This window comes from Lytechinus pictus, chromosome 18 (genome assembly GCF_037042905.1).
Source record: "Lytechinus pictus isolate F3 Inbred chromosome 18, Lp3.0, whole genome shotgun sequence".
In the NCBI taxonomy this organism is placed as follows: Eukaryota; Metazoa; Echinodermata; class Echinoidea; order Temnopleuroida; family Toxopneustidae; genus Lytechinus; species Lytechinus pictus.
In genome coordinates, this window is record NC_087262.1 from 23,799,060 (window position 1) to 24,087,417 (window position 288,358).

A 288,358-nucleotide genomic window follows, 5' to 3' on the forward strand; every position below is an offset into this window, starting at 1 on the left:
TTCACATTTCTACATAGAGAATGTAAAATTTTAATCAATTTTCGTAATCGCGAACAGGATAGCTATAACAATTCCTGCGAGGTGCGAAGCGCGAGCGGAAAAAAAATCGAGATTTAGACCTAAACACGGGACACTCTATTCATGTTTTGCAAATCATGAAAAGAATGAGTAATAAGGGATCTTCCTACCTTATTAATGCGAGCACAAAGCGCGAGCAGAACAGTTTTGATAATTGTGATCTGAAACTGGATAATGAGAACAAGAGAACAAGTTGAGTATTTGAATAAACATGCGCACGCGTGTTTCATATTTAGACCTAGAATCTAGGCATTCTAAATACATTTTTTATCATGAAAATCATAGCGAGCGCGAAGTGCGAGCTTGAACTATTTGATATTCCGATCTGGAAAAAGAGTTAATTTCTGCTCTATATTTCAAGCACTTTGTAGAAAAATTGTGAGGTGGATATGGATCGCACTTAATAAAGAGCTGATATTATTCATTATTATTAGAGTTTCGACATAGGACCGGGACATCCTTAGGACATACATGTCATCATATGAAAATGATGACTATCTTCATATTCCTCTTGCTAAGCGCGAGATGAGACGAAAGGGACAATTTCATTTTTAAATTAATATCTGCCTAATGAGGGTGCGAAATCTGATGGTAATATGGCCTGAAAACTGGACATTTCAAGAATAACTATATAACTAAACAATTCATGCGAGCGCGAAGCGCGAGCGGAAAAAAAATCGAGACTTATACCTAAAAGCCAATCAAAGTGCGAGTGTGCAGCGCTAGCTGATACATTTCGACAATCAGACCTGAAAAGGGATATTTTGACAACTTTATGAAATACACGATAGGTACCTGATAAATCAAAATTTGCGAGTGCGCAGCGCGAGCAGAAAATGTTAATATTCAGACCATAAACTGACATTTCTACAGAACACTTTTTAAAAATCAATTTGTAAATCACACAAAATAATGAAAGTTCGATTTCCGAGGTGAAATATGTTTTGTATATTGACTTCCAAACTTGATATTTAAGCTCCATATCGAACAAGATATGAAGACCACCTAACAGGCAATGCGAGCGCGAAGCGCGAGCCAAAATTTTGCATAGTGTCATGAAAGATTCTTTTTATTTTCCAAGTCTCCCCCTCGTCTTATTGTATTCATTCGTCTTCCTCCTCTTCTTTTTTCATCTTTTCCCTCCTTTTTCTTTTTCTTTCTTTCTTTCCTTTTCCCCCCTTTTTTTTTGCTCCGCCAATACGGGGGGGGGGGGGCAATAGGGGGGGGCCGGGCCCATCGGGTTTAAAAGAAAGTACTGATGACGTGCCCGCCGATCATCGCAATCAAACTCTAACATTTTTATACATGTATCCGGCTCTGTGTATGATAATTGATTTTAATGTTACTGTTGTGGCGACGCATTCCGGTACTCTATTCTATTTTGTGAATCGTTTTCTATCATCATTCTTATGTTTTATTCTTGGTTTCCCTTCTTTCAAGCCTTTGAGGCTTTTTGGGATACCTTTTTCTTTCATTTTTTTTTTAAATCTCACCTTAATGACTCATGATTATATTTGTATATTTATGTTCAAAATATTGTATGATATTTGTATGTTTTTACATGTATATAATTATTATTGAAAGAAATAAATGAGAGTATTTTCACTCTCCCTCAAACCAAACCAACCCCTGGATCCGCCTATGCACATGGGGGATTGCTCCCGGGTATGTTTGGTAGGTACATGAATAAAATAAGCTACCAATAATAATATACAAATTGTATTACTACTACTACTACTACTACTACTATACTGCAGCTGCTAAATTCCAGATACGTAGCGACCGCGGCCCCGCCCCTCTCCTCCTGCCCACCCCTCAATCCATAATTGACGGTGCAAAAAAGGGGAAAGAACAAGAGGAAATAAAAGAGGGAGAAAAGTGAAGAAAATTGGAAAGGTTGGTATCCACTCAGTTGATGTACCAATTGACATACTTCGTCCAATTCTCAGATCGTATTATACCATTATAGCAAAAATTTACTTGGTCTACAATAAAATTTGTCCAGTCATCACATCGTCTATAAACAGTTATTTCTAATCTAATTTCCACTCCATCTACTCATTAACTTATACATTTCATACTTTATAAAGCAAATAAAATGTGGGTCAATTTGTCTAATCATAATAGACAAACTGGAGACCTTGATTATCGCTCATTTCATCTTCTTTTTCTTTCTTTTTTTAAATATACTTTGAACTGGTTTTATTCTTAAGTTGTCATCCTGTTGTACAATTTCTGTTTTGGGGGTTTACGTTATTTTATACAAATATTTTAATAGGAGGTTGCACTCTACAAGTTCCACTTCTTAGCAGCCTCCTCCTTTCCCAACCTGCTTATATCATTATATCTAATGTACATATAAATCTTTGTCTAATTGCTTATATATTATACATGTCAAGATGTATGGAACAAAACACAATTATTATTGTATGTGCTGGAAATTGAAATAAACGACATGAAATGAATTGAAATGAAACGAAATGAAGTGAAGTAAAGTAAAGTGAAGTGAAAAGAAATGAAATGAAGTGAAATGAAATGAAATGAAATGAAATGAAATGAAATGAAATGAAATGAAATGAAATGAAATGAAATGAAATGAAATGAAATGAAATGAAATGAAATGAAATGAAATGAAATTAAATTAAATGAAATGAAAGTGGCATCCTGCCAACTTGACCGGCAACTTGGATATTATATGAAATGGGTATAGCATAATAAGAAAATAAAAAGATTGCTTATTAGACCAAATGGTAAGTAGTAAGTTGTAGACGTACTAGGTTCAGGTGGGACGAGACCAAACAGATCTTGACCAGATGGCAATCTACAGTTCTATAGAACTGCGCATGCGTTGAACCGTTAATAGTTTTACGTTGTGCCACTTGCCTCCTAAATTGCAACCCATTTTTTTCTAGACCGAATTCCTTGTTTGATGTTCTTTTTTTTTGTTGTTGCTACTTCCATCTTTATACTCTCGTAATTAATTATTAGACCGTTGTTGTTTGACGGGTACAAAGGGCTGTATGTGTAAAGGTTATATCGTTTATGATGAGATATTAAGCTTGTTCGTGGGTGCGTTTGCACGAGAGTGGCATTTCTTCAGTTTATAGAGCGTTTATCATTGAAAAGAACGTGTTTTATCTGTTATTTCATCTTGCTTTTCCGAGTTAAAAGCGCGGGGTTTTACCTTCAGGAAGCCATATTTTTTACCACTGAATGTCAAATTGACAGAGATGGTTTTTGATAAAAGAGAACACACTCAATATAGTCATTTCAATATAAACTTGATGAATTTTATTTTGTCATTTACTACATGATTATGAAAATAAAATTAGGTCCATTTGGAAGTAATATTTTAGTAATAGTTTCCAGCATAATCACTTATTGACTGCAACTAAAACATAATCCATTATCAATATCTTACATTAATTCCTATTTCTAAAGGAACGTTGCACGTGATGTGAACTAGATGATAACATCGCATGCAAAAAGAAATATTGAGGAACTGTCCTGGAAAAACACACTAAGTTATCACAAGAATAACCCAAATCAACCTTTGCTGTGTCATATCAAAACGCGTGAAGATAAATACTGTTTTCTGATATACGTCTGTATCAAGATATGTTTTTTTTTGTCATATTAAGTATTCTATATTGGATTTCTCGTCATAGGTTGAGTGTTGATATAGCGATTGATACATGCCCTTACGCGGGTATGAAAACGCCCACCTGCGAAACTCAAACTCACCTTTTGAACATGTTACACGACGAATAAGCACGTGATAAGAATTGATGTATAGCTCACGTTATGTTGTGGTAATGCCTATAATTTCAGTTAAATGCACAGAAAAAACTGTAAAAAAAATATTGGGCAATTCCATAAAATATGTACGTCCGACCCCATGTATGTGGGACCTTCATGAAATGTTCTGTCTCTGATTTCTTGTTCTTATGACAGTTGTTATGCTCTCAAATGGCCATGACTTGGTCAGTTTATGAAGTAAAGTAAGGTTGAATATATTATGGAAAAGTCCTATTACAAAGTTTTATGTTACCATGCACACGTTATATATACACGTTGTGCTATTTGTAAACTGTATAAACAATGTGGGAACAACTAAACTACTTAGAATCTTTATGAAGAATATGGGTATATACTAAAGTACTTTGCATTTTGCTTTGAAAGCGCACATATGCCAGTTGGCTGCCGTTGAGAACCAAAAAGAACAATGTTGATTAATAAAGGTAATAGGCCAAACATAAATGTTCCATTTCAGGTAGTGGTAAGAGGGGAAACTTTTGCAGAAAGGAAAACATTGGGAATCGACTAGTGGACTTCCGGTGGCCGAGTGGTCAAGGGCGCATGACTATACATAAAAGTCCAATGTTCAAAACCCCGGACAAGTAAACTTCTGCTCCTGAAATTATCATTTCACGTCGTTAGAACAGTGAAAACGATGTCCAGAAGTAAAGGATGATATTTTATCGACCACCTCTGACATAAAACACAGTCAAACCATAATGAATAACTTTCTAAGCATCACATTTTCTTCCTGAATAAAAATACTGGATGAAATTATATTATTATGGTAATAATGATAATAATAATAACACATTTCCTGTATAGCGGTGATTGATGTCATAATGTCCCTATTCGCTTCCAAAGGACTTGGATATTATTACCCTGGCTCTATCCCCGCAGCCTTTTATAGCACGGTGGCATTACAAGGAATTAATTGCTGCCAGGTAAACACATTCATCTCACCTGGGTTGAGTGCAGCACAATGTGGATAAATTTCTTGCTGAAGGAAATTACGCCATGGCTGGGATTCGAACCCACGACCCTCTGTTTCAAAGTCAGAAGACTAATCCACTGGGCCACAACGCTCCACTGGTTATAGGTATTGTATATAATTCTGAAGATAAAAAATCATGATACTGGCTATTAAAGAGAAAACAAAATCAGAAAATGTGTGAATATTTTGATGAATGATTACAAAATTCTTTTCAATGTCATTTTCTTTAATTTGAATGTTCTTTAAATAACTGGCAGGTATAACTTCCTGCATGTAAAATCTATATGTAGAATCGGTAGATAAATATTGAGGACTTGATCGTTTCGCTCTCTCGCAATAAAAATAGAAATGGTGTCTCTTTTGTAACACTCAGGCCCTATCATGCCTATACTTTTCTTTGCCTCATTTCACCGCTGACAAATCCGATGGATTTTCGAAATTATTCTCCCTCCATTTTACCTCATCCCAATATGGACCGTTACAGAAAAGACTCCCAAACAATATAATCATTTTATCAGGTTGATATAGGTTCAAGTTGATTGACACTGAAACTGAATAAGAGCCTAATACAAATTTAGATACACCGTTCACAAGACAATCTACAATAATACGTTCCATAAGATCAATGATTAATCTAAGGTAATAAGACCAGTATTATCTATGATCCTAAGCAATATTGGGTATCAACACATGGTAAATCATTGATGATATCTCGGGGCAATTTATCATCAAGTTTGCTTACTTAGTTATCTCCTTTTATCTATTAATTTTGCTCCATTTTATCAGTGAAAAATATCGTCTTCATATTTTGAGTGAGGTGATGGGGTAATAGTATAGCGGTTTTTTGTGTGGATTTCTGAATTGTAGGACAGATTCAAAGGTGAAACAAACATTACAGGATCTTCCTATTTTCCAGAGGTAAAAATGTCACCAAACTACATTTGAAACTGGTTGGATATTTGAAACTGATATAGGCATAATAGAAAAGCTCATACAAAGACTATAAATGTTTATATAGTTTGCATATTTACAAAAAAACACGTGGTATGTGTAATTTGTGCTTCATTTCACTTCAGCAACCATGGCAACACAACTATCATCATCATCACACTCACCGTCACAGTCATCGTCGTCGTTATCGTCGAATTTATTGCTATCGTCATCTTCATTCAATTCAATTCAATTCATTTATTTCCATATTCAAATTCAAATTGTACAATATAAAAACATGATAAAAAATACAAACAAGAATTAATTAAAAATTACAAAATACAAAAAATACCAGTACCAAAAGCTACAAAAAACAACCAAAGCAGAACATAATATGTAATCTGAATACGGAGGAATTGCCAAAAAGCCAAAGACGCTTATCGAGGGCAATCCCAGAATATGAGTAAAAAGATACATTTATATCATGAGATACAGGTAGTGCGAGACAGACAGGCAGAAATTTGAGAGAGGGGGATTGGAAAGAAAGGGAGAGAGATAGGAAAAAGATGAGAATAGAGAATTGATATGAAAAAAAGATTACGAAGAAAAAAAATAAACATGCTAAGTATATTAAAAATCTACACACAGTATATAAGCCTTGTATTTACGTTTAAATGTTAACAAAGTCGGACATAATTAAGTTCATCTGGAATATTATTCCAGCATTTAGAACAAATGAAAGCAATGGTAGTTTATGAGATATTAAGTTTTAAGAAAGGTAAACGTAAATCCCCTTGTGTCCTAGTACTATATGAATGTATTGCACTATTCTTAGTAAAAAGATCATTAAAACTCATAGGCAGTATACCTTTGAAATAAGAATACATGAATATGGCAACTTGTAGGTGATTAATTTGAAAAACATTTAAAACATTCATTTCATCGTCGTCACCAACGTCATTATCAGTATCATCATTACCACTTGATCCAGAACGCATGCAACAATCATTATCCCCGCCATCACCATTATCACCCTAATTCCCATCGCCATCATCATCTTCATAATCATTGTCATATCATCAACATTATTACCACAAATAAACTTCAGAATTTCATCATCATCATGCATCATGAACATTAGTATCATTAGCATCATCAGTATCATCGTGAACATCAACTTAAACACCATCATTTCCATCATAATCGCCATCATTACCAGAAAAAAAATCATCATTATCGTCGCCATCATTGATATCGTCATCCTTATCATCAACTTACAGCGATCAACATCGTCATCACGATCATCACCGAAATCACCATTATTTTTATCAATACCATCCCCAGTATTATAACCACCATTTGACAGTCAATGTCATAATCATCATAATAATCATCATCATCATCATCGTCATCACCATCATCATCATCATCATCATCAATTTATCCTCCTTCTCCTCCTCCTCCTCATCACCATCATCATTTACCACTTTTTTCATTTACCACTTTTAAGAACTTTGGGGGCTCAGAACACATTTATATATGATGGACCGAAGTTATGGAACTCACTTCATAATGATATAACAAATGCAACATCTTTGAACTCTTTTAAGACTAAATTCAAATTATCTCTATTAAAACCTTATAATATACTCCCAAATTAAGTTTAATTCATCATCTCTGTCAAGTCATCATTATTACTTTAAAGACTACAATTAAAACATAAAATAATTATTATCCTTTTTTTTTTTATAAAAAAAAATCTGACACAAGTCCTTCTCCGATGTGCTCATTATTGAACCTCATACATTATTGTGTCTATCCTCTCCTCTATTTTCTCCTCTCCTGTCCGCTTATCCGCCTTCCTACCGGTTATTTGTTTACGGCATCAATCACATTTTCGTGCATTATATTCTTTCCAGGTTATTTTATATACTTTTTCTCCTTTTATACACATCATTGAATCCAGTTTGCTTGAGTCCACGACGGCATGTGTTCTATCTACATACAACAACACCCATCCATCTTCTCAGGGCATTCTCCCCCCTTTTTTTTTTTTTTTTTTTTTTTCTTCTCTTTTTATGGGGGGTGTGGTGGGGAAGGGTGGATATTTTTAGGACGGGTTGTTTTGTCCTTTATCTAACTGTATATTTTTGATAACTTTGTATTTATTTTGTGAGTATTTCCCTCTCAGTTATTGATTTTTTTCTCATTTGATTATCTGTATTTATACCTTGCTATTTTGTTATTTGTTGTGTTATCTATTTTTTGAGGGGCCCACATTGTACAAGCATTGCTTTTTAGTGGGTCCCTCCATTTCCATCTTAATTTAATTTCTATTGAAAAATAGTATACTTATTTAAAACCTACAATGTGTTGCCCAAATTGTCTAAGTGTTTTTTTTTTTTTTTTTTTTTTTCACAACATATGTATCATTATTTTCTTTTTTGCAACGTATACAAATATTTATGTTTATATATGGTATACAATTCATGTATGTACAATTGATGGAAGTGAAATAAATAAATTTGAAATTTGAATCATTATCATTATGACCATCATCATCATAAGCATCATCAGTATCATCAGCAGCATTAATTCATCGTCATCATTATCATTATCATCATCATCATCAATTCATGATTCATCGTCATCATCATCATCGTCACCATCACCATCATTGTCGTCATCATTATCACTATCACCACCATCATTATCAATTCATCATCAATTCATCGTCATCATCGTCACCACCATCATCGTCATTATCATCATCACCCAATTGTTTTAACTATACAGCCATCATAAAATCCTTTTACATGTAAAGTATTGATCGGGGGCTTTCACAGTTTTATTTCACTTTTCGACAAAACATTCATTTTTAAAAACATTTGGCAAAATGCTATTACGGTATTCTTCATAATGATCGAAATGAACCTCGATTCTCAAGTAATTTTACCATGCAAAGTAAGACAAAATAACTGACTCATATTCTATTAAATGTATTTAACAAACCCCAACCCTTCGCTAAACGAAAACGGTCCGTGGCTCTGTTGGTTAAAGCCGCGGCAGATGATACATGTGGTTAAAGTCTTTCTACTCAGTAAACAAATTTAAATGGTTTAAAGTCAATTCGACGTTTTAATAGCGGCTTCAGTTTAGACTTTGCTTCTTTAAATTGGTTTATCATAGATCAGAAACATGAACATTTGTCAATGGTCATGTTATTATAGTATATAGGTTGAGATCAAGAATGACCGCTCACATCAAACAGCGCCATAAAAACCGGCCTTAACAGTTTGACACTTGTTTACAAGTTCAACCACAATTAAGGCGGTGACACTAGAGTGCTTTTGTGTAGTAGCTTTGAATGGACTTAGAAATTTTTTGTTACAGTTTACTACGACAAAGGGTTATATGGAGTTGTTCATGCTTTTTTCCCCCATGAGCTTCAAGATGAATACCATCCATGCTTTCATCCAGCTACTCAACAGCTACGCGTGAAACAAGCGCAGACTTTTTCTGATTCGAAAGATACTTTTTTAATCTCGTGCTTAAAGGGATGGTCCGGGCTAAAAATATTCAAATAAATAGAGTACAATTTACAGAGCAAAATGCTGAAAATTTCATCAAAATCGGATAACAAATAACGAAGTTATTGAATTTTAAAGTTTATCAATATTTTGTGAAAACAGTTATATGCACATGGTTATGAATATTCATTAGGTGGGCTGATGATGTCACATCCCCACTTTCCTTTTTTATGTTATTACATGAAATCATAAATGTTTCATTTTTTCATACATGTGTATTGTCTCCATTATGATGAAATAAGTTGCAGCAATAAATAACTTATGCACTTAATCAGTTGTCATAACTGATTTATGGCTTCCATAAGAAGGGATTAACATGAACTTAGATAATAAATTGGACTGATATAAATTACTTTAATTACAGACATGGCATAATGAAAGCAACAACAAGTTATCATGAATTGATTAGCACAGGTTGGCGACCGATCCTTTATTATAAGTTAAAGTAAGAATAAAAAAAGGTTTTCGTTTCATGTGCAATTAATTTTTCCTATATTGTCGTGTTATTTTTTTTTTGGTGATTTTTTTTGCACTTGGCTCAAATCATAGGAAAAATATCTAGATGCTTTCAGATATCATGACCCGTATTCCAAAGTCCAACTTAGACCATCGTCACGTTCTAACTATGAGATAGAAGTATGGAAGGCCGAACTATCTAAATTTTATTCACTTAGTATGTTTCTAATCTATACAGTATTTTTTCCCCAATTCTCCAATGGTGAAGAACACTATTTCAGTTATTATTCCCTGTCAGGCATGAATAAATTGAACACCAAAATGGCAGACAGATTAAACCTCAAATGTAGTTATCTTTATCTCAACTGGCTATCCATAGTTAAAGCAGAAGTTTAAACCAGAGTTTGAAATTCGGGATGTACCTTTAAATTACTTTTATTGGCATTGCTGGTGTAAAAGGTTGAAAATATAGATTGAGGTTAAATTCCTTCTAATTGCCGTTTATGATTAGATAAACAGGTTACAAGTGGAGTTTGACCCCATAATGAATTTGTTTCTATGTACACGCTGCATATACCCTACACAATAACAGATATAGGCCTATACAGTATATATTTACGTGCTACTGGTACAGCTAAGTGGTTATAAATTTTAAACGTGAACTGAATTTAGACGATAATTGTATAGGCATACATGACATATGTATTATGGTATGTTTATCAGGTTCATGTGTTTCATTCGTGGGTTGTTGATTTTTTTTAATAATAACTATATATTAAAGGACAAGTCCACCCCAGAAAAATGTTGATTTGAATAAATAGAGAAAAATCTAACAAGCATAACGCTGAAAACTTCATCAAAACCGGATGTAAAATAAGAAAGTTATGACATTTTAAAATTTCGCATATTCTTCTCAAAACAGTGATATGCACAAATCAGTGCAAATGAGTCAGTCGATGATGTCCATCACTCACTATTTCTTTTGTTTTTTATTGTTTGAATTGTACAATATTTCAATTTATACAGAATTGACAATAATGTAAAACTTGACTGAACTACATAATGTTAAACAATGTTAATTCCACAAGTTCAGGGAGGAATAAAGCTCGATTTCAAATGACATGGATGAGAAAATCAGAATATTTCATATTTCAGCTAATAAAATACAAAAGAAATAGTGAGTGCGTGATGTCATCAGTCCCCTCATTTGCATACTGGCCAGGATGTGCATGTAACTGTTGTGTGAAATTAAGCGAAACTTTAAAATGTCATAACTTTCTTATTTTACATCCGATTTTGATGAAATTTTCAGTGTTATGATTGTTGGATTTTTCTCTTTTTATTCAAATCAACTTTTTGTCGGGGTGGACTTGTCCTTTAAACATTTACATAGCAATACAAAAATTATCAGTTTAATCAGACCCAGGATAAAATTTGGATTCACTTAATACTCGTTCAATCAAAAGCAAGTTTGCCGGCCTTGCAAAAGATGGAATATATATAAACCGAGACATACATACTGCATTTAAATTCATTGTTTTATTACTATATTATTGATTTCTATATTTTATATCAAATTGGATGAAATGTCAATCGGAAGAAGATAACTGTCTAATTGAAATGAATTGAATTGAACTACATTGGAAGAAAATAGAAATTGGCTGTAACAGATGGGGCATATACAATATTGACTGTTTAACATGTTTAAAGAAGTTGCAAATTTCGATGCCCTTCTAAAGTCTGTGTTCAAACTAAACTCTTAAATCAGTAATTCTGGAAAGCATGATTCTAATAGAGACGGTTGAACAAAATGCTCGGATGAAGACATGGAATATAAGATGAGTGAGGGAGGGAAGGGAAAGGAGAATGACGACGGAGAAGATGAATAACAAGAAGAAAGAGAAATAGACAGGGAAAGGCCAATGAGAATATAAATAAGAGAAGGAGGGGGAAAAGAAGAAGAATACGACGAAGACAATGAAGGAAGAGGAGGATGTGGAGGAGTAGGAATAGGATAAGATATAAAAGAGGCAAAGAAAAAGAAAGGTGCAGGCTTATAGGGATAAAAGGGAAACATATCGTATAAATATATTCCTAAACTGTAAATAATGCTCATAAAACAGAAAAACAATGTTCCCCTTAATATCATGCAATAATAATGAATCTATAAGGAATCACTACCAAAAAAATGAAATGAGGAATTCGCGCCAAAATGTAGTCTTGAGTGCTATATTACGTGACTGAATGATAATCCAGTAAATGGAATAAACAGGGTTATCTTATCAACAGTGCTTAAACATGGGTGGATCCGAAAAGCAAAATAACATTTAAATATTAACAGAATCTCAAGATAGCAATGCGTCTCCTATTCAGCCTCACATCATGCGTTTTTTACCTAGTAGACCGAGAAGAAGTAAAACCCGGAGAAGATTGTGTTCGTCAATATTTCATTGATTAATAAAGCTTTGAAAAATCAAAGATGAATTACCAGGCTACCAGGTTCAACAAACTCTTAATCTTTGCATATTTATCATTATTAAATAATTATTTCGTAATCTATCATTATTTTTACGAAATAAAAAGACAAATGGTGAATTCCTATAGTGATATTGATAACGCATGTTACTCAGAATTAGAAGAAACTTCTCATCAATGATTATTTGAAATAGTTCATTCTTCAATAAGTAATTCGCAGACATGACAGAGGTACTAATAATTTCACTATTGTGATGAGGTTCCCAATGTTGTTCATTTCTTAATAAATGCTGACAATAATATAACGTCATTATTGAATTAATTGAAAATTTTCTTCTATCTTTATGTTTTGCCTTTGTCAACACTGGTTACCTATGGAAGGATGTATAGTTATGATAAAAAAGAAACTCATTTTGGGAATAGAAATAACTAATTTGTAGGATTTAATCCGATTTATAGAATTTAATTTAGATTAATCTTTCCACTCACTCTTAATATCATGGATAGCAATATTGTCGTCACCGCTACCTCTCTTGCCATCGACACCACACACCAGAAAATTCCCTTACTTAACGCCCATGACCACACCCCTTTTTACTTTATTAGGGTCTCTTCTCTCTAAAAAAAATGATATAATTAATAGTGAAGTCACCTGAAAATAATCCAGACGTCAAAGGAAAAAAATAATCATTAACTGGAAGGATAAGTAACATTTCAGGTCAATTAATGAGAAATATATTCTCTTAAGAATATGCATGTATTTAAGATGCCGGCATCAAATATTAGGACACCACCTATAAGCTAGTTGTCGAGTAACTTATATCATGTTTGCATTCAAGCAATGAACAACGTGGCGGCGAGGGATCAAAGTACAATAACGAGGGTTTGTTTCTTTGCTCACATCAGCTCGTGATGTGATGAGCTTTAGCAATGGGTGTTTGTATCGCTCTGGTAGGCAGAGGGGTGTGGTGAAGGGGGTATTTATGCACCTCACCTCGGAGTAGGAAATCATTGGTAGAAGGCGGCTCCACTGAGTGCGGACGTGCGTTGAGTTCTGCTGATCGCGGCGCCACACTTTAGGAGCGAGATTCAGTCAATACCAGACGTGGAGGACAGGTGGTGGTGATGGTGGTGTCGGCTCTACGTATTAGTGATGCTAACACGAGAAGAAGACTGCTGATTCTTTTTCTATATCTTCAACTTTTCCCACTGAGAATACCAGCATGGCACGCCAGTGATCTATCTTCCATCACTTCATCAATTATTTTCGAAAGTAAGTCGCTTATTTTACTTTCAATATTATAAGGATCCTATACTTATAAGTCTATAATATCTCATTTTTGATGAAATGTTAGACATTATTCCCTGAATGTCTTAACCAATATACTGTAGTGTACCTACTATTATTCAAACTTTGATATTATCCAAACAATTTCTCGTTACTGGCAATGTTGTAAATCATCTTACTGAAGAATTATAAAAAGAATGTATGAATTTTGGTTTACATCATGCTTGGCTTTGATAGACTATGACCTATTAAACTACAGTCCAGATTTGGTTTTACAACAATTTAATGCCATGTCTCAACAATGATGAGAAATGCAAATAAATATTTGTGTTTCCTTATAAAACATATATTCATTTATTTCAAATATGTTCTTCTACATATATATTTTACAAGCATGAATACATAATTCAGAATTGTGATAATGATTTCATATTGGTACATGCTACATTATGTACAATGTGTACATAAATTATGCAGGGCCTGATTGTATCCTGTACCTTAAACTGTAATTAATAACCATATTTTCTGACACATTTATGTCCCGGAGACGCTCATCACAAGGGTCATTAATCTACTCGTATAGTGGTTCTCGGTTTCGTAACCAGCTCAGATAAAAATATTAAAATAAAAAGCCACAGAGCATCTTACAAAAGAGACATCAGTATTTATCACATAGAGTTTGGGAAGATAGTAATGTTTGGTTTAGATTCCCAGCATTGAGATTGACATTGAGATTCATGTTTCATATTTTAAAATCAAGATATATTTTAAATATATCGTTTTAAATCTTCTTCAAACATTTGACGAATTATCGGGTTTTTACCAGATTCCTGGTCATTAAGATGACACATCTCTTTGTATTTTGTTTCATTTCTTCATCATCTATTTTTCTTCGTATCATACGTCTTTCCTACTGGTTCTGCTTATTCAATTCGCGTAGAATATTGTAAGGTTGCCATATACATTTTGTTTGAAGAATAGAATTCTCTTCACTCCTCAGTCTTTCTTTCTTCTTCGATATTCTTCTTCTTTTACACAATCCCCTGAAGTTTTCATTGTGGTTTTTTCACATTTAGCATCTCTTCTTCTTCTTCTTCTTCTTCTTCTTCTTCTTTTTCTTCTTCTTCTTCTTCTACTTCTTCTGTTCCCTCATCCTTTTCTTCTTTGTTTTTGTTCTTGGTCTCATTCTTTTTGTTCTTCTTAACTTCTTTTTATTCCTCCTTATCCTTTCTATTTTCTTTCCTTTGCCCCTACGTCCTCTCTCCCTCTCCATATTTTCCTCAATCCAGCACACTTGTATCTTTCTTTCAGCACTTTTATAAATTTCTATTAAAATTATGCCTTTCAGATATTTTTGTTTAAAAAAAATATCTCGAATTGCTCAATTTTTTTCTGTTGATCTATTCATCTCTTCTTCAGCCTACGATGGCGTAAATAACTCTTATCTCTCACACATAGCGTGGTCTATCGAATATTAACCCACATAATATAAAACGGACAGATAAAATTGGCGCGAAGTTAAAGCGATAAGAAATTTACAATGCCTTGATTAGATTACTCTGTGCGAAGTCCACCGATTGTGTTGTTCCTTTAAGATGGTTTTGTATGCAGAAGTGATACGAACTCAGTCAAGTGTCGATTAAAGTTGTAGAAATTCTTAAGAGGGCCTGCCACTTTTTTTATTTCTCTCTTTATACAGTTTAAAGTAGCCCCTATATCGTGTATATAGTATAGAGATAATGAGATAAGCAACACGCCATCTACTTTGCGATTGCTAAGTACAATGATATCACAAGGTCATTGTCTTACAAGTTTGTTCGAATTAAACTCGTTTGATTATATCAAATTAATTATAATCGTTATTTGTTATACATATTAAATTTGAACAAAATGTTGATGGATTTAGTTTAATTCTCAATAATCTAGAAGTATTAAAGATTAAAAGTAATTTACTTTGCACAAGTACAAAAGATGCAAAATTTTTAACTTCACATGATATTCCTTTGAAAGATAAATGGGATGTAAGATAAGACCTTAACAAGATATATTCGAAATGTGAGCAATCTTTATTTTATACTAAACGCTAGTACAATCTCATCTATTTTTCGTTCACGATTTCGGCCGATTTTCCATCTAAATCATTAACCTTTACATGTGATTACATAACACCGCATCAATAAACCATATTTGTTCTTGAGTCATTATGTAGCTTGTTAAGCATAGGTTTTACAATGGGCTTTAAATGCGTCTCAAACTACAAATCCTCACACACAATAGCAACGATCGTGGAGCAACATTTATTGACTTAAACACCAAAGAAAATGAGATTGCCTTTACTCATCAAAGTGAAGTGGTACCCCTAATTTTATGATCTTAAGCAAATGTTTGGCGGAATGTTTATTGCGTTCACAGTTTGTGGCCTTGTGCCCTCTACCTAATATTAGCATACATTGGCTCGGTGATTCATAAAATTTGGAGGGGTTGAGGAAAATACCACCCCTTTTCTCTTTTGTGAAAACCAAACCAGCCCCTTTTGTGAGTTTTTCTCGTACATGTTAGAATAAACTACAATAGATTGTAACGCGACTGAAGTGATGTATAAACATCCGATCAAACGATTAGTCATATCGATCGCTATCAGACATGACCAATTTGTTTTATCTATTATCAAAATGCCGCGTGCCCTGTATCTCAGGTCAACGATTTATGTCAATTCTCTGGCAGATATTCGACCACTTTATTCATACATTTACATATACTTGGCAAATATGAAATTCAAAAGTATTATAATGATAATAGGCGATTTCTTGGCTTTCTGGGTTAATAAATTACTCTAAGCATGCGCAGATCTATTCGGCAATCAAATTTTCTAAATTTTCTACGATGCCATATGATTCACTCTCCGTTATGTGGATCCTTGGTTCTTAACGACCTTTTAGGTGAGATATCGATCTACATTTGCCACGCTCAACCTAGGTGTGGCAAATTGGTATAAATCAGAAATCATTCCTTAAAAACTGACAATGCCATGTTTAGTTTAGCTAAATGTGTGGATGATTATCTACCTCTCTTCTTTCGCTTCCGTGTCTTTTTGTTGCAACTCACAATTTCATGTCAAACATTCTAATCTTATCCAATACACTTCTATACTAAACTCATTGTTTTACTCTGGAAACAAAATCATTATACATTCATGGCTTTCTAAATTTTGTGGTCATGAAGGGGATTTCAGTGGCTAAATACTTCAAGCGTTTTCCTTGTTTCAGAATTCTTGTTACTTTTTTTTCATTAAGATATTTCGTCGCACATAATTAATAATGCTTCTTTTAATGGAGACTGGATCAGATATAGCTACTTCTCTACATCGGGTCCTCGATGTGTCTTTTGTTCAAAGCCCTTTAAAAACCTACAAAATTCTTAAGCAAAATTGTGTTGTCGAATTCGGTGATGCAAGACAAATATTTGTTTCTATCTCCTTCGTCTTCATCTTAAAAAAAATTAAGTCCATTTACGGGCTCAAAATAGAGAGTTATGAGTAATAGACAGATCCCAACTGATGTATATGAAATTCATAATCTATATTAGTTAATTTCAAACCAGTACGAGTTTCACGAATGGTGTAATATGTAACTTATTGCGATATTTTCCCCTCTCCGCCTGGCACGCTGTGTGTGTACTTTAACTTCTACTAAGACATTTGACAAGATTTTTATCGTGCACATTGTATATGCAATACTGAACACGCCTCCCCTCCCTCCTCTCTTATTAGGCTTATTACAAAGTAGGTTTTTATATATTTCACCTCTGTACATATACTTCGTGCTCTCATATTACACCTTGTTAAACAGTTAAATATAGCGGTGGCAATGTCCCTTTAATATAGATTTGAGTTTAAATAAGGTACACATCTAATAAGTATTCTATCTCTCTTTTCTCCTTTTCTCTCTCTCTCCCCCCATCACTCCAGATTTGGCAACAGCGAGCTGACTACAGACTATCACAATCCTTGAACAGAAGATTCGTCAGGAACAAGACAACTATGTTTTTCCTCAATAAAAAATGAATATAATTTTAAAATCAAGTCAAAACAACGTTTGAACGATTCACACTTTCTTGATATCGCTTTAAAATATAACTATATAACTTAAGTATCACATCCGGAAAAAATCGATGGAAATTATAAATCGACCTTGCTTTTGATTCTATTTACATCGATCTGTTTAAAAACGCAAATTCGAAGCGGATTTTTTTTTTTATCAGCAAGTCAGTCAGAATTTCAAGTTGTTATGCTTTAGATACATATCTGTTAAATAAGGGAAATCAGGAATTTCAAATTTTATATGCAAACAGAATTATATACGAATAAACAGAGGATGACGATGAGAAATCAAATTTGAGCAGACGACAACATAGATATCGATACTAATATCGATGTTGCGTATTTCTGTTGGCCACACTCTGAGCGGCAAGATTCTCCACTTTCTACCCCGTATTAACAATGTGGCTGATGAGGAATCTTATGAACCATCAGCCTCGCTGTCAATACGAGGTAAGGAGTGACAACCAACCAATCAGCGTCCAGGACTCAAACTTTCGACCAATCAGCACGCAGGATGGTTTCTAGGGTGACAGAGAGTGACGTACCTATAGAAGTTGACAATTTCTCGCCACCTTGTGGAAGATTATAGTAAGCTAAATTATACTACTCATCTTTTGAATCATGTTTTTTTTTCCTAAATAATTCGATACCAAATTCAGACTTTTATTCAATTCAAGTCAGGATCCACTGGGTCTTTCGGAAGCTTGTGCCTCTCTCCATCATTTTTTTTCAAGAGATTTAACGAACATAATGTAGATGAAACAAAATACTAGTAGGAAAGAAATAAAACGAGCATTGTTGAAAAATGGGTCTTGGGTAAAATGACTAAATTATTATCATTGAGGAATACCACCTTTAGTGGTCTTGTTCATCCCCATCGAAGTATCATGATACAATTCCTGCTTCCATATTGAAAAAATATCAATTTACTTTAAATTGCTTGAACGTCGATATTTTGACAATAAAAGGGATTTACAAAAATATTTATTATCATTGTTTGAAATCGTGTATGTGTTGTCTTTTGTTAACGTTAGAAAAATTACTTGCAGTTCAAGAGATGCAGTGTTGAAGAGATAAGATGATGATGATGGTGGTGGTAGTGGTGGTAATAGTTAAGATGATGATTTATTTATTTTATCTATTTATCTATTTCAAATATGTAAAAGAAGGGTAGCCCAATCAGCAACAAGCCGGTTTTCGTTGGGGCCCTTCGTAACAAACACAATTATCAAACATGGTGACGAATTCAAATATAACAAAGAATAGAGCATATATAGAGCATACAAATATTTAAAATCAAATAATAAAGTAATCATAATTAACTATGGAAAATAAAAAAAATAAAGATGTTACCTAAAAGTAAATGACAAGGAGGAGGAGGATGGTACTTGGTGGTGGTGGTGGTGGTGGTGGTGATGGTGGTGATGGTGATGGTGGTGCTGATAAGGGTGATCATAATTACAATAATGATGTAGAGAGAGGAGGAGAGAGAGAGAGAGCAAAGGAAATGAGGATGAGGGGGCGACAATAGTATATCATTATGAAAAAAGGGACAAACAAACATTGAAAGAGGGGGAAATAAGGAGTTAGGAGAATGAAACGAACGGGGGAGGTATATGACTGTCTTTGTATAGCGCATTAAGCATGTTAAGAAAATGTGTAAAGATGGAGAGATCATGATTATAGTAACGATGATGATAATGATGGTGTTGATGATGAAGGTGGTGGTGGTGATGAGGAGGAAGGGGAGGAGGAAGAAGATGATGACGATCATTATGATGATGATGAGGGTGATGATGACGATGATTATGATGAGGATGATGATGATGATGATAATGATGACGGTGATGATGATGATGATGATGATGATGATGGAGACGGGGATGATGATGATGATGATGATGATGATGATGATGATGATGATGATGATGATGATGATGATGATGATGATGATGATGATTGCGGTGATGATCGTCTGGAGATGATCATGATAAATGTCACGATCAAGAAAAGATATCGGAAGAAAAAAGAAAAGACAACTCACCCCACTTTCTTTCTGAAAGACATTTAAAAGTGTCCCCCCCCCCCCCCGGCCTTCTGCTTCTGTTTGGGTTTCCTTGTGATTCCCGAAAAGGAGATGGAAATAAATAGAAATCTTGAAATTTCGGAAGACAATGAAGTTAAATAATGTCGCATTTAAATTGCGTTTTCTACTTAGGCCCTAATATTTTTATGGTTTATATAGGTCCCCCGTCGGCGATGGTAGGTGGGTCCAAGAATATTCCTTTTTATTTTCCCATAGAAAAGATGGCGCCATTCATATTTCAGGCTAGCTCTAATTCACACAAAGTTCGTAGCGTATCATTATAGTTGCCAATTATCACGATCCAATGGGTGGCAAGACAGGGGTGGGGCGGCTGCCCCTATGTTTTTATTTTAAAAAGGGGGGCCAAAAAGACATGAAAACGATGGAGAAAAGAGAAAGAAAAACAAAGAGTATACAAATGAGAGATCTGGGTAATGTAATAGTATACCCCTTTTATTCAATAAGATTCAATTGAGAAAAACAAAATACGACGTCAAATTTAGTTTCCCCCTTCCCCCATCCCAATATCTTTGTTCCGCCACCGACACTGTTTTAAAGGACAAGTCCACACCCCAACAAAAAGCTGATGTAAAAAGAAAGATAAAATTCAAACAAGCATATCACTGAAAATTTCATCAAAATCGGAAGTAAAATAAGAAAGTTATATTTTAAAGTTTCGCTTAATTTCACAAAACAGTTTTATGCACATCCTGTTCGGTATGAAAATGAGGGGACCGATGACATCACCCACTATTTCTATTGTATTCTGTTATATGAAATATGAAATATTTGGATTTTCTCGTCAATGTCATGTGAAACGAAGTTTCATTCCTCCCTGAACACGTGGAATTCCATTATTTTAACATTTTGTGGTTCAGGCAAGGAGGTCCTAATTGTCAAATTCGTAAAAATTGAAATATTGTATAATTCAAACAATTAAAAACAAAAGAAATAGTGAGTGAGTGACATGATCGACTCTCCCATTTGCACATCACTGAGTTGAGCAGAACTGTTTTGTGAACAATAAGCGAAACTTTAAAATGTCATAATTTTCTTATTTTACATCCGATTTTGATGAAGTTTTCAGCGTTATTCATGTTTGATTTTTCACTATTTATTTAAATCAACTGTTTTCTGGGGTGGACTTGACCTTTAACAATCAGCTGTTCGTGATTTAGAAAATTCACGAATCCAGCTATTGGTGGTCACCCACCTCGCCCACCCCACCCACCCCCATGATATCTTATATGCTGAAGAAGTGGGATAAGGGATAACAATAGGGAAAGAAATAATGAAGACAAAATGGAAATGAGAAAATTAAGGGACATTATGCAATGTGATGGGGTGTGGAACACTATAATAACCTTCAATTTTCTCATTGAGAACTCAAAATGTAGTCTATTTGAAGACATCACCGCTTATCAAAAATTTCCCCGGTTCTGTCATTAACTAATGTAATGGAGGAGTGCTATTCTAAAGTAAACGAAACCTCGATATTTTATAATCCTTTGTCAATTTTTGACTCAAATTTCGCCATTTGGACATTTAGATTCAAAAATCTAAAATCTCTAATCAGAAATGATCTTGCGAGTTGGTACATGTGAGTTTGTGATCCCCCCTCCCAGTAGCGTACCGTGAACCGCAGGAGACAAAGCATTGGGGGGGCAGTGCATTGTCTGTGAACAATGCTTTGCCCCCCCAATGCTTTGTCTCCTCCGAGTCACGGTACGCTACTGCCCCCTCCCCCTCGTTCCATGTTAGGTAACATGTACACAAAATGAACTCGGTTATATAATCCGGAAAGAAAATACTACGCGTCAATGACTGGGACAGTTCCTTTATGACGTCACGTCGGCCTATTGACCATCTGACCGATGGACATTCATGCCTGAAGAAAAAAAGCTTTATAAACGTCAATAATCGAAGGATTATCCGTCTTTCTTCAACCTAGCTCAGTAGACATATTAATGTGGGGATGTTGTTTCCATAACTAGGTAAAATACTCAACTGCATAACCTAGCTCATACCGACATAACCGAGGGACTATTGAAGTGCAACGTCATCGCCTCTGTTATTAATTTACTCTGCGTTTAAGACACATCAGTCGGATGATCAAGCACCCTATATCTTGTTCTGTTAACAAGCACTGTGTCAGTAATAGGTAAGTCTCTATGATTTACCGAGGTATTGTATGTCTTGTCTTGTCTTTCCGTTGATGCCCACAATCAAAGTGTTGATTATTATGTAATTGGGGTCAGTGCTATCAAATAGAACCATATTTTTGTTAACTCATTATTCTCATTTCCCTGAACGAATGTTGCAGCATCTTAATAAATAATTTCGAACATTATCTTTCATTAAAAGAATCTTCAAAGTTCAAAACCATGCTGTAAAAGTCACAGTCAGTCAGTCCGATGACAGTGGAATTATCAAACATTACGGTTCAGGGCGCCGTTTCATAAAGCACTGGGCTATTTGAGATGTATTGAGGACTGGGGGGGGGGGGTGATGGCCTACCCCTTCCGAACTCGGCCGCCGTTCGCACGATCGCGCCGAAATTTGGCACACACATTCTTCTCAACATAAACTACAAGTCAGTAAAAAAAAAATCTGAAAACGATTATTTTTTATTTATTATGAATAAAATATGCAAATTTATTCGTGAAAAACATTATTTGCATATTTAACACCCAATTTCAATTCAAATTATTTTTTTTCCAGATGTCATCTTTTTAATCTAATTTAAAGGTTTCCACAAAGAAAAATTGCAAAAGTGAATTTTTTTCCTTATGTATTTCTTTGTTTTTTTAATTTCTTATGTATTTCTTCTGTTTTCATATTTTGTTTTTCATTGTTTTTTTTCAATGAAAATTATTACAGACCATTTAAAAACTAAATTAAACCCTAAATTAATTCAGCAGACCAATTAGAATGAAAAATAATCACCCTTTAATTTATTTCATCTCCCATAGACTTTGTACACAAAGTATAAAAATGAGCCATTTTCGGCATGACATCGTCTCGTAAAAAGTCACTTGGCGTCGCGATGCTATACCCGGGTGTCGCAAATTTTGCGGCATTATCTTTTTTCGTTTCGGAAATATCGCGCGAAGCGTCGAGGGGGCATTATGGCTCCCAGTCCTTTTAGGGTTAAGAGAGACTTTACGAAAGACTGGTGATCCTTTCTTGTGGTAAGTGATACACATCAGATTTGCATATAGGCGTTGATATAGTTCCTAGAAAGGATACCAGTCGTTCTTAAGTCACTCTTAACTTACGTATAGCTTTGTGAAACGGCCCCAGGTCATGCAGGTGTAGTTGAGCAACATACATAGACAAACATTATTAAGACTGTCACTATGTGCAAAATCGCAAAATCCATCCACCCCCCCCCCCCCCCAATAAAAAAAAAGCAATGAGCTTAGATTATAATGATTTTGCATGCTATTTTTTTTCGTAATAAGTGAGGGTAATTTGATTTTTAGGCACGTAGTTTTGCTTTTCAGAGCAAGGAAAACCGACATCATGTGTTTGGGGGCTGGGATGTCCTTCCGTATTTATATTTCAAAACCTGTTTTTAAGCTTCTATACGGTTCAATATTTGTTCTATTATTTGAAAATCATCTAACATTCTAATATCATAGACATGATAGAGTGCAGTGGCCAATAAAATCTTCACTTTTCGGTTAAATAAGGTTGACGCAAGTGAGTTAGACTCCGCTACGGCCAGAAGGGGGGGGGGGGGGGGGTTCGCGACAATCCCTTAAAGTTTCAAAATTAATTACCACCCCCCCCCCCCCGTTTCAGGTGTATAGACCTATAGTCATGGATTGGATAGCACAAGGTAATACCAGACTGTGGCTGACAACAGCTGCTATAGCATTGGTGGTCATGTGGTTTGTGAAGAGGATCGTGTCTCGAACCAAGAACCTTCCACCAGGCCCTACAGGGATACCCTTGCTTGGCGTAGCTTGGGAAATGATAAGGTATGTAATTCGATTCATTCCTATCTATCTCTCTATCTATCTATCTGCCTGTCTGTCTATATCTATCTATCTATCTGCATGTTTGTCTATCTATCTATTTATCGGTATACTAGTTTAGCCTGGGTAATATAGGAGCGCCTTGAGCACCTAACAAGGTGGATACGTGCGTTATACAAACCCTATATTATTTATATCTATCTATATCTATCTATCTATCTATATCTATCTTTCTTTGTATCTATTCATTCATCACTCTATTCATTATCAATTATCTAAAGTGTACCGTTTTATCAGAATTTCTTTATATCTTCCTGCAGCTTATATATTTTTCGTTTCTTCAATGTAGTTGTTATCTTTGATAAGCAAGTAATTTTGGGACCGGTTATTACTCATAATCGAATAAATGAGTAAATATTTAGGAAATAACACTGATCATCCTATTCGCAAATCACGCTATTACTTAAAGGGATGGTCCGGGCCGAAAGTATGTATAACTAAATAAATAGAGTATAATTCACTGAGCAAAATTCAGAAAATTTCAACAAAATCGGATGACAAATAACAAAGTTATTGAACTTTAAAGTTTAGCAATATTTTGTGAAATCAGTCGTCATGAATATTCATTAGGTGGGCTGATGATGTCACGTCTCCACTTGTTCTTTTGTATTTTATTATATGAAATGAGTATGAAACAATGAAAAAAATTACGATTTTATGTATATAAGCATGGACCTATTATGATATAAGAAAACGGAAAGTGGAGATGTGACATCATCAGCCCACCTAATGAATATTCATAACGACTGTTTTCACAAAATATTGCTAAACTTTAAACTTCAATAACCTTATTATTTGTTATCCGATTTTGATGACATTTTCGGCATTTTGCTCAGTGAATTTTACTCTATGTATTAAGATATAAATATTTTCAGCCCGGACCATCCATTTAATTCGTTTTTCAACACCAAAACAGGGCTAACCCCGACCCCCTCGGTCTCTACTCGTCTTGGGCTGACCAATATGGTGACGTGGTTTCCTTCAAGGTAGGACCTTTGACCTTCGTGCTTCTGAACTCCTACGATGTCATACTAGAGGCATTCAACCATCCCAACCTCAACAATCGACCAAAGAGCCGCATGGTAGAAGAGGTTCTTGGACTTGCCAATAATGGTAGGTCTGAAGAGATTTTAACACTATTGTTCTCAAGAAAAGGAGAGAAAAAAGCAGGGAAACAAACAAAGAGTGAAAACGCTTCTCTTATTTTCTAATTGTTTGATTTGAAAAATTTAATTTCATCACTTATTCATAACTTATATATTCATTAATAGATATTTTATCTATTTCAGTTCTGTTCAAAATAAAGGGCAGGCCCCATTCCTGAGATTAAGATGAAAACGAATTATCTTCAAAGATGTTCAAGGGCCGGATGAAGAGATTTGACTTTCTCTTATTATCTTTCTCCGATTCAAGCAAAACAATCAAACCATACCAAGTCAAAATACAGATTATAACTTATATAATATCAAAATGGTCTTAAGATATTATGGAAAATCCATTCTACAGTGCGTATAAAAAAAAAGTTTACACTTTGAAAAAGCCCTGGGAAATAAAAAATATACAACATGTTGGTAATTTTTTCACATACACTCTTGGGTTTGTGTCTCATCTATCCAATGAAAGTAAAAGTTTTGACAGAATGTTACACTTGAGTGAGCACTGTCCATTTGTGTAAAGCTCGCAGAAATCTGTTTGCGCAGAAATGCTCGTTTTCACGATGTGTCAAACTTACCCTGCGAAACATTTCTCATATATTTCCCTTGCACTTTTAGTCAATTGAAATGAAACGGATACATTTTGTAACAATTTTGCCACCCGAATTGATATTCCAACACATAGTAAGCACAACCTTTAGTCTTTTTGTGCCAGCTGGACCTGAGGGCATAACTTCCCCTTTCCTTTGAGGCCTTTATCAATTTCAAGCTCTAAGCTTAAGATGAAGGTCTCCCACATTTCAAAATGTATTATGTCGATATAGGTATATATATAATTTTTTCTGCTATTTGTTTTTATAATTAAAAAAAAAAATTATCAGGTATAAATATTTTTCAATTACAATGTTAGATTGTATATATATGCATATGTTATTAATTATGTCATTTGCTTATTGTTATGTTATGCTAAGAAAAGTAATGATTACACTTGTATATACTTTTGTTATTGGAATGTGAAAATAAATTAATCAAATCAAATCAAACTTAATCTGAACAAAAGTTTATATCAGACATCTCCAGCATTTTTTCACTAAGTTTTTATTATTTAAAGTGGGTTTACATTTTATTTTTCATTTAATACTTGTTTCTCCACACTTTTTCCAAGCTTGACAATGATAAACAAAATGAAAATCAAGCCTAAACCATTTCATGTAAATCACAGGTCATTGTAAAGCAAATATCGCCACGATGGCCTCGGTGTGTGAGTGGGGTGGGGCGCAATGCACTCTTCGAAGTGTTTTGGACAAGGAAACAAGTTAAAAAGGGTAAAAGATATCTTCAAATCAATTTTACTAGCTAAATTCAACGTTTTCTTCATGATTAAGGTCTACTTTTATTCGCATAACTATATCAAAGTTCTGCGCAAATCATTTTTCACGAACTTTTCAAAAGTAAGTGGTGCTCACTCAAGCGGAAATATTTTTCGACAGTTATATCGTCATTAGCTTAAATGAATCTGTACTAATGTTAAAATGTGGAAATATCTTCAGGATATTACAAATGTATAATTTCACAAGATTTTTTCTAAGTGTAAACTTTTTTTTGATACGCACTGTAGAACGATAATTTGTATTACAAAAAAAACATAAAATCATCGAATTTTATGAAAACCGATTTTTTTTTTTTACCAGAAGTTGCAAAACACTGAAATAAAGTGCACTGCATGTTTTAATTTCACGTTTTGCTCCTTTGTATCCACTTAAACGCAGGGATCACACTTGCCAACGGTAAGGTCTGGGAGGAGCAGAGGAAGTTTACCCATTCTGTTTTTCGTAGTCTGGGTGTTGGAAAAAAGAGCTATGAGGATACCGTATCAGCTGAGATGGACCAACTGAGGGGTGCTATTGAGGAGATGAAAGGAGCACCCTTCGATCCTAACATTCTCTTTGGACAAGCTGTAGCCAATATCGTCTGTTCCATCGCATTCGGGACGCAATATAAATACACTAATGCCGAATTTAAACAGGTATTTAAATATTACATTATAATTATCTCCTTTTTGGGGGAAGGGCGTTGCTGAATCAAATTATTACGAGTTGCAGTTATGGTACAATATCATAACAGTAAAAGAAGTAGTAGTAGCATTATCTATATTATTACTATACCATCACCACCATAACCACCACCACCATTATCATCATCTTCATCATCATCTGCATCATCATCATCATCATCTACATCATCATTTTCATTATTATTTGCATCACTATCATTGATACTAGTGTTATTAATACTATTATCATAATTTATTATCATTTATCTTAATCATGTTAATAACTAAAATGATTGTTGTTATTTTTATTATAGATATCCTCATAATCACTTATACTTGTTCATTCTAGTGCTGTTGCTATTTATGATTATTAAATTGTCTTACTGCTGTATACAGCTATTGCGTCTAATGAACATCAACATCGAGTTATCGAGCGGAGGTGGGGCGCTACTCTTTCTCCCTCTACCCGGAATATCGAAGATTCCTTTTGGAGCACCGAAGAAGATGGTTGAGAACATGAAGCAGGTCAACAGGTTTCTCCTGGATCAGATTGAAAGCCACGAGAAATCTGTGGACCTGGATCATCCCAAAGATTTCATCGATCTTTACCTTAAGAAGATGGCCGATACAAAGGCAAGTGAAACCAGGAAATAATTTGTTAGTGTATCCCCGGGGAAGAAAGCAGTATCTACATGTAATTAATGTAGTCTGTGCACCATTATCATAAGTAGCATGGTAATCGTACAATGACTCAGCAGCAAATCAGTTTTTATTTATGGTGGTTACCGTAATGACAAAGTTTTATTAAAAGTAACTATTTATAAAACGAGGCCTTCATTCTTTAAAGCCTGACCCTGTCTTACAAAGAGTTGCGATGGATTTAAATCCAATTCAAACTGCGATTATTCTAAATCCCCCATCTCTTAACTTCACAGATCGATTTGAGTTTGATTTTTTAATCTATCGCGGCTCTTTGTAAGACGTGTACCAGGACAAGGCCGGAAAGCCAATGCCAGTATTTCCAAGGTCAAAGACAAAGCTAAGACAAGACTTCCCTAGGCCAATGCCACGACTGTCTGCGATGCCAACAGAGGGCTTGATGATTACATCACGGCTGCAATTGATTTTTCATTGAAAACAAGATGGATTTATTTTATTTTATTACTTTCTTATATTTCTGAAATATATCCTGGCATCGTCCGATGACCTACACTGAGTCTAAGGCTAAGGACAAGACATCTGCCATGTCTGTCGCCAATGATACGGCTAATATCACATATCTGTCTTCGAGACCAGCGGCGAAAAGCAGATCACCGGTCTTTGAAGAGATCGAGTTAATCTCGGAATGCTCTAACTTTCCTTGCAGGACTCGGAGACCTCATTCAACAAGATGAACCTAAACTCGGCCGTAGGAGACCTCTTCTTCGCTGGCACCGAGACCACTACCACCACACTCAAATGGTGCATCCTCTACATGATGGCGTTCCCCGAGGTACAGTCACGTGTTCAGGATGAACTTGATCACGTGGTTGGAAGAGAGAGGCTTCCGGGGCTGGCCGATTTGAAAGATCTGCCTTTCACCAATGCAGTTCTGTTGGAGGTAATGCTTTGAATTTTTATCGGTCAAGAGAATGTAAGTTTGCCAGTTCTGCATGTATATGCTCTGATGGAGTGGTGAAATATTGCACCAGTGAGGAATTTCGATAATGAATGAGGGAGAATGCTCGGTAAAAGGGGGAAAATCACTTCAATATCAAAGTAGGGATCTGGGTCTGACATTTGATTTTATATTTATTCTTGAGAACATTTTGCAAGTGTCACTCCCGCACAGGTTAGATATCGGAAGGAGGATGAATTACAGATTTACTGTTTTTGCATTTAAGTAATAGGGACAAGTATTGCTAGGACAAAGAGCCACCAACTCATCATTCACGGCAGGCAACAATTTTCCAAATGTTCTAATGGGAAATTCCCTGACCACATCTTAGATTGTTTTGCATTAAACTTCCAATTCTTGAGGCAATCCTTTCCTTTTTCTTTTCAGGTACAGAGGAAGAGCGCCGTTGCCGCTCTGGGTGTGCCACACATAGCTGCTGCTGACACGACCTTCAGAGGCTACACCATACCAAAGGGCGCCACCATTCTGTCCAACATCTGGAAGGTGCTGAACAGGAAGGATCGGTGGCAGGATCCGGAAAAGTTTAACCCTGACAGATTTCTGACAGAGGATGGCAAGCTGACTCGGAGAGAAGAATTGATATTTTTCAGTACCGGTAAATTATTTAAATCTTATTCAAAACATAATATCCATTCTAGTTCGAATCCTATTTACAAAACTCTGGGGTTGCGAGCGATGAGATGATCATCTTCCATTTCCGTAAACATGTTATGCCCGTCCTATTTTCGATGTATGAAATCATCTGGTAGACGCACTTTTAACCAGGTAAACATAACTTTTCTTCCCTACGCCAACAAGCGATGTTTAATAAGACCCCGGATTACAGACAAAGATTACTTTCTTCTCTTTCTGTACTTTACGGGAAATTGTATAGCGCCCTCCCTCATTGATAAAAAGTCAACACTTCTGAAATTGTAAATCTACCTTCACAGTCAGTCCGCAAGCCCCTGTGTTAATGAGCAAATGAGCAAGATTTATCCAAGTCCTCTCGTGGCTGAATTCATGTCCCTGCAAAATCTCGTGAATTGTGAGACTTTCTTTCTCAAAGAATTTAACCACTTTCTTCTTGAGTAATATTGATTATTTTTGTACCATGGGCAAGAGTAAATGTTACCCTTTTATAATGGTCATTTCTTTTGAATGAAATATTTTGATAAATAAGTGATTTTTTTACCTGAAAAGATGCATCAAACATAATTTTCTTCCTCTGTTTTCACTTGCAAATTGTGCAACATTTTGTGTTTTAGGCACCAACATTATTTATATCATCAGAAAGCTCAAACTCTATACTTTCTTACAATGTCACTCTTGATATGTGGCATCTTTTAGATGGGTCAGCAGCCAGTTATTTCCATCAAGATGCAAGACGAGATTTCTGAAATTTTTGAGTAACATAAAATCCAGAGTTCTGATTGGCTGAATACTGTTTTCAAAACAAACAGCGGCGGGTAGTTTGAAGAGATTACCACATGGTGAGTGTGACCTTGCAGAGGCCCAGTGTGGGGAGCATTGGAATTTGCGTGGGTGTGTGGAGTCTACAACCAATCAGAGCGCAGTATTCTTGTTTTTGAGCTGCAAAATGTACTTGGCCTATGAAAAGCTGGCTGCTGACCCATCTAAAATACATCTTCTTATAGAAATTATATCATATTAAAGCTTAGATCTTCAGCTTTATCATGATTTAAAAATCATTTGTGCCCAAACAGAAATTAAGTGTGAAAACAACAACTTTTGTTCGATGAAAAAAAATATTTTGTTTCATGTTTTAGATCAAAATTTTTTCCTATATTACAACATTCTTTAAAAAATCAAAACACATGACCTAAAAGAATGATTCTTCTTCTTTACAAAGATACCAAAAGCATGAAATTTGGTCAATATTTAGAGCAGCAATGGCCGAATAAAAAGAGGTGTTTTGGTTCGCACCAAGCTCATTAACTATGCAAAAACCCTCTTGTCATGAATATCACTTGGATAAAAGAAGCTACTTTTCAGGGCTTGTGGACTGACTGTTCATTTTCTTGCATCTAACACGGAGATATCAACATAGATATAGATAGATAGAAAAGCGAAATCGCCCCGATGACGAGCTCGTTCGCTTTGTTCCCTCGACTTTGAGTTTCTTATTCGGAAAATCTAACACTCCCCCCCCCCCCGGAAAATAGAAAATAAAAATGATACCTTGGGCTTCCCCCTCCCCCACCCGTCCCCTTTCCCTCCCTGTTACAGATATGGCTTTTCTTTTCTGCCCTGCCCGATATTTGAAAACCAATATCCTGAATTTGTCTTTTTTTTTTAATTAGTACCATATTGAAACATATGGATTTTTTTAAATCAATATAACGAATGAAATATATTTTTCATGTCTATAGGTCGTCGTGTGTGCCCGGGAGAACAACTAGCCCGGATGGAAACATTTCTTGGTTTTACAAGTCTCCTTCATCGATTCACCTTCACGAAACCTGATAATACACCGGCATTATCTTTCGAAGGAGTCTTAGGAATCACCAGGAATACCAAACCTTTTATGACATGTGCACTCTGTAGGGACTGACATAGTCGTGATTACAAATCAAACTAACAAATTATAACATTAACTTAATGATAACTAGACATTTGAACTGGGCCGATGTCGGAAGCCGTTTACATTTCCCTATCGAGATCCTTTGATGTTGTCTCGTAGAACCCTGCGATGACGATGAGCTCGGAAAATCGATGTCGGGCAAAACTGTGCGACTCTTATAAACTGTTGGATTATGACATCTTCTTAATGGCACCTAAGTTACGAAATATTCAGAATATAAATGGATTCGGTCTACAAAATTTCGAGATTAGATCAGTGACAATGAGCTAATTAAAATCCTGTCATCTCAAAGTTTGACGCCAGGCTGTCGGCAATGTATATAAAGCCAAGTGCGGATCTGGGTTGACGGGTGGGTGGGGGCTGGTTATTCTGTTTAGAGGGAGAAAGTAGGGGCATGCGAGCCCATTTGTAAATCGGCGTTCTGCCCTGGTATTTAAAACAATATCAAAGATTTTAAGTGGTCTAGTGATAATATTTAGGATTTTCTCAACTTTTTATAGAATTTTGTTATTGATATATTACTAATGATATAAATTCCATTCAAAAAATGTATTCAGTGTGACTATTTTCATACGTATAGAGTATTGTAAAATAGTTTTATCTCATCCTTTTGTTGATTTTACTGAACCTTTGGAAATATTGAATGCCCATAATTATCATGAAATTGAATAATTTCAGTGCTCTCCACCAATGTTCACAGGACGCATCTAAACAAGGAGAATGATAGATCGATAATGTCAGGGGGTGGGTTGGATTAGCCAATTTAGGGAACAGATCAAACTTTACAGATGCTGCGGAACACCAGATCTGAGCTTCTTTGACTTTATTGAGGTTATACCAAAACCAACAAAACGAAGGGAAAAACAACCCCAAAGTCAGAGGCTACTGGTGGTTACACACCACCTACATCACCCAGGATACCACAATGGAGTAGCAGCTTCTATACATATTCAAAATCTCAGACTCGATGAGGATAAAATGAGTCGGACCAGATCAGCCCATTCCCAGGCCTGCTTCGATTGCAGTCCGACCTGCACCAGCACCGGGACGTGCAATAATCTTCCTAACGTAAAATGCCCACAAGCAGTGGAGTCGCGGAACCACCGAGAAAATATCATTCCGCTAAGGATTTGTTAAACTTTGAAACAGCCAATATGAAAAAGATATAAATATATATATATATTGTTTCACTCAATATTACGAGAAAACAAATCCTGAAAATCCGTAAATTACATAACAAGGATTAGAAAATAACTAGAATTATAATTTTCGAGCGTACATACATCGATCATCCTAACCCTATCAAAGTGATCCGGCCGATCAAGAGAATTCCAAACACCTGTACGAAAATAATATGCAAATTAGGCACATTCCTCTCGAGTAACCTAATGAAAATTCCACTTTCCGACAACAAGAAAAATGGGAAGGACCGGGGGTGCGTGTGTGTTCACTAGAGGTGGTGCTAAAAAAAGGGGGGAGGCCAAGGGGGCAAAAAGTATTTTGGACAAAACTGAGGCAATTTCGAAATTTTCTCCCCTTGATGCCACAGACTTTAACTGAAATGGCGCCCCTTCCAACATTCAGGGTCTGCACATCGTGGCCTCAGTTTGGTTGCTCGTCAGAATTATTTTCAATTAGCGCTTCCTCTCGCTGCATTCCTTTTTTTTTCATGGGGCACATCTTCTTATCAAATTCTAAAGAGCTTGGTCACTGGTGTTTCATAAAGCTGATCGTAATATTAAGCAAGATTTTACGCAAGACTGGAATATATTCCTTGGTGCTATGTCAGTTAGATAGGGATATATCATTTAGCACAACAAATGTTTACCAGTAGAGCGTAAAGTCATTCGTAACTGACGAACAGCTTTATGAAACACCCACCAGGTACGATTATGAGGATGGTGGAGACCTCTGTGACCCCACACGTGTCATGCGGTATGAACTGATGATTCATTGCCAGAATATTTGAAAAAAATTGTCGTCATGGCAACGGACAGGTCTTCTTCTAAGTTGGCAACTTTGTATAAGTTTTCCTTTTTTTTTATTTGGCATTTTGCCTCTTTTTGCTAGATGATTTCAGATCGATTTTTAAGAACCACAAGAATTCGACAAGCGGCGGAAGATATCAATTGTGAAAGTATACATCTCACATGCAGTCTGGTTCATAATGAGGATATCGCTGAACTACAAATTTGTAACTGGATGATGTTTCCTTAGATGTTGCCCCCGTTCGTACGCTCCATTTCCGATTAGTTACTGTGTTCTTTATTTAAAAAATAAGAAATAAAAAAATAAGAAAGAAAAGTAACGTCCACAGTAGAAGGTCTAGAACAGGAGCGGCGTTTCTAGTCAACAAGTCAAGGGGGATGAGAAGGAGCACCAAAGTTTACCTCGTCAACTTTGTTTCTGGATTTCAAAGTGGGGGGGGGGGAAAGAATGATCATGCGAGGGAGAATTGTGAGCTGAAACAAACCTTACCATCAACATCGAATTTTACCCTATGAAATATGTAGGTGGTTCGAATGAATATTTGGTAATTTGGAATAAAATGAAAAAAAAAACACCCATAATAATAAGAGGGGCAGTTAGGGGGGGGGGGCAAATTGAAAAAAATACAGGTTTCCTCAAAATATTCATTTAAACGACGGTGAGGTACGATACTTTTCTTTGCACAATCCTTTGAAGCACCACGTATATTCTTCAACTGAACTTGGAGAAGCATTTTGGACGATGTATATCTCAGGCAACCATCAAAATAAGATAAGAAAGAAAGAAAGAAAAGGGGCAGGGAAAAGGATTGGTAAAAAAGACATGAAAAGGCAGAGAGAGTTGAAAGAATGAATATTTGAGCGGGAAATTATTGTTTCATCTTGTATGTATTCTCCTTATGTGTCATGCAAAATACAGTCGAAAGGTCTTTGATTAGAATTCAATAAAATGCGATTTAGGTCATGTCAGCACTTCTCTCAAGTAATTTAATTTATATTGCAGTTATTTACTGGCATAAAAGTTCTATTTTCATACATCTGCTGTGTGTTTAGCTGATAATTGGCATGCCTTTCCAGAGCATGGCAAACAACTGACATTAGTGGCATCACATAGACGGAAAGTGAACTTTAAATAACGAATTTAAATCACGATAGAAATATCATATTTTCTATTTTATCACTCAATTGGGGCTATTGTAGGTGCTATTGTCATGATTGTTAGTGTATTTGACCCAGCTCTCATGATCTTAGTTTGTGTAAAGTTTCGAGCGTTTCTTACTTGCGATTTACTTCGCGATATTTCGCGGCAGTGTATGGACGAACGGAAGAAAAAAATAAGAAATTGGGAGTGTGATCCAAATGTTCATTTCCCTCTAGCATGAATTCTCCTTATAATATTGTTTTTCGTCTATTTTTCGTTTGTTATTTTTTTTTCTGCTCGGAGATCCCGAGTCGAACAAACATCAGTCCATTCTACATTATTTCCAGAAAGCAACTAAGGCTCTTGTAATTTGAAATATTTTTGATTCACATGATGAAATTATCCATATGCTACACAAATTCCTATAAAAGCCAAACTGTCATGAGGATACTGAATAAGGGGTAGGTCCCTTAAAGTCATAGCTTGTGGTAGGATACATCGATAGAAAGTTATACAGTGTAATACAATAATACAATACTACACAGTAAGATTTAATATAACGCTGTTTACTACATGAACATTACAATCATGACAGTCATGACAGTAGTTGTTTTAAGTCTTTTGATCGATTTTCCTAGCCTCCCCCGCCCGCATTCCCTATAATTGCCACTGACCGGTCGTCTTTTTGGCTAAATAAAAAAGCTCCTATTTTGATCGAATTACTTTAACTATTTGAATATGAATTTTAAATTTATTATATTGCTAACCCGAGCCCACTCTCTCAACATCCCCTCAAAAACTTTTATTACAGAAAAACCAATTTCTCTACCCCCTCTCTCTCTCTCTCTCTCTCTCCCTCTACATAATCTCCCTTTCTCTCCATAGCTCTCCCTTTCATTTTTTTCTTTCTTCTCCCTCTATCTTTCTCTCTTCAACTTCCTCTCCGTTATGACCCTGTGATGACGACACAATGGTGATTCATACCAATACTTCGATACCTCGATCATTTCTCTGAAATAGTTTAGCACTCGAAGCCACCCCCCCCCCCCTCCACACCCACACACACCTCCAAACCTTAAGAGGCTGTCATCCTTTTTTAGCTCGGTCTTTAATAACGCTGGCAACTTTACATCATGTTTCTTACGAGAATATGATCTATTTAGCGATGAGAGAGGAAGAAAAAAAAATCATACTCTAACATGGAATCTTACCCCCCCCCCCACCTTTATTTTGCTGCACCGCCGTCTAATGATACCAGTCATTGAAGGCCAATAGATAGGAAGTGAGTCATGTGGAGCATCCTTTTTGTCTATTGCTGGTATAACCTCATTTTGACCTACTTTCTCTCCCACCCCCCTCTCTCTCTCTCTCTCTCTCTGCTGGTTCTGTTGTTATTTAAGCCCCTATGATGACAAAACAAAACATTTATAACAAGTTGATGACTGTATATAAAAATTACAAATCAAATTAAATAGTGGTGTTCTATTTACATTTTCTATAACAGTGTTTTCCCTCTAGAATCCCCTAAAAAAATCGAAGCAGCGTATTCTGTCCTTGGCCCTTTCCACGAAATGCATTAAAAAACCAAATTTTGGATGGTGTATTGTGAATAACGTGAATTGAGAGAAAACAACTTTTTAAATTGCAACATTTGCTTCCATTTTTCTCTATTCACCATTCTAATATGTCCTTAATTAAACTTCAATGTGACTCACCAAATCATCCATGATTTTATGACATCCAAAGCATGAAGATGGCCATTGACAGATCACGGATTTCACCAATTTGAGGGAGGGGGTGTCACAGAAGGTAGACATTTAAAGAATTTACTCTGGATTTTTCTTTTACATAAACTTAGTATTAGTATGCACTCTCTTCCCGCCCCTTAAAATAAAAAGCTGGAAGGTACAAAAAGCACCTTATGAAGGGGAAAAACCTACGTGAAAAGGGTGTTGGAAAATTTATGGGCGATAAGGGGCATGTGGCCCCCCCCCCCCCTCCTCCGATCCGCGCCCGAACATAGACAAGATAGAGCCGGAACCAAGATCACGATGACCTTGATCATTTTGTCATTAATGTATTTTTACTTGACAAAATGAAATCCAGTCTAAGATGAAAACGAAACAATCGGGGAATTTAGAGTTAAAGTATATGTGCTTAATGAAATAGTATGTCCAAACAAGGTAAACAATTTGTATAAAATTGCGAATGATAAGTTACTCATTGTTAGCGGAAATGAATATGATGAAACTGGAAAAAAGGGAAAACAGGTTTATCAACAATGATATTGAGAATTTATCAAACAATCCAAATAAGGATTTAGAAAAATTGGTTCAAGGTTCACAGTTATCACTTGAATGTATTAATCATTTCCATGAATCATTATTTTCAACCTAATTTGTTCAATTTGACCATTAATGTTAATTATGTATTCAATAAAACTTCCGTGGTTCTGAGTTTGATGGTTAAGTGTCATTACGTCATTGTACTTAACCATTAGTGTCGGTTTGTAATGATTGATCGCATTCCATAGCATCCTCCCACGATATTAACCATTTTGTTGTACTTTTCCTGGAGTTTTTTTTTCAGTTAAACCTATTCAATTCCATTTTGAAATCACATTTGAACTATATATATACGCTATATAAATATGAACAAATTCAAATCACAATGTTGAGACTGTAATAATTGTTCATATAACAAAGATGTCTATGTTACAAGTATTTCTAATGCTTTTCAACAAATAAGGATCCACTCCCACGAAAGTTGACGTCCATCTGTAATATACCTAAAAGTCAAGTCCATCCCAGAAAATAGTTGATTTGAATCGAAAAAGGAAAATCAAACAAGCAGAGCGATAAAAGCTTCTTTAAAATCGGATGTAAAATAAGAAAGTTAGGACTTTAGTTGGCTTATTTTTCATAAACGGTTATATGCACAACTCAGTGTTATGAAAATGATAGAGTCAATGATGTCACTCAATCACAATTTATTTTCTTTTTTTATTGTTTGAGTTAAACTAAGAATATGTCAATTTTGATTTGACGATGATGACCCTCTTTATTCAACCACAAAGTGTTAATTGGTAAATCCACGTGTTCATGGAGAAATAAAACTTATTGTTTCACATATTTCATGATTCAAATAATAAAACACAAAATAAATAGTGAGTGGGGGTGCCATCAGTCCCCCCCCCCCATTTGCATACCGACCAAGATGTGCATATACACACTCTTAAAGTAGTTGGGCAAAAAATGCCCAACCTTTAACCAACCCTGGGCATTATACTGTCCACTCAACTACTGGTTAAAATCTGCTCAAATTGCATGGGTAATAAAATCTAATAATTGGGTAAAAAATTTGCTCAATTGGATAATAATTGCCCAGAATATATATGTCTTTTACCAACATACATTACCCAGCACAGTGGACAGTATGTTGCCCAACATTTTAAGTGTACATGTAACTGTTTTGTGAAATTAAGGCTGATATTTAGAATGTCATAACTTTATTACTTTACATCAAATTTAGATGACATTTCCAGTGTTATGCTAGTTAGATTTTCTCTTTTTATTTAAAATGAACCTTTTGATTGGGTGGACTTGCCCTTTAAGTATTCACTGTATTTCTATAGAAGGCATTGAGTACTCCAAAAAGGTATCGTAAGTATTTCTGAATTAAAAGAAATAAACACATTACGAACACCGATATTGTTTCACTATTTTTAACATCCTCTTCATCATCAGATGAAATCTTTTTTCTTGTTTTTTTTGTTGTTTCATTTTTATTTTGTTTCGTTTTTATTTTGTTTCGTTCTTCGATATTTTTGGGCTGATTTCGAAAGTTATTTCCTTGTTAGGGCATCCTCGGAAAGCAATCAATCTATATTTGCCTCCACTCAATTCTCTATTTGGGCCGAGAAGTGAGAGATTGTTGAAACAGATTGTCTTCTTGACTCTATAAGTGATACCACTTAAAAAAAACCACGCTTAATCATTATGCCCCACCGTATTTATAACTATGACATTGTATTTATAACTAATTATACGAGTCACAGACGATAACAGGAGTAGCTTTTATTTTTTCCATCCTTCAGTTCTTGGTGCAGAAATATGACATATTGTTATTTCAAGTGATAAAATAACAAATATAGGAGATGCTAGGATTGATGGGATTGTTTTAGCTGAATAAACCAAAGCTTTTTTCTATAGCAGTTCTTTTAGTAATTCCAAATAAAGATATATCAAATGTCAAGTCCAACCCACTAAAAATGATTTGAATCAATAAAGAAAAATCAACAAGCATACCCTGAAAATGTCATCAAAATTGGATATAAAATAAGAAAACTATGACATTTTACACTTTCGCCATTTATATACGATTTATAGCGAATTATGGATTATACAATATTTCAGTCCTTACATATTTGACGACACGAATTCATTTACCGCAGAATGACAATTCCACAGTGTCATGTTCAGGGAGGAATAAAACCCTGATTCAGGCATGACAATGATGAGAAAATAAGAATATTTCATATCACATAATGAATATGCAAAAGAAATATTGAGTGGGTTCCATATCGGTTCCTTCATTTGCATACTGACCAGGATGTGCATATAGGCCTGTAACTGTTATGTGAAATTACGTGAAACTTTAAAATGTCAAACTTTCATATTTTACATCTGATTTTTATCAATTCTTGATATGTTTATACTCGTTTGATCTTTTTATTTTTATTCAAATCAACTTTTTTTTAAAGGAAGGACTTGCCCTATGATATTTTGATTTGGACACCATAGAAGTTAGACGTTAATCTGTATTAAACCAGATGACTTATAGAACGGCAGCACATTGTTTTAAGGTATGCAACACTTTTTTGTTAAATCATTGTAATTTCATGTCATGGAGTTTGAAGAATGATCGAAAAAAGTAAAGAAAATAGCCCCTCAAAAAGCATTTTGGATGAATTTAATAAATGTACATACACGAAGCAGCTGAATTTCGCACCCGAATCATAATTATATTTTCAGTTGGCAATATTTCGGTAACTATAGGCCAACTCAGATCCCCCTCTCGCCGCCCTATCATCCTAACCTCCCCCCCCCCCCCCCCCGATATCGAATATCTAGATATTCGAATAAAACGGTATTATTTTGAGCCGACATGAAATCATCTGTCAGGCACCGGCTCTAGAAGAAGCTAATAACCCGTTGCTCTCTGACCTTGATTCAAAGTTAATACCAGGCCAGGAGTTTTCCCTGGATTCATTTTGAGAGTTGGTTGCCACCGGTGTTTGCCTGCCTGAAAAACTTGATGGGGCTTTATACACGCTACCATGCGCACCTTCTCTGAGCTCAATTTTCCTGAATGTTTTCATTTCGTTTTCTTCAAGTTTGCGAAGGATTTATAATCACATCCGACCTTTGATGGAATTCATTATGTTTGACATAGTGTGCATACTGTCTGATTTGAGCGCTAGCTACAAAAAAAAAGAACAAGTGGTGAGTTGTTTCCATTGATGCGGGCATTGATGATAACTTGATATGTAGGCCTACTAGTCCGGGCAAATTCCGTACGTGAATTTGATAATTGCAGAGCGAGCGCACTCACAACTGCATAAACTTTCATCCACTCGTATTCATTTACATAGCATTGGTGTTTTTGCGCGTACTCGGTTCGATGTAGTCTGCAGCATAAATTTTGGAATATATCGTGATCGTGGGAAAAATTTTCTATCATCTGACTCGGAGCACTTATGATACTAGTGTAGACAATTGGTCGATGTGTGAACTGTTTCGACTCGTGGACCATGGCTTTGAACAGGTTGTTGATATTTTGTGCAGTGGTTTATTGCAGTCTGTGTCAGCTGTCTTCTGGAGGTATTCTCCCGGGGGAGCTGCGGGGAGATGGCGGTATGGATGTGGGGTATTTAGATGGGGTCCATGAGGCTAGTAGGTTGATCATGGAGAGGCACGGTGAGAGGCATGCTAGAGCATCAGGATCAGTGATTGAGACGCCCAAATGCAGCGGGGGACTTGATTTATATTTTGTTTTGGACAGGTAATATATTACACTTTTTTAACATTGGTTTATTGACATGATTGGTGACGATGATGATGATGATGATGGTGAGGAATGAGGATGATGATGGTGAGGAATGAGGATGATGAGGATGATGATGATATGATGATGATGATGATGATGATGATGAAATGACGACGATGATGACAATTATGATGGTGATAAAGGTGATGATGATGATGATGATGATGATGATGATGATGATGATAATGATAATGATGATGATGATGATGATGATGATAATGATGATGAAATGACGATGATGACAGTGATGATGACAGTGATGATGATGGTGATAGTGAGGATGATGATGACGGTGGTGGTGGTGGTGGTGATGATGATGATGGTGATGATGATGATGGTGATGATGATCGTGATGATGATGATGATGATGATAATGATGATGATGATGGTGATGATGGCGATGATGATGATGATGACAAGGATGATGAAGATGAACATGGTTACATCAGAGGCTTATTTTATGATGATGATTGATATCATTAAACTTCAGATAGAGTCATAGAGAATACAATCGTAATTAAACTTAAAGTGGGAGTTCATCCTGACTTGAATTATTATCAGGATGAACGTCCCGTCAAATGAATTTATATTGCAGGTCTACAATGTAGGCATATACTTACTTGATACTTGATACTTGATGAAGTAATCCCTTTGGCAGCTTGTACAGAAGCTATACTGGGATGATAGGTTGAATAAAAGTGGTGATGTTCATGGAATAAAATGGAATGTAAGAAATGTAATCGTAAATGTTTCATAATGGTATGAATAAAATTTTAAGATTTGTAAATATTGATTAAAAGATATTTGTCCAATCATTCATGCCGTTAATTGTTTTCAGTTCCAATCAGTGTTCGTTCAAAAAATATATATCGATAGTGTTTTCTGTAGTTCTAAGACCTCTTTAGTTTATAAGACCTATCCCTTTAAGTGTCGCAAAATTACATTGAATCAAATCAAGCGTGCCGTTAACGTCTTGAAATTACATTATGTTAATAAATCATATTTGGCATTAATGATTTATCCATGCCGAACGCAGACGACAAAATATCAACCGTGATCGATATTCATGATTTCGGGCTCGAAAAATGAGCTATAAATTTATCATAATCCGTGCTAGTTTTTCACAATGCGCACACATGTCATGGTCAAATGACTTGGCATCTCCGTATGCTGATAACAGTATCTGAAATGACATTTCCACTTGTGGTTTAAGAATGAATCTAGTAATGAATCACAATGCCAAAGTTTACTGACAATTTCCTCCTTCAATTTTCATTTTGAAGGCGCCTATTTCAATTTCTGTAGGATATAAGGTTCTTTAAAAGGAGAGAAGATCATTATTTCTAGCGCAAAATATATCTTTGAAATACATTTCCTTGGCTAAATGACGCTTTTATTTTTATTGACAGGCTTGCTTATGGGATATATATCCAGGGAAGCCTGATATATCTATGACCTGTACATCCATACGGTCGATGTAGCTACAATAGGTCTATAGTTATTCATCCTCTAACACTCTTAAAGGTCAAGTCCACCCAGAAAAATGTTGATTTGAAAAAATAGAGAAAAATCAAACTAGCATAACGCTGAAAATTTCATCAAAATTGAATGTAAAATAAGAAAGTGATGATATTTTAAAGTTTCGCTTATTTTTCACAAAAGAGTGATGTGCACAACTCAGTGACATGCAAATGAGACAGTCAATGATGTCCCTCACTCACTTTTTCTTTTGTTTTTTATTGTTTGAATTATACAATATTTCATTTTTTACAGATTTGACAATAAGGACCAACTTGACTGAATTATATAGTATTAAACAATGCTAATTCCACATGTTCATGGAGGAATTAATCGTTGTTTCACTTGACAATGAGGAGAAAATTAGAATATTTAACATTTCTCACAATAAAATACAAAAGAAATAGTGAGTGGATGACGTCATCAGTCTCCTCATTTGCATACCGACCAAGATGTGCACATAACTGTTTTGTGAATTAAGCAAAACTTTAAAATGCCATAACTTTCTTATTTTATATCCGACTTTGATGAAATTTTCAGTGTTATGCTTGTTTGATTTTTCTCTTTTTATTCAAATCAACTTTTTGTTGGGGTGGACTTTATTGGGGTGAAATTTATTAAATGTCTGATATGCCATTTTGTAATTTATGTCATGGCCTGTAGATGCAACCATAATCACAACTTATTCTGTAGATGTCAGGAATAAACGGGTGTCAACTCCAGTTCATGATGTATCGGAAATGTGAAAATCCACTGGCTTACGAGTGCATGAAGACCTATGAATCCTTGCGAATCAAGTTTAATTTATCCACAGGCTGCTCTTCGGTTTGTTTTCATTTGGTCTAATGCCAATTCGTCCAATTGCCAACTCGTCCACTAGGGTTGGTCTACCATCATTTCGTCCAATATCCACATGGTCTAATTGTAATTTCGTCCACTCACACTTTCGTCTAATAACCAGTTGATCCAATAGCCATTTAGTCCGTATACTGACTGTTAATTGTACAAAATGAATGAAAATAAACAAACGGATATTAGACCAACTGGTTATGAGACGAAATGGTCATAGACGAACTGGTGATTAGACGAAGTGATGATTGGACCAAAAGGTTATTAAACCAAATGGTTGTTAGACGAAATGTTGATGGACGGAATGGCATTAGACAAAATAAAGGTAGACCATATATGGTGAGTGCACGAGTTGGCAGGAGACGAATTGGCAATTAACCTGCTCTGCGAAGGCTAGTAATTTTGTTGGAAATGTGTTTATCAAAGCTTTGAATTTCTCTACGTTTGACTAATTTTGAGTAATAACCTTCCAAGAAACCCTGATGCAAGTCCAGTCACTGGCCACTGGTTAGAAGTAAGGAACTAGTTACATTTTAGGTATGAAGGGAGATGTCAACGCATGTGGGAGTTACCCTATATTCTATTTTATTTAGTATCTAATTAGCCAGCAAGTTTTTTTGGCCATGGACGTGGTCATAGCTGTCATTATACATTATTTATCGGCAATTTATCAGTTTGTAACTAAGGTCAAATCGTGTTAGTGGTACATTAATATATGCGTATATGTATATAGTCCTGGGTATGAATACACAGGGGAAGTGGAAAAGAAGATTATGTAAACGGACTTTTTTTCCGGAAAAGAGTGATAAATCCGCAATGATTGAAGCGAGTTCAACGGAGAGGTGTAGGAAAGGGATCTCGTGCTTTGTGCCTTCACATCGAATGACGGCCAACTTATTTTTTTATGACTCACAATGAGGGACAACCTAGTTCCTTTACACTCTCAAAATAGTTTAATATTCTATCTCAAAGGTGTAATTACTTAAATTAGGGAGGTGGAAAGGAAAGGTGTCAGGGCAGTATACTGTCTGTAGTCATATATTAACCAACATAGGGGGTCAATTCAACCATAGACGAATCAACTGTAATCATGATCCCATTCTAGAAATGCTTACTAAAATAGTTAATTTCTACTCATAATTTATGCAAATTGTTTGTTGTTTGTACATAAAGTGAAAGGTAAACATGGTAAAGCAATGAATGAAAACAAAACGTATTTCATGTCTATTTGCGGCATAGGATCGTTCGTACTTGGTAATCTCGTTTGAAAAAAAAAGATAAAAGGTTGGAAGAATGTTGTTTCATATCCGCCTTTTACATGAGATTTTAAGTCCTCAATATTGAAGTGAAACCGTTTTTTTCCTTCGAGTATCTATTATATTGATAACCTGTAACTATCCATGTTAGAGGATTGACATTGTATCTTTAGTTCTACTGAATGTTACGATTATATTCATTTTCTTCAAGAATTAAAAACATTTCTAGATGGATTGAAATTAAAATACACTGCCTTTACAAATAAAGATTAATCTGATGCGACGCACAGTTAAAAAGAGAGGGAGAGAGAGAAGTGACAAAAAAATCAAACAAACATATGAACGAATTACAAGCAGGCACAAATGAATTGTGTATTTTTTTTTCAAATCTTACCACTCTAATGAGTTAGTAAATGCATATAATTTGGTTGACATAAAACATCTCTTTGTAAATTGGTGTAAATTTAATTTAAAGTTACCTATTTTACAGGTTTGAGGAAGAATCATTATCATTTTATGTCACGTTAGAAAATGTAGATAGCTACTATATGTTAATTGATTACAGATTTAACGGAAGACATTTAGGAGATCTTTCCGGCTTTATTCGGGGCCACCTTCTGTATCTTGCTTTCCTTTTATGATATAGAAACAGGCCTACGCCTTTGCTGTTAAAATTTGTTTTCAAAGAGTTTGTTTTTATACAAATTATGCTACCATAACTATGATAGCAAGGTGGAAAACGGGTAGCCACATATTTTTTTATACGTGTGTGTCTTGTGTTCGTTTGCCCCCCCCCCCCCCCCCCCGTTACCTATAAGCCAGTTCGTAGTTCCACTCTGCGCATGATCGGAAGATTCTACGCATGATCAGACGAAGGTCATTTGTACAAAAGTGACATGGTGGTTTAAAATTTAATGAGATAAGCACCAACTTTGATTTTTGATTATTCATGTATTCTTTTGAATTGTGTTTTTCATTTACATCCACAAAAAACAACAATGCGTCCACGGACGACTGGTATCTCACAGTTTGAAAAGTACATTGTATAACATGCTATAATATGCTTTCAAATTAGAAATGCAACAAATACCTTCATAGAGTGTTGAATGGTGTGCTATTCTAGTCACCTGGTCTATTCAATTTCTTCATCCTGCTATGTAAGGCATTCTTACATAATATCTTTCTTTGAAATCTGCCTATCACATTGAAAGAAATGAAGGGTCATTTGACCAAAATTGCCCATGACTAACTACGAACTGGTCTATTATTACAAGATTTTAAAAAATCCTTTCTTGACTTCACTGACAATTTTATTTCTGATGTTGATGTTTCTCACAGGTAAAGCATATTCCTCTTAAGTATCTCCGAAATATATTTGCAATTGCAATTGTAATGATTCAAGGAGAGATAAAATGGGGAGGGAGGGGGTAGGAAGATTACCCTGGTAAAACGTGCATCGTGTTGCCGCCATTGGCATTATGATATCATCCTATCGTAGAACATGATTGTGTTTTTACAAATTCTCCCCAAAAAATGTCAGCCAAACAGAGAAAAGGAAAGAATACGAAACTCACGCAGTTACCCAAATACTGCAATTCAATAACTTCACGAAATAAGTACACATTCTCTCACCAGCGAATATGGCTTGAAAATAGATATTTGTCTGAGAATCAGATTTTTTTCTATCATATTTTCCGAGTTAAAGGGCGGGGGGGTTGAATTGGTTGTGAACTTGGTTACAGGTTTGACTCCGACATAAGCAAGGCACGACCCAATGTCATCCGACAGCTGTTTCCATAGCAACCAAGATGTCTTGTTGTTTTTGCAGTGGTGAATGATGGGGGATGGGGATAGAATGTTTCGTGAGATATTTTGCTTGTGGTTTCAAGTTGGTTGGGTTGACTGAGAACAGGATTCGTCTGATGTACCTCCATGGTCTGATCAAATTTTTGTGGTTCTTTTTAGAGGGGGTATTCGAGAGGCATGTAGTAATATCGGCAGCCGCGAGACTTTAGTTCATAATGATTAACTCTATTCAATTTATTTTATTATCAGGATATTCAGTTATTTTCAGATTTTTGTGTCAATTTCTTCCGTACAAATGTACAAGATCTTTTGCATGTGTAACTTCTCCGCCCTTCTCCGCTATTCATTTATGGTCACTTACAGCGTTGTTAGTCCTGTGTTCTTCATCAAAGTCTTCATTATTATTTCAGCCTTTAATTTCTTGTTTGTCTATTTACATTGCATTAATGTGTTATGGATAATAATCTCAATACAAGAAGTGCGTCAAGAATTATTTTCATTATCCCTTCCTCATAAATCCCCCGCCCCGATTACTGCCACCACCATCAACAACAACAACATCACTCCCTTCACCACCACCACCCTCAGAAGCCACCACCATTTCATTTATCAAAGGGTATAGGGAATATGCCATTATGCCTCTGTTATAAATAGGCCTAGACCTATTTAATTTCCCAACCTGACCTGGGATATTTATAAAATTGACGCTCAGTATGTGTCCCCAAAATTGATGTTCGCAACGTAACTTTCGTTGAGTCACCGAGCATGAAAATCTAATTATTGGTAACACAATGCACGGCAACAGAGCTGAGGGATTCCAGTTGGGTTTGTGGAGGCTTTCGTGCTTGTACACATGATAGAGAGTTTTCGCTCCACGTTGCACGACAGATTCATGATCATAGAAAATGTATTGTCAAATGCCCTTCGTGACAAAGACCAACCAAGAAGTCTTTATCGAAAAGTTCCGTCATGCATTCTGCTCCGAAACTTACGAGGAAACTGCTGTTCCAGTTCACCAATTTCGACAAAGACCTCCCAGCTGTTCTTTGTCATTTAACGGGTATTCGTCATTAATGTGTTCTTGTATCCGTCATGCATTGCGGAGCGAAAATTTCCTAATTTTCGTGAGTGTTATCTATGAGTATAACGAACAAGAGTTTTTTTTTCAGTATGATGAGGTTTTCATCTTATTTTATGTAATAACTGTCCCCTTTATCAATTCCTGACTACAAATTTGAAAAATTGAGGCTATATTTGAGCTACTAACTCTAATTTGTCAGATCATTAATAGTAAGCTTGATTTTATTAACCATGAATCAGCCTATAGCTCTGGTGTAATTGTATCAGAACATTAATTGGGTCATTTTTAACCAGGCAACTTTAAAGGGCCTCTTGTTAACAGGTTTCATCTTTTATATATATTTAAAAAATATATATATATGTTTCGTCTCTTTTTTAACTTAAATTTTCCGTTAATTTTACATCTGTTGGAGTAGCGCTATTTACATATTGTATATTATAAATAGAAACTATTATTATGGTGAAAATTGATTTATAGAATGAGTAATACATGAAATATTGGCAAATCATTGTAGCAGGTAATAAATGTGATTATACATTACGTCAAAGGAAATGTGAGTTTATTAGGAGAGAAATCGATCAAATTACTCTAACTGCTGTTGATCAGCATTTCTGCGTTGTCAAAGTTTTTCATTAAAAAAAATCATCCACTTTTATACTCGAATAGTTTACAGCAAAATAGTAAACGATTAGTATTGTTTTTTAATTTTCTTTGTTCATTTAAAAAAATCTCAATCTGTGTCTCCATTGGATTGCTTTAAAATGGAAGTCTGTTCCTGCCTTTTATATCAAAATAGATCATAAATATAATTGTGGATGATAATAACAACATGAAAATCACCCCAGGACACAATTTACAGGTGCGCCTAGTCTGAGGCAATGCTATTTCATTTTATTACGAATAGAGGCCATATCACGAAATCATTTCATGTTCTAGCTTCTCACACAAATAACTGTCAATGCCTTTTCATTTCGCGCTAAATTCATCTCTTTTGAGAATAGGCTAGTAATGTTGACATTTCCTTTTGGACCTTCAGGCCTCTTCGTGATGATATTTTAACAAAAGTACACCACAAAAGTTTGTCGAGTACCGAAATTTGTGCTTTCATGAGTCATGAGCGAATGCATCATGGAGAAACGAAGGGGGACTTTTTCAAAGGTAAAGATCTCCAATGGTACATTTAATGTGTAACAGACTAGGAAGTTGATGGTTATAATAGAGATCCATTTTGTAGTAGAAATTAAAATTTGAGCAGAAATGAAAAAAAAAGTACATTATTTTAAATTCCGATGAATGATTTCGTTGCCGTTACGTGTTCAGATTTTCGATTGTGATGATGATGGTGATCAGAATAATGATAGTTATCATACTGTAGGTGATGATCATGAATACATTAAAGTATATTTCCATATGGCTTGTTCAATAGATGGATAATGAAAAGCATTTCCCATTTTATCCCTCACAAAATATGACGTCACAATGATGAGTATGGATCTAACTTTAGATTTTATGGCCTGTCCGGAACTATATAACAATAGTTTAATACCTGCTAATTCATTTTCAAATAAAAGTCTGCTGCAATTGAGGCTTTTGTGTGAAAGAGCAAAAGTAATAAAATAGAATGATGTAGTTTGAAAGGAATCGCATAATGATTGAGAAGTTACGATAGTTGAATCGGTCTTTAAACCATGTTTAAACCATGTAATTCTTAAAGTAGACACATCTCTTGCAGATCGTCACCAGAAATTTGCAGCTTTCTTCCAAAAAGTAAAACAAATATTTTTTTTCGATTTTGTTAAAAGCTTTACATGTCTGTTTCTCTGATTTATATATATATATATTTTCTTTTAAGCCAATTTTTCATTTGGATAGCATTTACAAAATCAACAGGATTTTGGAAATCTCTATGAACCCAATTATGTTAAACATACATTTTTCATAAAAAAGGTTTTATAGGCCCCCCAATAAAAAAAAACATAGCATCAGTAGGTCATTGTCCAGAGCGAAAAATTAGTATATTTTGATTTCATGTAATGACATACCTGGTGTGTGTTTGACGCCATTACCAGTATATTCATTTACATATCGCTCGTTTCATAGGTAAATAGCCATGTTTCTTGTGAAAATATGTGAAACCAATAGAAGCAGTACCGTGTTAACTTTCTCATTTTCTAAATCCAATTCCGATTGAAATTTCAATGTTATTTTGTTTAATTGTACTCTATTGATTAAATTCACATCCGTACATGGCCCTGGTCGGAGCAGCACCTAGACATTTGACCCAAAATCCACCTCCATTTTGGAATAAGACCATTTTCCCTTTCAAATCAGCACCCCCTCTTTAAAAAAAAAATCATTCCAATGCCCCTGAATCAATGTTGGGATGGTATTGCCCAATAAGATGACAGAAAATACGAAGATGACAGATAGACGGACAAATGTCAACATTTCATCCGCTTGATTGCTGTTAAACAATCCACTACATCGAGTCTTTATGCTGAACTTGAAAACACGAGAATGCCAAATCGTTGGGTATTTTTTTATTCTTATAAAAGAGACATGATGTCTCGGTTGTGGGTATCACATGACTTATCTTGGTGTTGGTGCGATGAGCAAACTTCCTTCCCATAGTTCTTTCAGAACTTCCGGTATCAAGAGGGATCAGTGAAGAGGGGGGGGGGGGGCTACGTCTTTTCCCATTACTTAATGACAATTGAAATTGTCATTGCTCATTGCATTGTTCGAACTCGTAATATTTATTTATTGAATCATTCATTCATTCATTTATCCATCCAGTCAGTCTTTTATTTGACTATTCAATACTGCATTTATTTCATTAGTTTATCAATATTATCCACTCAGTAATCTTTTTAATAGTTATTTATTAATTTGTCGTGACTTTGTTCTTATACAATATTTTTGCATATTTGAACATCCACCACCAAAAAAAACAGGAATATTTTTTGCGGACTTACTGATTTAGCTGCAGTATAAGACAATTGTTTTTCAATTGATATTTTGGAAAACTATAGATTATGGAGTGCAGAGTATGATTCCATACAAACCAATGTGATAGTCTGTGGCACTCTGTGCAAAGTTCAATCTACATAACATTCGATGGTGACTGAAAGAAAATCAATGTTTATTTGAACTTGAACATTACTGAAGTTATTTTTGCTCTGTTTTAATCCGATCTCCTTCAGTTCAGTACACAAAGTGTGATAAACATAAGTACTTTCAATGAATAATTAACGTGAAATATAATGAGTCATGGACGGTTTGTTAAACATACTTTAGTTTTGTATATAATTTCTTCACGGAAAGATATTATAAAGGCCTATTCCTTTCGAAGGTAATGATGACAAGTGATGATGCTAAGACTGAAAATATATATTTTTTTGTTTTAAGTTAATTATAATCCGATACGATCACATGAATCAGGTTAATGATTCTGCCATTTTTACTTCGCCCGTATCCATATTTTCAGTTGTGTATGTAGTTCTGGCTCGGTTATGAGGACCACTTCTATGTATCTTAACCGGCACCCCCTCTTCAAAAATCGTTCCTGTGCGACCGGGTCCCTGTATAACTAATACCTCGGTCACATTTGCTCTATATACGGCGGTTGTACGGCGAGTCGAAAAGAGCCGTTTTATTCATTTTTATTCGAACCACCTATACATGTATGTATGTACCTGGTACAAAAAAGTTAAAACGGCTGTTTTCGACTCGCCGTATATACGGCCGCCGTAGAATAAATGTGACTGAGGTATCCTATCCCCACAAGGTTCAATGCTCTTTCAAGAGATAAATTTATCAATACTTCTATTATGTTTTAAGGGCTCACGTATATGATTATATGACCAAAAGCTGGAAAACCATTACTACCCCAAATGCGTGACTTTATTTTGATATTATCTAATGATTTGACCACGCAATGCCTTCCTTCCTTCAAGCGATCTAGATTTAAACTTCAGTCAGAGTTCAGGGAACTATACCATCAATGTATTGATAATTCATTATCAAGTTAACACCTTGCTAATCGGTCAAATTGTAACGAATAACCTCATGGGCAGTTACCCCGGACAATTTACCTCTTGACATGCTTGATATCAACGTTAGACATTATATACTAAACCCTCTTTCGCTTGGGTCCCTTTGCATAGGATCCCATGCAAGTTACTGGTTACCATTGGAAGGCACATTTCCTAAAACCTGGTCTCGCGATTTTTTTGTCTTGTCTGATTAACAATATTAATCGAATTTCCCGTGGTTTAACTTCAATGTGTCTGCAATCAGTTCATCTAAAATCCAGTTTGACTATATTCAGATATTAAACATTTATTCACTTGCACAAATTAAAATGAAATCAACAATGACATAAAAATCATATTCTTGCTGTTGGTATAAAATAATTACAATAATAACACCAATAATGATTATAATTATAATGATAAGAATAAAAATTATAATAATGGATGACATTCTAAAAGTTTAAGCTTGGTTTTAACTTATGACTAAGTTTGTAAGATTGTATACAAAACAAAAGAATAAACTCAATAAATCGGACCAAAAAAAAACACTAATATGTATAAAACGATGATTCAAAGTTTTTTCAAACCATACAATTATTTTAGTATTATGAAATCAGAATGTGTATCTTATCAAGTTTCTAAATGATATGAAGTGATTTAAATGATGTTACCTTATAATTATCAATGTTGTAACTTGAAGGTTAAATGTATTATTAGTCAAGATCCAGTAAAATGTATAGATATTGACTTCGATCCAGGAAAAAATAATATAATTATTCCAAAGTCTGTTTGTCTTTTAAAACAGCCACAAATTCATGTGAACGTATTAAAAATGTCGCGTTTGCTTTCAAAACGCATGAATTAAATGGGTATTAGGTTTATAAGTTGAAATTAGTTCTATTTTATATTAGTCATTAATATTGTATGCTTCTTTAAATCGAAAATGTATTTAATTCCATCCATAATTAGGTACGAAGGTAACATATATTAAATTTTGATATCGGGCTTAGAGAATGCTCCATTTCCATTTGTTTTCAAATTAAAGAAAAATCTGCTAAACGAAAAGTAATAATACTGTCAATAATCAACACTTTTAGGTTACTCACATGGATATTACACCAATGTTCCATTTAATTGATAAATGGGTGATGAAATAAGCGTTGATGAAATTTATATGAAAAGTAAGGTTGCATGATATCAATATGAAAATAAGAATAGATATTTAGTTATACAAACATACGATTGATGGTTGGAAGTTGTGCGTAATCTATTGAACTTTTCCAAGATAATTTGATTTTGCATGTCATGTTATATGAATATACAAGTTGTTTTGATAGACGCATCCACATGGAGCTTAAATAGCTGCAGAACCAGAAGGATATTCAAATGCGTGTCTAAGGGGTTAAAGGGTACGTCCCCCCCCCCCCCCCCATCCCACCAGGGGGACGCAAAGAGGGCAAAATGTAAAATTAAGGGGAAACAATTAGAGTTATCAAAAACAAGAAGACAGATGCGATAACAATTGGAAGGGGTGTAACTTCAGCGCTTCCTAATTACTAATTATATACCTTACGTGAATAATAATAATAATAGGCATTTTATATAGCGCCATCTATCTAGAAATATTCTGTTCCGAGACGCGTTGTTATTATTATCGTTACCCCGGCTTTAGCTCGAGCTGCCTTTGAGCGTTCATGCATTCAAGGAATTAATCCTCCCGGGTACCCATTCACCTCACCTGGGTTGAGTGCAGCACAATGTGGATAAATTTCTTGCTGAAGGAAATTACGCCACGGCTGGGATTCGAACCCACGACCCTCTGTTTCAAAGTCAGAAGACTTATCCACTGGGCCACAAGGCTCCACCTTGAATCAAACCTTGGATAAAATAAATTGTTCTGTTGACATGTCAACATTTTTTTTGTATGTCTATGTAATCCAGTGGAAAAAATTGAAAATTAAGTTATTCTGTTGTATTCTATATGCTGGAACATGTTGAAGGGCGCAATTTCAGCGTTTGTCTCGGGCGCCCATGTCGCCCATGTCGTAGATACGCCTTCTTGAAGATACTAGTATAAAATACAAAGCCGAGCTGAACATAACTAAACGTCAATTTATCTCTACTCAAACTTGTATCATCCCTGGTATATCATGGTCGCCCTAAGTGATATACCACATGTGTTTAATATCCTGCTACCTGTCTATGTAATCCGGAGACACTTTTCCATTTTGAAATCATCAGCCATCAAAATTACCATTTTTTTTTTTTACAAATTGAGGCCAACATGCCGTGTTTCATGCTCTCTGAAATGTTGCCGATGAAGGTGAGTAAATTGATGATACCGAATGTTACAGTCATACCAACGAACCCGACTCCAAACCGATTGATGATTGGTATGATAATGATTTGATCGGTCCGGAATCGATTTTTATGGATGTGACTGTGTGCTATTGGGCCTTCATCCACGATGAGCAACGATGTACGATCTCCAAGGATATATCGGGGGATATCTGCTTGTGTATCGGGGTTTTTTTTTCATGCATTCTTCAAAACGCTGTCTAGAGGCTTTATATGACTGATAACTGCTAAATGCTATCCTAAATTACACCGTGTTCAAAATTGTTTTGACAACTTCTTGAAATGTAATTTGAACAGTACATATCAGACAGCTGTATTAGTCTGCATGCACAGACCCTTGGTTTTTGCACTTCGCATAGTGCACAATGCAGTCTGCATTATTGAGACTAGATTCACTATGTACTGTGAGTGATTCTACCAAGTTATTTGATACAGACATGTCTCTGCAGAGACTTTGGAGTCTAGTCTTCACTCTAGACCTATTATTGGTTGAAGTGTCAAACAGGAGTCTGTGTTTGCAGACTACTGCAATATGTCCTATGTCATGTATGTGGGTTAACTATCCAGGAGGTCATAACAAAACGAGGAAATACCAAAACTTTATTTCGTCTGATGATCTCACTCCGTGACAGAACCATGACTACCATATAGTTGGTTACAATGACCTTGATCACGTGACCTGGGTGACCTCTCTCACGAGGTGAACCCTGGACCGGAACCGGAAGCCCGCTGTGAGGTAAACCCGACAGTTCGCATGAAACCTTGGAGGAGTTCCTCCAAAGTCAAACCAGTGAGGATGCAAAATGTCGGATTCAGATTTACGGGCATATACATGGGGAGGCCTGACGGTTGTGTTGCCCTCTAAAAAATAGAGGGGGGTGACGGGCGGGGGTCAAGAATAAAGAGGAAAAAAAATAAAAGTGAAGTGAAAAGGGTTAAATATATTATTTTGATCCGTCAAATCTATCACAAAATTAGATTTTCGTTTTAAAAAAGGCCAGAAATTTCGCTTATTCGTGACTCTAGATTTTTTCCCTCATACGTGATCAGTGGCAGATCCAGGTAGGGGCATATCCGGCCCGTGCCCCCCCCCCCCCCCCCATTTGAGTGGTAGCCCCCAATTTTTCAAGGGAATATGCCATGCATACGCACATGAGGATCGTTTTTTTTGGGGGGGGGCTGTAAATTATTTCCTGGAACAAAATGATCTCGATTTGGTAGTGAAGACCTTTTTTTTTTGCTTGTCAAATTTTGCCTGAACAAAATGTCCCCTCCCCCTTTGGAAAATCCTGGATCCGGCCCTGTACGTAATGTTGTGCCCCTCATTATTTGTTTGCTCATTACACTGCTTGGAGCGGGGTGGGGTGGGGGGAAGGGTGAGAGATTGAAACAGATACACTGTAAAAAATATTGGGTACAATTTCTACCAGCATGAGGGTAAACATGTGTCCAACCAATTCGGGGCAGTATTTTACCCAATGCGGGAAGCATTATTATCCAGTAAGGTTAAAAAATCAGCAGCAACGTCTTTAGAATGGGCAAAATTTTCATCACACTGGATAAATAAAATGCCCAAAAGAAATGCCCAATGTTGGTTGGACACACAATTACCCTCATGCAGCACTTTTACCCAATATTGTTTAGAGTGTAGAGAGATATAGAAAGAAAGAGAGAGAGAGAAGATGAGGAAGTGGAGGGATCGAGAGAGGGGTGGAGATCAGGAAGGGGGAGAATAGATATAAATGAATGTAATTTATTTTGCGAAATTATAATTAATATATTTGATTTGTAGATGATTGTTACTTGAAGTACACTTGAACATTTAAGGTTTAGAGACACTGTTATTTGTTTGGTGAAAGTGTTTTGCTCTTCGCGCTAAAAAAAGGCAATGAAAATGGTGAGTTTTGATCTCGATATTTAAGACAATGCTGGTGACCATGTCATATTTAAAGACATCAATTACGTTACATCACAAATGACCCAATTAATCTCAAATTATAATTCAATTTTGAAATCAAGAGGCCCGCTTTATATATAAATATATTGTCATGTACATGTGCGATTCTTGTCAGCGCAAGAGGGCGCCTTTGCGTAATAAAAGAAGTTTTAAGGTAATTTTATGAATTTTGCCTCATTTTCCGTTTGTTTCTGTTTTGTATTGTTGATGGAGTTGTTGTGATAGTCATACCAGGAAGGGTATTTTCTTAAGCTCCCCTCCCTGATATGACATATGGGGGCTTGTCCGAAATATAATTTTACAAGCCATTTTTCTTGCTCGGGTTGTGTCCGATCTCGCTTTTGTTTACGTTATTGTCCCACGTATCTAATTTGATGTCGGGGGTTTTCTCTGCTTTGAGTTTGGCATTTGCCTACTGCTTGCTTGTCTCGGCTACTTCTGTACTAAGTTACATGTAGCGTAGGCGTTGTTTGTGGTCTCGATTTCAGGATTTAGGTCTATTTATTAAATAGCTTGTACTGCAGTCGTTGGCTGGTGCTATTTAATATTCTTACTGTCAATACTGTGCATTTTTCTGCACTTTCCAGGACATTTTTCGTTGCGATTCTGCTCTGTTCATTGCCTGGATGAGTTTGGCCGGCAAGGACATTTCGTAACGTTGTCTACTTTGATGATTTAGACCTATCCTTGATTCTTGAGTCAGTCTAGGTCCTATGCCATTCTAGAGCCTTAACGTTAGAGTTAGACTCTTATTAGAATAGAGGAGTTTTTGATGTGACCTTTTTTTTTTGTCTCTTAGACTAGGTCATACTATTTTGACATTAGACCTGAACATATGGTTTCAAAACTGAAACGCGTGTGACATAGCCTGGTCCGTGGCATGGGCGCATGACATTTTAATGATTTTTTTTAGACATACTGTTGTTAGATCTCCTAAATACTTGTTTCTTTTCTTTCATTCTTCTTTTTTTTCTGTCAATTTACTGGATAGAGAAATATGGCACAGTTTAATGTAGATACGTTTTTAGAGGCAGACCTTACACTCGTTCGCTTGCGTCAGCTGCGTAAAGATGATCTGATAGCGGTTGGACAGAAAATGTCGCTAGATCTTTCGGATTTGAAGACTAAGGCAGAGTTATTTTCTGCTATTGCGGCCCGTGCGGAATTGATACCTGAAAGTATGAGTGGTGATTCTGATAATGATTGTGATGACAGAACTAAACTTGACAGTGATGAAGTACGGCTTGCACTGGCCCGTATTGAACTAGAAGAAAGAAGAGATAGGCTGAGAGCTGCTGAGCATGAGAGGGAAATGGAAAGAAAGCGACTGGAGTTTGAGATGATGCGGCATAGTGAAATTGTGTCTCAGAGTGGGCAGTTGGGTGAGAGAGAGAAAAGGTCAATGGAAGCTGGGTTCTCTGCCAGGGTAAAGCTTATTCCAAGGTATGATGAGAGTTCTGATCCAAGATGTGAATGAGGGTTTCAAATCTGTTCCTCTATATGATGTAGAACTTTGTAGTGGGCTGGTTTCTGGGCGAGTGACAGTTGGCGTTGTTTCTCGATTGCCTATGAAGGGAATCACAATGCTGCTTGGCAATGATTTGGCTGGGGGTAAGGTGCAGCCATCTACTGTGTTGAGTGACATGCCGGTAGTGGATTCCAAGACAGAGGCTTTGAAAACGGCTATCCCAGGTATTTTTCCATCGTGTGCGGTTACCAGAGCGCAGGCTATGGCAGGGCGAGATGAGAGAGAGGTTGAAAATGGTGGTGACATAGATTTAGGGGATACAATTTTCAGAGATCTGAGTGAGAGAATGAATAGTCAGACTGGTGATGATAGGACTGTTTTCAGCCAGCCTGCCTTGATTGCAGCCCAACAGTCAGCTGCAGACTTGAAGGGTTTGTATCATGTTGCTTTGACAGCAGAGGAGGCTGAGAAGGTCTCACAGTGTTATTACATCAAGTCTGGTGTGTTGATGCGAAAATGGTGTCCTCCTGGTCGCCCAGCTGATGAAGATTGGGTTGCGGTAGATCAGATTGTTGTCCCGCCCCAGTATCGAGCAGAGATTCTAAGGTTAGCTCATGATATTCCCCTTGCTGGACATCTAGGTGTGAGGAAGACAGTGGCCAGGATTAGGGCTCATTTCTACTGGCCTGGTCTCAGGAAGTGCGTATCTGAGTATTGTAAGTCATGTCATGTCTGTCAGGTGGTGGGCAAGCCACAACATCACATCAAACCAGCCCCACTTATTCCAATTCCTGTTTTTCCTGAACCATTTAGCCGTGTATTGATAGATTGTGTTGGCCCTTTGCCGAAAACCAAGGCAGGTTATCAATACTTGCTTACTGTCATGGATTCCACCACACGTTTTCCAGAAGCTTTTCCGTTGAGGAACATTAAGGCTAAGACGGTTATTGATGCCCTCTTGGTGTTCTTCACACGCTATGGACTCCCTCAAGACATCCAGTCAGATCGGGGCTCTAATTTCACGTCTAGTGTATTCCAGGAGGTGATGCATCAATTAGGAATCAAGCAGGTAAACTCATCACCTTACCACCCACAGTCGCAGGGTGCCCTTGAGAGATACCATCAGACCTTAAAGACAATGATCAAGTCTTACTGCTCTGAGAACTCTGGAGACTGGGAAAAGGGCATTCCTTTCCTCCTATTTGCCTCTCGTGATACTCCAAATGAATCTACGGGATTCACCCCATTTGAGCTTGTGTTTGGCCATGAGCCAAGAGGTCCTCTCAAGGTAGTGAAGGAGCATATGTTGTCAGATTTTGGGGTGGAGAGTGGGAATGTGCTTGATTATGTGTCACAATTTCGTGAACGACTCTTGAGGGCGTGTGAACTCGCGGGGGAACATTTGAGGTTGTCTCAAGGTGCAATGAAGGCCCGGGCAGATAAGAAGGCAGAACCTCGCTCATTCGAGCCTGGTAGCAAAGTCCTTGTGTTACTGCCCATCCAGGGTGAACCTCTTAGAGCAAAGTTCAGTGGTCCATATGTGGTAGAGAAGAACTTGGGTAAAGAAACCTATCTTGTGAGTACTCCAGATAGGAGAAAAACAAAGAGGGTTTGCCATATTAATATGCTGAAGAAGTATTATGATCGTGACGAGGTGGCGACAGTTGCTGTTGTTTGTGAAAAGGCAGCAGAACATATTCCTGCAGAACTTGAAATCCCGGTGGAAGCGGAGATTGGTGAAGGGATTTCTGGAAAGGTGAATAACTCACAGGTGATGGCTGATCCCTCAAAGATATTGGGTCATCTATCAGATTTTGAACAGCAGGATGTAGTGCAAATACTTCTTGATTACCCTGAAGTATGTGGAGATAAGTTGGGATATACCGGAGAGACTATTCATGATGTTGATGTAGGCGATCATCTGCCTATTAAACAACATCCCTACCGTTTGAATCCAAGAAAGAAGAGCCAGGTGCGGAAGGAACTTGAGTATATGCTTGCATGCGGTGTCATTGAGCCTAGTCAGAGCTGCTGGAGTTCACCTGTAGTTCTTGTTCCAAAACCAGATGGGAGTCAGCGTTTTTGCATTGACTACAGGAAAGTCAATGCTGTAACAAAACCTGACTCATTTCCTCTACCTCGTATTGAGGATTGCATTGATCAGATTGGTAATGCAAGGTATATCACAAAGCTGGATCTGATGAAAGGTTATTGGCAGGTGCCATTAACAGAGAGGGCTAAAGAACGTTCTGCATTTGTGACCCCACAGGGGTTATTCCAGTGTCGGGTTATGCCATTTGGCATGAGGAATGCTCCAGCGACATTTCAACGGCTCATGAATTGTGTAATTGCCGGACTGGACAATGTTGTAGTATATCTTGATGATATTCTAGTAGTTAGTGATACCTGGTCAGATCATCTAACTTGCTTGAGAGATGTGTTTGTCAGATTGACCAAGGCAGGACTTGTTGTGAATTTGTCCAAGTGTGAGTTTGCGCAGGCAACAGTATCTTACTTGGGTCATGTAGTAGGGCATGGACGCGTTGCCCCACGAGAGGCAAAGATCCAAGCTATTGTGGATTTCCCTGCCCCTTCCACAAAGAGGGAGGTGATGAGGTTTCTGGGCATGTGTGGGTTTTACCGCAAGTTTGTTCCGAATTTCAGTGACATTGCTATTCCTCTTACAGATCTTCTCAAGAAGGGGACCAAGTTTGATTGGACCAAACCATGTGAGATTGCCTTTCAGAAATTGAAAGCTGTTCTTATCTCAAAGCCTGTATTGCAGGCTCCTAACTTTGAGCATCCGTTCCTACTGGCCACTGATGCAAGTGAGGTAGGAGTTGGTGCAGTTCTCCTTCAGTTGGATGAAGAGGGTTTCATGAAACCCGTGAGCTACTTTTCGAAGAAGCTTGATGTACACCAGCAAAGATACTCTACGGTAGAGAAGGAGTGCCTAGGTCTGGTGCTGGCAGTTCAACACTTTGATGTGTATTTGAGTAGCTGCCCTGATGTGACCGTTTTCACGGATCACAATCCACTAACCTTCCTCGAAAGGTTTAGGAACAAGAACCAGAGATTGTTCCGTTGGAGTCTGTTTCTTCAGCCTTATGGGCTGAACGTGACTCATATCAAGGGAAATGACAATGTTATTGCGGATGCACTTTCTAGAGTTTAGGCAAATCTAACAGTCAATTGCCGAATAACCTCCTTAGAAACAACAAACAAAACAATAATAATAAAAAAAAAAAAAAAAAAAAAAACATAACCGGAAAGCTGCAAACCGGTCGTTAACTAGTATTCACATAAAAATATTAAAAGAAAACAAAAACAAATAACACTAACAATAATAACAATTTAAAAAAAAAGGGTGATTTTCTTCTTTTTACTCCAACATCCAGGTGGTCAAGCAATGTTTTGAAATGAATGTCTCTAACAATTTATTAACAACTATCTTTTAATGACAAAATCGTTTTATCAATTACATGGAACAATTCATTCTGTTCTAACAAGTCTACATATTCTAACTCTTACTCTCTTCATTTATTTATTTTTTCTCTCTTTTCAGGTTCTGCATTTGTAAACATGAAGCTGGATCAAAGTTCTTGCATTTTATTTTATTTTTTTATGATTAAATAGCTCATGTTGCTATAGAAAGGTTTTATATGTATGTATATAAAAAGACAAGAGTCTTGCAGAGTTAAGTCACCTTGTTGTATTGGCATATGTTTTTTTTAAGTGATATTGGAATTCCTAAGGTAAAACCAACTTGTTATTGATTGAAGTTTTCTGCATCTCTTTTTGTAAATGTTTATGATGCTACGTCTTGACTATACACTTGAATGAATTTTTTTAGTTTTCATATTCCTCGTTCTTCTGAGCGTTATAATGTTATGCTATTTCAACATGCTCCTTTAAAATGAAAGAAAGTTAAATTGCTATAACTTTCTTCTTTTAAGGGGGGAGGTATGTCATGTACATGTGCGATTCTTGTCAGCGCAAGAGGGCGCCTTTGCGTAATAAAAGAAGTTTTAAGGTAATTTTATGAATTTTGCCTCATTTTCCGTTTGTTTCTGTTTTGTATTGTTGATGGAGTTGTTGTGATAGTCATACCAGGAAGGGTATTTTCTTAAGCTCCCCTCCCTGATATGACAATATATATATGTATATAGACATTTTGACATTAATAGACTCTTGTGAATTGTGCATCTAGCATAATGCATGTATGAGTGGTTTATCTGTACCATCTTTTAGTAACAGCAGCTTTTAGTTTCATTAGTGTTGTCTCATTATCATCGTCAATTGATGATCGATAACTTTCACCTATCATCATGGAAATCCATGAAAATTGTTTTTTGACAAAGCAAAATAAAGAATTTATTTAAGTATGAAATTCATATTTGAAAAGGGTATAGCCCTTTTATTATGCAGCGACACAGGAATACCGACTCAAAATCGACCTAGTCTGCAATCACAGACTCATATGTGACACTTTAACCTATAACAGGTCTAGAGCACTAGCCCCGCACTAGCGTACCTAAGGGGGGGCAGGGGGGCAGACTGCCCCCTCCTGACGAGTCACAACTCATGCAAAGGACGAGTCAAAACTGATCCCTGACGAGCCACAAGCCCCCTCCTTTGAACTTGAAGACTTTTTTTTTTTTGCTTGTCAATTTTTTTTTCTGGTGCGAAATGTCCTTTACTTGCGGTTGAAGACCTTTTTTTTTTTTTTTTTTGCTTGTCAAATTTTTTGGCGGACGAATTTGCCCCACCCCTTTGGAAAATCCTAGGTACGCCACTGGTCTAGAGTAAAGACTAGACGCCAAAGGTTCTGTCTGTAGTAGAGGTAGAGCAAATCACAGTACATAGTGAATCTAGTCTCACTGCTTCAGACTCTGCAGTGTGCATTATGCACTATGCGAATTGCGAAAACCAAGGGTCTGTGCATGCAGACTAAAACCGACCCTCACGTTTGTGGCTTATCCGAATTATCGGAAAATCGCGTCCGGTCGTGTAATCGTGTAACCCTGCATTTCGTCAAAATACCCCCCCCCCCCCTTATTTTACAACAATTACAAAATATTGTGTAAAAGTGGAACATGTAGCATAATGATCAGTATCATCAAATTCATATATTTTAAAAGAGATGAAGTGTATTTTTCTTTGAAGGTTTTTTTTTCTGCATAATAAAAATTATATTCAGAAGATACTTTACACTATGGCCAGAAAGTGAAAGACATTTTGATTTACTAGTTTACATGAAATAGCACTCCATTTTCGGTAGGCATGTAGCCTCTTGTCGAGTCCCTGGCTGCTTGCCGAGCGAAGCGAGGGATATCCTAATTCGCGAAGCGAATTAGGCCTGGCGAGCGCAGCGAGGATGGCTCGCTGCGCTCTACTTTGCTATATCCCTCGCTTCGCTCGGGAAGCAGCCGCCAGGGCCTCGACAAGAGGCTAGTAGGCATGGTGATACCAGTTAAAAGAGAGTTCCATCCACCCCCAAAAGTTGATTTGAATCAAAGGAGAAAATCAAACAAACATAACGCTGAAAGCTTCATGAATCAGGTGAAAAATTTATGACATTTTCAATTTTTTTCTTGCACTTACGCTCACCTCATCACATATATTTAGATTGAATTTCCCTTTAAATGAAATGACAAAGCTCAGTCGACTCATATTTTCCTTCTGGATTTAAAAGTATCAAAACTGCTAAATATTCCGTCAATGCAGATAAAATGACAGGAAAAAAAACTCTGAGTAGAGCCACAAGTCATGAGTTCATATTTTGGACCTTTTATTTCAGATCATCTTCAGGAAATGAATTATCTTCAGGAAACGGGTTCTTTATATAGAATTAAATTAATCAAATGACAAAGGTGAAATAACTCTTGACTTATTAAATTGCAAGTCTAACTAGTTAAACCAGAATTAAGAAGCATTTAAGTTTACATAATATTAATGAAGCTGATAATAGTATACAAAGTAATGGACGGATAAAATTAACTTGTAGTATATCATGTATATTGTTTGAGCTTCCCTTTTGAATTAGATTCTCTTTCCCTCCCATTCACCACATTTTAAAATTGTTCCTTTAAGTACATTTTTCTATTTCATTCGAGATTTCTTTACCCTAAGCTACCTGCTATTAAAAATTTACCCGTCCATTACTGTAAGAGCAATTTCACCTTTGTTATTTAATTGATTAGTTATAGAACCTGTTTTCTTGTAAATAAATTCAGTTCCTGAATATGATCTGAAATAAAAGGTCGGAAATTTGAAAACGTGAATAATGGCTCTACTCGGGGTTTTCTTACTGTCATTTTATTTGATGATATTGATATGTCGTAATAATGGATTCAATGCAGGGTCCCGTTTCATAAAGCTGTTCGTAAGTTACGAATGACTTTACGCACGACTGGTGACCATTTCTTGTTCTAAATGATATCCCTATGTAACTGATTTAGTGCCTAAGAACAGGTTCCAGTCGTGCGTAAAGTTGTGCATAACTTTACGAACAGCTTTCTGAAACACCAACCAGGTCTTTGTGAGTATAGATAACATGATATGATTGAAGATGAATTCTATAAGAAGTCTAATTAGATTTACCTTTGTCATGAAAGGATTATGATTATTAAATGGTAAATAAAGAGGCTTTAATATGAGAAATTCTAATTTGTAAACAAAGTTTCGGCATTACTCCTATGTGTTTAAGATCGCATGCTTGATCTGTAATGAAAATTATAAGTCAGAAAAATTGAACCAGTGGGATTCGAACCTGCCACCTACTGCTTGCCGGGCAACGACTTAACCACCAGGCTATGGTTCACGGCCAAGTCACGATGAAATGGAATTCGGAAATGGAAATGCAGTTCGCCGTGGACAATAGATAGTAAATTAATCGGAGGAATTATAATTTGTAAACCAATTTTCGGCATTACTCCTATGTGTTTAAGATCGCATGCTTGATCTGTAATGAAAATCACTATTAAGTGCTTGCTAAAGAACCAACTTCTTCAGTTTCCACACTGCCTTCACTCTGTATAATCTTGCAAAAGATGAGAAAATTATTGCTAAGGGAAATATTCCTTTTGTATCGAGAATCCTGGATTTCTAACTAAATTTTGTTTTGAAATCTACACAACAAAACAACACAAACACATGGAAATCAACACAAATACTCATACTTCGGGTTTTGCTCTTTGTTTGTCTCGGATTGGAAGTCTTTCCATGAAAAATGAGTATCTCCGTCATTTCTCAATTAGCAGGTCCGGAAGATGTTAATTAGACTTTTTTTTACAAAACTAAAACATATAATTATTGTTGTGAACCCATGTGCTTTATCAGGCCTCTCTGTGTCTTAGGCAATGCAAGATGTATCTGTCTATATTTAAAAGCCAAGAATACAAACGTCTCCTAGAATACTTGTCAGAAGATTTGTGATTCAGAGTCACATATTTAAATAATTATCATCGTGAGTTTGCCGCTTAATTCAGCAAGATTACCTCTTGAATAAACTGTCACGGTCCCTGGACGACTGTGTCTGGCTGGTGGGTGATAGCATCGTGAACCTAGCAGTATGAATCATAACGGGATTATGAAGATTGTCAATTTAACGATCAACGAGGTACCATGATCCTAAAAATATCCTAGGATATAATTCTGACGTCACCATGATCTACCAAGTGTGGTGAGGATTAGCTGATGGGGTTTGGGGGATATTTAGAATCGCCCCTGTTTGTTGAGCCCCCTTTTCTGTACCCTCGACTTTATCCATGACAACACACACAAAAAAAACGTTAAAATTCCAACAACGCGGTTTGCTATAATGACCATTGCAGTAGTTGTTTAACAAGTCAAGCAAGTTTTTAAAAGCTTAAACAACAATTTTTTTTCATATTTAATGTTCAATAAATTAAGCACGGTTGTTTGAATTTTTGAACACACGTTTAAACTGTTTACAACTACTGTAATGCTTAGCGGCGTTGTATAAAAATTCAAAACATCGTTTCTTCTCTTTCTTTTTTTTTTTTTACTGTGCAGGGTCCTTAAGGGAGTTTAATTCACTTCCTTTTTTCCCCTTTACTATCGTTACTCTCCCCGGCCTCGATAGTCCTCTAGGAAGAACAGAGCCATTATATCAATGGCTCTGAATAGAGTGATCCATCCGTATATTTTTATGTGCATGTTTATATATATCTATATTTAATATATTAATAATATCTTGTGAAATGTATTTTATTGTGATTTTTATACGGTAAATAAAACCAAATCAAACCAAACCAAAATAGTCATGATAGTTACGGTGTGTGGTGGGTGAGGGGTAGTCTTTGTCTGGGCTATTCAGGGGGTGCAAAGAAAGGAGTAACACGTAAGAAAAGAAGGAAGAAGGGGTGAAGGCACAAAGACCATTATCTCCACAATCCTTTCAATCAAATAGGTCCCCTCGGTACCTTGATATTATTTATTGAATTGAATTGAATTTATTCGGTTTATTTCATTTATATTTAGAGCCTTGGGCAAAATGTGAAATGTAGCTGTAGATGACTTCCACTTGCCTCATTATTTATGTCAATGTGTCATTTTGTGTTATTAGTTTTCAATTTCAAATTCTAGTTAAAATTTTAATATATTTATCTTGATTACGCAAAATACGTGATGAAGTTATGACAAGAATACTTGATGAGTGTACATTTGTACCCTACACAGAAATTATATGCGTAAAAGAAAATAAAACATATCAAGAAATATATCACAGCGGTGATGGAAATAATATTACAAAATGAAAATAACATATACCCTTTTTCTTTGAAATGAATTTTCGAAATTAACGCGTGCTCGTCAAATGTTTTCAAAATCTTATTGTTATTTTTTTTTTCATCTTAGATCTGGAAGCGTCTCGGAGACACATTTCCAGCAGCAGACTGTCAACTTCACAATTGCATTACTCGATAGATTCACAAGGTAAGAAAAAATAATATCGGTGTTCTAAAATTATTGTATCTTTTATCTTTTTTTTTTTTGGGGGGGGGTTAAAGTGAACAAAAATGAGGTGCGTCATAAAACATCGCAAAATTTTGATTTGAGTGTATGTCCATGGGCCCAATTTTACACACCTCAATTGATCACCAGAACTGTTTGAATATGTTCTAAATTTTTAGTTTTTACTTGATTTTTTTAATAATAATAATAATATTCCGCATTTATATAGCGCCTAATACATCGGAACGACGTCTCTAAGCGCTTTACAGATATATTATTACCCCGGTCATCGGATCCTTGCATGCCCGCATACAATGTATGCACCTTCTCCACTCCCTGGGGAGCATTCCAACAAGAGTTCCAAGACTCAATTGCTAGGCATACTACATAGGCTTTCGCATCCTACCGGGTACCCATTTAATACCTGGGTGGAGAGTGGCAAATTGTGGATTGACGCCTTGCCAAAGGACGCTAGGCCATGGTGGGATTCGAACACACGACCCTCTGATTACAAGGCGAGAGTCAGAACCGCTACACCGCGGCGCTTCCACTTTTTGTGTAAAGCCTAGGTTTAAATAGGAGTTTTCCGATGCAAATACTTTGGTGCACCCCCCCCCCCCTCCAGCATAAAAAAAGAAATATAGAGAATAAAAAAGGACATATTGCAATAATGATTTACTCATGTAGGTACTCCAGTTACTCAATTGAATTTTGATGATGTATGTAAATTCCACTTTAAAATAATGCATTTAACGTTATGAGTATTGCTTGAAAATTACGAACACACTTCTCAATTTTATTGATTCAGTTCAACAATATTTGTTTACATATTGTTCAATCAGAACGCTCTAGACATGCTAGAGAGACTCCGAAACTTGTATATACATGTATTTAGAAAGAGTGATTCGGCTCATCAAATATTTTTAGTCGAGATCACTTTTTATGTTTAAGCAGGGAACATGTTTGTAATGTGTTGAATTTAAGCTGTGTTTCGAAAGGCTTCGCGTGATGAATACATGATGTGTTAATGAGTGTATGAGGTCGGAAATGTCTGAAGTGTTTCCACGTTTCCATTTTCAATTGGTCTACAAGACAATTCTGTGGTGAATCATGGATATTAGAGGAAAGAGAAAACGTTTCTAGTAAAGCTTTCTAATAATAATGTCATGAAAAAAATGCTAGGCAGCTCAGGATAAATGTATTAGGCAACGATATTTTCGTGAATGACGTTATACATCCACATGGTTGAGCCATATTCCTAGGCGGGAAGGGGACTCCCCAAGAAACTTTAAGAACCACTTTTCATATTGCAAATTTCACGATATGCACGTAAATGTCTTCCGAATGTTTCCCCTTTTTAAAGGAGAATGAAACTCTTGGAGCAAGTTAGCTTTTGTGAAAGCAGAAAAATAAAAGAATAAGATCAACAAAAGTTTGAGTAAAATAGGACTAGCAATAGAAGAGTTATGAGCATTTGAATGTCGAGATCACTAATGCTATGGCGATCCTCCAATTGGCAATGCGACCAAGATCTATGGTGTCACAGATGAACAACTCTCCCCTTTTGGACACTGAAAATATACCCCAAAACATCTCTTTTTGCTCATTCTAATCATATGACAAACGATTCATCAATGATATAATATTGTGAAACCTCTGTACTTGTCCTCTGCATAAAGAGAACACCTCACCTTGTGATAGACTCTATAAAAGTGAGAATATAAGTGAAATAAGTACTAAAGTAATGAGGGAGTTGTACGTGTGTGACATCACAGATCTTGGTTGCATTGCCAATGGGAGGATTTACATGGCATTAGTGATCTCAATATTCAAATGCTCATAACTTTCTTATTATTCATTCAATCTTCCTCAAACTTTCAACAATATGTTTCTTTGATTTGTCTCTTTGATATGGATTCAGCTGGTTTCAAGGGTTTCATTCTCCTTTAACCTTAAAAAAAAAAGAATATACCCCTGCCATTATTGAAATGATAATAATGCATGTTTTCCCAAATTGAAACAAAGTACGGCCTCTAGTTAGTTGTTGAACTGAAACATCGGCGTATAGATGGGGGGGGGGGGGTGGGGGCTGGGGCTCTTGCCCCCCCCCCCCCAAAAAAAAAAAAAGAGAAAAAAGGGAGGGGTAAGGGTGAAATATGATATTATTTTCCGAATATTATGTCAAAATCTATCACAATCTTGGATTTTTGTAATAAAAATGTCTTATTGATTACTATACGCGATACGCCATATCGGGCCCTCTCAATATTATGGCTCATTACGCCACTGAACTGCTGAGCAAGATATATAGGTCCATGCCAAGCAGACAGAGATGGGAAAAAATCCTGTATGCTGCTGAGCTTGAATGAATTAACAGCCAAAATCTTATGAAAGTTTTGTGAATAACACATTTGATTAACCAAACACTTTCTTTCTACTATCTATGACTGATAGACCTATAGGTTTTGTGAATGCAACTTCAGGTGTTGATTTTTTTTATGACTGCACATCTATTTCAATGGATTCAATGTAACATTTCAGACTGGAAATACACCTTGCTTCTGACTTTGTTCTACCGATAAAGTCTAGTAATCTTCATCTGCATTTCTATAGGGCCATTTAACTAATATTGGTAAGCATAGTAACTGACTTAATACCTTGGGACCTACGGCTGTGAGTACTCTCCATGAGACCAATCTCCTTTTGAAATAACGATTATAATATTTGTTTCTATATTTTTCAGCTCCAAGGTGCGTGCATCCTTTATCACCTTTTCAGAGTTTGCTGAAGTCATCACAAAACTCACAAGTGACAGGTTAGTAAACCCTTAGACAAGCTACATACGGCACATGGATTATTTGATATCAGTCGATGGCAGAGGGCGCCATTGCGTTATTTTGATCCGTACCATTTAGAGTATGTTATTTCAGAGCACTCATTCTATATTAGCTGGGGGAGGGGTAGGTTCCGAAGACGAACGAAAGCACTTTAAATCGGTCACTTTATGAGCCAGGTGCGTAGCTATGTTATGGCATTAATTTGTCAAAGTTGGAGCCCCCTCACTCGTTAAAATATGCAATAAACAAGATATACAAAGTGATCTAAATATACCTGTAGGAAAACTCGTGATTTGAATGACAGTGTTTATAATTGGTGTTATGCTTCATCGAATAATATTCAAAAAAATATTCCCAATAGAGTACCGAAGTGATGACGTCACAAAAAAAACTTTTTTTTTTTTTGCATTTCAGCATTTTTGATACCATATTCTGGTAGAGCATGATGAAAAGCCCCCACTTTCAAAATTTGGTGAGAATCGGTCCATGGGGCCCGATATATAACCTCATGAATACATAATTAGCCTCACTGAAGTCAATGTATTATTGGCCTGGTTCATAACTTTTAGAAGCAGGCATGCAGACCAATAATACATTGACTTCAATGGGTTAATTATGTATTCATGAGGTCATCTCGATTCTCACCAAATTTGGGTTTAGGGGTATTTCATCATGCTCTACCAAAATATGGTATAAAAACCGTGAAATGCAAAAAGTGAAAACTGATGAAGTCACACTTCGGTACTCAATGAGAAATCGTTAGAAAAATGAAAAAGACGTCTCCTATTATCATGAGTATGCAGTGCTTTTATTTAATTTCATTAAATACCTGTCATAGAGATTATCTGATACTTGCCCATCTTCAAAAGAAAGAATTCAATCGTCAGTTTCGGTTCAGACAAAACAAACGCCCGTGTGTCATCTTTTCAAATGAAATTACCCTTATCTTAAATACAGCCCCTTAATTAAAGAGTTGTATATTGCATTACGAATTGCACTTTGTGTATTTCATTATTGTTGTAACATGTTATGAGTAACTTCTTACTTGTTATGTAACTTGAACTTGTGATCATAATGATTATTATTAATTCAATTAATTTTGTTTTACCCATAATGCAGTGCTGCTCTTATCAAGGGTATAAAACGTCTCCGTACCGTCGTGACTGATGGAGGAACAAACCTCCATCTTGGCGTCGAGAGGGCAAAGAGACAAATCTTAGCATCAGGTATGTTACCATTGTTACGAAGGTAGTTTATGCAGGGGCCGCAGAACAGAGGGGATGGAGCTGAAGCCCCCCCCCCCCCCCCACACACACACACACCTCTTTCAATAGACATATACAATACGTTAAAAGTACCTATCTCGTTGTTGTTTTTTTCAGCTATACCCTCTCCCCCCACCAAAAAAATGAATAAAATAAATAAATAAAACACTTTCAAAATAATTTCATGGCCCCTGGTGTGTGTATGTGTGTGCATTATTGATTCAATGAATTTACCATCAAACATCCAAATAAACCAACTAATCAATCATTAAATCAATCTATCAATAATTGATAATCCAATCAATCGTGTAATCAATCAATAGATTGAGCAATCAATTGAAAATAGAGCAATCAATCAATTAATTAACTAACCCATCAATAAATCAATTAATCAATCAATCGATCAATCAGCCAACCCATCAATCAATCAATCGATCAATCAAGCAAAATTAAGTAAAAATCAAGCAATCAATTAATCAACCAACCCATCAATCAATCAACCAACCCATCAATCAACCAACCAATTAATCAATCAGTCAATCAATCAACCCACCAATCAATCTGTCAATCATCTTTACACTTTTGGATTAATCTGTTGAGCGCCCTTTTCACGATCGTAAGGTCGTGGGTTCGATTCCCGGCTGAGTCATAATAACCAAATTCTGACTCTGTCATCTACCCAGGCGCTTGGCATTGTAGAATGGAGAAAGGTGATAACACAATATGTTATGCAGGGGCCTCTAGGAGAGCGGATCATAAAAACTGAAGTGGGTACCCTCGGTAAAATATTATAAGATTTTTTTAAAATAATGTTATGTTTACACAGGTTAGCCACTTCGGTAATAGGCCTAACAACTGTTCTTCCGGCGGGCCCTACGCACATAGCAACATTGGGCCGTATGCATAAAGACAAGCATTTGCTTATAAGCAAATGCTTTAAGCAAAAGCAAGAACTGGTCAAGCAAAAGGGCAAGTTCAAGCAATTGCTTAAATTCGTATGCACAAGCTTTTGCTTGTGCTGAAACCTTTTGCTTGCACTGCCTAAGCAATTGCTTATGTGTTGGACAAAGGATCGTTACGGTTGTGCGAACATCGCACAGTAGGACAACGACGCTTCGTTCCCGACCTGGCAGAAGTATTTTTTATTACGCATATAGGGGGAAAACAGCGCAGAGCATCAGGGGAGTTTCTGTGTAGATCGATGGACAAAAATTGCCGTAAAAAGTCTAAAATAACAGGAATTTGATTAGATATGAAATCACAACATAACCTCTGGAATATGGAGCTTGAAACGGTATGAAAATGTAATCCTTAAACGAGAATGCCATGAGTAAGCAAGAGCTCAAGCTGGTCTGGAGGTGCTTGAAAAACGCAAGCAATTGCTTATCAAGACAAGTAAAAGGTTTGTTTTATGCATACGGTTTTAAGCAATTGCTTGATCTTTAAGCAATTGCTTGCGGACATCAAGCAATTGCTTGTGCTTGCTAGCAAAAGCATTTGCTTGCAAGCAATTGCTTATGTTTATGCATACGGATTCAAGTAAAAGGCTAGCACAAGCAATTGCTACTTTTTATGCATACGGCCCATTATCCGGGGGGGGGGGGCAGTCAAATGTATTGTTGTACACATGCGTGACCAAATTATTTCCCAAACCCCCAAAACCATTTTTTCTCTGTGTGCAAAATAACCCCCTAAACAAGTTTTTAGCGGGATTCATTTACACATTTTGGCCCCTAAACAAGTTGTCGCCAATATATGACTCCTAAACAAGTTTTGTCTTCTTGCTAACAATAAGCTTCAATAGACCATATTCATGGGTATTGCATACCCCCCAGCACAGTTAGGGTTAAAATACCACAATCGGGAAGAACCCGAACACTTTTCAGAAATGAGGAGAAAAATGCCCCGGGAAAAAGCTTGGGGAAAAACATACCCTAAACACGTTTCTCTAGTCTTAAAAAAAAGTTTTGGAAAAAACATACCCTAAATACGTTTAATCCCGCGATTGACCATTGACCAGTCTTTCAAAAGCACCCTTTTTCTTAAAAAACTGAAAAAATACCCCTGTACACGCTTTTTTTGTCACGCATGTGTACAGCAATATATTTGACTCCCCCCCCCCCCCCCGGAACATTATTAACACTCCCCTTCTCCAATATAAATGCTAGGCGCCAAGCTAGAATGCAGAAAGTTTTATTTTTAAAGTACTTTGTATGAATCGGCCGGGTATCCATATCAGGAAATCAGTAATAGTCAATCAATCATTATCAAACAGACAAATATTCCATCATTCAAAATTCCTTTAAACCAACAAATAAAGCCATGAAAGCACGAATAGAAAAGTTCCAAAACGTGATAAGATTATCAAAAGTATAGCTTTGATGAAACAAAATAACTTACAAATATAAGTTTACGTGTTTAATCTGTGCAGCTGCACCAAGCCTCTATTGCAAATAAACATAATTATAAACGCATTGACGTTTTGTGGAAGTTCTTTTACACTGTAAAAATATTGGTTAAAAATTTAACCAGCACTAGGATAATTCCGTGTCCAACCAATTTGGGGCAGTATTTTACCCAATGCCGGAAGCATATTGTCTAGTAAGGTTAAAACATAAGCAGCAATTATTTTACAATGAGCTAAGTTTTGCCCAAAATAAATGCCCAATGTTGGTTGGACACATAATAATATTTCCCTCATGGAGCATTTATACCCAATATTTTTAGAGTGGACATCACTTGTTGTCTTTGAAAATTAAATAGCCGAGTTTTGTTGTCATGAATATATGTCTCACGAAGATTATTTTAATTGGTATCAAAATGTCAACAATAATATCACACATCAATCGCGATTGAGAAAACCTGTAGTTAAAACATCCTGAGATGTTATTAGATTTAACGATTGATTACAATCAAGATGGTAGGCCTAAATGATTCCATGAACAGCCAGGGGATGCAAGTAGAGGTGGTGGGTTAAGTAACAGGTCAGGAGAGGTCTTACACATTTCCTGGAGACTAAGGATATAGTCCTGAGCCAGGAGCAGCGTGTCTACCTTACTTCGTTTTTGTCGAACAGGGTATCGTTGAGGGCGCCTGTCATCGGTCCTAGGAGAGTGGACGTCAAGAGCATCAGAAGGAAGCACCTGGCGAAGACGGTCGAAGGCTTCGCTCAGTTGATGCATTCGGTCGCGCTCTCTATGGTTGACGCGCTTGCGTTTGTCCTCAGTCGCCCTTCGCTTGCTGTACTTGACTTTTCCGTCTGGACCTATTGGTGGCTTTCGGCCGGCCTTCCTGATGGGTTTTGTCGAATTTGTTGATTTCGCTTGCAGATTCGTTGCCGTTCTTACTGATGCGCATGAACATGGTTCCTTGGCTTCCTTTTTGATCGTTGGCCTACTTTCACATGTCTGTTGTATTTGATTTTCATTCAGTTGATATTGTTCTTGAAAGAACTGCCGTTGGTCTAGTAGGTGATATGGTCGGAGACCTGTCCCTTGTGAGCTTTGCTCAGAAGACTGATACTGGTCATTGGGATCATGGGTGTCCCAATCACAGGCCAATGGATGTGTCCATGCCATCGTATCTATCGCATCGGCATCTCTTTTGCCAATACCGCAGAAGTCAGGCTCGACAACCACAGTGACTCTGGAAGACTCGTCAAGACCAATTTTCTCATCACCTGGAGAACCGTTTAGGAAGCCAATGTGTCTTTGGTTTCTCGTTAATTCTGTATTAAGCTCCTTTAAGACCTCTTCCGCAAGATCGAAGTTTTCGTCTCGAGTGAACATCATATTGGATTCAGTGTGCTGTTGAGTGACCTCGAGGATCGTGTGATGAAGTCTGAAATAATAAAAACAGAGATAAACAATTCACACTGTTACCGTCTCTTATAATCAACGTACCATGGCAAATGTGAAAGGATCAGTTAAAGTCATACAGTCCCTGTTATCTTACCCACAATGCACCATTTAATCATGTTAATCATTCGTAATTTGTGTGTGCTAAAACGAAAATGTAAAGAATTATTTTTCTTTACCTTGCAATATTGTAACTTCACGAATTTTATATTTCTATTTAACACAAATTGACTCCACTTTGGTCATTATGCCATTGGTAATTCTATTTCATTAATCTCTTCATATCATGAATAGTTTTTGTCGTGTATGTTTTATGTCTATGTTCGTTTGTATGGTCCCTTTGTGAACCAGCCTAGGAGTTAGAATGGGCTTTTACCGTAAGACAATACCGTAATAATAATAAATGCGCGCCTCGGAATCAAAGAGTTTGATGCTTTATCCACCTCTATGTGTGTGTGTGTGTGTATTTGAATTTTGTCAGACGTGTATCAATCAGATATGATTATTTACGTCTGGGACCGACCTTTAACGTCACCATCCGAAAGACGTGACCAGGGCTCGAACCTCGAACCTCTGCATCAATTTGTAACTTCCCCACATAGCTTGGATTACAGGCGCACGCCACAACGCCCAACGCCACAACGCCTCTATGCTCGTAATAGATTGTTTCTAGATAGATGGCGCTATACAAATGTCTATTTTCATTATTATTAATTAATCTTTAAAATAATCTTTTATCCTTTTCTTGTACAATTATGTGCAAAATGTGGGTTTTTTTTCTCTCTCTCTCTGCTTTCACATTGTTATGGGAGAGAAATTGTGCAGTTAACTTCATTTGTAATAATTCCGAAAATTTGTAATCTCATTGATATTGATATATATTTTTTTGTTTCGTGTACATCTTGATTTATATGAATTGTGATTGTAAACTTATTAATTTTAAAGAGGAAGAAAATAAAATATTATTCAAAAAAAAAATTAAGACAAATGAATTTAACAAATGTATGTTTTTGACCAAATAAATCATGGAGGCCTATCTAAATATTTAGAACATCAACTGTGTGTAGTAGCACTGTATCAGTTACACGGAATTCTTGTAACAGCCATTGGTATTTATTAGGCATTGCAGGCCACGATTGTCATCGGGCCACACATGGGGTCGGAGCAAAATTGTTTTCTTTCTCAGTTTCCTCTTTGATCGATAGCGAAGCGATCGCAAAAAAATCAGCGCCCAACGAAAGTTTTAATTTTTAGTGGGGCAAAGATTTATAATTTTTAAGTTGTGTACTGGTTCGAATGAACAAAATATATAAATGTATGTATACTGTTCACGTTACTTAGTTTTAAAATCTAAAATAACCCCCCCCCCCCTCAACAACAAAAAAGAACAATGAAGAAGAAGAAGAGGGGCAAACGATTAACGTCTAATGTGAAAATTGAACAAAATAAATAAAATTAATACATAATGATAAGTGCGGTTATATTCTTAAAAAGAAGGATAACATGTGAAATAATTCTTTGAAATGTTTTAGAACGTTCGTTGGCCCATATGATACAGGACAGCTCATCGCACATTTGCATGATATACAGTACGTCCCAGAAAAAAGGAAATCGGATTCCCATATCATTTTTCGTCCAAGGCAAATGAATTATGATATTTCATTCATGAAATATAAATTATGATATTTCATTTACATCATCATACACTTCAATTGTTCCCCTACATTTTGATACCTAATATGAAACGAACACTGCACGCATTAATGAGCAAGATGAGTTTAATATTGTAATGTCAAAATCAGGTTGCGCAGAAAAAATTGTCATGATTGGTTCGTGATACGACGACAATGCTTATTCGACGATTTCTTCAGCAGCATTAAAGGACAAGTCCATCCCAACAAAAAGTTCTTTGAATAAAAAGATAAAAATCCAACAAGAATAACACTAAAAATTTCATCAAAATCGGATATAAAATAAGAAAGTTATGAAATTTGTAAATTTCGCTTAATGTGTTATGTACACATCCTGGTCTGTATGCAAATGAGGGAACTGATGATGTCATCAACTCACTATTTCTTTTGTGTTTTATTATATGAAATATTAAATATTTTAATTTTCCCCTCATTATCATGCAAAAGAAAGTTCTGTTCCTCTCTGAACATGTGGAATTACCATTGTTTTAGCATTTCATGGTTCAATCAAGTTGGTCCCTATTGTCAAATTTGTGAAAACTGAAATATTGTATAATTCAAACAATAAAAAACAAAAGATATAGTGAGTGAGCGACATCATTGACTCTCTCATTTGCATGTAACTGACTCGTTCATATAACTATTTTGTGAAAAATAAGCAAAACTTTAAAATATCATAACTTTCTTATTATACATCAAATTTTGATGAAATTTTCAGCGTTAAGCTGGACAGGTTGGATTTTTCTCTAAAAATTCAAATCAACATTTTTCTGGGTGGACTTGACCTTTAATTTTGTAGTCTCTCACTGATCCCTAAAATGAGAGTGGATTCAGATTCACATGAGAGTTTCTGCGCAAAATCGTTTCTGATATGCCTCAATATTTATTGTTTGTAATCTGCTAAGGATTTGCTAAGCTGTTGGTCTCAATTTGGATTGAATTGATTTTTCCCCCTTTAAAACAATGCATATAAAATAGTACTGTACATGACAAATGAAAACAGGATAATTGCCCTACTCAGCAGCATCAATCATGGTGCTGCTGGTCCAAGGAGGGGTCCTCAGTTAAAGATGAGATTCCATTCTTACCATAAGTATCAAATTTATAGTAAAAACATATCTAATAATAAGTGAAATCTACATCTGAGAACGGCTTTCCCTTTTTGTGGGACGCACTGTTTATCCTGGGGCCCGTAACACAAAGCTTAGCAATGATCGTAGAACATTTTTCTACAATCATTGCATTGACTACAATGTACCATCAATCGTGAAAATCAAGAGTACGATCAATCGCTAACCTTTGTGTTACGGGACCCTGGTATTGTTCGTGTGATATGTCTTCTATACACACGTAGATCGACGCCCCTGGATCTTGCGAATCCAGGGTCCCTTGCATACAAATATAAGCCATTGATTCGATCGATTACACAGTGTGGCAAATGCAATCAATCGTGTTTTTTATGATCAATTCTAAACATTACGTCACGAAACACGGAGTCTGGAATATTTCATAAAGCTGTTCATTATACGACACGACTACGACTTCGCTATCGAAAAGAATATGAAGTGGGAACTATGATATTTTGCCCCAAAAAAGTTACAATAATTATGAAGTATTTTGTTGGGAATGTGCCGAGCAATCTTTGCGTTCAAATGGTTGGTTATCCGAGGAATTATATATTACCTTTATCAAATGCGTTAAAAGTGATTGAAAACCACGCTGGATTGGTTCTATATACCGCCTTCCACTAACAAAATGAATTTTGTGGAATGAGTTTCTTATACCTCAGTCACAATCATTTGCGCCGCGTCGGCCGGCGGCGAGTCGAAACAGCCGCTTTAACATTTTTTTTTGTACCAGCTACAAACCTAGTCGGTTTGAATATTAATGAATAAATTGGCTGTTTTTGACTCGTCATACGTGGTAATGGATTTATTCATTTCGCATGTTTAAAGAGGGTAGCCCGAGTCAACATTTGTTAGTTTTCATCAGGGCCCTAATATCAATAACAAACAATATATAAAAACATTGCATAAATACATCTAGATTTACTGACAAAACATAATACTGTGTGAATGATACAAAGCAAAGATAAAGGAATGACACTGAATATGCGAAAAACAATTAAGTATTAAGTACTTAGACTTTTCAAATAAACAGAGCTTACATCTAAAATACTTTAAGGAATGTAAAGGCAGGCTAAAATTTTCAACAACAAAAATGAAAATAGAGAATTACTTGCTTTCAAAACGTCTATAATTATTTCAGAATTTAGGAGCTAAGTGACTCATGTATAGCACATTTTTAGAGCATATTTTTAAAGGAAAATATCAAGAAAATTCAATAAAAAAAAGTGTTTCCTATTCTTAGGGGACGGCAATATAGTATAGGTATGATAGGCCAAAACTGTTTCGATTTACGTACCTGGCGCATAATGTCCAAAGTTTGCTATTTGCTGGTTTGAATGATATAAAGACATTTCTGGCTAGCACTCTGATTAAAGCATTGCCGTACGCAGCGGAGGGGGTAGTTCTTTCCGCCAGCAATTTCTAGAACTTATGTATTTTACTGAAAGATTTTCACTAAATGAACAAAGTGTGCACAACATTTTTTTTCAATTCACTTTTGAATATGCAATAGCAGCCCCGTGGCAAGCTCGGTTGCTTCGCTCCCTCGCTTTCGAGTTCTTTTTCGAAAATTGTTATATCTCTTGCCCCCCCCCCCCCCGAAAATATTTCTGTGTATGTTCATGGGCTAAAGGAACATACCTGCAAAACTTTCTTGTGATGGAGGAGTTTGATGAAACCTTGTGATTTTCTTTTCCAAGAGATCCTTTGAAAGTGCTCTATACTCCCTCGAAGGTTCAGGCTGAGACGATCCTGCGCAATTCTAGACATTCACTCCAACATTTCGAGTTCTGGAAATAAAGGATGAAGTTGGATATTACAATGGGATGTAGGCAAAGAAAAACAAAACAAAATAATCATAAAAAAAGAATTATCTTTGATAACGATATGAAGTATGAAGTGTTAATTCTTTGGTATTTGTGAGGATTTTTTGTAATAAAAATGAACAAGAAAGTGTAAGGCTATATTAGTTATCGAACGAAGTGAGTAGTATGACGGTTGCGGAAATAAAATTTAGTGCCATATGAAAAAAGAATTGAATAAACATTTAAAATATCGAGAAAAAAATCTAATAAAATTTAAAATCGTAAGAGATTACCCCCCCCCCCAAAAAAAAGGTAAATAAAAAAAAGGTATGGTTCAATTGGTCAGTACTTGCACACTATAGTTATAAATTAATACAAGCGAATATGAAGTTATAGGTAAAGTAAAGTTAATGATGCGTTAAGATCACACAGCATTGGCGTCGGGAAAAAAACGAAGATCGCACCACCGAATACATAGAAAAATATGAGGATAATGATAGATTTGTACTCTATGATTGGGTACCACAAATGAATAGATAAATTAGATCAGGGACTTTAAACATTCATGATGAATAAAACAAAATCTTTCGCTTTAAATTACACAAAATAAATATATCGTATTAATTACAAGAAATTAATCGATACAAATTATCGTAATTGATAATTAATTGATCGATTGATTGGTGAAAAAAATATTTCACTTCAACTTTTCAACAATATGAGTATAAGGTTAGGCGAAATATAAAACATTATGACAACAAAATGAAAAAAATGAAATTAAAAAGTTTTGGAAATGAAAAGCTGAACAAAAGCTATCCCCCTTCTACTCACTGTCGAATGGTCGTCTGCGTCGTCCGTGTTGAAATGAGTTAATCTATTCTAATTCGGCGCCTTTTATATATGACGCCCTCTGATTAAAGACAAAGGAATGATCATCCTCGGGTTCAGGTTGTTGTTGTTGTTATCTGGGTTTTAAGGTACGTCCCATTCAGACATGAATATTTACACCAATCAGGAGCTGTATCGGGTCTAGCCTTTTGACAAGGCCTCGTGACTTGGCTATTTTCTTCAAGTGATGGCTGAAACGAGACTAGAGGTCGAAGAAGATGACTGGGTGTTGTGGCGTGTGCCTGTAATCCAAGCTGTGGGGAAGTTACAAATTGCTGCAGAGGTTCGAGCCCTGGTCACGTCTTTCGGATGGTGACGTTAAATGTCGGTCCCAGACGTAAATAATCATATCTGATTGATACACGTCTGACAAAACTCAAATACACACACACACACACATGGCGCAAATATTCACTGCTGAATGATACGCGCCGTATAAGCTAAAACAACAACAACATAGCTGGCGAAACCTATTCTGCAGGCACAGACCCTGATTGAAAATTTGATCAACAAGTGTGTCTCCACGCAAAGACTAGCACATACAAATCCTGCGAGAGGGCCCTCAGTAGACAAGACATTTAATATTAGGCTGTACATTAAGACCCTTTACTCGAGTGAAGGGTTTGCAGAGCAGACTAGGCGAAACCACAGGGCCCCATCTTACAAAGAGTTACGATTGATCCGATCAATCGCAACTATGGACGGCCAGCAACGTCAACATGTAGTATGCATGTTTGTCCAAAATATTTTCTTACTATGATGTATATTCATTCATTCATTCATTGTTTTCTTGAAAATTCACTGTGCTTCTCTTTGTTTACAAAGGACATTGTTCCAATCTCCTATAGAAAAAATTATGACACTGATGGATTTCCATAGAGTTACGATTGATTGAATCAATCGTAACTCTTTGTAATACAGGGCCCTGATCTCCCCTTTATATATAGAGGAGAGATCAGTGGACGAAACCCGTGTGCGCGTGCGGATCGAGCGACCATGGAGCTAAATGTTTAGTGGCTCGTTCTACCTAGTCTAGTCTGCTGTGCAAACCCTTTACTCGAGTTAAGGGTTTAAATGTGAAGTCTATGATGCATTGTGTACTGAATGACTTCTACTAGTCTGCAGGCACAGACCCTCATTGAAACTTTGATCAACGGTGGGTGTCCTCGCATAGACTAGCACATATGAAATTTGCTGTTTGAGGGCCTTCAGTACACAAGGCATTATAGACTGCACATTCAGACCCTCAACTCGAGTGAAGGATTTGCATATCAGACTACGTTCAACCTGGTATTGCACATGGACGTATTAGGTCTAGTCTGCTTTGCAAACCCTTTATTTAAGTTACAGGTCTGAATGTGCAGCCTATAATGTCTTTTGTACTGAAGGCCCTCTCGCTTAGGAGTGAAACAGCAGGTTTAATATGTGCCAATCTTTGCATGGAGCCTGCAGACTTTAGTCGGTTTTTACCTAGTCCCTCGGTTTCTGATAAACGCATCATTTCAGACACGGGTGTTTGTCTAAAGGCTGTATCGGGTCTAGAAAGTTGACTGTACTCTAAACCGTTATCAGTACTCCAAACTGTTAAACAGGATTAATCATCAGTTAAGACCACTTATGTTGGAGTCGGGTGATGAACGCAAGGAGGGGGGGGGGGATAACCGTGCAAATCCGTGGAAAATAATTTTGACCAAACCTGGGGAAACCCCTTCCAGACATTCATGGAAATGGAGGATAATCCATCCTGCCTATACCCCCCCCCCCCTTCTATGTTTTAAAAGTGAACGGGAGCTGCAGCTATGACTATAAAAGTTTACGCGCAAGTATACAACGGTCATCCTACTTTCATGGAATGAAGAATATCAATATGATTTCAGTTGGTACATTTCCTCATTCTTAAAGTTCCCCCTCCTACAGTTTTTGTATACAGGCGATGGACCGTTTTATTGCTATTCAAATTGCATTTCACTGATTTCTTTTCATTTTTCTTGATTTTAGAGCCATTTGTTTAATATGGATTTCGTCTGCGATTTATCGAGCTTTCGTTTTGCTTGTAATAATTTTTATAGTTTTTTTATAGTTCTTTATCATATTTTCATACATTTAATCACTTTTATTCACATTCACATTTATTCACTTGTCGGGAGCAGAGAAGGAGATAGCCCCCCCCCCCCCCCCTTCCCTCCTTTTCATCTTGATAGTTTTGATCAGTAAGAAAATGAAAATTTACAACAAAATAAACAGTTCATAATCTTGAATAAAATAGAACATTGATTGAAAATCTCTTACAGAAAAAAAATGAATGATTATATTGTTCTCCACTCAAATTAATTTTGTTTGTCCATTTAGTATCATTGGACGTTGTGTGAAATAAACTTTATCTTGAAATTATGAAAGGAGAAGAAGGAGACCAATGAGAAGAAGAGAAACGAAATAGATATATATACGAATAGAATGTTAGAGGGTATAAGAAAGGGAATAGGAAATAGAATTGTTGTGATTAAAGGTAATAAATGAATAAATAAGCCGACTATAAACAATAATAGTATGACATGAAATTAAACAAAAAGAAAGGGGAAACAAAGAAGCAGCTTATCTCGTTATAACCGATTGTTTTCTTGTTACATAACAGCAGACAGTGAGATGAGAGGGTCCACTCTTTCCGTATGGTGTTCCATATGCCCAGCCATCTCAAATTCGAAGAATCAACTCTCTCCCGCCCTCAGAAATCACTTTTTGGTGGTGTAAAAGTAGAATGAAAACAAAACGATAATTGGTGTGATATCAAACAAACTTTAAAATCAAGTTTTATCCCAAAGGGGAAAAATATCTTTTATTGATAACCATCAAACCAAAGGCCTTTAAGATTTGTTCATGCTTGTCTCTCCATATAACTCTTGTGCACCGGAAAAGCGGAACGGTGGTTTTAAGTGCTTTGGCTTCAAATAGTTTTATTTCATTTTCAGTCATTAGTGTAACTATTTTTACTGAAAAGATAACACGAAGATAATTGATTTTGCGTTTCGCTCTTCTTGGGGAGGGAGGGGGGGGGGGGTATATAGAGTGATATGATTACGGAGAGGAAAGCATCACAATATCCATCATCATCATCATCCCCCACTGCCACTATCATCATCACCACCATCAGGCATAATCATTATCATTGTCAACATCATCATCATCACCATCATCATCGCCATCATCATCACCACCATCATCATCACCATCATCGTCATCATCGCCATCATCATCATCATCCCCCCACTGCCACTATCATCATCACTACCATCATTCATCATCATTATCATTGTCAACATCATCATCAGCAGCATCACCATCATCATCAGCATCGCCATCATCATCATCATCCCCCCACTGCCACTATCATCATCACCACCATCATTCATCATCATTATTATTGTCAACATCATCATCATCATCACCACCACCATCATCACCACCACCATCATCATCACCATCGCCATCATCACCACCATCATCACCACCACCATCATCATCATCATCACCACCATCATTCATCATCATTATCATTGTAAACATCATCATCATCATCATCATCACCACCACCATCATCACCACCACCATCACCATCGCCATCATCACCACCATCATCACAACCACCACCATCATCATCATCATCACCATCATCATCACCATCATCACCATCATCATCGTCGCCATCATCACCACCACCATCATCATCACCACCACCCCCACAACCACCACCACCATCATCATCATCATGATCGTTGTCAATCTCCTTTGCATTAACCTTTCCTTTTCTCCTTCCTTCCTTACCCCTCTTTCTCTACGCCATTCAACGATATCCTTGATCCCTGTATGTACAGGTGGTGATAAAGCTAGTGTGATAATAACATTGACGGATGGACGGCTCGATGATGTACAAGAATCCATCCAACAGGTATCAAGATTATTCATTCAGTATATGATTATTAGTGATTAATCTAATCAGTGATTGAATAAATGAGTGAATAACAATGAGTTAACATAGAATATGATATGAATTATGGTATTGTGGAATAAATATATATTTTGATACTCTCTAAAGACAATCTAATAGATTGTGGTCACGGGCCAATCCATAATTGGATCGAAAGTTTCAATCGAATAAGATTGATTTCTAAAATCTATTAGATTGAAAACTTCAATCCAACTCTGGATTGGTCCTTGGTCGAATTTATTTCAATCTAAGGAATATATAGAATTTATTTATTAACAAATAAGTGAATGAAGAAGAAATTATCATAATTATGAAAATACATAAATAATTGATTAATAATTCTAATTAGAAAAGTATTGTTCGTTGTGTTTTTGTTTTTTGCAGGCTAATATAGTTCGAAATCTTGGAGCTCGTGTCCTTGCTGTACGTGTAGGAGATAGCGATATCAACGACCTTATCGACGTCGCCGATAAACCGACATCGCAACATATATTCAGAGGCGATACCTTCAATGACCTCGACAGCGTTATTGACCAGGTCAAAAAGAATCTCATATTTTTACTTTTTATTTGATTTTTTTCTGGAAAATTGATACGTAAATGTATTTGTCGCTCCTTTTTTCTATGGGCCTTTCGTTTCTCATATTCTTAATATCCAAAGACCGTACGTAGAATTTTTTCCGGGGGTGGGGGCAGGACACGTATTTCTTTTTTTTTTAAAGAAACCTGAAAGCGATGAATCGAAGCGACCGAGCTTGTCATTGGGGCACTTTTGCATCTTTAAAAGTGATATTGAAGGTGATTTTGTGAAAATTCCAGTAAAAAATGTAGGTTTTCAACATTTCTGGGGGGGGGGGCAATTCCCCCTCCCCTGCGTACGGCCTTGATACCGACTACTTCTTAAAATTGAAAATTGAACCAAAAATTTGGATTATCAGATTTTATTGAAATATTGCAACTTTCACTTCAAAACAAGGTTGCACATTTCACTGTTTCGTAGAAGTTGGTGAAATTAATGGTTATCATGATATATTTTGCATCTTGTAGTAATTGTCGACATATTTCTGGGGACTTGGGAGCGTTTCATGAAATGAATTGTGGGAAGTTCTACCCATCACTATAGTAATAGTCAGACTTCTATGCTTTTCAGCCAATCAAAATTCAGTATAATAGTCGGATCTGACAACTTGTCAGAAGACGAAAAAAAAATCTTTTTATTAAACATTATTTGTATTGTTTAATGATTTTTACTTTTTATTACTTTCATTATTTTTCTACTGTAAAAAGGTTGTGTATTGTAATAATTACAATTTATGGTACAGCCTTGACAATTTAATGTTTTAAGTTTTCGCAGCTACCCCGAAAATTATATTTGTTTACTTTCCTTTGTATGAAACACCAATCACGTTTTTATGTTGGTAAAATTATTGTATTCAAATTGTAAATATGTATTTTAATGGAATGGAATGAATCAAGAAACCTTAATGAAATGCTCCCTGATGGATGTGAAACAGAGTAGTACTGCTTAAGACTTTTTGTTAATGTTTTCTAAGACAGTTGCATGCTGTAGGTATCCGATGTTAATATAATACTTTTGATTATTATCTATATAATTCAGATCGTCAATACATCCTGTGTCGAAATCCTGTCTGCTTATCCTACTGAAGTTTGTATCGGAGGTAATTTTCCATCATGGATTGATATTATTTCATTTTGCTAATACTTTTAACAGAAATCTAGATTTTTCTGTTCATTTTCATTTAAATGTATAACTCTTTGTTATAATTGGTATATCATGGTTATATTTGCATTGTTTATGGCATTATACTTCAAAGGATAGATCCTTCTGTCTGTTATGTATAGTTAGTGGTGTATCAACACTGGGTATCAACACTCTAAAAAGGATTGGTCAAAATGTCCATTCTCTTGGTTAACATGTGTCCGACCGATGATATTGGTCAAAATTAACAAAATTCCTGGATCCCGTTGCATAAAAGTTATTATAATCATAATAGTAATTATAATAGTAATAATGCAACGGGCCCAGGTAGGTTTTAACCAATAATTTGGTTGATTTTGACAAATATTCTCGGTCGGACACATGTTAACTAAGAGAATGGTCAGTTTGACCAATATAACAAGTTTTATGAAATGGGCCCCTGATGTCGAATCTCGTAGATCATGTACATGTAAACATGATATAACAGTTTAAAGCTTTATACTGAAATCCATCAATTTTATTGGCTGATAGTAAAACTAAACTTTGCTATAAAAATAGTGATTGTGTTCTTATAACAAGTCTTGATTAAACGGGACCCTGGACAAGTCTTCCTACGGTCGTCGATGAGGTCCGGCAGTGTACCGCTGGTGTCACGCGCGTAAAACATCCCCCTTAGACTTGTGTGTTAAAATGGCACTTAAGAAAAATTAATAAAAAATAAATGTGAAATTAGAGGGTCGAATGTTTACTACCTCTGTATAAGATATATATCTGACATTCCATATCTGACCAGAGAAGGGTATCGTAGCCAGCTCATTTTAAAAATAAATCGCCATTTATGAAGATAACTATGATGGGATCAAATTCATCAACTGAAACAGTAAAATAGCCCCAATTCTTCCGCCAGTCAAAAAATAGTTCCAAATCATCGATATATCTTCCCAATTTGGGCATAGGAAGTTCAGTAGTTTTCCATTTTTCGAATCAGTGTTAGATTTTGAATCATATTCATACACTTTTGCCAATCAGCAGTATCAAATTGGGTCGATCGAATGAAACGGCAAGTTTTGTATGTGCTAGTCTTTGCATGGAGACACACTTGCTGATCAAAGTTTCAATCAGGGTCTGTGCCTGCAGACTAGTAAAGCACGGTCCATGACTTGAGAATCACATTCAGCATTGCACTGCTCTTTTCCTCTTCTATCAATTCCCTCTCTAATTTTCTTCTATCGATTCCATCTCTTTCTTTCTCTTCTCAAGCAGTTTGTGCAATACATATTTATTATAGTGTATGTGATTGTTTGTCAAATGTAGAATATGTATGCCAGTGTATAATGTTACATTCACTTTTTATATTGTGTATTTTTTTATACATGGCAATAAATTATCTTGAACCTTGAATCTATACAGACCAATCATAATATTCTGAGTACTCTAGCTTCTCCCTTTCTTCTTATCAGTTCTCCACTTGTAATTATTACTTTTTTCACGCCGTCATATGTGAAAGGTGCTGTTGTCCGTGTCCCCTGTAATACTTACTCCTTGATATTGTTTTTAATTTCCTTCACAGAAACGTTCAACGTCACTATAAGAGGGAATGGTTTTACTCGAACAAACGATAACTCTAAAGTACTGTGTAACTTTCGACTTAATGATACCGATAATCAAGGTAAAAACTTTTTTTTCTATAAAAGACCGAATATTTTGTTATGTTGTGAAGCAATGTTTTTTGCAAGCTCTCGACTTCAGTCACTGCATGAGTGACGGAAGTCTTGATACTTTACTTAAAGTATGAAGCGCTATATCAATGTAATTATTATTATTATTATTATTATTATTATCATTATTATTATTATTATTGTTGCTGTTGTTGTTGTTGTTGTTATCGTTGTTGACGTTGTTGTCGTTGTTGTTGTTATTGTTGTTATTTTTATTATTATCATTTTTTTCCTCTGCATTTTTCGTGATATATCATATATTTCTTGATTTCCACCAAAGTCTTATCTTATTTGGTCCTCCCCTGTATTGATATTTCACTCAGTTCTTCTATCTTTCACTTAGTTCTTCTATCTTTCATGCTGTTCACTTTATATCTACAGTATACCCATAATTTCATCTTAGTTTGTGAACATAAAACAATGGCGTCATCAGGATATATTTGCTATGGGGCCAGGCGTATTTAAGATGACATTTTTTATTTATTTATTTTATTTATTTATTTCTGATATTTTGACAGGGTAGCCCATTCACCAATAAGTAGTGGTCTTCCATGGGGCCCTGAATAACAATAAACATATTTACAAAATGCATAACGTATGTACAGAATGTTACAGCATTAAGATTCACATTAGGATTTGAATGTAAAACGAAACATTAACAAACTTAGCAGCAAACAAAACGCAGACGGGCACTCGTTTGACGTATAATAAAATATCAATAAATCAAATTAATTAAGAAGGACATCTTGAAAATACTGATAATATACACCAAATCATCAAGGTCATGCTAACACAAAAGAAGCACAACAGTGGATGTTCCGCAAGTTATTTATAAATTACAAGTTCTTTTAAACATTCTCTTAAATGAAATGACAGAAGGAGTTGTTCTAATTGAATTATCAAGCTTATTCCATTCAAATATTGAAGATACGATTGGACTACACAATCAGTGCGAAACTTGGGCACGCGTAAATATCCACTGTCTCTCTGTCTGGTATGATGTTCATGTACATCATTTTGATTGGTTAAGTTTACCTGAAGGTAAGAAGGTGCTAAATTATGAACACATTTAAATATCATCAAAACGCGACTGAGCTCAAATCGTTTGTCTAGTGTCATCCATTTAAGACTTGTGAACAAATCAGCCGACGGTGTGTCGTATGTCTTGTTCAATATAATTCTCGCAGCCCTCTTCTGAATTTTTTGCAGCTTAATTGTATGGGATTGACATCATTCTTTCCACTTATTATGATACTGGAATTCTTGAGTTGAGACCTCTTCCTTTCATAGTCCTCTTTCTCCTTTTCCCTTTCTTCATCTTATTTCCGTTTTACTCCTTTTTTTTCACTACTTTAGAAATCTCGAGGGAGGGACAGCCTCATACCCCTTCCCTGTATATTAAAAACATTGTGTATCTGTTTTGGTATAGATATGGATCTTTCTTTTTTTTCCAGAGGTTTCGCCGTATTCAGTGACTGACAGTGAATTGGTTTGTGCAGCGCCACACATAGAGGCAGATGGGAGGTAAGCAATAATGATGATGTTGGTGGTGGTGGCGGTGGTGGTGGTGGTGGTGGTGATGATGATTATGATGTTGATGATGATGATTATGATGATGATGGTGGTGGTGGTGGTGGTGATGATGATGATGATGGTGGTGGCGGTGGTGGTGATGGTGGTGGCGGTGGTGGTGATGAATGATGGTGACCAGATTGCGATCATTATGAGCATATTGTTAGAGGTAATCATGTTGAATAGATAATGATATTGATGGCGATCTCCTCGAATTTCATTTTATCATGTTATTATAACAATGATTTTAGAAAATTGCATCATTACTTTTTATTAATGTTTTGTTTCAGTTTTGTGGTGCTCCAAGTTTCGGTGAATGGAAAGACCTTTATATCGAGTAATGTTACTATTACTGGCTCGACTTGCACACCGGTATGTTAAGTAGATTCTTCAAGATCATTAATTTTTAAAGATTTTTTTCCAGCTGATTATATTTAGTGCCTGTTCAGGGGTCACGGAACGCATTTTAAAATCATAATTTACTTGTCACCTTTTCGTACATGGTGACAGGACTTTCGGGGATGAAGCCCAACAGCCTACCCCCCCCCCCCCCCCCCTCCCCTCACCCTCGTTTTCGTGGGCCCTTGCTGTAAATGTCATCAATATCTCCAAACTTATAACAATCACCCTTTTTAATTATTGTATGTAAAATCAAGTTAAAATTATAATTATACAGTATAATGCTCAACTCTTTATCAGGATGCAGTATCTCTTGTCCTTCCCAACACGGACATGGATGTTTTTGTTTTTCTCTCCACTTTCTTTATTACTGATAGCAGGGATGGATCCAGCATTGACCGAAGGGGGTGGTGTTATAAAAAATAAATGGCTAAGCAAATAAAAAGAATGAAAAAGGGACGGGACAAACTAAGGTCCCCCCCTTCTGGTTCGCCCAAACTGATAAACCTATAAATCTCTGTCAACCCACTTCCTTAATTCTTACATTTCTTCATTATTTCATCAACAAGAACAAAGAGTTTTTTAATGTATAATTTTCAATGGCATAATTTTGTTTGCCAGAGTTTTTGTTTATTTGCCAGGGTTTTTATGGCAAAAGTTTTTTCATTGTATGCGCTTGGTAAGAAATAGGTAAAACTTTATAACAAGCAGATTTGAGTTACCGTTAATTCTAGTAAGTGAGTTTGCGGGGTTAGTACGTAAAACCGGGCGGGCAAGAGCAAGTGCAATGGGGTTTATTTTAAGATGAGGGAAAAATATTTTGTACTTTGATGTAATGCATTCTTATTTTCCTCTGGCGTTGAATCGAGCAGGTTAAATTAATACCGTTGTCAACTAAATACATGTAGCTCATACTTTAATCTCCTCTCTCTGTTTTTCCCCCATCTATCTAACTATAGCCCAATGTAACTGGTATTGTTTTGGGCTTGTTATTCGCTCTTCTTGCTATTGGTCTATTTCTTCTATGGTGGTTCTGGCAGCTCCTATGTTGTGTGGTAAGTTTTTATAATACTTATTCTGTTTTACTTGTTTATTTCCAACTTTGGGTTCATTATATTGACTTTTTTACATTTTTTTCGACAAGGAGGTATTCGCTCACTATTTTTTGTCAGATGTGTTTTTTTTTCTTAAATCAAATTTATACAATACACAAATCACAAGTAAAATAATTCGAAACAATTGCATAAAACAATTAAACAACAATATCATAATGACTTACAAAATAAGACAGAAAGGGGGCAAAGATTTTGGTAGCACCACGTATAAGATAGTCCTGAAAAAATCTCCAACTGTTTGGTATTCTTTCAGATAATAGATCTTAAGAAGAACTGATAGTCTTGATGTTTCTTGATGTTTCGAGCAAGTGAACTCAGTCTGCTTTTCGTCGGAACTGAGAAAGAAAATCAGTGAATTGTGCAGGTGCCGTTATACCCCCCCCCCCCCCTTTCATGTTGTGCGAGACAAAACGAAGTATTGCATTTGTTGCTGGAAATTTAAATAAAGCGAAATCAAATGACAAATGAAAATTTCACTTTTTAAATATAGATAATTAGTTATATTAGTTATTAAGTCGGTAATTTCTCATTGTGAAATGATTTGTCTATTGATATACAAATAATTCGATGAGCTATTGATGTACAAAAGGTACAGTAAATTTTTTTTTTAATTTTCTGAGAAAATGACATTTCATCGATTTTTACCATTCACTATGTAGGAATGCTGCTCGCATATGACGTCACAAATTAAATAATTAACATTCTAATAACTTTTTAATTCTTTGATGGATTTTTCAAACCTTCGGCAATATTTATTATTATTTTGGTCTGCTATTTTTACAATAAACTATTTGTTATGGTGACTTCCCCTTTAATTCATTTTCGATGGGGTGACTACAGTATTAAATAAGAGTTTGTGCGTTCAAAACGCATGAAACGGGACTTTTCAAGTTTTCAAAAGTTTCAGTAACTAAAAAAAAGATTAAGATGCTTTTCGAAACAGGCCTATATGCAAACTAACTTTTCTTTAAATCGTGATTCTGTTGATATTGTATTTCAATTCAGGTGCACTTGCAAGAAAACATGATTGGCAATCACAGATTGAATGTTTATACATGTATTTTGTGAGTGAAGTGAGGAAAACTTGAGAGAAATGTTATAGCCAGGGTTATAACAATTCAAAAATCCTTCTGAAGTTTTATTCCTGTTTTTATCATAATTTATATATTAGGTGCCCTATACATGTATTTTGTGATTGAAGTGAGGAAAACTTGAGAGAAATTTTTATGGCCATGCAGTGTTATAACCATTTAAATCCTTCGGAAGTTTATACCTGTTTTTTTTTTAATCATAATTTATGGGTTGATATGACTACGACGCCAGGATATTTTTTATGGAGGGGGTGTAGTCTGCAGGCACAGACCCTGCACGCCACAACTGGGCGTTGTGGCGTGCGCCTGTAATCCAAGCTGTGGGGAAGTTACAAATTGATGCAGAGGTTCGAGGTTCGAGCCCTGGTCACGTCTTTCGGATGGTGACGTTAAAGGTCGGTCCCAGACGTAAATAATCATATCTGATTGATACACGTCTGACAAAACTCAAATACACACACACACACCTGATTGAAACTTTGATCAGCAAGTGTGTCTCCACGCAAAGACTAGCACATACAAAACTTGCTGTTCAATTCCTTAGCGAGAGGGCCTTCAGTACACAAGGCATGAGTAGGCTGCAAATTATTGCATTCAGACCCATAACTCGAGTGAAGGGTTTGCACAGCAGACTAGTGGGGTTGCATGTCATTATGGCCTAGATGTGACATTTTTTCTACTATAATGTAGAAGTGAAATATATTTTATATTGATAATGCTTGCTCCGAAGTTTTCCCGTTTTTAATTTGGAATAGGGCCTAATCATTACGACCGCAGATGTGCAAGCATCAAAAGAAGTTGGCCTTGCGAGCATATATCGGGCAAGCCGCGATCAAACAGGTTCTCTTTGGTCGCGGCTATCTTTAGGTCAATATTCGATTAATAAAGCCTATGTTTTTTTAAATCCGAAACGAAACTAAGTCCATTTACCGTTCTGCTAGAATAAAACGGATATGGAACAAGAACGCAAATACGATCTTGATCAATGCTCGGCGTGCGGTATCGGTATACAACGCGCACCACAGACGCTGCGCACAGTAAATACACGCACGCGTACGCAAGACCGAGCAATAGCAAAATTATTAAACGCTATGACGTCATTCAAGTTATTGAATAGATCATGAATATTCATTAGTAGACTCACTCTCCGCTCTTTGCCAGTGCTTGCGGTGTACAAATTTGTAGATAATGTGTAATTTTGACTTTATTTGATTTTTTTTTTTCAAGATCTGTTCTCCTTACTTTATTACTGTACTATTCACCAACTCATATGTATATTTTAGAAAGTATGATTCCAAATACGCTTTATTTTTAGATGATGTTTAGTTTGTGTCTGATAAAACCTTAACCGTTTTTTGCGTGTCATTAGAATTGTATGAATAGGTAGAGGTATTTCATGAATGCATACTTACCTGGCGCAGGGGTCGCATTGATCAAGAAGGATGCACCCCCAGGGCGAGGCTTGCCATTGCACTCCGGCTTGCTGAATCTTGCGATTCCCCCAAACGTGGGGAACTCGGGCGTATAATTTATGGTAGCGGAGATCTGCGTTCGCGCTATCTCCTACATTTCCAAATGCAAAGAATCGAAAAATGACCGACAGGCTATGCAGAAGACACACTAACTACAATCAATTTACCTCAAAATATAAGAAATTAATATGTTGTATATTTCAATGAAAAGAATTCATTTTTTTTTAACCCGATGAAAATACAATGAAGAAGTTACTTGGAACTAAGCTTGCCACTCCACCAACATAGGACGTTTTTAGATTTTTTTATTGCAAGTTGTGTAGGATCAATTATTTATCAACCTTGACCCCTCTCCTTATTGGAGTTTGTAAAAGAAAGAATAAAAATTTTGAATGTAAGTATGATGGCATCAATTCGAGTACACGTGCTCAATTATCTTGATGAGGACATTGGCCTTATTTTTTTATGTTGCAGGTTGTCGTGAAGCCTCCGCCCCCTCCCCCTTCTCCTCCTGCCTCGCCCACCGATAAGAAGTGGCCAACAGTAGACGCGTCGTACTATGGTGGAGGCGGAGTAGGAGGGATAAAAGCCATGAGGGTAAGTTTAGTTTTGATTGCAGCTTTCATCTCAATTCTTGCCAATAGGCAATGAGTTAAAAGGGGAAGTTGCTTGTTTAGCTATTTGGTCTATAAATTCTTGCAGTATTAATGTATAAGTAGTAAATTTGTTATCATATTCAAGTGGGCCTACATTACAAGACTACTCTGCTCTGATTATTGCATCATCATGGGTTATGAAACTTGCTAGATATATATAAGAGATGCTCAAGGCGCACAAGTGAAAGGGGGGGGGGGCAAACAAAATTACATGTAACAGAAAATCATTGATAAAATGAGTTAAAGATGTAAGTTTTTAGCTTAATCTTAAATGTTTCGACACTCTTGCAGATGAGGACTTGAGGTGGTGCTATAAATGACTGCTGGTTTAATTTGTTTTAAGTAGGAATCAGACTTTGGTAGAAAAATTATTTCTAAGAGAGATAATTTGATTCAATTCATTCTTTATTTCACAAACAAGATAAAAAAACAATTTACATAAAGAATAACATCATTGAAATATCAGTTTGTATAAAATTAAATGCTTTACTTTTTATAAAGGTTATGGAAAAAAAAAACCTGTGATGCTGGCTCACGAAAGAATGATGGGGAAATAAGAAAAAAAATAGCCAGGAATAAAAAAGTCTTGGCTGATTGAAATGAGATCCCTCAAGCACTATTAATAAATCTCAAATTGGCAATAAAAGCCTATATTAAAAGCAAGTGTAATAATATTTATTATGACAGGTGAACTGGGGTGAGAATGGTTGCACAGAGGCGGGGTCCCACCTTGAGAAAGCTAAGAACGCCAAGACTTTAGCAATTAACGAGGAATCAAACGGAGCGCTCCTAGGATCAAATGGAAGGATGACATGCCTAGAAGGACTCAAGGTAATCAATTAATCTTATTTTAATTTTATTACTTTACTTATTCATTTTTTTTTAAATACATATTTGGCACTTTCAAAAAGACAAATATAATGTTATTATTACAACATACATTAGAGGGGAGACCAGTGTTCTAGTCTCCGCCCATACATGGTATAATTTGTTAAAGTGTCAAATTTAATTTGTCCTGCTTGCAGACTATTGATAATGATGATGATGATAATAATAATAATAGTAATAATAATAATAGTAATAATAATAGTAATAATAATAATAATAATAATAATAATAGTAATAATAATAATAGTAATAATAATAATAGTAATAATAATATTGTGGTTTATAAAGTGCCAACTTGCAGGCTATTGATAACATGGGCGGAAATCCCAGGGGGACGCGTCCCCCCTACCCAAAATAGTAGGGGGGACATAATATCAAATGTCCCCCCTACTATTTTTGGTCTTTTATGATGGAGCACAAAAAAAATCGCTTCACAATCAAAAATGTATTTTGGACTAAATGACCTTACATTTTGGGTGAAACCTTTTTTTTTTTTGCTTGTCAAATTGTTTTAAGATTACCTTCCATTTTGGGTGATAACTTTTTTTTTTTTTTGCTTGTCAAATTTTCCAGGCCCTGGTCCCCTACTTTTGGGGTCCAATTTCCGCCCATGATTGATAATAATGATGATAATAATAATAATAATAATAGTAGTAGTAGTAGTAATAATATTAATAATAATATTGTGGTTTATAAAGTGCCAAATCTATTAAGCAAATATAAATTATTAAAAAAGGTTTTGAGAAGATATTTTAAAGACGTACACAACAGAAATTTATATATATTTTTTTTTACATACCTGTCTATTTATATTTAATTCTCTTTTTCTTTAACAATTTTCTTTCTAAAAATATTTCATGAAGAAACCAATAGCTCATTGTTTTCTTCTAACAATGATGAAACTAAAGGTTATACTCACAACAATGAATATAACTTGACAGTGAAGATTTTCTGAATAATTGCCATTGGATTAAATGATAGACATTTTTCCTAGATGACCATGGTGAAATATGGAATGAATTTTATTTATATTGAATCCAATATTGGCAATAATCCTTTAAATGTTAATTTTCTATTTTTTAATTGTAGAAAAAGCTTGCACAATGTTTTGCACCAGTGAAAGCATTATATGACAGAATAGCAGTCAAAAGACCTGCACCGGGTCAAAAGGTAGAGTATCATTTTTTAGCATTCTTTCATGAAAGGATCATATGTAATAATAGCTATATTCATCACTCACTAAAGCCTATTTAAAGTTTTGGTATAAATCCACTCAAAAGTTAATGTCACAATTCAAATTCAGTATGAGATTATATGAATGTTTATACCATAAAGCAATAAAGGTGAAGAGGATGTGAAATGTAAATCAAATGCCAATCAGATAAATGGATATCAGTGAATGTACATTATTGACTAAAAATTTAACAAAACATTATACTAGGTCAATCTTATTTAAAACTATGACATTTGTACAAATGGCAGGAGTTATTTGTCCGGAAAACCCTACACTCACTCATCGCACATAGAACATGTGCACAACAATATGCGCCCTCGTTCTCTAAAATTCCCAGGGGGGGCCACTTACATTGACGAGTGGATACCATGCGCGACCAAAAAAACACGTAAAAAGGATGTATTTTTCAAGATAGGGCACGTTACGTACGTAACGTGATAAGGGTGTCAAAAACACTAAATTAATGAAAAAAGGGTATCTATTTTCGCTAGGAAAGCTATGTGTTTAGGGTCAAATTTGCGAGGGTGTAAAAAATTAAGACTAAAATGTTTTATAAAGGGTGTACTTTTGCCCCAAGAGTCAACACTACGTGTTTAGAGTACGATTTGGGCGAGATGTGGGAGGTGCGACCTGTACTAAACCCAATGATGTGGGTGAAGGTAGGCCGACGTCTGTGACATAACAATAAAAATATTGCTGTACTTGTTTAGGGGTCAATTCAGGGAACTTGCCAAGAGTATCGTTTTGTTTCCAATACTTGTTAAGGGTATGGTTTTACACGCCAATACTTGTTAAGGGGTGCATTTTCAGAAAATGGAAAATACGTGTTTAGGGTGCTTTTCGAGACCCCATGGTCGCGCATGGTATCCACTCGTCAATGGAAGTGGCCCCCCCCCCCCCCCCCCCCCGGGCTAAAATTCCACTCTTGGAGAGATTGTGATTGGTTGTAACAAGCTGTTATTATTGTTTGCATAGTTACCGTTGATGCTAAGTTTCATGAAACCAGGCTCACTTCCTCTCATATTTTTTTTCCTCAGGGGTACTGCTGTGCAGTCCAGCGCTGAGGGTCATGATCATCGAAGTTCATGTTTCGAGACTCAGAATGTCGTAATCTTGGATCAAACTATTTGCAATACTTGGATACATTCACAATTTCATGATGTATATATTTTTTTAGAACTTGTGATAATCACCAAAACACCTCCTTTATCAGGAAAACCATTCCCAAGAATATTATAGTAGCTACAGATTGTGTAAAGTTTATTTTAGAAAGCTAGGCTGTTGTGAAGTTTAAATACAATCATCCTCAGTTGAATAATAAATTTATGGCTGTATGTTTTATGCTAAAATATCAATTAGTCGCAAAGAAATTGGAATTCATATTATTGTATCATTGCCTGGATATTGGCTTTGATTTTAATTATTATTCCTATTCCTTATTATTGCTGTCATCACATTCATGTGACCATTTCAACACCACTTGCATTTTTTATGTGCTGAAAATGTTATTAGCATAGTCATGAAATTTAAATATATTTTATTTAAATAATCTCTCATAGCCTACAGTTGATGCTTATGATGTGAATACATTAGTCAAAAGAATATTTTTGTACATATGCAGAATAATATTGTACATACTTTTGTAAGATATGTTTTTTTTTCTATTTAGGTAATATTTCTACCATGTATTACTGTACATTACATTCATCATCCTCTATACTACTGAATAATAATGGCCACCTGTTTAGTGTTTTAATAACGGTAGCATTGTGATGCTAGCTGCAAATAGACATTATTACACCAGTCATAGGCGAAATGCAAGCTTCCTAAGTGACTGGCAAACATGATATAGCATATTTGGTTCGCCTGCGGGGATCCCATTTCATAAAGAATTAGTAATAAATGCAAAATTTCTATATCAAGTTTACCATCAACCCATCAAATTGAACGATTTCAGTAGCTTTAAACTGCTATCCAATTTTTATGACACGGGCCCTGGGTTGAGAGTGGCAAATGTAGATGAACTTCTTGCCAAAGGACTTGCTTTGATGGCAATTGAATCTCGGACCCTATGGTTCAAAGACCGTGGACTTATTCACCAGTCCACTAATCAAGTTAAGAAAAGCTTGAAGGTATATGTTGAATACATGAATGATTAAAATCACATAATTTGTTTTACTATACATCACTAATTGCACACTTCAATTCATGTAACGTAGATATAGGTCACTTGATAAGGTACATTTGTTGGTCTCATATGCAGTTTAAGTACAGCAAAATATCATTATGGAACTGATGTATAACAGGGAAATAGCCTAACACATCTTAGTTGGGTTTTGACATGATCTACTGATCAACTTTACCAAGAATAACAAATTTGTGAAATTAATTAATACAGTTAATTTTTAGGATCCTTGCCTTCACTGTTTGTACAATTAAACCGACTAAATATAATAAACTAATATATGAAAATTATACATTGTCTAATGATAACCGAGCAATATAGAATTGACATATACTAGTTTCATCATAAATTTAGAATGTATGCCATTTTTTTAAATGAATACTGGTAGTATAATGATAGTTTAAAGATGCATTCTATTCAGTTGGCACATATATATAAATGTTTTGTACACAAATGATAAAAAAACATTTCTGCAGTCTATTTTACTTTGTGTTTGGAAGGTTGATTCAGGCAAAAAGGAAATGCATGATGAATGGTTTGGTGGATGAGGTGAGAGGGGGAAGGGATGGGGGCTGTGAGAGAGAGATTGAGAAGATGGAGGATGCAGAAGGGGGTGGGGCAGTCGTGGGAAGAGAAAATTTGAAGAGAGGAAAATAGTGGGCATAAAAGAATAGCAAGAAGAGAGAGGGTGATAAGGTAGGGAGAGTAGAATGGCAATACCAGTAGTTTATTTATTTATTGTTTAAAGAGCTGACCAGAAAGAGATACAAAAGGTTTGTTAAAGAAATATACCAGATTTGAGTTTGCTTTCAACCTTCATGTTGTATCAATTCCCGGGAAACTTCTTTTTTTTTTTGGGGGGGGGGTTACAATTATACAACAGGACAATCACTGATGTCCCATTCTCTTCTCTATCATAAGTGTAAGAATGTGTTTCCTCTTTTCCAAGAGTATAGCTACCTCACAAAAAAGACACAAATACTACAACACAAACAGACGGGTCATTATCTCCGATTAGTAATATTTTAATGACAGCTTTGTTTGCAACTAATATAAGTTAGCCTACCTCTCAAGGTGACTGTCTCACATAGTGCAGTGTGGTATAAAGTCATGCTTAAGTGCTGATGCCCATGTGGTATTTCAACTTGTAATATCAATGATGACAAAACAGAAGCGCATGTTCCCTTAGCACAATCTAAGCAGTGCTATGACTTGTTAGAAAGCACGTAACACAGAATTTTTAAGCATGACATTAATCACACTTTACTTTGTGAAATGGTCCCCTGGAGTTGAACTCTACTTGAAATAATAATTCTTTATTTCTGGACACACAGATTTGCACAAAGCATTAAATACATCAATATCAAGGAACAGTAGATTAGACAGCAATTAATAATGAGAGCATTTAGTGGTTTATGAATCCATACATAATGGCATACTCATGCACAGAAGGCAAACATATAGTACATGTACAGTGTTCATCACAAAACTTTCACTCAAAATGTTCTCATAAGAAGATTGAATACCAATATACACAGGGGTAGTGTCAGGGTACTTTAGGGGGCAGATTTACCAAAAGTGCAGCTTGATGAGTCATCTCATTCCTTTTTTGTGTTTCCTTTTCTTCTTTTTTGTTTTCTCCTATTGCAAGAAAATCACCTTTGACAGCCTGCCCCCCCCCCCTCACTGTAACATGATCACCCCTGAATATATGTGTAAAGGATTACCAAAATTATGCTGCTACACTGAAGTGGCCTAAATTGCACATTTTCATCTTTCAGCAAGGCTAAATCCAGCTGCCATAAAACTAGGAATTTGACCAATTTCAAGAACCTGGATAAAGGGGAGGATTTCATGAAACAAAAACATGTGGACAGTGATTTTTACCAACAATTGGTTAAAAGCTACTGAAATCCTTACATCTGATTGGCTGAGAACACATTAGTCAGTAAAATCCACTAATGAGATACTCCATGAAACACTTCCCCTTTTAAAAGAATTCTTTCCCAGTATGTACTGTATATAGTGGGCGAAGATACTTCCATTCTTTCCCAGTATGTACTGTATATAGTGGGCGAAGATACTTCCATTCTTTCCCAGTATGTACTGTATGTAGTGAGCGAAGATACTTCCTTTCGGAACTTGACTGGGTATTTTTACATTCTGGCATAGTACAACCGAATACAGTGGCATAATCCAACTAATTTTGGGGGTCTTTTCTGCAGTATTTAACAAAAGCTCCCTCACATATAAACTTGAGTTTGAAAACATAACAGGCCTAAATTCACAAACGTGGTTTCAATTGTACCATGGAACAAAACCAAGGATTATGCATAGTTTATGTACATAATTACGCTTCTTTCATTGCGTACACAAAGAAAAGTCAGATTATAAATGCATGCTAGTGGTAAGGGGCACTAAATCGAATGAATAATACAAGATATCTGCAAAGTCTAGGGTTTTTGTACCATGGTGCAATTGAAACTACCATTGTGATTTTGGGTCATAACTATTTACCCTAGTATCCTGTAAAATAGAGGGGAAATGGTATGGTAATGATGTATGTGTGTTTGAAAATGTAACACGTAAATACATAAAGGCACTAAGTCCATTTTATGAAAAATAAACAGGTACACAATAACAGCACTTCATAATTATGTCATGATATTAACAACTTATTATAAAGAGATTATATAAATTCAAAACAGAGAATTGTGTAGCATACCTAGTGATCACCTCTCAGATTTGGCCCCTCTTAAAAGACCAAGATCCAAATCCAAGATTTTACAGAACTTCACTTAAGTTTTACATGGATTTCAAAAGCCCTATACACATGAAACATTACAATCTAACACTTCACATTCAACCTAACAAAGATCGGATGAACAGGAAAACTTTTATGCAAACAATCCAACTCTTGCAATACCCCTTAAATTCATCAACAATTATTGTATTTAGATCCTAAATCATAATATTAATCCTTCATTAGATTTCTGAACAAAATTTTGATCTTGTGCTTTTTACTTTGTTATGGAATTGGGTTTTAATATCACTTGTATTCTCTGTTCCGCCATACTGTACATATATCTTGCATCTACAGCTATCATGAAATGAAATAATATGTGATGAATATATCCACCAACTGAAATCCATTTAAATATCATGAAATAAGTTAATGAATGTACATTTGGAATGCTGACTTGAGATGAATATGTTAATATTAAACCAACATTTGGAAGACTATAACAGAGGAAAATAGCAATATACATTAAAAGAGAGAAAACACTCAAAACAAAAAATAAAAACAAACCAAAAGGCAATTTCAGTACCAATGTATATGAAAATATAAGTCTGGTAATTAAATACACACTAACAGAAAAAAAAACTATTCACTGATATTGCCCCCACAGTTAATTTCTTAGAAAAAATGAAACTATATTTCTAATGACAAATTTTATATCAAAAGATGAGTATAAGTTACATTCACATGTTCATACATTATCCAACATTCCAGTCCTTTCTTTAAAATATCAATAGTGATTTAAATGTATAAATACGCCATCACAAATTCATTTATTTTCATCTTCTAATTTGGTCACTGATTCCCAACAGGATCACAATAAGGGTCCTATTCTGGTTCAATGACACAGAGTTAAGTGAAAATTAATCACTTAAATACTAAGTCACAAGTGTCAACACCAAACATGCATGCATTGTTCAAGGCCTCTTCAGCATGTTATACGTGAGCTAAGTGCGAGCCGAGTGAACAAAGTTTTTATCATTGCAAACCTACCATCCAAAATGTACCATTGCACAGCCACATGACATCATAATATGATTGCTGCATATTCAAATTTGTGCTGGCAAACCGTGCCTAAGATTTCTTCAAAGACATACACAACTTGCTTTCTTTCTTTAATTGTGACTTCACTTCCAGCTTACACATGGACTGTAAGTCGCACAATTGAAAGATACACCGGTGTCTACAATGTTATATTGTAGCTGGCTATTAAGTAACTTTAAAACCTTGCTGTATATGCCAAGAATTTGTTACACTTCTTAATTGCCATCAATTTCTCAAACTTGTTTGTATTCATTGAGAGATATTTATTATAAATCTTTAAATCCCTCTTTCATCCCATGCAATATTTTGACTATCACACCCATGTCTATTCACTATTTCATACCATTCCATGGTTCTGGGAGTGAAATGATAAAGCAATGGTGTGACAAAGACATTGTTCTATGAATTATAATGTTATATCCGCTTTGTAATTAGCACTGCACAGTGCTGCAATATCACAAGCCTTTTCATAATATTTTTTTCTTTCATATTTACAAATATACAAAATAAAGCAGATCAATTCATTCAAGCATTCAATTCAATCAGTCAAATTTTATACCGGTAATCAGTTCTTGGCATTCATTAAAAAAAAATGGATATGACATACATGTCATCACCAACAAAAGCCCTGTGGTATGCTTTGTTACATGTACATATAACTATAGTTGAATTTTAACTACAAATTATTCACAGTACCAGTACACAAACATGAACAAACACAGATATGCACATCTGGGACTGAAATGAATGCAGCAATGCAAGCATGGTCCATATGAATCTACAAATCTCACAATAAAATCATTTTCTTGAGAAGTAAAAGGAATTTATAATTGTACAGTAAGAAATCATAATATACAACTATAGTAGAATCTGAATGCGAATAATTTATTCCATAAAAGCTTTGTAATCATACTTTTGCTTATTGTTCTTAAAGATGAATACATCAGCAGGGCAATGGGTGATCTCCATGTCCAAGTGAATATCAATATTCATATATGTTGTACAGAATAGTCTGGAAATTTAAATGAAATAATGACTACATACATAAATAAACTTAACCAAAGCTAAGGTTCCTCAATAAATAACCCAAAAAAGCATTTTGATGCTAAACAAATGCTGATTATATATAACCTTTAATAAAAAAGAGTTCCTAATTATAACATCTCGCCAGATTATTCACTATATCTTCATATACATCCATATGGGAAGGATTCATTTCCAAAAGGCACTAAATTCACTTTTGATAGGATTTTCATCATTGCCTACAAAAGCATTGAACTACAATTCTCAAGCAATTATGAAAAAAGCACCTTGTAATATCACTTTTCAATGACACCCATTTAAATACTTCTCAGAACATGAGAACATTTTGAAGTTATAAAAATGGACTTAGTGCCTTTTGGAATTTAACTATTCAGATACTGTCTACATATGAAGCTTTAGACACTGATACTGGTCATAAGGTCGTACTTACATTGCACTAAAATTGAATGGTAGTATTTACACAAAGGTACAAGGTTTGATGATGTAATTCACCTTGAGTGATTCTGGCATATTATTAGAAAGGCATTTTACCCCATGAATACCAAATAACACTCAATGGGCATTGAAAGTCAAAAAGCCTTTAATTATGATCATTCAAATTTTCCAAAGGGCTCTTTACCCATTTAATATAAGCGAGGATAGAGATGAATGTTCACAAGAATTTTAGAATTCAATATATCAGTAATTTTTCAATTTTTGTTATCTTTCCTACTTACACAAGGGACTTTACATGTCAATAATTACAATAATATAATTTGGCTTTTATATAGCAATAAACACACTGGAACAGCGTCCTACAAAATGCTTTACACAAATAATATTACAGTAGATATAATCTAAAGGATTTTGAGTCAATATTCATCGACATGAAGAGTTGAACATTCTTTCAGCCATTCATCCAATATACTAATTTAGATTACATAAAAACTTAAAGGTGTAAAAATCTGAATTTCATTCTTGGTGTAGGGGGAAATGAATTCTTCAAAAAGCTAAATAATATGCAAAAAATCTTCATCAATTGAGTATTTTGATCAAATTTCAAGGTACTTGCAATCTTCAGTAAAGCTTGCCGAACCAAACGGTATTTTCACCTGGATTATTTTTAGGGGGTGGTCTATTTGTCTAGTATTATCAATGTGGACTCATTCAAATGTTTGTTCAGAAAATATTTTCAAGATGTGATCACATGATCACTGAAAGGTCCCTTGATTCACGTTGAGGTATAACTTATCCCCCGACAACACACTCAGTTATGATTCCCAAACTGGGAGTTGGATTTCACGAATCACCATTTCATGGTTTCAATTAAATTTGTATCACAATGAATCTGTAAAATTTTTAATTTATAAACTTGTACAATATAAAGTCACACCTAGTTACATCACATATAGTATAATACTTCTATAGCCTTCGTACAACATCTCTTCTTTTGATTCTTCTTACAAATAACATCTCTCTATAAAGCATAAATCATATTATAAGCTTGCCTCTTTCTCTCAATTTTCATAGAAATAAAAGAAAATTCCAACAAGAATGAATTGGTCGCAGCAACATTTGGAATGAGAAAAAGGAACGATTTCTTGATAGAGAAAAGTGAAAAATGTGAATGACCTCAGAGGTAAAGCTGGTGAAGACAAAGTGTTGTATGCAGGAAGGCAGAGTTGACTGAATATTGGGATTGCCCAGAGAGCTTACTCGACAGTGACGGATTTAGCCAAATTCCTTGGGCAATCAACCTGTGAATGAATGAAAAAGGGTGAGATGAAAATATATTATTTTGAAATATAACAGTTTGTCAGAAGAAGAGGGTAGAAAGAAAATGAGGAAAATTTCTTTTCGGAATAAAAACTGATTCTGTCTGAATTCACAGTACATTAGATCATAGAAACATAACCTTCAGCATGTTACTATCTTAAATCTTACAACCAACATGTAAATACTTGTCAAACTTTGACCTCCTATACCCTCAAAACTCAATGGCTCGTATTCTGGTAGCAGGTTTAACTTAAACTCAGGTTTAAAGTTGTGGTTTAAGAATGGATAGCCAATTGTTACATAAATCACTAACAGTAGAGATATCATACTTCAGCTCATTTGGCTCTCAAATCTTTCATAATTGAATAGGAAGTATAAATAGATGATTGTCTTCACCATCGATGAATCAGGAAAGAGCACAGTGAACATAAGAAACATACAACTTAATAAAAATTTTGATACTTTTGGCTTCCCATACTTAAACCACAACTTTAAAACTGAGTTTAAGTTAAACCTGCTATCAGAATACGGGCCAATGACTTTAACAGATAGTTTGTGAACAGGATGCAGACAACTACTGCATCAAGTTTCAAAATGATCAGAAAATCCCCTCACAAGAATTCCTCTGTAGTTCAAATACTTCTTTTGTCAACTTATTTTTCCTTCCAAACCTCTTAAGAAACCTCTTTCATCAAAAGTGACATTCTTTTAAAGGGCTTTATATTAAAGGAGATGGGTCCACACGATGGTAATGGATTATAATTTTCAAGAGCTCTGAGATTCCCTATTCAGAATCTGTCAACTAATTTGAATATCTTTATATTGTAAATACAATTTATAGCTTTCAGCCCAGTACATAAGATCGCAATGATCGATCTATCTGATAAGTCTAGGAACCAGAAGGATTTGAACCTCTAATCTACCGCGACTGTACCACCAGGCCATCACTGGTCCATGGCACAGTCACGATGAAGATTTTCCAGTATGCTTTGGATAGGATTCTGATTCTCATTTTGAAAGTAGAGTTCACCCATACCCAATGCTCACTCTCCTCTTCAAAAAAAATACAAAAATACACATTCAAAATGTTAAACTCACATCAAATCCTCTCAGGACAGCTATATGGTAAGCCAGGAGCTGAAGGGGTATGACACAGAGGATACCAGTCAAGCAATCAACGCAGCGGGGTAACTGGATGGTACGAGAGGCGGTACTCAGAGCATCTTCATCACCGGTCTCACAAATGATGATCGGTTTGCTCTGGGAGATGGTGGATAGAGAACCAGATAAATCAGATTTTAAAGGTTGAATTGAATCTTAGTCATTACATTCTTGATTTCTTGAAAGTACAAGCAAAACAGAACATTTGAAAATAGCTCTTAACACAGATGCATTATTGGTTTGTTTGGTGGTACAAGAGGCCATGCCAAAGCAATTTCATCAGGATAAAGAAAAGAATTTGTATCTTTCCTTCCATTTCTCTTGCCCCTAGTGTCCCCTCCCCCCGGCGAAAATCATAATTTCATCTTAATGTGTAACTACATGTATCATACCTTATAATAAACAGCTTTTCACAATCACTTTGAGACAGTTTCCTCCGGAATTCAAATTCACAACCTTAACCAAATGTTATCTTACATCAATCTCACTGTTGCTTAAAAATGTTCCAAATAGCAAAAAGGACGAACAGAATATTTGAAAACAGCTCGGATCACAGACACAATAATTGTTTGTTTGATTTATACTAATACTTAGTCTCATTTATTGTGTAATATTATATTTTTGAAAAACCAGGATTACTGCTAATACACATACATAAATGAATATATTTTCACAAAGACAATGACAAAAATTGATGTGTTATCTAAAAGATGCAAATAGAAACATACCTTGCGAGCTACAACCTGACGTAGAGCATTCTGGCATTTCTGTAATAAGAAACAAAAGTCAGAATATATAAATACTACATTTAAGTCAGCTATTATTAAATTACTTCAAACCTATAAAAGGCACAAACAAACAAAATAATCAATAGACACTGCTCAATTCTACTAAATACTATTTTACATAGATCTTAACAAACATATGGGGAGTGTTACTTCAACAATACATGCAACAATTTTCCTTGATTCTCACTGGCTGAGAAGCAGTTACTGTGGTAACTGTTGGATAAAATAGACTTTTTCAAATACGTCCGATAAGTCCTTTCATGAAATGACCTCAAATAGAATTCAAATAAAATGCATCATTTATGAGGTGCCGATTATCTAGTTGCCTATTCAATGGCACACTATACATGTATATTATAACCCTGGCTTACCAATTAAATACCCTAGTTGGTAAGATTTTTTTTTAATTATTTTAAAAAAATAGAGAAATGACAGTGCCCCCTAACCAAAGGATATGTTACTAGTCCTGCAAGGTCGTGGGTTCAAATCCCAATCAAGGCAGTGTGATTTCTCACATTCTTGATCCAACAACATAAATTTCTGTTACTTTCATATCGCATCCACGCTTATTTTGTTCCTCCACCTCCAGCCCCTTCCATCACCGCCTTACAGCTATCCCTTTTTCCATACATACCACATATGTTCCATCTTTCATCATAACGAGGATGACAGGCATATCCTCATCAACCAGAGCAAGAGGGCCATGTTTCAGTTCTCCCGCCAGGATGCCTTCTGAGTGAAGGTAGCACAACTCCTTGATTTTCTGTTAAGATAGAGAGAATAGAGAATGGTTATTCCCGGTGTAGGCCTACAGAATTTGATTGATAATATCAGTAATATCACCTGGTTTGTATCCACTTGATGTACAAGCCAGATGGTCTAATTCTGAGATCATCTGACACCATCATTGCTAAGCCCACTGGCCCGTATTCTGAAGTCGGGTTTAACTTAAACTCAAGTTTAAAGTTGTGTTTTAAGTATGGATAGCCAGTTGTTACATAGATCTATAACAGTAGAGGTTCAATGTATAAGCTCATTTGACTCCCAAAACATTATTAACTGCCTGGAAAGGATAAGTATGACAGTTGTCTTCACCATTAAAGAATTAGTAAAGAGCACAGTAAACATGAGAAGCATTCACTGTAAACTTCAGAATACAGGCCACTTGGTCTATTATCAGTTTGGTATAATAACCATTGGACAAATCATCACTTGGGCTTTCTGTCATTTACTCCATGGCTTAATTTCCACTTCCAATGTTGTAATTTAATCCGGTTACGAAAAAGCAACAAGGTAACATTTTTGCCCCAACCAATTTCCCTGGTAATGCATGTGGTAAAGTTGAAGTCCCTTCCCATAATGAAGAATACTTCTCCCCCCTCCCACCTCTTATCCCCTTGGTATGGTACCTCTAGGCTTCAAATCTAGCCACCATTTTAGTCATTCCTACCAGAGCACCTTCCAGGCATGTAGCAAAGTTGAAACCCCTCCCCAGAGCTGCCAAGTTGTATTTTGCATTTTCAGTATTCTTATCCCCCAAAATCAGTATTTTGACAAAAAAATCAGTATTTTACCGTGTGAGATAAATATTTTGTATTTTTCCCCAAAAAAGTGTATTTCATAATAAAATGCTTGGCGCACTCGCCCATCACGGCGCTCAAGCTGCATGCAAGCTAAAATGCGCACTGCTCTTGCAGATGAAAAAAAAAAACCATTGAAACTTGTGTATATCTCACCCTGGTTTTTACAAAATGATTGAAAAAAAAAACAAGTTACCTGAAATTACATTGATCTAATAACCATATTTGTGTACGTTTTATGAAATAGAGACATATAGAGATGATTTTTCTCAATAAATTACGATTTAAAAATTTTTTTTTTTTTTTTACAAAAACATATTTTTTTAAGAAAAAACGTTCTGCCGTATTTTGGTTGTAAAAACGTACTAAATACGGCTAAAACGTACTGGTTGGCAGGTCTGCCTCCCCATTTGAAAAATACTCCTCTTTTCACCCCTTCCCCTGCCCCCTCTCACCACCCCTACTCTTCCACCCCCTTTATCCCCATGGCATGGTACCTCTAGGCTTCAAATCTAGCAACCATCTTAATCATTCTTACCAGAGCCCCTTCCATGCATGTAGCAAAGTTGAAACCCCATAATTAAAAAGAAGAATACTCCTGTTTTAACCCCCTACCCACTCCCTTTCTCACCCCCCTACCACTCACATTCTCCCTCCCATTCACACCCCTTGGTATGGTGAAGGTAAGCATCACGAAATGTCTAACAACACTTGTCAGCATTCTTACCAGAGCCCCTTCTAGGCATGTAGCAAAGTTGAAACCCCCTTCCCATAAGAAGAATACTCCTTCCCCCTCCTCTCCTCCTCCCACCCATCATCCACCATTTTAACCATTCTTACCAGAGCTCCTTCGAGGCATATAGCAAAGTTGAAACCCCCTTCCAATAAGAAGAATACTCCTTCCCCCTCCCCTCCCCCTCCCACCCGTCATCCACCATTTTAACCATTCTTACCAGAGCTCCTTCGAAGCATGTAGCAAAGTTGAAACCCCTTCCCATAAGAATACTCCTTCCCCCTCCCCTCCCACCCATCATCCACCATTTTAACCATTCTTACCAGAGCACCTTCGAGGCATGTAGCAAAGTTGAAACCCCTTCCCATAAGAATACTCCTTTCCCCTCCCTTCCCCCTCCCACCCATCATCCACCATTTTAACCATTCTTACCAGAGCTCCTTCGAGGCATGTAGAAAAGTTGAAACCCCTTCCCATAAGAAGAATACTCCTCTTCTGAACAAGCTCTTCAGCAAGCTTCTTGATCTGGTCGTCCATCTCCAATACTTGTTTGATTTTATCTATCAATCAGAGATGAAATAACGATGTTAAATCATATTCTCATTCAAAATGTACAGGTGAATCGGCCTATATTTAATATCTTTTGAAAACAGAAATCTGTTTGATTTTAAGAGGCACACTTTGATAGAAGACATATATTTTCCAATGGCAGAAAAAAGCTTCTGAAAACTGCTTATCTAATAAAAGAGAGCCAATGGAGTAAATTAGAGAGTCAAAAGGGGCCTAAGCTTTCGATCCTAGCAGAATCTTCGTCGGGGCAAAATGACAAACATATAAAGTGGAACAAACATAATATAGACCATAGACATGCAACAGCAACACTATAAACAAGGAGACAAAAGGGCATTAGAGAGTTGTGATGACCAATCAGGTTGGAGAAGGGGATGAAAGCAAAGGAGTAGGCAGACACAAAGGGAAGTCAGTGTAAGTAAGGCCAGTAAAATACCTTTAGCTGTGAGGGATTAAGACAATTGGGCAGGCAACATCAAACAGGATCTTTATATGTTTGTCATTTTGCCTCCGACGAAGATTCTGCTAGGATCGAAAGCTTAGGCCCCTTTTGACTCGCTAATATATATGTTCCAAAGTTTGCATGATGAGGGGTGTCAATAAAAAAAAGTGAAGTCTGACTAAAAGTCATTTCTTAGCGCCAACATGCATTCTCTTCCCCCTGATCAAAAAATCATGTAAAAAAGGGGGAATTATTGGATTTGGGGATTATCTCTTTATATCCTGTGTGCTGTTCCATCTTAAAATGTCCCTCTTTCACATCCTGCAAATCATAAAAAATACTATGAAAAAATAAAAACAGTCTACATAATCTGGATGATTGAGAACGTCTAAGAGTTTAGAGATAATGTGAATGAGGTTAGATGATAAGCAACAGTGTAATATGTAGGAAAAGAGGTATTTTGACTTACTTGGTAGATCCTGAAGTTCTTGGATGATCTCGTGTCTCCTAGATGTGAAGGATAATCTATCTTGATTCATCATCAGAGCAAACATGACCAGAGAGATGAACTGACTGGTGTATGCCTAGATAGGCGAGAATGAATAGATTATCAGTATCATCATCCCTATCATCATTATCATTATCAAAATTATCATCATCACCACCACCATCATCATGGTCGTTATCACCATCATCATTACCAACATCACCAATGCCACCACCACCAACACCATCATCTTCATCATCGCCACCATCACCCCACAACACCACCATCCTCCTCACCGTCATCGTCGTCGTCATCATCATTACCAACACCACCACCACCACAATCATCTCCATTTTCATCACCATCACCACCACCACCACCACCACAATCATCCCCATCATCATCATCATCGTTACCACCACCTCCTCCACTACCACCACCACCACAAACACAAATTACAGCATCTTCAGTGCCCTCTCTATCCTACCTTTGTACTTGCAACTCCAATCTCTGGACCGGCATTAATGTGAACACCGCAGTGTGTCTCTCGTGAGATGCTGCTACCGACAGTGTTGGTGATTCCAACTGTGAGGGCGCCCCTTGATTTACAATAGCGCAGAGCATTCAAGGTGTCTGCAGTCTCACCTATATCATATTTAGATGGAAAAGGTTTGTTTGAGTTCAACACCAATGAAATAATTTAACTTCATGCTCAATGTGGAAGCTAAAGTGCAGTTCTGAAGCTCTGAATTCCATCCCCTAGAACCCCAGTGCCAAGCTATCAAGCAATAAATCTGCCACTACCAATATCATGAAAAGGTTAAAATGCAATTATCAAGGTCAGTGGTGATTTACTTCAATGAAGAATGACCGCAATCAATCACCTTACCACCCCCAACCCCTCCAACCAACAACGATGATGATAATGATGTACTGACCTGACTGGCTGATGAAGAAAGCTACATCATCTCTGAAAACAGGAGTGTGACGGTCCAAGAAATCACTTGAAAGTTCAACAACAACAGGCAGCTCTGTTAGCTCCTCAATCAACTGACGAGTCTGGAGGGGAAAAAGCATCATTCTCTTTCATTGAATTTCACAGGAGGATCTCGTAAAGACACTTGTCACTGCTGTAAGATACTGACATACTTTTATCTTTCATAAGATTTAGATTATATGGTACTGTTAGTGCTTTGGGGAGTTTAAATTGGAAGCTACATTTCTGTCATGTTTGTATGGATCAATGGTATATTTTTTGAATGACTTACAGCCACTGCAGAGTGATAGCTGGTTCCACAGGCCAAGAAGAGAAGACGACGACACCTTAGAATCTCATTCATATGATCCTGAAGACCTCCAAGGCACACTACAAACACAAATTGATAAGAAGTACAGTAAAACCTGTAGGTACAGAGAGCCCAAGGGTGACAAGAAAAGTGGCCCTCATGACCAAGGCCCCGTCTTACAAAGAGTTGCGAATGATCCAATCAATCGCAACTATGGACGGCCAGCAACGTCAACATCTATTATGCATGTTTTTTCAAAATATTTTCTAGCTTTGATGTATATTCATGCATTCATTTTTTTCTTGAAATTTCAGTGTGCTTTTCTTTGTTTACAAAGGACATTATACAAATTTCCTGGAGAAAAAATTATGGCACTGTTGGATTTCCATAGAGTTATGATTGATTGGATCAATTGTAACTCTTTGTAAGACGGGGCCCAGGTGGCCTGTATGTTTGTGCAATATATGTTTTGATTCAGATAAGTGTTCAAGGGAAGAAATGTGTGGTCCTTATATACAAGTGATCACGGAAGCAGGTTTGACTGTTTAGGCATGAAGAAAATGAACTGCAAAGTCTCTTAGTAAAAGTCAGCTCAATTTGAGGTGAGAGCCCCGTTTCTGTATGATGATGAAGGGTAAAGGACATTTCATAGTAAACAAAACAGAGTAACAAGTGGATCATACAACATGCAGTGCTGGTCAAAACATATATAACATTGAACTCATAAAGGATCACACATGCAAACATGTGTTGGTGCATACATTTGAAATTCCCACCCCTGATAACACTCAAATGCATAGAGTGAAGATAACGAGGCTTGTCAGCAATGTTGACTTACACATACAGGCTGCGCCTTCATTAAGTTTGAGATTCATATTCCATTTTTATTTCAACAAGTACAACACCAATCCAAAAAGTTTGCTGTATATACGATCCCAAAATATATTATAGTAAATCAGATTGCAGTTTATAATTTTTTTTCAAAATAAATTTTACTACTTATATAATGTGTAAATTGGCCTCACGGCCATGAATGATGTCCTATTTGTCAATTCACCATATTAAATAATAAAGGATGTGAACCAAAATGAGGGGGTCCACAGCAGCCAAGCAATTGGTGCTGGCCACTCAAAATTATGTAAGAAATCAAAGTTGGTACTTTATGATAGTGCTAGGACAGCAATTTGCCAGTGCAAAAGGCTATTTGAAGAAGCACAAATACAGACATCAAATGCTAATTTTTATTTCATCTAATTTCATTTAATTTATTGGAACAGAAAAGAAAAGTTCAATACAACGATAATAATGTTCAATACAATACCTGACTTATTTTCAAAGTTCACCCTGCCACGCATCGTATTGATGACAGATTCTGGCTGCTCAAAGATTTCCTTCAACATGAAATACCTGTAGTTCCCTGTATGACAGATAAGAACAGAAGTTGATGCATGGTACTTAAAAAATAATAATAATAATAATATTCCGCATTTATATCGTGCTTTATACATCGGAACGACGTCTCTAAGCGCTTTACAGACATATCATTACCCCGGTCATCGGATCCTTGTATGCACCTTCTCCACTCCCTGGGGAGCATTCCAACAAGAGTTCCAAGACTCAATTGCTATAGGCATACTACATATTGGCTTTTGCATCCTACCGGGTACCCATTTAACACCTGGGTGGAGAGTGGCAAAGTGTGGATCAACGCCTTGCCAAAGGACGCTAGGCCATGGTGGGATTCAAACACACGACCCTCTGATTACAAGGCGAGAGTCAGAACCGCTACACCACGTGGAGTATTAACCGGAGGGAGAGAGGATTTGTACAAGGGCTATTTTTCTCGTAAAATATCAAAGCATCTAGAGTATTGAAGGGTTTAATTTTAAGAGAAACAAAAGCTGGTACTTGGGAAGCTATCAAAATTCCTAAATCATAACACAGAAATGCATCTATGGTACTACACACATTCAATTTAAAGGTTTAAGTAAAAATGTAAAGGAATTTGATTAACCATTGGCAGACCATTGGCAGTGGAATATAACTATACCAAATAACATGATAAAAGTTTTGATAGCTCACATTTAGTTTTTCATCTTCCTGCACCTGGAACATATTAATTAAAGGACAAGTCCACCCCAACAAAAAGTTGATGTGAATAAAAAGAGAAAAATCTAACAAGCATAACACTAAAAATTTCATCAAAATAGGATGTAAATGAAGAAAGTTATGACATTTTGAAGTTCTGCTTAATTTCCCAAACACATCCTTGTTGGTATGCAAATGAGGGGACTGATGACGTCACTCATACACTATTTCTTTTGTATTTTAATATATGAAATATTGATTGAGTGATTTTATTTCTCATGATAAAAAACAATACAAAATATATACATTCAAAGAATAAAAAGTTAATACTTGAATTACATAGTGAACAGGTATATGAATTTGAGATGATAATCTTATAAGAGAAATATGGGAAAAACCAAGAAGCTACAATAATTTTTTCCTCATTCTCCTGTGAAACAAAGTTTTCTTCCTCCCTGAATATGGGGAAATACCATTGTTTTATCATTTATGGTCATATCTGTAAAAATTGAAATATTGTACAATTCAAACAATAAAAATCAAAAGGAATAGTGAGTGAGGGACATTATCGAGTCTCTCATTAACATTTGCATATCATTGAGTTGTGCATATTTAATTAACTGTTTTGTGAAAAATAAGCAAAACTTTAAGTGTCATAACTTTCTTATTTTACATCCAATTTTGATGAAATTTTCAGCGTTATGCTTGTTTGATTTTTCTCTCTTGATTCAAATCAACATTTTTCTGAGGTGGACTTGACCTTTAAGAATAATATATGCAAACGATTTTGACAAATGTTATAGGTCCCTTATCTATTTATTACCTTTCATGATCTGTTGAATCTCCATTTTAAGTGTCTGCACCTCTCTCGAAATAGACTCTCCTTGCTCCTTCTTAAGACGATGGATAGACAGGGCTGTTAAAAAAAAAAACATACAATAGAGCAAAATACACAATAAACGTGCTCAAATGTTAATCATAAAGGCCCCTTCAAAACTTCACATTGTGTTTTTACAAAGTATACACAAAAGCATGTGTCATTGTTTTGATCAACCGACATACTCCTACAAGTATTTACTTATTATTATTATTATTTATTCTGCAAATAATACAAAAATACATTTCAGTATAAACAATACAAATAAGAAATATCAGCCATAGGAACGCCAGGGACAGAAAAAGTTAATTAAATTACTGTGGATGAAGCCCCTGTCCCAATTCCAATGGTAGATTTACAATATATATTAATATTACTTCTGTAATACTGTACATACAAAATTATGACTGCAAACACATGTCCTTCCATACTTACGATTGATAGGATCAATCATAAATCTTTTGACAGTCAAGAACTTTGATGCACAGTACATTTACAGTTTACAAATTCTATTTTCTACAGTTTTGGAATTTTGCTTTTTGAGACTGAACAACATAGTTCATAGTAAAATCTTCATTACCTACTTTAATATTCACTTCTTGATGGTGGTCATTTATCAGATTCCAGATGACTGTTTGTTGGGTCTTATACTCTTATTATAAAAGGCAATTTCTTTTCATTAAATATTTTGCACCTGAATATTAACATTAAAAAGGAAATGCACTTATTTTGACAAGCACATAATGAATCATCAGTTCTAGTATGAATAAACATTTGAATTTCACCACAAACATACTGAAAACCTTATCTGTCAGTTAGCATAGCAGCAGTCACATAGCGGTGCTTCTAAGTCATTGAAATTAAGAAAAGTTGTCAGTTTTGAATTGTGACAAATCCAATTTAACAACTTTCCTTGATTTAAGATGACAAACCACTGTTGATGCAAGAATGCACTTCGCAAACAAATTTTGCGAAACGCCCATATGCAGTGCAATTATGCATGCTGATAAGGGCATTATTGCGTGCATGGTAAGTATGGTATTAAGGCATTCTTGCACCAATACAACAAAATATTAAACCCACCTCCATCTTTGATAGCAGCTACGTCGTTATCCTCCAGATAGATGACACGATTGGTATGTTCAATGATGGCGCTAGCATCGCTTGCAAAGAAATACTCTGCCTCCTTGGCGTCTCCTACGACCTCAAAATCAGTTGTGCTGCTGAAAGACCTCTCAAGCTGCGGAGCTAGAAAACATTCAAGATGTCATATGAAAGTACATGTATGTGGCCCACTCTTATTTTATACTCCGTTGTAGAGGAGTTACCGAGAGTCGCAAACAGAACAAAATGGCTGCACCACAAAATGCTCGCACTACAACTTTACAGGCTGATAAATTCAAGCAATTTAGTACAGAAATCCGACATGATACTCTTATTTCCAGTCATGCTTGGTTGATGAAAGGATTAATTATGTAAGAGTTTTACAGATTGTGATAAGGAAATAAAGGTCTTAAACTGGTTAATATTCAGAGTCTGGTTACACCGATTTTCTAACACATTTTTTTTTCTTTATTTCACTGGTCCACACCGAAAAATCACTGAAAAAAAACTTATGGGGTACTATTTGGTCACACCTGTCACTGAGGTTATATCCACTTGGTCTTCATAGCAGATGGTTGAATTGTCATTTGATCATAAAACCTCTTGGTCTACTGTTATATTTACTTGATCTAGCTGCCATTTACATGTGGTCTAATGCCCAGATGGTCATTTAACACCACCATGGGCTAAAACCATTTCATCTACTATCAATTGCTCAAATTGCTGTTTGATCCAACCGTCACTTGGTCTTGATAATATTTACTTGCTCTGACTGTCATGTACATGTAATCTAATGCCCATACGGTACTTGTTAATATGCACTTTGTCAAATCAAAATTTGATTCATGAAGAGTTTATCTAATCATATCTAGACTAAGTCATGTCAGACCAAGCAGATATTACTGCTTCTCAATCTGCACTGGCTTCCAGTACATTAACAAATGACATTCAAAATGATACTTTATACATATAAGATTCTTCATGGCATGGCCCCCCCTTATCTTTGTGAGCTCCTTAGACACCGTTCTCACTAGCTTCCTAAAACTAGTTTGCTGGAAACTAGTTTAGTGGGAACTAGTTTAACGTGTAATGAGAACGGTCAAAGCGATCTTGATAGCGATCTTCCAAACCAGTACATAAAGATCGCTTTGCCACGTTAAACTGGTTTTAGCGTAAGTGAGGACACAACCGTTCTTCGGGAAGTGATCTTTGCACATTTTGAGCGCGCTGCTCTACACACTGTGTGTAGAATAGAATGCCTACGATGCGGTTTCGAATTTCGTGCGAAACGTGTCACCCCACTGAGAGCATTCCCATAGCAACAAGATCACTTTACATGAAGTGATTTTGAAAACCACTTTCAAGTGATCAAATGGGAATGCTAGCTAAGTGACCTTACAAACTGGTTTCCTGAACCGGTTTCCAGTAAACTAGTTTTAAAAGCACAATGAGAACGGGCTCTTACATTACAATCACCCAAAAACCAAAGATTAACAAAAAAACAAAGATTACACCAAGTGATAGTGCCTTTGTTAGCACTGCATCCAATCATGGAATAGGAATAGTCTCCATACCTCAATAAGAAATGCATCATCTGTTTATAGACCAAACTGAAAACCTACCTTTTCAAGAGAGTTTTCAATTATTTTTTTGTAATGTACTTTGTAGAGATAATTGGCTTCCCTTATTTTCCTTTAATTATACATGTTTTGCCTATCTTGCCATTTTGTTTAACTCTTTGGATGCTGAATTAATTTTGGGGGAATAATGACAATTGTACAGATATTTTCTTTGAATATAAAGTTCTAAATTTCACCATCGATATTGATAATTATTGAATGGATGCTGCCTGAGAACTAAAGCATTTTATTATATTCCCCGGTATTAAGGTAAGGGAGCAAATAATTATTACGATTGTTGAATTTAATTGTATGAATGTGCAAAGTTGCAACATGCAGCAAAAGTTAATGTTCACCTACCATGTATTGTAATAAGCAGTTGAGTATATAGAAAATGCACAATATATACAACTACATGTATTATCATTACATGGAGACGAATTGGGTTATCCTAACTGGCAATTAGACAGAATAGTAATGAGCTAAATGGCAAATAAAATAACAACACAGTAGCAGATTAATCATATCTACAATCTCTTAAATGCCAGTCAGTATGTTGACAGTATAAGAAATATAAAGGTTAGGTTAGGAATATGGCTGTATAAATACCCACACCAGTGGTGGCATAATGAACCAAGAGACTTAAGGCGACCGCACACCTTACGACTGGTCTGCGACCCGATTTTGGAACAAATCGCATTTTGCTCATTTTTTTGAAGATGTGAATGGAACATATCATTTTATTTGAGGTTAAAATTAATTGAAATAATAATATTATAACCATTTTGAAAGATTGCAAGCCCTTATTTTGGAGTAAAGTCCAAATTAGTTTCAAATCGTAGCCAATCGTACGACTGCTATGACGTCATTACGACTAGATATCAAATTTGCTTTAATTTTAAGAAGGATGATAGCATAGTCCCAAATTTGATCATAGGTATTCGTAAGATGATTAAGAACATTACACAGTAAGATATTCCAAGTCTTAATATTAGCAACAAATACTATTACATTTTATTCTAAAATCGGGTCGCAGACCAGTCGTAAGGTGTGCGGTCGCCTTTAAGGGGGCCGGATATGGATTATGGGGCAAAATCTGTAAAAAGCTGCAAGCAAGCGAAGGGAGCAATACATTTTTGTGACTGTTTCAATACAAGATTTTTTTTATTGTTTTGGATGTAATATTCATAAATATCAAATTTTCACCCTTTTCCCTTTCCTTTGCATTAATATTCTTTTTTTTGTGGGGGGGGGGGACATGAAACTTTTTGGAGGTCTATGGCCCCAAAGCCCCCCCCCCCCCTTCCATCTGTACACCAATGACCCACACTATTGTGTACATGTAATACCACTATAAAAGGAAACCATATACCCACACCGTAATACCATTATCATATTTAATCACATACAAACATACCATGAATACAGGTTACCCATCCCCACAAGGCATTATTACAATCATACAGATGGAAAGAATGCTATTAAACAAGAACAGACAACTATTTCCAGCTCCTCTAATCATTTCACATACAACCAAAGTAATCATTACGATTATGGAATCATGTATACACAAATACCCTGAGAATTCCCTTATGTACATCACATGTAGAGTATTGACTACATGTGACAGATTTCCAAGAAATGTGGGTAGAGATGAAATTTATGAGACGTTTGTTTTACTGGTACCTGTGTTATTTAATGTACCAGCTCATATCATGTGTATGAGGGCAATAGGTAAATATTCAGAAGGGTATTAAATTGATTTGTACACCAAGACAAAGTTTATAACCTTTTAACATTGAAAATATAATGCATATCATGCAACACCATCATTACATCATTACCACCATCGTTAAACTTTTACTATCCATACACTAGACTCGATGAATCGAGAGAGACAAAAATAGTTTAATAATTGAAGAGTTGCTGCACCTTTACCCTTTAAGTGGTAAAGTGATGTCACCAACACAGGAATTGACTCACCAAAACCCACAATATTTATTAAAAGGGGAATGAAACCTTTGGAAAAAGTAGGCTTGTGTAGGAAGAGAAAATCAAAGAGTAAGATAAAAGAAAGTTTGAGAAAAATCGGACAAATAATGAGAGAGTTATGAGCATTTGAAAATTGTGATCACTAATGCTATGGAGATCCTCCCATTGGCAATGCGACAAAGATGTGTGATGTCACATGTGAACAACTTTCCCTGTGAGGGACTATAAAATACCTCTAAAATGTCATTTTTTGCTCTTTCTTATGGTGATACAAACTCTTTATCCAGAATGTAGTCTTTAAAAGTCTGTATTACATGCCCTCCTATAGAAAGAATACATGATCTACTGATAGATGTGATAAAAGAGGCAGTTTAAGTGAAATATATAGAAAAGTAATGGGAAAGGTGTTCACAAGTGACATCACACATCTTTGTCGCATTGCCAACTGGAGGATCTACATTATGATAAAGATCCAAACTTCAAATGCTCATAACTTTCTTATTATTTATTCAATTTTTCTCAAACTTTTGTTGATCTGTTTCTTTGATTTTTCTGTTTTAACACAGGCTATCTTGTTTCAAAGGTTTCATTTTCCTTTAATATCACAGTAATGGATTTTATCAATCCAAATCCGTTGCCTTGCATGCTCTTGATTGACCTCAATGGCTCTTTCATTGGCCCTGATATATCTTTTTTCTCTTTTATTTTTTTGTTTTTTTAATTTTAACTGTAATACACAAATGAGCCCTAAATAGAAAAAAGGCCTTACTGCCAAAACATTAAAATTTAAGACCTGGGTCCCGTAACACAAAGGTTAGCGATTGATTGTACGCTTGATTTCTACGCAATCAATTGTAGAAAAATGTTCTACGGTCATTGCTAAGCTTTGTGTTACTGGTTCCAGCTCATTGGTATAAAGCATTTTCCAAAAATCTGTACATACATGATTATACCCCCTAATAGTGAAATATTGAAAAACAATATACATGTGTACAAAGGAATTGCATTCTGTAATTGAATTTGTAGAATCAAATCTACATTGAATATTCATGATCTTTATCAATTCAAACTTTGTATATAAATTGAATGATCTACATTCTACATTCTAGCCTACATATGGAAAGCCCCTACTGCTAGCGTATTCCTACATGTCTGTCAACATGAAAAGTACTAAGCAACCACACTTAAGCAGCAACTACATGTGCAACGGTGCAATTGACATTTTAAGAGAAAGGATATTGTTTGCATTTCTGTTTTAATGTTCTACAAGCAAGGCTCAAACATTGGCAGACTTGCCAAAGCATCTACGCATGATCTACTCTCGAAAATAGAGAGAAAAAAAATCTTCTTTTTCAATGGATGATGAAACACCTAATGTTAATGAGTATCAGAGCAATTTGAACCAATGAAAATACTCTATTTAAGAGAAAGAACTCTGCAGAAGGAGAAAAAGATGAAAAGATGGAAAAAATATCTGAGAAAGGTTGCATCAAAGAAAGGAGAATGAGAGAGATAGAGGGATGCAGACTTGTCTCCTAATCTCTTTGTTCAAAGTGAAGATAACAACTTGCTTGCTAGGACTTATTTATATTTTATAACAGTAATCATTTATGAACATGAAAAAATCCATAATTTATTGTTCGAAATAGACATGAAATTAAATACTCCAAAAATTTGCTTTGCCCAATTGATCGTGGGCCCAGCAGCCGCTGTGCAGCGCAGTACATAAACTGCTACATGCTCCATGCTCAATAAGCATTCACTATTATTATGCACCATTTAAACTTCTCATATTTCACATTTTGCTTTCTATAATTTATATACGTAGACACATCGTAAAGCTAAGATCATTTGTAATTAGGGGAGACCGGGGTTAGTTGGAACATGGGGTAAGTTGAAACATTGTAATTTTATTTAACGTCTTTAAATAAATTTCTGCAATACTGCCCTCAATTTATTGTTATTATCAACAGCCATCCACCATATTACAGACAACACATGTGCAACAAGCCTGGTGAAGTTAGAAAGGAATTTTTGTTTTTTGACCTTCTGAGTAATTTTTTTCTCTTTCAGAAATGTTTTATTATCTCAGAGAAGTTTATAGATCAAGTTGGCCAGTTTTGGGGTATAATAGACACTTGTACCAAGCTACAAAATGAGGTTATTAATATGCCATGGTGGAGTCCCTTTTTTGTGCTGTAAACTTATAAACGTCAAATGGGCCTCCGGGGTTAGTTGGAACAAAATTGAAGGGGCTAGTTGGAACATGTTCCAACTTACCCCAAACATAATTATGAATGAAAACATTGGATATGAGAAAAAAATATATAAAGTATTTCACACTCTTCTGAATATGTTTTGTATACCATGCTTGTTTTGTTTATCAGATAGGTCTGAGTGTGCATTTAAGGCCTATTATAGGCCCCTAATGCAATATTAACCCTTATCAAACTCTGGGGGGGGGGTCAATTTGAGCCCCCCCCCCTCGAGAAATTTCGTCACTACGCCGTCACACGAATTTTTTTTACTACACTGCTCGCTGACTTTTTACTTTCAAGTCTTGCGCATCATTTGAGACCAAATTTGCGATGCCTGTGTGCGCGTTTTCGAAATTACGCAACATTTTGTACGTGCATGTCGCACCCAAAGTTGCTCAAAAACGTGATTTTTCAACCAAAAGTCATAAATGTATGATTATTTTTTACTTTTGTTGGTTCAAATAGATTTATTTTATGCTATTTATGATCGCAAAAGAGGCCTGACAAAGTTCATCGGAAAAACAAAGAAATACAAACAAAAAAAATAATACATAGGAAATTATATTTTTTGCAATTTTTGGTGGATATTTGTTATAAATGTGAAAATTGATATTCTCACCAAAAATTAGCATTCTACTAGCTTAATAAATAGAGTTAAAGGCAAAAACATACAAAAAAACAAATTTAGGGCAAATTTCATATATGCTTATTTGCATAATTAATAAATGAAAAAAATATAAACAATTAATTTTTGTCATGTAAATTTCATGCAGAAGTACATGAAATTGCTGATAGTACACTTGATTGCATGTAAAATCAAACGCACCCAAATATGCAGAATACGACTACACAGTCTGCTTGCGTGAGTGGCTGTATAATAGAAAACATATCCACACTTTAAATATTTTGAACTTGAAAAAAATAAAGCAAATAGGCTATTAAAAACCATGTAATATTACAGTTTTAAGTAGTTTTAGTATAGTTCTTAATTGACCATGCAGTGTTCCACCTTACCCCACACCATGTTCCAACTTACCCCGCATTGGGGTAAGTTGGAACGTTTGCGATGGTCTTGTTCAAGGTGGATATTTTCAGTAACCATAATAGAGTTAAAAATTTTATGGGGTACATTTGAAGCCCTTAGATATATGCTTCAAGCTGATATATTGATTGTATCTCGAATAAAATCTACTTGGATTTTACAGCCATTTTTGTCAAAAATGTTCCAACTAACCCCGGTCTCCCCTACTCTTTTTCAAGGTATTTTAATACAATAATACAAATGTATACAATTATACAAATGTATACAATTATACAAATGTATAATTGAGTGAGAAGGATTAAAAGAAGAATCTAACTGAAAAGAAAAGGGGTTTTTTTTAGCAAAAGGAAAATCAATTATAGTTAATATTAATAATAATAATATATAGCATTTATGAGGCGCCGATTATCTAGTTGCCTATTCAAAGGCGCACTATATAAGTTGGAACAAAATCAGTTTTGAATTTTGATATGAAGTGGCGACAAAATCAATATCACTGTGATGGAAGGTAGGACAACTCCATCTCCTCCATAAAACAAAAAAGTAAAATGTCATACCTTTAAAAATTTTACCCAGAGTGATATTTCATTCTTTATAATATAAGGACATAGTACAATTAAAACAGATTAATTACGGTACTGTCCCAAGGCTAAAGGTGCTTTATGGAAGAAAATCTGATAATTCAACAGACCTTCATATTAATGAAAGGGAGAGTTGTCCCCAGCAATTGTTACAACTTACTTGCAGGTTGCCAATTTGAGACTTACATAGTTTTAGTGATCTTTCTTTTTCATACAGCTATAATTTTAAAATTTCTTGTCCGATTTCTTTTAAACCTTGAGCATTCTCTCTTCTCTAATGTTTTCCTCCTTTCACACAAATCATTTTATTACCAATGTTGGATTCCCCCTTTAATGATTGGAATACAGACACAGACTATGATGCGCACACACAAGATGAAAAGTAACAGCATAATTTCACAACAGGATGATAATGAAAAGACACACGAAATAGAATAGAATACAGATTGAGAAGTCAGAGCATAGATTGAAATTTGGTGAAAATTAATTTGATTAGATATCCCCTTCTCCATGTTACCTTTAATATGAAATCTTCAACCAAAAACAAGAGCAAAGCTAGGCTCAATAGAATAGTAAAGAATATATCATACCGCAGCATACCAACCTTTCTGCACATTATCTAACAAAATAAAATTCAGAATGAAATAAGAATAAAAACTTCAATCAAAAGAAATTGAAGTCATTAACCACCCGCAAAAAAAGACAAACTAGAGCTTCCCTATAGACCAACCCCACTTCAGAGCAATGGCAGCCAGCAATAGCTGGGGAGTAAACCACTGGGCTATCATCAAATCAGCAATGAGCTAGGTGCGCGTATGTATGCACGTATGTACATTTCTTTTGTTATGCATTCTGGTAGGCCCCCCCTGTCATGGCCGCCATAAGACAAAACAACACTCAATCCGAATTCGTCTATACGTGGTACATGTAGGTGGTACACTTATCATGAAATCATAATATATTGACAAATATACTTGGTTTATAAAGATCTGGTCATATTGCAATTATGATTGAACTAGTAGCTAAATCAGGGTTAATAAGTATTTTTTTTAATCTTGGACAAAAAATAAGCCATCAAATATTGCAATAACTTTATATCTTAAATGATTGATTATAACAAATTATCTTGAAAAATGAAAAAAAATCAAAAACAAATTTATTTAAAAAAAACATTTGAATGAATAAATGCTAAAAAGATAAATAAAATAAATAAATGAAAACAAAAAATATGACAGACAGATTTGTAACAACTGACAAATACACTGCATCTACACAAGTAAAATAATAATAAAAATATTTCAAAAGAGTTTGACCATCCAACTGAGTTGGATAAGTATGAATTTCAAAGTTATTTGGACTTTCACATTATGTGAAATATATGATTCACAGTTGTGGGTCGGTCAATTGGAGGTGCACACCAGTTTTGATTTTTGATTATTAGTATAGTTGCATTAGCTGTGTCATTTTTTTTCTTCTCTTTTAATCCCAAGTACAAACCATAAACAGAACACAGTGCGCTTAGAAACACCAGTAGTATAGCGCCTTATAAATGTTATGTATTATCATTATTATGTCAAAGTAACACAATTGACCTTCAATGCAGTTCTTTAATCTCTTCGGATAGCGATGTTAAAAGTTAATCCTAGATTTAATCATATCTGATTGCTACACCTCTATAAAACTCCCAATTACACACAGACAAACACATACTCGTCTCATGGTGTGCAGATACATATAAGAGGGGAAGGAAATTCTAAACATTTTTCTACTGGACTTGGGTATATGCATTGCCTTTATTTTGCACACTGTGGCCGGTATTCTGAAGTTGGGTTTCATCTAAACTCTGGTCGAAAGTTGTGGTTTAACTATGGAGAGCCTAACATGACATAAATCTCTAACAGTAGAGGTTCATAGTATCAGCTCATTTGACTCTCAAATCATTCTTAATTGTCTGAGAAAGATCAGTAAGATAATTGTCTTCATCATCAAAGAACATTAAAGAATTAAGGAAGAGCACAGTAAACATAAGAAACATACCATGTAATAATAATAATAATAATACTATGTAGGTATATTAACCCAGGGAAGCCACTTCAGTTCTGAAAACTGTTCTCCCAGAAGGCCCTGCTATTAATATTACCCCGGCTTTAGCTGGGCTGCCTCAAGCATTCAAGGAATTTGTTCCTACCGGGTACCCATTCACCTCACCTGGGTTGAGTGCATCACAATGTGGATAAATTTCTTGCTGAAGGAAATTACAGGAAGGAAATGTAAACAAATTTTGGACATGCTTGGCTTCCCATAATATTAGCACAAAGTTAGAGCATGGTCTATTAAACCCAAATTCAGAATGTGGGCCAATGGAAATAACTTGGTAAGAATTGATTGCTAGATGGGACCCAAACGTATTTCAAATAACTACACCTTTACCAAAGCTTTATACAAGCGTTAAAATTACCCAATTTACTGTTGACTGGTTAATATTTACTATTAATATTTACTATTGCCTGGTTGATAGTACATACCTCTGTTGTCCTTGTAGAGAACGGGAACATAGTTGCTGGCTAGTTTAGTTTTGGTCTTGATGCCGATAAGGAGGGGACTTCCACGACGGGTAGCCACGCATTCACCGGGAAACCTCCTGCTCTTGAAAGCCAAGGCAAAGGCACCTTCCTATTAGAGATAGATAGAAAGAAAGAGATGGATACAGAGAAAAAGAAAGAGAAAAAAAGAATGATAGCATGGGTGGAAAAGAGGGAGTGAGGGGGTAGAAATAGGATGAGAAATAATACATTTAGCATGTAGAATTAGACTTTACATTGTCTTACTATTATTTTGTCTTACTATAATTTTTGTCAAATTATATTCATGCATAATACCACAAAGATTGCATATAAAAAGTTCTTTACAGTACTCTGTATTCCATATTGTTTGATATGAGATTGCTTACAGACCTTTAAATATTTCTTAGTGTTGCAATGGTATGGAAAAAATTGTCAACATTTCAAAGACTTTTAATTCTGAACTTTGGGGAGGGGTTCAGATTCAGCAGTGTTACTGTTTAATAGCATGATTTTCTTTTATTAATATCCTTCCACATATTTTCTACATGTCTTGGACAACTCACTACTCTGAACCTTGGTAGAATATTCAAAGCATAAAAGGTAAAAGTTGTCTTTACCATAACAAACTACTAACATTCACATATTGTTTTTACTTATAATTTTTGTGCACATGAAAACCAAAACCAAAACAAAATGAAACACATCTTTGGTCTGTTTCTATTTTTGTTTGCATTCATATTTTGCTGCCAACACACTTCAATTTTGCCTCTGCAACTGTACATTATATCTGGCTGAAATGAAATAATAATTTAATGTAGACACACACTCCTGGCTTCCATTCACGTCTCGCCAGCAAATTGAATTTGATTTGATTTACACTGTTGTGCTTTGTGTAACCTTGTTCTGCTGCAGAGTGGAGCAAAAAGTTCATGGAAGAATGGTTGACCTATTGACTAGCGATTTCCCCCAATTCTCTTTGGTTTCATGCAGAGAAACCCTCTTCTAGATCATCTTTACATATGTACTGGGGGTCGGGGGAAATAAATTCAATGAAACAAGAGACTTCAGATATTTCAACAGTTTATTCCTCATTAAGTTCCCGAGAAAATACAATTACCTACACTGCCAGTCAACTATCTTTAACTCACTATTACCCTGTAAAAGAGAACAATAGATTCAGTGGACCAAATCTATTTTCTCCAGTTTATACAGGTAATAGTGAGTTAAAGACAGCTGACTGGTAGTGTATGTATGCCAAACTTAACAACCTAAATTATACAAATATATCTGAATTTATTTGAAACAACAATGGACTTCTCATACCAGTTGCTGGATGACAGATTCTACAAGCTCCCTGAAAGTGATTTTATCGTCGTCACGGTTATCGTAGAGATACTTGATAAGCTTGGCGATTATCTCCGTGTCCGTGTCAGACTCAAAAGCAATATTCTTGCTTTCGATAAACTTCTTGATATCCTTGTAGTTTGTTATGATGCCATTGTGGATGACGACAAACTCTGAAAGAAAATATAATCAAACAATGTGTATAAGGCCAACAATGGTCAACTGGTATTTGCATTACAAATGTACAATATCATTATCATCATCATTTATGCTAAAGAGAGAAAGGGAAGGAGAGACAAAAATAAATGGAGATAAAGACACAATTTATTAACTGTTTTTGAAGAAGCAAAATCTAATGCAAGAGAAATGTCTGAATAATTTATTAACTGTTTTTGAAGAAGCAAAATCTAATGCAAGAGAAATGTCTGAATAAATGGAGATTTTGTGTGTGTGGTTATGTCTGAAATGAATGTTTCTGTAACACAGCTCAATAGTCTTCTGATAGTATACCAGGGGGACCCCTACAAGTAGATGTTGGTCTTCCTCACTCCCTGTATGTATCAACATATTTTCACATTTTAGTTGGCTTTGATTAGTCTTTTTCTTTGCAAATCTTAATCTGCTTTCTCACCATTTTCATCATCTGATCTCTGAGGATGGCTATTGACAGCATTTGGCACACCGTGAGTGGCCCAACGGGTGTGGGCGATTCCACAGTGAGTGTCGTACTCCAGATCAAAATCCAAGTCCTCTTGGGCTGCAAAGGTGAGGATAAAAATTGTGAAATATAATGAGATAAATAATAAATGAGAGAATTAGCTAACCTGTTGACTACAGAAAGTGGGTGGTCACTATGCAAAGTCAAAGGTTATTACAGCAAATGAGTATGGGCACAGAAATATTCATGTAGATAAATACATCGGGAAGGATTAAATGTATAATCAATCTCTCTTCCTCATTTATGTTGTACGTGAGGTTAGGGATTTATTTATTGAAAATAAATCACATGCCACAAACAAAAAATAAGAAGAGCTGTGTAACGTTCATAACTACTGAACTTTCAGCAGCCAACAGAACAAGGGGATGAAGATCAAACACTGGAAATATCTCATGAAAAGTGGCTTAAATTCAAAAGCAAATGGGGAAGGGGTGTTGTCAGATTTTAAGTGGTCATCCAATGAAAATGGCGGGCTGCAGATTTATTTCTACTTCCCGAAAATCATTTCCTGAAAGTTATCCTTAATAATAATTATAAAATCACCCTATAAGGCTTTAAGCATATATATTCATTTTTCCTACATGTTTTCAAGAGGTGTCTTTAATCTATCTATAATCTACATGTACAAATTCAATAACCCCCCCCCCCCTCCCCCCCCCTTTTCTTGATTTTTTCATCCTAAACACAGAATACGGATGAATTCTCTGGAAAGTAAACTTCATGTAATATCAATCTTTGAAACATATACAGAAAATATAAGTATACCAATACCAATGTTCTCGCTAGTACCTGTAGTATACAACACTTGTTTTGTAAAACACAAACATGCATGAAGTTCTATATAAACATTCCATGCAGGGATATCAATTACAGATACTGTGCAACAAAGCATGTGCAATTATGCATGTACATGTACAGTACATGTAGAATACATACATGTAGGCCATCAATAATATTGTCCTACAAATCACCAGAGCTGTGTATGTAAATGATTCATACAATACATGTATACCTTGACATACCCTGCAATTTAAATAGTAATAAGTAAATAAACAAACCCAATCATGACAATTTAATTAAGCATTGATTAACCGATTACCTGTGAAACCACAATCCCACTATGTGAGTACTCTTCAAGGTAGGTGCTGATGATGTTGGTCCTTATATATGCAATCCTATAATCCAATAATTGCAATTAGTTACTCAACTACAATAATTCATTTTGAGACCCATTATTGAATTGCAATATATTGTTATTTACTTGCAAGGTCTGTAACTTTTCCATGGTTATTTTTTTTTAATGAGAAAAATATAAAATATACATGTACATGTACTTTGGGTAAGAAAAAAAAAACTCTTTGTAGTTTTCTTAACTTTCTGCGACCGTGCTATCACAATAGAATTCAGAATAATAAAGTCAAATGACTGTCAGAGGCCAAAATTTATATATATTTATTTATAATTAAGGGCTACTTTGCACAACCTACTGGTTAAACATTGGAGAAGCTTTAACATAGCAGTGAATAGGATTTTCCGAGGGTGCTTTTGGGCCCCTGTGCAATTTTCCCCTGGACTGTCATACCTCATATTTGCTCAAATTCTACTTTAATCTTGAAGTTATTATAACTAGGAGAAGTTATTATAAGTAGGACTAATTATAACCATCGAACAAATAAAATAAATGCATTCCCAGTCAAGTTGCAAAATTCACTATACACATCCATGCATACAATCGTAACATGCAGGTCACAAGATGCATTAAAACCTCTGTCACACTGAAAATTCTCCAAAGACTCCAAATTTAATAATAAATTTAATTTATTCAATTTATTTATTTATTTTCCTACTTGATACAAGTGGAAAACAAATATGTTAGCTCAGATAATAGAGACATCATTGCCCAAATTTTTGTTTGTGATAAGACAAGCTATTACCAAGGAATACATGTAGACCTGCATAATAAAATGATTTATATTAATTGCTTTGAGACAGTGTGAGATATCTCTTCTTGACCTACAAGTAGACCTTGAATCACAAATAAATGCAATCGATTGGAAATTTCAAACAATGATTCCTTTGAACATACATGTAGGTGGCAATATTGAACATGATACACATGCGATCAATAAACATGATTGGTAATGATTGATTGCAAATGTTTGTGATACAAGGCCTGGAGTTGGTTTTTATCGAGTGTGACAGGGGTCCTATGCCCCATTACATAAAGCTTTATAACTATTGATCATGAGGCTCATATTTACAAGCTGCCAACCTAAACAACCACATTTCAATATCAGTATTTTTAAAGGAAATCAGTATTTACGAAGAAATACCATGCAACACATAAAACTGAACTTTACAAATCAGTATTTTGCATGGAACCATCAGTATTCTTCTTATTTTTCAGAACTAAATACAGAAAATCTGTACTCCTTGGCAGCTCTGTATTTACTATGCATCATACACATTAGTCAGTTCAATCAATCGTTGAAATCGGCAACACAATCAATCACTATCAAAGCTTCATGTTACGTGGCCCTAGTCATGCAAACAATACATGTACTCATAGCACTTTACTACCTGTAACTATATTGTGAGTTCCATTAGAGATAAGTGTAGTCAGGGAGATTACAGTGAGAAGGAGAGATACAAGTGAATGGTGAGACACAATGCAAAAAGTACTGGTAAGATATTTCAATCGAATACACACTGTTATGGGCATAACATTTTCATAAACCTTGATTAAAATGAATGCAGCGTTAGACATACATGAGGGCGATGGGCGATTTGCCCCCATGACAGCCCAAATCATCCCTAAAATTCCCCAAAAATGCATACTTTAGGATGACTATTCCTTCAAGAATCCCCCTAAGATCTGTCACAAACAATTTTCAAGATTATTTAGAAAATCAATATAAATATGGCAGAATAATAATGATATTTGATTTTACTGCATTAAATGCTATATGTAGTTACCCCTGCTACTTCTTCTCAAAAGCAGCATACAGGTATTTACTGGGGCAGGGCAACTATTCTGCCCCCTACCCCTCCCTCCCCCCCCCCCCATGATTTTTTACGTTGTGAAAAGAAAGGGAGGGGAAACAGAGGAAGGCATAAAAACACAGAAAAGTATTAAAACAAAAAGTCTGAATACTACATAATTAACCTTATGATTCTTCACAATGTATGTCATTCTGCCGCCATTAAAACATTGTATTTTACACCAATTCAATCCCTCAACAAAGACTTACTGAAAATTTCTTCCTCGAGGGCCTTGACCTTTCCTCTCTTCTTGATGATGCGGATTGGGCGGTCAGTGTTAGTGTCCTGTTCATTGTTACCCCCATCAATAGCAAGACCTGAAAATGGACAGTAAAGAGACATCAATGATGATTATGTGTTGAAATTAATGACATCTATCTAGAGTCAAATAAAAATTAGACATCAATTGGATGGTACTTTCATAGCATTGGTTTAAGTAAACTTAATGCCATAATTTCGCATCCACACATTTCTTATGCATCCATCATGTAAAAAACTCTGACACGAATGAAGATCCATACCTGGACTAACAATATTGTTCTTATTTCTTTATTATATTTAAAGACATGTGTGGGTAAAAAGCACTGAACTATTTCACACCCTTTTTTACTTTTTGGCTGAAATTTGTATTTTTCCCTCTAAAAAAAGGACTTTTTGTTTCAAAGTTGAAAACAATGTGGTGGGGTTAGGGGTTATGCATTGGGTCATCAATACATCATGGCACCACCACAATGTCTGACTCATTCATTTTTGGCCGGGGGGGGGGGGTGGTGGCTCAACTTGCCCCTATGCTCCTCACCTTCCCCTATAGTCCTTGGTCCTGTTGCGATTGATCCAATCAACCACAAATATGGAAAGACAGCAGTGCCAACATCTAAAATGCATGTTTGTTCAAAATGTTTTATAAGTGATGTACAATACTCATACATCCATCATTGTCTTGAAAGCTCTATAGATGTGCTCCTATTCGTTTACAAAGGGCATTGTGCAAATTTCGCATCAATTTAGTAGTTCTTGGAAAGACATTTCTTGAAGAAACTGATCAATATCAAAACCTTCAACAAAGAAAAATATGCTACATGTATATGAATAATTCAATAAAAGAATGTCGTGTGAATTGGGTTATTCAATATCAACTGTATACACTGTAAATTTCTTTATACAAGAGGCCTATGTGGAAGAGAAGGGGACTGAATTTGAAACAACCGACTCAGAAAAAAGGTAAAATTTGAATCTCGTTTCTTATTTCGGCACATTTAGTGTCCAAAATTGGCAACACTGATGAAAATTGTGATTAGAAAAAAAAGGAATGAACATATTTTCATAGTAAATTATAATACATTTTTGCTAAAAATAATCAGTATTTTCATGAAATAAAAAACCATGTTAATGTTTCATGATAACACAGATGAAAGCCTAATTTCAATAAAATACAAATATCTTACTCTGCCATAATAAAAGAAAAACAGGAAATGAGGAGACTCCTGAATTATAGACTTATGTGTATTATTTAGGCGTCTATAAGACGCCTATTTACAAAATCGGGGTTTGCCTTGTAGTTTAAGCTTTTCATTCTCAATAATGGTTGTTTTCAGGGTTTATTAGTTCTAATACATGCACTTGTACACATGTTTCATCTTGGTTTGATAATTTTTTTAATCGGCTGCTCACAAAGTTAAACAATACCTTTAAGGCAAGGAAATATAATGTAATAAATCAGAAATTGTCTTGTATATGCCAGGCATAAAAGATGGATGATAAAGAATAATATCAAACAGCTGCCAATAGAGTCAAATAATCAACATCTGGCCCAATCAAATATACTATTAAGCTTTGGATTGCAAATATGACTTAATTTTAGGGAAATTGATTTTAATTGAACTGTTTTTAATAAAAATGTAAGGACAATTCTTTATGCACCAAAGAATGTAGTTGGCGACTATCTAAAGTTCTTATTGCAAAAGAGGTCCCTAATTGGTAAATATTCTCTTTGTCGCTTCAGCAAATTTCAGGTTATAACTTGCACCAGGTGTTCGCTATTTATCAAAGGCTGCCAGTCTGCATCCATCAATAATCATTATTTACATTTTGGCAGGCCAACGTGTTTGTTTTTAAAACCATACTCATTGCTGGCTCCAACCTTCCTATCCTACATTGATGTATCTCTGTCATTTGTTTTACAGTGCTGTACTTACATAGCATAATTTCTATTTCAATCATTAATTATATTCTCCCTATTATCTTAAGGCTAACACACACATAGAAGTATACTGCACATACTTTTTAAAATCTTGTTTGTTTTAGAATTTTTTTCTTTGTATTTTGAATGAAAAAGGGTCTTATTTATATCCAATAAAATTTTACTGATTGGCTGGTGTTATAAAAAAAAGAGATTTCCTTCAATCATCAAAAGGTGACAACAATGTAACAAGTTTGTGTTGGCTGCTTTGCATAGTGTCGTATCACTGAAAAAAAAATACCATTGCATAGAATGTATATGTATGTATATGTGTGTATGTATATATGTATATGTGTATATGTATGTATGTATATATGTATGTAGGCCTACGATACATTGTACCCTTGAAAAAAAAAACTCTTTAAGATTTGCAGCATGCATAATAGCACCAAATAATATCAATTTGGGCCTTTACCACAAATCTGCACTTGTAAATGTAAATTTTATGTAAATGTACCTACATGTACAAGGCTTAGGCCAAAGACTGGCATGAACACTTTTTTTTTGGGGGGGGGGTAAAATACTACCACTTCTACACAACAGTGCCTTATGAATGTTATCATTATACATATTGTTAGACCTGTATGAATATTACCAATATTATGATTATCAATCATAAACAAACAGGCATAATTGCAGCTACATGTAAATGCAAAAAAATATATATATATGTATACAGAAAAAGGGAAGATGGTGAAAATGGAGTACAAAACATGTAGGAAACAATAACATATTAAACAAATGATTAAAGGAACAAGCTCGGTATTAAAAACAATTGTATTACCTGCTGAGTCATAGCCTCTGTACTCCAGCCTTTTTAGACCATTGATGAGCAACTCCAGGATAGCCTTTCGCTGCTTAGGAACCAGAAAGTTGATGTATGCAAATATACCTGCAAATTATTGAAAAAAATAAACAATGACTAGATCTATCTCTATCATGGTCAAATTTACTAGTTCTAAGATAACTGACTGAATATATATTGATCGATTACCAAGATGAGAGAGAATCTCAACCTACCTACTCTTGCCTCAAGACGCCAAGTCCTGAAACTTACATCCTACTTAAAAGTGGTCGAGGGGTTGGTTCCTGCCCTTTCTGTTGATAAATTTCTCATCAAATCAAGACCTAAACGTAATATCAAATCTAAGAAATTTGTAAACTTTGATGCTACTATAAATGTGGTAGAGAAACAAGTAACAAATAACTCCAAGTGTTTCTCAATAAGTTAATTTTGTAACACAGAGCAGTTAAGAAATTCTTTTTTTGTGAATACGTTGGCCTGGAATCAACTCCATAACGAAGTTGTCAGCAGTACATCACCAGAGGTGTTTAAAGCCAAGATCGAAGAAAGCCACCTACGTTTTGACTAAACTCTTTTGCGCCCTCTCCTAACCCGGTGCATTATACCTAACCGTTGCACTGTATTACATCCAGATCCAGATAAAAATAATCTGATATCTGTGGGCATTTGAGTCACAACCAAGCCTTGAAATAAGCGGGCGCTGAGCGCAAATTCGTGCTCATAAAGCCATCAATTGCGCCCATGAAGCCCCAAAATCATCAAAATTTTGACGACCGGGCGCAAATATTTTCCAGGTAATTGCGCCCGCCATGAGTGAGCAGTGAAGCCATATCATACATGTAATTTAAATATCTGAAAAGCCAAAATCAAGTAACATTCAATTTACGATAAGCACAGTTTCAAATTGCCATGTGCGTCTTTTTTCTGTACCATAAAAAGTGAGCTACGTCTGACTTTTTTTTCTGTAATACATGTGCGCGCGTGCTTCCGGTAGCGGTAACAGTTTTTCCATACTTAACTGCAATTTCTAATGCACACATTTCCAGTTGGGATAATCATAATTCAGCGATACAGTAATTCGAATTGCACAGGAGATAAATCCCTGTTCACAGCACATACGATGTGCGAGTCTTTTATCTTCACAGTCGCCGACTTTGCTTGTCAAAACGGAACCTTAATAATCCAAAATCACTTCGCTTATAGTTGTGAATTATAGCTTTTTAATTTCTTTCTTGGAGGGGTAAATATCAGTCAATAAATCATCAAACAAGGCTCCATCTAAAAAAAAAATTGGAGGACGCCGTGCACTTGAGTGTGCTGCTTGCATGCTGTTAACTAGCCAGTTTGAGCTCATGTTCTCTGCCAGAGCTCTGGGTGAGAATTCTATCAGTAATGGCCTAAGTGATGGTGATTTTCCGTTTTAGATAGAGTTCATGTTAATTTTTGAAAACTGTCAAAAAACTTTATGATTTCTTCATTGTGATGAATATTTAAGTTATTAATGCAAGGCTCGACATTAGCGGTGCCCGGGGCCACCAGAAATTCACCTCGGGCAACCATTGAAAAAAATGTGAAGTTTTGGTGGCCCGAATCGGGCAACCAATAATTTTCAAAGTAGCGCAATTTTTATCCCGATATTGCACGCATTTATCAACTTTTTATGGTTCAAATTGCAAGCCAGTTCGTCATGCGCCTTTTTTGTTGATCTACACACAAAGTTTTCATAGTCATGACAGTATATGTACCGCTATAGTACCAGTATACGGCCGGCTGGAGTGAGCTTTGCATGAAGCCACTGCAGCTGTGCGCTAGCAGCCTATTCAGACTCAGGGAGCTGCGATACGAAATGTTGCTGCTAAGAAATCATCCTCAGAACTATCTGAAAATCTAAGTCAAAGTCACATTTTACACCAATGAAATGCCCTTCTACAGTCCATATTTACTAAAATCTGGTGTACCCTGATTATTTGCAAGCAATAAAAAGAGGAATTATGATCTCTCTTTTGACTCAAAAGACTGATTTCCAAATGAATACACATAAAAACACATAGGTGAATACATCACAGTCCCACGCATGCATTTGTATGTATGTTGATAGTTGGTTTCTTTCGAAGCTGTGTCTTTTCTAAATTCTAGCCAAAAAAACAGACAGTTTCTTTCTTTCTTGTTTATAAGTGACTTCTTAAGCCACTCCTGAGAAAGTGAATACTTTGGGAAGGCATGTCATTGATATGAAATGTGAATTTTTCCAACATTTTGGCAAATATAGGGAAGGACTTGTTTCACACTTTATTTTTCCAGATGTATAACTTTTGCCGTATTCTTCTTTTTTTTTGACAGTGGTTAAACCATTTATACCCCTTCCCATTGAATATGCCTGATCATAAAAGAATGTTTCTACTGAAAAAAATACTAATGAAAGGATATGAAAATAGAAATGCGCCAATCCCAAAAAATAAGTGAAAATAATTTGCTTGGCTTTTAATTATATTCCAGTCAGAATAGACTGTTAAAAAAATATTTGTAATGGCTTCTTAATTTTTTTCCCTTTTCCCCATTTTTATATCAATTTTGTTTTATTCATTTTTCTTTCATTTTTTTTTTCCCCCTCTAAATTTTTTTCTTTTCTTTTTTTCTTTTTATTTTTTTCCTGTTCTTTGTTTTTTCTTTCTTTTGTTTCATTTCACTTATTTCTCTTATTATTTTTGTTTTCTTTTTGTAATATACTTTTTGAAAATTATTTTCATTTGTTTCCCCCTTTTATGCATTGTTCTAATTTTGCAGCATAGTTTTCTGTGATTTTCTCCTGCTATAATATGCTGCAAAAGAGAAAACAAAAATAAACTGGATTTGGGGCCTGCATAAGTTAGGTTTTAGGATTCAAAGAGGAAGAAAGGAAAAATCATTGTTTTGTACATCTAAACTGAGTTTGCAACGCACTATATATTAACTTTACCCTTATGAGTATGTGGTCTATATGGAGATTTTAAAAAGTCCACACAAACTGAGAACAATACAATTCATTTATTCTCTTTCAATCATTTCATATTTACAATGATAAAAACAATTTATATTTTACCACAAATCAATTAGCAAAGTAAAATAACAAACAAGGTTTAGTGGTTTACATACAAGATGTACAAAGTGAAAGTAACTTAGTGGTAATGGCTGCAGAATTAATATTTCAGAAGTTTGTTTTATTCATTTTTAATGTTTTTCTTTATATTTTTCGGGCCACCAAACTTTAATATCGGGCCACCAAAAAAAATTATTTGAAGGTTTTGGTTACCCGAACGGGCCACCACCAAAAAAAGTTAATGTGGAGCCTTGATTAATGAATACATTTTCACCAAATTTAGACTCTCCCAGAATGAAAGGCATTTTCTGTGAAGATCTGCGTTTTCAATTCACTTGTGAAAAACTTGTTCATTACGATTAACTTGCACGCCGAAAGTAAAAGAGCGTCGCGTAACGTTGGGTAAGTACAATAAGAAACAAGATGGCGGCGTAAACATCGGGCAAGTCTCTTCCGTCTTTTCACAATATTTTTTCATTTTTTTTGATAAATTCTTGTTTAAAAATAACGAGAGCGTAGAAATGTCGGAAATGAAGTTTTATCCCATGTACATGATTTAGAGCTAGATCTTTTAGAAGGAAAGTAGAAATCTCGGGGGCGAAAGTTTCAGGGTTTTTTGCGGTACACGCAGATGAATAGGGAGGACTCCCTGGCTTCGTTTAGTCTTTAGACTAGAGACAAGAGTAAGCCTACGACAGTCGTAGCCTACGTTTAACGTTAGTAAATACTAAATGATTTTTACTCTCAAGAAGCCGCCTGGCTACCCCTGGCTCCATAATCCCGATCATGCTGATGATACTGATAGTTGGTCTTAATAAATGCAGAAAATCCCCCTCCAAAAAAAAAATGAAGAAAATCTGTAAAAAAAAAATCATTAAGTCACAGACGAGCTCCTACAGACCTACTCCTACTACTAGCTAGCGATACGATAGCGGAACGTTGCGGGGTAGTCCACGGAACATCAGCGGGGCGGCTACCGAGTCGCGATACGACGGGATAGGCAAGCGAGGCGAAGCAATTCAATCAATGGTGCATTAATACGATACGATCACGCAAACATCAACAATAGCAACGACAAACTTTTTGGAAACACAGAACGATTCAAAGCATAAAATTCTATTCTACCATAAATCTACTGATCCAGACATCCAACACTTACATATTCACAGCTTTCACTTACCGCACATTTTGCCAGTTATCTTGGATTTTTCCTGTTGTTTCGTAGTTCAGAACGTCCCGTTGTCAATAACGCGACGAGAATGCAAAGCTAGCCAGGAGGAAGGCGTGTCGTAAATCTGGTTCTGATTAGCATAAAATTACGTTACCACGAATCTTATTGGTCATAATGCTCTAATGCCTAGAAATTTAACCAATGGATTCCCATTACCCACCTGCGACCAAGCTATGAGAGAGTCCATGTGCAATCGTTGACCTGAGTAAACACACCCAACCCTAAAAGTGGGTACGTGGCATATAGTCTTATAGTATAGAGCTCTATCATTATGTTTCATCAGATTCATATTTGTGTGAAATTGCATGATAAGATTTCATCATAACAGTACTTGTCAGATTTGTCGAATGACAAAGATTCGAAACCTCTGTCAAATAAACTCATAACACAAATAAGAAAGGGTTACTCTTTAAATTACTATTTGAAGTTCACCTGCATGACGGCGAAAAGTTTACTAGCCGGCCTATATATAGGCCTATTGTAAAAATAAAAGTAAAAATGATTTGTTTTATAATTCTGTTTTTACCGCAAAAAATCGTGAAATCGTGTAGTACTAAATCAAAGAAACAATAAATAAGAGATAAAAGTAACATTGCAAAACAAGGACTACAAAAACACCTCATTCAATTAAGGGTGAGGCTCCGAATACACTTCCCTTTCTTTGGTGTGCACAACCTCTTGATTTTTCCACTAAAATATTGATGATTGTATGAGGGAATTCCACCAAATAAGAAAGTAATTAGAATTTCAATTTTTTAATTTATGACGTCATATACGATCGATTAGCTGCCCAATGTGCATAAATTTCACACACACACACACATAACTTAGTCACAAAATGACCTACCATTCTAAAGCTTAGAATCTCCTCTTTCATCTGAAATTACTTAGATTATTTCTTATTCACGCATGAGTGAGCAAAAACAATTTGAAGAGGGGATACCAAAAAGTCATTTGGCGGGCTGTATCTGGGTTTCAAAAAGAAAACCACATTTTTAGAAAGTTCAATATCTGCTCTTTAATTTGATACCTCAATTACAGAAAATGGTCAAGAATTAACAAAGTTCTGGTTATTTGAAATAAGGCTTGAATTTCAATAATTTCATAAAATTAAGAGGTTCTACAGGCTAGCGTTCAAACTCACTTGACACTCCGTTTTGTTGACGATCAGCCATGCATTTTGTATAATAGCTCCTGTGGGAAACCGGTGAAAACACGTTTATTTAATGAAATTATGGAAATACAAGCATTGTTTCGAGGGAACATAACTTTTTTACTTCTTGACCATTTTTTGTGATTAAGGTATCAAATAAAAGAGCAGATATTGAACTTTTTAGGCATGTGATTTTCTTTTTGAAATTCAGATACCCCCGCCAAATGAGTTTTTGGTATCCTTTCTTAAAATTGTTTTTGCTCACTCATGCGTATATGGGGAATAATAATCTAAGTAATATCAGATGAAAGAGGAGATTCTAAGCTTTACATTGGTAGGTCATTTGTCTATTGTATTTGTGATTAAGTTATGATAAATCATCGCTTAATCTCGCGGTTTCGTTTTTTTCTGGGACGCACTGTATACCATAACGACATTTTACTTATTTTTTACTACACGATAATGCCGACTTTAAAAAAAAAAAAATTCTTAGTAGGGTCCATGCTCAAACCGTCGCTAATATATTTTTATTGTTTTTTCTGTTATTTTTAAAATAAACTTTACGACATGAATCCCCTTTAAGGTATATGGTATATAGGCCTTATGCCTAGAAGCAGCGGATCAGGGGCCTTCACTTAGTATGAAAGCCCCTTTTTTTAGCTTGTCAGATTTAATTGAGCCAGGGGTGGCGGAACCAGGGGGGCAGGGGGCATTAAAAACAATCATCTCCATAGGAAAAAAGTTCCCTTTTATTAAAATGGTAAATGCCCTTTTTTCAACTTAAATGAAATGTTTTCTTTTTCAAAATGATATAGCCTTTTTGAAGTAAAGCAATATATTTTTGGTTAGAAAATCACAAGATTTTGGCTCGCGCTTAGCGCTCGTGTCAGTTATTGTTTAGTAAGGTACTCATCCTGTTCATGGTTACAAGAATGCTTAGAATGTCCAGTTTTCAGGTAATATACAACACATGTTTGGCTCGTGTTTTGCGCTCGTATTCTGCAAGGCACTCATTCCATTCCTGGTTACAAAAAATACTTAGAATATCCAGCTTTCAGGTCGCATCATTCGACTGGTGTATCCCATTCGTTATTAGATCACTATAATTATGAAGCCTTTAACAGATTGCTTTTTTTGGTCAGTACGTATATTAAAAACTTATACGAGGCCGCCATCAATTCAAGCCTAACCGCTCACGATGGCGGTCTCCTGCGTTCATTTATTACATTATATAGTCCCTATATATGTTTAAATTTATAAAATATTAATTCATACTCACATCCTTATTTGTATTTATTATGTAATATGACTACATTGTTTATATTGTGAATTATTTTGTATATTGTAATTGTAAATATATTTGTATTGTGTTTTTGAACGAAGAAATAAATGCAAGCAAACAAACAAAGCAAACAATACTGGCTCGCGCTTCGCACTGGCATTCATTCTTTAGTACGCTACACATCTTTTTCATGATCACAAATACTGGTCGGGATGTTTAATTTTCATGTCTGAAATGTCAAAAAGTTTGAGCTCGCAATTCGCGATCGCAACATCTCGCAAGCCCTGTAACAGTAATTACGTACGCCAGTTTTGACCAGAAGTGAATTTTCTACTTTTGATTTGATTTTTTTTCAAACCGCTCGCTGAGCGATGAGCGCAGAAGCGGATCTAGAGGGGGGGTTGGGGGGGTTGCAACCCCCCCCCCAAAAAAAAAAAAATCCGGGGACCATTTTTTTAAATCTTATCTTTTTTTTAAACTTGTAATGCAAGAAAACGCCATTTTCACACACAGATTTTCAAAAATTTTCCCTACTGTGGGAGGGGGGACACCCCCCTCCCACACCCTCCCCCCTCGGTCGCTCCGCTCGCTTGGACTCGGTCGCTACGCTCCCTCGCATACCACCCCAACCCCCCCTTTATAAAAAGCTGGATCCGCCCCTGGAGCCTATATATATTTTATCAATCAGAAATCACTTCAAAATGGCTTGGGTCAACTTACTAAAAACACACAACTACTTTACGCGGCATCTCATGATCAAAATATCATTTTGCAGCAAAATGCCAATTTTAATATAAATGCTTTTTTTTTTTACTTTGCCCCCCCCCCCCCAAACGAAAATACTTTCTGCCGCCCAACTTCAGCACCCCCAGCAAAAGAATCGTTCCCAGTGCCCTGTTTTGTTTTATCACGTTTATCGTCAATATAATATTTTGAAGCTTTTCTGATCCTGCTTATATCGACTGTCAGACCTCAGTAGACGTAAGGGGCATGGGCAGGGTGACCAGGTACGGGACACTTCAAAATCATGTAGTATATATATACATGTACATGTATATTTCTTTTAGAATTTAACATACCTGACTGGGCTGCTACCCCTATCGTTATGATTATTTGGTCTGAAAATAAGTTAATTTTATGATAACATAAATAGGCCTATACTACAGTACTATACAGTGGCTTGATAATTAACAAAAATGAGGGCGCCAAATGTCATGCATGGATGGAGTAAAAGTTCTGAAAAAATGATGAAATTTTGATCTTTCAGTATACAAAAATCTTTTTTTTTATTGATTTTTTTTTCAATTCAGAGAATTATACAATAATTCACTCTTTCCCTTTACTTTGCTGTCCTTTTCTTCAATTTTCCCCTCGATTCCCCTAGAAGCTTTTAATTTGGTGGCTCCGTGATCATGTTGTCTTGGCTATCTTAAATTCTTGCTTTAGATACCAATTTATTACCATTTTGTTTCATTATAAATATCGACTTAAAATAAGGCAGTAAAACAACTTGGTGCTGATTATAGAAAAACATTAGTAAATATATTTATGGTGTTGACACATATCTAGGCCTAAGAAACAAAATGGCCTGTATAGAATGACCGACAAGTATCCCTTTTAAAAATACGAATCGCTGTCTTATTGGGGGCTTTGCCCCCCCCCCAAAAAAAAAAAAAAAGAATAAATAAATAAATAATAATAATTGTTCCACGGCCAAGAAAAAAAAACACTGGCGAAGAAAGAAAACGAAGAAACAGACTATATATAGAAAGGAGGTGAAATATTAAACTATCTGTTGAATCAGTGGCGTACCGTGGGTCACGGCATGGGGGGGGGGGGCACCGTCAGCAAAACTTTGAGTCACTTAGTGAGCGTGTCGCCAGGTATACTGACTTGATAGACATTTTAAGGACAGTGCCATTGAACGGACATATGTATCTCACTGATCAAATAATGCGAGCGCGAAGCGCGAGCTAAACATTTTTTTTATTCAGACATAAAAAGGGACATTATAAGCAGAATTTTGTAATCATGATACGTACCTGTCTCGCTAAACAAACAATGCAAGCGCGAAGTTGAAAATAGGGACATTTTAAGAACTATATTTTAGGAATATAAATGTTATACCGAGGTTGTTTTACCTGACTGCTAAGAAAGCACGAATGCCTGTGAGCAAGCAACCAGTGGACCAACGGCTTTAGGTCCTCTCCGAGGGACCTGGTAATGAGGATAAATGCCTTACCAAAGGGCACTAGTGCACCACTTGGGAATCGAACCCGGGTCACCGGAATCCGAAACCCCCGCTCTACCGACTGAGCTATCGCGCCTCCCTATTTAGGTATACATGAGGTATATCTCACCATGGTCATCTAATGCAAGTGCCAAGCGCTTGCTGGTTAGAATTACATCTAAACACATGAAGCACTTGTAGTCATTGTAATCCTAATTATCATTCTCAATCAAATATTGCGAGTGACAAGCGCGAGCTGAAAATTTAGGAAATTCGGACCTGAAGAGGGGCATTCTAAGGCTTGTTTGTAGGAATTCACTAAGACCATACGTATCTCACTACCCAAATGATGCGAGCACAAAGCGCGAGCTGAAAATTGTTGATATTCAGATCAGAAAAGGGGACATTTTAAGGACTGAATTTAGGAATTCATGAAGAGCAGACATATCTCACCAATGCGAACGTAAACATGGACAGGAAATGTTTTATATTAAGACCTTAAAATGAAAAAGAAGCATATGTCAATCACTATACATAAAACAATAATAACTCGAATTGCGAGGAAACATATTTGGTGCATATTGACTTGAAAACGGGAGGTTTTATATCTCGTTAAACAGACCATGCGAGCACCAGGAACAATAAAATAATTGTTATGTTAAAGCCACCATAATTTGCCCTGAGCAAATTATGTTTCATAAAGTTATGAATTTTTTTTAATGTAATATAACATAACATAACTATAATATGAACAATATTTTTTCTTTCCGACTACGTTTCTCCCCCTTTCTCCTTTCCCTTTCTCCTTTTTTCTCCAGCCGATGGGGGGAGGGGCTGCCCCCATGCCCCCGTAGTTACGCCACTGATGATGATGATCGATGTATAGGAGGCTATATACCCTAGCTGATTAAAATTGAGTAAGTCGTATTTAAAAAAATCTTTAAGTAACGGAACCATCATCGTCTTTCAGGCAAATGACATGTCCATATAAACAGCATACAATTAAGGGGGGTGCCTGATGCCTACATGTATGATATAAATCGGATTGAAATATAACAATGAAGGTTAAATGAATTGAGTTGAAATCACTGTAAATCTTATCATTTTTGCATATTGTGGACCTTAACATTTATAGTTATTCAATTGAGTACGTTTTCCCTATACTGTATAATCAGGGGCAGAGTATTTGGAAAATCATTCACCGCCCCCCCCCCCCCCCCCCTCCATCAGTTTCCAGATTTTTCTTTTAATAATTGTTAAAGCCACCATTAATTCTGAGTCGACAAAATATCTTTAGTTTGTTTTTGTTGACGAGATTGATCTGATTTAAATCATAGAAATGGCATCTTATTTCGACGAACATGGATGTGAACCAACAGGAGAAACTGGTCCAGAATTAAATACCCTGCTTCGGTGGGCTAGGTAATATCATAAATGTTCAACAATCATACTAATCAAGTAAACTTTTCGATTTACACTGAGTTTGCTGAGCTGCTAGCTGAGCACCGGAATCGCCGCCTTTGGCTGCCCGGAGCTCTAGCGACGCGCTCAGCAAGAACACGTCGAGTAAGTTCAGGAGGCGGGTGGACTAGCCTGGAGGCGTCTGGGGAGTGAAAGTAATATACTGTACGTATGGTCACTCCGTACTCCCCTAACGCCTGGCATTGTGAACTATAGGCTCCTACGTACCGAGGGAACTATAAAAATGCGCCAAACTGCTAGTTATGTTTAGAATCTGAGGTCACGACTGCTGTACATCATGTACATGGGTAAAAATATTGGTTGGCAACGTTTGGCAAAAAATGGATAGTTATGGTTACCAAATTAGGAATAAATTATATGAAGTAATAAAAGTAGAAGAGAGTTTACTTACACTTGTTGACATCGCCATCTTTGATCCTTTGTTAATGCAACCTAGTTACGTGACGCGTATAGAGGGCGGCAAAATCATGAGCGGTGCTAGATTAAAAAGTGCTAAAAAAATGTCCCGCTTCAACCACTGAACTAGAAATACCGTAAGGGCACTAGTATTCAACCCGTTTGGAGAGTTTCCTCAAATATATAGAAATATAGAATTTACCTGAATTTCAGACCCATCTTATTTCCAAGAGCAAATGCTGGTTATTCTTTTTCCGTTATTTTTTTCTTCAACCAGTTGACTGTGTGCGCGGGCGATCGAATTATACGGCGACGGATTTTGGTACTAGTATTCAACCCGTCGGCACTAGTATTCAACCTAGCGATGAAAGATGGCCCTATCTCTCGATCTGCCCTTGTCCCATCCGACTATGGACTAGACCATTTGAGATGAGACCAAACAGGGAATTAATCAAAGCCAGAGATTTACATAGTCATAGATCTAGATCTAATTTAGCAATCTAAACCCTTTTGAGATTTGCTATCAATCCTCACGAGGTTGAATACTAGTACCATTCAGTGCAAAAGGCCATCGCCGCATAATTCGATCCTCCGCGCATACAGTCGACAGATTGACAAAGAAAATATCGACAACAGATTACCCTGGAAATAACAAAGGTGTGAAATTAAGATAAATTCCCTATTTCTAAATATTTTGGGGAATATGTCAAAATCTTTGAATTATGCCGGGTTGAATACTAGTACCCATACGGTACATAGAGAAAACATATTGCATCTTGCCTTCTACGGCGCGTTCTCGAACAATTGACCTAGCAAAATGGCGGCGGTCACGTGACTTATCGAGTTCGCCGGCGATGTTTTGCTTGGGTGTACACGACTTCCACGTATTTCTAGTTCAGTGGTTGAAGTGACCTCAGATTCTAAACATAACTAGCAGTTTGGCGCATTTTTATAGTTGCCTTTTCCCTCGGTACGTAGGAGCATATAGTTCACAATGCCAGGCGTTAGGGGAGTGACCATACGTACAGTATATTACTTTCACTCCCCAGACGCCTCCAGACTAGGGTGGACTGAGTGAGATAAGTGACTGACACAAGACTGTCTGACACTCTGAGGTTGTGTTATTGATGGGAGCCCCCATTTGTTGGTCACAAGTTTCGTAGCACTAGCAACAAGCAGTTTGTGAAGTTATTTGTTGGAAGGTGTAGCCCCTTTATGAATTTTGGGTGAATTTCTCGGACAAGATTCAATCATGATCTTATTCCAGTTGAATTAAAATATATTATAAAATAGGTGTATTATTTCAAGCATAGCGATTGGCCAATACGCGTCACATGATATCCAACTTTTTTTGTGCACTGCACGGCAGTGCAAAAGGTGCGCAAAGAAACTTGACATTGCACGCTCAAGCAAACCAGTGCGGTAGAAGTCCAACAAAACTGTACTGTAACTTTTAAAAAATTTGTTTCTGTGTTGCTATTTTATAAAACAAATAATGCACTTGCTCTGTCGTGCGTAAAAGTAAATGCAGAGAAAGCTCGGTTTCTTCAGATGGAGCACACTGGGCACTCGCCGCAAGCGGCTCGTGCACAGTGCGGCACCTATCTAAATAAACCTCGCGTGCTCTGCATTTCCACTAACGCACTCGGCTGCATGCATTATTTGTATAAAATTGATGAGTCATTCACATTCAGACAAAGTTTCACTGAAGACAAGTGAAGAAATCTTTCTTTTGAAGGTTTCAAAATGTTCAATGACTGAGATGTAACGTTAGATGGAAATGTGCCAGTACTAGCTATACTAAGTAGATCTATAAGACTATATTATAATATATAGACAATTCTTAATTTTGACTTTTTGTTTTCTTTTTTTAACAGGATTTTAATTAATGATGTCAGACAGTATGCTGAAAGTGAAGGGTGAGTTTAGTGATGATGATCATAATGATATAGATCTAATATTATTAATAATAAGAATAATTATAGTAATAATGCTAAAAATAAAGATTATTATTTTATTTCTCACATGATTGGCAGGTTACAGTATTCTATAAAATGGTTGAAAGCAGAATATGCTGTTCCTATTACAGAATTCATTGTTTTATCACTTTTATTGCTTTATTTTTGTTTCTGTCATGTTATTTTTACAAATGTTGTCATTTCAGTTTGGAACTCCCACCAGATATCAGAAAAGCTCCCCCAGCATCAAAGGAATGTATTGCCAATTTGAAAGAGACAAGAGTTTCAACAGACAGAGAAGGTACATACTCCAGGACCGTAAAAATATTACTTTTATTTTTTTTTTCACTGAGAATGTTCCCAGCTAATAAAATTATATGATTGTGGTCCCCAAGTCTGCGCACCTAACAATATGAGTTAAGATTTAACATGAATTTCTTTTGATTTCACAAAATCTTTCAGATGATAATGTTCCTTATATTATTATGAGTAAGTGTACCAAATATCTCATAAAGATTTGAAAGAAATATAGGATTTTCTTGGAAAAACCTCGGGCACTCGTTTTCAGATTAAAAAAAAAATGATACCCCATGTCTGCGCACACATTCACTTCGCACACGATTCAGGGATTTGGGTGAGAAAGGCTGCATTTTGAGGCCGTCACATGGAATGCCCCAAATGAATCATTTTTCCACCATTTTGAGTCAGATTTTTTAATGAATATCTGTCTATGTATTGCTTGCATGTGTAAAATTTGTGTTCGTTGCATATCTTCTTATACTAGAATTGCACAGATATGCGTGTGCGCAGACAAGGGGGACTGCGCAGACTTGGGGGAACTTGCCATATGACTTGATTGGCTGAGAGCAATATGTCATAGTAGAAAATAGAATTCAAGCATTTTTTTAAATTTCTGATATCAAGATTTATGCAATGAGGCACAGATCTAATTGCATGTCTATAAAAATGTGTAAGTAATCAAGGCCTATTAATAAATCCCCTCCCTATTTTTTAAAATCCTAAAATTGCAACTAATTTCAGATCAACGTCACTTAAATTTTTTTTTTGCAATATAGAATGTGTAAAAATTGCTCACTAGTAGATTCCAGATAGCTGGAAATACATTACGGTAAATATAAATAATTAAGATGATATTACGTACAGATATCTGTAATTTGCTTTCAACATTTATTTCTATAAAGCTTGATGAAAGAGAAAGGTGGCAAAGTGAAAGAAACCAAAGATTATTTGGTCTGCAGCATTTATTGTTTATCCTTATTAATTAATCTCCACAGAGAAATGCCCTGTTTGTTTGCTACCCTATCGAGTTGGGGATGTAACAAAGACGTTGCCATGTGTGCATGAATATCACCAGACCTGCATTCTACCATGGCTTGACAAGGTATTTATAGTTACAATCAATGTTTGAGGATTGGTAGAAAAATGTGAAAATGTATACACAATAAACTCTGTGATTGTATGTCTATTTTATTAGTTTCAATTTCCATAAATTTTCAATAATACATGTATAGGTCTAATGCACGATTAATTAAAAAGGTCCTGCCAAATTGGGGTGGGGTGTATATTCTATAGCATTATTTCATATCACAATATGGTTAATATATGCTCTTTTATTAACTCGCCCCCTTCACTTGAATTTGAATTGAATTGATCATTTATTCCATTCTCATAAAAACATATTTACACAATTATTACAAACAATGCATATGTATATACAAATATTAAAATTGAAACAATAATGCATAAAGAATGTTCATCCTTTACAAAAATTGATAATGGAAAAGGAGAACCTTTGGAAAAGCCTGATATGGCTTTGCAAACTAAAAGTTTTCACAAAAATATGTATAATTCACATTGATATTTTAGAGCATAGATTATACATCAGAAAGTTAAAGAAAAAAAATACAACAAACGAGACCAAAAAAAATACAAGAGATAAAAAAAGACTTGGGGTAATGACTATGTCATGATGTATCATTATCTTTTAATATTTATTTTTTTTTAGAGATAATTTTTTTTAAATGAGAAGGAATCTAGAATTAGTTTTATTGATTATTGCATTTATTTTCAGAATTGAGATCAAATGAGAATTAAGCCGATATGATTATTGTTTTTGAAATAATTTCTTTTTACTCCATACTGACAGACAATTCATCTAAAAGCAGCATTTTGGCCCATAATTATACATACCTGTCATTTATTGTATGTATTTTTCTTTAATAATTTTTTCTTTTTGCTCATTTGTAAAGCGCTTTGATACAGTCATTGTGAAGAGCGCTATATTGTATTGTATTGAATTGTATACAAGTATATGTACTGTAGTCACAAAAATTGTTTTAATTCACATTTTCTTACTTTTTAATTTCCTTTTCCTTAGACTAATTCATGTCCCATGTGCAGACATGAGCTCCCCACGGATGATGAAGATTATGAAGAATACAGAAAACACAAAGTAAGTCATCAGGGCATCAGTGCTAGAAACCCATTCAAATGTGTGTATTCAAAACATTAGGAGGGCATGTTGTGAAGTTGGGCTTATAGGGTCATTAACTCTAGCTGAGAACAGAGTTAAAGCTGGAAAGCACTGAAATTCATCGACAGTAATAAGTACCCTGTGGGCGTATGTTGAAATATTATTTGCAGAAGAGGCTTGGCTAATGCCTTCTATATTTTTATACTTACTGAGCATTTTTATACCCAAAACTTTTTGGTGATTATTACATCAGATATGGTGAAAATTCGTTTTGTAATCATCAACTGGAATTGGTCTCTATATCTGTTTTTTATTTCAGATAAGTTGTTATGAATGTAGATTGTATTTTCACAAAGTTGACCATATGTGTGATCAGTAGCGTAATGAGCCAAAATTTGAGGGGGGTGGGCAGACATAGTGTTTGGGACAAAATTCTAAAACGCTGCATTTGGGCGAAGTGAGCAAGCAAAAATTTTGACATTTTTGATACAAAATTCTACAGGTGATTTGTGATAGATTTTGATATGATATTTAGAAAATGAGATAATATATCACCCCCTTTCCTTTTCTGTCCCTTTCTCCTTTTTTTTCTTGGTCATAAATTTTTTTTTGGGGGGGTCCATGGCCCCCAGCTCCCCCCCCCCCCCCATCTGTACGCCAGTGTGTGCAGTTCGAGAAATCAAATCCTTTTTGCTTAGAGAATAATAATTTTGTAACTGGAAGAAAAAGGTGCACATCAAATATTTTTTTAATTGGATTGCATTCTTATACATTTTGCTGTCTTTTTCTTTTCATTTCACAATATTACAGGCAAGGGCCAAGCAGAGACAGTTTGAAACAGAGAGTCTACACGACGCTATGTATAGCTAGTGGGACTACATTGAAAAGAAGCAATCTTTAATAGTGAACTATTAATTATGTGATGAGTCATCAATCATATATATTTGCCATCCAATTGTAAAGTCCATGAAATCCTTGATTTTGATTGGCTGTTGAGCATTGTTGCCATGGTAGTTATAATCGAAAGGCAGAGTTACCATACTAGTATATTTTATGCAATGAGGTCTGGTGGGTGCTTCATAAAGATGTTGGCAAGTTACTACCGACTTTACACTTGACTGGTGATACCTTCTTGAGCTACATGTAAATGAATGAAAAACAGATTATAACACCTGAGATGGTATCACCAGGGGCCTGTTGCATAAAAGAAAAAACTCAGGCAGTTTTTTTTTACCAGAGGTTTTGTATAATGTGTCAGTGGCATATTTTGTTTGCCAGAGTTTTTTATAGCATAAGTTTTATGCAACAGGGCTATTTTGTAATTTACAAGCAGTTTTATGAAATACCATACTGCTCATTAAAGAAAAATATAGATTTTTAATTAAGTTTTCATGCCATTATCTATAATGTTACTGTGGTGGTCGGACCTATTATTTATTTTTTGTTGGAGCCGGTAATGTCACAGCAATAACTAATGTCACAACAGTGTGTTATTTACATCTTGTATCAACATCTGACATCACAGTCTGAAAGATACGACTGGGCCTACTGTTGGTGCTGTGTTAGTGCTAACAACGGCCGGTACAGTTAGAAATATTCTATTACAAATGGGGATTAAAGCATGAGACATCTCTCTTACTTTGTGAATGCTTGATCTAAGTGCTCAAATGCGGATAATAATTCATTTGCTTCTTTGCGTGCAATGTGATCTACAAAAACGGTATGTTTATAAATTCTGCCAGTTTTAAATTAGTTCAATTCATAGTAGCCTATCTTGGGTAATGCTAGAAAGTAGATGTAAACCATGTTAATGGGTTTTGAGAAACCCAAAATAGTGTAAGCATAAATTTTAGATATAGTAAACAAACAACCAAGTTAGAAATTCAAATCTTTTATTTGTCTTTTGCGTTAATGTTTAATCTGGTCTTTGTGTTAACTAACCTCCCCCCAGCTCTGCAGTGGTGAGGTGGTGCTTCTCAATCTCATGAGCTAAACAGACCTTACCAAAAACCATTTCCTCACCCGCCGGGATAAAGCTGCTGTCGAGGAGGGTTGGGGGAGTGTTTTATATATATATATATATTTATATATATATATATATATATATATAAATGTGAGACATTATACATGTACAACAGCTTTGGCAACTCTTTGTATTTAAATATGTTGTGAAAGAAATGAATGAAGAGAACAATGGTAGGCGTAGCTTCAAATCAAGGTTCCCCAGAGCTATCTACCCTTTGGAAAAATTGATGATGCCGAAAAAATGTATATATATATATATATACACATACATATATATATATATATATGTAATCCACATACTATAAGTGCAAAACACTTTAAATCTCTGTAATCCATTGTGTACTGGTCATGCCTCCTTAGTCAGTCATTAACTTCTCATAAATGAACTTATATAACCTACACTAAATCACTTCACTTTGTACCTGAAGAGTGGAAGCAGCGTTCTTGCTGTTCCTACGAAACAGATCTGTAGTGCATGAAGTTACACTAATTTCTACTTATTTGGTTATATATGTATGTATATTTTAATGATGACTGGTCATTTGTTCAAATTAATATATTGTTTACCCATATTGATTATAAAAATCTATTAAATTTGTAGGCTGTTTTTGCACTCTGTACACACCTTTTACAAATATTATGTAATGATACGTGTGTATATATATGTAATTTGTAATTAACAAAAATGAAATATAATGTATAAAATTATTCCTTTTTCAGATATCACATTTTTTTTAATGTAATTATTGGAGGAGAGTTGTGATTTTCTTTCATCAGAAAAGGATCATTTTGGATAATTTCAAACTAAATAAATAATGGAAGAAGACTACAATTGCTAACCCTTCATATAGTTTAGTTTTATGATAGCAATTAAATAAAACTGGGAATGGGGAAAAAAGGGATACAACATAATTAGATGATTTTACAAGATGGTGGAATCATGACATGGTTATTAAAGCTGAAGAAATAGATGGAATTGGGCCAAAGAATTAAATAAGATAGAGAGGGGGAGAGAGAGAGAGAAATAATGGGAAAGAGAAAGGAGTAGAGAGAGAGAGAGGGGGAGTTGAGGATCATAAGGTACAGTTATGCTAAAAACTTAATGTACCCCACCAGAAAATATACTTCTTCATGCTGAGTGTTAAATGTAGACAGCACTACAATATCCAGAGAGTCCAGAGAAATAAACTTTATTGAATGTAATATATTTTCATCTGACTTCACAATTAAATATCTAAAAGATGGCAGAACCTGAACACTTTAAAATATGTTGTTTTTCTGGTGGGGTTCACTAACTTTGTAGCACCACTGCAGATGACAGAATCATTAGCAGTGCAGTGAGTGGAGAGAGGGACGGAAAGAGAGAGGGATAGAAGGAAAAGGGGAAAGGAATCTTAAGCAAAGACATGTTATTATGAAGAGCAAGAGAATGAGAAATCAAAATATGGCAACTTACAAAAATGTGTTTGCACCATGGGGCGATCATAACTTTTTTAAATGCCTCCATTCATATATTTGCTTCAGCAAATGAATGTCCTGATATCAGTAGCCAATTATTTCAGTTATTATTCCATTATAATGAAAAGTAACCCAGCAACCCATTTTGTAAAACCGGTTAATAACAATCATAGTTCCTCATCTCTTCAAGGGCCCCTCAGAAGAGTTTCAATCAAACGCAACTTCATTGTTCAAGAAGACAAATTGATTTTCAACCAAGACCACATATATGCTTTTCACACTGCACTTTTTCCCCTTAACCCCAGGAAATTGGTGAGGCTAAGGGGGGGGGGGTCTTAACCCCACCAATTTCCCGGGGTTAAGCTTAGCCCACTTCGTTTTCACACTACGCTTTAGCAAAGTGGGCTAGCATGGTAAATAGTACGGTACTATCTGGCCCTGCAAAAAAGCAGGGTTAGCCGGCCTATTGTGGTGCTAGGGGAAAAAGTGCAGTGTGAAAAGCATATACTAGTATGTGGTCTTGGTTGAAAATCAATTTGTCTTCTTGAACAATGAAGTTGCGTTTGATTGAAACTCTGTGCTAGCACCACAATTGCGGTGCTAAGAGATGCAGTGTGAAACGAAACAGGACTAAGGAAAAGTGGGGCTAAGCATTAGCCAATCACAGAAGTCGAAATTGCACGTTAATCGCGCTCTGTATGGTAAAATCATCAATATTAATGAGTTGTGTGATTGCCCGGGGTTAAGGCGTTTACCCCTGCTAAGCAAATAGTATGGGGTTAAGAAAGACAGTGTGAATCGAAAAAAAGATAGAATGGGGTTAAGGAAATGCAGTGTGAAAAGCATAATATTGGGTTTGAGTTTGATTTTCAAAGATTTTTTTAACACAATCCTTAAAGAGTCGAAGCTCTTCAGTAATCCAGTATGATAACCCTGTATATAGCATGGCTCTGCACTCTTGCTTATAGAAGCGCCGTGGTGTAGCAGTTCTGACTCTCGCTTTGTAATCAGAGGGTTGTGTGTTCGAATCCCACCACGGCCTAGCGTCCTTTGGCAAGGCGTTGATCCACAATTTGCCACTCTCCACCCAGGTGTTAAATGGTTACCCGGTAGGATGTGAAAGCCTATGTAGTATGCCTAGCAATTGAGTCTTGGAACTCTTGTTGGAATGCTCTCCAGGGAGTGGAGAAGGTGCATACATTGTATGCGGGCATGCATGGATCCGGTGACCGGGTAATAATATATCTGTAAAGCGCTTAGAGATGTCGTTCCGATGTGTTAAGCGCTGTATAATTGCGGAATATTATTATTATAGAACAAAAATCATTCCTTTGATTAATTACAAATTCCTGGATTCTGTGAAATAAGAAGTATTTTCTCACCCAATGAATATTACTAATTATCAGTTCTTCACTTTTCAAATGAACAAGACAATATGAACACAGTAAATTTGTAGATTTCACACAATGCAGAATATGTAAAATTCAAACTCTTTTATTCACCTTCTGTTAATACTGCCTAAAATTGACAATAATTATAAAACTACTTCACACAAGTATCTTCAATGTTTACTTTCTACATGAACCACTATTATGTACAACATTTATGATCAATAAAAATAATATATGACAAATTCAGTTGTTTTATTTCTTATGTGCATTTTAGAATATAAAGAAAGGCAGTATACTGATTACTTTATGGCTATCTGAATATGAAGTTGATTTCGCTTTGAGAACTAGTCAAATCAGAATTATACTCAAATTTACATACATAATCACAGGGTGACTGGGATGAAAAGAAAACTAGGTGTGTTTTAGCCTTGAAATGAGACATGCAACAATTTTGGATTGAGTTTATTCTACAGATAGTAAATAAAGAAGAGGAAGTTTGATCTGCCCAGAAATATAACAAAAAAATCAGGGAAGAGTTATTAGGACAATTTTCTCCAAATAAACATGTCATAGAGTTGCATAGAAAGTTTAAAGCTGCCTACTTTAAACTAGGAACAAACAACAAAGTCTTCTGGCACTTAAGTATCGTTTTTTTTTTAAAGATGTAATTATTTTACCAAAATTGTGATCTCAACTTTCAAAGTTCAATCTATCCAAAAGTACTCGATTTCATTTTTGCCTGTTTTTTTTTTAAAAGAAATGTTTGCTATTAAGGTTTGATTTTCTTTCACACATCAGTAGACTTCAACCAGGATCTTTTATCCTGTTTTTGAAGGGAATTTTTTGGTCACGTTGAAAAAGAATTTATGTTCTGCTTCTATTTATAGGTTTATGACATCATGGTTGCCGATTAAAATTTACTACATAAAGGAAACCATTTAAAATGATCTGTTTGTACACAAATACTGCACAAGGCATATTCTTTGCCTAAAATGTTTGGAAAGTAAGAATTAAAAAAAATTCCTATCTTTGTTTGAAAAAAAATGGTTTATTCTATGTTCAAAACTACAAACTCCATTCCACATGAATGAATATACATGTACAAGTCACCAACTGTATGTATGTTCCTAACACTCAAATGTTACAGCATGCATCATTATTACAGCATTATGCCATTGCACATTGCCATCGTATACTGCCATACAAATGTAACCATCTACACAAAGACCCTGTTATGAGCAGCAGTGGGTACAATGCTTTCTCATAGTACAACACACATAATCCATGGAGATATAAATATTCATTTCATACATTTTTCAGGTTTTTAAGATGCACACCATCATAATTAGGTGGGCTGATGTAATAACCCCATACAAGTACATGTATCTATGATACGTCTTCATTGGAACAAAATAAGTTGCAGCAATGATAATCTTACAAACTATATCAGTAAAACCAATTTTTTCATTTTTGGAGGACAAAATTTGAATTAATATAATTTCATGTAATAAATTACAAATGAATAAGTCAGACTGGGAATATGACATCATCAGCTTGCTCATTGCATATTCATGAAAACATGCTTTTCACTGAAGTGCAAAACTTTAAAATATCATAACTTTGCTATTCTTTGTCTGATTTTTATGAAATTTCCAGTGTTTGTCTGATTTTATCTATTCAAATCATATAATTTTCAGCCTGGAGTACACCATTAATATTAACTCCAAAAATTAAACTTGTTTTTTTCTAATCAGAAGCACACTGCAGACTTGATTGTTTTTGGAGTTGCCTTTAATGTTAAACGCAATTCTTATGTACCTGTTCCGAACAAGTTTCACATTTAGAGCACACCATACTAATGCAGCATAATTACCCTAGCTACTGTCAAGGACAGTAGCTGTCCGATTGTCGCTAAACTCATAACATGGAACAAAGCCCAGAATTTGAGTTACTTTCAGTTTTTATCACACTGAAATTGCCTTTCATCACTCAAAATTTTAGAATGCAATCTCACCAATGTATAAGATGATTGAAATCATGCAAAAACCCCAAAATGCACAATGGAATATTTAAAAAAAAACCAGCACATTATGTGAGTTTTGCAGCATTGAGTCAAGTTCAGGGATCAAGCTACTTTAATTCCCGCAACTTATGTGCTAACATAACCGCGCAAGCATAAGTGCCCCTTTAAGCATTTTTTTCTTGCCTAGTATAAGCACATGAGGCATGTTTGCTTGCATTGTCTCATATAGTTGTTTATCAAACATACATGTAATTCTTAACACATGAAAACATTTCCATATGTCAACTGAATAAGAAGACTTGCCGTGTTTGACCTTTCTTTTGTTTGCCACTATTTCTTAATGGGAAGTAAGAGTAGACCTGTGACATTCTCTATATACTTGAATCATAATCTCCAGGGGGCCATTTCATAAAGCTGTTCGTAAGTTAAGAACAACCTTAAGAACGACTGGTGATCCTTTCTTACGCGCTAAACCATCGCCAATTGACATTTTGGTATATACCATTTACCACAAAAAATGATCACCAGTCGTTCTTAAAGTCGCTCTTAACTTACGACCAGCTTTATGAAACACCCACCAGGGCCCTGTTGCAAAAAAGTTATATTATTATGGTAACTTTGCTATCCAATGGTAACTTGCATGGAATCCTTGAATTTGATTGGCTGATGAGCATTGTTACCACGGTAGTTACCATTGGATGGCAAAGATATTATTAATAGTAAATTTTTTATGCAATGGGGCCCAGAAATGGTAATAACTATGAACAGCTTGAAAGATGAAATCTAAAGAGACCTCACTCATCTTAATTAACAGTGTGTACATTTACAACTATATATAGTCAGAGGCATATGAAATGCATCCAGGGGACCTTTTCATGAAATGCCTTGATTGTAATTTTTACTGAAAACTTTTATAAGCTACTGAAATTCCTGGAAACAATTGGCTAACTAGTGACAGCAAAACTGTCAGAAAATCACTGAGATTTACTGCATATCGATCAAATGAGTAATCTCATTTCCTTTTCTTTGTTAATAATCATGTACATCGTGAAATAATCTGTACTTCAACCTTAAGGCTGCAGGGAATATGAAGGGATAAAGAGCATCATTACTGGTGCTTAACTGATACTCGGTTACTCCACATGGGTAGAAAACAGCAAAGAAATAATTGTGTGGATTGGGTCATTAACGCATGACTGATGGATAGGTATGACTCCACAAGAAAATGACACCTCAAGAACTTCTTGAAGGAATTCACTCAACCAACACAAGCAATAAGATCATAGCAGATTCATAGAATTTAGCAGAGGTTGAGTTGAGACCTGGGCCCCGTCTTACAAAGAGTTACGATTGATCCAATCAATCGTAACTCTATGGAAATCCATCAATGTCATAAATTTCTCTAGGAAATTTGCTCATTCTCCTTTGAAATCAAAGAGTAGCATACTGAATTGTCAAGAAAACAGTGAATATATGAATTCATATATGCATTTTAGATGTTGATGTTGCTGGCTTTCCATAGTTGTGATTGATCGGATCAATCGTAACTCTTTGTAAGACGGGCCCCAGGAGTTCGGGGTCACAGGGCTGCATAATAAGATTTGTCCAATAGACTATGAACAAATAATTTGGCCGGAGGTCAAGGCCAAGGTCAGCAAAATGTGTACACAATACTACTGCACTGAACATAAGCATTCAAAAGATCAAATCTTCTGTCCTTTACAAAATGTAATTCCAATTGTCTAACAGAATTTATACAACCTTAACAGGAAAATCAATAAATGGTTGTTCAATCAGATGTATATGAAGAGAAATGAAAAAAAATAAATAAATAAGTTCTTCAATTGTTTTAAAACAAAGAAGATGAAAATGGAACTATACTACTTAATACTTAACCCCGTATATCTCCCTTCAACATATGACTACAACATCATATAACAAGTCAATTTTGAATACAGATATTTACTGAATACACTCCCACTTAACTAGTGTCACTCATTACTCTTCCGTCTCTCCGGATAATACCAAACAAGAAAGACATGGAAGTATGAAAACTGTAATATCAATGTTGAAGTTAAGAAGAACTAAACCTGTTCAGATCTTTCATTTATCTTCAAATCGATATACCAGGTTCCAATGAGAGTAACTGCCATGACCCAGTTTGCAAAAATAACCCAATGACCCACAACAAGTTTCTTCTACAAATAGATATGTTTTCAAACCGGAGTCCCCAAAAAACAACACTCATATAGATAAGCTTTGAAGGAAAAAAATAAAAAATGAGTAGACACAGCAAAGATTTCTAAATTTTTATATTGTAAGAATTGAATGTAAATATTGATTGGCCCAGTTGTCGGCTACATCCTTGCAATGAGTTTGTATTACAGAAAGAAAGTAAGTATACACCCCCTTTCTAGATTTGTAATCTTCCCATCATGCAATGAAAGAGAGATGCAGAGAGCGAGAGACAGAGAGAGAGAAATGAGAGTGCGCCGTATCAACAGTCTGTTGCAGTTTGATGGAATTTCTAAAAAAAGAAAGGCATATTGGTTTTGCTATGGCGTCTCAGGGAACCCTATATTTGTGTATGCAGATTCAGCAGTTGGAGCTTCAAAAGGGGATCCATCTCTTCCGTTTGATTGCAGGAGAAACTGTTCTTTAGATATTGAATGACCAGAAATGCAATGGCTGGGCTCCTTGTTTGTCAAGGGAACGGTTGGTGTGAGGTCGTCTATCGACACAGCTTTCTCTTTAGCAGACACGTGATCCTCGTCCAACAAATCGGGCAAATCATCACCGTTGTGAAGATCACTGTGAAAGTCGGTATGAAAGTCACCATTCTCAAGGTTATCATGAAGGTCATCCATACCCATGTCATTGTGTAGGCCTTCAAGGTCATGAACACTTTCACCGTCGTCGTCATCAAGGTACACCTCTGCGCCATGGAATACATAGCGCATTGGTGGGATGAAGAGATATGTTGATTCTGTGAAGATAAAAAATTAGATATAATTATAAGCCAACTTCATTTAACATTAACAAGAACACTTTTTTCAGGAGGCAAGAAAACAAAGTACATTCAATTACATACTTTCTCTCAAATTTAGAGCCTGATATTGATTTGATAAATGAATTTTTAAACTGTACTGAACTTAAGTTCAATACATCAGGTTTTAACATTGGTAACGTCAAGAAATAATACTCAATTCATTTCAGTGGCTATTTTTCAATAAAAGATTTTTTTTTTGTTTTACCTTTGAGGCGAGTCGCAATGGTTTCCTGGGGTGCTTTGGTTGCAGCAGATGTGGATGGACTTGGCTTGGTTTCAGAGTCCTGGGCAAGACTGGTATCCTCTTTCTGATTTACAGGAGTCTTACTCGATGAGCCATCATTGGCTGCTGCTTCAGAGGCAGAATCATCTTTTGTGTCTTGCGACTTAGTCCTGTCAGAGTCATTAATACCTAATCCTACTGCTCCTATTTTCATATCAAAGCTTGGTTCTTTCCAGTCACCATCATCAAGGGATTCAGAACTTCCTGGTTCATGTTTAATTACTACTAAGTCGCTGCTGTCCTTGACATCAATGGTCCCTGCATCTTTGGACGAGTTCCCTATCGAGTCCAACGTTCTTTGAAAGAGCATGTATGCCTCGGCAGCGCTATCATTTTGCAAAGTCTTACCCTGTGCAGTTTGAGCTAGCGACGAGCCAGTGGAACCAGTTTTGCATGTTTGTGGTTCGCTTGACACCAAGGCATTGTCATCTTTATCAGTGCCCTGTAACCTGTCTGTCACTGATGATGAGGAATCATCTGACTTAATTTGGGAATGAGGCATCGGGTCAGTATGAAGCTTAGACTCATTGGTAAAGCCATTATGATGTTCTGCTGAAGACTGATCATCAACAGAATGAGGTCTATCATCACAACTCTGTTTTACATTTTCTCCTGGCAAGATTGGAGACTTCTGGCTGTTTAAACTGGCAAATCTGTCATCTTCCCCAACATTAGATCCCTCCACTTTATCATCACCACCAGAAACCTGACCTTCCTCCTTGAAAGAACTAATAGACTTCTCTAAATCATCTTCCGATTTCACAACTACTGGCTTTGATTCAGATACCTCATTAACGAGTGCGCTTGGTACATTGGGTTTCTCGTCTACAGTAGTCTCTGCTTTATCTAGCAATGTATGCACGTCTTTGTTGGCCTCTATGGGCTTGGGTATATTCGGAATGTCAGTGGTCTCTGTAAGTCTCTGCTGGGACTGGCACACGTGGTTCCAGCCATCCCCTAGTCGGTGGAGGATCTCATTGATGATGACATCACAGTCACCTAGCAACTCGATGTCAAAGTTCAAGTGATGCAGTGGTTCCCTGTTTATCAGAATCTGAGGCACATCTTTTGGAAGCAGACCTGTTTGCAAAAATCAAAGGCACAAAGACCAGATGACATTATTAACTCAATGAATATTTAATGATGCAACAAAATTCATTATCATCTATATAGAGCGTTTTAGCCATACATTAAAAACACTTATTTTTGGTCTTCATCAATTGGTTGTGCAGTATCAGAGCATATCCCTAGAATGACCGAAATTGCGAAGAGTATCCCATAGGCTCCTGTACAAAATTTGCTATTGAATATGAAAGCGTATTCAACAGTATAGTGTGCATGTGCGAAATATACAACGTGTACAACAATGAAAGTAATGCGGTGCGCAGCGTAAGAGCACAACGACACTCAATGACGTCACAATGAACTACATGCAAGTCGCATCTACCAAATTTGATCTTATGAAGTGTTGCCATTTATGTGATAAGTGATATCATGACTTGTTTAATCAAATTTCTCCCTCTTTTTGATTGCTAGGGGTGGGATAGATGATGATCGTATTGGATGGCTTTCTTTCATGGAATACCAGAAACATTCCACTCGTTAGGGCCAATGTTCCACGAATCGCAGATGAGTGGAATATTTTCCCAAACTCTATATTTCTGGTATTCCATTCTGAGCCATCCAATATAATATAAATATTCTTTGTACCATAAAGCAACTATCATTTTCTACTCTTGAGTATAATGACCACCTTGCAGAATGAATACAATCACTTTAACAAGTGGAATGCCTCTGGCGGTCTCACCTGCATCACGCGATTCAATATAGCAGCAGTGCTGACTTTGAAAACTAATATAACTCGCACAAGATGTTCATTGATACTTGGTTACTCTTATGTCCACGTTTTATGAACTAGACCAATACACTTACAGAGATATAATGGTAATTCAACAAATACCCCCAACATGGCCAAAGTTCATTGACCTTACATCAGGGCGCGACAAACCCGCTTGCCCGGGGCAAGTGAAAATGACGTGCGGGCAAGCATTTCTCAAAGTCAATTGCCCGATCGGGCAAGTGGTTGTTTTGAAAATGAACAAGATAAATTGACAGTAAAGTTTAATAATTTTTTGATGAATTGCAATTATCGGCCAATTATCTCTCATACAATGTCATACCAGTCAAAAAACAGTGGAAACATGTCATATCAGCGCTAATTTACCGACAAAAGGCGACAATTTATCACCAGCGGTCCCGTTCGATGGAGGCTGCCATCTTACTTTCTAAACTACAATGTGCGCATGCGCTACTAATCGACGAAGGAGCTAGCTGGGGAAACCCCTCTCTCCCCCTCTGAGCGCATGTACGGACGTACACGGGCGATCGAGCCAGCCGAGTCTCGAGCTAGATCGCACTGAATGCATGCAAGCTTCGGACTGACTCAGCCAGGACCAGACGTCCCGTATTTTAATCATTTCTAAAACATTTTTTTTTTTTTTTTTTTTTTAATATATAAAAGAAACACCAAATATCATTAGGATTTTTGTTATATGATTGGATTGTTTTTATTTGCTTGAAGTTTGAACTTTTACCTCTTTCTTTCTTTTCTATCCTTCTATCTTTCCTTCTTGCCCTTTTTTGTTACATATCTATTTTTATTTCCTGATCTTTTCTCTCTCTCTCTCTCTGTTTATTTTCTTTCTGTTAATTGCCTTCTTTATTACATTTCCTTTTTTTTATTCCTTCGTTCCGTCTCCCTTCCACTCGTTTTTATTTTCGTTCTATCTCTCCTTCCATTATTTTCTTTTTTTTCATTCTGGCCTCCCTTCATTCTTTCCTCCCTCTCTTTCCTCCTTTCTTTCTTTCATTATTTATTTCATTTTGTCCTTATTCTTTTCCCTTATACTTTCTTTCCCTTTCTTCCTTCCTTCCTGTTTTCTTCTTTCTTTCCAAGAATGAAGGCCAGAACAACTTGAACAAGAGTCAAGAAAAAGAAATGCCAAGGGCAGCGCCAGTAAATCAAGTTCAGCCAGGACAGAAAAGAATAATTAAGAGCAAAAGAATTTTTGAAAAAAAATCGGGCAAGCAGTTTTTTCTATCGGGCAAGCAAATTTTTTTGTCACTTGCCCGACAAGTAGAGGCCTGCCTTACATGACCTTTGACCTTGAACATGTGACCTAAAACTCGCACAGGATGTTCAGTGATACTTGATTACTCTTATGTCCAAGTTTCATAAGTCAGATCCATAAACTTTCAAAGTTATGATGGTAATTCAACAGATACCCCCATTATGGCCAAAGTTCATTGACCTTTGACCTTGGTCATGTGACCTGAAATGTGCACAGGATGTTCAGTGATACTTGATTACTCTTATGTCCAAGTTTTATGAACTAGACCAATATACTATCAAAGTTATGATGGTAATTCAACAACTACCCCCAATTTGGCCAAAGTTCATTGACCCTAAATGACCTTTGACCTTGGTCATGTGACGTGAAACTCATGCAGGATGTTCAGTGATACTTGATTAACCTTATGTCCAAGTTTCATGAACTAGGTCCATATATTTTCTAAGTTATGATGACATTTCAAAAACTTAACCTTAGGTTAAGATTTTGATATTGATTCCCCAACATGAAGTTCATTGACCCTAAATGACCTTTGACCTTGGTCATGTGACATGAAACTCAGGAAGGATGTTCAGTAATACTTGATTAACCTTATGGCCAAGTTTCATGAACTAGGTCCATATAATTTCTAAGTTATGCTGTCATTTCAAAAACTTAACCTTCAGTTAAGATTTGGTGTTGACGCCGCCGCCGCCATCGGAAAAGCGGCGCCTATAGTCTCACTCTGCTATGCAGGCGAGACAAAAATTGTATTATTTTTTCCATCACACAACTTGTTTGGAAATTTTGACAATAGCTCATATCTGAGAATACCTGTACGTAATTGTACAAAAATTGTTATTTGGTTCTTTTAGAAAATTAGGAAAATCTGAGCAATTCACAAATTCTGTATCATCATTCTGTCACAAGAAATGGGGAAAAAACTAATTTGTATTATCAATTGGTCAGAAAGTCTATTGTGTTATCAGGATAAACCATTCATAGTTTACTCATCAAATCATATCCTTACAGTTTCAATAATATATGTGTAATCACAACTTTACCAAATCTATCTGTAAAGAAACATAAACTCACTTGGGATAGTTGCAACAGGTCTGACTTTCAGAGAAGACCCCATGACGATAAGCAGATCCGCTGCTTCTTTGTCATCATTTAGCTTGTCATAGAAGTGGTTTGGAAGACCCTCACCAAAGAAAACTATATCTGGCTTCAGTACGGCCATCTCTGGGCTATCTGGACCACACTGGGGACAAACAGGAACAACCTAGGAAGACATGGAAATCAAAAAAGAAAAGTTAGTCTAAGAATATAGGACTAAACACGACCTAAGTATAACAATCACTGAGGTATCTGGGACAAACAGGAACAACAAAGGAAAACAGAGATATGAATGGGAAGAGTTACTCTAAGAATTTCGGACTATAAATGGCCTAATATCCATATCTGAGGTATCTGTGCCATGTTGGAAACAGACGGAACAACCTAGTGAGACATAGATACAGGAATTGGAAAGAGTCAGTGTAAGAATACAGGACTATATTTCCGGGGTATCTAAGCCACAGTGAAGGTATACAATAACAACTTACATAGAGATAAGATTGAAAAGAATAAGTAGATAGATAAGGAGTACTATACCTAGCTTGAGAAATACTTTGGGTTGAGCCATTCCTAATGTAAAATCACAATATCCTGAATAGGAACCTGCTTGATTACTCTTTACTGACCTGGTGGGTGTTTCATAAAGCTGTTCGTAAGTTAAGAGCGACTTTAAGAATGACTGGTGATCCTTTCTTGTGGTAAATGGTAAATTCATTGGCGATGGTTTAGCGTGTAAGACAGGTTCACCAGTCGTTCTTAAAGTCGCTCTTAACTTACGAACAGCTTTATGAAACGGCCCCCTCTTAGGGTAAGGAATACAAGTTGGGTAAAGGTTGTACATGATGACCCTAACTCACCTGGTTAAAGACATCTTCTCTGATAGCATCTGAGTCCACAAGAAGACCACAACGGGTACATGTCGCAGTGGCAAAGGATCCTGTATAAAGAAGCCAAAAGAGAATGTAATGATTGACTATTACTGCAAACCAGTTAGATTCTCCTTCTCACCCACTGTTGAAATAAATGCCTGAACTATTGTCAGGTCAAAATGACAGCTTCATTACATTTTTGTGAAACTATTTTTTTTCAAATGTTAATCATATTCCTTATTACATATATGTAAAATATGAAATCATGAAATATTTTCCTCCAATAATGGCACGCTTTGTTCGATTCTAATTTATTGTTAATTTGTTGGAAGAGTTTCTACAGTACCAAAACAACAAAAATTGAATCAGTTGATATTTAAAAAATGAATACATAAAGTGTGACATCCTCTGCTTCCTCATTTCCATACAGCAAAAAAAGTATATATAAATGTTTTTTGTTAATAAACAATATTTATAATAAACCAAGAAATAAATGAAAAGAAAAAAATTAAAAGAAATAAAAAATTTATTTTACCTCTGCTTTTGATGAAATGTTCAGTGTCATGCATGTTTGAATTTTTTTACTTAAAAAAAAATTCATATCCACTTCTTCTTGGGGTGGATTTGGCAATAAATGATGATAAGGATGAACTTACCATGACACTGTATAACTCTTGTGATCCCTGCACACTGTTCTAATGTATCTATGTTCTGTGTGTAGTTTCTGAGCAGTTTATCATGCTGCTCTAGCTGAGAGATGAACTTGTGACTCGGTGAGGGCTTGAACTGCCCTGGGAAAAGCTCCTGGAGGGGATGAAATATGTTTTACAAAGTTTAGATCGCCACAAATTAATTGTTCATTTGGATTTAATTCAAATAAATTTCTTCAAATGCTGCTTTAGAGGTGTTGTGGCTCAGTGGACAAGTCTCCATACTTTGCACCACAAGGTTCGGGGTTCAAATCTCCACCCAGGTGTAGTAAATGGGTACCCGGTAGGAAGGAATTCCTTGAATGCTTGAGCGTCTGATCAGGGTAGCCGTGCTAAAGCTAGGGTAATAGTATGCAGCACTTAGAAATATTTGTAAAGCGGTATAATACATGTATATATGTTAAGTAGTGTGAATTTTACATCAGATTCTCAAAAACCCTTATATATAAATTTCTTATCAAGATACATATTAGAATCATCAGTAATCACTTACTTTACAAAATTCAATATGTATCCACAAACTTTTCAAATATCACATTTATTCCTACACTTAAAGAAGATACCAAGATTGTCAATCACTAGCATAAACCTTTCTGAATCTAAATAGCATGTGACATTTGTGAAGCTTATTGGTGTTTACTTGAGAAAGCCAGACTTGCCCAATCGCGACACGTCTCAGTACAGTTTTCCCCAGAAACCATTATACATCTAGGCCAGGTTAGGGGTTCTCAAACTACGGCCCGCGGGCCGGATCCGGCCCGCGAGACTCTGCTGGTTTTTTGTAATCACTTTTAAGTCACAATATGAAACATAGCTCGATATGATTACATTGTGTATGTAATAAAAGTAATGACAGTCAAATTAATTTGACTTTAAACAAAGATTAGTGGAGTCTTTTCTGTCTGTTCTACATTCTTATTAGATGACCAGCGCGACGCTACATTGAAAAAAGTAGTTTCACGTCAAACGTCGGATAAAACGTTGCATTTGAAAACATGTGCACATACATTCCAACATGCGATCAATTTGGTTAAAACGTAAACTTATATAATTGCTGGTTCAGTTCTGCGGATTTTCTCAGGGGTACATTAGTCATCATTAATTGTTAGCCAGGTATAGTTGGCAGCAAATTCTGCAAAGAAAAGAAAGGTGGATGCTGAAAATCGTGTTTTCCATGAAGAATGGACAGACAAGTATGCATTCATTTTGCCGCAATCGAGCACAAGGCCAATGTGTTGGCCAATCTACTTTGACTACAAAAAATATTGATAGGCCTACTACAAAACATTATGTCTCTTAAATTCCAGGTCTGTGTTAAAATTGACATAGGTACAATCTACATTCCTTTTAACAAAGTACAACAATCTTGTTGTCTATACTATTATTCTTCGTCATGTCTTTGTTTTCTTTTTAGATTTTAGTATCGTCCCGTATCTCTGTCATCTTTTTATCATTTCTCGCTATTACTCACCATCTTATTATTATTTCCAATATTCTATTTTAACTTATTGTATTTACACTTGCGAATGAGTCCCATTTTTAAAATGTTTAATATACTATCTTAGGGGATCCACGCTCTACAAGCAATGCTTTTTAGAAGATCCCCTCATTTCCATATCAGATTCTGTTTAACCTATTTTACAAATGTTTTGGAACTTGTAATTGATTTGTAATTATTGTTATCATATTTCATTTGTATTTGTTTATATTTATAATGTATGTTTGATTTGTATTTGCTTATAATGTTGATCATGGAAATGGAAAATAAAACTTGAACTTGAACTATTGACTCTCGCTGTATTTTGAAATCTTTTCTAAATTTGCCTGTGTTCCATGAAACTGTAATAAATTTTGATTAAATTCTCCTAAAATAAGGGCCAGATTGCACTAGAGGGCATCTAAGACCCCGGCCGCAAGGGTCTTCACGCTTCGCGCACATTTTTTTTTCTCTAAGTATCCACTTCACCCTGGCCCTTTAAGGTTTATTTCGAGTCTCATCTGGCCCTTCAAAGAAAAAGTTTGAGAACCCCTGATCTAGGCAGTTTAAAATTAGACTTTAAATGAAACTGGACAAGAACAGCTTCCTTTGACTATGTACTGATAATTCGATCTATGGCCTGCCAACAGAAGTAAAATTGTTCTATTTACTCAATCCATCCTCCATGCTTGCGTTTTCTTAGAAAATCTAGAACATGAGATTTTTAAAATTTAAACAAATTAAAATGAAGTTGCTGTGGTATAGTGTTTCATTCACTTCATTCCCGATCGCAAGGTTGTGGGTTCAAATCCTCATGAAGTGCTTCTGAGCTCCATACCTTGGCAAACTTGTAGAATGGTCTGGGGTCTTTGCGGAAGTAGCTGATTTCAAACATGGCTTGTGGGTCGGGCAGGTCTGGAAAGTCCACTGCCAGACGAGCATACACTCCGTCTCTGGATCTGAAGTCTGGAATCCCACAGGACACAGACACCTGAATATGAATAAGAAATATAAACATTCACACGCACATGTGTACAGGCAGAGCAAAAACTTGTTTTTTGCTTTAATGCAGTGAAGAAATCAGCACAGAGCACAGGACATGTAAAGCAGCAGTAATCCTGCTTTGCAATCTGGTATTGTTCCAGACTTTGGAAGTGGTCAGACTAAATCTTACACCTGGCAAGAATACCATGCTTATTTTGCTTTTTCTCAGCAACTATACACTTTTTCCATAATCATTTGGCAGATATTTTCACTTACACATACAAAATCACTTGTGTGGTCTGTTTATTGCATTCTGATCAAACTAATTTTGAGATTGTTTCCACAGCTCTTGAAATGCCACTAATAGCATTTTTGTTTAAAATAGAATAAGATATCAAGATCTTTCAAAAGAGAGAAAAAAACTAATACACTCACTCCTGCACCAGTTAAGACCAGTATATTTTTGCAGCTATTCAGGAGTTGGATGGCATCATCGAAAGTGTTGTACTGCTCCAGCTTCTGTCTTGGGGGCGGTTCGTCGATGGAGCGGAGGTACTCTGCAATGATGGACCACATCTCAAACTCATCCATGTCATCTGGAATAGTCATTCCTGATGGAATGATCCTCATTAAGATAGATCTTGGATTGGTACCAGACATCATCTGCTTCTGCAGCCAACCCATTGGACCTGGGGGGTGTAACATAAATGGATATCTATGATTAATTTTAATTTAATTGTATTTTTTGTACAAGTATTGCCAAACATACAGTCATGCTTCATTGTATAATTGATTGTAACCTTTATGTTGCAGGGCCCTGAAGCGACAAGATATTGTCCGGCAATTATGCATAGATGCGCAAGGTTTGAAGTTGATCCCTTGAGTGAAAGTTTATCGAGAGAGCAAGATATTTTCAGGTATATAATGACGTCTGTGACCTGTTTATACACCAAACATTCCTATATATGCCTATTCGAAACAAGTTTTAAGTTAATCCATCCAATTGTAATTATCACAAGAACAATAACAGGACGGACAGGTGACCTGAAAACATTATGCCTCCAAAACAACTACCAACAGTGGGGACAGACATTCAAATTTGTCAAGCAATCCATTATGTAGTACCTGCAAGACTATCTGGCTGTATATCCCCCAGTCCCATGTCGAGGCTGTCCGTTATACTGCCCTCGCTTGATGAATCTGCACCAGGCTGATGTCCGCTGCTACTGGAACCAGATGATTCACTTGAAGATGCCTGGGAACCCCAGCTTGGTGGGAGACCATCCAGGACTTCATCATCACCATGTTCTTCCTCTCCTACAAAAAGATAAACACAAAACTGGTAAAGTATGGCAAAAAACCCAGACTGGAGGGATTAGCATGATACACCTGTTTTTAGGGATGCTGCTTTCATGCAAATTGTATTAAGTGTGTCATAAAAGCAGAATATTACATGTACTTTCAATTATTATCACCAATACCAGAGTTATAGATCAGCCCTACAGGCTGGGGCTGAATGTTTGCAAAATCTTAAACCATGGTTCCATCCATCAACTCCAAATGATTCTAAATTCTTTTTCATGAAAAAAAAATGGCATCCAGTATGTCCAACGCAAAAAGTAGATTGAAAATGGCTAAATTGTTTTTGAGAAAGAATGCTTGCACGAGACAAAATGGTTTTCTTTAATAATAACTGTACATGAATTTGGATGTTGAGGTAGAGAATTCCAGCATTTTTATGCATATCCCCACAAAACAAATAAAAAGCATTGTGTCTCACGCATACAAGCTCTTTCAACAATCTTGCAATTTTCAGTCTACCTTACTTTTGGATTGTACAAACTGGATGCTGATTTTCTCTTTTTCTTGAGGAATCACGATGGTTACCCCCACAATTCTTGACCCTTACCAGGCCAAGTGTGAAATCTTCACCACCTGGTTTTTTTTTTTACCGAGCTCCCCGATTCTCAGCTACTGTATGCAGTTTGTTTACAATGATCAAGTTTATGAAAATTTGAATATTGGAAAGATTGATTAACGCTAGACATCTACAGGTGTACCTCTAAATTGCGGTAACTATTTTTTTCAGACATTTACTGAAGTCAAAGCACACAACAATAAAACAGAGCAGGCTTGTCAGGATAACGTTTTAATACAGGGTAGGAGAGGTGATCGTGCATGATTTCCAGGGAACCTTTTTCTTTCTTTCTTTCTTTTTTCCTTTTCCTAACTGAAAGTTACATGTAGACTCACCGTTTCAACAAAGAAATTATAGTAAAAAACGGAAAGCAGATGAACAAGGCAACAATAGTCGTTGTTGTTCGTTGTGGGTCGTTTCCACACCCAAAATCAAAACTGACCACTTTGCCTATTCAAAATAACAAGACATCCTGCCATCTTTTCTGAACACCTTGACTTGTGATTTTGCCGCAAGACGACACCTACACAATCATTTCTCATCCAATCCAAAGAAAGTAACTGGATTTGTCCATGCCTAAATATTTAAAATCTATTCAAATTATTGTAGGAATAAGGTAAGGAATTAAACTCTGAGAACAGAATTCTAAAATTGCAAACAGATACAATTTTTCTTCTTTTTTGTGTGAGTTATTGCAACCTCTTTTGTCCATCACACTGCACATGCTGCATGCGGTGCAGTTACAATCCTAACCAGTCCCACAACTTTTAATTCTTAACTTTTGCCTTATTCAAAATTTTGGCCGATGAAAATGAAACAGATGACGATGTCGATGACGATGTGCAGCTTTGAGTTTTGTAATTTGTTCCTAATTAATTATGAAATACCGTAACACTAACATGTCATGAATAATTTCATTGTTGCAAATGCAATGCCAATGGCAATGAATTTAAATGGACTTGGTATGGTGAGACTACCACATATCGACCACCTCTTTTGAAACCGACCACCTTCCGCGCGTTAAAATTATTGCGTATTACAAATGATACGCGCGGGAGTATAGGCGCAGTGTCCATAGAAACGGTAAGAATCGATTTTACGAGAAAAAAAGAAGCAACAAAAAGTCAAAAAGTAAAAAATTAGTAGAGTTAATCAAAATTGTATTGACCAGACCCAAACCCCGCTGAAAAACCAAGAAATCCGATAGGAAACGGCTTTAGAACAAATATCCGTCGTCAATCGTCGAATCATGTGCCGGAGCTCGCAGTGGAAGTAGTGAGACGATAATTTAGCATGTTGACATCATAGAACTGATTTTGAAGAGTTAAAGGTTGAATACTAGTGCCCATACGGTATGGTGAGACTACCACATATCGACCACCTCTTTTGAAACCGACCACCTTCCGCGTGTTAAAATTATAGCGTATTACAAACGATACGCGCGGGAGAGTAGGCGCAGTGTCCATAGAAACGGTAAGAATCGATTTTACGAGAAAAAAAGAAGCAACAAAAAGTAAAAATTTAGTAGAATTAATCTAAATTGTATTGACCAGACCCAAACCCCGCTGAAAAACCAAGAAATCCGGTAGGAAACGGCTTTAGAACAAATATCCGTCGTCAATTGTCGAATCATGTGCCGGAGCTCACAGTGGAAGTAGTGAGACGATCATTTAGCATGTTGACATCATAAAACTGATTTGGATGAATAAAAATATTTCGCCACCGCGACAAGAATCGGCCGTAAACTTAGTGTATCGCGGGTGGTCTGTTTCAAAAGACGGGTGCAAATGAGCAAATGTAAAATCGTCGTATTCGTTGTTCATCGATACATACGCGGATTGAATCGGAGTCGCCGAGCGAAACATGGGAATCTGATCTGCTCAATTTTCTGCACAAATGAGACGAAAACTGGGTAAAATTGATGAATATTTTCGCAGATACGATGCTTAGAAGATTAGGTGGTCGATAAGGGGTAGTTCCCAACCATACTAACAGTCTTGGTAAATAAAAAAGTAAAATTTGAATCAAATGAACAGGTTAAAGCTAAACCTAAATCTAAACCAAAACCAAAGACTCATAACCTTAAGATCCTAAATGTGAATTGCCAAAGTGTACGAGCCAAGTTGGCAGGGTTCCAGTGCCTCATTAATGATGAGGATGCTGATATCATTGTGGGAACTGAGTCGTGGCTCCATTCTGGTATTGGCTCTGGTGAAATTTTCCCTCAAATAACAACGTTTTTCGAAATGATAGAGATAGTGATAATCATGGTGGAGGTGTCTTTATTGCTACCAAATCTGAACTTATTGCACAGGAAGAACCTGGCCTTGATCAGCCAAACTGTGAACTTAAATGGATCAGCATACATGCGAGTGGTTCACCCCCAGTGTTTGTTGGTGCCTTTTATATATCACAAACCACAGATTCCGAATACATTAAATTGCTTGATAATGCCTTGGTAAAAATCCCAAGACAATCATCCATATGGTTGTTGGGGGACTTTAATCTGCCTGACGTGGACTGGGAATTAAACACCTTAAAGCCCAGTGGTCGATACCCAGGTCCAAGTAATGCCATGATTGACACTGCTCAGGATCACAACTTACAACAAATGGTGAAGTCACCTACTAGAAACAATGCTATATTGGATCTCTGTTTTACTAACATCCCATCCTTTCTCGAAAAGGTTGATATTAAACCGGGCATAAGTGACCATGATGTGGTCGTTATTCACGCTGCTATTAAACCAAAGATTATCAACTTCCAAAACGAAAAGTGTATCTCTACAAGAGAGCTGAATTCACTAAGATAAACGAAGATTTGAATAAGTTATATAATCACCTCTCTGATGAAATTGTTCAGAACTCAACTGTCAACGATCTTTGGGAAAGATTTTCAAACACCTTAAAGTCATCTATGAACATAAACATTCCATCCAAGAAAACTTCTTCCAAACCAAATGTTCCTTGGATAAACTCAACCATGAAACGTAATATCAAGAAGAAACACAAGCTCTATAAAAGGGCCAGAAACTCAAATAATCCAGAACTTTGGAACTTGTACAAGCAATTAAGACGTAAAAACGATAGAGACATGAGAAAACTACGGCAAGAGCATATTCGAAATATTGGCGATTGCCTCAAGAGTGACAATTCAAAACCCTTCTGGAATTATATTAAGACTCTACGAAGAGATGTATTTGGTGTATCTTCTTTAAAGACCGAAGGACGTGTACATTCTGATGCAAAATCCAAAGCTCAAGCACTGAATGATCAGTTCTGTTCTGTTTTCACACAGGAGGATCTTTCTTTTATGCCAAACTTAGACAATAGTTCTGTACCAGATATGCCAGACATTACAGTTACTGTTAAGGGTGTTGAAAAGCTTCTGAAAAATCTGAAAGTTAATAAAGCTTCAGGTCCAGATAATATTCCATCTAGAGTTCTCAAGGAATGTGCTTCAAGCGTAGCACCTATCCTACAGATAATTTATCAAAAATCAATTGTAACTGGGGACTTACCCAAAGAGTGGCTTAATGCCAATGTCTCCCCTATATTCAAAAAGGGTGACAGGACACTTCCACAAAATTACAGACCTGTCTCTTTGACTTGTATTTTATGCAAACAGCTAGAACACATAATTTATACTAATATTATGCAACATTTTGATAAACACTCAATACTCTGTGAAAATCAACATGGATTTAGAAGAGGTAGGTCTTGTGAAACTCAATTAGCTGGATTAGTAAATGACCTAGCACAGACACTCAATGATCGTGGCCGAACTGATGTCTGTATTATGGACTTCAGTAAGGCGTTCGATACTGTACCGCACAAGAGACTCTTATTGAAAATTGATAACCTTGGTATTAGAGGGAAAACCAAAGCCTGGATTGATACTTTTCTTACTAATCGAAACCAGAGAGTTATACTGGATGGTCAAACCTCCACTAATGCTTCGGTGACCTCTGGGGTCCCGCAGGGCACAGTCCTCGGCCCTCTCCTGTTTCTTGCATATATAAACGATCTACCAGACCAAATTAATGCCAGGGTAAGGATGTTTGCTGACGATGTTATATTGTACAGAAATATTTCCTCAACTGAAGACTGTGATCTTCTTCAAAGTGACATTAACAAATTGTGTGAATGGCAAAATATCTGGCAAATGCAATTTAACACATCAAAGTGTTTTATTATGCATGTTACACACAAGAAGAAAATCACTCCCTATAAATACCATCTAGGGAACTCTGAACTGGGCATCGTTGACAGCTATCCTTATCTAGGGGTTCATTTGTCAAATAATTTGTCTTGGACTAATCATATTAGGCCAAGTAAAAAAAGAAAGTAGTTGATCGTCCTCGCGCGCATCTATTTTGGCCGCCGCATGAAAATTTTTACTATTTACTATTTTCAAAAATTGGCTTAAAAAAAAAAAAAAAAAATAGTGATGTTTCTCCTCCGTGCCTGCTTTCCTTTTTTACTGCAGCATCAATTTTCTTGATATTTACTATTTTAATGGCTGCTGAATAGCGAAAAAATTTCACAAGATTGGCGAGTGATTTGCTCTCATGTGCTCTGGGATCTCTCTCGCAACTTCAAAAACAATTGCTAAGTCCGATATCGCCGTAACTGCAAGAAGGAAAAAAATTTTGAAGATACCATCATAAATTAGCGAGAAAATAAAGTTTGCAAACTCGGAAAAGATCACAGATTTCTTCATTTTTAGTGCATTTTCGGGGACCCCGCTTCCTGAATCTGAACTAATCCGTCGCGTGCTTTGGAAATATGGCGCAGATAAATCAATTTTAATGATGTAATTTGTATTTTAGCGGGGTATTTTGGTGAGTGATAGCGCCAGTACTTTGATGTGTGTTACGGTGAATGAGCTGTGATTGTGACTCTGTTGGGTGAATGCATGTGTGCTGGGATGATGTGATTGACTGTGCTGGCGCGACATGTGAATTTGTGAAATGAATTGAATTTTCTGGCAAGTTTTCTTACGTCAGCAGGCAATGCATTGAATATTCAAAAAATAATTTCAAGTGGGTTATTCATTATCAATATTGAAAATCATTAATGGGATTCCAGTAAGTGCCAATTCTGTTCAAATTTGATAAACTTCATTCTTCCTCGAGCTATTCAATTTGATGGACAATTGTAAAAATTAGTAAATAGATCTAATACTAACAGTTACAAATATTGAAATAATAAACATTATGTGAACAATTAACAATTAATTCAATAATCATTTAACAGTTAATATCAATTTAAAAAAATGAATAAAAATTGAACAGTATTAAACATTATGTAAACGAATATACAAGCAGCTGGAAACTGCGATGCGAAACCATGCCCAGAGCTAAAAAAGAGATTGGCTCTGGAAAACTGAACATGGCTCCATAGTAATAAAAATGACCCCCCCCCCCCCCATGCATGTTTTACCCTTACATACATGTATATATTAATATAGAATAATGTTTAAATCATTCACTTGACATGAACATTTTGTTTTACAAGTACCGGTATACATCAGTAATACTTCAATAGATTTTTATCGCATAATACATTTTCCATATAGATTTCCAATCAATTGTATACATGTATATATATTACGCATATATATATATATATATATATATATATATATATATGTATATTTCTACTCATTTATTATTAATATTGAGCATGCATCGATCACATAATTCGAGCTTGACATGGCCTGACAATCATTTGAATAAAAAATAGCAAAAAAAATAGTAAATAGTAAGGACCTCCCTCATCACTGATGTCAAAAAACGCGCCGAGAAAATGCCTCCTTGTTTTTAAAAAAAATAGCAAGATAGCAAATAGTAAGGACCTCCCTCATCACTGCTCTCAGAAAACCCGGACGATCAACTACTATCTTTTTTTTACTTGGCCTTAATACAACCGTAAACAAAGCAAACAGTATACTTGGATTGTTGAAACGTAATCTATGGAACAGTTCAACTCAAACTAAAGACATCGCCTACAAGACTCTTGTGCGGCCTAGGCTGGAATATTGTAGCTCTGTGTGGGATCCCCACCAGAAAAATCTTCAAGATAAACTTGAAAAAACTCAAAGAAGAGCAGCACGATTTGTATCTAACGAGTATCAACGCACAAGTAGTGTTACTGAAATGATGAGTATTCTAAAATGGGATAGGACCTACTCTCCAAGACAGGAGAACAAGTAGCCGGCTCATATTTTTGTTTAAAGAAATAGGCCTACACAATATAACTCCATGTAATATAAATCAAATCACTTCCAAAGCATCCTCCAGGCCAACAACTAGAATAACCAGACAGTCTCATGACTTAAACTTCAATATAATCAGAGCAAATAAGGATTGCTACAAATATTCCCTCTACCCTCGTACAATTGTAGAGTGGAATTCACTTTCTCCCACTACTAAAAATGCACCTGATCTAGTAGACAGGAATAACCGTCGTTTCTGGGGATTTATTCAACAATTTCTGACATTTTACTGTAATCCCCATTTACCGACGGTAGGGTGTACGTGTGGGCTCGCATGTGTTCTCATTCCCTCCCTTTTGTCAATTCACAGTCCAAAGTTTGATGTAATTTTACACATCGAATTTACAATCTAAGGATGTATAAACAACAAACTTTTAAAACTTGATATTTAATTGTTTAAATACTTTAAACGATATAGATGAAAAAGGCATGAAAAATATACTTTACCGATGTTTAATTGGGTTGAACACGATAAAAATGGTCAAAATGGCAGCCACACTATAAAATATTTACAAACGAACGTCAACAATCACGAATGTGATATCGATATTGCTTTCGATATTATACGATCTGCTCCATATGCGAACGAAACCGAAGATAAACGATACTACTTATAGTATACTAGTACTAGTACTAGTTATAATCGCGATATATCGATTCGAGACATTAAGTTAATAACGATAATGACGTCATTCAAGATGGCAACTTGCAAGAAAAACCGTCAGGTCAGGTGAAAATGTCTTAGATGACAGATTTCTCAATCATCCAGAAGATTTTTTTCAATAACTCCGGCCCAAGGTATGCAATTAGGCCTACTTAAGTTATTTATATTTCCCTGATAATGGAAACCATGAAACTTTCAATTTTGCTTAAAAAACAGTTTTAAATCGCGATCTATAAAACGCTAGTTCACTATACGTTGGCTGTAGGTACGGGGCCCCATCCCCTTCAGTCTATGTATGGTGAGTGGAGCCAACGTAGTTCAGCGGAACAACCAAAATACAGAGACTGAAGCTTTTGGTCTACTGATCTAGTGACTAGTAGACAGGAATAACCGTCGTTTCTGGGGATTTATTCAACAATTTCTGACATTTTACTGTAATCCCCATTTACCGACGGTAGGGTGTACGTGTGGGCTCGCATGTGTTTTCATTCCCTCCCTTTTGTCAATTCACAGTCCAAAGTTTGATGTAATTTTACACATCGAATTTACAATCTAAGGATGTATAAACAACAAACTTTTAATTGATGATATTCCAACATTTAAATACTTTAAACGATATAGATGAAAAAGGCATGAAAAATATACTTTACCGATGTTTAATTGGGTTGAACACGATAAAAATGGTCAAAATGGCAGCCAAACTATAAAATATTTACAAACGAACGTCAACAATCACGAATGTGATATCGATATTGCTTTCGATATTATACGATCTGCTCCATATGCGAACGAAACCGAAGATAAACGATACTAGTTATACTAGTACGAGTACTAGTTATAATCGCGATATATCGATTCGAGACATTAAGTTAATAACGACAATGACGTCATTCAAGATGGCAACTTGCAAGAAAAACCGTCAGGTCAGGTGAAAATGTCTTAGATGACAGATTTCTCAATCATCCAGAGGATTTTTTTCAATAACTCCGGCCCAAGGTATGCAATTACTTAAGTTATTATATATTTCCCTGATAATGGAAACCATGAAACTTTCAATTTTGCTTAAAAAACAGTTTTAAATCGCGATCTATAAAACGCTAGTTCACTATACGTTGGCTGTAGGGGGTCGGGTCAACTCGGACCACGGGACATCTCGGACCGCGGGCCGAGTTGTCCCACCCATTACGAGATTTTTTTTTCACAAATCTGCGTCTATTTTTCCGTCATTTCGAAATTTCTTGTAAAGATTTTCTAGAGATAAGGTCTGATGGTAATGTTCTTCACTTTCTATTACTTTTTTTTCGCTGAAATTAAAAAAAAGTGTAATTTTAGGCGTTTTTCGACAGCTCGCGATTCCCATTGGCGCGCGTGTATTAACTGTGTCGGTGCTCGGCTCGGCCCCACTCAACAACTGACTTGATTTTGTGATCATTTCTCCTCAAGTTACCACTTTTATCGCAGAAGATGGACTTTCTTGTATTCCATTAACTCCATTTTCTCATCACAAAAATAAAATTTGGTGCATTTGCACGATTTTGTTAAAGTTTTTCACCTTTTCTCTCTGGTCGCAAGAAGCGAACAACCGATGAACGGTCCGCTGCTCTTCATCGCAATTCTACGTAGCTCGGCCGCCTAAACTGGGGGGGTGGGATTCAGCCCGAATCCCCAATGGAAGTGGGCGTGCACAGTCAAAGAGCTGAGCTTGACTGAGTGAGAGAGAGTGAACTAGAGCTTGAAGCTTGGCAGTGTCGTATAGGCTCTGCCTTTTTTTTGTAAATATTCATATATATATTTTTTTTTTCTATTTTTATTTTCCCTGGTGTAGAGCTTTAAGATAATAATTTAATATACTTCAATTTCTTTGACTGAGTGTGACTGTGGTGTGGATGTTTGAGTCGCACAAAAAATACTTTTACGAGGGTGGGGGCTCGGGGCGATTTCACTCCTGCCCCCGAAATGTGAAAAATTATTCGCAGTGTAGATGTGTTGGCATGCCGGGCTGAGGGTAGCCATCAATAATAAATGTTTTATTTGGGGGCTTAATTTTTAACTTCAAATTTATTATTTTTAGGCCTATTTTTTTTTTTATATTGAGTTTCCCTGGTGTAGAGAGCCGAGTTTTAAGTTGCAACAATCAATATGCTTCAATTTCTTTGACTTTGAGTGCGACTGTGGTGTGGATGTTTGAGTCGCAAAAAAAATACTTTTACATTGGTGGGGGCTCGGGGCGATTTCACTCCTGCCCCCGAAATGTGAAAAATTATTCGCAGTGTAGATGTGTTGGCATGCCGGGCTGAGGGTAGCCATCAATAATAAATGTTTTATTTGGGGGCTTAATTTTTAACTTCAAATTTATTATTTTTAGGCCTATTTTTTTTTTTATATTGAGTTTCCCTGGTGTAGAGAGCCGAGTTTTAAGTTGCAACAATCAATATGCTTCAATTTCTTTGACTTTGAGTGCGACTGTGGTGTGGATGTTTGAGTCGCAAAAAAAATACTTTTACATTGGTGGGGGCTCGGGGCGATTTCACTCCTGCCCCCGAAATGTGAAAAATTATTCGCAGTGTAGATGTGTTGGCATGCCGGGCTGAGGGTAGCCATCAATAATAAATGTTTTATTTGGGGGCTTAATTTTTAACTTCAAATTTATTATTTTTAGGCCTATTTTTTTTTTTATATTGAGTTTCCCTGGTGTAGAGAGCCGAGTTTTAAGTTGCAACAATCAATATGCTTCAATTTCTTTGACTTTGAGTGCGACTGTGGTGTGGATGTTTGAGTCGCAAAAAAAATACTTTTACATTGGTGGGGGCTCGGGGCGATTTCACTCCTGCCCCCGAAATGTGAAAAATTATTCGCAGTGTAGATGTGTTGGCATGCCGGGCTGAGGGTAGCCATCAATAATAAATGTTTTATTTGGGGGCTTAATTTTTAACTTCAAATTTATTATTTTTAGGCCTATTTTTTTTTTTATATTGAGTTTCCCTGGTGTAGAGAGCCGAGTTTTAAGTTGCAACAATCAATATGCTTCAATTTCTTTGACTTTGAGTGCGACTGTGGTGTGGATGTTTGAGTCGCAAAAAAAATACTTTTACATTGGTGGGGGCTCGGGGCGATTTCACTCCTGCCCCCGAAATGTGAAAAATTATTCGCAGTGTAGATGTGTTGGCATGCCGGGCTGAGGGTAGCCATCAATAATAAATGTTTTATTTGGGGGCTTAATTTTTAACTTCAAATTTATTATTTTTAGGCCTATTTTTTTTTTTATATTGAGTTTCCCTGGTGTAGAGAGCCGAGTTTTAAGTTGCAACAATCAATATGCTTCAATTTCTTTGACTTTGAGTGCGACTGTGGTGTGGATGTTTGAGTCGCAAAAAAAATACTTTTACATTGGTGGGGGCTCGGGGCGATTTCACTCCTGCCCCCGAAATGTGAAAAATTATTCGCAGTGTAGATGTGTTGGCATGCCGGGCTGAGGGTAGCCATCAATAATAAATGTTTTATTTGGGGGCTTAATTTTTAACTTCAAATTTATTATTTTTAGGCCTATTTTTTTTTTATATTGAGTTTCCCTGGTGTAGAGAGCCGAGTTTTAAGTTGCAACAATCAATATGCTTCAATTTCTTTGACTTTGAGTGCGACTGTGGTGTGGATGTTTGAGTCGCAAAAAAAATACTTTTACATTGGTGGGGGCTCGGGGCGATTTCACTCCTGCCCCCGAAATGTGAAAAATTATTCGCAGTGTAGATGTGTTGGCATGCCGGGCTGAGGGTAGCCATCAATAATAAATGTTTTATTTGGGGGCTTAATTTTTAACTTCAAATTTATTATTTTTAGGCCTATTTTTTTTTTTATATTGAGTTTCCCTGGTGTAGAGAGCCGAGTTTTAAGTTGCAACAATCAATATGCTTCAATTTCTTTGACTTTGAGTGCGACTGTGGTGTGGATGTTTGAGTCGCTCAAAAAATACTTATACGTGGATGGGGGCTCGGAGCCTCTTCACTCCTGCCCCCGAAATGTGAAAATGTTCTAGGTGTATCTGTGTGGGCATGCCAATTTCATTTTTATTTTTTATATTGAGTTTCCCTGGTGTAGAGAGCCGAGTTTTGGAGATGGTGAGAGGGGCGAGGAGGTGAGAGATGGTGATGATGAGAGGGATCATTTTTGATGACTCTTAATGAGAGGGGGGGGGGGGGTGATGAGAGGGATGAAGGTAATGAAAGAGATGGAGATGAGGATGATGAAACGGACGAGGATGTGAGGGATGGCGATGATGAGGGATGGGCCTTGATGATGAGAGGGACGAGGGGGTGAGGGATGGCAATGATAAGAGGGATGGGGATGATGACTTGATGAGAGGGATGGGGATGATGAGAGGGGTGCATGGAGAGGGACAAGGGTGTGAGGGATGGGGATGATTATATGGGAGGAAATCCCAGGGGGGGACGTGTCCCCCTACCAAAAATAGTAAAGGGACACAATATTAAATGTCCACCCTACTATTTTTCTTCTTGTATGATGGAGAACAAAATAATACATCATTCACAATCGAAATAATACATGTATTTAGGACTAAATTAATGACCTTATATTTTTGAAAACCCCCTTTTTTTTCTTGTCAATTATTTTTGGGTTATAAAATGACCCTACATTTTGGGCGATAACCTTTTTTTTTAATGCTTGTCAAATTTTCCAGTCCCGGGTCCCCCCTGGGGACAGATTTCCGCCCATGGGGATGGTGATAGGGATGAGGATGACGGGAGGGAAGGTGAAAAGCCGGCAGAGATGGATTTAAGAGGAAAATTCCGTCCGACGAATGCAGTCATGAAGATTCTGTCCCACATGATAACCCAAAAATATGGCTTGATTTTTGTTCTAAATCATGTTATGTGATGAAAATCACACTAGGCCCTACAAGTATTTTGGTTAAATTATCAATAAATTAAATTCTTCATTCAATAAAAATGACGAATTTATGATTTTGAATTTCATTTCTTTTATATAGCATGTGGTTTTTCTTTTTTTATTAAATTTATTTTACTTTATTTTTCATCACTGTGTCATGATTTTTGTCTCACCTGGATAGCAGAGTGAGACTATAGGCGCCGCTTTTCCGACGGCAGCGTCAACATCAAATCTTAACCGAATAAGTTTCTGAAATGACAGCATAACTTAGAAAGTATTTGGACATAGTTCATGAAACTTGGACATAAGATTAATCAAGTATCACTGAACATCCTGCAGCGAGTTTCAGGTCACATGACCAAGGTCAAAGGTCATTCAATGTCAATGAACTTTGGCCATGTGGGGGTATTTGTTGAATAACTAATTTTGAATAACTATTTTGTAGTAGTTTTCAAAGTCAGCACTGCTCCCGGGCACTGCTGCTATATTGAATCGTGTAATGCAGGTGTCAGGTGAGACTGCCAGTGACGTTCCACTTGTTGTATCATTACAGGGCTCTCTACTTAACTCAGTTTTTTTTTTATTAAAGAGACCACTCTTTCTTGAGAAAACAGAAATAATAAATAAATCATTTAAAGGGATGCTCCGGGATGAAAATATTTAATGAAAATATTTAATGAAATAAGCACTTTGATATAGTAACATTCACATATCAAAGTGCTTATTTCATAAAAATCTGACATCAAATAGCGGGGTTATTGAATTTAACGTTTAAAAATTAATCAATCTAATTTCATATAATAAAAGTGAGGATGTGACATCATAAGCTTGCTTATTGAATATCCATGAAGACGCGCCAGACCTGTTTCACCAGAATAATGCAAATCATTCTTTAAAATGCAGCGATAATTTTGTTATTCCTTATCCGATTTTGATCAAATTTTTAATGTTTTCTTTGTTCAAATCATATCATTTTCAGCCTGGAGTATCCCATTATCACTGATATATAACTTATTAAATAATATTGCCACAATTTGTTCAAGTTGTTCAAATTATCTAGTAAATACAATAATTTTATTGTTACAGAAGCTTGTCTTAAGAGTCATTGAGAAGGTGATCATAGAGCTAATGCTTGTGTCAACAATTTATCAACTACGTGACCTGCAACTTGCATAATTTATGTCAATATATACAAAAAGTCAAAAAATTTCTAACTGGTACACCTTAAATGATTACATCCATAATCATGATACCAGGAACTAGAAAATGTAGATTGGAAAACAACACTAGGGCAACTTAGTGTTAGATACAAAGTTAAGTTTTCTAGAATGGGTGATATTCTATTAAAGAAAACCAAAAACAACATCACTCCAAAGGAACTGCAAATATTATTTGATAAAAACAAAACCCACTTCATAGTTTCTATTTGCAATATTGTATTGACCACCCTTCTCCTGTTTTTAATACCCAGACAAGCATGATTTGTTGTTACCCCCGGCCTGGGCCCTCCATGTACCTGTCATTTCTTTGTATTTTCCCTCTTTTTCTTTGTTTTTTCTATTGATCGATGTATCAGTGTTTAGTATTGTTGGCTTTTTTTTATACCAGTAATAGAATATAAATTTAATTGAAGAGTGATGAACATAATGAGAAAGGGAGACAATGATTAGATAAGAATGGAGATAAAATATGATTTGAAAATATTACAATTCACAGAATATGACATATACATGTATATTTCTATTTATTCAAAGTTCACAATTCATTATCATTCAGGCTTACATTTTAAATTTAAACAAGTTAATTAAGATTAGTGATGCATTTTGGAACAATACTAACTTAAATACGTTTAACTTTGAATAAACAATAATTGGTAAAAATACAAAACACAAAACTTCTTACTCCATTCTTTCCTCCTGTAAAAAATTACAAACTAAATGAAATGGACATTAGTTCCAGTGGCGAATCAGGGGGGGGGGGGTTGCACATTCGGCCTCTCCCCCTTGAGAGGTAATCAAAAGGCAACTGAGAACCTTTTTTTTTTCTTTGCTTGTCAAATTTTTCCTGGGGAAACAAATTACTATGATTTGGCAGTGAAGACCTTTTGTCAAAAAATTCCTATACAAAATGCCCCCCTGGCCCTGTAGGGAAATGTTGGATCCGCCCCTGATTATATTTCAAATGGGAATAACACTGAGTTGCCCTAAAACTTGATTGAAAAAAATGTTCACAACTGTATAGGGCAAGGCTTCAGTCTCCAAGCTCACGACTGTGCAGGTACGTCCACTTCCATTGGCAATTCCGGCTGAATTCCACCCCGGCAGCCTGACATCCACCCTTAAGACCAAGAAATGAAATTAAAGAAAGTAAATCAGGGAAAAAACGAGGAATGGAAAGGGGCACAATAAATTACATCATTTTGTTTTAAATCCTGTAAAAAATAAAAAATAATACTTAATTTAATTTCAAATTAAGCCCCCAAATAAAACATTTTTTATTGATGGCTACCCTCATCCCGGCATGCCCACACAGCTACACCCCGAATATTTATTTTTTCACATTTCGGGGGCAGGAGTGAAATCGCCCCGAGCCCCCACCAACGTAAAAGTATTTTTTTTGCGACTCAAACATCCACACCACAGTCACACTCAAAGTCAAAGAAATTGAAGCATATTAATTATTGCAACTTAAAACTCAGCTCTCTACACCAGGGAAACTCAATATAAAAAAAAAAAATAGGCCTAAAAATAATAAATTTGAAGTTAAAAATTAAGCCCCCAAATAAAACATTTATTATTGATGGCTACCCTCAGCCCGGCATGCCAACACATCTACACTGCGAATATTTTTTCACATTTCGGGGGCAGGAGTGAAATCGCCCCGAGCCCCCACCCTCGTAAAAGTATTTTTTGTGCGACTCAAACATCCACACCACAGTCACACTCAGTCAAAGAAATTGAAGTATATTAAATTATTATCTTAAAGCTCTACACCAGGGAAAATAAAAATAGAAAAAAATATATAATATATAAATATTTACAAAAAAAAGGCAGAGCCTATACGACACTGCCAAGCTTCAAGCTCTAGTTCACTCTCTCTCACTCAGTCAAGCTCAGCTCTTTGACTGTGCACGCCCACTTCCATTGGGGATTCGGGCTGAATCCCACCCCGCCAGTTTAGGCGGCCGAGCTACGTAGAATTGCGATGAAGAGCAGCGGACCGTTCATCGGTTGTTCGCTTCTTGCGACCAGAGAGAAAAGGTGAAAAACTTTAACAAAATCGTGCAAATGCACCAAATTTTATTCTTGTGATGAGAAAATGGAGTTAATGGAATACAAGAAAGTCCATCTTCTGCGATAAAAGTGGTAACTTGAGGAGAAATGATCACAAAATCAAGTCAGTTGTTGAGCGGGGCCGAGCCGAGCACCGACACAGTTAATACACGCGCGCCTATGGGAATCGCGAGCTGACGAAAAACGCCTAAAATTACACTTTTTTTTAATTTCAGCGAAAAAAAAAGCAATAGAAAGTGAAGAACATTACCATCAGACCATATCTCTAGAAAATCTTTACAAGAAATTACGAAATGACGGAAAAATAGACGCAAATTTGTGAAAAAAAAATCTCGTAATGGGTGGGACAACTCGGCCCGCGGTCCGAGTTGTCCCGTGGTCCGAGTTGTCCCTGATTCGGCTGTAGGTACGGGGCCCCATCCCCTTCAGTCTATGTATGGTGAGTGGAGCCAACGTAGTTCAGCGGAACAACCAAAATACAGAGACTGAAGCTTTTGGTCTACAGTACTGATCTAGCTGCATTAACTAAGAAACAGCTAAGCAAAAACATGCTAACTAAAAGAAGTATAAAGCGGCAGCGATTGCATGAATGGCGTGCACGTCTAGACTATAGCCTCTTTGAGGCGTTTAAGTGCAGTATTCACAAGACAAGACAAGACAAGACAGGTCACAGTCACAGCCAACAGAACACACACTCGACTGCACCGTCCGCCGGCGCGGCTCGGTCCAGGCCGGTACGAGGCCTGGCAGGGAAATCCCAGTGCGGCTGCTACTAAATAGTGCGAGAACGACACACACATGACAACATTCAGCGGCGATTACCATCCATAAACACACACGCAGGGGGCGCACTCGTACTCATTCTGACTCATTTTCTCGTACGATCACGACTAAAAGAAGCCATTTTTTTTTACTGTTACGCATGCAAAAATCGCAAGTTAAACACATGAAATTGTAAAGTGGATTCCTCACCATTCAAATTATTGAGTGAATCTGAATTTTCGACACAATGTCGTTTAGAAATTAGGTCCTCTTTGGCTTCTTCCTGTCTTCTCTTTTCAGCCATCTTGTCGAGGTTTAATGAAATTAACTGTTGCATGATGGGAAGGCCTGAAGTAGTCTAAACTATTCAGCCGCAAACAAAATCACAACTGCAAAACTCTCTCCACAAATTTAAAAGTGCATGTTGTTAGGCCTATGTGTGTATTTATACATGTATTCATTCAATCATTTGTTTATTTGTTTTTTAATCTTATCATTTATTCATTAATCCATATATTTATTTATCTAAATGTTTGAAGGTCGAGTCCATCCCAGAGAAAAACTAAAATATGACTGAAGCAATAGAGAAAAGTCAAACAAAAAACACTGAAAATCAGATGTAAAATAGGAAAGTTATGACATTTTAAAGGTTCACTTATTTTTGACAAAACAGCTATATGCACAACTATATGCAGACGAGAGCGTTGATAATATCCCTCACTCCTTTTTTTTTAACTGTTTGAATTTCAATTATACAATATTTCAATGTTTACATATTTGACAATGATGACTGACTTGACTAAATCATGAAATGATAAAACATTGGTAATTTGGGTGATTTCACATATTCAGGGAGAAATAACACTTTTTTCACATGACAATGAGGAGGAAATTAGAATGTTTCATATATTATATAATAAAATACAAAAGAAATAGTGTGTGGGTGACATCATCAGTCCCTCATTGAGTCGCATACTTACCGCCAGGATGTGCATAATTCTTTTAATTGTGTTTTTTTTTTTTTGTGTATGAAATTAAGCCGAAGTTTATAATATTACTTTCTTGTTTTACATCCCATTTCTATGAAATTTGCAGTGTTATGCTTGTTCGATTTTTCTCTTTTTATTAAAAACAATTTTTTGTTGGGGTGGACCTGCCCTTTAAACAAGTGTTTAAGATTTGAAACAACAAAGATTGATATTAAGCATGGCTGTACATATTGTTAATCAACTATAAATTGTAAAGTTTATATTAAACAACGTTGTGTAATTTGTAGACAGCATTGTTACTGTGTAGACTGTACCAAGCAAGCTACAAAACCTTAGTTTACAAGCCAACCTTCAAGGCCCTCCAAAACCAAGTTTTAAAAATTCCCTCTAAAAATGAAATGTTTATCAAACATTCAAAAGTTGGATGAGTGACAACCTTTTCTATTAAATGTTGCATTTACCACTTTAAATGGTTCGAACCAACACTCAAAATGTTGGATTCAGCTTTATGCAAGGTTGGACACTCCTCCAACCTTTCAATTGTTGATTTAACATTTCATTTTTTAGAGTGTCGGGGCATAATGAGCTCTTTGGGGGGGGGGGGGTGGGTATGTTATACATAGCAATGCAAAAAGTACGACCATGATTTTATTTGATGATACATCCTTCTTACTGAAGTTTCTCTAACTTTGACCAATGAGTGAAAGCATGTAATAGATATACAATTTTCTTTCCCCCTTTCTTTTTTAAATCTTTAATAACAGTGCGTTTGTATCGTGAGGCACGCGGTATATATAGGCCTACAGATGAATTTAACTACAACTTTGTATAGGCCTAAACTGGTATATTACACAACAAATCAGTGTTTCTTTTTATGTCATTGGCTTGAATTATTCATGTATTGGTTATTTCCAATTTGTTGTGCCAATGTTTTTGAAAAGTCGATTGATTTTTATAAAGTTACAGACACACTGTTTTTGCAAATTCCTTGATAATCAAATGGGTTGAGAATGAGATTCATCATTTTGTGTGTGGGGGTGGGATGTGGGTGTCTGGAGCTAACAGACTTTTGAACCAATAAGCATGACTTTTTTGAAGGACAAGAAAGTCCCAACAAAAAAGTTGGTTTGAATAAATACAGAAAATCAAACAAGTATAACAGTGAAAAAATCATCAAAATCGGTTGGAAAATAATGACGTTATGACATTTTGATGTTTCGCTCAAAATTGCACAAAACAGTGATATTCACATCCTGATCTTTATGCAAATGAGGAGACTGATGATGATTATCATCCACTCACTATTTCTTTTTTATTTAATTTCATGAAATAAAAAATATTCAAATTTTCTCCTCATTGTCATGTGAGACAAACTTTTATTCCTCCCTGAACATGTGGAATTACCATTGTTTCAACATTTTGTGGTTCAAACAAGTAGGTCCATATTGTCAAATCTGTAAAAAATTCCCGAAAATTTCAAGTGTTGTATAATTCAAACAATAAAAACAAAAGAAATAGTGAGGGACATCATCGACTCTCTAATTTGCAAGTATCTCTGAGATGTGCATATTCCTGTTTCATGAAAAATAAGCGAAACTTTAAAACGTCATAACTTTTCTTATTTTACATCTGATTCAGATTTTTTAAAATTCAGCGTTATGCTTCTTTGATTTTTATCTATTCATTAAAGATTCAAATAAACGTTTTCTGGGGTGGACTAGACCTTTCATGTAGGCTTGGGTCACTTTTTTGTGTCCCGTATACACTGTTAGAAAATTTATCCTTCAAATAAAATAAGTTCCTGCAGCAGAGGCTCGAGAACACCTGTAATCTTACCAGATTGCGTAATATTACCATATATCATGTAAAATTACAGTAAATTGGTATTTGGTGTATGGAACCTTACAAATTTCCTTTAATGAAACACCCTTTTCCCCTTTTTAAACAGACCTGTTCTGTTAAATTGCAGAAAAATTCCTGTTTTATGAATTTACAGAATGATTCTGTTATCACTTTCTGCAAAATCTTGTTTTTGTTTTTCTTCAAAATCAGTTTTTTTTTAACAGTGTAGGCCTACAACTCATTTCCGACTGTATCAGTACATGACAAAATAATCATCCAAGTTACTTATTGTTTATAACAACACTTTGGAAATTTACTGAGAATCACAGCTGATCACCCATTTGTTATTCGTTTCAAAAGCGGTAAATACTCGACACCATGGACTCGCTCTCAAAGAAATCGTATATGGGTTATTCGCACAAGAGGGCAGCCTATCACTTCGCACACTCTGACTTTGCAGTAAAGTTGTGATCACCATTGCAATGTGTTGGCGACAGTGGCGTACAGATGCCCCCCAACCCCCCCCCCCCCAAAAAAAAAAAATATATATCGACCAAGGAATAATTTTTTTTTTTCTGAAGCGCATAGAGATATTATGCGCTATATACAAAAACTGACTGTTATTACTATTTTCTGAATATTTTGTCAAAATCTATCACAAAATGGGATTTTTGTGAAATAAAAATGTCGAATTCTGTTTGTTCATTCTACATCACTGGTTGGCAGCATGATCCTACAGATGAAATCTACAAATTAATATGGCTTTCTTCCTGGTTCAATTATAATTATTTTTCAAAAACATGATTTTCATAGGGGTTTTTTCACATTGGATGCACCAATTTGACAAGTCAATTTATTAGAATATAGATTATTGCTTTAAAAATTATCGAATATTTCAGTCCACTCCCTCCCATTTTTTCATTTTCATAACAGTGCACCTTAACCAATGTGCCCATTATTCTATTGATCATCCTGTTATCGACAAAAATTTCGGTAATATTGTTGTTAAATATTCCATTGACCTGTAATTACTTTTCTGTTGATCTAAGTGAAGAAAACGAATCCGAAAAGAAAGAGCACTGAGGATAAATTGTGTAACATCCAAAAGCCTTTCTCCCATCCAAATATTTATCAGTTATTCAAGTTGGAACGAAAACAATTAGATCAGTCATTTATATAGGTCAAGGGAAAATTTCCTTAAGTAACATAAACCCTTATTTTGTGGAGGGGGTCACTTTGTGAAACAGCGGTTTCTTGTCGACAAAAACGATCGATCATGCACGTGAAATTAAATTATTAAACTATTGAATAGGTAAACACACGTCTTCGAGAATTCGACATGCAAACAACCCGTACCCAAGAAAGGGTTATATATATATTTTTTTAAATCGCCCTTTTATCTTTTCGAGAATTTGAAAAACAAGTTATAAAAAGTCGACATTTTGCTATTTTGGGGGCATTAAATTTGCCGAGAAATAGAAGAGGAGGGGAACACTATAGTTTTGTACGACCCTAAATGACGATATATATTTTTCCTATGTGAATAATGGTGATTGCATAGAGATGTCTTGATTACCGCGTTTACCGTATTTACATAATAATTATGCAGAGGCCAAAAACTTTTCGCGCTATTCATTAAGCTGCCGGTTCACGTACAGACAGACATGCTGAGTTTACGACAATACTCTGATAGACCGATCAATGATAAACAATAGACCACGATTAGCGCTGCCAATATGATAGGGGATAGCAGAAAATGACTTTTGCTCAATTAACTTCGTGCGCTTCAAACCCTGATTAATATGATTGACAGCAGTAGATTTTCCAAGGGGTCATATACCCTCCATTTTTTTAAATTTTATTATGATGATGTTGATGATGATGAGCTTTATTTTCAATTGATCTAATGCCAATTCGTCCAATCACCAACTCGTCTACTTTCATTTGGTCTACAATCAGTTCGTCCACTATCCACATGGATTACTGCAGTTGGTCTAATAACCATTGGTCTAATAGCCATTTAGTCCACATACCATTTGGTCTAATTGGACTTAGTGTTAATTGGGCTAAAAGGAATGAAAATAAAATGGATATTAGACTAACTGGTTATGAGACGAAAAGGTCATAGACAGATTGGTGATTAGACGAAGTGATAATTGGACCAAATGGTTTTTATACGAAATGTTGATGGACGGGATCATGGCATTAGACAAAGTAAAGGTAGACCATGCAGTGAGTGGACGAGTTGGCAGTAGACGAATTGACAACGACGATGAGGAGTAGGAGGAGGATAATAATGATGATGATGATGATGATGATGATGATGATGTTGATTTTTATGATGCTGATGATGTTGATGATGATGATGGTGAGGGTAAGAACGACGACGGTGATGATGATGATGATGATGGTGATGATGATGATAATGATGATGACGATAATGGCGATGGGATAATGATGATCTTCATCATTGTTATCATTATGATTACTACTTACAACAATTATTATTATCATCAATATTTTGTGATAGAAGTATATAGTATATTTTTATCATGTGAAAAATACAGTCCATACACTCTAAACAACATAATCTAGAATATTTTGCGCAGGAGCACTGTCCCATCTTTAGATCTACAACAAAAGCTGTCAGGATAAATTTTGAAATACTTAGATCATGAGATTTACATTATTGGTTTGAATTGACGTTTAAACATTAGCATTGATAAGAAGTGGGATACTATAGCCGGAGTAAAATTCCACTATGAATGGCTCCCCATCTTACGCCAGTGGCATACAACCTTATTTTAATCAACAGTTACAAGGGTCACCAAAGAATGACCACATTTTGAAACACTATACAACACGATAAGCATGATAACACCAAAATATAAAAAATGTTAATCTACCCATTTGGTTCAATTAATCAATATTAATCTAACATCTGGTTACTATAGGCCCTTTTAAGTAGTAATTTAACATTTATTTTCTATAGTTTACCTTATTTGAGTTGATGACAATACTTCCCCTTCCTAACCACTCTTATTAATAGTATTTTTTTCTCAATAGTATTTTGACGACACCGCCCCCCTCCATCCCACCCGAGCAGGTTACGCCATACTTCAGAATACACACAAACACCAGTGGTTTACAAGGCGTTCGGTATCCCAAGCCCACAACAATACGTGCTGCCGCATTAACGGGGATGAAATATTGGCGTCCATTTCTGACTATTGCCCGATCATGTGACCTGTGGGTCCCGTGCACTTTACAATGACACGTTGCCTAGCTACATCAAGTTATATAGATTATGCTAAATCATACGCTCTTGAAAAATTGCACGGATTTCGAGCGAGCATCATAAATTTTTGTCTAGGCATAATATTTGACCACATCTTATGTCTAATTCTTTTCTTTCTAACTTAAAGTTCTAATGATTTGACGTGCATTTCAGGTTAAAATCATGATGACATTTTAATGTATCAGAACTGTTATCATTTAAAACTATTTGTTTTTATCATATAAATATACATAATTAAATGAAATTAATCAAACTTGAACACTCGATTCTTTATTTTCATACTTTTGATGCTTTATCATCATAAAGCAAATTCCTGCAGCAGGATTTAGGGATCACAGGCTCACCAATAGGCAGAGACAACCACTTTAGGTAATCTTCTCGATCAACTGCCCCACTTCTACCTAAAATGATGATAGGATCGTAATGGTTGGTTGAAATCCACCACGTGACGAGTCATTTATTTAGACTAACAGGCAAATTAACTAATTACTGGTATTAATGACCAGGGGCCGCGGAAGCGGGGGGGGGGGGTACAAAAACGTAAAAATGACAATAGGATTGGGATTTTTTGCATGGTCAGCCCCCCCCCCCCACTTTGAAAACCGTTCCGCGGCCCCTGATGACTAGTTTCACTGACCGATGATTGTGTTAAGATGAGCATGGTATATCAACTATGAAGGACCTATAACGTAATGTTGTAAAACGTAATTATAATACACATAATTTTGCTCGTGCATTAGAATATTATGCCTTTGAAACAATAACCTTCAAATGCTCTTGGCTTTGCCTCGGGCGTGTTAGAGTGTAACTCGCGGATCTGTAATTCTTACTAATGACCTCGATGATGTTTGCTATTTGTATACTATTGAACCCGTCCCATTCCCTCCCCCCCCCCCCCCCCCCCTATCTCCCATTCACTCTAGACTTCTCTTCATCTTTGTTTTCCGACCCGGGTTCGTTTTTTTTTTCGGCATGATCATCACATTGCTTCGTCCTGTCCGGTCACGTGACCGGGACAAGTCCGATGCACTTTCATAATGTGACGAAATCCCCGTGCACCACATACCTTTTGTACATCAGGAACATTATCGGATTTAAATTGGACCTCTTCATCAACGAACTAAGTTGAAAATATCTTGACATAACCCAATTCTTTTTATTATGATGATGATAATGCAAATAATATAGAGAGCTTTAGGAGAGGATGTGTGCGTGCAGGTGTGTGTATTGTGGTGGGGTCGGGAGGAGGAGGGGATTGGAACTGCATTTATAAGTAGCGGTCTGTGTAACATTCTTCTCTTTCTTCTTCTTCCTCTTCTTCTTTTTCTTCTTCTCCTTCTTCTTCTTCTTTTCCTTTCCTTCCTCTTCTTCCTACTCTTCTTCGTCTTCTCCCTCTTCTTCTTCTTCCCTTTCTTCTTCTTCTTATTCTTGTATTATTATTATAACTACTATGGCGGTTTATGTCAGAAAATAAAATTGACAAGCAAAGCAAAAGGGGAGGGGCACGAGCCAGATGTGCCCCTACCTCGATCCGCCACTGATGGTGTAGGTGTTGGTGGTGATGATGGTGAAGAAGATGATAATGAAGTGATGGTGGTATAATGATGGTGGTGGTGATGATTGTGGTGGTGGACGGGTGGTGACACTGGTGTTTGTAGTGGTCATGGTGAGGGTGGTGGTGACACTGGTGTTTGTAGTGGTCATGGTGAGGGTGGTGGTGGAGATGGTGGTGGTGTTTGTTATTGTGGTGGCGGCGGTGGTGGTGCATGGTGATTAGGCGCAGATCCAGCCGGATTAGACACAATACCATTTATATGGGCCATATTGTTTTTGGACAATAGTCGGCCTCTCAAATCTCTTGGGTCTAATCCAGCTGGATCCGCGTCTGGTGGTGACAAAGAAGATGAAGGCTACGAAAAATGGGGGTCATGGTGGTACTGGTGATGCATTGTATTCATCATAATCATTTTGCGATTAACTTCGTGCTCAAATAGCACAGAAACGATCTGAGAGAATACCCTATTTTAGCATCCACTTCGCACACGCTTTCTGCAATTTTCAGAATCTTTTAAAAATGCCCGTCAAATCATAATGGTCAGATTAGAGGTCATTGTCGAAAGTTGGTTGGCCGGGAGAGCACATCGTCTTAGATTCGGACCGGACAAACACTTGTCGTTTGCCAGAATCCTGGACGACACTGCTGTTTTGATTCACCGATTTTCACAAAAGCTGCTTTGTTATGAAAGGGCTTTAAACAAAAATATTTTCTGTGTTATAGAAAGCGCCTGCGAAGTGATAGCTAAAATGCCCTAATTACGAAATATAAAGGGGGAACTATCCGAAGATACCAGAACAGGCGGCGAGGAAATATATGAAAAGAGGGAAGAGTGAGAGAGGGAGTGATAGAGAATATAGCAGCAACACTGTTGTCATCGCCCCCAGAGATGGCCGGTAGCAGTGCACCAGTATGTCAGGGTTGGAGTAAACGGAGACGCCTCGTTTATTGACGAGATGTGAGGAAACGCACTTCCACTCACGCAATCACAGACAGTTGTACGACATGCTAACGTGAGCGCGCATTTTTACTCTATCGCTCCTCAGCAGAATGAATTACTAGTGTGGACAAGGGGGAAACACCGCTCAATATATCCTGCACGAAATTCAAACGGCGGGACTACGAAATCCAATCATTAACAACTTCTGTGTATAATCAACTCCTAGCTGTCGTATTGCATTTATCTCACCAGAATGGAGTTATCGCTGCTTTTCGGCATTCCAACCCCGTGGATTTTGTGGAACTATTATGAAACAAGATTTTGAGTGAAGGTAAGGAAATTTTGTGTGCTCTGATATTTGAAGTTCGTGACCTAGTGCTCAATTTTCATTAATCTAATTTTCCCGCGCAGCTTGGATGCCAGTGCAACACGATCCGCCATCATAATATCTTATTGGTAGTCGTGTATGAACGTGGAAAACAAGAAGCGATGGGTGGGTGGTGGTTGGGGAAATGGGGGCGCTTCTTCAGATATCAAATGCAAAAACCTACTACTTTCGAAACTTTACAACGAATTCCTATCCCGATATTTGTCTTTACGAAGCTCTTTACTTAGGCCTACAATTCACAGTAATGGTTGGGATGAAAATCTTAATATCGTCAACTTTGGTAATCGTTCATTATTGTGATACTATCTCCCTCATATTTTATTATTTCGTACCATTAAAATGTTTTAGGTATACAGAAGATTTTTTTTTATTGTTATGAGTTTCTATGTAGGTCAATGTTTCTTTACTGATCGTATTTTTTTTTCCAACCCATTTTGGTGGTGATAAAGCCCCACTCTTAAACAAAATTATCCCTTTTCATAAAAAAATACCATTCATTGCCTTTTATTTCATTTTTTTAAATAAAAAAGCAATAAAAACTACTTTTTTGTCTGAATGATTATATGAAACAACAAAACAATAGACTCAATTAAGGGCCTGCTGTAAAACCCTCATGCGGAATGCTTTTATTTCAAATCTCCACTGAGTATCAGGAGTACCTAAATCTAATAATCAGAAATATTTGGCTGTCAGTAATTATCTATTACTGTGAAAATTACAATGTTAGAACTAGCACAAATTAGCGTTGATAGAGAGCCATAACTTCAGTTGTAAAAAGTTCTCCCTGCATGCATGCAGTTTGTATATAATTGTGTTGAAATAAATATAAAACGTGTTATGATTGCACAATGGTTTGGGGTGGGGACATGGGCGTTCTCATGTCCGAGACAAAAGAGAGGAAAAAATGGGAAAAAAAGGAAATATGATATAATATCTGGAAGGTATGTCACTGTATATCACAAATTTAAATTTTCACTTCGAAAAGATAGTTTTTGAAATTGTTTAAGAAATGATATCCCATGAAATATCCCAGGTTCTGCCCTCAAAATATTTAGCTCATGCACTGGGTAGCGAACTATAACACACTGAATATGACACCGGTGTAAAATTCCTGATGTTGTACTCTATGGAGTACTTCAACACTTTGTTTGTTTTGTTGTAGTGTAATTTTCCAAGAAAGAGTTGTAGATGTGGTATAGTTTATACTATCGGTATTTTACTTTGATTGTCTATTGTGCCTGCCATTAAACGGTATACGCGCATAATTCAGCATTTATGCAATCTTTCACTTCAATCAAAATGATCAATGTGGTGAAATCTAAACAAATGAGATCATTTAGGAAAGTGATTTAGCATCATTTGATGGAATTAGTGTCTCTGCTCAAAACAGATTATCACCCCTGCTGTGTTCTTACGCAAACACATTTCTTTATTGATCATTGCGTTCACACTGGGTGCCGTGATGATCGATTAATGCTATCTCGATCACTGTCCGTCGAGGCTCGTTAGGATTGACAATGATGTGTGTGATGATGCCGAAGGTGATGATAAAGCCATTAGATGCGCATGGTATTGCACCGTTGACGCACAGTGCAAGAGGGGTTGTGCACAACATTATATCGATACTCGGCCCCGGTGCTCGGCAAGTATGGGCTAGTGTGAGATGGGTATGCCAATTACAAGCATGGGTTGGTCGGTGGCGTACATTCACCTTTTATACAGTACATCAAACGTGAGCTATAAGTGTTCAATAAACTTTTTTTTCCATCTCGGTTATTCTTTTACGGTGACTTGGCCTATAATCAGCAAGTTTGTCAGAGAACTTATGATGATTAAAAAAGTGTCGGTGAACTGATTGGAAGATTTATTGAGTAATCAATGTTGCCGATGCCTCACATCTGGGCGCCAATATTGGGTAAATCAAGTGACAAAATGTTAACAAAATAGGGAGGGTGCGAATTGATCACGGTTGTACCAGTCTTCGACCATCTGCATAGGGATGGGTGACCCCCCCCCCCCCATAAAAGCTATTATGTAGATATCAGTTACACTTGGAATAGGTTTAGGCCTTAATAATATTAATGTCTTTTTTTTTAACGATATTGAAAATGATGATTTAAGGGAAGGTGTTTTAGCACAAGTGTGCATTATTACAATCGCTGCACTACATACATAACTTAAAGAGTGCATACAGATTAAAGCACCATTCTGATTCGTGTGTCGAGACTAGTATCAGTTTTCAAAACAAAATGTCAGCAGAAACACGAGATCCCCTTCCCAACAGCTAAGGCGTAAAATAAACACCAGTCTGACAACCGCCAATTTATCTAATGCGTTTCACATGCATGTAGCTCAAAGTCGGACGTTCGTTATTAATCTATCCTTTGACTACAACATCAATCAATTAGGTAATTTAAAACTGAGAGGCCCCTTCTCCGACACAGCTGGGATAAGTACTATTCATTAGCAAATGCCTACCATTGTAAATCGTTACTTAACTCCGTGATTACGAGTTATTATGCTTCCTTTTATTGGGACTATATAGTGCCCTGGATTGTAGTTGTACTAATCATTAATTTTACCCATTATAAGATAGTGCAGTTAGTTTTATGTGCATTGAGATAAGCGTCTATCTGCTGATGAAGATAAATATCATTTAAAAACTCTAGCTTATATTCAATCATATTTGATTATTTGATTCAAACAATTGAATTCAAATAGTGCTCAATAGTGCTCAATGAATGAAAGAATCGGACATGGAGAGCGACAGTGAATGAGAGAGGGGGGGGGGTATAGAACAGAGAAAGTAACACAATTGTTTCTAACGATATATAAACGATTGAAGTTGCATGTGAATACTTTTTTAAGCATGCCATTGTAAATTTAATATCATTTCTTATTTGTGTCAAAAAGATGTAAGCAAATTCTCAAGAAACAGACAGAAATTAGGTGAACTTATGGGTGTTTGAGTATAATTTTTTTGTTTGTGAGAGAGAGAGGTAAAAATCATTTGAAAAATCAGAGGGGTGATTAAGGATGGAGGGAGATAGAGAGCAAGCAAAATATAGTGAGTGGGGGGGGGGTAGACTAAGTATGTTCAAGAGAGTGAGGGAGATAAATATTACTATACCATGTTAATATCTACCGAAGATCCGTGCGATAACAGTGCGAGCTTGTAATACGCAACATGCACCGGCCAGCCAGCACTATCTGGAAGTGTTAAATTTATGAGTATTATGTGCGAGGCATATAGATTTAGTATTGGCTGAAATATAAAAATAGAATGAAGGGTAGGAAAGGGGCATCCTAATCGTGACGATGTTCGGTTTTACAATATCATGGAACATAGGGCGGAGAGAGATGCGTGTTGAAATTTGTCTCTCTATCGAATTCAATGTTGGTCGTCTGTCTGTAGTTTTCTTGTATCCTTTTACTTTATGCCATGCCTTTATATACTTTAATTCTTCTCTCGCCCTTCTTTCCATTTCTTTCTCTCTCTCTCTCTCTGTAAAAAAAAAATTGGAAATCGGGTGATATGTGACGCAATACTTCTAGAGAATAAAATTATGCCAAAAATAAACCAGTAGAAGTCGAGTCTTTCGTAAATTGTGTATCTTTGTATACGGTCTAATTCTGTGTCCCTATTTTGTTTTGCCTTTCTCCACTCATACAGCTACATTTCTTCAACCTCTGATAAACTCTTTATTTATTTTCTTTACACATATACATGTATGTTTGTATGTATGTATGTATGTATGTATATATATATATATATATTTAAAATTCCATCGTTCTTTCTTTTCATTACTTCCTACTTATTGATCATTTATCACTATCCATTCCTTTTTTCGTTCAATAATTCCGCGTATCTGTTCTGCACCATTGTAAATATAAACCTTATTCAATCCACCCATTCTAACATTGATTACCACCTGCTAACTTCTATTTTCTGAATGATATCAATATGTTGTGAAGTCATCACATGCAATGATTAATTTTTTTTCTCCATCGTGACTCATCATCTCCACAAAGAACAAATGGAAATAGAAATAATTATGTGCTAATTCCTTCGACATGTTCGAGAATAGAATACTAAATCTTTGTAACGAATAATTGTAGAAATAAAGAAAGTCGAACAATAAATGGAAATAAAGAATGTAGAATTAATTTGCCTTTCAATAATTTCTTATTTTCGGTGACCTTGGACAATGTCATAATCTTCCTACCATCTTACTAATCATCGATGTTAAAGTCATTAGGAGCTATGATTGTTCCACCTAAACCTGATGCCGCTATCCGACTTTAATGGATTAATTCTCCGTCAATTCACTGTTCCATTTTTATTATCCCGCCGCTCATTTCCCTCCTCTGATTTTAGTTTTCATGGGTTTTAAAGTTGCATTCCGTCCGCAACCGTATGAGGGTATACTGTCAAAAACTTCACCCTGTGTTACTAGGGCTTGGGGCGGCGCCTCAAGACCTCCCCAATAATTCGACAAGTATTGAATTAAAAAGAAGAGAGAAAAGGGGAAGAGAAGGAAAGAGAGAAGTAAGATGAGCATAGAAATTGAGGCTTGGCTTGATTACCTGTATCATGTCCCTTTTTCATTTGAGGACATAACTATCTTTTATGTCTCCTTGCCCCCCTCCCGTCGCCTCCTATCGAAATAGCCTGATGCCGCCTTGATTAGGGCCAGAACAGGCATTTATATACAACAGCGTTACATTTAAGGTATTTGATTAGATAAACATGGGACTGGGCGAGTAGAATGAAGAGCAACTCCAATACTTCAATGAAAGTCAAGCATCTGTCCAGTTGGTAATGAGTTGGAAATCAATAAGAAAAACTCCAGTCTGGCAGTGAAAACATATTCTTATGATGTAAGGCAAAAAAAGCCATAAAAATCCATACATTGATGCTGGAAATCAGAGAAAACAAGCTTAAAAGTTGAGGCCAACTCCGAACATATTCGACATTTTCACGATGAAAGGCTTTAGGCTTCATGTTGTCTTAAATGTTTAAGTTGGGTATCTTTAGGCTATAGTCTCCCTATAGATGTAATCAGTTATCTTCCCAGTGTGATCTATGGGGTTCACAATCATCAATCAACTGATGAAAACCTTCAACGGACATGCAAATGTAATATTTACGCATTTCACTTTTTTGTCGTTGCATTTTACGAGTATTAACGAAAGAGACTCATACTCATATACACCCGTCCATGCATGTATTAAACTCGCAAGAAATTGCATGTATGGATAGAATTAGTTTTTCATCATTTTCGGCTCATCATTTTCTTCATTTTCAAACGCACGTAAAAAGCATTGACAATCCCAAACCTTGACTTTCCAGTAACATTTGTTTTCTTCACAAGTAAGACTACCTAAGGTTTTGAAACAAATACTTGTATCATGAACATATTTAATCGAGTATTAAAATTTACATGCATGTTATTTTATGCAACAATCTCTTTGCAACTTTTTCTCATTCCTCATTCCCTCATTGAGAACCGAGGTGTCATGTTTTAAGTATCTTTTGGGAAATCGTGATAGATGACTAGGCCTTTCGAGATGCATTAAATGTTTGTTTAGTAGTGATTTCTCTGGGGGTTACATTCAACCGAATGGTTATCAAAACAAAAGGAAAGCATTTGTAGACAGGTTTCTGTCATTTGGCTCTGCGCAGTGTTTCAATTTATTACGGAAATACCTCAAAATAGAACAGTCCTTTGTTATGTGCATCGATTACATTCATACAAAGACGGAGTTTACCAGTGAATGATATGGAAGAGAGGGAAATGTTGACAGGTATGCGATATTGGGGACAAATCCGTTTCTATCAAGGTGTTAAGACCTTATTGAACATGTTGAACAAACTTAATGAAATGACAAATGCAAAAAAATACTCATTTTTACTTCATTTTCATCTTTGAACTCTCTACCATTATGTATTCACACACTTTACTCAATATGCTTAAAACGTGCATTATACCACGTGAAAACACTTGTATGAAAGAGCGAATCTTTTCTTTAACAATCCGTTCTTTATACCGCTCGTGTTCGACAAGACGAGGTTGCGGTACAAGTGGGAATACATTTTTCAATTCAAGCTGAAACATTTTATGTGATGAGAAGAACAGGATGACTTTGACTCAGTATCTTCCTTTCTGCAAGCAGTAACCGTTATCATCTCCCCTCCTTCGTCTCGCTGCTAAGCGGAAAATCGTCAGTTTTCATCGATAATGTTAACTTTCTGTACAAACTTTTAAAAAAATACAGCGAAGATTGGACACAGAAAAGAAACAATTATTGTAAAGCGTGTCAGCTTAGGTTTCTGACCATAAATTATAAATCTGGAGGAGTAATGTAATTTGCTATGTAATGTCACCGTATGTTTCTTTAAATTATTCGTTTGTCAACAGATCACTGCCTGATGAAAATTTTTCACAGTGAGCAGTAATGGCATTGCATGTGTAAGGTACTTTCTGATACGAATACAAGTTCAAGGTGATTCGTCTCAATATCATATATCATGCTTAATAGGAAAAAGTGGGAAATAATATTTAAAGGTTCAGCTGACAATTTTACAATTAGAAAGCACCGCCAGTAGTTTTCAAATGGTTTATATATATGGTGTATATATAAATATATACACACGGAATACACCCTTTATAATTTACAGACTAGTTTCACCTCCTCCTAAGCTGAATTCGATCATGATTGATCCGCAAATAGCATCTCGTCTCCAAGGCCGTGGAAGGGATGTCTTCCTCCCTAACGACCAGAGCGATCCAACTAGGCAAGAAACTCACAAAGAAAGCTTAACGAGCTATGGGAAGGGGTGATGCTTAAAAAGCAATAGCTCACATGGAGAACTACTCTTACGCTCAAACTGGAATATATGAGTCAATGTTTTCTAATAGTCCGTTAAGCTCCTGTGATGACTATTACAAACTCTAACCAATGCGAGTTCCATGTATAAGGTTTGTGAGAGGAGTGATTCCGTTATATCAGGTCGTTTTAATTTAGGATGGGTATAGTTGGGTTGAATGAACTTGGAATTGACCTTAATTGAGTGTCCATTTTTTAATGAAGTGTATAAGTAGCGATTTCTGACATGTTTGATTATTGCCTGTCTTTTATTATTATTATCAAGATGATAATGAGAATGCGTTGCATCTATCCGTTCTACCTTCGCTCTCTGTCATTGTCAGTTGTCTTTCATTATTTTAATTCGCTATTTGTTTTTCTCTGTATGTACGATGTATCTCTGCCCCTCTTTCTCCCTAAAGAACCTACACTCTCACACTCTCTCACACAACCGCTCTCTCTCTCTCACTCACACACACGAACCCCTTACACACACGAAAGCCCCCCCCCCCACCCCCCCACCCCCCCCCCCCACACACACACACACCACCACCTCGCAGAAGGACATACCTTCCTTTTACGAACACTCTTACTCAGATCCGCACCCACACTCACACTCAAATCGTTATCATAACTGTTATGAATCATAATCACCATATTAACCTCCACCACCGCCATCATCATCATCACAACCACCTTCACCAACGTCATCATCATAATCACATATCATCAACACCATAATCATCATCACAATCATCATCACCACCAAAGACATCATCATCGTCGTCTTCGTCGTCATCACCAACATCTCTGTCTTTTTTTTAAACTATTTTTTTTGGGGGAAGAGTCCTCTTGTGATTTTATTTGCCCAGATTTGCGGGTGTCATTCACAAATACAAGGATATTGCTTATCATATTCAATGGAATTGAATCCTATACGCCTGTGTCTTGACCATTAATCCATCTCTCCCATAACCTGTTTTTATTTCACCAATACCCCCACCATCTTGTTACTTCTTCCGGATCTGACCGTCTGAGTATTAAGTGAGTCCTTCATAATTTAAATGCTTGTGCTAGGGGCAATTATGAAAGTCACTTCCAATACCCTTACCAATTACTTCGAAAGTTGAAGCACTCTCTATACGCCCACAATAACATAGGTGATATGGCGTTACTTTGTTATTAAGTTGTCTGGACATGAGAGGCCCACTGGCGAAAATGATACATCTTCGGTCTTGTTCATTTTATCTTATTTTTGTTTCTCCCTTTTTATGTTTGGTTAAGATTTAAGTCGGGGTGATGGATTATTTTGGTTGGCGTCTTGGTTGAAATATTTCGAAGCCTTTTCTTCTAGGATTTTGGCATTAACTTTTGTGCGTAGGAGAGAAGAAAGGATAGACTATTTCATTGTTAAATCAATTTATCTTGGGAGAATAAACAGGTTTTTTTTGAAAACTTATTAATTACTTCTTGAAATTATAAGCTATATTTAAATCATTTGCAACCTTAAAGTTGCTACAATTCAAACATTAATTTTTGATTTCTGAAGTAATTTTATGATGTGATTTTCACGAAATTCAACTGTCAACGTTCATCAATTATTTCAACCAATATCGTCGATTGATTGTTAACACAGTCATTATCATTATTAGCCCACTCCACATAATTAAAAATATTACCAATAATCGTCATCATCATCATCATCATCACTATCATCATCACCATCCTTATCATCATCATCTTCATCGTCATCATCATTTTCATAATCATCATTACCATCATTTTCATCAACATCACCACCACCAATCACCATCAATATCCTCATCTCATCTCCAAGAATCTGAGGAATGATAAATAATGTCATCTTATCCAGAATTTTAAACCCCACATGCCCAATGAACACATGTAACGGTTATCATAATCATAATTCTTGCGATATTTTTGGTTACCGGTATATGACGCCACAGATTTCAGATGTGTTTTTAACATTTATGACGGTATACGCCAGCACGTCGCCTGTACTTTAGGGTGAGCCTTATCAGCCAATCGATCGCAGGTAAATGGTAGTAACCTGATGCGCCTCCGTCTTAACAAGCCGTGTTCATTTATTTTGGCTAGGTTGCAGTAATACTAGGCGGACACCGTGGACTTACTCCCATTGTCGGCGGTGGCAGATTCGGGATCGCAGTAATGAGCTCCGTAGAAAGCACCCTCTTCCACACACACACACTCGCTCACGCACCCACATACACACCTTCCCTCACCAACGCACACCTTTTTCATTTTCATTCTGCATATCGGTGTACAGGCCTATATTTCTATATTTTAAAATTTCTCTTCTGGTTATATCATGTGCTCCTGCATTTAAACAATTTTCCCCTTTACGCCAATCTGTTCCCCAAAATGTATCATTTTCCAATATCACTCCTTCAGGTTACCCCGACCATGTCTGTCTGATTGTCTCTGTCTCTCTGTGTCCACCTGTTTGTATCCCCCCCCCCTCTTTCTGTTCATCTCTTTATATATACATTTCTGCATTTTCATCTATGCTTGGTCGATGTGTCTATCTCTCTGCACTACCATCTTTCTGTTTTTTTATGTCTCTGTTTTGACCTTTCCTACTTCATCCTACGCTCGTTCTCCTTTTTAAAAACTCATTTTCAGCTTAGACTTGTATTCAAGGAAAAGGGAAAATATGTATTCATTCCGCCACCAAAATAGTCCCAAAATTCATTTTCTTAAAAAAGGGAAAAAATCAATTGGTGCTTCGTATCATGTCTGTCCTTGACTTCTTCTTATGACGTAATTCATACACATGATCTTTTGCAGAAATTTCTTCGTGAACATGGTGAATTCAACTTGGGATCAATCATCAACACCCAAGGACAAACTCGCCCACAAAAATAATAGAATTCGCCCCGGTCCCTGGGTGTCTCGTCATTGGAGCTTGTCATTAGCAACATAATGAACTTGAAGATATCACAAATTCGAAGCACCCTCTTCAATCTTGTGAGATAATCGAAAAATGAATATGATTTCACTTCTGTCTCGGTTCAGTAATACAATAGAACGCGTTTAGAAGGATGATGTTTTTCACAAACACCCTTCCCCCTCTCTCCGTCTGTCTTTCCCTTTCTCCCACTCCCGTTATCTCTCTTCCTCTCTATCCCTTACACTAACTGTTTTCGATCATTTTCAAAATTGTTTTTCATTCTCTGATTTTCCCTCCTCTCAATCCATTCTGTGTTAGCATTTCAAAACTCATTTCATATTTCCACATTGAGTTTTATAATCATAATGCTTTGAATTACGATTGAAATATACGTTTCAATTGGACCCATATTTTATTTTCCCCTTATCAAAAGCATTTATTGTCAACATAATCCATTCTGTGAGATCCATTATCGAATATATATACTTATAAATTTTGGGGGAAAATGATTGAAATCATCATTCCTCTGTTACACAATTTATAAGAAATATCTATTACCCCTCTGTAGCAAGGATATCAACTAACCAGCAACAATATCGAAACAATCGCCCATGTTAAAGAAATAATTTATTTAAGAATGAAATTGTTCTTGTTATGTTTATGTATCTTATTCAATTTCTTTCATATACTGTACACGTACGTTATTTTCATCAGAAATCTATGTATGGACGTAGTTTCATGATGTAACGGCTCATCGATTGTGACGTATGACTGCTGTCAAAATGACAGATATCATAGATCCTGTTGTGAAATCCATTTCCGTATCCATCCGTTGAGGTTCATATTCGTTTTATGGGTTCGCGTTTCATGCTTTGCTGCAGTCACACAAATAAACCGACTCCAAACCGACCGATGATATGCCATTCGGAATAACGTAATAGCTTTGATCGGTCTGGAGTCGGTTTCGTAGGTGTGACTATAACCGAAACCGACTCCAATCCGACCGATGTTATACGAAATAACATAATTGTTTTGATCGGTCCGGAGTCGGTTTTGTTGGTGTGAGTGTAACTAAACCAACTACAAACCGACCGATGATATGTCATTTGAAAGAACGTAATAGATTTGATCGGTTCGGAGTCGGTTTCGTTGGTGTGACTGTAACCGTAACCGACTCCAAACCGACCGATGATATGCCATTGGAAATAACGTAATATCTTTGACAGTCTGGAGTCGGTTTCGGAGGTGTTGCTGTAACATAAAGATCGGAGAATAATTTTTGTCAGTATAGGATACTTGACGATGTTAGCATTGTCACTTTCAATTGAGGATTAATATTAATATTTTGTCTTAGCAGAATCCAGTCTCTGTAAATTGGGTTTCTATTTATTTACTTGGATATTGAGAGAATTATTCCGTAAGAAACTAGAAAAATATCTTTCAATATTTGCCAGTACGTTCGACGATATAATTTTTATAGCGAAATCTCGCGAGTCTATTCTAGCTTAAATAGTATTTTGAAAATGTATTATTCATATGAGGTTTGTGATTCTTCATTAAGAATAATCTATTGTGTGGTTTTTATATAATATTCAGATGACATTGCAGTTGTCAAATTACAATGTTGTTTAGTTATCTAGATGTTTCTCCCTTTTGAATAAGCGATTAGAGGCTTTTTTTTAGTCAATAACACTATGGAATTAAATACTTTGGTATACAAGACAAAGTAAACCATTTGGAAGTCGTTTTATTTTTATTTATCTTATTTCTGTTTTTATTGAAGTAACATTTAAATTCATCAGTGGCGATATTTCAAGCGGGCGGACAATACAAGCACGGTCTTATCACTTAAAGTTTATTTTGAAATTTGATTGTTAATCAACATCGGTATGTACAGCGTATTTATCACCACTTCATCCAATTAATTTATTTCGTAATAAGTTTAGTCTGTGCATTTTTACTTCAGGTGACTAATTTTCAAAGATTAAAAAATCTTTTTGTATATATTAAACATACATGCATGATGAAGTAAAATGCATTATTTTGAAAGCGTGATTCACTATACATGGAGTGTATCCGGTATCGCGTGTATTCCAGTGGAAGACAAAACAAGTCCCTGGTATTTTGGCGCCAATAGATAGCCAATAATACCACGAGTACCGGGTAAAGCCTGGCGTGTTGAAAGCCAGAATCTTACGCTGATGAAAACCAAGGTATTACTCCTGTTTAAAAGTGTGTATACACAGTACACACTCCTCTTTCTTCCCTTATATTCATGTGCTTCCAAAAACATGAACACTCCTTCTTACACTTTTCTCTTCCCTCCCAGCGACCAAATACCCCCCTCCCCTCTCTCTCTCTCTCTCTCTCTCTCTCTCTCTCTCTCTCTCTCTCATTCCCCTTTACACGTCACATATGCATATTTTAAAGGACAAGTCCACCCCCAACAAAATGTTGATTTGAATTAAAAGAGAAAAATCCAACAAACGTAACACTGAAATTTCATCAAAATCGGATGTAAAATAAGAAAGTTATGATATTTTAAAGTTTCGCTTAATTTCACAAAACAGTTATATGCACATCCTGATCGGTATGCAAACGAGGAGACTGGTGACGTCATCCACTCACTATTTCTTTTGTATTTTATTATGTGAAATATGAAATATTCTAATTTTCTCCTCATTGTCAAGTGAAACAACGATCAATTCCGCCCTGAACATGTGGGACTAACATTGTTTAATACTATATGGCTCAGTCAAGTTGGTCCTTATTGTCAAATCCGTAAAAATGAAATATTGTATAATTCAAACAATAAAAAACAAAAGAAATAGTGAGTGATGGACATCATCGACTGTCTCATTTACATGCAACTGAGTTGTGCATCACTGTTTTGTGAAAAATAAGTGGAACTTAAAAATGTCATAACTTTCTTATTTTACATCCGATTTTGATGAAATTTTCAGCGTTATGCTAGTTTGATTTTTCTCTATTTATTCAAATCAACATTATTCTGGGGTGGACTTGACCTTTAAACAAGGGCTCACATAGTTGCTAAGAATGTATATGCATTTCCATTTATTTGAATGCAGGATAAAAGAGCACTGTTGATTAAAATATGTCTGTTCACGGCATTAGCGACGAGGACGGGGATCGAACCCCGGAGTTTCATGTGTCTAGACACCCAACCACGGACGCACATCCTCACACACACTCCCTATCTCTCTCTCTCTCTCCCTCGCTCACACATACACACACGCGCGCGAGGCAAGCACTCTCTCTCGCACACCAACCCAAACAAAAGCACTTCCTCATCTTACTCTCCACGCATGATTTGGGGCACTTTTGTAATAGTCAAGTATAATCGGCGTCTTATCAATATCATATAATTATCATTATTAATGTATATTGTAAATTTCGTGACAAATATAACTCCCTTGTGAAAACTGTTCGAATTCCAAGATAATTATGTGACGTCATCTTGAACTTGTGGAGTTCCTTTCAACGATTCTGGCCGCGTTCTTCGCTGAATTATGACCCTTGATAGAGTCATCAAATATGACTTGTAAAATAAGAATTCCCGATTACTTTTACTAATACGACGTGTACGTAAGAGAAATATAAATATATTTTTTCAATTATATAGGAATGATCACAATCAAAGTAAGGGGCAATTTAACCTTAATTGATTCTGACTCTTCTGAGAAATCGCATGATGCATCATATCATGACACAGGGTTGACAAACCTTATATGAGAGAAAATCTGTTTTTGTAATCAATTATTCTTAGGACACACAAATCGTCTTGGAATGAAATTTGAAACTGCACCTACTCTGTCATTTCTGTGTGCTGATGTTTGTTCCTTTTTTAGACCCGGTTAAAAGTGCGAAACAAATCTTTCCAAATCAATTTTGGAGAGATCTTTCTAAGGTCTTTTCAAAGTAATGACCAGACTATTACTTCAACCAATCAGAATCGTCCTTTTAAGATTATCAAAATCATTCGCCATTCCCCATGGATTTTCTCTCGGTTCTCGTTCGTTTCAGTAACCGTCCTAGAATAGTTTGTATAAGAAAAAAGGAAAATGATTCAGAAATCGATTTGGAACTAACTGACCTGAACCGGAAACTTCATGAACACTGGTACTTTATTTTTAGGTTTGTCACTTTTTTTTTTGGGGGGGGGGGTTGGGGCGGGGCGGGGATGAGGTGGTTCAGTGATGCGTGACCGGATCTTAGTACACCCCCTAGTCGATATAAAGCGATTTTTTTTATTTTTTTTGGTAACATAATAATATGGGTTCGGTCTGGTGTGACCCGGTTATGTAGGTTCGGATTCATCTGTCTGCATTCTTCTCTCAAGACATTGTCTTTACAGGGGTAAATGTTTACTGCTCTATGTCACTTTACACGTGTGCACGTGTGACTTGGCAGCGGATTGGGCGGGTTTAGAAACTGAAGTCGCGGGCTAAAAAGAAGCTCCATGCGCGTTGACTGATGGTCATGTATGGTATCTTTAAGAATCTGATCTTGGGTTTGATTGTCTGTATTTTGTCGTCCCTTCAGGGATGCATACACGAGGGACGGGCACATTAATAGCAAACCATTGATGGGAGGACGCCAAAGGATAATGTTTGCTCCGCACGATGCATAGGTATTTGTTGAATATGTGATTTATTCTAGCATTGCTAGCCAAATGCACTTGTCAATGGGAACCGTTTTGGAGCCTATCCAAATTACGTATACTTTTCATTCATCTGCATGACTATACTTATCAATTACAAATATAAGAATCTATATGATAAAAATATGTATAACGAAAAGGCTAAGACAAATACGAATATATAGGCTTTATAATTCGAAAGTAAATAAAGAATGTTAAATACATTCTTATTATTCTTTAAATGAGTCTTTTTATCATCTTCCCAAACATTATTAGTACTTAAAGGTTGGAACTAATTTATTTCTTTATTTCCTGTGCCATATTGCTTGATTGTCTTGTGACAAAGTTCTAGACAAAGGAATTGATAAGAGTGTTTCACGAACTTCATATGAATATCGTAAGTTGTAGTCATATGCCGTGTATGTGGTAGAGTAAACCTCATGAAAACTTATTAAAGGTTATATTTTGATTCACTCTTTTAATCTTAAAAGGATCTGAAAATTACTTTAAGATTCAGTCTTTGAAGCTATTATTTTTGTTTTGGCGTCACCTGTGCCTATTCATTCAATTTTTAGATATGTATGCTGTGTAATATTTTTTTGTAATTTTTCTCTGGAAGCCATTACACCTGAAGTTTTCACAAATTCTTGCTTATACATTCTGTACCCCAAAAATTTTGTATTAAAAAATCCATGATTACCTTCTTCTCAGCAAAGGAATATGGAGGCGTTAACTCGGCAACAAATAGAGACACAACAACCAGCGGCTCTCCGACATTTCCCTCGCATTCGGAATAATTAGATATAAAACGGAAACATGTTGTAAAAGATAGCCATCAGTGAAGTCCACTCCAATTGACATTGATACACTCATTCAAACAAGAGTATCGATAATTGGGCGGAAAGTGTAGCACGCCCTCAAGTGTCAAAATGCCGTTTAAGATCTTGAATTGGATATTATGCCGGGTTTCACGGCCAGAACAAGGGCGCTGCTTATGAATGTGACTTGTATTACATGATTATGAATTCATATTTTAAGTAAATTTTACATTCTCTGCATCCAGAATACTCACATTCTGCCACAGTAAACATACAATAAAGGGAAAAAAATATTACTATTATGTTGATTTTATTGCCGGTTCTCGCCTCATAGCCTTTGAAAATTCACATTAATTTCTTTCCTTCACTTTCAAGGGAGGTATTCTTCTTGAAATGAGCTGAATTAACTTCTTCATCTTCCAGTTTTTTAAGAAAGTGTCCTTCTGTCTACTTCTTTCCATATTTTGTGTTGCCCTTCCACCATCGCGAGTAAACATTATTTTGTTCGTCTTCTACAGTGAATGACCATAAAAAATGACCGTTAAATTCATATCATTTTTGTCACTATAATCATATCAAAATATATTTTATAAACTAAAGCAGAGATAGAGCCATAAGCACTCATGGCCGTGCTCGCCCCGTTACCCTTTTCCGTTTACGCACATTTAGAGGACAGTCAGCTAAACGGGTAATTGTTTCTTGGGCCGTCTATCACCCCTCCACATGTTATACATCTCCCCCACCCCCTCGGGGTAACGTACATACCGCGTATTTGAGTTGTCGGGGCAGCAGTGAAGACGATTAATTAAGCGCGGGAACTATCAAAATGGAAAAGTATCGCGCGAGGCGAGAATTATCGTCTGCGTGAGAAAGGATGCGCAGGATAGGACGTTGATCATTGAGATCAATATATTAGAACACATACATGAAGTAAGGATCGCAAGTGCAGTATATGACTATTGTTCAATCTGAATGTTAAGCTGCAGTGTGACTCGGAGTGCGGATTGCTGTTCATTTATCTCTCTTTTCATTCCAATTAAATTAATTGTATAAGGCCAAGCTATGATTTAGATAGTGTAATATTCAAATGCTAAGTGCCTTATAAACGGGGATTCCAACTCTGAGAGGAATTTGTTCAGAAGAAAAAAGGTACAATCAGAGAAGCAAATTTGATAAAATTTACACAAATAAGGCAAGTAATAAGATCATCGTTTTGGGGTTTTCAAAATGGCCGCAGAGGGGATTTCACAAATCTCATTCGAAAACCATGACTTTCTTGCCCCGTGGATGATTGTTTTTGAATAAAAATTATTAAAAAAAAAAATTATTTTCAAATGTTCATCCTTTACATGAATCATTTGGATTCCCTGTTAATATCTTAAACATTCACACACATATATTATAACACAGAATTAACAATGATTAATGCGCAATTTGAAGAGAAAAAAACATTTAATTAATTCATGTTTGTGTTTCTTTATTAATTTCACTTCCGTTATAGCATCCTGATCAAAATAACTCAATATCTTCATAGATATGCGAGGAAAAAACTCTTCTCGCTCAGCAGACTAGATTAATATGTGATTGTTTCAATTCCTATATTAACCAGTATCCATATTGGTTACTTCACTCATAATATTAATCTGTCATGATCTGTCCATCTGATTGTTAAATCGGTGGTGATGATCATTACCTATGCGTAGCCTATGCTATAAGCTCTTAGTATGAGTGATGCGTTGACCCAACTATAGGGATCCAGGGGGTATACAGTTGGAATCAATAAACTCACATTGCCCCTGTCTACGGGTGTATAGTGCGACCAGGAATTTATGGGGGTGTGGAAGGGGAGGGGGGTCGGGATTATTCCTGAAAGCTTAAGCTGTCGCCTGTTTAGCTGTTTAAAACTTTGCCAACATGGGTTTATCTACATACAGTACATGCACTTTAATGTATCCATTCGCTGTGTGTATTGGCCCTGATAATCCCCTCTTTCATGAATATTCACTCTGCCATCAATTTTCTTTTCTGATTTGTCTATGTACTCACCCTTTCCTAACACTATATTTCAAATATATTCTTTTCATATCCATTCTCTTAATATTGTGAGTTTTGAAAGACATGTATAGGCCCTAATGATACAGATACACGAGTGAAACCGACTCGAGACCGAATAAAATGTATTGCCTTGTGATGATTATAATGATAATGATAATAATGATGATAATAATGATAATAATAACAACAACAATAATAAAGATAATATTAATAATAGTAATAATGACCATAATAATGATAATAATAATAATGCTAATAGTAATAGTATATTATTATAGTAATATTGATACTACTACTACTACTTCTAATAATAATAATGATAATAATGATGATTAATAATAATAATAATTATAATAACGTTTTATTAACCAAAGGGTAACTACTTCTGTTAGGAAACTGCTCTACCCGCGGGCCCTGCATAAAGTATGTTAATATTATACCCTTCTCCAATCTACATGCTGAGCACCTAGCAAGAAGGCAGAAGTTCCAATTTTTATAAGTCTTTGGTATGACTCAGTCGAGGATCGAACCCACGACATCCCGTTCATGAGGTGGACACTAAACCACTGAGCCACCATGTTACTAATAAAAGACCATCAGTCGGTTTGGAGTTGGTTCCATTGAGTATGACTGTTACATAACTTTGAAGAAATTTATATACAGCTATCTTAGGTAGATATGGAGTTATTATTTTAAAAATACGATTATATACCTGCAGAGCAATTTTTCTTAATGTTCCGTTATAATTCTGCTTGGAAATTACGCAAACAAATTTCTAATCGTAAAATAATGTCCCAAATAGAATGTAAATGTTGTTGTAGGTTCATAACATCTACTTCAGAATTCAATGGAGTGTCACATATTCTTACTTTGTTTCTATAGTCTGTTTGATTTCTTCCTGTAAAATTTGCGGTATATAGTCAATCAATGTAATGGCAGTGGTGGTGGTGGTAGTAGTAGTAGAAGTAGTAGTAGTAGTAGTAGTAGCAGTAGTAGAAGAAGTAGTAGTAGTAGTAGAAACAGTAGTAGTCATTGGTGGTGGTAGTAGTAGTAGTAGTAGTAGTAAAAATAGTAGTAGTATAGTAGTAGTAATTATTTTCATTATTTTCTTCATCGTCATCCTCAATATCATTCATAATATTCCTGCAAATGATTTATTGATTTAATACACTAAAATAATGTATTCAATATGGGTTATAGTTGCACTTTAATAGAATATAGGCCTAACCTATTTATTCTTCTTGAATCAAACTGTTGAATTGATGATAATACATATTTTGCTTTGAGAAAATTAGGCGTATTATAATTTGCAGTACTAAAAAAGTTTTATTATCTCATCATTATGTTTTGGGACGTAATCCATAATTATGATCCTACGAATAATCAAATTCAATTATAACGATATTACCGATACATCCACCATGCACGGACATTACGAATCGCCGATAAAACCTATACCACTGTAAATAACTCCGCGAAATGTAGAACAAAAACACAAATCCCCAGCTATCATTTATTATTTATCCACCCTTCAGGGATAGATGCAATATCAATATCCAAGTATTTTCTCAAATTTTATCTGACCCGGCTTCTGTTTTTCATGTGGAATCGTTGCATCGAAATGTCGCCTTACAGTCTGGTGGCTTTATTTTCCCGCCCTTAGCCAAGGCTTTGGCGTCTCTTGAGCGCATGGTATGATTTATGTACGTAGAACTCTTTTGGGTGCGAACGTTGAATCGTACACGCGTCGCGCGCGAGGAAACATGTTATATGTGTACGGAATGCTACCGCAAATAGACGCATATCAAATTTATCATGACGGATGAGAGATATAAGATTTTAATCAAATATTTAAAGACTTCTCACATTTAATGACTTCCTTTTCGGAATAGTCCTTCTTGTTTCTTTACAAATTTTTCACACTTCGTGGGATGTGGCTTTCCAGTGAATTATAAGCACGTGAGTTTGTGAAACACATCGTCATACAATATAAACTAGCAGGTATTAATGGACATTAAATATTCAACCTCATTCGTCAAATTCAAATAATCAGGATAATTGCTGGGCGACTATTGAAATGGAATGAGTGATAAAGTTCAAGAGGTTTTCTAAATGATATCCTACCGGTAACAATGGATGAGCACGAGAGCCCCTTATCCTTAGGCATTCAAAGTGATTTTTATTGAAATATTAGATTAAGGCATGGCAAAGTTCTTTCTATATTCTAGGATCATATTTCAAAGTGTTCATGATGCGTCGTATTTGCTAGACTTGATTAATCATTCCTATAAAGCATTGACGAGAAAATGGGGAAAGTTTATTCTGCGTACTGGTTGAATGCGAATGCCATTTAAGTTAATTAGGCTAATTTGACTCCGAATTTTCAAAATTCGAGATGATGAATCGATAGGCCTATATAGCATCGCGCATGTTCATCGTGCCACCCATGATAGTACACAAACACCCACCCACACTCACCTACATCGTACACCCATGCTAATGAATGACTGTATAATAAAAAAGTTTTCAAACGTATAATAAGTTCACGAGATATTTTTATTTCTATGATTCAATTAATGTTTCCCGGGTCCGCTAAAACTAAGTCAAAACAGATTTTCGAAACGACCTAATACTTATATAAATGAAATAAAATTACACTCCACAGGAATCAATCTTCCAACAAACATCTGAATCCAAACCGATAATTCGACCGATTCCCAGACCGAAATGTTGTTCGACATATAGTTTGTAAGTCTTCGATCACTTTTATATTTAAATCCAAAGATATCTCACATAATGTATAGATGGCGATGTAACATTGTTTCATTATAACCTTGCAAATAATATCAAGCATGAACAATATTATTTGCATTTTTTATGAAGTGCTGCTCCGAGCTGTCATGTACTTTGTGGTATGGCGCCATCTAGTGTTCTATCAATGACATGTTCGTCTAACGCTGATAGGAAAGTGGTGCATTGGTTGCATATTGATGATGATGTATGCCTTTAATTACCAGAAAGCCATGTAGAGTTTAAGTTCATTTCAGGTCTTCCATGTCTATGATATGAAAATGTAATTGTCATAATTGAAAAAAAAAAAGGTTCATGTAACCAGTATTCTGGTTATAATTAATTTATTTGTATTTATTTATATATCAATTATTTAGTAAATTTGATTAATAATAGATTGAAAAGGACTCTTCCAATGCAACAGTGATTGTAATCGGATTTAGCGATTGATTTTAAATCTTCGTGTTTCCTGAGCCAAGGAATTTTTGATAGACCTATGTCATATTCAAATAAGCATTGTAAGTTATTAGGTTAAATCATTTTACGATTTTCCAAACAAAGAGATGATAATAGTAATTTCATCAAGAGGTTTTACCCATAACAACTCGTCAGGCACAAATACGGAAAAAGGACATTTCAATATATAAATTGTTTTCCGTCTTGTGAAAGAGACATCCGGCTATCAACCATCAAAAGCATACAAAGATTACAGCAGTCATTCATCACATCACTGATAGTTTATACAGTCAACATGATCAATCGCTCCGAGCAAAAGCTCAGGTATATAAAACACGCAGGTAGCTATATTTCAGGAAATGAAAATAAAGTAATGTATTTATCAATACCATACCTGGCATACTGCGGTAATCAGGAGTGTAGGCCTGTTATACGTGTACAGAAAGATGGACTATAGACAGGATGTAAATACAGAAAGATATATACGAAGGTGTTACACCGACAGAAGGGGGATTGTATGTCATTGTATAAATTTATTCAGTTTCCTTTTTATTCAATGAGGTAATCCACCTGGAAGTCATAGAATTTGATATATTTTGGGGCCTTTGAAAAAGCTAAGTAATAATTAAAAAAAATATTGTCTCAAAATTTCTGTCACTTCTGGACTGAATCAGACATATTTCGATGCATGATTCTGTTTTGAATCGAATTAAAAAATAGAACATGTATACAATGGGAAATGTTTAATCAAATTATTTGAATTCCCGATTGCTTTTATTCGTTATGAGAATGCGAAAATAAGAGGCATTTTGAGCAATCAACCAGAGATTTGCTGGTACATTTGATGAAACTTTTATATTTGTAAAGAGATGGCCCTTTAACAGACTATTTGATCATTCAAGATCGCCAGTGAGTACAATGCCTTCAGAATCACACTTCAACAGTCATGACAGTACAAAGACATCTGAAGCAATCGGAAGAGCAAATAATAAACGTGTTCAAGTTCCCTTAAACGGCATTAGGAATTGAAGAAAGCCGTCGCCTGACCCCGTCTGCCCATCCCCAATTCTCATTAACCCTTTCATCCTCATGTTCTGCTGATAGACCCATATATGATGTTCCTTGATGCATTTTGAGACGCGATGGATTAAGCTAATTCGCAAGTGTTGTTGGCAGTGATGCGCACTCACAGATAGTCGTGATTGTGTATAATGCAGTTTGAGCGGTTCTTTGTGGTGCCGATTTTGCGCGCCTCGTTTAAAACGTTTCCAATATATTTTTCGTTGAAATTTACACTCTTAAATCAAACTAGTTAGGATGGCTTGATTATAGTCAACCGCGATATGTCTAGACAATTATTTCACCAGTCAGAGTTGACTGTGTTCCAGTATAATGTGCCTTAAAAATAGTTCACTAACAGCATTGATCATGATGTAAATAAGAAAAATGATAACTGAAAATTGGAAACGAAAAAATATTTTTTCAGATTTTCTCCTCCTTCATTTCTTTTTCACAACATCATTAGTAGATTTGTATATATTATACTCTAATAAAGATATGACGTCATTGCCCGGTAAGCAACTGAGGGCATTGCTTCAACAAAGGATTTTTTTAAAAGTGAGGATTCTCCTTATAAATTGCATTTATAGTTAAGATACTCAAAAGAGACTGGAATCCAATCCCATCTTTTAATTATAATCCTACATGTTCTGGAAGATGTGTTATGGATGAGTGGGTTAAGGTCGTGTATGTCCACGCCTTCCTACCAGTCGTTCTCGTGTGTTTAACGAAGCAATCAGATGGAATAAAACATAACCTTGAGGTCGCTTTGTTGTGACCGCCCGGACTGACATCATCTTCATCAACAAGATACCTCGGATCAATAACCGGTGGCGTATCAGGGTTGATAATTAAGGAGAGGGGGTCATGGAGGGGGAGGGGAAACGTTGGGGGTAATGGTCGGACCGCCGGACTGATATCAGTTCCTGCTCTTCGGATAAGAAAACATTGGTGCATTGGAATTGATATCGAAGGGGGAGGGGCACGTTGGAGGTAATGGTGATCAATTCGTATCATATAGAAGAAAAAACACTGGTGTCGCTGCTGCTGTTTTCGTTGTAGAAAATTACCATTTGACCACTGCAATGCAATGCAATGTCACCCTACTGATAAAAACAGCCACTTGGTTGTTAGACGTGCTACCTTGCTCTCCTAATACACTCTTCAAAAGGATTGGTCAAAATAGCCATTGTGTTGTTGAATTATGTCTGACCAACAAAAATGCTGAAAATCAACCAATTTATAGTTGAAAATCTATCAGATTATTGACAGTTTTTATCGGTCGGACATTATCAAGGTTGCTTACTTTGACCAATATTTTAAGAGTTTACCTGAACACCTGTTATATCAGTTTTAGTATTTTGATTTTTGTATTAAATTATTGCTCTTGTTTCTTTTGGTTGATGAAAGCAGTGGCGTGGCGTGTGTTATGGCATGAGGGGGGGGGGGAGCATGAACAAAACTTTGAATCACTTATTGAGCGCGCGAGGTTGAGGGGACCTTCTACCCCATCATCCTCCCTTAGTCATTCTAGTTTTTCAAATCTGCTAACTAATTACGGACGATTACATATATATGGCTCTATCAAAACTATTACCATGATTATATTCGGCCATCTTGAAATGGCCTGTGTGACGTGAAGTGAAACGTACTTTATTACGACGCCAGTGCCCCGTAACGTGCGCGGTCAATCGGATCTCGCATTGTGCAATATATTTGCCCAGATTTTTTGACCTAATTTCATACATGCAACATCAATATATAATATTTCATATCTAGGCTATAGCCCCATTCTCTCTCTTTTTCGATTTGATTGTAATCATTTATATCACTCGAGATTACTTATTTTCTTCTATATTCAATTCGGTCTGTATTTCGTTATTACATTTTGATATCATAAGCCCATACTGATCGTGCTCATAATAAGCGTTCTACTTTCTTTATTAAACCTTGAAGAATATTTTCTCATCAATTTCATAAGTGAGAGCGATATGTGATATTATTATTGATATCGATACTCGATAGGGATAGTATCGACTTATATGAGAAATGTAATTTACCTATTTGTTTTAAAATGAATTTTAATGTAGTTCATTGTGATATCAATGCAATCGTTGTTATGATCATGATTATCGAGGTATTTAGACCAATTGCGATATCTCCATTCAGTTTTCAATTAATATTTGAGGCCAATTGCTAACTTCGATATACAGCTATCTGTGTTTCCCTTCCCGCCCCTCTAAAAATTAATGGCAGTCCTTATAGACAAAATAAAAAAATACGGTTGTTTTTTTATTGATATTTTCTATTTAAAAATGAGGCTATATTCATTGTAAACTGTTACATGACTTTTTATTATTAAAAAATAAATCCATACCTTACAATTTAAATTGGGTTATAATCATGATTCAAATAATTATATGATATATGCCGTAACAACGTAACATTATCTATCATGATAAACAAAAAATAATTTGAACGAAACTTTTAGGTCATAATATTTCCGTTAATCCATGTTGTCCTTCCTACCCCCCCCCCTCTCCCCCCTCTCTCTCTCTCTCTCTACTTCTCTCTTTATCTAAACTTTCGTTCTTTCTCCCCCCCCCCCCTTTTCAAAATAACTCTTTATGGTTTTTTTCTGTGCTCTGGTGAGATTGCTACCCATTGCCCTATTATAAATCGACTTTCGCCTTTTCTTCTTTATGCTCGTATTTTCACTTGGCCCATATAACGTTATTACTGCATTGCTCCTCCTACCCAATTTTCTCGATGATCATGAAAACGATCTCAAAAGTTGTAACGATATTCATTAACGATCGACATTCTCATACAAATGTCGCCAACGAAACCTATAAAATAATGAATTTTTTTTTGGTCTTATTTATTTATTTTGCAGTCATTCATTCTTTTCCTTAGTTATATTTCATCGATAGAGTTTATTACATCTTCACATTTTGAAGGGCGATGCGTGGATTTCGATCGAGTGGAAAAGGGGAGGGGGGGGGGGGGAGAATTTCCATCTTTTTCTCTCTTTTTTCTTTTGCTTTAATATTCCACAAGAAGTCGGAAACTTTGAAACTGGCTGGTCTCAAGTTTTCTCCCACTTTCTTTTTTACTTTTTATTTCATTTTTTATGTTTATCTTGCCATTGTCAATATAGTGGCGTGTACAATTTCTTGCAACGCACATGTTAATCATTTTAAGTTCTTTCCATGACGGCTATCAATTGAATTAATACTTTCGGACTTTTTCATCTTCCCTTTCAAACTTCATGTCAGCGTTTCAAGCGTTTTCCGTAGACCCCTGCCCTCTTATTTTGAATTTCAGTTACCGCACTCTCCCAAACTATAAAGATCAACTTTCTTAAATGATAGTTTTGCGATACATGTCTTTTTGATATTCATCTCCTTCATTTCACCTATCTGCTTATACATCCCCTTGATAATCGGTTGTTTAGCTGTATGCCATCTTAACCTCCTTACATTCTCCTTCCAACTTTCTTTTCCCTATAACAACCTTTCAAGAAACACATCTGCCAGTTACTTTTATTATATCTTATCAATCTAATGCCCAGTCACTGGCGTCGGTTCTTCTATGTCTTCTTTTTCATATTTATAACCCCCTTTTCTCGCCACCCCTCAGATTCATGTCGTGTTGACGTCTCACAATCTTTGACGTATACCCTCGTACTCATTCTAATGGGTGCCATCGAGAGGCTCCAAGATACTAGCATTTGGGAAATATGGTATTAACCTATTTGGATCTCGTTTATCATGTTTATGTGAAATAGTTTATTTTCTGGAATGGCAGACATGCTCATGGTTTAATTGAAGGGATTTGAAAGTACAGTGCACGTTTTCGACAATGCCATTTAATATGTGGTAATTTTTTTTTTATTTCCATAGATAATACGTTACAGATTTTTCATAAATGCATCCAGAACTAAAAAGAGGTCGATGAGAATGATAAAAAAATAGTGTAGGGAAGGGAGATAAAGAGAGAGATACAGTATAGTCAGCAGGCACAGACCCTGATTGAAACTTTGATCAACAAGTGTGTCTCCACGCAAAGACTAGCACATACAAAACTTGCTGTTTCATGAGCGAGAGGGCCTTCAGTACACACGGCGTTATAGGCTGCACATTCAGACCCTTGACTCGAGTGAAGGGTTTACACAACAGTCTAGATACAGTGAGTGAGTGATGGACAAAAAGGGAGGGATATAGATAGTGAGTGAGAGGTGAAGAAACAGAGAGAAAGAGAGAGAGAGGGGGAGAAAGAGGGGGATAATGTCTGTGGGTAAATGAGGATGATAGCTTAAGAAAAATAATGTGGGAGAGTGACAGATTGGGAGATAAATGGAGAAAGTGTCAGAGATTAAAAGAATTAAAAGAGAGAGACGAGAGAGGGTCTGACTCAGAAAGCATTAGAACTTCATATCTTCTGACGATAGGTCTAATTTGTCAATGCAGATATAGAAAAAGTGAAAAATATTCGTAACTGTATTCCCGGCGATTATGTATTCATCCCTCAATTCAAGGTCACAATAAATCATTAACCCCTTGAGAAAATGACGAAAATGGTATGAAATACTAAAGTGTTAGATCCATCGAAATGTAAGAAATTTAAAAAGGGGGATACGGGAACGATTAAGAAAGACAAGGCGTGGGACGTGAGGAGAGAGGGGGGAGAGGGGGAGGAGAGGGAGAAGGAAGAAAGAGGGGGAATGAGAGAGAGAGGGGAGAGAGAGAAATAAGAAATAATATCATAGGGGACGAGACATAAGAGAGCGGAGGGGAAGACATCAGGATATAGAGATGGGGGAGAGAGAAGAAAGAGAGTGGGGGATAAAGGAGAGGGGATAGTGAGAAAGGGGAGAGAGCATTAGAGATGTCTTTTTGAACGTTCATCATAACTTGTTCCACTTGCTCCTGAAGTCTCGAACATTTACTCGTATCTTCAGAGTACTTCATTGCCTACAGGTTTCAGCGATCAGATTACGAATAAATCTTAGCTTCGGCAAATTGAAAAAGAGGGGCGAATGTCAGACGGAGAAAGAAAGAAAAGATAGAGAGAGAGATGAGATAGAAAGTAAGGAAGAAAGATAGAAAGAAAGAGAGAGGGGGAAAGAGAGAGAGTGGGAGAGAGAAAGAAAGAAAGAAAGAAAGAAAGAAAGAGAGGCAGATGGGATAAATGAACTTGGAATTAGCTAACTTAGAGTTGTGATTGATAGAAAGGGAAGTATACAGGAGATGGATTTGGCTATGGGATCTCGAGAGGGAGAGAGAGAGAAAGGAGGGGAGATGGAAAGGAAAAAGGGAGACGGGAAGGCAGGGGAGAGGCAGAGAGAGAATGGGAGAGGAAGAGAAAGACCAAGATTCGGGGGGCGGCAAACATACATACACATATACATGGAAAGAGAGAAAGGAAAAGAAAGTTTTAATGTCGGGAAATGCTTGCATATACACTCTGATAATAGACCCATACACACTCCCTCACACATAAAACATGGAATATTGAAAGAGAAGGAGAGACGGATAAAGAGGAGTGGAGATGGTTAGCAACCATCGAGAGAGACAGGTAAATGAACGTTGGAATTTGCATTGGGTTGAAGTTGGGTTGGAGGCGAAAAACAACATGTTAATAAAAAGACCATCATCTAACAAGTTTAATATATTTAAGCTTGATTTACCTATGCTAGCTTGGCAAAGGTTTAGACCTTTATCATTCTTGTACTTACGACTTTTTTACCATGGTATACTTTTAGTTTTAGATATACCCAATACAGAGAGAGAAAAGAGGCAGAGAGTAGCATAGATAAAAGAATGGAGAGAAAGTGAGAATGAACGAAAGAAAGAAAAATAAACGAAAGGAAAGAGAGAGAAATAACGAGAAGAAAAATGACATGAGGCAAGAACAGTCGAGAATTCATTAGCTTCCTGATATAAAATGAGAGGAATATAATTATGAAACGGCGCTGACATTTTATATATTTCTTTTTCATATTTTCACACAACTTCTGTCATCGTTGACGAAAGCCCCCTCTCCTGGCCCCACCACTCCGCAATCCATGTAGACATACCTCGAGCAATATGCTCTTAATAAATCCCTCCCGAAAGGAGAAAAATAGGATAAAAATACAAACCTGCTAATCGAATTTTCTTAATGTCGGATGGGTAAACCCCTTCATCACTCTGTCATGATTTTTTTTCATATGATAGCAAAGGATGGTGAAATTTGGTTCATTAGAAACGAGGACACCGATGCTAAAAGATAGCATCAAATTGTAGAAATATCTGTCTAACAGTTGTTTCAGTAAAACATGTAATGGAAGATGTAAAAAGAAAAATGAATCGACATGATTACGGGTAGTTGTCAATATTGGTTAAATCTGTACAACGAGAGATTATAATGAGATAAAACCTAATAAACTGCGAGGGTCAATCATTTTCTTTTTCTTTGTTTCCATGTTGAGCAGATCGTGGTTTGGGGCGCTTCCCCCCCCCCTCCCATAAAAAAAAACACGACCAAGGGGGGAAATAAGAAAATCGAAAGAAAAGGAAAGATAGAACGGTGAAATATATCATTTTTGTCTCACCTGCATAGCAGAGTGAGACTATAGGCGCCGCTTTTCCGGCGGCGGCGGCGGCGGCGGCGTCAACACCAAATCTTAACCTGAGGTTAAGTTTTTGAAATGACAGCATAACTTAGAAAGTATATGGTCCTAGTTCATGAAACTTGGCCATAAGGTTAATCAAGTATTACTGAACTTCCTGCCTGAGTTTCATGTCACATGACCATGGTCAATGGTCATTTAGGGTCAATGAACTTAGACCATGTTGGGGGAATCAGCATCAAAATCTTAACCTAAGGTTAAGTTTTTGAAATGTCATCATAACTTAGAAAATATATGGACCTAGTTCATGAAACTTATACATAAGGTTAATCAAGTATCACTGAACATCCTGCATGAGTTTCACGTCACATGACCAAGGTCAATGGTCATTTAGGGTCAATGGACTTTGGCCGAATTCGGGGTATCTGTAGATTTACCATCATAACTTTAAAAGTTTATGGATCTGATTCATGAAACTTGGACATAATAGTAATCAAGTATTACTGAACATCCTGTGCAAGTTTCAGGTCACATGATCAAGGTCAAAGGTCATTTAGGGTCAATGAACTTTGGTCAAATTGGGGTATTTGTTGAATTACCGCCATAACTTTGAAAGTGTGTTGGTCTAGTTCATAAAACTTGGACATAAGAGTAATCAAGTATCACTGAACATTCTGTGCGCATTTTAGGTCACATGACCAAGGTCAAAGGTCAATGAACTTTGGCCATAATGGGGGTATCTGTTGAATTACCATCATAACTTGGAAAGTTGATGGATCTTTCTCTTGAAACTTGGACATAAGAGTAATCAAGTATCACTGAACATCCTGTGTGGGTTTCAGGTCACATGATCAAGGTCAAAGGTCATGTAAGGTCAATGAACTTTGGCCACGTTGGGGGTATTTGTTGAATTACCATCATATCTCTATAAGTGTATTGGTCTAGTTTATAAAACGTGGAAATAAGAGTAACCAAGTATCACTGAACATCTTGTGCGAGTTATAGTGCTGCTATATGCTGCTATATTGAATCGCGTGATGCAGGTGAGACGGCCAGAGGCATTCATCTTGTCTTAATATTACGTCAAAATCTGTCACAAAATTTGATTTTTTTTTTGTGATAAAAGTGTCGAAATTTTTGCTCGCTGGCTTCGCTCGCTTGCAAGTTTTAAAAAAAAATTCCGATACGCCATATCTGGCCCCTCTCAAAGCTTTTGGCTCATAACGCCACTGATGTTGAGAATAATACCGGCTAGCAGTGTTCGGACTTACTTTATTCTTCTTCACTTAAGTGTGATCTCCATTATGTGACGAATGTTATTTTATAAAAATTATAAAGGTTTATAATGGGAATTTTCTTTTTCAAAGAGTGTTTATGACACTTACATTTTTGTTACCAATATTATTTTCATCTGAAATTAACTTCTTTTCCAAGTTATAGGTGTTATTTAATTTGATCTACTGTATGTTTGACTTGACTCAATATACATTTATTGATATCTTTATTTACAAAATACAAGTCTTTTACGGCCATGAATTTGACAAGTCAAAATAAAAAACTTAAATTTATAAATGATGAAATGACTTTCCCTGTCTTTCTCCATCTTTGTGCTTTCCTTTCTCTCTCCATTTTTCATCATCAAACCCCAGCGTCTTGTTCTCCTCTCATCTGTTCATATCTTCCAATCCTCTTGTTTCCCAAGCGTTCATCCTTCTTCCTTCACCCTCTTCTCCTGTTCACCCATCATCATCCAGCTCGTCGAGGGAAACATTAACCACGAGCCGCGATGACGGGTCCATATGGAAACCCGATCACGAACTCGTAAAAGATGAGGGTCTAGAAATTATGAATAGTATCTGATGTTGCTTTTTCGTGCACAGATCTTCAAACCAACATCCTAAATATCAAGGTATCACACCCACACACATCTCTCTCCATTTCTAGATGTAATACTGCCTTTATTTTCAGTGTTCGTTCTCAATCCTTTCATCAATGGTGATGGAGTTGTTGTTGATGATGATGGTGATGATGTTGTTTATGATGATGATGACGATAATGATGGGGAATGATGAGAATGAGGATGACGTTGTTGATGATGGTGATGGTAATAATAGTGATGATGATGCTGCTGCTGTTGATGCTGCTGATGATGATAATGATGACGAAGATTATAATGATGACGACAACGATGAAGATGATGATGAGGATTGTGATCATGAAAACGATAATAAACTTTAAACCCCCTCCCTAAGTGTGTTTATCTCCCCCCCCCCCTCTCCCTCTCTCTACTTGCAAAAGTTCATTTTCTATCAATATTTCTATCCTGTTGACGTGCACATCCTTTCCTATATTCAGTTCTTCAATATAATATCCAAATAGAGAACGTGGAACAATCCCTGAATAGCAATAGCTGCTATACCAATGAAATAATGATGAATGCTGTATTTTCAATTTCATGAAGTTTCCCAACTCCTAATATCTCCCCCGATTGCCATAATAACCTGACCAAAAGTCCTCTCCGCCATTCGAAATGATATTTTTCAGAGCGAATAGTTCCCCTTATCACCATACGACATCGACAACAATACGAAGAAAAAGAAATACCATAATGTTCTCCAAAATAGCTCAATTCCCCGGCTTGTAATCCTGCGATATAGAGTCATTAGTTTTCAATAATGATCTTAATGGTCCTCGTTTTGGAATGTTGATTTACTAAGTTGAGTCTTACCGAGATGCCATTAAGGGACATGAATAAATAAAACGCGAGCTGGATAACGAATCAGGCATGACACTATAACAGATTGAAGATTCGATCACAGCATGTTATGTTTCAAATTTTCCCATCATGCATCTGCTCATATGTTAGGTTTACATTTATGCAGATAGAAAAAGAAATCTATTTGATCATCACACGCTCTGATTATTCAGCATTTTTATTTCCTGATGAACCTGACAAATTTTTCAGGATTTCTTCAATGTTTCAGTCAGGGTGTTGATACACTTTTTTTTTTTAGACTAAAATTTCATTTCAATATCACATCAGTTTTAAGTATGGGTTTAACAAAAATATTATCAAGGAACTAAACTTTAAGCTCAAACGATGCATGAAATACACGTTAATATATCATATATTCTTTGTAAAATACGAAATAGAAAAAGAATGAGAAGTACATGAGGCTTTAGGTTGAGACCCTGGCACCATTTCACGTTGATGACATCATCTTCGTCTTACCCATCTTCTTCATACAGGTCAGCGTCCAGATAATCCTGTCAAAATACCATTCTTTATTACACCTTGTCTCCAAACCCAATATCCTATCATCTCATCCCCCATCTTCCATCCTCCCTCACCCCTCTCCTTCTCCCTCCGTCTCCCTTTATCTTTCTTAATCTATCTCTTAAACCAGTTACACCAGCGACCCTTTTAACTCGCATCAACCCAATTCAATTTACCTACCAATCTCGATCTGTTATTTCCCCGTAGGTCCATTAATGCGGTCGGAGGGTATACGATTTTTTTCTTCTGCACTTAAGTGTTTCTTCTGCACCCACACTTTTTTTGTACATCTCTTCTTAATTTAATGCTTATAATTATGATAAAGATTGTTTCTGATGGACTTACTTTATTCGTTAACTCGTCCGATTTTTTTTTTCAATCAATATAGGTTTTTACTTCTTTTTCTCTCTTTATTTTCTGCTTACCTCCTTGTTTTTCTTCCTCCTCCTCCTCTTCTTCTTCTTCTTCTTCTCCTTCTTCTTCTTCTTCTTCTTCCTATCGTTCTTCATTTTTTCTTTCGTTTTCTTCTTTCCCTCTTCTTCTTCTGCCAGGTAGTAACATAAAAATTTTAAAAGATGTACCACCTTGTCCTAATCAATTCAGTTATTTTTTTTCTCCAGACACACCCACACTAGTTAATTCCTTGAAGAAAAAAATCTGCTTTAAAAAATCGATGAAATATACCCATAGCCATACACAAACGTTCGCCTTTATATTTATATTATCGCATGCCATCTCTAACCCTTACCTTTCATTAAACAAAAGCAAAGCCTATTGCATCATGAACAATTTAGAAGTCAATGCCTGTCTTTCATCAAATTTATACCCTTTTTAGTCCATTATTGCCGCCCAACCCTTCCAAACCTAGATACGCCATTAAGTGTCCAATCATGCATTTAAGACCACCTTTGTCGTATTTTAAACATGAATGTTGTCGGAATGACTTAGGCTGGTGGAATGACAGAGGTGACGAAACGGAATGCCACTGGGGACGGATTGTCCTATATTCTGATGACCAATGATTGACGCTATGATATACTGGTATATTCGGAATAAGTAGTGAGGCAGGGTAGGGGTATTTTGACACGATGAAGATGATGACGACACGCTTCTGCCATGTCTTCGTTATTACTCGGGAGTCAAAAATCAAACAACACAAACAAAATTCATTAGAAAAAGTATAATTACACATTAAGAAACTTAAACAAACTGAACAAAGAAGCGTTTTACAGAAGAACTTGTCTTTCTAAAGCTATTAAGTTGTTTACAAATTTTACAAGTAAAATTAATTGTTAGAAAATAACAACAGTCATACTATATTTTAAATGTGATACTCCTTGTTCTATATATTTTATGTCTCATATCTGAATGGTTTAGTTAGTGATGAATGCGAATCGTTGGGTGCTTTTCGAAATAGTGTATTCTCTGTGCTTATTATTAGTAGGTCTTTTTTTTAGACTAAATCATAAACATTCTTATATATGCCATTTTTGAATAAGTTTATAATGTATGCACACGTCTAATCCTGAGTTAACACACAACTTTTTTCACATCACAGAAAACCCCCTGCTTATCCCCATCCCATCTCTTCCTATCCAAATGATGACTCCCCTCAGTTTTCGCCTCCAATGTGATCCAGAACGGAAGCTTCATGATGATGAAGCTTTAATCGTACAAACAATCTATTATTGATGGACGGGTGGTACTTTATGCCCCGCGCATCCCCCGATATACCACCCAGCTGGTAAGGGCGTGGTCAGACACTTACCTAAGAAGGAGGCTATGTATAAGGTGATATTGGGACTGGCGGATCTGTAGGCTGAATGGCGGAATTCTTTTCTTTTCAAACATTCTGAATGTTTATATTCATCTTTTCATCCTCCTCTCTCTTTCTCTCTCTGTCTCTATCTCTCTCATTATTTTCTTTCTGTTCGTTTTTCTTAGTTGTCTTTTTTCCAAGTTTTTGTATTTAAGTTATGATAACTTTGGCATCTCCTGGCTCTCCATTTCGAATCATAATTAAATCGACCTACATATTTTTTTTTTAGTAATGGTATTTCAAAATATCATAGAGTGATACATACTACTCTATGAAGCTAGAATGTAGTAATAACGAATATTCAAAACGGTTTGTTTATGTAAAACCCCTGCATTCTTTAAAAAAGTGAAACCATTAAATGGCCTATAGGCATTCGAGTGAGATGCTTAACAAATTGTCGATCTTTCCAGTAAAGTGATAATGTCCACACTAACCCACGAACACTCAGTCATCCCTTAGTCATATTCCAGCTTATGCTTCACACAAATATCCTTGACACACTTTTGAGAATTTCGTATTCTAGATTATAGAAGACGGACACACCTTTAACTCCACCACGTCCCTTGTATATACCTTGACCCTCATGCACTTCACCCTCACCCACACTTTCATCGAGTATAAACTGACCCATTTTAACTTCTTCCAATACTTAATTATTTTCTGTTATCACCCGTCATTCTCGGAGAAGGGCATGAAGGGGTAAAGTGTATCCTCATCGGTACCGTTCCCCCCCCCCAACAAACACACCTCTGTTCGAAGAAGAAAAGGCGAAATCCCCACGCACACCTTACCCCTCACGCACACACCTTATCACATTCCGATAGATCTCAAAGGGGTTAATGCCCTGTCGCCGGTAAGCAGAGCACATCACATATGGGAAATTAGGGAAGGTAGCTGCAAGGTAGAGATGGTTTAACTCTTCTGCCTGCCCGCCAGCGCGGCAATCCCTTCTCTCTATACCCCCACACCGCTGGTTGTCTGCAGATTTACGGATGCGTGTTATGAGGTTGGGGTAATGATGATGATGTGTAGGGTTCGAAAGAGGAATATTATGACCGCGGGAAAGTTTTTATATATCATTCCCATTGAGACATGATTCAGAGTAAAAAATTAATAAGCTTCCCTGGAGGGGGTAGTACCCATCTACCTTCTTCTACTTTTCTTTTTTCCATTTTAGCATTACCTCCTTATTTTGGAGCTTGATCGCCGGGGGCTAGGTACACGGTCCGCCGGCTTTACGGGGAGTGCTATCGACGCGAATCCGGTCGGGCATAGAGTAACTGTGGTGCCGGGATGGCGCCTCATTTACGGGCATTCATAGATGAGCACTTCTAGTCTCATATCGCAGACGTTTAAGATTTCATGATGACGTTGCTAATGCGAAGGGAAAATTGAAAGAATTTCCAGAAATAATTATTTCCCGAGGATTAATGTCGGTAGCCTGATTACTGATCTTTATGACATTGACTGATATTCATTACCATTTTATGTGAGTTTAAGTGTGTTTTTTTCTCCAAAATAAGATCTTTAAATATACCATATGATACAAGGGTATATTAACGTAAGACATTTGAATGAATCTAAAACCAGTTTATGAATATATTTTGTCCAGATCGATGATTAAATAAAATAAAGTGCGACTGGATATCTGCTTTTAAATGGAGTATTTCTGATCAAGAAAAATATAGGGAATTAAGAAATGATGAACAATTTTACTTTATATTAACGTTTAAAACCAGTTTGCAGTGATTTTTTTTAAATACACAAATTTACTGCGAAGTATACTTACTGACACTTTATAATGCAGAAGCGCATACTCGAGTAATGTAGTCATGTTTTCAGGTTAATTAATTGATGTGCTACATGGTTTTCCTGTCCGTTTTGTGACCCTGTAATGTTCCTAATTTGTGAATGAACAATACAATATTCAATGAATGATACAATATTCAAGATACTTCATTACCACTTTCATCTTTATTTGGTTTGATAGCCAAACAATCAAGATGGATACAGCCCAAGGCAAACATGCAATAAATATTTCATCCGCTGACACACAAAACCATTAATTCTTTTAATGGGATCCTGTAGTGTCTGGCATTCGAGACTAAAAGGAAACCCATAACATCCACAGCTAGTCGAATATATGACCAAACCCTTCTCTCTTCCACCCCCCCCCCCCCTCTCTCTCCCAACCTATTAACACCTCTTGCCTTCGCTCCTTATTACTCTTCGGCGTCAAGAGAGCCAAGTGTTTGTTTAAACACTCGCACACGATTACCCATCGTAACACTCATGCTTGAAAAACAATAACATCTAAGCCATCAAATCTCCACAAATTATTGAGCTATGTAGAAATCGTCAGCCATACTTTTTAATCAATTACGGGGCCTAGCACAGATAATGTCAATTGAACGAAAAGCAGGCCACAAAAATATTCCTAACTATATGGACAAAAACCCAAAACAAAACGATTTTTATGGTCTCGAAATACAAATTAGATGTGAAAGATATCATTTATATTTCAGAAGTATAGGTTAAAATATTTAACATGTAGGTACATTGATTACATTGATGGAATCTTTAGCAATAAATATTTCTTTCCTTTTGAAGTTGTCACTTTTTTTAAATGAAGTTTTCATTATTTTATTGTGTCCTAAGTTTCTGGGTTTTTTTGTTGGAAAATTGATGGGATTTCGTTATCCTGAGACATAATATGTCCACATCTTGAGTAGATCTTCAGTGACGATGATAATGATGGTTGTGGTTTTCGTGGTGGTGGTGATGTAATGATGGTTATGATTATGGTGATGATGATGGTGCTGCTGGTAATGATGATACTGATGATGATGATAGTGATGATGATGATGATGATGATGATGATGATAGTGATGGTGATGATGATGATGATGATGATAGTGATGGTGATGATGATGATAGTGATGGTGATGATGATGATGATGATGATGATGATGATAGTGATGGTGATGATGATGATAGTGATGATGATGATGATGATGATGATAGTGATGATGATGATGATGATGATGATGATAGTGATGGTGATGATGATGATAGTGATGATGATGATGATGATGATGATGATAGTGATGGTGATGATGATGATAGTGATGATGATGATGATGATGATGATGATGATGATGATAGTGATGGTGATGATGATGATAGTGATGATGATGATGATGATGATGATAGTGATGATGATGATGATGATGATGATGATAGTGATGGTGATGATGATGATAGTGATGATGATGATGATGATGATGATGATAGTGATGGTGGTGATGATGATAGTGATGATGATGGTGATGATGGTGATGATGATGATGATGATGATAGTGATGGTGATGATGATGATGGTGATAGTGATGATGATGATAGTGATGGTGATGATGATGATAGTGATGATGATGGTGATGATGGTGATGATGATGATGATGAAGATGGTAGTGATGGTGATGATGATGATGATGATGATGATGATGATGATAGTGATGGTGATGATGATGATAGTGATGATGATGGTAATGAGAGTGATGGTGATGATGATGATGGAGATGATGATGATGGTGATGATGATAGTGATGGTGATGATGATGATGGTGGTAGTGATGATGATGATGGTGATGATGGTGATAGTGATGATGATGATGATGGTGATGATGGTGATGAAGATGATGAGAATGATGGTGATGATGATGATGATGGTGATGATGATGATGATAGTGATGATGATGATGATGATGATGATAGTGATGGTGATAGTGATGGTGATGATGATGATGATAGTGATGGTAATGATGATGATGGTGATGGTGATGGTGATGGTGATGATGATGATGATGATGATGATGGTGGTAGTGGTGATGATGATGGTGATGAAGATGGTGATGATGATGATGAGGGTGATGGTGATGATGAGGATGATGATGATGATAGTGATGGTGATGATGATGGTGGTAGTGGTGATGATGATAAGGATGATGGTGATAGTGATGGTGATGATGATGATGAGGATGATGATGATGGATGTGATGGTGGTAGTAATGATTATGGTTCTAAGTACACATCTAAGGAAGAAAGCAATCCAAAATAAATTCGAAGTACTATGTGAATTGCTCATTCAATTAAATAATTCATGTCATTAATTGCATCCTGTTTGGATGTTGTTTATATTTAATCACTGAGCGTGATCTCAAACCTAGTTTTTTTAAATGTCTTAAGTTTCAAAGAGGAGAGTGGAGGAAATGAAATCTGACAAGTCGTATTGATAGGGGCGTAATCGGGGTGTATATTCTTCCGAGGGGGTAACAAGGAACAGATCAAATAAACTATTTTTAAATATGATTTTGAATTCTTAAGAAAAACTTTGTTACAACGGTCCTTTAGCAGAAAGTACGGATTCCCGGTTAGCAATAATAATACTGGTACTTCTTAACTATCACTGGAGATATCTGAAATATATTCTTTTATTTGAATTGGGACTAAAGTGGGGTGTCCCTTGACCCCCTTGTGTACCTCTTTTGAGATAAGTAGGCCATCATAGGGATATTCAGCATCGTAGTAATTGGATGAGTTCAATGCGATTAGACTTCTTGCCTCAAACCTGGCTAAACCCATCGCCTGAGAAGTATATTTATATTCATCTTCTTTTTATGGAGTTGAGTTTAGGAACCATTGTGGCGCCTCGATGATTATTTGGAGAAATCTAATTTATCCGGTCTTCACTCTCTCCTCCCCCTGTTTACATTTTCACTTTATGTTTTTTATTAACTGCTCATTCATTTGCTCATCCGCTTAACTTCTCTTAAAGCTTATATCCATCCAATGCTCCTCCTCAAAATTGGAGTGCTTACGTCTGCATTATTTCCCCCTCTTCTCAATGTACATTAATTTAATGTTCCCTTATTTCTTTTTTTCTTCAAAGCCTCACTCCTATCCACAAACACCCCATACATGCACACACACCCTCACCCCCACACACCCACATCCCCCCTCTCTCTCTCTCTCTCTCCTTCTCCATTACACACACACACACACCCTCATACAGGTGAATCGACATATTAAACCCCGTCTCCCCTTCTCTCTCTTCCTTTCCCAAAGAGACTTTTACCTCACCCCACATCGTACACCCACACCCACGAATAAACTCCCCCTCTCCCCCACACACGCACTGCAGCTTCCACATAAACTCACATCAATGTACCCCCTCTCTGTTTAACTTAACATGTCTCACATACGTCTCTTACTTCAATCTACCCCTCCCCCCATCCCTCCATTGCTGGCTCACCGTGTCTTCTGAAAATATTTTTCATTCTCCATTTCCCTTCTAGCAACATGACGAGATGTTCTAAAATCGGAGCATGGGATGGACACCCACCAAATATGGGCAATTTAATGTCCGTATCGATTGCTTTTTTGTTGTTGTCGTATTTACCCATAATAGAAGGAAGAAATGAAGAACATTGTGGTCCACACGATATAAGGGATGCATTCAATATACAGTAACTGGGCTCAATCCTGTTTTTTTTTCCAACTAATGCCTGCGTTTGACTAATATATGTCCCTTTGTTTTAAAATTCAATATTAATTATCAAAGGCATGAGGCTTTTTATATGCAAAAGTATGAATATTGATTTTAGCTGCGAATTACAGAGATTTTGTTTATCAAACCATTGGTGCTCTTTAAAGTGTATTTATACCACCCAAATATATTCTGGCCCTTTTCATATTCCTTTAAATATCTGACTAATAATGTATGAGATATGAAAGAAATATTCATTATCATTTGAAAGGGAGAACACAAACAAATTATGTCTTTGAAAGTTTTCAGCTCTCTCAAAATATGGTTATTCTTCAATTCAGGTTCATTCACACTTTAACCGATGTGTGAGTCCTAACCCCCCCCCCCTTCGACGATCAACGGGGAATAAATAATTTATGTAATCGAATCAATCAGAGTATCGAATAGCGAGCACTCGAAACTCGATCACTCTTTAGCTGTGTTACCCCCAATCCCCTCGCACCCACCGAGCCCTGATCTCTGATCGGAGGTAGTCTTTGGTATCAAGACATTTTGATGCAGAAGTTTGATGAAAACAGCCGCAGTGATAGAATGTGTAACGTTCGTCATCCTAAATTAGAGATGGGAGGAAGACAATGGGACATGCAGATTATTACGAAATTACTTTTTGGGTACAACATGACTTTAATGGCACACTAGTTTGAACCTTCCGAGTGAGCAAAAACTTTCACCATTTAAAAATGAAAATCTAATTTTATGTTACATGTTGACATAATGATATGAGGCATATCTCACCCTTTTTCTTTCCTTGCTTTTTATGCTTTTTATTCTATTCCATGGTCGTGGGACTCTTAGGGGGCCATTGCCATGTGCTCGAGCCATCCCGTCATCTGTACGCTAGTGCCAGCTCTCATTATAAAGTAACTTATGAATTATTTAACAAGAATATCTTCTTGGTTTAAGACTATCAGGCTTCTGAGCTTTCCCCCATCTTCATCGTTGAGTGAATGGAACTGCATCACTTTGGAGTAGCCGTCTACCAAAATACTCGGCCCAAATCAAATCACTCGCTACCCAGGGACCCTAGATAGCATCTCAAGATACCCCGTCAATGAAAGTCAAGATAACTTCTCTCTAACTTCACAAATCCTGCCATGAATGAATGAGTGAGGCAGCCCCTTTTACTACTACAACCTCTGGATTTAGGTGGTATGGTTCAGTGGTTGGAGATCGGGTAACAAAGGCGTCTCGGGTTTGGAGCTGAGATGACTGGCAATCTCTGAAATGGCGTACTTTTGTGGTAATCAATCAAAGTAATATGAAGTGCATTAAACAATAAGTTTCATGGTCCAAGATGCATGAACGGCAGGCGCAGGTCGGGGGATGCAATGGACAAGCCCCCAACGCAATATTTTTTTTTACTCTAGACCCGTGCCGTGCCCCCTCGTTTATAGAAGTAGGGACGAATATAAATACCTTCTGCGTATGTTTGGTAGTCAAATTAAATCAATTTAAGATGGTTTCATGATTATTTCGACCATAAATTCAAATTTCAAATTTTCACATTATATCCTATACATGCAATCAACGAAATGGCTGATTTTGATCACTTCGTAAACATTTTGCAATATGACCTACAAAACTTACTGACAAAAGGGTCGATCTTATTGGTTTTTGACGCAGTGGGCATAGTGTGTATGTTCGTTTAAAATCCTGATAAAAACGCTCACATCAATCATGAAAAACCTCCCATCAAATTATTTTTGTATTCTACATGTAGAATCGTAATAAAGAACAATATATACAACTTTCGTATTCTTTAAAATTCTTTCTTTCTGATAGTACAATGAAGCAATGTTTATGAACAACAATTATCATGTTTTCCTCAAAGAATCCAGATATGTGAAACACTCTCCCACGATTAAGTATTTCTTAGAATTTGTTATGCAAGTGCGTTATCACTCTCGCAGTGAAAATAACTGTGTTTGGTCAAAAAATGGCTGCTATCTTAGATAAAAAGAAAAATACGTAATAATCTCCAGTGGCATTAGCACTCTCAAAGTTCAACAATCCCGTTAAAAATCAATTAGGTCGTTGCTGAGGATTCCCCCTTCTCTAGCCTTTATATCTCTATGATTTTGGGTCACCTGACCTGTCGTCGACCAATCAGCGTGCGCGAAGCAAGTGCATTATCGCCCGGAGACACACTCCTAGACGTAGAGTGGCGATGCTAATATGCCATTAGTCACACTACCCCCTCGGCAAGTACGGTGCCGTTTTAACGCATCAAGTGTTGGATAAGGGTTCTGTCATTACTACGCGTGCTTAACAAGCTCCTCTACTCCCAGGCACAAACTATTGGCTTGTTTAAGAAGATAAAAAATATAAGTGGAAAGCGCAAGAACCTGGGATAATTTTTCAAGTTCAGAGAGTGGTCGGTGAATGAAAGTTCCAGCGGGGCACCGGAATAAGTGCATAATGACTCGAAGCTAACCGAGTTATATCAAAGAAAATTTATATACTTCCCCTGAAAATTTGGCCAAACACAATAAGTTGTTCAATCATAATTTATTCATAAGAGAAAACGGTTTTCATTCATTAGATGAAATAAGTCAGCACATGATGATCAGGGTGATAATGGCTGGTGAACTAACTGACGAGATGATGGACATTTTTTAAACATATGCTTATTGAATGACACATGTATAGGAAGAAACCACCGGCAGTTATAACACAGCAGACACCATTTACTCATACACAGGGCTCGGTCCAAAATGTGGATTTTACATGCCCCCACTTTGATAACTTTTTGCTCTTCAGATTTTTAGGATCCAATCGCATTTTACTAAGTAGTTTAAAATTATCTTTTATTTATCCATTTATTTATTTATTATTATTATTATTATTTACTTTTTTGAATTTATGCAGATGCATAATATTATTTATACATAATTTTTTGCCATTTTTTATATAAAGTACCTTAAATTGAAAAAAAACATTTTCTTTTTATTTAGAGACATCGTAATGAAACATAACTTTTTTTCTACCATTTGGGGTTATTTGAAGGTCCATCTTATTAACGTATAATTCAAATCTACTTTGTCTCAGGCTTCACCCTCGGGTTTTAATAGAATATTATCTAGGAGCTAAGAATGGCAGCAATCATGATCTTGCTCAAGATGTTTTCCGCAAGGCAAACCGACCTAATTCGCATCGTCTGTTCTGGGAATAGGACGGAGAGGCGTTGATGACCCCGTCCCATGATGCAACGCGTCATCTCTCGTTATGACCGGTGACTTAGAAGAAAATGGCGTTTAATAGAGCAGAAATCCAATTTTGAGTTTCTCCATTTGCTGTTTGGATGGGATTAAGAGTTTGCGAGCATTGCCCTGATCTAAAATAGGGTTTGATAGAATATCTACTATAGCTTGGATTAGACATGATGATGTTTGCTCACTAGGCCGAGGGTTACCGTGTGTCGAGGAGATGTGTGTGGGAGGGCTTTGGTGTGTGTGGGTGCGCGCATGTTGTGTGTGCGTGTGTGTGTTCATATTTGTAGGGTAGAGGTGCAAGATTACAGGTGTGCGCATTATTGTGGGTTTAGAAAGTGTGTGCGTGTGTGTGTGTATGTGCATGCGCGCGGAAATATATGTGCCAAAGACCTTATAATATGTGCATTTCAGAATGAGGGTGTGTAAGAGAGAGAAAGAATGAGAGTGGATGAATGTGTTTGTGTGGGTGTGTGTTTGAAGAGAAGATTAATCAGATTGAACTGTATTTAGAGATAAATGGAATACATCACCATGCAGGCATGTTTACCGGAATCACAACCAACCTCTTTAATTTTTACTCTTTTTGCATTTTTTCATTCCCCAGCCCTCGTTTGTCTTATCATATTATTTTATTTTCATGTTAACGATGATAGTATAGATTATGAATATTGCGCACAATATTGTGTTGGCTTATTTATTTGATTGTAATATAAATTAATAGAATAAATCTGGATCTAGACAAGCTGGAGGAGACGACGTTTTATTTTCCAAAGTTAACTCAATATTTTCTGACTTTATGAGAAATTACATCAATCCAATAATAATAATGATAATAATAAAGATAATAATAATAACGTCATATTTTACCCAGGGTAGCCACTTCAGTTCCGAAAACTGTTCTTTCCATCGGGCTCTGCTTAACATGACTATCATTTATGTTTTTATCCAATGTAATGTATTATTTATTTTTATTCATATTAATTGCTTTGTCAATTCATTCTTTTCAAATTATGTTTTTGAAAAGGGGTATTCTACCCAAGCCGAATGAGCTTCATGTGACTGTTCATATTATATACAGGTATTCAACATGCGTGTATAGTTCACACGTAACGTCACATAATGCAAAGGATAGTTGCTTAGGACGTGACTATTAACCGTATCTGGGGCGGGTGGTTATTCTTATTACCTCCTATACCATAACGATGAAGAGAGGACGTTGCCCTGTTTTGATAGCTTACGAGAGGGAAAATTGATAAATCATGATGACGATACCTGCTATCCGAGTTTTATCTAAACTAAAGAGTTATTTGAAATTAATCAGGTACCTGAAGTAAATATCTGGTAATTGGTATGGGATCTTGGATAATGTGTACAGGACGTGATAAATTGGTACAATGGATTAGGGCTAACAAATTGTCAATTAATGTACAAAAAACGAAATGCATGCTTTTTAGCAATTCTTTAGAACAATTGCCATCTAATATCAAATTGGACAATAAAGACATTGAAGTTGTTACTACAACAAAATTTTTAGGTCTCATAATAGACAACAAATTATCTTGGAAAACACACATTGACTTTATATGTCGTACAATTTCACGCAATATTGGTGTTATTAACAAAGTCAAATTTTTTCTTCCAACTTCCTCCTTAAAAATGCTTTATTCAACATTAATTTTACCATATTTAAATTATGGAGCAATTGTTTGGGGAAATACACACTCAACCTACCTTGATAGAATATTACTTCTACAAAAGAAGGCATTGCGTGTTATTTTCAACTTGTCCTGGAGATCTCACACAGATGAGTTGTTTTTTAACAACAACATTCTAAAAATAAAAACACTGTACAAATATAACTTAGGTCAATTCATGTATCAGTTAAACAATAATATGTTACCATTCATATTTAATTTTTCATTTAACAAAAACAAAACTTTTCACAAATATCCCACACGTCAATCCGATGAATTCCATTTACCACTACCCCGGACCATCCTTGCAAAATCTATTTTTACTTTTGAAGGCCCTAGACTCTGGGGAACTATTAATAAAAACATCAAAGAATCACCAAGCCTTAATTCTTTCAAATATAAGTTCAAAAAATTTCTCCAAGATAACCATTGAATTTAACTCTTCATCACTCAAACTCTTGTATCTTTTTTTTAAATCAAACATGATTATCATGTCACGTACGCTTTTACATCTCTTTCGTTTTCCTGTCGATCAACGAGGTCCGTCTGTGAGTGCTGGGGCTGGATTCTGGAGACCTTTAATCTCTCTTTTTCTTATTTCCTTTTCTATTTTAATTTCCCCTATTTCCTTTTAATTTAACTGGTTCATGCTCTATTTGTTATTTTGATTTTTATATGTTATGCAACTACAAGAATATTTATTAGGAGGCTGCACTCTACAAGCTCCGCTTTTTAGCAGCCTCCTCCATTTCCAACCTGATATGTAATAATCTTGAATATAATTTTTGTACAGGAATACTTGAAATATGTTTTGTTATTTATATGTTAAAATGTACAAAATAAACTGTAATTGTTGAAAATGGAAATAAACGAAATGAAATATTAGCTCATAATGATGCAGTATGGTCATTTACACTAAGGTCGAAAAACGTGTTTTAAGAACATCATTTTTCCCGAAAAGAGAGAAAGAAAGAGAGAGGGGGGCGGGGGTGGGGGTGGGGGTGAACACACTGGGTACTTCAGAATCATTACAATTTGAAATATAAATACATTATGTTAAAGAATGCTGCCTAAACCGCGATCTAATCTTAATTTCCATTTTTATGAACATAATGGAGGCAAACAATGCTCGCCAAAAATGTTTTAACTAATATCTTTCATTATATCATTTTATCTTTAGCAATGTGGATGATATTTATAATTACATTTGCCTTTCTTCAATTCTTTTGGATATAGGTATTAAAACGTAATCTGTCGAGAAACTTTACATTATTTGCACTAGATAAATAGACTGCGATGTTTATACCGGGAAAGGTTATTAAATTTTCCCAAAACATTGAACTATTTCCAAGGCAAGAATAGTGGAATTAGATCAATATATAAGTAAGGTTTGTCGATACAGGGATTTCGTATATACATACAGCATGTCCAAGGGTAATTCTAAGTGGGTGATATATAGAAATGGATAGACCAGTAAAAGTTTGTATAGTGTTTACTACAATTAATGATGACGCCATTTATGTAAGATTTCGCTAAAAAACGATTGACTGCAGAAATGCTAAGAAAGCAATATGATTTTTCGGTTAACTTAATATTGTTAACGGTGTCACATATTGTTTACACAGGATACAGTTCTTTCTTTCTTTTTTACGAGTTTTAATTCGAACTGGTTCATTTTGTCTTTGATTGTTGGGAAAGTTTGAGAAGTGAAATACAAGGCCTCAAGTTATACAAGGGATTTATTTAATGCAGTATTGCCTTATTTTATGTAATGCACAAGTTGTAGATATATAAACCTTACATGTATTATCATATTATGCATTATAAGTTCATTATTAAGAAGGTCGAGATAATATCCAACACACTCACTTCTCACTGTAACGCACTGTTACCAAAATGTATTACACTTCTGCGGGGCAACGTTATGTTCCCTTTTAGCTCACCGTGACTGAAATTTAATAACTCTGGCATCAAATGGGCAAAATTAATGCCATTACAGAGATAAGGAATCAAACAAACATGGCGAAATGGGGGTTCTTGTGCACTTTCGTGCACATTGAAGACTGAAACAACAATAGTGGTAGCGGTGAGGGGGTGATGTGAGTTCAAACGCACGTGCATTGTCCTGAAGAATGGAGGCGCTAGCGATATGCACCAAATTCCCGCAGGAACGACCCGCACGAAATGACTTTATCGTTCCGTTAGTCTATTTAATCAAGCGAGGGGAAACAGCCGAGGAACAGAGCAAGCTACCGTTGACATCTGGACTTTGATTACACCATCCACCAAAATTTAATACAGCATCTTGCTAACAGAGAGTAATTGGATTTAGGTAAAGACCCAAAATTTCGGGCAATTTGGAAGAGAAGATGTATTGGGTTTTTCCTTTGCGCGAAACCGCGGCGTCGATTCCGTGTATTGTTGTAAATGCATGGTGTCGACGCACGCTCCCGAGCGTGTTAAAAGTAAACGGACACGTATAGGGTAGCGTGAAGACGGTATGACAATCTTGTGCCAATTTCTCTCTTTGTGATGGAAGAATTTGTCCTTTTGTTGTAATCCTAGAAACATGTTTGAAAAGTCGAGTTTGGGTTGTGGGGAGTGAAATTCGAAGCCTTAAAATATGATATTGGGGAGTTAATTTTCTGTGAGTTCTGTTATTTTAGTGAACATTTAGATGACAGATGGTTTCATCCGATGAATCATACAATTGAAGATTTGTTCCTGAATAGAAAAAAAATCGGGTCAATACCAGCTACAAATAAACTTGAATCGCTCTGAGAATAATAATTATTTTATAATGTAAACACAAAATACATTGCGAAGTGCAAAGATAGTACAGCATAACCGGATTAGTAAAGCGAAGAATAACATTCGAACACTTTGTCTCGAAACATTTATAAAAAAGAACGAGCGAATAGCAATTGGTTCTTGACCAATATCTATATGAGGCAATTCCTTACATTGCTATTAAATCAATGTCTTATATCTTGTAAATCAGTTTACGTGACTGAAGGTGCTACCCTAATAAAAGAAAACTGAAATAAATTATGTGCATCACTATGTTATTCGTGGAAACTTAATAATTCTGAAATAAAATGTATTGTAATAGAATTCATTCATGATTTTTGTCATCTTTATCTCTTGTATTTGATCGAGGTGAAATGAAGAAGCCCTTATTATAAACATTTTAAATACTATGCAAATTATTTCTTTCTTCCGTAATAACCTGATAACCTGAATTAATTCGAATTCCACTTTGCAGCTTGGTTTAGCCAAGACATGAGATCTTTAATAGACATTATACACTATGCATCATCGCGGGAAACCATTTAATGGCCTTCGAGTATTTAGAGTTATATGCAAATTGTAAAGCAAGACATAAATACAATAACCAATTCACAATAAATCATTTCCTGTGAATATACTCCCAAAATTAATTATTTTACTCTTGGTTGCTAATCCCCTGACCAGTCTACCTAATTCTGTGACTCACGTAAAGGCGATTTAGGTCGAGATTTCAATCGCAAAGTAATAGAAATGTCTTAGAGCAGATTGTTGATGGGCTATTGGAAAGGTCCGACTGGGGTTGTTGACCGAAAATGGTGTTATAATCTACGATTGGTCAGGCAAAGGAACAAATTTTATCCCGTCGGTGATCTAAACTGGGAGCTGCTAGAAGAAAAAAAAATCGGTGTCGGCACAACAGACCAGTTTGCTAACGGCTAGATCTTATTTATTTATTTATTTTTATCTAAGTGTTCCCTATTGTTCTAACCTTTGTCGGCTTTGTGAAAAGTGTATTCTTCCCTCATAATAAATTACTGATTTTATGATTTCGTATAGAATCCTAAACTTGTCGTCACCCTTCGCTTGTATAACAAAGCTCTGTGTCCTAAGGACATTTTTAACGATTCTTGTCTTTTTAAATTGATTCTATTTTTTCTATTGTCGGTATTTTTGACATAAACTTGATAAGTGATTTTTCATTTTACTTTAAACTGTGTATAAAGCAACAGATAATGAGTAGTATTTTGTAATGTATATAATTATGTTTGCTTTTATGTTTACTTCATTATTTATTTTTTTTATTTGTATTATTCAGCTGGTATACCCATAATATCCTCTGACTGAAAAGAGTTAAAACCCCGACTCTCATTTCATTGGTATTACTTTCAAACTTGTATAAAATTGATTTTATTTGCCCATTCGGTTTTCAAACTTCGTCTACGAATGGTTGTAACTTCCGAGACAGGTCCAAGATTAACCATAGGGCTATCCAGGAACAATCGGAAAGTGGAAAGCCCCTTTCACAATTGACGTACGACCACTTGCGACCTTTTGGTCGTGCGACAGGCTGCAACAGGCATCAATCGCCAGTCATCTCATAATATCGCACAGAGGCTTTCACAGTTGCAACAGCTGTCGTACAACAAAAACAACCAGTAAAACCCGTTGCACGAGTAAGTCGCTTATGATCCTATTGTGCTCGTGCGATCACATGCGAGTGTTGCACGAGGGATTGCGAGGGGAACGGTCGCACACAACGGTAGTGCAATGTTGTAAGCCGTTGCGATCGGTCTTGCAACAGTCTTATGGCCCATCATATTATCGCACCCAGTCGCAAGACAGGTCTCTGTACATGTAGGTCGCTAGCACATGTGCAAGTGTTGTACGACCTCTAGTCGAGTAAATGCGACTACTTAGTTGTGCCACCTCTCGCACCAAGTCGTGCAACGTTGAACAACACTCCCACGATGATCGCCCGACCGATGGTACGACCCCGGATACGAGCTGATGCGAGTGAATCGGTCGTATTTGATCGCGTTCGGATTTTGAACATGTTCAAAGTTCAAATGTGACCAGTCACGACCACCTCGAGTTCGTGCGACCGTCTACAACGACTGCGAGTGCTCGCAAGTCACCAAGAGATCGATCGTGCAACAGCAGGAAAAAAACTGTTGCAGGCGGTCGTAAACTGGTCGGATGTCAATTGTGAAAGGGGCTGTACGGTCGCATACATGCGAATGCAACGGTAGTGGAATGTTGTAAGCCGTAATTTCGATCGGTCTTGCAACAGTCTTATATTATCGCAACCAGTCGCAAGACTGGTCTCTGTAGGTATCTAGCGCATGTGCAAGTGTTGTACGACCTCCAGTCGACTAAATGCGACTATACGTAGTTGTGTCACCTCTCGCACCATGTCGTACAACGTTGAACAACACTCACACGATGATCGCCCGACCGATGGTACGAACTGATGCGAGTAAATCAATCGTATTTGATCGTGTTTGGATTTTGAACATGTTCAAATTCAGATGCGACCAGTCACGACCACCTCCGACCACCTCAAATTCGTGCGTTCGTCTACAACCACTGCGAGTGCTCGCAAGACACCAAGAGATCGATCGTGCAACAACAAGAAAAAACTGTTGCAGGCGGTCGTAAACAGGTCGTACGTCAATTGTGAAAGGGGCTTAAGGCAGGTACATTCCCGTATATCGTGTGTAACGGTGTTGCGATTGAAGTATACCGTCTTCAACTTCAGTTCCTTATTCTCCCCTTTATCATGTACATAGTGATGATTAAGCATGTCACCATCTATTAGAAAATGCTATTAACCGGATTAACATTGAATACTGATGTTGACGTATTAAAACCGGTATATATTTTGTAATGTATATAAGCACATCGAGTATATATTTCCTACTAATAACTTTCTCGACTTCTTGTGATGTGATGTGTCTTGCGACTCCGTACCGTAGTCAACCGACAAGGATCTTGTTTAAAGTGTGGAATTTCATCGGAAATATGATTTTGTCTTATAATCGTGATAAACCTGACTAGATCATGTCCTCTTCCACCTTACGGGGTACGTGCTAGAGAGCAAAAACCCTCCCAGTCATTCGGAGGAAAAATCGAAGTTGGAAAAATGAGCCACCATACGTTGTGATATAATACTGCCAGAGGATCGGGTAAAGGTGAGGGTATGGATGAGGGTAATACATGTACCCATACCCCCTGGCTAGGAGCATGATCTGCATACAATCGGGGTGATGTGAATTAAAGGTGGAGGAAATTCTCCAGGCTGTCGAAGAACCCCTCATCAATTATTCTCCACCATTTCGCACTTATTTTGTTATCTATCATCGAGACAATTTTCTGGAAGACATTGCTTCTGCATTAACTTCATTGTTTGGAAACCCTCCGAGAGCAGAATTTCTTTTGATAAAAGCAAAAAAAGGTTCATTCTACAAAGGTCTTCTGCTATTCTCGTTTGGTAACATAGGTTGCACTAACTTCGACGCCTACTACAGAACATGCATTCAAGAATACATTCGGAAAACTCAATGTTCTTGTTTTTGCTTTGTCTAAAGTGTGCTAGGCCTATGTATAGTTTTACATCTCTTTCATCTTTGTCTTCTTTAAATATTACGAAAATATATCAGTGACAACATTAACATATAATTATTAAATCTGAATATAACAAAAAAAATCAGGGAAGTAAAGTTTCCCCAATTTGATGGAACAACTATGCCCCTTCCCTAGTCATGATTGTGGTTAAGGTGTGCCACCTGCATGAGGGTGTTGTACCTTCCATCTGCAGTAATTACATCATGTGTGCCTTATTAATAGTAACGTTCGAATTGTGATTACTTTAAGAAGCAGTGGTTTGCAATTGGTTTGCGTGATGTGCATTACAAATATAATAACCAATATCGTTCATGTCCTATTATAATACTCCCAAGTCCTCCCTCATCACCACACTTGCACACAACCGCGTAGCCAGGATTTAATTTTGGAGGGGGCGGTAAGTGCCAACACTTACAGAGCGCGCGAAGCGCGCTCCCTAGGGGGAGGGTGCAGGAAGGGGGGAGTTTCCCCCCCCCCTCCCGCGCGGAGCGCGAAGTTTTTGATATCTCATCAAATTGGAATCAAAGAGGACATCTCTTGCGTCTCTAATTCCCTCATCAACTCGAATTAATTTGACTTGCTGTGATTAAAAAACAAAACCTGTTTTCAAAAGAAAAGATGAGCGCCCCAAAAATGGGAAAATATTGAGGAATTCAAAATAATTCCACTTACCGCGCGAAGCGCGAAAGCTAAGACGTTTTATAAAAAGAAATTGGGAATAGAAGTGGTATAAAATACCTACCTTAGTCACATCAGATTTGATTGTAAAAACTTAAGCCTTATTAGATTTCTTTAACTCGCAAAACACAGTAGATGCGGGTATATGCAGGGAGGAAATATTTCTTCCTGCGAATGGCTTGAAGCTCTGAATTTTTGAAATTTCTTTGAAACTTTTAACCTGCTCTAATTTTGATATTTCTATAAATAATACGAATAAAAATGTAGCTCAAAATGTGAAAGGGATGATGCCCGGATGATGCAAGCTTGAAGAGGGACTTTTCCTTTCCCATGCACGCGAAGCACGGAAACTTCTGTGAGTTAAATTTTGGAAGAAAAAAAATTGTGTAATTTCGCTCATAATATTAAGCGCTTCCTTTTGTATGATTAAGAAACTTCTGTGATATTCAAAATTTCAAATCAATGGCGCAAAACAGGACAGGAGATGGATGTGCAGCGATATAAATTTAGAATAAAGTTTCATCGTACCAACGTTTGCATATAGCACGGCACGAATTCAATGTTCCCCCTTTGAACAGATACTTTGCCAAAAAATTGCTTGCTGAAAAGCGGAAGAAATAGCATTTGGGGACTTCAGGATCGAGTGACGGTATAAAAGCTTACCCGCTCTGAACAGAAGAGCCGAAATTTTGTGTCAGTGCAATTAAAAAAATACTTCTCATACTCTTTACACCCATGTATACTTTATTATTTCTGGCAAGAATGCGATTCCAACGGTCAGGAAGGGGTAGTAAAAAAAGCTGTGGGAAACAAAGGGGAAAGGCAATTTTTATATTTTCCCGCGCGGAGCGCGGAAGCACAATTTTGTATGAAGAGATAGAAAAACATCTCGTTTAGGTTTTTATTCTTTTGACAAAAAGGAAGAAAAAACAATAAAGCTATACCTTTCTTCCCTTTTCTCCCTTCGCTTTTTTCTTTTTCTCCCTTTTCCTCTTCTTTTTTTCTTTTTGGGGGCGTTTTTTTTTGGGGGGGCGACCACCCCCACCGCCCCCCTGGCTACGCGCCTGCTTGCACACACACACAACGCGAACACTCGCAAGTCCCAACATCACAATAGTATAGGCACACACTTTTTCTCTTCGTCTTTTTTTATATCTTCTACTTTCTTATGCCAGACTATTTTCTCCATTTTTGTTTCTAATTCCAACGCTACCACACATATTTTGTCTGTAACGTCGTCCTTATCTTTGTGTGTGCCACTTTCTGTCTGGCGATCTGTCTGTTTGTCTGTCTTTGTCCTTCTTTCTCCCTCCCTCTTTCCTCCCTTTTTTCTTTGCCATCTTTTCTCCACCATTCTTCCCCATGTAAAGTAGGGCAACTGTCCCACGGGATGGTATGCCTGTTTGCTGCCGGACCCTCGGCAGCAAACATTCAAAGCCCGCTCCTCCAAACACCACCCGAGTCTGATGATATAAAGTCTGCATATATACACTAGCATTCCACTTTGCAGCCACCTAAACCTGTAATAGCACTCAAAATTGAAGTACAGAAATCTATTGCACAAATGTGATTGTCAAAATAAAATCAAATTGAGCATAACATTATCATTTTGGTAAGTTATAATAAGTTTATATGCCATTAGAAGCATAACTCAGCATAAGGAAATTGTTTGAAAATAAGGTTTTGTATGCACTATATCTGCCCATGGACCTAGTGGATTGGTTGTAGTAGCTTTGATCCGCCGCAGAGGACGTGTGCATTAATAAGTTTGGGCATGTCATCCGTACATCATGTTTATGACGGAGTTTTATCGTGTGGTGCCGACAAGAAAAATTAGACGCATCCAGGCGCCGCTGCAAAAATCAAAAAGAGGCCGGAAAGCATAGCATGACGAGAGAAGTTGAAGCAAGATAATGGTAGAGAGAGGGGGGTGGGGGAGAAGGCAAGAAAGAGATAGCGGTAAAGAGAGTGGGAGAGAAAGGGAGAGAGAGTGTGTGTGTGTGTGTGTGTCGGTTTGCGCGCATAAGTTAGAGAGTGTGTGAGAGGGAGACATAGAGTAAGCAAGATACAGGCGTGACATAGAGACCGAGAGACACACACTTAGAGAGGGATAGACAGTGACAGAGAGAGTGGGAGAGAGAGAGGCGGAGATAATACAAAAAATTAAGAGAGAGAGAGAGAGGGGGGGGGGGAGGGGGTGAAGGGAGGAAGAAAATAGAACAACCAAAATGGAGACCGAGGAGACTGCGAGAGATCGAAACAATCTCTTCTAGCTATTTGGTACTGGAGTCACAGCCCTAGTTTAGAAGATGTGACACAGTGTGTGATGGTAGTCAGTCCAGTCAGTCACGCTTTCGTAGTTTATCTTACGACCATGTCACAGATTGACCGCCTTTTACCTCCTTCTTATTTCAGTCTCGCATCTTTGAAGGATCGCGTCCCAATAAAATAAGCTATATCATCGTCGACTGAGGAGTATTTGACCGACAATTGGGGGAGTGACTTTCGGAGAATAAACTGTGTACCCGCATTTCGGGGGCATTTTTGGTTTTATCGGCGACTCGGGAAGCGGGCAAATTAGGTGCTGGATAATATCTGATTGCTGATGAGTTTCGAAATTGTATGGATATCTGAGCATGTTACACGGTATTCAGTATTGTTTTTAATCAAACGTGATTCTCAGTGCGACCTAGCTATGTCGGGATAAAGGAATTATTCGTTTTATCTGGACCTAAACGGCAATCCTGGAGTAGACCTATCTGGAAAGAAATTGTTGATGGAAAAGCGTTTAACCTGGACAAAGTGTAATTAAATCTCACTGGTTCTTGTGAATTTGCGATTTGGGAATTTCAGATGATAAGTGCTTTGCCTTATGATTTTTTAAACATTATTTTTTAATAAATTACAATAAACTGAAACGAAAATTTGGCATAAAAGGGTGACACTGTCTCGAAAAACAAAACGGAAACCAGCTATCTAAACCACTGAGAGCTCTTCAAATCAGTTTCAGTGTGTCTCAAATTTTGGATAAGACTTGCAACGAATTCATATACAGTAAGAGGTATGATATAAACGATATGATTAATTAACTGATTAAGCATTAATAATGTGATGACCCCCTCTGCGTCTGTCTTCTGCAGGTGGAATCCCTCTTCGCTCCAACCAATCTTCCACTTTCACTCGTTATCCTCCTCTATCTCAAGACGTAGCTTTGGGTAGTCCTCCGTAAACTGGAATCCGACTATCTCTTCTCAACTCTCTTTCTCTCCGCGCGGACTATAATATCGGAATCTTCCATGCTGACTTGACTTCCTTAGCGCCCATCCATCCATCCATCTACCAGCAGTGATTCATACAGGAGGACACTGGTATTGGTGGTGGTGATGATGAGCATATGTGGTGAGCCCAATCTCATCCTGGAATTAATAGCTGATGATAGCACGGTAAGTTTTCAAAACCAACATCGTCTTATTATTTTCGTCTCTTGAGATGGTTATTGACGCATCTGATTAAGGGTAATGCTAATGATGTCGGGCGAGTTCTGTATGTGTCATACATGATTCTGTTCTGCTCTGTATTCCTAGAGTTTTGACTGATTTTTGAAACTTTACTTTAACAACGAAACATGTTTGTCCAGTATTTAAATTGTTCGAGAAGTAACGACATTGTTGAATGGTTTAACTAGCACTTTCCGGCGACAGAAGTTTAACATTGATGTAGACCACCTTGATTGTGATATCAAAATGATGAAGAATGTTCAAAATATCTAAATTTTGATTTTGATTTAAATTTAATTTATTTCTTTGAAGAGAAATATAATAGGTACGTATAACATGACAGAGTAAAACGCATGATAGAATTATTTACTACCAAATGTCACAATGCATAATCAAAATAAAGGAAACACACACACACACGCAAAAACTAATATTAATCTCGTGAAAACGTGGATGAGATGGAGAGGTTAGTTAACCGCTATCACTACTAGACTCTCATAATTATTCCAATCTCTCACATTTCATTTTTAGTTTTTTCTCAAAAGTTTAGATTTCAACAATTCAATCAAACAAGAATATTGTGAGGGCAAGCATCCAAAAGTTATTAACGGCAGTTATCAGAGTATCGTTCGTTATGTGTAATGGCAAGACATTTTTTTCGCCATCATTATCATTTTCATTATCATCATTATCATTAACGCTATTAATATCTTTCTATTCTCATTATATCTGTATTTGAAATGTGCATGTATGCGTTCGTTTCTTTGTATAATTATTCTATTATGTGATGTTGAATTTGGAAAATACGCCTTTATTGCTATTTTTTTTTTAATGTCTGATTAAACGTCTGTTAGACGTAAGAGAGAGAGAGAGAGGAGGGGGGTGCGAAGGCAGTTGAGTCTAAATGTGCCTAAAATATGAAATATGTGTGAATGCTGAATATATCAAAATGAATGTCTATTTTAGTGTGGGAAAAAACATGTTTAATGAAAGAGAATTATTAGCAATTTGAAAGAGGGGAGGGAAAGGGGAGGAGGGTACGATCAGGCGTTAAAAGGAACATGCGATATGCATAATGTGCAATGGGGAAACCAGAGATACCAAATGGGGAGATAAAGATGAGATGCGAGGAAAATAAAAAGAAGAGAGAGAGAGAGATAGAAGTGGACAACAGAGAAACGGGGAGAGCAAAAATACGAGTGAAGAATAAGAGAGAGAGAGAGAGAGAGTGTGTGTGTGTTTGGGAGGGAGAGAGGGGGAACGTATTAGATATATAGCATGAACGAAAGATAGATAGACATGATAGAGGGGAGGGAGGGGCAGAAAAGGAGCGAAGGGCAGTTATCTGGTGGGGGGGGGGGGGGCTGAGCCTCATGTTCCATCATCCCTGTTTCTCATACCATCCTACCAACTATTTTCCAAGGAGCACACCCGGATGGTTTGGCACACGTTCACCTTGTTCACATGAGTTTCCTATTGAGGGTTAAGGTTGAGAGCAGACGTCAAATAAACACTGCACTTTGGTCCATCTCACTCGTAGCATGTTCACATTGGCGCCATTTTTAGCCGACGTTTTCAGATAATCGATTTGCACTGGGACACAATCTCCTTTCAGCGTTTCAGATAAAATACCTAAACCTTGCCAGTGACCGTACATGCACACTTAAAATGTTGGGCAACATACTGTCCACTGCGTTTGGTAATCTATGTTGGTAAAAAGTATGTATATTCTGGGCAATTATTATCCAATCGAGCATAATTTTACCCAATTAATAGTTTGTATTACCCAATTTGGACAGATTTTAACCAATAATTGTGTGGACAGTATGTTGCCCAGGGTTGGTTAAAAGTTGGGCATTTTTTGCACAACTACTTAAAGAGTGTGTGCATGTAACACCTTTTAACCATTACAATGATTATGTTTTAAATTCTTATGATTATTGTAAAAGACGAATGTATAAGGAAGTCGCTGCAAAGCCTTTCCGTAAGGTCCCTCTTAGAGGAGCCGAAGTCGTAATTCCTCTGGTTGCTTAAGATAAAGAGTTATTATTCCTGTGTAAGTATATCCATTATGTTAAATAAACACCAATTAGAACCACAACAATTCTTTCTTCGAGTTTCCGTCAGAACTTGCAACTCACTCGCCCCGGCATGAATTATCATAATTATTCATTACCCTGATTATTGTAAGCCTTCGCGTACGGGGTAAAAAATTAATCTCTCTACATGATTGTGCTCGTCCCCATGCATGCCATGTGGGAAACGCGTTGAGTCAACTTAACAACTTTGAAGTTTTTCTTTTCCGGCAGTGTGACTTAGCTTTCTCCGAGTCAAGTCGGCGCTGTTAAGGAGTTCTGAAATACTCACCTATTTGCCTTGCTTCTTATAAACCATCCCACCATATCCCTTAAACCATTCTATAAATATTGGATTGATAAACCGAATGGCAATGAACGCCAAAAATATTTGGGTGAAGAGATAGGTGTTGATGTTCTTATAAAAAAAATAGCAATTCTCATGAGGAAACGTCAAGGCCTTATATTTTTTCATGAAAAGAAATATGTCTGAGTTATTTGATTGTTTATTCGTGTTATTCAAGAAGGAATGTTTGTAATTAGGTAAAGCAACGATGAGACGTGGAGTTTAAATCGACGTTTCAGCATGTTAAGGGGGTTGATATTAAGGTTTATGGACCTCATTTGAAATTACTTCACAAAGATTTTTATTCGATCTTACACATCTCAATAAGAGGCTGGTATATCTCTTGGTAGTCACCCTTCAAACGTAGTACGTTGAAAGAACCTTCAGTGTTTGGTGAAAGCAAACTCAAATACCTTAAACATGTTAGAAAAAAGAATGAAAGTTAGATTAAAAATGATGATTTCTAAATCGGAAATGGTGGCTCAGTGGTAGAGCGTCCGTCTCAATCAATACACCTCGAGAAATCGGTTTGAGGCGTAACGCCTCCTAAAACGTTATAAGATCAATTTACAATGGCCATATAGATGTCGAAGGAATATGAAAGAAATTATGTCAAGCCGCGTTTTGTTTTCAACTCATCTGAATAAGCCTGTTCACGGTTGTAAACTGCGCACGAGCAGAAAAAGGTCATTTGAGATAAACCATGAAGGCGGCTTTCAAATTCACTGACATAGGCATTTGTGATTTGATGATTATTCATGTATTCCTTTCAAAATATTCATTTTATCACATCCAAGCTGAAGAGTAATAAATAGAGCCTTCATAATCACTGGTATTTGACAGTAGCCTAAACCTAGTCACCTGGTCTATACAATGCCTTTTGTTCTTAGAATTTGAATACTCTACCGGTAAAGCTTACGCAACATCTACATGTGAAAATTATAGTGCTTATCCTAATGAAAAATCACAAAGGTCATTTGAGAAAAGTTGATCATGAGCTAACCGTGAACTGGCTTATTCAGCAGGTTTACACATAATTTATACTGATTTTTTAAAACAAAATTACATTTCTTGAAGCACGCCCTCTTCATGAACCCTCAACATCTCTCTTTAATCCTTCGTATGTTTACTGGACTTCTTAGGCTAGAGGGACTCGTTTTGGAATACAGTCGATAAATATTTTCATGACCCGGAGCAAAGCATGTTGGAGACGGTCGTCTTCACGAGAAACCTGGCTGCTACATTGTTTCGTAAAGTAGAGTGTAAAAAGACACTGCATATGCATGCACTGTAAAAACTGTGGTGTTAAAACTGACACCAGTTGGTGTTAATAGAGGACCACGCCCTGAGGTGTTGAAATTACACCCGAGGGATTGGACATAACACCATAGAGTGTAAATGTAACAACCAAAGGTGTTGTGATAACACCTATAGGTGTTAAACTAACACTGTAAATTTAACAACGGTGTAAAACAGCCGGTGTGGTCCTCTATGTACACCGGTTAACACCGTAGTTTTTGCTGTGTGATGTTAAAACTACACGATACACCAGTGCTTCTAGAAAGCATTTTAAACAAGTGCTGAATTCATGATTTTATATTAACACCAGACGGTGTTACTATAAGAAGGTCTGTTATATTATAATTATTTGGTGTTATATCTAAAGCACATTGTATGTTCATAAGTTCATAACACAGTATTATTCACACCTTCAGAGTATGTTGTGTTATTTTCTCTTGACCCCCCCCCCCCCAATCATTCGCAGGTGTGAAAGGACAAATACAAACTATGTAGGAGCTATAAGACAAAAGGTCAAATTAATTTAAGTCCTTTTTCTGTAGTAGATTCTCCATTTCTTTCGTTTTGTGCAATTGGAATTGAATACGCTATTGTAATTTTCATATAACTCGGGCGGGGTGAGCGGGGAGAAAGAAAAGCAGAATTAATAAATATTTAAAAAGTTTCATTTTCAATCTTTTTTCTGTCTATGAAGGTAGAATAAAACTGTATAACCCTGCAGTAGCTTCTTTAAATAATGAAACATTTATTAAAATCGAAAAATGATAATGTCAATAATTTATGTTTCATGTTTTCGAACTCACTCTTTCCATACCTTAGCAAATTGTTAAACTTCCAATTCTATGATCATTACAAGACTTAGATGAATTTCACTCATTGGCTTAAAAATACATAAAATTTTTTTGGGGAAAATCATGTTCTCAAGTTGCCAATAAAACATACTTTTTAGAACAAGCGAACCTTGTCAAAGTACCCCCAAAAGGAGTATAAAGTTTTTAGAAAATAATGACAAAAATGATCATTGGATCATGTGAATTGCATGCTATGATACAGTCCATGGCTTCATGAAAAAAAGTGGTTTAGTGATGTTATTGCGCTTTGCTTGACTGCACGCATCACGTCGATTAGCGGTGCTCACCCATCAAGCCTCCGCCGAACTCCCCCGTGGACTGAGGACCTACTTTGCCCCGTGCCGTTTGAAATCATTGGGGTATATGCAAATAGACTTTCCATAGTAGAAGAGAGGAAAATAACGTGTGATTTAAGAGCCGGATGGCGTCAAATGATTACATTTCCAATCAACCAAGCGTGGAATATATATGATGAGGGATAATTCTAAAAATGTCCTTATCTTGAATTCAATTACTAATGCAATCTTTTAAAATGGCCGCTTAATGACAGGCCCCAAGAAAAATAAGGGGAGAGCGCGCTTCTTTTCGGTTTCTGACCGATTTGAGGTTCTTGTAAGTGACATATTTAGTGGTTTTAAAAGAAGATTAGATGTCTTGAGTGTCAATTAATGAAAAGAAGTATATCGCAGTCAAAATAAACTCGTACTAACAACTTTGAGAATTTGTACTAGTGGATTGTTGCCAGAAGAAAGAGAGATGATAAAATACCCCCTTCTCCATCCCTCGTGATTCCATCGAACAATTTGCCATTGCAAGTGATGACAAAGGAATTGATAGGTGGAATTAGAAGTAAACAGAAAATTGAAGATGTCAATGTCCTCCTTTTCCCAGCATACCAGCGTACCAATCAGTACGCTGTTTGGTTGATAATGTTTGTAGGTCTAAGGGTGACGCCATAAAATGCTTATGTTTAACAGTGTGAATATAATTTCACACTATATACAATTCGACAGTGTAAGCTTTCACAGTGTGTTCAATGTGATTCACACTGATAAAATACTGAAATTTAACAGTGTGGAGATGACTTCACATTGTGTTCCACACCTGGGCTCCGTAACACAAAGGTTTGCGATGAATTGCAAGTATGAAAGAACCGCACCGATTGGTTCCCGGTCAATATTTCAATCAGAGTGCGCGTGCAACGACGATCTTCATTGATCAATGGTATTTAGCGATTGATTGCAAACCTTTATGTTACAGAGCCCTGGGGTCCGTTGCAGAAAGAGTTGCGTTTAAACGCAAGTCAAAATATCAATCGCAAGTCCCAAATGCGCGCTGTTGATTGGTTGAAAATCAAGTTGCGCATGATTTTTAGAGTTGCAATTGATTGCAACTATTTCTGCAACAGGCCCCTGGTCACACAGTGAGGAACTGTACTTACCCGAAGGGTAAATGAAGAAAAAAAAAGAATGAAGAAGATTAAAGAGAGATCTGATTTATGTAACTTTGTAACATTATAGATAGAAAGAGAGACAGTGAGGCTGAGAATATAGGGAGAGTAAGTGTGTGTGTGTGTGTGTGAGAGAGAGAGAGAGAAATGTGCCTGAGATACTAAAATGTCACAAGGTTGAAGTATCATGTAAAGCCTATGATAACCCAAAGATCCTTTGTTTGCCTAAGGTACTCTGACCTAGCGGCGTTCTTTTGATACTAAGTTCATATCTGGTGTAGATAGCAGTGAAATCCAGTGTTATGACAGGTAGAGATTATAAGCTATCTACTCCCGTAGACCTTCTGAGCATGGTGACCCTTAACTTATAAACATACATCTATAAAGAGAGGGTAGACGTCTGACAGAGGTAAACAGTAACACAGAGCATTAACCATTGACCACTGTAACAATTACACTGGCGAGACCGACTCCAGGGCCCTGTCTTACAAAGAGTTGCGATTGATCCGATCAACCACAACTATGGAAAGCCAGCAACGTCAACATCCATAATGTGTGTTTGTTGACAATGTTTTCTAACTATGATGTATTTTCTTACATTCATTGTTCTCTTGATAGTTCAGTGTGCTTATATTTGTTTACGAAGGACGTTGTTCAAATTTCCTGTAGATAAAAAATGGCATTGGTGGATATCCATACAGTTAAGGTTGATCGGATCAATCGTAACTCTTTGTAAGACGAGACCCAGACCGACAGGAACCACTTTACGTTACCACCAATGACATACTATCGGGCGCTTTTAGGTCGGTCTCGTTGGTGCGACTGTATCATAACCAAATGGCTTGTCCCACTTCTTACATCAACGATCTACTAAAGATTTAACCTTTATTAGGGTACAAAGCTACACCTGACAAAAACTGAACTATCAATGAGCATTATGAAAGAGGAATACCGTTCTACCCATTGATTTAAGATCCCACCTAGGAGACTAAAACAAAATAGGCAATATAGCTCTAACCGATCTGTGGTCGGTCCGTTAGTGTTACTGTGACATTACCAATGACATTGTACATGTTATACAGTCCCACCGGTGAAACATACTTCCCTGAAATCCTTGATTCTGATTGGCTGATTAGCATTGTTACCATGGTAATTACCATTGGATGGTAAAGTTACTATAATTGTAACTTCTATGCAGCGGGGCCCAGACCGATCAAATATTTTAGGTTATTTCGAATGACTCTTATCGATTTAATTTGAGTTGCTTTCGTCGGATGACTGTAGCACTAAAGGGCATATGGGGTGTTTTGTGTAACGGGAAGGAAATATCACTATGGTTGGGGAAAAAAAACATACAATGCCAATTCAGTGGTAATTTTATGAGAGAGATTATAAGAGGGTTAGTGATTATACCGCATGAGCATAAATTAGCGATGTAGCTTTAGACACGTTCAACTTATATCAAGTAAAGTATTGGTATTGGGACAGTGAATCGGCCCCTGCTAGTTTCATCGCGCTTATAATGTTTTCACCTTTATGAAAAATGCTAACTTCTGGATAATCATTCCCACTTTTAATACTGTTCACTATGAGAGGAGTTCATTCCCTCGTAATGAATCAGACATTTGCTCCGGCGACAATATTGCTCCGATGGAAAATCTGCACGTTATTAAGCCAAACGTAAAATCCTACTCCAAAATTAAATTTTGCATTACCTAACCTTTGAATCTTCTGAACCAAAACTCTATTACAACCTTAACTCTAGCCATATGACCTCTGAGAAATTAAGACTGGATCAAATGTCGCAGGAGCAAATGTCGTGTCTTCCAGGTTGAACCATTAAAGTCTTATTACCACACAGCAAAAACTACGGTGTTAACCGGTGTACATAGAGGACCACACCGGTTGTTTTACACCGGTGTTAAATTTACAGTGTTAGTTTATCAACTATAGGTGTTATTACAACACCTTTGGTTTTACATTTACACTCTATGGTGTTATGTCCAATCCCTAGGGTGTAATTTCAACACCTCAGGGTGTGGTCCTCTATTAACACCAACTGGTGTCAGTTTTAACACCACAGTTTTTACAGTGCATTAAAAATACCTAGCCACCTTAGGTAAGTTCTTTCGGTAGGAACACAGCCTGTATCATGGAATTAATGGAGGTCACCAATGAACCCCTCTAATTACACACTCGGTCAAATACCTGAACACTCTCTGCATCTTTGAAGGTCAAAATCCCGCGTGGAATTACGAGATTTTGATGCAATCCTATTCCCTGGTAATGCCTGTACACAGTCACCGTGATCATTCATCCGTGACGTCATCATCGCATGTACGCATCCGTCTGCGCGGTGGCGTTTTCTAGGCGTTAGCACCCGGCCTGGTGTATAATTGCATAGCGTCCTTCTTATAGAGCTCAGTCACACCAACGATAACCACTCCAAACCGATCGATGATATGCCATTGGAATTTACGTAATAGCTTTGATCGGTCTGGAGTCGGTTTCGTTGGTGTGACTGTAACTTAAGTGCGAGAAATATGCATTGGACATCGGGCGTGCATGAGTGGTCAGTCGTAAAAAGACACGGCAGTGTTAATTTCATGCTAAAATTAAAATTTGAGGGATGACAGCATTAAGAAAAAAATGGCAGCATTGGAAATTGTGTTACCAATGGAAATTAAAAATCATATTTCGTTCAAGTGTAACCAGCCCACTCCCGGTATGGTCAAATTCATGCATACTTCGAAATACTATTTGATATTAATGATATTTGTATTAATCAAGAAGATATATTCATTAGGATATTCTTTTTTGTGCATCCTAAAATCATATGGAAATGCTATTACAATTACACTCTTAAGATTAGGAAAATTATTACATTTAGTCCATATGTTCATTTATCAACAGATAAATGAACAATATGCAATACTATGATAAAAACAATTTGTTCAATGAGAGTCGTGGCAATTAAGCAATAAAATGCTAACAGTTTTGACGGAAAGCATGCGACTCAAAATTAATGAGGAGTCGATCACAAATCGATCAACCAATTTAGACCTAAACTTGTCTAAAATAAAGCATAGACTGATCGTCCATACACTATCATGCTATTTGATATTTATATATAATTGGAAATTAACGAGATATTAACATCTCAATTATAGTTTACGTAAGCAAGGATTTATCTCGTTTTCTGACGAGACACATATTTTATGTAAAACTCAAGTCCCTGTATCCAACAATGTCTTAATCCCATCTAATCTCCCAGAGGAATATTGAGAGCAAGTCTTTCCTTTCATAACGACCACATTATCCAATCATAGCAATATAGAAATGTAATTTTCAATCACATTTTCCTTCCATTGCCTGATTAAAAAACTCGTTTTTTAACCTCATTTCTTTCCTCAAACAAGTTATAAATATTCACCGTTTCCCACTCCTCATAAATGGTTGAAGACCTTATAGCAGAAGTAGAGGAAAGCGAGAACTGATGATGATACTGCTCTATGCATATCAACCACGGCCGACGCCATCGCTAAGACTTGATTTATCGTTTTCAGGCAAAACAAACCCAATTTTGAGGTTTTCTATGTCTTTATGATTTATAATCTGTGGGTAGATAAGTAGCCGGGGTTCGATGACTTGGTAATTAATGATAAATCATCCAGCCGAGGGTTTACTCGAAACGTGTGGAAATCGGGGGCAAATGATTGCGAATTGGACAGATAGACAGCCAGACAGACGGATGGACAGACATGGATGTGTGAAGCCATCAATGAGTGTGCGAAAGAGAAAGAAAGAAAGAAAGAAAGAAAGGAAAAGAAGAAAGAATGAAAGAAAGAAAGGAAAAGAATAAAGAAAGAAAAAAGAAACAGATGTATAGATAGAGAGATAGATAGATAGGTAGATAGATAGATAGATAGATAGATAGATAGATAGATAGATAGATAGATATATAGATAGATAGATAGATAGGTAGATAGATAGATAGATAGATAGATAGATAGATAGATAGATAGATAGATAGATAGATAGGTAGATAGATAGGTAGATAGAGAGATGGATAGAGAGATAGATAGATAGATAGAGAGAGAGATAGATAGATAGATAGATAGGTAGGTAAGTAGATAGATAGATAGATAGATAGAGAGAGAGAGAGAGAGAGAGAGAGAGAGAGAGATAGAGAGATAGATAGATAGATAGATAGATAGATAGATAGATAGATAGATAGATAGATAGATAGATAGATATATAGATAGATAGATAGATAGATAGATAGATAGATAGATAGATAGATAGATAGATAGATAGATACATAGATAGATAGAGAAACAGAGAAAGGGGGAAGGGGGTCTTGGGAAACGTCGTCAATGACATTTTTTCTTTCTTTTAAACTTATTATTGATTATAATCTATAATGAATTAAGTTGTGCTTTAGATGTCAAAAAGACCGCGAAAATGAGAAAAGGAGGGAAGAGTGATGAAAAAATGCAGAGAAAGAGAGAAAGAAATAAGAGGTAGATATACTTTAATTCAGTATTGTCATGAATATGGTAACTATGTTTTGTGAATTTTCATGATTACGGAGTAATTTTGAATTGTTGATTATGTGCTTCACTATGAAAAATATTTGTTATTATCGACTTACTTCCATTATTAATTCATTTGCCTAATTCTAAAATCATAAATATTTTCACAAGACATCCGCTACTGAGACGACAATATCTCTTTATATTCCGATGTTTCCATATGGAATTCCTATATACCATATTTGAGATAAATTCACGATCGATTCGCTCGTGTGTTATCATAACCCCAGAGCATATACATGTGCAAATAGGAAGCTACCTTTCTGAAATCCAACGAGGTTTTTTTTCTGAAGAATAGTTACTTCTCAAGCATGTTAAAAAAACGAGTTTTAAGATGGTTTTTCTTCCTATAATTATTTTCACCAGTGAAAATAAGAATTCATTCAATATTTTTCATCAGCGTCATGTATATTAAGAAGCAGTGTCAAGTCATTAATTTCTTCAAAGCTTTTAAGCCTTCAGTCTACATTGTCTAATCCATGCTGACGTGAGATAATGTTCATAGTGGCAGTATATGGATGGAGCCAGGGTGATGTGATATGAGGGGGGGGGGGGGCGATGGTAACATGCGGTCAATGTACGCTTAATGAGATGCGGGGTGTTTAAAGGCAATGCGTGAGAAGATTTGAGAAGTACGTTACATTTTAATTTGATTGTTAAAGTAATTGATTTCAGACGAAATTTGTAAGTTTTTAAGTGTTTTCGATATTTTTGAGGTGTAATGATAAAGCAAGCTCTCATTCCATTTAGGAAACACTTTCAATGTCCTTTTCCAAACACTTACTGAATGATACAGGTTTGGTAATACAAAATTCACAATTATTATTATTAATACACAATACGTTCATTTTTAAGTTCGCACTTTCAGAGTTACTTCGCTTTCAATGTTGCATTGGTATAATTAACGTAGGCTTATCCCTTTTCTAATGTAGGTAGTTCCAACCCAGTTTGATATGCGGATATCATATCGTTAGTATTGGTATAGTATGATGATATGATTTTAAAAAAATGAAACTGAGGAATAATTTAAGTTGAAAATATGTTAAAAGAAATCGACGTACTTTTTCGAATGAATAAAATCAATCCTGGGTTAATTTTTGCTTATATATCATGACAATTGTGGTGTGCATTGCAATAGATAGAGTTCATCGAAAGAGGTTAACAGAAAACAAAATAACATTGGACATTAATTTTATTTCATTTGGAAAAAAATTGCTCTTGCAAATAATCACAAATTATTGAAAAATGCGTTGAAATTTCCCATACCGGTACCAATGCCGTATATTCGTGATTCTCCCCAATAGCTCCCTGATGACAATTTATTCGACTACCTCATCCTGTTCTATCTAAAGTTGGATGGAGGGAGAAAATAGAGCGATGGATCGGGATGAATTCATGCAGCAAAAAGATTGGATTTGAGCCTCTGAGATGATTAGATATTGTTAGAACCTTGATGAAAAAAATTCCCGTTCTTTATGGGACATGACTCTGCGCTTGCAGCCATCATAGAGGATTTCTTGCCAAGTATTTCTTTTGAGAAGTCGACGTTTATTTTTTGGAGCATTTAGCAGATATTTTGTGATACTCGGTGAGAAATTGCCCAGGGGATTGGGTGAAGGCTTTGAGATGCCTGTCTGGCGTCGCTATTGGCGCTGTGTAAAGCTTAGTTATAACGCCTTCCAACATTCTTCTTAAGCCTTTTGATGTTTGAAATTTTTAAGGCCTATGGTATCAGAGGATTTTTTTTTGCAATGTTTTATATTTACAATAAAATTTTCCAAGTATTGGGCATTTCAACTTGAAGACAGCGTTCTTTATGCATCTCAACTTCTCTCGCATTCTCAATAACTCTACATTTTGCTGTCGTCTGTTGACACCCCAGGGGTGGCGAGCCTTTGGGGGGCCAGGGGGCACAGTGCCCCCCACTCTTTGAAACACTGGAAAGGTGTTCTTTTTTACGCAAGAAAAATGCCCCCTATGCAGTGCCCCTTTTATCGGAGGAGGGCCCGTTTTAGGTGTTAGCAAGTGCCCTTTCTCTTATAAGTGTCATTTTCCCCCCCAAAAAATGCTTCCTTACGGACGTGTTCTGTGCCCTTTTCATAAGGGAATTAGGACTCATTTTATGTGTTAGCAAGTGCCATTATCTCGTATCAGTGCCAAGTTTTACCCAAAAAATTCCCCTCACGAACGTGTTCTGTGCCCCTTTCACCTGAGAAGGACCCGTTTTATGCCGTTAGCAAATGCCCTTTTGCCATCTTACAGGTGCCCTTTCTCGTATCAGTTCCCCCTTTTACCCAATAAATGTGCTCCTCACAAAAGTTTTCTGTGCCCCTTTCACCAGTGAGAAGGATCCGTTTTATGTCTGAGCAAGTGAATCCGTTTTATGCCGTTAGCAAGTGCCTCTTTGCCCCCACGAACATGTTCTGCGCCCCTTTCAAAAAAGGGCCTGTTATGAGTTAACGAGTGCCCCTTTGCCTTCTCATGTGTGCCTGTTCTTCATATCATAAGTATTCCTGAAAAACCACTTTGTTCGTGCCCGATGAGCGCCCGGTGGTTTCTTTATTTAGCGCCGTTCTGCTTCCTTCTGCAAATGCATAATGAATGAAAAAAATAATAATCCTACGTGCCATAAATTTCATGAGTCATGTGAGTGGGGTAGATAAGTCATTTTTCTTTGTTTTAAGATCATATGGCCGTACGCAGCGAGTTCCCCACCCCCCTCGAAATGTTGAAAACTCACATTATTTGACTGCAGATTTGTACAAAATTCACGAAAAGTATGCACAAAAATCCATCAATTTCACTTAACAAAATGCAAAAGCGCCTCAGTGATAAGTTCGATCGCTTTGCTCCCTTGCTTTCGATTATTTTACAAAAAGTTTATGCGTGCTGCTCGTTTCTGCCAGACTCTTCACGACATCAAACCTATCATTATGTTTCACGACCGAGATCGAAAAAAAAATGAAAGAAAGGAAATGAAGGGGGAAGGCAAAATATGAAATCATGTTGAAATAATGTATTTTGTAAATTTTATTTTCCTTCTCGCTTTTCTTTCTCACAATGGTTTGAAACTTCCCGCATGTGCCATGTTCTGCCCCCTCAAACTGTGCTCTCACACAGGTACGCTCAGGCAATGTGAATTTATTCTACCTATTTTCTCTCTCCCTCTCCCCCACATACTTCATACACCTCCAAATCCATACACACACAGTCGAATCTACTCCTGACTTGGATCATGCCCCTCCTATACCCACATACCCTCTTCTTAATTCTCCCTCATAAATCCGGACCCATGCCCCAAACTCTCGGGCTTCACTCCACTCGCACAAACCCCTACCGCACACACTTTATAGATCTGTATTTCTTATTCACATAACATACACACACTCTCTCTCTCTCCATCTGTTCATCACCCACACACAGCTTCAACAGCACACACTCTCTATCTCGTCATCTTTTCCTCACACACACATCCTCAACCCACTCACTCTTCGTATCTTCCTCACCCACACACTCTCTATCTCTCCACCTCCCCACACACACCCTCACCCCACACACTCTCTATCTCTCCATCTCCCCACACACACCCTCACCCCACACACTCCTTTTCTCTTCATTTCTACCTCACTCACCACACGCACACCCTCACCCCACACACTCTCTATCTCTCCACCTCCTCACATACACCTTCAACCCACTCACTCTTCGTCTCTTCCTCACCCACACACACCCTCACCCCACACACTCCTTTTCTCTTCATTTCTACCTCACTCACCACACGCACACCCTCACCCCACACACTCTCTATCTCTCCACCTCCCCACACACACACAGCCTCACCCCCACACACTCTCTATCTCTCCATCTCCCCACACACACCCTCACCCCACACATTCCTTTTCTCTTCATTTCTACCTCTCTCACCACACGCATACCCTCACCCCACACACTCTCTATGTCTCCACCTCCTCACATACACCTTCAACCCACTCACTCTTCGTCTCTTCCTCACCCACACACACCCTCACCCCACACACTCCTTTTCTCTTCATTTTTACCTCTCTCACCACACGCACACTCTCACCCACACACTCAAACTCTTTTCAGAAGGCGGTAAATCCAAGAAGATGTAATTCAATCATCAAAATCAATAAGCTTCATCATTTTCTTGATTGCTAGTAAGCTAGCCCATCATGCATCATTCCACCACGGATCTCTAACTCTCTTTTACTTTATCGCACATCCCCCGCCCTCTCTCTCTCTCTCAATCAACCATTCCTTCATACTTACACTTCTGTATAATACCTCAATCCTGAGTTTTTCCGTTAATATTTGCCATTGATTGATGTAACATTATCATCATTTCTATTTCTGTGCTGTAACTTGATTTTTCCTTTCTTCATTCGTGTTTATTTATTTAGTTTTTTATTTTTTCCTTGTATAATTGACATTATGTCTTATATTGACATGCCATTTCCTTTACATCTATCTATTTCTAATAGATTCAAATTTTCTTTACATCTACGATATAGCTATTTCAATTTTCAATAGCCAAAGCAGATTGCGTTTTCGACACTCTAATAGTCCGTTTTATCAAACCTGTTATCCATTTCAAACTATACAACAAAGCGAAGGCCTATTATATTAAAAAAAAAAACCTTGACATATTACATTTATCAAAGCTTCAAATTTACACAACTTAGTTTCTACAAAGTTTCATAGAACAGAATAAGAACAACAAGAATTTTTCGTCTCCAGATTCATTTCTTTCTGATTTTTTTTAAAGAATTAGTATCCGAAAACTTTTTTCACTTTTACTCGTTGAATTCACTTATTTTAGTCTTTCTTCCCCTCTCTTTATCGCTTTCTCCCTCTCTCTCCTTTATCACTCTCTCCCCCTCTCTCTGTTCCATTGAATGATCATGATCAGGGGAAACATTCACTGACAGTCTTTCGGTGATATGTCAAGCAAGCATCATATCTCACTCTGCATGATCGCTTTAAAATGATTACCCGGCAAACATGGCGCTGGAATGAAGGGCTTCTAAAAAAAAAATCATCATTCAATCATGGCCATCAAATCAGCAACTGTAGAAATTCTTTTCCAGGTTTCAACGAAATTACATGCCTAATTTCAAGGAATGAAGATATTCCAAGATAGATCAAAAAAAGAATACTCAACTGAAGACAAATTTTAGAATCATTTCAAGATTTCTTCGAATTGTGTGACTTATATTTTCTACAGTGTTGGTAATTGTCATGATTTATTTTGTAATATGTTGTTTATTTCAGTTTTCAATAGAATAAGTCAGGTATAGATAAAAATTACAAAAGGATATCAAATGACATAACATACAAATATTTTGTACAAACAATATATTCCATCTTGAACAAAAAGAATGTTACTGACATAGCAGTATAATGCGTATTTTATAAAATGTATGTTCAAGTAGATGCATGTATGCTCAAAATATCATTTTGTTGACATCTTAATATCTTCTCACAATCTGTCCTTGTTCTATTAATTATTTCTTTGTTATGTTGAAAATATTTATCATTTTAACATGAAATATCAAAATGTTTATTTACAGATTGGTATTTCTGGGTGATTTACCCCCCCCCCCCCACCCCCTCAAAAATGTTCATGGACTTGCTCATCCGAGTTTGGTGGAATGCGGAGTTTCTCAATGTTATAGACGGAGATCTAATCTGTCAGCGAGTTGAAATATCGCAATGATTTTGGCGGGTTGATGGTATTTGATTAATTTTGTTGAGGCCGCATATCAAGTTACGTGAAGAAGTAATCAGCAGTAGATGATCAGCGTGCTAACTATCACATGGATGTCAGCGAGTCTCTGATTTATATAGCATCGCCTAATGTGATGCGGCGATCCATTTTGAAACGTAACATCTAATTTTAATACCTCTTTTCTCTAATTGTTGGGTAATAATCAATTAACAATAAATATGCGTCACTGACATGGAAGAAGTAAGAAAAAACATCAACACAAATACTTATCTTCAGCCAGCTTGATAATATTTACAATATTCTTATATATAACGAAAAACAATTATGACAGACAAATAAATGTCTCAAAATAAGTTATGATAATGAAAATATTCATAAACCATAACATATACATACACCAATAGATGACCAAAGCGAATACAAACAAATAACTCGTATGATAAAAGAAATTAATCATAATGTAAGATAATCAGCAAGTTATAAGTACGCTAACACTTAAATGTGTGATTATGCTTTTAGCATTAGATGAGCAGTACATAGCAATGTTTTCCCGGCTTGTTGCCGGGATCTAAAATAATAAAGGTTATTATACATCTGAATACTGACTGGTTTTCAACTGTCGTTATGTAAAGCAATAATACGCGGATCTAGATGGACAATGGTTCCCACAACTCAAATTTCTTGCATCATTAGTCAAATAATGCATCGATATTGTTTTATTATTTTGCATTTTTTTCATTCTTTTTATTTCCTTATAATGGTTTGTATTGTAGGAATTAAAATTCATTGTTGCGATTGATAATAGAATTTGAATGCTAGTACATAAGAGCGATTAGATTACGTCATCAATTTTTGTGATACAAAATATAGATATAGTACCAAAGATACAGCATGGGGCAATACTAGCATTCCTCAACTTCATTAATGTGTTCTCCTTGGACACTTGTGGGCCTCAATATTCTTGATGAGTTTCTGCCTGAAAATCGAATGCATAATGACATGCTACATGATAATCAGAGTGATGAACCATATTATTAATTACATCTCAATGGTTGCTATCATAACAACAATATCCTCCTCCTCCCTCTCCAAGATTGTTATGATAAAACCTACGGAGAGCAGAAGTTCCGCAGCAAAACGGAGGATGGGTGGAGAATGAGACGGGAGGAAGGGGGTGGTCACACAGCGCGAAGTTAAACTTGAATGGTGTCGTACCCTTTCTTGCACTGTACACCCTACGAGGACGATTGTATGAGATGTGGTTGTGCACCAGTCACTGAGTGCAATCGCAGGACCGAGCGCTACCGTGCGGTAAGACCTATAAAAAGGTATGGTGCAGGTTCCCAAGCGAAATGATTATTTGAGGCAGAACTCTATTTATTCTACAGTTGACATTTGGTGGACACAGGTTCACGTCAATACCGCCGTTTCCTTCGGCTAACTTTAGAGAATTCCTGCGCTAAATCCCCGCTTTCCTCTTGGCTCTAATGAAGTTTTCTCAGGAAATATTTCTTGCTCCTCCAGAGCACTGCCCGAAATGCTTGTCCTACTGTCAATTTCAAATATGTTAGGGTTACGTACCATTTATGATTTTACTTGCCGAAAATAAACACACAAAAATTGGCATACCCTTAAATTGTGAGATTTCATCGAAGGCGCCATCATCATCATGATCATTCCTGTCGGTGCTATCGTAAGCTCGCTCGCCGCGCGCAGTGTTCATGTCATTAGCTCGTAGATATAATATAGCTGCGACTTTCACAACGTATGGCGTTGTTTGCGCTTAGTGCATTCTCGAGTTCGATTTCGTGATCAAGTAGCAAGAAAGCTTCGACTGGCTTCGGCCTAGGGCGGTTCCTTCTTTCTATCTCCTTCATTCTTACCCTCTCCCAAAGTAAGCTGTGGATCCTACGTGTCAGAACGCATAAGGCGAAAGGGCAGTACCGCACGAATTGCGATTCTTCACCGACTTAATATCTTATGCCCCTCAATGAATTACTGATGCCAATTATTATGAATCACGTATAGGCACGGAGTCATGGGCATTATCAAACGGTGTAAAATCTGTAATAGTATGGCGGAATTATAGGACAAAGTACTTTTTGGTGATTAAAAAAGAAGTTACATAGAGTCTAGGTTGCAGCGAGAGAGAAAGATATTAAGAAAATTTTGAACGACGGGTGGTTTCCCCCACGCAAATATTTCACGCTTGTTTTATTTTTTTATTCATGCAAATTTCATATAATATCCCCGTCAATCAAGCCCATTGATGCCATTAATATGGCTTTGGACGGTGATTGAATTCAAACGAAAGATATGAGAAACCTGTCTTTGTTTTGATACCCCAGTTTTCCTATGAATTATGGAATCAGGCTAACGAAGGGGAGTTTGTGCCTTTGGGGACACTTAATCGCTTAAATATCACTAGACTGACACAGTTCTACGTAATATTATTGACGTAAAGTGTTTATTAAAGTGCAAGGAGACTATTTTGATGAATCTGCTATTAATCTAGAGTCAGTTCAATCATAAGCATTAGTATAATGAATATTAACTAAGCTGTTGAATCCAGTTTTTAGATATAAGTTTTGTTCTTCCATTGACGGAAATCGCAATGTCTATTTTCTCGTCTTTTCAAATTCAAGTAAAAAAAAGTGTTTTAGACCATAAATGATTAAAATTAATCCAACATTCCGAATTAAAATGATAAATGTCTTAGACTTTTGTAGCCTTGATTTACGTTTAAGTCATTGGAGGTCAACCGCCTCCACATCTGCATATACGGTGTAGCCTGACATATCTCATATTTAATGCATTCCGTTTTCACGTTAAATGATGGAAAACACAATATTGTAGTAATCATTGCCAGACAATTTGTTTCATTAGTAGTGTCCTGATGAATTGAACATCAACCGAAGGTTAATTAGAACAGTTTGGTAATTTGAATGGAAAGGACTTGTTATCATCGATATAGGCCGACAGACTGAAGAATAAATAAACACCCATGGAGTGAAAGACAGACTATCCACTCCCCTGTCGTCTTTCCTCCAAATTAATCACGTGACCAGGTGAAGATCGTGCTTTTGTCACGCTCCGTACACAGAGGGCGATATATCCACGTGGTTTGGTCTGGTTTTAACTTTCCCGCGATCCCGCCGGTCGTCTGCTTCAAACATTTAACTTGGCACGTTTCGCTAGGAAATTCCATGACATCAACATCTTCATCAAAATAATAAGCTTTTGGTATATCATTTTTGTGTCGAACAATCTGTGTTGGATTTTTTTTTCTTGTGATATTGTTGCCGTGGTAACAGTATGAAGTCAGATTATTGCGCATAATCTGGTAGCGGCAGTTAGTCGTGTGAATGTCCCAAGCATTACCATTAAAAGAAACCAAGTCATTAGAAAGCAAATGCTAAGGAAATAATCACGGTCATTCAGAGACAAGCAAACTTTTAAGATATTTTTAAAATATTCCCTTCTCCCGATTCTAGGTCAGGTGATGTCACATGATAATGCCAATGTCAATCTTTTAGAAGATGATTCTATATTGAAATCCAAATAAATTTTTTGACAAATTTTGAAGGGTTTGGTTCTCATGGAAATTTCATTAAAATAGTATCATCATGTGTTCGTTGATTTATTTCGCTGATTAATGAATGTTTAGCAAATATAATCACACTCCTAAAACAAACAATTTTAAATGATCACATGAAAGTTAACTGGGTGTAACTGACTATTATTTCAATGATTTATGACTACTTTTCGTCACATTTTACCAGAATAATGAATTCCAGTCAGAAATTTTCCGTTTAACGCAGAGCGGATAATATACACAACAAAAAAAGTAAGTCCCCCCTAAATCAAATTGCTGTAACTTTTGAACGGAATTATTTTGAGATATGATATTCCGTGGGTGGTTTTCTACACTCATTAAAAAACTCCTGGAGAAATATAAGATTGATCGATTGAGTCATGCATGAGTAATTAAAGATTGAATTAAAAATGACCATTTTTGAAAGTCACAAGAGTCGTTTTTCAGATTGTGCAAATACAAAGTTGGGCAAATGTTGTCTTTAGGTAAATTTTATGGTGTTATGCTGTTTTAATATCCATCATTTACCCACTCCACACACAATTTTGATATCATATGTTCATGGTTGAGTGAGCACAATGTATTGCAGGGGCCGCGGAAGCGAGGGGGGCTGGGCGGGGAGCTTCAGTCCCCCCCCCCCCACTTTTTCCAAAAGCATTTACAAAAATGTAAAACTGACCATACGATTGTGATTTTTTGCATGGTCAGCCCCCCCCCCCCCTCCCACTTTGAAAACCCTTCCCCGGCCCCACCTGTATTGTGACGTATCATCATAGGGGTTTATGGTAGTATCCTCTACAACTTGTTAGATCATGTTAAAATTTGAAAATGTTGGTGGCTACCCTGATTATAGGCCCCTCCCCATTTTAAAATTCTGGACCCACCACAGATTTGTCCATAAATTAAACTGATCATGAGAAATTGTTAGGAAAATAATACATTTATGCAGTATAAAGAGTATTGATTCCTAAGTTTTCGAATGTGCTCGCTCAACCATGAAAATGTTTAAAGTTCGGAAAGTGTGTGGTGATAGAAATGATGGATGATAAAACAATAGCAATTTAAGTCTTATTTGAAACCGAATGTGCCCCCAATATTCACTTTATTACCCTTTAAAATGAGTCTGTGACATTGAAAATACAAATTTTCCCACTTTGATGCGTGCTCACTCATCCATAAATAACCAAATCGATTTCATTTTTGCACAGAATTCTGCCCATATATAGGTTGATAAACATTACTGCCAAATGACATTGCTAAAGACAGCCGTGAAAAAAAGTTCCACCATATTGAATAATGGGTTACTTATTCTTAAACATGTGCATCCATAATGTACACAAGTCTATGAGAGACGAAGTAAAAATTTTAACAAATATGAAATGAGGGTTTGTTTCATGGACGGTTTTTGTTACTTCTGCCAATAGTTATTTCATGAAACTTCGTATGGCTTCAGAGTAACACTATCCAAAAGGCGCGCACACCAAACTAACCATTCGATACGACACAGAGTGGGGCCAAGGCCTTGAACTTTCTTCTCATTTGCATAATTTTCGAATATTGTGTGCTCACTGATGCATTAAACATCGGGATTTTCATAAAAATCAAATCAAATGAACTATGCAAGGAGGTTTGTGACAGATATCCATAGTAACAAATTGCATTTTTTCCAATAACGTAAAAAAAGAGCTAATCGCATTCCACATGTTCATTCAAGCGTGGATATTTAATTAAACGCCTTTGAATCATTGAAGCATGTTAATTGGTCATGAACATAACGAAAAAGTTGAGAAAAGATCATTTTCAGTTCCCAAAATGAACCAATACTTGCCTATGATATTTGAAAATCGTTTTTTTGTTTTCCATAAATGTTCATTGAACCGAGAAACGATGAATATTGTTGAAGAAACTCTTCCAAAAATAACTGTCATCATATTTTATCATTTTTATTGATATAAATGTGTAAAAAGTCCAATTATAGCAAATTTGGACTTGTGTTTATTTAGCCAAAAAAGTTGTATCGTCTTTTAGAGAGTACCTTTTACAAGCCTTCTGACTATTTTTTATGATGAGAATGTGGAATTAGTTCCAATAAAATGGAATCAAAGTCATGATTTTTGGCTTGTGACCTTTGAAAAGTGACATTTTTGCCTTTTGACGGTGCTCACTGAAGCATGAAGTGAAATACGTCCATAACGTTTACTCAGAGGGTAGCTTATAAAATTACCTACACGCTCATGTAAAAATATATTAAAAACTCGCATTGGTTCGGAAATTATTGATGTTTGTTTAAGGGGGGACTTACTTTTTTTGTTGTGTATAGTTGCTCTGCCAAAGCCAGTGTAATTATCGTAGATCGTTCGGAGACTCCTAATAAAGTAAGTGCTAGGCGCTCGAGAAGCAATTGTAATTATTATGACTATTTCTGACTAGAATACAATAAGATGATTAGACTTATCAGTTGCACCCAGCGGACTATGACACCAGTTTTCTTACTAGGTCTATATTCTATAGTGTATGACAATTTATTAGTGTGAAGAAATGCAAAGGACGTTCTATCTTGTTTTTGTTTTCTTTAAGTTTAGAATTATCTAGGTCATTCATTTGAAAGGTATAATTTCGTACCTTTAAGGGCTGTTGCTTTCTTGTTAGTGTCGCCTAGCAAAACAACTTAAAGTGTTTAGATAGGAGCCATTTGAGCATTAAGGAGAAAGCTCTCTGATAGATCGATGGCTCCCATTTGCGATTACAGTTAGCACTCTTCATGCTTTGAAGTCCAAGGGCATTGGCTTGATTTTTTTAACAGAAATGCTGCAAATCATATATTCGGAAAATGATATTAAACACGTATTAATGATAAATAGAATTAAGTCGGTCAGGTTTTTATTTTCTCATTCAATCAACAGAAAATACTTGTCTTTGGATTATTGACATTAATATGTGCTCGTGAAATTAAGAAAAAATAAATGTATAACAGAAATAAAGATAAATGAGAATTGCTTGTCATTATCTTATTAATTTTAAATAATTTGAAAATCAGAGATGATGAACTAACCGCACTATAGCGATATTGAATCAGATTATAATGAAAATAATTCCAGCATGATGAAGAGATGGTATTGGAATTATTGATAACTGAATGTTTTTATTAGATTTATTACGTCAATAAATAGGCGCCATTTATGAATCATAAGCATCTCTAAAACAATATAATTCCCTTTCATTCGTTCAAGGCAAATTCTTTGCTGCACTGTGAATTGTTACGCCTGCTGTCTTGCCATATATCAGTTCAGAATCCCTTATGTCTACTTCTTTTGTTTTTAAATCATACCGGATATACTTGATTGTATTATACATGATCTGAAAGATTTGATTTTGATCTTTAAGTCCCATGTAACATATATTATGCTGCGATATTTCACCCAATTCCACTTACGATGATCAAAGGGCGGTGCGTCCCATTGTATTACATTAAAATATGTTTTTAATTTACCATAGATGCGGATAACTTGATAAAACTGATGCATATGACACGTCTAATGTATTTGAGAAGAATCTAATGTTTTTTACTACTTGGAAAATAAATAAAAGATGGCGATATTCCCTCCCCCCCCCCATGTTGCACCGCCCCTACATCCGAAGGTAATGGGGTTTGTTGGGTTTTTATGTGTTTTTGGTTAATAGTGATGTTAGAATTGGATAAGTGTTAGAATTGAGGTTATATTTTATGTTTCCTTTATAGATTTTCTTTTAAAACATACTTTTTACCACTACCATGACCATTATCATGAAACGTCACCATCTTCTTGCTGACCAAGCAAAGGTGTATTATATGACTGTATTTAAATCTATATGAGTCATATACCCTCCACCTATCAATCGATTAGGAAGGCCTATTAGTTCCTATCATCGTCCTCCCTGTCTTCGCCCATATCATCTCAAGGCCGCAGTCGTCGTCCATGCTTCATTGTCGGTATCGTGTTCAAAGACATCAGTCAGAGCCGACATCGCATCACCTGCGTCCAGTTTGAAAAGGTCCCGTTCACACTGAGATTTATTTACTCCACAAACCTTGCAAAATTAGTAATTATTGATAACTCACAGGAATTCAACGAAAAGAAGAAAACGCGATGTTTAAAAAAGGATGTCGGTATCTAGGAATGATTCCAAATGTGTATAAAGGATGTGCTATTTGTAGTTTATAGCAACATGCAGGATTCATTATTGTCAGTTATAGAAAATACCTATGCACACCATACTTAACAGCGTTTGGATATTAGATTTAATATCTGATACAATTCTATATATTCATATTTTTAAAATCGTTAAAGCAAATCCATTTTTAATGCATTTCAGAATTGAATATTGCATTTTTTCTTCTCCTTTTCTCAAATGCTTTAAATATTCCCGATTTCGTTTGTCTCCTTTATTTTATACTCCATTTTAATTTAACTCTCTCTTTTTTTGGGGGGGTGTAAATTTACCCAAGATAAAGACATATTCATATTCGAGCATAGCATCCACTTCTTTCTCTACCAGGTATGGAGAGAGAGGGGGGGGGGGGTGCCGGGGTACTTTGACGGGAAAAGGGGCACTACTATTTCCTTTCTCTCAATTATAGGGTATACATGATATCATTAGAAACACAGGACCGGCACCCCCACGATACCTATTTGTCATCCTGTGCACCCGTTCCATAGAAAAATACACCCTTCTAAATCTACTACAAAAGTATAATATATATTCAAATTCAATTTATTATTCAAAATATAGGCCCTCATGTGGCAAGGTACGTAATGTCCTCAATTTCACATATGGGATTACACGCAATATTTGGAAATTGATTATTTATTTCCGAATTCCGATTCCACTTGTATCGCGTTGCTGGCTAAACAAATAAACACATATATGACTCAAATAGCCTAAGCAGAGATGAGCAGCTAAATTTGATCTACATTTCTAAGACCCCAAGGGTTTCTTGAGTCAGATTACGTCAAGTTATTAAGAAGCTTGTGGATGAACATGTACTTAAACAGATGAAAAATTTACTGTCATACGCATTCCGATGGATGAGATAAGATTCATGAAACTGAACTGGTGTCAGAGGAGATTAAAGAGGACTTAAAGTAAAAGTGGACACGTTGCTATAATTAATAATAATGTATTGCTATAATGCTTAATGATGTGCAGACTTGAGCTACGTGATGTGTGTTTTTCGTGATTATTTTTTTTATTCATTTACGGAGTGGTTAGAGTTAAAGAATATTATTCAGGATGTGAGTTACCTGAGTTCATTGCAGTGATATTTCAACAATTATGTTCATTCATTTTAATTTAGTATATGATTATCATTATGCTTTCTATGCACTTTATTAGTTAAAAGAAGATTTCTAAAAAAATAATCTAGTTTTAGTATTCTAAATTGGTTCACATTTTGCTTTGGAAAAAGATGAAAGCATTTGGATAGTATTTTGAATATTTTCATTACAAAATAGAATTGAAAAGAAAAACCGGACAGGATCTGATTAGAAAGTTAAGTATGTTATTGACATCTAAGTTATTCCTTAAATTTTCAAGATAGCGTTCCCATAATACCTGAACGACTGTCGGTTTTTCCTTCGCTCTCGTTTTCATGTTGTTTGTTAATGAAATTTGAAATGAGAGGGCCCCTTATTCCTAAAGCTATTGGGCTAAGAGGAGATTGAAAAGTTAATCCAAATTGGAGATGGTCGGATCAACATACGTGGAGATCGTCACGGGCCCGCAGAGACAAGTTTATTCTGGTTCACGGAAAAAGCACTTTGAGTGCATCAGGCAAAAATAGATTTATATTATTTAGGATGAGAGTTACTGGGAGAGTGCGATGGGTGTAGTGTAGGTAAGGAAATAATAAAGCAATAGATAGAGAGATGGGGAGGGGGAGAGGGGAGAGAGGGGGTGAGGGGGAGGGGATGACGTGATGAAAATAATGACAGGGTATGTAAAAATTCACTTCGTACCGGAGGTAATGAGGAAGGATGTGTATGTGCGTGAGTGGGAGAGACAGAGAGTGTGTGTGAGAGAGAGAAGGGGGAGAAATGGGAGACGATATGAGAACAAGATGTTTGTGTGTTTGTGAGGGTATGTGAGTGTGTGTGTGTGTCTGTGGCATTCACTCTGTGTGCTAGATGGTATGCGTGTGTGTTGTGTGTTAAAGTCACTACGTGGCGGTGGATATGAGGGTGTGGAAGTGTGTGAGTGTGCGAGCGCTATGGGGGGGGGAGAAAGAAAGAGATCGTAGACCCAAAAGTCATGGAAATTAATGAAGACGAAAACGAAGGTAATAGCATAAAAGACCAAAAAGAGTAGAAGGAAAAGTTCGGGGAAAATAAAGAAATTAAAAGTTGTTTTGGAAGTTATACACAAAAAAATAAATAATAGGAAATAGATGACATTAAATGTTTCAAGCCTCGGGATAGGATACATTTAAGAGAGATGGAATGGTGAGATGGCATGATGGGGGAAAGGGCAAAGAACAAACAGGTAAGAATCAATATCTCTGATTTCATTACAGAGCAATTACTTTTGAATCGTCACAGATCCCGCTACGGACGCGGGTTTTCCACAAGACATGTCAGGAACTCCCCAGCCAATTCTAATTTAGGCACGGTCTTGTACGGATCGATGGTTTCAGGGAAAGTCTACCATTACAGACCCCTCTATGGTTCGTAGCTGAGATGAGAGAGAGAGAGAGAAAGAGAGGGTTATTTGGAGAATTTTGTGCCATTGTATTAAACTAAACCATTAAAAATTTACTCAAATATCTCATGCTAAAAACTAAGAAAAACTAAGAAAAGAAATGTATAAAGAGGGGATACCCACCCACCCCCTATATAAAATCCCGGGGCGGTATTTCGTGAATATACTTCCTGAAATTAAATGATCATAGTTATTATCATCACATTATACACGGTTTTGGAAATACTACCTCCAGAATGATGCAGAGCGGATGAGCAGCCACTTAATTTACTGCAAATGGACGAAACTTTTGTGACTAGAGTGAGCAGCGGGGGATGGTGCAGTGTTAAAGATGTTTTCATTTGCAAATTTTCATGAAAAAAATGTTTGCACCAGATCTTTATTTTTCAACCTTGAAATACTACCCGCCTTTCCGGTAAGGTCTGTCACTTATTTTTGCTACAATAACTTTTCTAACAGTTACGCATCCTTACCCCCCTAAAGACGAAGGGGGAAACCTTCAAACAATACTATTTTCGGAAACTGGACCTTCATTATGTACCAATAACATGATAGTAAGTAATTATATCGCTACGTGCATGCGTTGATATGCAGTGATATTAATCAATAGCTTGTTTGTGTCAACATTCATGCTTTGATTGACAGTTGTTCATCCAGTCATTTTTCATCTCAGTTTAAACCAGTAACATAATCAACCGTCCCTCTGCGATCAATACCACACACATTTCATTTTCACACGCTCTAGAATCTGAGAAAAAACTCATTAGTAGTCCACTTAATATGTATCATTCAATTATGATTATGGTCATCTGACTTTGTGATGACCTATTTACTACATGAGTATGGATCGCATTCTGTGAAAATCGTGAATGTGTACGTTGTGTAACGAATCGATCGTCCATGATTAAGTAAAGTTCATGACTTTAATTTCATTGGATTGGCGGCAGTGTTGTTTTCTGTTGAGAAAAAGTAATCACATATTCGTAATACTTTAATATCAATGGTCCCCGTCCTAACTCCCCTCGCTGCTTTCCCTTTTCTGAATTATAATTGTCTCTTTTTCTGCTTCTCCATTAATCATACATCATTTTATATACTTTTTTTATTTTTATTTTTTATCATAATCACAATCTCTCCACGATATTCTAATTCTTCTAAGCTCTCTTTCACTTCCTATTTCTTTCATTCCAAGCCTTCTCTCATGCCCTCTTCTGTTCCTATAGTGCCTATACTCTGTGTTTGCCCTTCTTAAACCTAACCCTCTCCCCCTTTCAATATCAACTTTGCCGTTTGTATTCTTATCCCGCTCCATCTCGCTCTCACTTCCACTCGCTCCACCTACCTCTCTTTCTCACCAAACCATTTGAACATTCACCATGAATGCCCTTCATCTTATTGCTTCCTGTCATTCTTTGTGGATTAGTTCAGCCTCTCCATCTCATTCACCCTTCTCGAACGGTGTGAGGGGTTAAATCACCCATTATCAGAGTTAGAAGCAGTTTGATCCCCTGCTCATCTTAGGTTCTTTACTCTTAGCTTGTTCCATCACACCATACATCACCACCATAATCCTACCTTCTTCATCCTCATCCCCTATACCGCCTCTAAAAGCCCCCATCACAACCAGTCACCACCACCCCCTATCCATCACTGCAAGTTTAAAGTCATACTGCATTGATGGTGTGATGCGTGGACATGGAGTGAGACCGCGGTTGCAGTGTCAGAGTGCGCGCGATGTCTGGTTAATTACGTCACGTTAAGGAGCGATCGCCCTTAATGCTGCAATAGCATTACCTACTTAATAATTGATGGTCTGGTCCGTATGTAATTATAGCTTGGTGTGGCTGGCCGGTCTTGGGTGAACCCACACCGTAGAAGCGGGCGAATCTATCTCCATTGATTTTACACACCTCCCCTGGGCAGGTGCTCGCGAGATCGAAAAAGGAAGAATCCTTTGGTAGGAGAGAGGGTGAGAAAGGGAGGAAGAAGAGAGTGCACCCTATTTTCCAAAAAGAGACTCCATTATCAAAGCATGCAGGAGGAGTAGGAGCGACAGTGGTAGAAGCGATCGAGGCGGCAGGCAGTGTCACATGGACTATCTCCGGCGAAGTATGCTCCCGACAGACACGGCGTGTAATTACACTTCTCTCGCCTGCAGCGTGCACGAGACGCAGGGAAGGTCATAACAATACGTTATCACATGGGACCAGAGGTAAGCCCCCTAGCTTGACATGTTAGCGACGAGCAAGCGATCGCATGATACACCGCCGAACAGAAATTTGAGAGAGCGAAACTTTTGATACACTTTCCGGCGCATATTTATTCTCTTGTACCAGTGTACCGCCGTATGTCTTTGATGGTTTTTCGAGCGTGCTGCGAATTTACCTTGCTCTATTTATGCTTTTAATGTTTGTGTTCATGACTTGCATCATCGCAAGGTTATTATGTTTGCCACTCGACTAGCCATTAACGAGGTCAATGACTTTAGATGAATAATTTAGGTCACACGTTTCTATATTGTGTTGTTTTATATCTTGCTTGGATGAGTTGCTATTGGCATGCATCGAGGATTCTGCTTTGTTATGTGTGCTGTCAAATTAAATCAAGTCATTATTGTCACCATTGCCATTACTATCATCATCACCATCGTCGCCATCATCATCACCATCATCCTCATCATCACAATTCGTTATTACCCCCACCGACACCATGAACCGTCGCCACCACCAATTCCATCATCACCACGTCTTCATCATTATCACCACCACCACCACCATCTACATCAATACAATGATTATCATCGCCATCATCATTATCATCATCACAATGATTATCATCGCCATCATCGTCACCATCTTTATCATCATCGTCATCATCATCACCATCATCATTATCACCATCGTCGTCATTTTCACTACTACCCAAACATAAACACAGAGTACAATCATTATCACCGAAACCATCTACATCATAATCGTAGTCATGAGCGATATCATCCTCACGATCACCATCACCACCACCAAACCACCTCCTTCTTCTCCATCACCATAATCTTAATCATCAACATAGCCATTAGCTACACCATTACAACATCTCCATCATCACCAACATCATATATGTCATAGCTTTAATATTCATGTTCACCATACATTATTTCCATAGCTATCATCAATCATCACCAACTACATGTGTTAATTACTCCACTGACACTATCACCATCAATGCTACCATTATAATCTGCCATATTCATCATGCACGTGATTAAATTACATTCACATTTTGATGTAGAGTGGATTTCATTTTACATGCATTTCAGATATTGAGCACATTGCTCTCGCAACCCCATATTTCAGTGACCATGATGACAGTTCACGAAGTTCATTCATCAGGCCTACAACCTAACGGGGAGTCGTAGCCAATGCAAAACAGGCCACATCAGCTGTCCGATAGGAAACTCATTTCATTTATCATTCGACTGATTAAGCTTGTTTATGCTAAACGTCTGCGGGTTTGTTGCAAGAGGACATTTTTTAAGGTCTTGTGTATCTAAAACTAAATTTCTGTTCGTTTTTACTAACATTGCCTACGCCTTAAACTGATGTGCATTATCCAGATACATATGATATCATAATAATTATGATTAACATATTTAGATTGATATTTCAAATTAATATTGTTTTACAGAAAAATGGGATCATTGTTTTGTGTCTTTATAATTATACATTCATTTTGCATAAGAAATTCACTCTACTAGACTGCTATATGCACTGAGTTCTATGAGATAATACAGTTGGCAGATATGACCGTGTAGAGCGAATACAATGTGTTGAATACCTTAATGTATTGAGTATTATGTGTGAATGTTACATTAGTTTACATTCGTTAAAATTAGAAGTCCAGTTAACGGAGAAATGTAGATGGTTTTTTTTTCTCATTAGTCCAGTTTTACGAGAAAAGGGGAATTTCTTTTGTTATTGGAGTTTCACATCTACTGTAGATAGCAAGATAGCAATAGACCATTGTGACGTCACATGTATTTGGGACATAAATTTCCTTGTATGTGCATTTTAATGTTTATCTGGGAGTGTGTGCGTAGGGGTGCGTGTGTGTGAACTGAAATGGCTCATCTTTAAACAGAAAAGTATATTCATTTCCTTCCATGTAAGCTGTGGTGTCTTCATATTCCCATTTTTTTTTTTTTTTTGGTAAAAGAACGCAACACATTGTCAACATGTGGGTATCGGTGAACTTGGTTTGTGCAATATGCAGATTTTTGTCTGATACGCAAACATACACACAAAAATGTAATAGGAATTGCCTTATAATGAATGATTCCCTCTTGTGCATAATTCTTTAATATCTACCATAGACGAGAGAATTAGGTTTATAATGTTCATCACCAAGATTATCATTTGTTTGGGAATGTTAAGAGTGTAAAAGTGTTAAACAAGTGTTTTGAACTGGTTTGGATTGCTTAAACATGCTTATTTTAACTGCACTGTATCACGCCACTTTTTAAAGATGCTTAAGTTAACACCAAGTACAGTATTCGGTAGCAGTCTATAGTAATTTTAAATAAAAAACGCGTCCATTTTTTCACCGTCCACCTGCAGACCCCCTCCCCTCCCCCTCGACGTAGATTGACACAACCTTTTAAACCGCACCCCATCTCCTACACCGTTCTTTATCTCAAGGGTAGGTATGACCCCCCCCCCCCCCCCCACCCGCATGCAGCTGGCTACGCCTTTGATTACAATGGGAGCGTGATGATCCCCTACCAAGGGAACGGGGTGGTTGGGTGGTGTATAATGCCCCCGTCTCCTTTCTGGAGCTGGCTACGCCTTTGATTACACTGGGAGCTTGATGATCCCCCTACCAGGGGAGGGGGAGGTTGGGGTGTATAATGCCCCCATTTCGTCTCCGCAGCTGACTACGCCTTTGATTACACTGGGAGAGGGAGGATCCCCTACCAGGGGAGGGGTGGTTGGGTGGTGTATAATGCACCCGTCTCCTCTCCTGTAGCTGGCTACGCCTTTGATTACACTGGGAGCTTAATGATCCCCCTACCAGGGGAGGGGGAGGTTGGGGTGTATAATGCCCCCATTTCGTCTCCGCAGCTGACTACGCCTTTGATTACACTGGGAGCTTGATGATCACCTACCAGGGGAGGGGGAGGTTGGGGTGTATAATGCCCCCGTCTCCCTCCTGCAGCTGGCTATGCCTTTGATTACACTGGGAGCTTGATGATCCACTACCAGGGAATGGGTGGTGGTGGGGGTGTATAATGCCCCCGTCTCCTTTCTTCAGCTGGGTACGCCTTTGATTACACTGGGAGTTTGATGATCTCCTACCAGGGGAGGGGCTGGTTGGGGGTGTATAATGCCCCCATCTCGTCTCCGCAGCTGGCTACGCCTTTGATTACACTGGGAGCTTGATTATCCCCTACCAGGGGAGGGGTTGTTGGGGGGGTGTACAATGCCCCCGTCTCATTTCTGTAGCTGGCTACGCCTTTGATTACACTGGGAGCTTGATGATCCCCAATGTAAACAGTGCACTTAGCTGCAGAATGGGCAGCGATTACTTTCTGCATGTCTACGGTTAAGAGGTAGGGAGAGACAGGGATGTGTGTGGGACAGATGGAGAGAGACCTGTGGGATAGGCTGGTAGAGAGAGTGAGAGAGACACATACAAATATACAGGGTGAGAGAGAGAGAGAGATAGGAAGAGGGCGATAGCGGGTGAGGGGAGGTGCACATTACATGTACCTACACGAATGTGTTATAATAAAAGAAAAGGAAATAGACAGGGATAACAAGTAATGTTACAAAGATACTTAGAAAGATACATTGGAAAGAGTGGTTGTGTATGTATCTATGTAGACAGATATATCCATAGAGAGAGAGAGCAGGTGGGAGGGTGAGGGTGTGTGTGTTTTTGCTCGAGTGTGTGTGTGTGGGGGTGGTGTGTGTGTTTGTGTTCGCGTGTGGGGGTTGGATGTGTGTGTTTTGTAGGATTAAAGAGGAGCCCTTTTTTAAAAGATAACAAGAGAAAAGAGAAGTGATATTTATAATATAATGGTAACGGGAGACACAGCGATAGAATTGAAAAAAGGAAAAGAAAGTAAAGCAATTAGCAAGGAAAGAGAAAAACTACTTCTGAGGATTTCAATGAAGAAAAGCAATATTCCAGATAATAGGGCGCACTGTACGTGAGGATAAATAGAAGGGTACAATAAGTCTTCAAAGATGGGACTGAGAGAGCAAGTAAGTGAGAGACGAATGAAGAAAATGTCCTAAGGGCAAAGAACGAGAGAAAGATTTCCGACTTCAATCTAATAAACATTTTATATCAATATTTATTTTAAAAGATATATATATATATATATAAGGATTATGGTATGAATTTCATTGTTATACATCTAACAATCTAAATGTGTACTAAACCTGATCTAAGGATATGAATTTAGAGTATTGGATGCATATGATTATCCTACATCCCTGAATAATGTAAGGTTCTACCCGAACCCCCACCTTTAATTACGGGGTATAGAAGGGAAAGTGCTTGGATTCATTTTCTCATCTTCATTTACCCTCATGCTCGGTTTCACCGAGCGGGATTGGGAATTTACTCCTTATTCCGCCCTCGTACACTTCTTATGAAAATCACTCTTTTGGCTGGCCAGATAGGCATATTTGACATTGGGAGTATACACAAGACATCAATTAAATTGAATCATATTACTAGTAGTTCTCTACAATGTCTATTCTGTTAAATTCTTTTAAATTTTGTGTAAAGCGACCACCGTAGTTCCAACATAATATAGTTGCAATTATAGCCATCAGGTTAGCACGCTTTTTGTCTCACCTGCATAGCAGAGTGAGACTATAGGCGCCGCTTTTCCGACGGCAGCGGCGGCGGCGGCGGCGGCGGCGACGGCGGCGGCGGCGGCGGCGTCAACACCAAATCTTAACCTGAGGTTAAGTTTTTGAAATGACAGCATAACTTAGAAAGTATATGGACCTAGTTCATGAAACTTGGCCATAAGGTTAATCAAGTATTACTGAACATCCTGCCTGAGTTTCATGTCACATGACCATGGTCAATGGTCATTTAGGGTCAATGAACTTAGACCATGTTGGGGGAATAAACATCAAAATCTTAACCTAAGGTTAAGTTTTTGAAATGTCATCATAACTTAGAAAATATATGGACCTAGTTCATGAAACTTATACATAAGGTTAATCAAGTATCACTGAACATCCTGCATGAGTTTCACGTCACATGACCAAGGTCAATGGTCATTTAGGGTCAATGAACTTTGGCCGAATTGGGGGTATCTGTAGATTTACCATCATAACTTTAAAATTTTATGGATCTGATTCATGAAACTTGGACATAATAGTAATCAAGTATTACTGAACATCCTGTGCAAGTTTCAGGTCACATGATCAAGGTCAAAGGTCATTTAGGGTCAATGAACTTTGGTCAAATTGGGGTATTTGTTGAATTACCGCCATAACTTTGAAAGTGTGTTGGTCTAGTTCATAAAACTTGGACATAAGAGTAATGAAGTATCACTGAACATCCTTTGCGCATTTTAGGTCACATGACCAAGGTCAAAGGTCAATGAACTTTGGCCATAATGGGGGTATCTGTTGAATTACCATCATAACTTGGAAAGTTGATGGATCTTTCTCTTGAAACTTGGACATACATGTAAGAGTAATCAAGTATCACTGAACATCCTGTGCGAGTTTCAGGTCACATGATCAAGGTCAAAGGTCATGTAAGGTCAATGAACTTTGGCCACGTTGGGGGTATTTGTTGAATTACCATCATATCTCTATAAGTGTATGGGTCTAGTTCATAAAACGTGGAAATAAGAGTAACCAAGTATCACTGAACATCTTGTGCGAGTTATAGTAGTTTTCAAAATCAGCACTGCTGCTATATTGAATCGCGTGATGCAGGTGAGACGGCCAGAGGCATTCCACTTGTTACATAATGTTAGTCAGCAATAAATTGGTACTATAAAATAAGGTAGTCGAATTTGACTACAGTTTGCACAATTGACGATTCTGGTCAAATCGACATGATTTAATTAAATAGTGACCGGAAATTATCACATTTGACTAGAAATCGATTCACCGTCAAGGAAATCCTTGTTTCTGAAATATCTGAACGAACATAATTATACAGTAAACTAAACAATGCAATACATTTTCCTACGTACATCAGTTGGTAAATAGAATTATATAAACTATGAAATTGATGAAGTTTCATTATATTTGCATTTTCAGTTTTTGAAAGCAAAATGAATTGTATGCAGGAAAGCTTATTATTGATTTCATTTCTCATTATTATGCTTTATTATTTTTGTATTGTGAAATCACAGTATATAGTCCAGGAGTCAAGTCTCCTTGTAAACAATAAGCTCAATCAATCCGAAATTCAATTTCAACGAAGACGATCAAGGTTTTTCCTCCCTTTGATTATGAATGCTATATTCTTCTATTATCTTGTTTATTATATATAAGGATATGAGACCCTTTAATCCCAGATGGTTACAGGAAACCCGTTCCATTCCAGCGCTACGTGACTGTCCTGATCTACTCTACACGTCCTAAATCACGGCTGAAATAAGGTGTAATGAAGAAAAAATCGGGTTGGTTCTTCTTTAGAGAGCGGTAGAAAATATGACTTGGCTTGCCTTTTTTATTATTTGTCTCATGGCTAAATTGCACTGACTCTGTCTTACTTACAGAATTATTTCGTCAACACTTGTTTTCCTTGTCAACATTCCTCTTATTTCAGTTTCTTTATGTCTTAATCTATGCTCGATCTCATCCCCTCTCTCTCCCTTTCTTCTTAATATTCTCCTCTTTCTTCTTTTAGATTTTTTAATTTCCTCTTACTCCCTTCTCTTGCTTTCTTTCATGTTAATCTTTCTCCTTTTTATGCCTCCTCTCTCCTCTTTTTTCTTTCTTTCCAACATCTTGCAATGTTCTTCTTTTCATCCCACCTTCCCAGAGGAATTAATTGATTCATATCTCTCTTTCTCTCTCTCTTTCAACATGTTCAAATAATGAACAAGATGTCTTTTTTTATATACAATTACAAAGATAGAATATAGTCAAAAGCATAAACCCATTTTATTTATACTCTAAGTGAAGGCATTTTTAAATCAGATTTCGTACAGCAGTTGAGCGTCTTCATAGTTGTTAGGGAAAGGGATAATGATAATCCTACATCAACATTTTCACTGTGGCTAAGTAGGTTACAAAAAATAATTATTCTACTGTAAACTTCTATTTCATAATGCACATTTCGATTTTGTTACTAAAGTTTTCAACTGCATTGCAGTAAGTTGATGTTTTAATACTTGTCTATAAATTAATATTGCAAGCATAATTTATCAGAGAGCTCTTTTTGAAATTAAACTATCCTCAATTATATATCTTCATTGGTAATAAATAAGCAATTGTATGTACTTTCCGGATAGTGTAGTGCACCTTTAATTGCCTCCGGTTTGAGCCGAACCGATCGGACCGCGAAGGCAGAATCACGTGGTACAGAGTAGCTGTATCGGCTTGCACCCGTGACAGATAGTCGATACTCGTAGTATCGGCTGGATATTTAAAGCTGCATTCCTCTTCAACTGATAAGCATAAGGACTAGTAGAAAGACAATACAAGATGTGTAGTGTTAGTAATGCATGGGTTTTGTTCGTATTGGTTAATAGTGGTATTCTAATCGTCTTTTTCTTGGTCTCCCAGTAAACCATAGCTCTTTAAATTAATGATTAAGAATAATTAGATGTGATAAAAGAATTGCTCAGCAAATACAACCAGATTTACAAGAGTAAGAATGATGTTGATTTCTATTTTTCTAAAGATGTATATCATGAATAATTTAAATCCCGAAATAGGCAATGTTTTATGATAATGTAGTCTATTTTAGTACGATTTTGTCTGCTTTTTGTTAGCACCATAGTCTTGTGAAATGCCCTTGTGTGAGAGTATTTTTGTGATGTCTGGTGACATCTTGAAAGATTGCATTTTCTATAATTGATGCATTTGGATATATTTTATCCTAGTCGCCTTCACTCCTTTAAAATGCGCGCCTGTTTCTCGTCTAAATTTTCATTTGCGCTCTAAATACGTTTCTGGCACGTCGTTAGTACCGCATACGGCTCTCACGTACAGTACCGGTAGATACCGCCATACTACACGAGACAAATTAATTACCGCGTGTTGAACGTAATAATGGGCACATAAATCCCTCTCCATTTCATTCCATTACCATGATTGTGACAATGTACGCGATCCCACAGGGATTCCATCACGATGAGAGAGTCGCTCATCCCAAACCCTCTTCCAACCTAGCTCTTCTAGTCCTCCCAAAATCCATTTGAAATTTTCTTGAAGGTTAGAGGGAAGGAGGTAGGAATATCCACGAAAACCAAGTTTTGACGAAAGATCTGCGAAATCCTACTGCATCGTTTCGCTCTGCATGCCTGCTATGTATTTTGACGATTTTGTAGAAAAAGCTGTGCATTGATGCCAGGCTGCGGAGTGCGGGACTCGTGCGCTGCAGATAGAATTCCCCACGGTGACATTATTTAAACAGCCCTTTATGGATTTCATGTACGCATTATTTTATCGATTCGTTCACTGTGTAATATTGAATTAATTTATTTTGTCCAAACCGTCCTTGATCTTTATTGAGCAAATGTTACATATTTTTATCTTGGGAGATATGAAAGTCCCATGTGGATTGTAAAACAATGAATTATATTAATGTTTGACGGGAAGCGCACGTCACAAAAAACCTTTATATTTCAAAGTTGCTCTATCAGTTTACGCTAGGAAAGCAGTCTGTGATTTGCATTTGAACTTAATGATATAAACCATGTAGGTGGCTGAATACAGTGTCGAGTTGATGGAATTTATAAGCTTGGGAAAAACTGAGAAGACAAATAATTTGGTTAAGAGTTATGCCTACCAACAACAGATCAAGCTACCCAGTGACGGTAAGACAATGTTAACCTGGGTAAAGTTCGGTAAATTAAGACTGATGTTTTGGCTTAGACTTTTCTTGTCATCCTTGTTCTGATAAAGTAGAATATGAATTCACCACATGCTATACGTTTCAATGTTCCACAAATTACAGACGAGACCTAAGTCTTGTAAATAGATCGGTAGATCCTTTAAGTTTGTTTTGAGACGATTACTTTTTCTCCAAGCTGATACCTATTTTGCCCCTCATAAACTGAAATCCCTAATTCACTCCATGTCTCTGTCGATATCCAGTTAATGTTTAATGAATGAACATTTTTTTTTCTCGAAGTAATCAAGATTAGGAAATAACTTGAAGAGCACATCGGCCTTCGTTCAACATCCCATCATCCCAGTCGCCATGGCAACGACCTTCTACGTGATGAAATCGTCGTCATCTTATTTTACTGGGAACATTTACTGATGCTATCTTGAGTCCAACTATTCGCGCCATTTGTATTTACACCTGACGCACCTTGGGACCGGTCTGTGTGCTTCCGTTGGTCCGGTTTGATCTAACAAATCAGTGTGTTTTAACTCACCTGATACTAACAGACGTAGAGCGGGATTCTAAATAGCTTCAATGGTGGATGCTTTTGGATTGAAGTATGGTGGTGAAAACTTTCAAAATATTAAAATGATGTATAAAGATCATAGGAAGTCCATTGGGTTGAGATGTGGAACGCTCTTTGATCCGCCAATGAAAATTGTAATACTGGTATACTTGCATTATAGGAATAAGAGCTTCTAGCTCGACGTTCTTAAATTTACCTTTTTTTAATGAATAAAACCGTAATTAACTGGGAAGTGTAGGGTATTCAGCCAATTGTTTTACTTTTCTTATTGTACTTTTCCTTAACTGCATTTTACGTCTATCTAGAGGTGTGTATGAGAATCGGAAATTGAAAGCCTCCGTATAGATAAATCATCGTGTAAAAACGTAAACTTTTTAGATTTGTTTTTTTTATGATGTACATTCCTGCCATCGGGGTCATTTTTTTAATATATAAATACTTGTTTTTATAACAATGCGCACAATTTCTATAAAAAGCCAATCGAATTGCCTGATTGCTTTCAGGAGCAATGAATTTTTACTATCAATTGTTATTTTATAACAAGATTTTATTTTGCTGAAATACAATTAAGTCTATACGAAATATAATAATGATATATATATATATATATATATATATATATATATATATATATATATATATATATATAGGACATGTCTGATCATCCACTGAAGGAGGTACAGTTATAGATAGTAACAGACTTACATAGAGAGAGAGAGAGATTCGAAGAGAAGTGGTGGTGATGATGATGGCGTACGCAAAGGCAAACCCACACTAATTGCAAAGGATAATCTTATTTAACATCGCTGACACCGATATGCTAGCGAAAGACTATGCAATATAATGGGGTTCATGATCAGACGACAGAGGTGCAAATCAAACACTAAATTGCTCAAACTTGTCTCCTAATATTACAATTCTTCATCACGCACACCTGGGTCAAGTGTTGGTTTTCCCACTTTTCTCCCCTAACCGTGATTATCTGGAATCAGAATCATAGTCAAATAGTTTTGAAAATAGGTCATGACAATATAACAATCGATCACGGATCGGTATCGTGCTTTTATTATTTTGTTGAAAGCGCGTAGTAACTTTCCCGCCATCCCAGTGATTGGCAGGTATGTAGATATTGAGGAAGTGCACTTTACGAAAATAAACGAGCCATTTTGTTTATTAGAGAGAAGGAGATATCTGACGGATGATATGATATTCACCCTACTGTGTGAAACTGTAGTCTTTCGTTAACACCCCTCTCAACATTTACATGAGGAAAATAAATTTGGCATTAGATTGCATGTTGAAATAATTGGAACAATAAAATTCGAAAGATATTTCAATGATTAAAATGTTTTACTGGGACATCAATTCTCTAATCGCAATCAAATAGTAAAGTGATATTCCAGTACATGTGAACTTTCAAAAATCGAACATTTGCACTTGAGAGTTTGATTAGCGGAAAGTCATCGAGTTGTATCCTTATTTACTTCATGGTTCCCTCGTGGCACATTTTCTTAATATTGTTATTTTTAAAAGGGGCGCCATATTGGAGTGCTTGACCAAGGGTTAAGTGGAAAGCTCAAGACATCCATTTTCTCATTCGCCCAATGATCTCTGCATGTGTGTCTTCTGAAATGATCGG

General features: G+C 36.5%; 7 protein-coding genes, 2 long non-coding RNA genes and 1 other non-coding gene across 17 annotated transcripts; 7 read left to right on the top strand and 3 right to left on the bottom strand.

Moving 5' to 3' along the window:
• Positions 1-13,331: 13,331 nt before the first annotated feature.
• On the top strand, positions 13,332-18,691 carry LOC129282290 (uncharacterized). Its single transcript, XR_008586576.2, has 2 exons — positions 13,332-13,594; positions 17,577-18,691. It is a non-coding gene; the product is annotated as an uncharacterized LOC129282290 (long non-coding RNA).
• Positions 18,692-21,636: 2,945 nt separating this feature from the next.
• LOC129282251 (cytochrome P450 2J4-like) lies at positions 21,637-31,858 on the top strand. 6 transcript variants are annotated; one of them, XR_010296474.1, is made up of 9 exons: positions 21,637-21,955; positions 23,490-23,780; positions 24,754-24,950; positions 26,761-27,017; positions 27,441-27,677; positions 28,411-28,644; positions 29,089-29,317; positions 31,095-31,353; positions 31,610-31,858. XR_010296474.1 is itself a non-coding variant. In XM_064113130.1 (9 exons), the coding sequence occupies exons 2-9, from the start codon at positions 23,620-23,622 to the stop codon at positions 31,694-31,696; spliced, it is 1,524 nt and encodes a 507-aa protein (XP_063969200.1). In that variant the 5' UTR covers positions 21,656-21,955; positions 23,602-23,619; the 3' UTR covers positions 31,697-31,858. The 6 variants fall into 6 exon arrangements, 3 of the variants coding, with proteins under 3 accessions (XP_063969200.1, XP_063969201.1, XP_054774154.2); XR_010296473.1 differs by having other exon boundaries at positions 21,645-21,955; positions 23,602-23,780; XM_064113130.1 differs by having other exon boundaries at positions 21,656-21,955; positions 23,602-23,780; positions 31,095-31,216.
• Positions 31,859-56,985: 25,127 nt separating this feature from the next.
• On the top strand, positions 56,986-60,045 carry LOC135157456 (uncharacterized). The gene has a single exon (XM_064112806.1). It carries the CDS (start codon positions 56,986-56,988, stop codon positions 60,043-60,045), a length of 3,060 nt encoding a protein of 1,019 aa, XP_063968876.1.
• Positions 60,046-65,748: 5,703 nt separating this feature from the next.
• Positions 65,749-70,085, top strand: LOC129281957 (uncharacterized). The gene is made up of 3 exons (XR_008586561.2): positions 65,749-65,828; positions 68,590-68,661; positions 69,803-70,085. It is a non-coding gene; the product is annotated as an uncharacterized LOC129281957 (long non-coding RNA).
• A 2,653-nt stretch (positions 70,086-72,738) lies between these two features.
• Positions 72,739-73,779, bottom strand: LOC135157445 (uncharacterized). Its single transcript, XM_064112750.1, has one exon. The coding sequence runs from the start codon at positions 73,737-73,739 to the stop codon at positions 72,861-72,863; it is 879 nt and encodes a 292-aa protein (XP_063968820.1). The 5' UTR covers positions 73,740-73,779; the 3' UTR covers positions 72,739-72,860.
• A 7,991-nt stretch (positions 73,780-81,770) lies between these two features.
• Positions 81,771-97,824, top strand: LOC129281751 (anthrax toxin receptor 1-like). The gene is made up of 12 exons (XM_064112807.1): positions 81,771-81,822; positions 83,186-83,259; positions 83,683-83,835; positions 84,916-84,976; positions 86,588-86,686; positions 88,190-88,259; positions 88,598-88,679; positions 89,666-89,761; positions 92,859-92,981; positions 93,728-93,871; positions 95,018-95,098; positions 96,200-97,824. Exons 1-12 carry the CDS (start codon positions 81,771-81,773, stop codon positions 96,224-96,226), a joined length of 1,062 nt encoding a protein of 353 aa, XP_063968877.1. The 3' UTR covers positions 96,227-97,824.
• On the top strand, positions 92,317-92,478 carry LOC135157571 (U1 spliceosomal RNA). The gene has a single exon (XR_010296558.1). It is a non-coding gene; the product is annotated as a U1 spliceosomal RNA (small nuclear RNA).
• A 527-nt stretch (positions 97,825-98,351) lies between the features above and the next one.
• LOC129282060 (glutamine--fructose-6-phosphate aminotransferase [isomerizing] 2-like) lies at positions 98,352-137,689 on the bottom strand. Of its 3 annotated transcripts, XM_064113505.1 has the most exons (19): positions 137,567-137,672; positions 133,290-133,397; positions 130,476-130,583; positions 127,138-127,263; positions 126,486-126,679; positions 125,124-125,271; positions 123,203-123,217; positions 115,086-115,250; positions 113,949-114,041; positions 112,359-112,454; positions 111,020-111,117; positions 110,690-110,810; positions 110,239-110,396; positions 109,734-109,848; positions 108,685-108,812; positions 106,574-106,702; positions 105,880-105,918; positions 105,089-105,250; positions 98,352-103,971 (listed from the first exon to the last, which is right to left on the bottom strand). In XM_064113505.1, the coding sequence occupies exons 1-19, from the start codon at positions 137,571-137,573 to the stop codon at positions 103,927-103,929; spliced, it is 2,055 nt and encodes a 684-aa protein (XP_063969575.1). In that variant the 5' UTR covers positions 137,574-137,672; the 3' UTR covers positions 98,352-103,926. The 3 variants fall into 3 exon arrangements, with proteins under 3 accessions (XP_063969575.1, XP_063969574.1, XP_063969576.1); XM_064113504.1 differs by lacking the exon at positions 123,203-123,217 and having other exon boundaries at positions 125,106-125,271; positions 137,567-137,689; XM_064113506.1 differs by lacking the exon at positions 123,203-123,217 and having other exon boundaries at positions 137,567-137,677.
• A 5,872-nt stretch (positions 137,690-143,561) lies between these two features.
• On the top strand, positions 143,562-150,500 carry LOC129282261 (E3 ubiquitin-protein ligase RNF181-like). Its single transcript, XM_064113042.1, has 6 exons — positions 143,562-143,704; positions 146,038-146,079; positions 146,325-146,419; positions 147,414-147,520; positions 148,517-148,591; positions 149,423-150,500. The coding sequence occupies exons 1-6, from the start codon at positions 143,622-143,624 to the stop codon at positions 149,480-149,482; spliced, it is 462 nt and encodes a 153-aa protein (XP_063969112.1). The 5' UTR covers positions 143,562-143,621; the 3' UTR covers positions 149,483-150,500.
• Positions 150,501-153,573: 3,073 nt separating this feature from the next.
• Positions 153,574-170,038, bottom strand: LOC129281921 (NAD-dependent protein deacetylase sirtuin-1-like). The gene is made up of 8 exons (XM_064113010.1): positions 168,236-170,038; positions 167,546-167,799; positions 166,965-167,117; positions 164,596-164,743; positions 163,928-164,007; positions 163,047-163,236; positions 158,764-159,921; positions 153,574-158,495 (listed from the first exon to the last, which is right to left on the bottom strand). The coding sequence occupies exons 1-8, from the start codon at positions 168,270-168,272 to the stop codon at positions 158,065-158,067; spliced, it is 2,451 nt and encodes an 816-aa protein (XP_063969080.1). The 5' UTR covers positions 168,273-170,038; the 3' UTR covers positions 153,574-158,064.
• Positions 170,039-288,358: the final 118,320 nt, after the last annotated feature.

Coding starts and splice junctions, on each gene's coding strand:
- LOC129282261 (XM_064113042.1), top strand. CDS start 143,622: ATGGCATCTTATTTCGACGAACATGGATGTGAACCAACAGGAGAAACT. Junction 143,705..146,037: donor ACCCTGCTTCGGTGGGCTAG/GTAATATCATAA, acceptor TTTTTTTAACAG/GATTTTAATTAATGATGTCA. Junction 148,592..149,422: donor AAGAATACAGAAAACACAAA/GTAAGTCATCAG, acceptor ACAATATTACAG/GCAAGGGCCAAGCAGAGACA.
- LOC129282060 (XM_064113504.1), bottom strand. Junction 126,680..127,137: donor GAGATCAGATGATGAAAATG/GTGAGAAAGCAG, acceptor ATTTTCTTTCAG/AGTTTGTCGTCATCCACAAT. Junction 111,118..112,358: donor GAACTTTGAAAATAAGTCAG/GTATTGTATTGA, acceptor TTGTGTTTGTAG/TGTGCCTTGGAGGTCTTCAG.
- LOC135157456 (XM_064112806.1), top strand. CDS start 56,986: ATGCTGCTTGGCAATGATTTGGCTGGGGGTAAGGTGCAGCCATCTACT.
- LOC129281751 (XM_064112807.1), top strand. CDS start 81,771: ATGTTAGAGGGTATAAGAAAGGGAATAGGAAATAGAATTGTTGTGATT. Junction 83,836..84,915: donor TCGACAGCGTTATTGACCAG/GTCAAAAAGAAT, acceptor TATATAATTCAG/ATCGTCAATACATCCTGTGT. Junction 89,762..92,858: donor GGCAGCTCCTATGTTGTGTG/GTAAGTTTTTAT, acceptor TTTATGTTGCAG/GTTGTCGTGAAGCCTCCGCC.
- LOC129282251 (XM_064113130.1), top strand. CDS start 23,620: ATGGATTGGATAGCACAAGGTAATACCAGACTGTGGCTGACAACAGCT. Junction 27,018..27,440: donor CTAATGCCGAATTTAAACAG/GTATTTAAATAT, acceptor TGCTGTATACAG/CTATTGCGTCTAATGAACAT. Junction 31,217..31,609: donor CGGCATTATCTTTCGAAGGA/GTCTTAGGAATC, acceptor GTTTGACGCCAG/GCTGTCGGCAATGTATATAA.
- LOC135157445 (XM_064112750.1), bottom strand. CDS start 73,739: ATGATGTTCACTCGAGACGAAAACTTCGATCTTGCGGAAGAGGTCTTA.
- LOC129281921 (XM_064113010.1), bottom strand. CDS start 168,272: ATGGGACTGGGGGATATACAGCCAGATAGTCTTGCAG. Junction 164,744..166,964: donor CATTCTACAAGTTTGCCAAG/GTATGGAGCTCA, acceptor CATCCCCTCCAG/GAGCTTTTCCCAGGGCAGTT. Junction 163,237..163,927: donor GAGAAGATGTCTTTAACCAG/GTGAGTTAGGGT, acceptor ATGTCTTCCTAG/GTTGTTCCTGTTTGTCCCCA.